Source organism: Gavia stellata, chromosome 2, assembly GCF_030936135.1.
Source record: "Gavia stellata isolate bGavSte3 chromosome 2, bGavSte3.hap2, whole genome shotgun sequence".
NCBI classification, from domain to species: Eukaryota; Metazoa; Chordata; class Aves; order Gaviiformes; family Gaviidae; genus Gavia; species Gavia stellata.
Window position 1 is genome coordinate 36,119,394 of NC_082595.1, and position 254,432 is coordinate 36,373,825.

General features: G+C 38.6%; 1 protein-coding gene across 7 annotated transcripts; it reads right to left on the reverse strand.

The window, feature by feature from the left end:
- Positions 1 to 54,983: 54,983 nt before the first annotated feature.
- On the reverse strand, positions 54,984 to 221,890 carry QKI (QKI, KH domain containing RNA binding). Of its 7 annotated transcripts, none has more exons than XM_059835232.1 (8): positions 221,692 to 221,890; positions 184,143 to 184,285; positions 157,946 to 158,062; positions 113,648 to 113,791; positions 73,536 to 73,623; positions 70,921 to 71,217; positions 68,135 to 68,209; positions 54,984 to 63,480 (listed from the first exon to the last, which is right to left on the reverse strand). In XM_059835232.1, the coding sequence occupies exons 1-8, from the start codon at positions 221,831 to 221,833 to the stop codon at positions 63,464 to 63,466; spliced, it is 1,023 nt and encodes a 340-aa protein (XP_059691215.1). In that variant the 5' UTR covers positions 221,834 to 221,890; the 3' UTR covers positions 54,984 to 63,463. The 7 variants fall into 7 exon arrangements, with proteins under 7 accessions (XP_059691215.1, XP_059691199.1, XP_059691194.1 ...); XM_059835216.1 differs by having other exon boundaries at positions 70,921 to 71,193; positions 221,692 to 221,874; XM_059835211.1 differs by having other exon boundaries at positions 70,921 to 71,214; positions 221,692 to 221,874.
- Positions 221,891 to 254,432: the final 32,542 nt, after the last annotated feature.

Below are 254,432 nucleotides of genomic sequence, written 5' to 3' on the forward strand. Positions count from 1 at the left end.
GCCATCAGTGGCAAGCCTTCTGCCCGGGCCACCTCCCTCCTCTGCCCAGATGAACTGCATGGCCTGTGCGAGTGCCGAAACAACTGTTTTTGCAGTGCCAGAGTTAGTTATGACTGAAAGGGTATCCACGAGCACGGCGAGGAGTGTCATTAGGCTGCTGGCTGGGCACTGGAAGATGGATGTGTTGTTCACTTTCGTGCAGGCAGTTAACAGCGCAGCTATTTGGTTACGTGAATTTACAAGCTTAGCTGCCGAATAAAGGAGACCACAGGTTAACAGCAAGGGGTGAAGGTGCTTGTAAAGGTGCAAGCTGAGCCCTGAACCAAGGCGATTACAGCTCACTGGGAGCTCCTGAAGCCCATTAGTGCCAGAGCAAGGAGCTGTCAAGATCCACAGATGAGCAGTTAAGTTTGCAAGCTCGGAGGTGACCAAGTGCAGGGAAGGGAATTTGCTTTGCTCTCACACAGTCTCTCCCTTTTCTCTATCCCTTGCCAAACAGCCACCTGCAAACCAGCCCCAGGCTTCCCCTGGCAGGGGCAAGAGACTCCCAGCCCATCCTCCCCTTGAATGCCACACTCCTACCTCCACCCCTGTGCCTCCCCAGCTCCGCAGGCAGCATCCCCGTACTTGCCAGTGCCTGTCAGGAGCCCTCTCACCAGAAAGTACTGCTGATCCCAGACCTGGACCAAGCCCTCAGGCGTGCAGAACTGCTGCACGCTTTGGAAAGCAACAGAAAATAGTTTTCCCTAATAGACATCTTATTTCCTCACACTGTCCTCTCCCCCAAAATAAATAAAGGTACTTCAAGGTGCCAGACAAGCCATCGCACTTTCATTTCTCCCTTTGGCAAGCCTAGCCACTAATTCAGTCTTGTTATGGTTTTCCCACTAGGGACAAAATATATACTGAGCTTTGAAAACCCATTGTGTAGCAGCAATTGTTGCTGTAAGCCAGTGGCTGTTTTGCTTTGTTCAGTACTGTGTGCTTGTGTCTCCTGTGAGATATTGTTTTGTTAAGGCCTGCTATTGATTAACAGGGAGAGGAATTGAATTCCAAATGGGAGTAGCTGAAATGCTCTGAAATGCTGCATAAAAAATGTGAACATTTAAAATCATCTTAAAGACGGGTAGCTCTCCTAAACCAGATCCATTTTCCCCTCAAGCTGAACCCACCGCAGCATCTCACCTCAGGGCAGTCTTGCAGTTCAGGCTCAGGATAAGGGCCACATCCTTGCCCACATCTTTGGGGCTGATGGATGTTGCTGAGCAATCTGGGGGCTGCACCAGGGGTGACATCAAGCTCCGGGGCACTCTGCAGGGAGCAGCTCTGGTCATTTTTGCTGTCTCCTAATGCTGCCTCAGAGGCACCACAGCGCCTGGTGTGGATACAATAATAAGTAAATAGGCATAAAGGTGTCCTAGGCTCCTCCAGCTTCATCCTGTACCCTATACAAAGAGATTGATCATTCCCTGGTTGAGCATCAAATAGATTATCTTCATCTACAACAGAGGATTTTTATCGCTGTAACTACCAAGCTACACCAGATTAACGTGAAATGGAATGCTCTGGCAGAGCAGCCAGCGCTGAGCGCTGCTGTCCCAGGGCAGGGGCTGAGCCCACCCAGCTGCTGCTGCACCACAAGCAGCGGGGAGGGAGGGCAGGGTCCCATGGGGTGCCAGGCAGCAGCCCCGCCACTGAGTCAGACCTGCTCTTCTGCATTGCCAGTGCCACACAGCACACGCTGCTACTCGTGCCCAAGCCATGGGCAATTGCCCCAACATGTCTTGACCCCTCTCGGTGGCACCAGCTGGACTCTGAGCTGCAGCACTGGGAGGCTCGTGGCAGTTCCACAGTCTCCTGCTCCAGGCACTTGCTCATGTATTGTTTTAGCCCTGTTGTGCAGAAATCCACAGGAATGAGGAGACACTGTGGCACTGTTTTGCATCTGTTTGGGCAAAATTTATTTCAACGACTTTTGAAATAATTTGGGGGGGGAACTGAGGAGAGAAGGAGTAGATTGCTAAATCCTCTTCAACCAGTTCCAGCATTTGTACTAGAATAATAACTGCAGGGTTGCAACACCCTTTGTGCAACCTGCTAGGGGTAGTGGATCTACCATCTGGGAAAACCTGGTGTCATTTAATAAGAAGGCAATGCAAGACTGTACTGTAGGAGTTAGCCAGAGAGATTTTGATAGGGAAGGGTATAATTCTTCTAGGATCTTCTGACCATCCCGTAGAAATAATAGAGAAGAGTGGAATCCATATCAGGTTTGTTGTAGGATTTAATAAAAAACAGAGGTTTTCATAAGAGCTGACATGCAGCCTGCTGCTGACAGTCTTCCATCACAAAAAGTCTATTTGTGCCACTGTGCTGGAGGCAACTTACCAGAAGACACAATGGCAGAGGCAGACAGAAGGAACCAGGTCCTTCTTCCCACCCGCTGCTGGAGGAATGACCACAAATAAATGCAACTGAGAAGCACAAGGGACCACAGCTCGCGCCTCCACCACTGATTCCCATCCACTTTACCTTAGGGCCAGTTAGCCTTTGTCTTCAAGAGTTTCAGCTCATTTTGCACGTTACCACGTCAACATTTAAGTATGAATGATAGTAGTAGCACATCTGTAAGAACTTGTCTTGGACTCAAGAGCTCTTAATAGCAACTAAGCCCAGCACTAAAATCCCTATTAGAAGAATATGGAGCTAAAATGCTGCCCTAAAGCAGGTGGTCTGGAGGATGTGCTTCCTCAGGCGTGATCCTGGCAGTGCTCTTACCATGAACAGCACCTTCCCAAGCTAGCTGTGCTCAGCCATGCAGGTCTCCCAGAGCAGCCGCTTCCGAAAGACACAAACTCTGTGCACTGAGTAGCACAATTGTACTCACAGTCTTAGATTTCAGTGTCAAATAGAAATGCACCCAGCAAAAATAGAGTCATGGTTACAAAATACAGGCACACTTGTTCGAAATGTTGTTATCGGAGAGATTTCTGGAAAGAGGAGCAGTGCTTGGCAGGGACAGTCCCATGTTTCAGCTGAAGGAACACTGACAGCGATGCACCCCACAGCGATGTGTGGCACTGTTTGTGGAAATAAGGCTACAGGGTGGATCAAGAGCACACGCAGATTACAGCAGTCTCCACTCATGTATACAACCCTGGCCCCAGCCCACGCTGCCACGTAACCTTGCACTGGACAGTGATCAAAGGGTTCAGCGTGAGCTGAGAAAGTCACATGGGGAGAAGGGGGAGTGGGGATCTCCAGCCTCCAGCCCGTTCTTTGTTCAGTTCGCTCACGAGTTTCCCAGTTGTGTTTAAACTCCTGTCTTACACTCACCGGTGCTCAGCCACTGCTGGCGGTTTCAGCAAGATGAGCAATCAACCTTGACTTCACATTAACTTCATCTGAATTACATTCGAGTCCTTTCCAGAAGAGCATTTTAAAGCTTTTTGTTCAAGAGAGTGTGTAGACAGGAGGGAAAAAAAGAGAAGAGACTGCAAACATTGGGGAGAGAATTAGATTTAAAAGAGCCCTTTGGAGTTATTTCAATTAATCCGGGTACCGGAGATCTCTGGAGAAAGGCTCCTCTTAGAGCTACTGAAGTAGAACAGAACATTTCAGGGTCTCACTTTCACATTGAAATAGCAGCAGCACAGCAAAAGCGCTTTCCCTCCTGATTCATTTATCTTCACAAATGCATAAGGCTGCACTCAATGCCATGTAGCTCTCAGCAGCAGCTTACCTCTGACAAGTTTTACAGAAGCATGCGCCTGTGCCCTGGCAGAGGGGACATATGCAGGCACCATGCCATTTTGAACCCCCAGACATGGTGGTTTGAGAAGTGGAAACAAACATTTAATCCCAGCAGTAGTGAAAAATGGGGGCCTGCTGGTCGTTCCTCACCTTGCTGGTTGTTAATGCTAGCTGGGTGGTCAACACTTTAAAGCACAGAGTATGAAACAGCACTTGAGTTAGAGGATCCGTTTGCACGAGGCAGAGCTTTTGTACAGTGCTTTCTTGATGCAGCAAGCCTGCTTAAGTGGCTCTAAGAGCAGTGTGTTTGCTTTTAGTATTTCCAAACAATTAAAAAAAACCCCAAAAAACAAGCAAAAAAGTCAAACCAAAAACCCTAAAAGGCTACGATAGGCAAAATCCTTGCCTAAAGGTCTCATACTGCATCAGTGCAGGACGAAGAGAATTCAATGTAGGCTACCTCTCAACTATAAATTTCCAGGCTTTCTTCAATCTTTATAACGCCAAGAAGATCCCTCAAAACCATCAGGCCAAGACCCAGAGAAGCTCACTGACTGGTTTGCTTGAGAAGGCGCTTGCCATTTCTGTCTCAGGTAGTTCAGTTGTTTTAGCAGGAGAAGCTGAGTGACTGTGTACATTGGTATGCGCAGTAATATTTATTCACAAGAGCAACATGAAGCAGAGCAGTAAGAGGAGCAAGGCTGGCTGGGCTGCACAATGTGTTGCAGGGGAGGTTGTAAAGGTAATGTGCCTGGGCCTATTTATTTTGTTGCAAGCTTACAGGCCAGGTTTCCCAAGCAGAAGCCCCTGATTGACAAGAGTATGTCCTGAAGGTTGGAAACAGATTGATGGCTGACACTGAATAAAAGCCTATTTCCTTTTGGCTCACGGGGGTTTGGCACTGTTGTTGATACTACAGATGTCTGAGCCCAGTATCAGTGCATATGTAGCAGAGCGAATATTTGTTGGAAACAGAGCCTAAGTTATTCATGAAGGCTTTATAGTCTTGAATCCTTTAATTCCTTCATGTCTCCAGTACAAAAGAAAACACCAATGTTCCCTATTCGTAGGTTTTGTAAAGCAAAATTGGCCAGCAAAGCTTGACAGGTGAAACAAAAAAAATTAATTGTTAAGCATCAGTTACTGTACCTCCCCTGCTGAAATTCATAGAGCCGCCGCTGGAAACAAAAGCTGAGACAGAGCTCTCAAGGAAGCAATGGACAAGTTTGTTTGCAGGTCATTGTAATCATCTATTCCAGCAATGTTTTCATCTTCCTCTAAATACTCCATGCCACTACAGACAGGACTCAAGGACAGATGGGCTACAGGTTGGGTCCAGGTACTTGGCAATTCCCATCAATGCATGTTTGTTTTCCAGCTATTCCTTCCAGAAGAGGAAATCTGAGATAAAAGCTTGTTGCCACTAGAAAAAGGAAAGGAGACCTGAGTTCTATAAACTGCTGTTCAGACTCCAAGTTCAATATCAAAGTACTTTGTAATTACTAGTCAAGTGCAGGTCCTGCAGCCCATGACTTCTCAGCAGGAGCTCACAGATATCGTTAAAGGTTAGAACAAGCTTGCTTACAGGGAGGAAAATTCACCGACGGGCTGCTAGAGTCATCCTTCATCTTCCCAAAGGGTGCGGTGGGAGCTTTCAGCTGGACAATATCTCTCTACACAGAGCAGAGAAATCCTAGTTTGGACAGAAATGCCTTCTACCTGAAAACCTTTGTCTTGTCTTTCTTCAGAAGGCAATGGGCTACAGGAGGCAAATGAGTCCTTTGTCAAGAGCAACGCCCAGGTCTTTCAACCAGGGCTGCATCTTACCGTTACTTCTCATTCTTCTGTATAGATGATCTTCTCTCTGTTACCAAAGGGGAACTGGCTGCCTGGTACGGAAGGGCCACCAAAATGCACTATATGCAAAGTTGTCCAGTATACAGAGGAAACAAAGAGAAGAAGGAAAAACTTCTCCACAGACAAGTAATCTTACGTGTTACTTGTAACAATGGGGAGTAAACAATATTCAGGCAGAAAGATGGTTTTTCAAGCTGACAGAACTGCTTCCAAGGGTAGTGCCTAGCTGAGCCCTGGCCCAAGCGCACAGTGAGCGCTCGCAAGGCCCTTTTCACTTACAGTAGAATAGATGGGGCCAGACAGTCTGGCAGCCTCACAAAGGCACAATGAGCAGGAGCCCTCTCTCCCCGTACGCGTATAAACACACACACTCTACAATCTTTCACAGCAATGCGCCAAAGCAAACACCAAATCGACTGTAGTATTTCAGAGAGATGGCCAAAGCTCACAGATATTTTCCATGCAATCCCCTGGAACAATCCAGCGCTTTCATTAGCACAAAGGTGGAAATATGCATAGTGGAGAAAAGAGAGATTAGTTTTAGAAAGGAACATAAACAGAAGCGGGTCTCGGTTTGGCCAGGATTCACTCTGATCCCAGCAGAAGCAATGCCAGGGTTGAGCGCTAGGGTGCAGGATCGGGCCCTGCAACACATAAGGCATCACGCTTTCTTTCCAGGTGAGGTTAGCTGACAGCCACAGCTCCTCAAAATCCTGTCCTCTTGGCACAAACAGATTTTCCTGAAAGTGGCTGATACATTCACATCCTTCTGCTCAGACACAATCTCTGGTTATAAAATGGCAACAAGGTTAAGGCAATTGGATAGACAACAGCAGCCAGGCTAGCCATTCTTAGTGCAGTCAATGCAAAGCAGCAGGAGGACCTCAAAAGCTGCAAGGTCCCATCCTGAATGGCTCAGGAGACACTGATCATCTTGTAGGCCTACAATGAATCTCAGTGCCCAATAGCAATGTTTGATGGGGCCAATTCACAAATGGTTAGATTTCAACCCAAAAAATGGCAAAACAGCATAAGTGAAGTACTGTGCACCAGTGTTTAGTTGGGTATCATCATTCTTTGCAGTCTGTTTTTGCCACAATCTTGGCTTGAAATCTGGTTTCACAAATGGTCATCTTCAATGGCTATCCATGGAGCCATGGTGCTGGGAGATATTTCCAAGGGGCTCTCAAAAACTATCTGTAAAGTCACAGCCTGAAAAGTGCCTCTTTGAAACCCAGCACCAGCTGAAGCACTCGCTGCTGTTTCTTCCCACTACTGCACTATGTCTCAGTTGCACCATGTCATGGTTTAGCCAGCTGGCAGCTAAGCACCACACAGCCTCTTGCACACTCCCCTCTGGTGGGATGGGGGAGAGAATCGGAAGAGTAAAAATGAGAAGACTCATGGGTTGAGATAAAGACAGTTTAACAGGCAAAGCAAAAGCCATGCATGCAAGCAAAGCAAAACAAGGAATTCATTCACTACTTCCCATCGGCAGGCAGGTGTTCAGCCGTCTCCATCACACATAATGGTTACTTGGGAAGACAAATGCCGTAACTCCAAATGTCCTCCCCTTCCTTCTTCTTCCCCCAGCTTTATATGCTGAGCATGACGTCACATGGTATAGAATATCCCTGGGGTCAGTTGGGGTCAGCTGTCCCAGCTGTGTCCCCTCCCAACTTCTTGTGCACCCCCAGTCTACTCACTGGTGGAGGGGTGTGAGAAGCAAAACAGGCCTTGACTCTGTGTAAGCACTGCTCAGCAGTAGCTAAAACATCCCTGTATTATGAACACCATTTTCAGCACAAATCCAAAACATAGCTCCATACCAGCTACTGTGAAGAAAATTAACTCTACCCAAGCCAAAACCAGCACACACCAAGATGAATTTTCATGGAACCGTGGGAGGAATCAACTTTAAAAGAGGTAAAAACAAACAAGCAAAAAAGGATTACTTTTAACATGAACTGATTCCCCTAATTACTTGCCATGTAGCCATACCAGACTTTTGCTGGCACCACTGAGTTAACAGCGCAGGAATGCAAGGGTATCATTGCTGCAAGGGAAATGCTCCTCAAATCGCATCCTAAGGAAAGCAAGGCTCCCTCCTCAGTAGACCGCTATGGTCCACTTTCAAATGGGAAACATGTGTCAGCGAAGTCTGTAGTTTCAACTGTCCAACTCATTCAGCACACTGAAACTAGTGATATTCAAGCTAAGTCAAGGGACTTGAGCATCTGGCTGCTGTTAGGTTTCCCCAAAGCTATCTCCTCTCCAGACTGAAAAAGCCCAGGTGCCACAGCCTCCCCTCACAGAGTAAGTGCTCCAGCTCTGGCCGTTCGTGGAGGACCTCAAGAATTCCCAACTGAAATTTTATATACTTAAAAACTCTCATTTAAAAACCTGCATCCACAAGACTCACAAGACTTTCATACCATTATAAAGTGAAACTCAGGATAAGTTTCCCATAAAACTTGTGACTCTCATGTGAAACCACTATAAAGAGGATTTAATGGTCATTGCAATAGGAATCTTATGCAACACAGATAACTGCACCAGGCTCTGTCTTCAGCACACTAGGGCCATGCATAGGGTTTCACATGAAGGTCATGAGAAGCTTCAAATGTTTTGAAGTTTCAAAAGAGATATCATAATAGAGAAACAAAAGCAGGGACATCTTGCATTTGCCTGCTAACCCAAAGGGATCTGACTTGCGTGTATGGGATTCACTCAGCAAAAAGCAAAGCTTGCAACAGCGTATCTTTGGAGGTCCCTACACACAGCATAGACCACGCTGAAGGCAGGAGTGAAAACAAGACAGAACAGAAGATGGCAGGAGGCCTGCCCTTACACCCTTGCCTTTCCAAAGTTAGTTCGAAGAGTTTTCTCAAAAGAGTTCATGTCCACCAACAGCTGGCAATTTGGGCTGACTAGCAACACCAGTTGATCAGAGGGATTCATTGCAAGTCACCTTCTCCCAAAAGGAAATAAAACACAGAAAAACAATGTTGATTTTAAATTAATATAGGTAGAAAAGCACATCCTATCACTTCTTAATGCCATTCTACTTTATCTATGCCTAATGCCCTAACTGATTTATCACTATGGAAGCTCCATTTACTTTTGGTGTTTCTCCCCAGGTGAATAATAAAGATCAGATGGGTCATTTAAGTTTTATTTTTCACTTTCTGATTTTGAGAGACAATTAAACTATGGCCCACAGAAGTTCATATTCCTCTATATTCGGTGGAGAAAGACTGAAGAAACCACTGAGAGGACTGACATAAGACACCCTTGGCAAAAGTTAACCTTTGCAAATGCTATCTTCTCCCGGCTTAAGTGCTATAACTTCTTTGTTGCAAATACAGCAAGGGCAAGGTTTAATAAGCTTATCTATTAATTTGTCTATTAATTTATGAATCTTTATTTAATAAACTTATCTATTAATTTATTTTCATATTACATTTTCTAGGGGGAAAAGTCCTACTCTGTTCATGGACTTTTCATTTTTATATTTTAAATGCAATGTAAGATGAATTTTAAACCTAAGATTATTTTATTCAGCTCCTTAGTTTTCAGGAATCCTTCTTATATCCATGTCTTCAAAATTTCATGACACACATTACTTACAAGATATGTAATAATTGAACGTCTGAAAAAGGAAGAAATAATAAACTCAGAAAAGCCCACATCTTAAAGTAATATATGAAATTCTGGTTATGCCCTTTCAAAAAGCATGCAGCAAAATGAGGAAGGGGATAGTGCAGAAATGACAAGGATGGTCAGAGGAATGGGTCAGCTTCAGAAAAGGGGACACTAAATAAGCCTTGGAAAAGAAGGAGACAATAGAGCAGGATGGGGCAGACATCTCTATGTTTGTGAACTAGAAAAGGTGAACAGCTAACCGTTATCCATTGCTTTTCTTAACACAAGAGTAAGAAGGCACTAAAAGAAATCATCAGGCAGAAAGTTGAAAAACAAGAACAAAACCATACTATTTTACAAAGCCACATGACAGCACTGTGCGAAGCACCACCACAGGAAGTTGTGAAGCCCAAGACTGTCCAAAGGTTCAAGAACTGATTGAACAAAGTAATGGAAGAAAAGTCCCTTCAGGGCTGTTAGACAGGCACAAACATATCCCACGGCTCAGAACATCCCGAGCTGTGCAGGATGCAAGGATCAGAGAGGGTTATGTTGTGGCCAGCATTATTGTACACTTGCCCTGTTTCTTCTACTCCTTCCCCAAGCGCTTGTTGTCGGCCACAGTTAGGCACAGGGAAGAGAAGATTCTGGGGAGCTGAAAGGCCCTGCTCTTGCATTTTCCCTTCAGGATTAGTCTGCTTGAGCCAGCACACTCTGTCACTTAGCCGAGCTTCAGAGGTGACAGCATCAGGCAGGCTGAGAAGAAGCACCACAACACCTCTAAATGCTTCCAAGAAAAACGAGCCTTCTTTCTTTATTATGCTATAGTTTGTCATATAATAGCAATAATCACAATTGCTTTGTAATAAACTTGGAGTAGCTTTGGAGATTGATTAAATGCTTCGGCTTCCCTTCAGCTTCCCTTTAGCTTTAATCAAATACAGCAGCTGTTTATCGCTCAGAATACTTTAGATCAATAGAGTTTATGACTGACTTATACCTTTAAAATAGTATGCTCTATACCAGCTCCCTTGAAGCTGCAAAGAGTAATTACAATAAGTGATCATATTCTGTAGAGCTAAAAGTAAGTAGCTATTATAAAATTGATAAAATCACTGCAGCCACTAGCATAAGACACTTTTGAAAGGCGGCCTTTCCTAATTGCAAATTTGTCCCAAGTTCTTTGATAAAGGAGGGACTGGAAAGGCTGTGAGCAAAATTCTGCTCAGACCCTGACATCAGCTTGAACATAAGGACCATGAGACAGAGCAGGACGCCAGCCCCATCAACTGCAGCCCTGTCCTCCAAGAGCCCAGCAGCAGAGGAAAAGCCAAGGGTAAGGTTGCCAAGAAATCCTAAGCACAAATGAGAATACCTCAACTTAGATGGCAGTGCAACAACTAAAACCGTCAGTTTTAATGATTCTGTGAGATGATACACTTATCTTGTGACTGCGCTCAGCCAGCGGTTTCAGAGGCGTTTCATCAATAAAGCTTTAAGCATATTTTGATTACATAAAAATAAGCAAAATCCTACCGAAGAGAGTGTGAAAACTTCTACTGACTTCCACGAGTCCAGGACCTTACTCTTTGTGTTAATCATGGCAAGTTAAGTGAATGAAAGTTGAACTTCAGGCACAAAATCGTCAAAACCAGATGAAACATACTGGAAAAGTCCATTTCATCATGCTGCCAGACAAGACAAGACGAACTCTTGGCTGGTGCCTTGAAAAGACAAATATTTGGATAGGAAAAGAAAGAGCAGGTAAAGTCATTGCTTCTGAAATGATATGTTATGGAAAATCATTGCATCACTTTTACTAGCAGTTCACAGCTACTCATTAATTTTGCAAAATCGCAGCAGCCGCTACTCTCTGAGGTCTTCTGGAGCAGCAGAGTGTCTTGCCCCAGCGTACCGCCACATGAAAAATAGCGTTTACATGGAAGGCGACAAGATTTGGTTCATTCTATACACAGCCAGGACCTGTGTTTGAAAGAGACAACATTAGGACTGGTTTTTCCACCCACACATCCACAGCAATGCAGGTCGTTTTCCCCAGCAGGAAAGACACTGTAAAGTAGTATTAATGTCATGTTGTGTCAACAAATACATAGCACAGCAGGATATAGGAACCCTTTAGTGGGGCTAGCCCTCGAAATCTCACCTGATCCCAGCATGGAAAAGGGAGAAGAGTGAGAAAATTGTCAGATCACTTTTAGAAGCACTGCAAAATATGCCACATACCACATTTGCTTTGTTAGAGGTTGAGGCATATTAAGTTAACGTCATTAAAATGCAATTAAGAATGGGGGAAAAAACACTGTGGGTGCTTAGAAGGCCCCAACCTTCCAGTCAATCAGGCAAGGGAAAGAGAAAGCAGATAAAACAAGATAAAGGCAGACGCCGTTATTATTGCCATTCAGAAGAGGAGGAACACTGGATAATCTAGAGATTTTCCACTTTATTTTGTTTTGCTGTTTTTCTCAGACCTGTCTGGGATTTCAGATGTTAAAACAAGGAGGGCGATGGGGGAAGACAGGCTCTTCAAGTTATTTTACGAACCCAGCTAATGCTTCACACGTTTCAATTTCTGCCACCCTCTGTTTGCTTTCACACTGCTAACCACTTGAAAGCATCTTGCAGGGGAGAAGCTACCAGAGAAAATAGTTTTGGATGCTCCTTGTTTATTATATGCAGATCAAGCAGTTCTTATTAACTCAGTTTCTGTTCTTCCTTCATAGGTAGCAGTACTGTGATATTATTTGCAAGCAGCCAAGGTAATTACCATCCAGCAGGGTCCAATTGTTTTCAATTAAAAGCTTGACTGAAGTCTTTAGTTTCTAATACCATTGTGACCATCTGCTTTCACTGAAGTTCATCAGCAAAGGCACAGGCCTCATTCTAATGCTGCTTAATTATATGGAGGAACTTTTTTTTTTGGTCAGAGATTCATTTTTCCCTGCTAAAGAAATGGGCAGCAAAGGGGCTGCCTGGCTTCGCTAATAGCCTGCAGCAAGATGGAGTATCCAGGAAGATCATTACCTTCCTGGGAGATCCAGCTGTTACTGCACTGACAAGAAGATCCAGGGGATCAACAGGAGAAAGCAGTTAACCTCAACCGCCCGCTTCTCCATTCAGTCACGTGCCTCCTTTTTCTTCCAGCAAATCTGAAGAGGTCACAAGGAAGAGGAGTTCATCTAAAAACAGGCAGTACGATCTTCCCTGCTGATCACGCTTTCGGACTCCGTTCCAGGCCAGCAATGCAGGCAGGCTCTTCAGCCTGGGTACCTGCTCCCTCCTCCTTGCATGTGCAGTGAATCTTTTGCAGTCTGTATCATCTCAGATCTGAGGATCTCCAAATCCCTTGCAGGCATTTATTAAGCCCTGCGCAATCCTCAGGAGAAGTAAGTAAATATAATTTTCCAGATGGGGAAATTAGGGCGGCAAGAGGTTAAGTGACTAGCCTGAGGCCAAACAATAAATAAGTGGCAGAATCAGCATAAGGATCTGCAAAGTCCCAGATTTAACGCAAGTCTCTTGAGTGCTTAGCTCCAGAAAAGGAAAAAACAACACCCCAGCCTTCAAATACACAGGACACTTAACTCTTTTACTGCAGCTCTGCTTTCTATGTGCAGTGCTAATAAGCATGACTCTTAACATTTCCACTGTACTGTGCAGAAAAAGGCATTTTGTAGATTTAGCGTAGGAACTGCTGTCTCAAGGCAGGGAAGCACACTTGATATTGCTCCATGCCATCCACCCAGGCAGGCACACAGCTTCCTTACAGGTGCCTGCTGCCATTTCTGTTACACATGGCTATTTCCAAGGATCCCCCCTCTCCTCCCCGAGAGGCAGGTACTTTTGCCAAGTACCAGTTAAAGAGGAAGGATATGTGGTACGATGCTGTCAAAGCTGGGGAGATGCACTGTACTGCTCTAGTGGCAGTTTGAATCCCTGAATCAAGAAGCCAGAGACCTTTCCATCTTCTTGGCCAGCCATATAGGTACACCCATCTTTCAGGTAAATCCCAGACCATTCATCCAAGACTTAAATCCCTGCTCCTCACTAATCTTTGGCGAGACAGAAAGTTGGGTTTCACCCTTGCACCTGAGGCTGCCTCTCTCCTTGGCACATGTCTTCACTCTCAACGCAGTGTGTTAGGCCCACGTAATGCTCCCTCCCAAAGGCCAGCAATCCTGCTCTGAGATGGTACATCACACAGGACCACTAAATCTACATCAAGGCTGTTATACCAGTCCCAGGTCTTTCATGCTATATTGAGACCTCTATTGCTCCTACACAGCAAAGGCATTGAAACTGGAATCTGAGGCTTGGGAGATAATTACTTCAGAAAATGGTGTAAATGGCTTCAGTATTTTGAAAGACTTGAGGTGTTGCTGTTCAACTACCTTCAGCTATTGCAAATGTGATGCAATTTGTTTCCATACAGATTTCTTTTAAAGCTGTGTGTAGTATGTGTCCTAAATACATAATTACACACCAGAGTATAATGGCTCATTCAGGTTTATTTTGTAACCAATATGCATTTTAAAAGCAAATTCTGGAGGAATATGCAGCAACGAACATGCAGCGCACATTCTAGGAGATGGTTTTCTTACACTTTCACTCTTAAGATGCTCCCAAAGGCCTATTCCTGCCAGAGAAGCAGACAAGGAAATGTGAGAAAAAATAAACCCTTTCTTTAAGAATTACCTTGAAGGAAACATAATGACCCTGTTAAGAAAATAGTCCAGTAAACACATTTTTGGCATGAGTGTCCTGTGAATTGGATGGCCTAGGAAATTGGTAATAAGGTTTTGCATCTTTTCTTCCTGCATTTGAAACTAATCTGTGCTCATAGTAAGTCAGCATAGCTATTCCAAAGAGTTTTTCAGTGGGCAGCTCTCATGGAGCTATGTGTACACTGCAAGAATTATAGAGAAATTTCTGTCCTTTTCCAAACTACTCTCTGTAATTCCCCCAAAAGCCGGTTTCCGGTGAAAAGTCCTACAATGACAGGAGAAATAATGCATCAATGCATGCAAGCAGAAGATTTAAACAGCATTTGGACCGATGGGAGTCACCTGGGATTGATCTCTAAGAATATTTCAGACAACCGCTCTCACTTAAGTTATTAGTAGTTCAACATGCTGCTTTATTCACTAGTTTTAGCCAAAAATATTTGGACTCTTTTCCTTCATTTGCAAGTCTACGAGTTGCCGTAAGACAAGGAGCTGCCTTTTGACAGGAGTACATGACTAGCAGTGCCTTTTCTTCCATCTTGTCAGCAAGCTCCCAACACCGTGAAGTGCACTAGGTCCATCCTGCTTAATTGGAAGCATTTAAAATTGAGATGCTGAAATCAGGTAACATCTGCATCAGGAACCAGGCACTTCCAAAGGGTACCTAAGATCTAAATCTCCCTTCAGAAGCATTTCTCTTTCTCCATCAACTACAGAGGCAATTTAGCACAAACAGGTGCCTAATTCTGGCACCTGAGTTAATTACTTCAAGAAAAATAAAAATTAATCAATTCTGCCTCTTTGAAACTACCCGTTAGCTATATTTAAGCAGAGGAGCTACTGGATGTAAGAAGTTCCCTGTTGTAGAGATGAAAGGGAGAGAAATACCTTGTTTTCTACCTTATGGTCATTGTGCATGTAAGTAGGTGAGGTAAAGCAAGACTTGAGATACCATGAGTCTGGACCCCGGTGAGCAAAGCCAATGGTGTAGTCTGTGAGAATCCATTTAGGCAAAGGGGCAGGGGACTGTAGGCCAAGGCAAATATATACAATAGAGTCTTTGTGTGAATAACAACGACTTGTTCTGCTTTGGTATCTGCCAATGACTCTACGGCATCCTTCACAGCAATAAATAAATTAACCCACGCTGTCATGCAGGGAGGTTTTGCCCATTTTGTAGAAGGGACTGAAACAAGCATGGAAGGCAGCCCAGGTCTAGCAAAGGCAGGAGGAAGAGCTTGAACTGCATTCTGGCTAAACATGAGACTACGCCATCAAATTTTACTTGCAAAGTATATAGCTCATCCCACTTACACTCTCTTTGTGGGCCTGTAGCCTGTGCATCTGTACTGTACAGAAATGTGCTTTCCTGCCCACGTGATGACCCCATGCACCAGCGAGCAGCCAAGGCCTGCACATAAATATCCATGAATCATAGCTATAGGTTTCTCAGTTTGTTTCTGGAAGTGCAAATAAGTCTGAGGGAGGCTGACATGGAAAGAGACAACAGTGTCTGGTTGGAAAGTAATAATCTCTTCCTTGTCAAGTGCAGTAATCCCATTTTCCCTACTATTTTTAATCTAATACGACTAAAGTAAAAAATTGAAATGTCATTTTCCTTTCTCTTTGCTTTTTTGTTAATTCAATAAAAATACTGGAGAATTTTTAAGTGAAATTATATGGAAAATTACTCATGGCCCTGTGATTTGTCCAGAAGGTCTGCAGCACCATCCTGCTGGAGCTCCAGAGTGACGAAAGCTTCATTCATTTGCCTTCTTCCAAGTTTCACATTCACTGAATCCAGATGGGATCTGAATTCTCAGTGTATGTATTTGAGGTCAAAGAGCTGCAATATTAGTGTTCAGGTTTCACCATACTTTTTCAGACCTGAGGAAAAATGAGGTTTTCAGGCGCATCTGCATCATAACAACTCTATTGTATCTCATAGTCCGTTCTCTTTAGATCTAATAATGTTGCAGTTCAAGTCAGAGGCAGCTGAGCCTAATGAGATGGACCAGTGGAAAAGGACCCTTTGGCCTCAAGGCATGAGAGGTGTGCCACCTCAGTCAGTGCTAAGGGGGAGGCTGATTGCTCTTTTAGGTCTTTCCAGATGATTTCTACATTTTGGTTTCCTGACTTCTTTTACCTCTTCCCCCTAAGTCAGACCCCCCCCCCCCCAATTTTTTAGAAACATGTATGATGCGGCAAAATGCTTCAGACTCAGTTGAGGGTGAGGGGAAAGAAAATTAGTATCTCATACTTTTTGTACATTTTCTTCCAAGTAAAAGGAAAAGCTCCATCATTTCTTTCCTTATCCCTTCTTAAAGCACTCAGACAGCTTAAAGACATAGATGTAGCGTCTGAGTATCAAGAATCTATGTGAAAAACAATACTATCAGAGGATCACTCTGAAAACCTGTATTTCAGTGAGCTTTGTGCCATTTCCTGAATAATACCCTCAGATCTCATGTACTGTCTTATAATTACGAAAAATATAACTCGGTATAGCATGCACTGTGTCAGCTTTGATTATGCCAGCAGAGAAAGACATGGAATACAGAGGGAGAATAAAGGAAGAATGATGACTGTCTACTGGCTTATCAATTTACATCTCTCTACAGTAAATCTAAGTCCTTTGTGCTGTCAGTCATGCACTCCTATGGCAGTGATTGCTGGAATATGAAAATCACGGCTTTGAGATCCATTTGTACATTCACATATTTGCACAGCCTTTCTGGGTTTATTGCTTCAGCGGCTGCAGCATCCCCCATCAGCAAGGGACCCGTGATTTGAGGCTTGACGTTTCCCCCTACTACGAAGCTTATGTGCAACAGTTCATAACCAACACTCTCTGAATCACCACCTCTCCAGTTCAAATTATGAAGGAAAATGGAAAAAACCCTCAGGAAACTGTAAAGGTAACAAACGATCATGTGTTAGATGACATATTTCAGGCCTATAAATCCCAATAATATGTTGTGATTGTGGCTAAAAATAACACACTTGCTCGTCAAATATTTACTGTGACATAAATAGCTGCCTAGCCAACATCATGCTTTTGAACACATTAACAGTAACTGTATATTTTGAGCTGAAATGACACACTGGAAATTAATGAAGACAAGAAGGCATGAACAAAAACTGTGTCACTGCTGCCATTGCCCCTGTAGCAACTGTCAGCAGCAAAGAGCAGCTTCCTGGAAATTTCAGAGGCGTGGTGTTCAGAAAACAAAAATCATACTTGTTACAGGCACAACACGTGGTTATGCACACACGCGCGCGCACACACACACACACACTCTACAACTAAATTTCCTATGAGCTGAGCAGTAATTTAGGACCTTACCCTTCCCAAGCTCTCTCCTGTCAGGACCCGCAGCCAGGAGAGGGTCAGCGACGATTCTTGCTGTTGTAAAATACAAATGGTTGTAGAAAAGCATTTTTTCAAACTTTTTATGTGCTCAGTGAGGGCAAACACTTCACCATGTATAATTTCCCACAGGACCACAGGTAACTAGCAAAGAGGAAAAGAAGAATCAAAAAATATCCTCTCCTTAAGAACTGCCCTCCGTTATTCCCCTAACATGGAGTAAGCTTTAAAATCTGTAGCAGAGTACCACCCTCATCTAAATATTTGAATACAATTTGCCTCTAATGGTTTAAGAATTGTGATGCAAGGAAAACAAAAGCCACTGGAAAATATGGCAGGGTAATAAATTATTGCCAATTTCCTGAACTTACGTGAGTTGACGAGAATCCCTTAGAAAACTTTCCAAGCAATGTTTCTGTCTTAAAATTCTCTGCATTAAAAAACAGAAAACTGTCATATTCATGTGCTCGGCTTTTGAGCTGCATTCCAAAAGGCAAGTACAATTCTTCCAGATCAGCAAATCTCTACATTATGGCAGTGTTTGGTTCCCACACTGACTAAAACATGGTCTGTCCTATCCAATCCATTTATTAGACTCAGCATTATTTTTTCACTAAAAACATTCCTAATAGCTTTGGACCATTTTTGTCATGAAGTAACAAGAAGAGCATGAAATCGCTACTGTCTTTAAAATAAACACATACGTTATGTTTTGGGTTTTTTCCTTGTGTTGAGGCGGAAGTCTCCTAACGCTTGGCACTCCATGGGGCTTCAACCGCAGAAGGTTATTTCCTCCTTGCTGTCTTGTAAAATCACAAAATTCCTGTGTCTGAGAGGAAGGGGTATTACAAGCAAATAGATGACAACAGAGAGAGCAGAAGGCCAATGTTTTCATAATTTACCATTAATTTTAACTGGAAAAGATATTTGAGTCCTGGAGTTTGATTTGAACCAGTAAGGATCCTTATTTGGGGAATGGAAAGTTGCCAGCAATGAACACCATTTTGCAGCATTTGTTACTGGTAATAAATAACCCAAAATAGTATTTGCTATTTTTGCAGCTCCTTAGTCATCCACGTTACCTCCACTAGAAGCCAGTCTCCCTTATGGCAAGACCATCACCTTCTACACCATCAGGAGGAACAGCGCTGGGATTAACCTAAGGCCCACTGAAGTCGGTAGCCTGTTACTGACAGTGGCTGACTGAGGATGTCCAGGAAGCAGTAAAGAGCAAAGAAAGCCCACAGCAAGCCACATTTATGGCCTTGCATTTCTCTTCCATGTCCATGTGTCATTTGAACCAGCCTGAATTTTCGTTTTAAGCTGCTGCCTGCTAAAATTGCCTTGGTGAGTCAAAGACAGAGCCCAGAACGTAGTGCAGTGAATGTCCGGTCTTGAGTTTTAACTACCAGGTCTTGACAGTCTGGCCAAGAACCTGAAGATGTAACTGTGCCCATAACACCAGAAAATCCATTAAAACACTCCTCAGTCTTTCACCTACTTCGTGTTCTTTCACCTTTGAGACACGTTTTAGCATGAGAGGTATGTGAATGACAGCCCTAGCAGCAGCCTATCACACCAGAATAATAAAGGATTAATTACCTCCGTCATCAGCACTCTATTATTATTTGTAGCATCAAGTGCCTGCTCTTTTCTTGTGAGCTACAAATGCCTGGGAACACAGAAGAGAAGACACTGTGCATTAATTCAGCAAGTCTTCTAGCCTGCACCTGCGTTTAATTAGTTACTCTCAAATCAGACCTGCAGAGCCAGAAGCTGCAAGTGAGAGCACTGCTGACTGCTGGCCTGGCTGGGCTGCCAGCGTAATTAATTGCATTCTTACCGCAGCTCTGTCCCCTGCGCAAACAGAAGTTAATAATTTACTGGGAAAGTCTGAGCTGACGCTTCTCCACCATTTGAGCCAGGGCATAAAACATTTCAATAGCGGCACCCCCTTTCATATTTACTGCTTGCCTCCCAAAATGACATGCAGACCACCTCAGTGCTGCTGGAGGCCTACACGGCGGCAGGGGTGAGAAGGTATAAAGGAAAAAAAGGAAGTGAAAATCTGAACTAGAGGAATGCTGACCACAGAGAACCACCACTTAGCAGCTGTCCCAAAAACAAAGGCTTGCTCGGGCAGAGGTTTGGCAAAATGACAGCCACTAACGTGGCTGTGCTGGCATTCCTCTAGCCCTCAATATTGCAGTGTTCAGTAGGCTTCAAGCTGTTCATACATATTAATAACTGCACCCTCAAAGCACTCTTTTGGAAAGATGAAAGCAACATTATTGCCATTTAATACAGGACAAAGAGAGTGGCTAAGGGTCTTCTCCAAAGTTTCCACAGAAACTAGCAGAAAAGCAAGGTCCACCGCGCCTCGGCGTGGCTGCTGTTCTCAGCACAAGAACGTCCTTCTTTGCTGGGAGCTCAGGTGACCATGGGCTACGCCTCACCAAGGGACTGGCAAGAAGGCAGTGCAGAAATAGAGTTTTAGGCATGGACCTGATACCTCCGAACTGAGCGGTACCTGTGGAGCATGTCTGAATGGAGAGGATGGGGTACAGGTCTGAACAGGAGCCTTGCACTTTCATCGCTGCAAAGGAGTAGGTGGGTTATTGGTCACAGCTCCATGTCTTCTGCTCCTTCCTCCAAGGATGGCCAGCACCATTTCCAGGTGGTATTCATGGGGCTGGAGCAAGGCCAGGAGGGAGAGGGATGGCAGAGCTCAGCAAGCCTGGGAATGAGGAGACATTTCCTTTCCCTGCTTGCTGGAACAACCCTCTGGGGTGACGTGAACTTTCTTCCATATGAATGAACTGCAAACAGACTGTTTCTTTGCGAAGGGGGAAGAGGGAGTCAACCAACAACAACCTTAGCAGCTTTTGAAATATGAAGTTTAGAAATTATGGGCTTTCTTTTTAAATCTCTTTATTTCACTTTTTGAGAGCAGCCTGCTACATCTCTTTTTAAAATTAATGGCATATACTTGATCAAGAATGCTAAAATGCTGGTTCCAGCAAATTACACAGATAATTAAGCCTAATTTCAATAATGCTCTGAAACACTACTAATAAATCTTTGGGCTCTTGCATTGCTTGAACATACGCAAGCTACTTCATGAACACCAAATTCCACCCTCACAGCTCCTTTTCTGTTGAGCTTTGGTAACTCTGAGCTAAATTCTGCTGTCAGTTATATCCCTGTAAGTCTGGAGCAATTGCTTGTCCTCAGTGACATAACTCAAGATTACAGCTGTGTAAATGAGCACAGAATGTAACTTGAAACGTTGTAAATCTGACCTTCAGCTTGCATCCCTGAAAGGGGAAAACACAGGAACTTGTTTTCACATCCAGTAAGCTTCTTGAAAAACTACCCTACATAAATATTATTATTTCAGTCATAGATATAGCAGTATTAAAAAAGAGTTAAAACTGCCCAGTATCTAGGTCTACCGGGAGGGAGCAAGTTGCCGAGTGTTGTATTTATGAGGTACCACAAGCAACACTTGCTCTTAATCACTGACATGCACTTTGGCCCCCTACTATGGCACATCATCAAGACCTTCAGCTTATTCTTGGTTAATTGGTCGCTGTCTGACCTCAAGATACTGCAGCATTTCATCACCAGCAGCGCTTGAATGTTGTCCACCCAACCTCCATGATGAATGCTGATCACCCAACCTCCCAACCCACATAGCTGGGTCTATTGTTTTGGGGGGGCTCAGGGGGTGTGTGCCTCCCAGACCACCAGAGAGTGTGAGACCTCTACGGACGTGGGCATCACCATTGCTCCTGCTGAGCTGTTAGCTCACTGCCCCTCCAAAAAGCTGACCCAAGGCATTTGGGGCCATGTCTTCACATGGGGATAGACAGGTTCAGTCCTAGTGCCTCCCTGTGCAAGGAGGTTTTGCACTGGCTCAGCAGCACTTCTGCCTGTACTCTCCAAATACCCATGAGCAGAGAGGGACCAGGGAAGTGAAATGTCCCTTGTTGCTCTGACTTCTCATGATAAGCAGGCCCAGCAAATAAGGAAAACACTCTCACAGCCCTGAGTACTTTCCCAGACTCCTTTTAGCCACCATTTCTCTGAAGGGTATTGTAGAAGACTTGTCAAATGGAGAGTATTCTAACACACTTAGCAAACTGAGTTAGAAGGAAGACTCACAAAAAACAGGCTTCTAAACAAAACACCAAAAAGAAAAGAGAAAATAATAATTTCAGTGTCTTTTGTTTGTAGAAGCACAAGTTAAATAATTCATGATTCTTCTAAACAACTGTTTTTGGAGAAAACATCATTTGCCAAAAGTGCAGTACAATCCTTGCAGGGTTGCCATTTGCAGTTATGAAAGCATATCGTAGTTATTACTTATATACACGTCTGAAGCATTAGCTAGATTCAAGCTAGAAAAAACACCAAAACGCTGCACAATAAGTGCTCCTATACATGTTGATTTTGATCATCAGACTATCCAAATCTCTTTGCCTTGTCCTGATATGTCCACATAACATTCAGAAATCTTTATCAGGCCACTAAGTATAACAAATTACTGGCCTATACCTTCAGTACTTTTATCTGCCCAAAGAGTAAAATGATGGCTCTGTACTACAGCACACAGCTGGACAAAGCTTGACTAAGATGCACGTATCTGTGGCAGCAAGGATATTTATCAATGGGAGAAAAGCTTGCAGAGAATATGCCAGCATTTTATTTGCTTCTAGACTGCATTATCAATCTCTGGCATTACCCAAAATTAAAAGTCACTGCATTTATGCAAAATACTTTTAAACAAGCAGCATATCTTGCCTTCATTTTTAACTTTCTTAAAGCATAATTTGATGCATTACCATAAATGAATGAAAGAGCCATGAAATCTTATCAAAATGTGAAGGGAGACTGGATCCAAGTATGACAGCCTGTAATTCACCTGCCATTGCGGGGCTGCTTTTAAAAAATGGACCAAACTTGCTTTGATTGCAACTTGGATTGCTATTTTAACCACTTTAAATATTTTAAAATAACATATCCATTTTTCTTTCTATATTAAGGAGTGAATGTGCTTTCCATTTTAATTCCCAAACTGAAAAAACAATAGGACACTATTTGAAGAAGCCATTTCACATACATGTTAACACAGACATGTACCTGGATATAGCAGAGGGGGCAATATTCTTGACTGCCACCATCAACAGATCAACAGACTGCTGGGAAACTCTGGCAGGTCAGCTAAGGACCTATAACAATGATGAGAAATAAGAGGGAATTTCTCTCTACTTAACTTCTCTTTACTGCAGAGAACAGTTTCCATGATAAAATCTTCCTAGTGCCTGGTTTGTTTCAGAAACTCTGTGAGATCTGCAATTCCTTCTGCAAAAGGGAGCTGTTTCTGTCAAATCAGAACAAAATTACCCACAGGTATTTAAACTAAAAAAAAAATTATTAATAAAATTACCTAGATTTAATTTATTCTTTTTTTTTCTCCCCTGCTTTCCACTAGCTTATCACTTCTTCAGAGTTTGTCTTGAGCTAAATGTCACTGCAAACTGACGTGCTGGGTGCAGAATAATAAATTTCATCCAAGACCTTTTGAGTTACAGGTCATTTAATATAGTAACTGTGGGCAAGCTGGGCCCCCATTGTGCTCCCAGTAATGTCAATGAGTATTTCTTGCCAGTGAGTTCAGAAATGGATACCATCCCTGGCTCTGACAGATTGTTCCTAATCTAGATTTGTCACACACTGCCACTGTCCATACCTCATTTTCTGGGTGCCCATCTTCAGGCATCCAAAGATTAATTTGCAGAGTAGTCAGGTGCTATTGGAAGTGGAGGGAAGACAATCTCTGCTTTGCCTGCAGAGACTCTCGCTGTTTGGATGCGGTTGCTGTCTTTCACGCAAAGGCCTTATGAAGGGCTCTTCCCCATGTCCATCCTAAATGCAGGTGAGTAAACGCAGGTGCAAAGGGGAGAGCTTCTCTGGTTATTGCTTTGTGTCTGCAGCAGAGTGGCAATAGTCCAGGGAAGCAGAGAACATAAAAAAAGGAAACAAGAACTGGGAATTTATGCCCAGGACAGAAAAAAGAAAAGCCATTTTGTGTTAGAGCTGGCAGAAAGCTGGGTGCAATGACACTGTCATTTGCACTTTAGTTCTGGTTGTGGTCAGGATTTGTATGTTTTTGTAAAGAAGCTCATCCTGCATTTAAAAAAACAAAACAAAAACAACAACAACAAAAAACCCCACAAAAAAACCCCAACATTTTCTCCTTTCAGTACAAACTAACCATGACCTCTTGTATCTGGCTAACTTGTAAGTTGGAAAAGATTAACATCATGAAGTTCCAAGCAATTTCAACAAAAGCAGGTCCTTGAGTTCCCTACAGGGACCTGCCCAGTTAGCTGACCCTCTTTTTTGATTTTCCTCTCTACAACTAAGTTTTCCAGGAAACAAAAAGAGTAAGAGCACTTCAGTCCACCCAGTCAGCTGTGAATATGCACAGGATGAAGATGCTCTGCTGAGAATGCCACAGGGAGAAAATGACTGATTCTTGATTCTCTGCAGAGTCCAGGAAACCCAAAGCCCCCTACTGAATAACGAGAGTGAAAAACAGAAAGATAGAATAAACCCAAGCCAACCACAAAGGATATTTATTCAGTCGGTAAACACCATCCATCCATAGCCCAATGTTTCACTTCACAATTCTGATATGTTTCAATACATTTTTTCTGGGCTACATAATGGGCACCATTCATTAAAAGCATGCATATATATTAGTCCTAAAAGACTGAACAGCTTCCCTTGCCAGCTTTTCCGTATCAGATTTTCCCATGTTTATAACGTCTTTCTCTGTTGCAGCGAGATAGACCTATACAAACAAAAATCAATCCCTGCCTGACTGCAGAGGGAAACACTGACCCTGTGTAACCACCACATGCAAATGGTGTGGACAGCCTAGATTTCACTCCTGTAACCTGTTCAACTCTTGGAAGATGAAAAGCAGGTCAGGATTTTTGCAATGGGACTTTGATTTTTTTCAACAGATTTGTTCTCCTGAGGTCTTCACATCACTATTGGAGGATAGGAGTTGCTGTCTGAACATGAGGACAGCCCCTGGCACACAGCAGGTCAGTAAAATGCAGACTTTGCAAATCCTTGGACATGTGTTTAAGTGTACGAGTAGCAGGTGAAACCCTGGCCCCCATGACGTCTATGGCTGTCAACAACAATGGGGGTGAGATTTTGTCCAGTGGGATTAATTTATGAGATTAATGTAAAGGACTAGGGCCCAAATTGTTCTTTACTCAGAAATGAATGATACTAAGTTTGAAGTAACGTCAGATAACCAAATCACACATGCAAATAAACACATTATGATGGACTGCAGCAGTGTAAGTGAAAAATATTATTCACCTTCCAGGAGAAAAGAAATAATTTTTAAATGAACCTTTAATTTAATCTATCCCTTTAGAATATTAGCTTAAAAGAAAAACTTATTACCCTTTAGGAAACATACCCATAAGGGAGGCTTCCCAGGTAGCTCTCATGAAAACATTCAAAATAGAGTGTGTGTTCACATCTAGGTTTCCATAAATGCCAACATTTATTTCTGGTAAATATTGTCCCTTGCTTTATCTCTGCCAGTGGTATCCCCTCAGACCAATAAATCCATGCAGGAGTCCATACCTACTTATTACTCTCATTGGATTAGCAATGATTACAAGTGACTTCTGCATAGACGTACTGGATGGAGTCCAAACTCTTCCTCCATGGGACGTCGGCCTCACACCACTGCATGACCCCCAGGAGATATTTTCCTGCTCTCAAGCAGTATGGGTGTTCCTGGTGAACCAGGAAAGTGCAAGGTCTGCCCCTGCTCTCAGGTCGAAGTGATCACCTAGCATTTGTTAATAGTGAGTTGTCCCGTAGCTAGAAGCGCCATCTTAACATCCTACATGCCTTGCTACATACATCTACCTGGTTGACATGCAGTAATCACATACACTAATAAAACAGACCAGAGCTTAGGATAATTTAACTTATTTTCTTTAGAGTGCTCCTAGGAGAGGTGGAAGAATTGCCATGCCCATTTCTCAAAGGAGAAACAGTCCGTAGGTACCAATACAGGCCTATAAGCAGGCCTTTCGCTACAAGTGTGGCAAATGGCAACCACAGCCAAAAAAGTGGAGCCTTATGGAGAAAAGACTCTGCTAAAAAGGAAAGGACTAAATTCACCCTGGGACTGCACTAAGCATACAGGGTCCTGCAAAGCAGACAGTGCAAGTGCAAGGAAGCGGAGGGTAATACAAAGCAATTCACTGGTTTCCCAAAGAAGACAATACTGGCTGTGGAGGGCTCGGGGCCAAGACAAATAGAGATGTGCTGATTGTACATTTGCCCACAGGCTAATTTTGTTGTGGGATAAGGGAGCCTCGGAAACCTTGAGCTATTTTCCATTGCAGAAAGCCCTTGGTGATGATGGGAATGCACAAACTGCCCGTTCTTTCCCTGGGAGTGAATTGTCCCTGGGTTGCACCAGGTGTGAAGAAATCTGCTGGCACAAGGTCCCTTCAAACCAAGACCGAGGACCTGAGGGGAACAGGAGGGAAAGATGAAAGCAAGAACAATTTCATGAGAATGTGGAGAAGGGCTTTTAGTCTTTTGCTAAAGGCAAAAAAAGGAACAAAACCCACTGGATATGTACTCCAGTGCCCCTGAGTGAAAGCCCACCCCTACCTCAGGAGGCTGAGGGATCGAGCTATGGAAAAGTAGCCGTGGCAACACGTAGCAGTCCGACTCACTGTGAACTTCTCTTTTATTGACCACAAGCAAGGAACACTCAAGGGAATCCAAGGAAAATACATGTTGTGCTACTGGTGAAAAATAAATACTTGTTCTGTGGCAAAGGAGTAACCTGGGAAAAAAAGAGAGGCTTAGAAGCCACTGTGGTAACTGAGTCTAAATAACAATTGCAGTGAAATGTCTGGGAACACTGCCTCTGTACAAGTAACGATATGTTCGGTGCTCCTGAAGCTGTTCTCAAAATATGCTCTAACAATGATGCATTTGCACTGTTTCAAATTTGTGCTGAAGATGGTTACTTCATATAGATGGAGAAGGCCAAATGGATGGCTTGACCTTGGAACTTGGCCTGGAAGGTATTCTTAGTCTCAGCCAGAAAAGCGCTGTTCATTTTGCATAGCAAAGCCTGAGAAGAGGGCATGAGAAACCCAGGGATGTGGTGGTGACCCACTTGGGTTTTCGGTTCACTTAAAGCCACCTCAAGTTTCAAACTGAGTCATTTCTCTGTTTGCTACAAGCATTCCCCAAACCCCCTAGGGGCATGAAATCTGATCCAGTACTTTTCCCGACACTTTGCTGCACAGACCAAGAAGTCAGGAAAGATGGAACAAGCTCCAGGTCAAACCTTCTTCCCAGGTTTGGGGGAGGCTAAGGCCTTGCCTTGCAGTGCACGTAGCCTTCCACTGGGAACTGGCCCTCCTGCCCTAAGACCCTTTCACCTTCAGTAAAGGACAAATGCAGCAAGGAGAACCTGCCCTGAAAGCCAGATAAACCTGCCCACTCCTTTCCACAGGGTGGACGGAGCATTTCCTGAGAAGCAGCTCCCATGTCCACAATAACAGTGGCTGGTTCGTCTTCTGAAAGGTGGGTGGGAGGTAGCTATCACCTAGATTGCTGTTACTGGAGCTATCCTGGCCATGGGTGTTGACATGGGTAGGGAAGATACCAATGGGCAATTATCCCTCTCACCTTTCAATCTCTGTGCTGGCTTATTCTGCTGAATAATGTGCTTCAGTCTATGGATTGGAGCCTGAACTGAGTCACTAAGTAACTTCACTGCAGTTAGGCACATTTAGATGCTGCTGTCATGGTTTAAGCCTCGCTGGACTAATCACCACACAGCCACTCACTCACTCCCCTTCCTCAGCTGGACAGGAGAGAGAAAATATGAGGAAAAGGCTCGTAGGTCGAGATAAGGACATAGGGAGATCACTCACCAATTACCATCATGGGCAAAATAGACTTGACTTGGGGAAATTAGTTTAATTTATTACCAATCAAAATCAGAGTAGGATAATGAGAAGTAAAACCAAATCTTAAAAAACCAACACCTTCCCCCCACCCCTCCCTTCTTCCCGGGCTCAACTTCACTCCTGATTTTTTCTACCTCTTCCCCCCGAGCGGCGCAGGGGGACGGTGAATGGTGGTTGCGGTCACTTCATCACCCATTGTTTCCGCTGCTCCTTCCTCCTCACACTATTCCCCTGCTCCAGCATGGGGTCCCTCCCACAGGAGACAATTCTCCACAAACTTCTCCAATGTGGGTCCTTCCCGTGGGCTGCAGTTCTTCATGAACTGCTCCAGCATGGGTCCTTTCCACGGGGTGCAGTCCTTCAGGAACAGACTGCTCCAGCGTGGGTCCCCCGCGGGATCGCAAGCCCTGCCAGCAAACCTGCTCCAGCGTGGGCTCCTCTCTCTCCACAGCTCCACATGTGCTGCCAGGAGTCTGCTCCAGCATGGGCTTCCCACAGGATCACAGCCTCCTTTGGGCATCCACCTGCTCCAGCGTGGGGTCCTCCATGGGCTGCAGGTGGATATCTGCTCCACCGTGGACCTCCATGGTCTTCACCAGGGGCTGCAGGGGAATCTCTGCTCCGGTGCCTGGAGCACGTCCTCCTCCTTCTTCTTCACTGACCTTGGTGTCTGCAGAGTTGTTTCTCTCACATATTCTCACTCCTCTCTTCTCCGGCTGCCGTTTCCCAGTTTTTCCCCCCCTTCTTAAATATGTTATCACAGAGGCGCTACCACTGTTGCTGATTAGCTCGGCCTTAGCCAGTGGCAGATCCGTCTTGGAGTCGGCTGGCATTGGCTCTATCAGACATAGGGGAAGTTTCTAGCAGCTTCTCACAGAAGCCACCCCTGTAGCCCCCCCTGCTACCAAAGCGCTGCCACGCAAACCCAATACAGCTGCCTTGAAATCCTTCGAGCCCGTGTAAAGCCCTCAGACTTGAACTTTGTGGGGGTTGTGTTTACAAGCAGTGCTTTAAACGGTGGACTCTGTCCCTTGGGTTGGCAGCCCACCTGCTTTCCAGCAAGGATTCAGGGACAATCCCCGGTGCTATCTGCACCTGGGTGCCAGGACAGCCAGGCTCTCCAAAGCAACATGGGAAAGAGCCACGAGGCACCCCAGTTTACTGCAACACAACAGCTGTCATGAGAAGCCCCAGCAGACTCCCAGGGGTGGGCACGAAACACAGCACCAGTGGCTGTGATGTGGCGGCTCTCACATGGGCTAGCATAATCCGTCTTTGCTCCCCATGGCCCTGCTACTAGGAGCCACCCATTCCAAGAGTGACACAGTCCTTCCCATCTGTTGGACACCCACCTCGTCCCCAGGATGCTTCTGCCATCCGCTTTCCCCAGGGCACCAGCAGCAGACCCTACACCTGGGGTGACCCCTGAGGACACACACCTGCACCATGGTGGGTGGCTCAAGACAAAACCCCTTACAGTGGGAGATCAGCCAAGCTCACGTCCATCCAACCAAGATCCCTGTCACCTGCTGCCAAGTGACACACCAGAAGACGTAGAAACCTCCTCTGCTGCCTTCCCCCCTCCCAATCCAGCATAAATCATACCAAAAGGCAGAAGAGGTAGAAGCCAGTTAGCTTTTCCCCTTTGCTCACTCACCTGTCCCTCTGCCCATGAACCCTCGCCAGGATGGGAAGCAGAGGCTCCTGAAGGCCCAGAGGGCTCTCCCTCAGGTTGTCCAGCCTGGTTGGAAGCAGAAGGTCCTGATGCAGGCGACATGAAACCTGGTCTTGTGAGAGCTCATCTTGGAAGTGCAGAGAGCTCAAGACATGATTTGAATTTGGCAGCTCCCCTCCAAGCTGCCCACTGTCTCCTTGACACAAGAGTGAGCCTGGGATGTGTCCCAGCTGGAGTCTGGGATCCACTCTCTTCTATGTGAGGCTCCGAAAACAAAGGGACAGAGCCTGTAAGCTGCAGAAGGCCTCCCCTGAAGTCACTAAGAGACAAAAAAAAAAAAAATCAGTTCATTGAAAATACAGGCCCAAACGTGTTTCTTAGCATTTCCATATACAATACTGTGCAATATACCTTCTTCAAGTGCATTTTAACTAAGTCTCTCTTGATCCTGCCTGGTCCCCACTCTGGCTTGTATTTAACTTTCCGCAACAGACCATACTCAGCTTTTGGCACAATAAAACAAATAGGTTTCTTCCTTTTTATTTGTGTAAGTCATTACCATTAAACACATGATGCTGCAATGACAATGGAATTGATGGCTTAATGGGATGAATTTTAATTTAAGTAATATTTCCATTAATCTAAAAGCTCTCCCTTAAAGTCTGTAGAATGTATTTATTGGAAAAATTCCAGCATAATTCTACTGAAAATTCTCCTCTGAATGATAATATGTCAGACTTTTAAGGTTCTCTTCTGGCAGGTTTTCTTTTTGCCTTTGAATGTTACTGACATAAGAATACATTTCTCACAAATCTTCTGTGTAACGAAAAAAAAAGAGAAAAGAAAAAGAAAGAGGGACTGCTGCAGAAATCACAGTAGGTGCAAAATGCCACAGCCCCAGATCTGTCCCCTTGGCTGGAGAAGTGCATCCCAGATTTGTTACTGGTTTATTTTAGGTTATGGAAAATGCAGAGGATTAAAAAGGCAGAGGGAAGCAGATGCCATGCAGGCAGAGGCAGCTAAAAGCCAATCTCCATCTGAGAGCACAGAGGCACTGCACCCAGCACAAGAATGTGTTTTGAGGCAAAGCTAAGCTGTGGCAGCTGGGACAGAGGGGTGCAGCTGTGCTAGAGGAGGCAAATGAGCAGGCAGCATTCCTGCTCTCAGAAAACAGTAAAATCCACCGTGCAAACCAAATAAACACTGGCCTGTGCTGGGTGCCCTCACACCCCCTGTGTTTGTGCTCACTGGGTGCAGAGCACAGGGGAACGGGATGGGGCCAGAGCTGCCTCCAAGCCCAAGCTCAGCCTGCAGAGAGGGGCTGCTTCAGGTTTGCCCCTTTCCAGCTCCACGCAAAGGACACTGCTCTGACTGTGTCTCCTCTAAGCATGTGCCATCAAGGGTGCACGCACACACGTCTGCATGTGCTTTTCTGTGGGACAACAAACCCAGGCACTCTTCTGTCCAGATTTCTCCTTTCAGGGAGAAGAGGGAAGACCAGAGACACATGACAGTCAACATCATGTCACTTCATGCTCTGCCGGACAACACACACAATCCCTGGCAACTCCAATTAGGCAATGGAAAGTGCCTAAATAGGACAGCATGGAGCAGCTCTCCTGGGAGCACAGCCCAGAGCTTGGGATGCCACAGCTCCATCCAGGCACATTTGTCCAGCCTTCACCTTCCCCAGCCTGGGAATGAGGTGGTTGTGAAAACAGCGGGGAGGTGCGGGCACGTGAGGATGACTACCTCTCTCCTAAATGGCAGCAGGCTCCCCACCAGATGTCCAGCATGGAGCCCTGTGCGTCAGCACAGGTGAGAGGGGTGCACTTGGGCAGACCCACTGGGCTTCCCTCCTCCCTGCACGCCTGCCTCCCAAAACTGGCCAGCCCCAAGGCACAGCCAAGGCTGTGTGTGCACGAAAATAAGGCACAGCAGCCCAGCACCACCCCAGGGCCAGGCCAGCACAGCCAGATCCTCCACCCCTCTGCAGCTGCTTTGAATAGTTTAGATCCAAAGCAAGCACTCTGAGAAGCCACCTTGCCTGCTCTAGCCAGCACGGGTGGATATCCTCACGCCATGGCAAGTCCTCTCCTGGGCTGTACAGGGGATAGGTACAGGGCAGCACTGTACCTAGACCCTGAAGACATCCAGACAGCACTGGTGGGCAGCGCTGCTCTCCCCTCTCCCTGTTGCAGACCCAGGTTAAGCAGCAGGAGTGAAGTCTGGGTCAGCACACAGCATCTCTCTCCCTTTCTCTCCCCAATCCACCACCAAAACACCCTTGGCTGTACTGAGCAGCCCTGCACTGCAGCCAGCAGCCTGTTCATTTTAATTTAGGGTAACTGTCAATGAGAGCTCAGAAATTAATCATACAAAGCGGCAACACCTCAGCAGAATTTGCTTTGGTTTTGGAAGTGCTTTCAGCCCACGAGAACCTGTCTCCACTCATGGGTTGTACCTCCGAGACAGGCTGGTTTTTTGAGCAGGGGAGGTGGAGCTGCTCCAGCAGCAGGTGTCCAGCAGCTGGAAGACTTTCCACCCAACTATCTAGCTCAGTGGTGGGAACACAGCACTCCCAGCAACTCTGTACAGGGCCAAACAAAACCCACTTCTCTTCCTTGCCAACAGGAGATTTCTTCTGGAAGATGGCACTGACCCCAGAGTTCCATGGTGCTCGCACACGGATGCGAGCAGAAAAGAGCATGCTCCCTTCCAGCCACAGTCCTGTCAAGGTCTGTCTTTCTCCAAGGTTAGGGAGGGTCAGGAAGGGCAGCCAGCCATTTGTATGTGGCCTGAGCCTGGTCAGCATCTTTCACTCTTCATCACTCAGCCATGCCTCCGGTCTGCACTGGCTCTACATCTCTCTCCCCTCCTCCCGCTGCTCCTCCCTGCATAGACCAATTTTGCAATACATCCAAAGGAAGACAGTGAAAAATACATTAATATTAACTCCTGCCTGGACAATAGAAAATGGTCCCACTTTTTGCTACCCAAAGAGCTAAGTAAATCCACCTGCTTTCTACTACATGAAGCATACTGATGCTGACCATCTCCTTACAGTCTTGTGCAGGAAACCACATTGCTAAGACGCAGCCATGCTAAATACCTGATACAGAATGCATTGAAGGAAGTCGCTCTTATTAGCAGCCATTCAGTTAGTTCATAAGGCCTCTGGAGACAGATGAGGACTTTGCCTTCACATGCCTCATTCTTACTCATGCATTGCCCTCTTTCTTTTTCCCTTGCCTCCCCCTCCACGCCTAGCACCACACCATGCCCACTCCAGGTTTCAGCCATGGTCTAGTGGATTGGGCATAGGGCTGACTGGCAGCTCTTACAGCTGAGGAGCCAATTCACACCTCTGCAACTGGCTCAGCCCATATCACTGAAGCCCTCAGTGGCTCTTTTTCACCACCTGGGAAGCAGTTATGCTTATCTACTTTGGGAAAGACATTATTTCCACTTCATATTCCTAAGAATAGCATGGAGTGTTGTTAAATTGGAAATCTAAGGTGAGAGAGCGTGTCTACAGACTGCTTTGCACGGTCACACACAGCTACAGGATGAGCCATCTAGGATCTGCATCCCCCGGGGCTGAACAAAAAAAGCAGCATCAAGATGGCATCTGGAGGAGCCCATCCATCTCCCTCCCAGCAGGGCGTTAAGCAGCTACACTAACAGCAGTTGACAGTGGGAAAGTTAATGGGTGCGTGCGTTAACCTACATAAGCATGTTTAAGCTAGGAGGGCTCTGCAGATATCAAATGGGTTAAGTTTCCAGGCCTTCTGTTCCAGAGTTCATGAAACCAGCTCCAAGGGCTGAAGCTCTGTCTTGGGAGGGCAGTAAAGCGACTTCACATCATCACATTTTTTACCTCAGACTCATCAGCGCAAACCTGTATCTGTGTGTGCATACATGTGTGTGTCTGTATATGCTGCTTAGACTGATTTTTTTTTTGATTTCTCCCTACTACCTCCAGAAACATAGATCTATTAAATGCATGGTAAAGGAGGTGTTTATTTCTCTAGACTCAGAAGTTTTCAAGTTTAAACATATCCCTACTGTGTTCACTGGTCCAGGCAAGAGTCAGCAGGCAGCTTGGCGTGGCTTGGCACAAGCCTGGCACCAGCCACCTCATAGATCCATCCCACAGCACAAAAAGGTGATGGTGAAATTTTATTTCCTTGGCATAAGCAATAGACACTACTGTTGGGCTTAACAGCAGATGCAGAGCCTTGAAGTAAATATTTCATGATAAACAAGAAACCTGTGTAAACACTGAGTATAGATAAATAATTGAAGATGGATGCACTTGGGACTGGAGCAAGATCTAGAGCACTTGGCTTTCGACACAGTATCCAAAGGAGTTACTTCTCCCTCTAGGTCTGACCTCTGACATGTCCTCCAGGGCAAGCTTGTTCAGCTCAGCTGTATCTAGGAGCTTGAGCTGCCCTAGAAAGCTTGAGCCACGTGGGCTGGAAGAGGGAGAGAGAACGGGAGCAAAGCCAGACTTGGTGAGTAGAAAATCTCTCCCATAAAAGCTTGCAAGACCTTTAAGGATCATTGTAATGGCTTTTTGTTGTTGTAGTTGCAGGGATCATTTTTTAAAACAAAGAGATAACATTTGGTTCATTTCTTTCATTTTGGAAAAGGGCAGCTCCTAAGCCCTTATCGTTAAGAAATAAGAGCAGTGTTACATGTTCAAACAATTTATGTGAGGATCCTGCCGTTTGTTATGGGAACAGCAAGTACAACTGCAGGTCCATTATCATCCCTCCCTGCCTCTGCATGCACAGCATGAGCAAGTGAGGAAGATTAGGGGTAAGAGCAATGGAGCCTGCAAAGCCAGTGACAAATATTCCATACTTAAAACCCTCTCTGAGGCTTCCCACACCGAAGCGAGACTTTGATTTGGTCAGCAGCCAGACAAGGACCCACTGATTTTTCTCCAATTTACTCCAAGTCTCAAAAAACAGCAACCTCTATTTGTGATCTGACGGCTGAGAAACAAGTGACCCAGCACCGCCGCAGCACTCTCCCGATGCCCCGAGGAGCATTGGTGATGGGAGGTGGATGGCAGAACCGATACAGATAAGTTACTAGCATTGGAAGGAGTTTCTGGACACCTGCCCATGTTAAAACCTGCCAGTTTTATCTGCCTTTTTACTTAAAAAAAAAAAATCGCAGAGCAATAGCATTACATTCTGGTCTTGTTTTCAAACCCACGCTTCCTCTGACCTCCACTCCCCATATCTTCACCCTCCCACTCACAGCTAATCTCTCCCTGCCTCCCCTCACTTCTCTGTTGTTTCTGCAGACAACACGTTCCTGTTGCTGCGAGTCTGCAGCAGCCGACAGACCGTTTCTCATAATAAACCACTCCTGGCTGCACAGCCAGGCTGGGCCCCACCATGTGAGCAGTCGTGAGTTTATGGGTTTTGAAAAGAAGGAGCTTTGCACACAAGAAAAAAACACATCTCCCGTAACAAGAGCCCGTGCCAGGACAAGCACAGCAGGGCGGAGAGGGAGGGGAGTGGGGACCAGGAGGTTTTGGTGCAGCCCTCCATGGCGTCCCGCGCAGTAAGTTCCCAGCAGTGAGCCCATCGTGGGCAGGGAAAAGGGAAGTCGGTTACTGACAGGCAGCAGGGAATGGCAAGGCACCTGCTGGATTTACTTAGCAGAAGCTTAGCTGCCTTTAAACAAAGAGGGGGTTTCTGAGGAGTGATAGAGATCAAAACAGCAATTTAAGCATCCTTCTGAGAGCGTGGTCTAGCTGTTCAGGCACATCCTTCTGTTTAGTGCTTCTGCCTGCAGATGTAATTAGGCACAGGTGCAAACGGAGGGCGCCGGAAAGAAGACGCCGTCTGCTGTGCCACAGTGTCTGTTTAAGCAGAGAGCTGCAACGTGCCCATCATGGTGACCTGTCGGGGCAGCGGCTGACACTGGGCCAGGTTTTGGGGGCAATTTCCAAGGGAAGGTGTCCATAAATGAGAGGTTGTTAGCTCCTACGCAGAAGCTGGCAGCAGAGGGAGAGGCGACCCTGTGCCTGGCTGCCTCCGCCACCCCACAGTTGCGGCAGTGCTCCTGGCACGGGGTCGGGGTCCAGCGCACCCGGCTCTCCAGAGGGAGCAGCTGCTTTCTCCAGCATGCCGGGCTGTGACCGAGGGGCGAGGCGGGCTGGCCGGCGGTGATGTCCCCTTCAACCATCGCAGCTGAAGCTGCTGCCAGAGCAGGCAGCACCTTGACATCACTCCTGGCAATGGTGCTTTAGCATGGGCAAAAGCAGAAAAGGGGGAGAAAAACCTTACCTGGGGAGACAAATAAATAAAGCAATGAACCCTGAGCTGATGAGGTGCCAGGGGACCAACGGGGCCCCTCAAGCTGAGGGCCACCCCCCATTATGGACTCACTGCTTTTGGAAAGAGCAGAGCATCAAAGGAAAACCTCTTCGGGAAGGCTGTGTGGGCAGCAGAGGAGAGTCTTGCCAGGGGAGGAGAGGAGGAATTGGGGGAAGTTGCCATAATTGTTCAGCCTAATTACGATCATGTCCTCCTCAGCCTCTCCAGTGGCATTCCCGTGCCTATGGTGTCTTCCTCCCCCTTCAGAGGGAAACAGATTTACAGGCTCGGCTGACATTATTCATTTCACCGGAAATTTGAGAGGGAGCCACTTGTAAAAGTCTGTGTAAAACAACAAAAGAAAAATGGCAGAGAGACAGGGCTGGTAGATGTTGACAGTTACAGATGTCTTTATCTGCCTGAAACAGAAGAACTGCACGGAGTACTCCAGCCACCTGCACCAGCAACAGGGAAAGAAAGAAAAGAAAAAAAAAGGCATAGTTAAAGGACGAACAGACCCCTAGGCTTGGAGAAACCTGCGTGTCCCTACACCTGAGCCAAACTGCTTGCTGCAAGCCCCTGCAGCTGCCCCTGTGCCAGAACAGGCCTGTCATGAGGTGCCAACACAGCTACAACACTGAGCCTGAAGTACAGCGTGGTAACTTCTAAAGAAATCGAGATGTGATAGGAAGTACCAAAGCTGTGGGAACAGCAACTTTGCTCCCTTCTGGCTCTTCTGTTGGAGCCTCAGATGCTTTGGACAGTGATCAATGAGGGGAAAACAACAGCATTTTCCATCTGTACTTGCTAAACAGGCACACTGGTATGAGCAGCTGCTGCAAACAGGGCATCCCACTGGCATCTTCTGCCCATGAACCCGTGGCTGGAGCAAGATGACTCCTGCTAGAAAGGACTGGAAAACGCACTGCTTTATAGAATAAGAAGTTTTGTACCAGTGCGAGAAGAATCAAAGCGATGCTCCCAGGAAACACCACTTTTAGTATCAAAACCCTGGTGTCAAGGCACTAAGTGAAGGCTGCCAAAGGGCACAGCCAAATGTGCTAAAGCAGTGTGGCACTGAGGAGTTGATGGCTGCAACCTCCAGAACAGCTCTGGCACCCCAACACGTAGCAGGATTCAAGGCCAGACACCTGGAGGGTCCAAAAGCCCTGGGTCTGAGGCTGGAAGAGACACACCTCAGTCTGAAGCTACCAAAGCTTTCTGGAACAAAGAGCCAGTGCAGAGGAGGGAAATAATCACCTTATGGGAGTTAGCAGCAAATGAAGACTTTGAACCAGAGGCCAAAATGTAGACATGAGCCCTTGGGAGTGGAGGCATCATGAGTTACGGGAGCTCAGAAGAGGGCACATGGTTGAACCTCCTTGCCTGAATGGGTCCGGTAGAGCCACAATCCAGCAGCATGGATAGTACTGGCTACCCTGCAGCTTAAGGAATGGCCTCATTTCAAGCAGTGCTGAATACCTAGCAGGTTCCCACTGAAAATTCAATCCGTATTTCAGGCCTAATAAGTGCCTAAAATCCTTACTTTCAGCAGCTCTCTGAAACCACCTCCTCAGGAGTTACAGATCAAGGTCCATGTGCACGCACATGCCTGGAGTACATCCTCATGTTCAGCCTCTCCTGTGCCAGGGAAGCACGATCCCTGCACGCAGCTCTCCCCGCTACATCCCTCTCAACCTTTCCTCCTCCGACACCGCAGGAAGCAGTGGGACACCACTGCGGGCGGTGGTGGGGTTGTGCTCAGAGCCCGGTTCCCGAGCACGGGTACATCCACTGGGACCAGCTGCTTTAACTCACCTTCCTGCTGCCACCGCTGCCTCACTTGCACTGGGGCTACCAGTGGTGTCAAGGGCATGTTGGTGGGGACAGGTCTCTCAGGAGCAGATGGCAGAGGAGGAGGAGGGGGAGAACTGACCTTTCAGTAACAAAGGCTAGATGAAAGTGTGAGTGTAAAAGCAAAAAAACCCCCCATGTTGGTGTGAAATAATTCCTCTCACAAACACCAAACCTGATCACCCGAGTGCTGGGACTGCTGCCACCGCCAAAGACTTTAATCTCTTTTGGTAATGCTTGTGCCTAAAGCCAGGGCAAAGGTGGTGCCTGTCCACAGAGACGTGCCTAAGCCCCTGTTCCGTCACTCAGCACCACTGTGTACCTGATGGTGCCATTGCCATGTACTAATATCTGGCCTTTTCACCCTCCAGAGTGAGGGAGGTGTGGATGCTCCTCATGCATTACCTGCATTACCAAAAAGATCCTGTAAATACTCCCGCAGCCTCTCCATTAGAGTGTTCAGTTCCTGCAGAGTATACTCTTTCTTCTCAGGTGCTAATCACACCAAGGATGGGGAGTCCCTACCCTGGCTGTCCACCAACCCAGACCTCCTCTTCCTCTCTACTCCACGGATGGGGGATCTCTGACCACAGGGACCTAAACCTACCAACTGGTTCAGTGTCCTGGCAGCAGTGAGCAGGAAACTCAGCAGCTTTAGCACCGTCCCTGTGGACACCAGTCCAGCTCTCCTGTATCTCCTAATGCTTTTTGCCTGGCAATCCCTCATGCAGAATTTAACTCATACAGTTTGGCACATGTTGGTAGAGATGTGCGTCAGTAGCACCACGAAGGTCCCTCTCTTAGAGTTCACCGTAATTCCCCCGTTTCTGTAACTGAGTCCTGTAATTGAATGGATGGGAACGTCAGCAGAATTTTCTATCGCTTATAGAGAACAAAAGACTTAAAATTTAACCTAAGTGACCCCCGAGGGCTCAAAACCATAGACTCAATAAAATGCATGGCAGAGAAGGACACCAACGGATTTGTTTGGTGTTTTCATGAACATTTTTTTCAGCTAGTCTTACAATTTACGAGTCGGGGAGATCTGACTCATGTTTTTGGAACATTTGGGGTTGGCAGCAAAAGACACCTCATGCAGGTTTGTACCTCGCTGTCTCTGAAAAGGTCAAGACCACTTATTAAGTGGTGTGTCAGTGCTCTTGCAGATAAAGCACCCACACAGCTGAAAAAGAGATGTACAATGAAGTTGCGGTGTGTTATGTTTTATGGAGTAGGATGCTACTGCACTGAGGGGCTGACCTGAATAGGCAGCTTGGTCTCCTTCTGTCTTTGTAATTTCCTGAGATCCTGTAATGTCAGACAAGGTTTACGCAAAGAAAATGTTACAATATCCAGCATATTCATGTATCCACCGCACAGTAAAGGTGTAAGTGTGAGATTTATTTCTGCAAAATTCACCTTCACCTCGCTCTTCTAGTCAGTAGTATCCTTTTACACAGCTCAGGTGAATTTCCATACTGAGCTAGAGAGTTCACCAAATGAACAGATTATGTTACAATTTACTTTTGGGATTAAAATCCCTATTTACTGCTCATCTGTTTCCAAACAGTCATGGTACCTGTAGATCGGCAAACCTGCAAAAGAAAAATACAAGAAAAAACTCATACACATATATTAGAACACCAAAACTGTCTATAAAATGAAATCTTTCTTCTTGCTCTTCTTAGAAAAAAAACCAAACCAACCAACCAACCAAATGTATTTGAAATCATGAGCATATAAAGAAGGACTTGTTTCTATTACCATAGCAAGCAGGATGCAACGCATACTACTGAAAGGTTCACAACTATGCAGCTCTAAAGGGGTTTATGTCAGAAACACTGCAAAACCAAACAAGGAGCTATACAAATCCAGGGTGGTTTGCTATGCCTCAGTCTTATTATCCAAACTAATGATGCTGCTGTGTCACAGCTGCACACCCGTGCTGGGTGAGTCTCCAGCAGTGCTGTTTTACATCCGTGGAGCTGACTCAGCCCCCAGAAGGGCTGCCCGAAGCTGCAGGGCCAGTGCCCTTCCTTGCCTGGGGAGGTGGCAGTGGGGCAAACACCAGGGGGTGGGGGGCAAAGGGGGGCCTTGATCACAGCTCTGACGGCTGGAGAGGCGGGAGGGGCAGGGTGGAGAAGGTTAAGTGTGAGGAACACTGGGAAGGGCAACTCCTCCCTCTTGTCCCTTCCCAGCAGGAGCCACTTCCCTGCATCCCCCCTGCCCTCCCTCAACAGCTCTACCCAGCTTAGCTTCTCAGGGCTGTAGGATGGGCAAAGCAAATTATGAGGACGGCAGCTGTTTTTCTGCCAGAGGCTTGCATTGCCCGTGCCTGAAACCAGCCCCGTGTGCTGCACTTCATGCTTGGTAATAGCTTTGTCATTTTGTTTTAAGCAGATAAACTGCCTTAAGACCTGATGTTGGTTGAAGTTCCCTGCATGGACCAGAGACAGCTAAGAAAACAATGTGTTAGTTTGGTAATAACGACCCTTATCGTCCAACAATTAATAAAAGCTGTGCCTATTAACATGCATTTGATGTTTGCATTGAATCATACATCCAGAGCTTGTTTGTTTAAGCCAGAGACAACTCGGTCATCATTGTGCTGTTTTTTCCAGATACAGTTTTCGGAAATCCTTCCTCTCCTTTTTTTTGGATCTACATCACCCATTTTCCTGCCTCCTCCCTGGCTCCTGTGCCCAACAGCAGAGCAGGAGAGGGAAGAGCTGCTGGCAGTCATTGCTCAGGACTCGCCTCACAGGGCCTGGCTTGCCATGGCTTTCAGTCTGTGTGCATGTATTGCACCAACCTGCAGTTGCAAGTTCAACAAAATCAAAGCAGTGTAAGGGCTAGCGTCACGCTGCACTGAACCAGACCATTGACATCCAAGTGAAAGTTTCAGAGCATCAAATACATGTTTCTTCTCCTGTAAGGGTCGCAGCTAAGAAAGGCTCTTCTGCATGAGATTCGGAGAGGCTCTCTCCTCTAATTCCCTGAAGAAAACCCAAAAGCAGAAAGCGAGACCAGCATTGCATTGGTATATTGGCTGATGGGTACAAAATCTTCTGACAAGTCGTTCGCTCAGCCGTGATTGGAAAATATCTTTAATTAAAACACCACATCAGAATCCTGAACCAATTTCATCCCAGCTCCGCTAAGTGCTTTGTACAAAACATTAACTCTAAAATCTCATTACACATTAGCAATCCTTGTGACAAACATAAATGATAATTTAGCTCTAATGCATTCTGGAGCAAGCCATTTTTAAAAGAGGCACATGATATCAGCTTGCTGGGAGAAGAGGAAGAGTTGAATTTATCTGCCTCTTTATTTTTTAAACAAATGGCTCTAGCTGGTTCAGCAACGGGCTGTACAAATCATTGTAGTGTGTAGATCTGACAGTACACAGCAGCTGTTTAGCCCAAGTCTGGCACTTAGGCCTAGGCTGGGTTTTGAAATCCCACCAGCAGTGCCGAGTTCCCAGGTCTTTCAGCATTCAGAGAAGGGAAGCGGGGATGGGGGAGGCAGGGATGTTTGTTGATTTTACAGGACAGCGGGGAGGGAGATATATCTGGAGACTGCAGGTAATCTGAGTTTGCTCAAAACCACAAGCAGAGTCAAGGAGGGGGAACGAGAAGGTGGGACTGACTGCCTGTAGTCATTGCAGCTGGCTTCGGAGGCAAGAAGCGTGAGTGCAAAAAAGGCCAGACTTGCAGCGTTGCTGTGATCCCTAGCGCTGGTGGAAATTTTGCACCGCTAAACATTGCACACCCCAGCCAGGACAACAGAGGAGACTGCAGTGGTTAATATTTATGTTAAGTACAAGAACTGTCTTAATAGCACTTCTAGGCCAGAGGGATGGCAGTGGAACTAATGTTATTTGCATTGTTTATTGTCAGAAAGATGTTAAATATCCCTTCTTCAATTAACAATAACACCCTTAGTCTTTCCCCAGTCTTGAAAATGACTTTTCTAAACTCTGCAGGCTGCACTTGGATCAATGCAAGTGGGCATGTGGGCATTCAACTTCGTGAAACGGGAAAATTTATGGCTATTTACTATGGGATTATGAAGCATGTACGTGGTAATTATTATACAGGGATTTTAAAAACAGGTAAAACCCAACCAGCCTATCTTCCCCCACATTTCCTCCAAGTACCACCTATCAGATTTGATTATTGCCTTGAAATCTAGAGCTGGAATCAGGTTTTGCACTGGCTGACATGAAGTCACTGAATTTTCCAGCAAAGGGAGGGCTTTTCCCTCATCTGCCACTTTCTGGCTGCACTAGAAATCAGACAGATTATTTCTGATCAAATTTTGTTTGGGGTGGTGGGAGGGGACAGATCGCCTGCATCCATTGTCTTGTCAGAGCTGAAACATATCCCTGTGGCTTTATGGATGTGACATTTCCCATGGAGACAGACTGTTGCATCTGGAGAGGAAAAGGTGCAAATCAAAAAAACTCGACTTTGACAATGCACATCTCTCTCCTGTAAAAACATTTGAAAACATGTTTGTTTGCTCCTGCAAGGAACAAGCCCCCTTAAAACTTGTTGCAAGATGGGTGCAATCTTCAACCAGCTCTTCTTTCAGCAACAGCTGTGCTTTAACTCTGCCTCGCAGAAGTCAAGAGATGTTTACCACCGGCTTCAATGGGTGCCAAGGCACATTATCTCCACGTGCTTTTGAAACCCCTTTCTTGTAGAGCGGAAGAAGGAAAATGACCACTTTAGACTAAAAAAAAGGGCTTCATTTTTCCTTGCAACTGAAATGTCATTCTGTGATTTTCCGTGTCTCCAGTCCTGGAGGCGCTCCCTGAGCAACGCAGCTCTGTAGGGGGAAAGGGGCTGTTCCTGCCCTCTCCCAGAGCTCGGCAGTGGGTGTGAAGTCCAGCAGCCTCCATACAGAGATACACTAAGTGCATGGCATTTTACTTACACCTCCGTTCCAAAACATCTAAAAACTATCACACAGATCAGACAATGAATCTCTGCTTGAGATTCAGGAAAAATGAGAAGCCCCATAGGAGGTTTTTGTGAAAAGGCAATGAACTTCCCTGTAGGGAGGCTGACAGCAGTCAGATGGTGGGGGGTTGTCTGGTTACTGCAAGGCCAACAGTTCCTTGAGTTTTACTGCTTAAGAATAGTAGCTTGGGGTTGCATCTCTCTCTCTCTCTCTCTCTGTCTTTGTCTGCAGTGAAGACAAATGTCCCAAAATCATTCAGCTTCTTTAGAAGACATTTCCTTGAAGCGTTCTGCTCTTCCACCCTGGCCATTCAACGGACCCACTGGTCCTCAGGAAAGCCTCTCTAATACATACTTTCTGGTTAGCTGCTCTTACCTCTTCAACTGCTAGCTCTTGCAAAATTCAAAGGGGGAAGGCAACTAACATTTTACCTTCTGTATCTAATTTTCCTTCCTCTTAGCTTTGCTCACATTGGATTTCTCTTTTCTGAAAAAGACAGAAGATGGGCTTAAATCAGCTATTAGACTTTGCCACTTTATTGTGTTAGGTTTTCCTCCTTGCCTTGCCACTTATTGCTGCAAAAGCCTCCTCTGCCTTACATTCAGATCAGATCACTTGGAGCCATTCTAGTGAGCCCACAGATCTTCATTTCTTCACTTACAATAAAGCTTTCCTGAATTACTTTATTTCTTCTAGAGGATTTGTCTTCCAAACCGCCTTGTCATACTGCCAGATTTCAGCATGATTTCCCTTCCTTTCCCCTTGCCACACTTGCCTCAGATATTGAATGCTTTTATCATACACTTTAAAAAAATCTTATTTCGTAAAACTTTCAGTAACAAGTAGCATGATGTAAAGGTACTGCTGTAACTGCACCTATGTTAGGTAGCTGTACTGTTTCTGTCCTCTGGGTTGAGACCAGCGCACCACATTTCAAACACAGTTCAGTCAAAAACCATTGCATGTTGCCCATAGAAGGGGTGGGGAGTAATTTGAGCTGATACTCTTCTTCCATCCTCTGCATGGCCTAAATCATGTCTGCTGGCTCTGCAGAAGCGAGTCCATTTTGGAGGGGACCAGCTTGATAAGCACTGCAGGGTGGGAACGGGAGCTGTGCTTAAATTTGTGTTTGGCAGTGACGATCAGCATTACTGAGTCATGCTTCATTAGTCAGGTGAAGAACTGGACAATGCTGTTGCTTTATTTTACAACCTTCTGCCTCAGTTACAAATTCGTATCCTGACCTTGGTCCATATAACTCCACTCATAACATTGTCCTTCTGTGGTATATCTGACAAAAAGTCATTAAGGTCTTTGATCACTCTTGACGTGCTTCACAGCTCTGCCTGCATCCCAGTATAGCTGTGTACCACACCTGCCCCAGGACCTCACCACCCTTGTTCAAAGGCAGCAAGGTAGCTTAAAAAAAAAGAAAAAAAAAGGTTCAACTTGCCCCACTCCTTAGTTCAACTTATCCTTGCAGAATATCACTGTCTGTATACTTTGTGCCAATCACATGTTCAAAAACTACATTTGGTTCACATCAAGAGGAATTTACTTCTCAACACTGCTCCAGCAGAAAGCATAAGCTTCACTTTCTGTGGAACACATTGCATCACTCCAAAAATAGTCTGATACTTCTCCAGCTTGTTTAAGAACAACCGAGCTACCTGTTGGAGAGAAAAGTTACACCTACAGGCAGGAAGCATGCCGGAGCAAGGCAGAAGACAAACTAGCTCCTGAGAGGAAGCACAGTGCAACAAAGCAGCAGCAGGAGGGGGCAGGGGAAATAAATCGGGATGGGAAGCCTGGGGAGTGCAAGGAAACGGATGTGGTGAAGGGCAGGAGAGAAGTGCGGACAGCCCTTGCATATGCTCTCAAAACCTTGGGTCAGTTGTGTCTGGATGTGAATCAATTAGATGGGCGGGTCAAATACAAATAAGCCCTCATTTGTGAGAGATGAGGTAGGTCTAAGCTGGCAATGATGCTGCAACCATTAGACAATGGCTATTTCAGACCTGCAGCTCTTTATGCCGTGGACTGTGGCTCACCTGCAGTCTGCTTGTGGTGGCAGGAAGGCTCCTCAGTGCGCTTACTGCCTTCTCCCAGCAAGGGCCCCAACGCTGTTTGCTCAGCTTTCGTAGGCTTTTTCTCCGGGTCCTGTCCTGTTAGGCTGCAGCTTCTCCACTCAGCTGGTGCCTGGGGAAGGGAAGCACGAGGCAGAGGCACATCACAGCCCACTGGAGTAGGGGCTGCCCTCTGCCCAGGACCAGCCTGGCTGTGCCACTGCCCAGCCACCCCGGCAGCCTCTTCCCTCCCATTGAATAAAGAAGGCGTGAATGCATCAGTCTTCACAGGATAAGCATTGCCCAGGTGGAAAACACGCCCCTTGGGACTTCTGCTCTCAGTTCTTCTCTCTCCCCCTTTGCTTGACCAGATGCTGTTCTCTGCCAGCAACATTTCTGGAAAGCGTTCATGGTAGGACACCCACGAGTGCTGCTGGAAGCAGTTGGGAAGCGAGGCGCGGGAAGTGGGAGGACTGTATCTGCTCTCACACGGATCAGTGCCCCCCTTCAGGAGGGGTTCTTTGGGGATCATTTTCCAACTCTGCAGCCCTTGCAATTTCTATAGCATCCCCTGCATAGTATCCCGCTGCTGGTTCTGCTACAGGGAAGAAATTGCCCTCCCCATCACACTGGCTGTACCCAGGCTGCCTATAAATCTGCCACCTATGCCTGGTAGCATCAGAGCTCTCCCAGGAAAGCCCCTTGCCATGGCCTCTCGGCCTGATGTTGACTTCTAAGGGAGGCTGGGATAAAGGCAAGCTGTGCCGTGCACTCTGCTGCAGGCAAGGCATCCCAGGGCACAGAACACAGCCGTCCCTGGGGAGCAGTTAGGCTGGCCCGCAGGACAGCAGCTGGAATGGCCCACTGGCCATGCAGGCAAGTCCTGTAATGGGTTTTGCTCCAGCGTCACCCCACACAGCACAGTAAGGGCATAGCCACGACCACCCAAACAAATGCAGATCAACTGCATTGGCTGAGGGGATGACAAACATAAGGAAGCAGCAGCTCCTGGTGGGATCAGAAGCAGAGCTGCTTTCACACAGGTTTTGCTTAGCATAAAGGCTCCTCTGATGTTTCATGACTATCAAAGGCTTTGAAATTCACAGGAATTTCTAGGAAGGCAGAAGTTCATCTGAAATGAGAGAAAGATTATATTTTCCCTCCCACCATATTTCCAGCTTCCCAAGAATTTTTCTTTGAAGACTCCACTGCTCCCAGAAATATCTTTATGTTGTTTCTTAAGTAAATTCCCATACAGAATCATCACTGCACAGCACAAGCAAACAGCAGAGGTTCAGAAAGCAAAGTACAGGGGTGAAAAGTGAGGCTGTTGGTGAGCTTCGGCTTCTCAACAAAGCCACATCACCACACCACGAAGTAGCATGGTTAGGAGGCGAGTACACCAGATGTCCAATATTGGAGAGAGAGCGGGGGCTTTCCAAGGGGTCAGTTTAACCAAGCAGTGCCTTACTGCCTCATTGCTGACTAGAATTGGGCTAAGGGAGAAATTCTACTTTTTCAAACTGTTTTCTCGAGTCTGGGTACGGGCAACTCCCATCTGGGAAAGAAAGCTCCCGCAAATTGCCCGCAGCAAGGAGGAAGGGACAGGGGTCTCATGGCGAGGCATTTTGCTTTCCAGCCCCTGGAAGGGGTCTCCTCTAACTGGTCTGCTCTGATATGTGGCCACCAGGGAACAGATAAGCATGGGACAGACTGCAGAAACTACGAGATGAAACTGCTCCTTTCCCTCTGATAAGAGGGAGCTGGTGTTGAACCTATTACTCAGATTATGGTGGATCTGAATTTGTTTCCCCTTGAGCAGCAGCTACAGAGACAGAGCAGCTGGATTAAGTTTCACTTTCCTATGTAAAATGACTTAACTGGGTAGATAAAACTTAATATATTTGTGAAGCCTCATGTGTTTCCCTGAGACTTGATCTCAATAATGTCTTATGAATGCCTTGCTGATTGTTTAATGAATTATTTTTCTCCCTCTCAGACTGTTAATAATAAATTATAAGTAGAAGGAATGTACAGACTGCTTGAAATAATTCCTCTAATACGAGTTCAGCTGCAGAACTCGCTCTGTTTTGCCTCCCACTACCTCTGAGCAAGTGCTTTTTGATGAAGATTCTGGGGCAGAGGAGTTCCCCCTGTTCTTGCAAGGTAGGAAACCCCTAGGGACCTGAAGGGCAATGAGTGAGCCGCATTAGGGAAGGACAGCTTTACAAAATTCATGAGGCTTCAGCGGAAACCAGCTTGCTTTGTGTGCACACCATTGTATACCGTCCTGATGGGCTTCCAGTCTGCAAAGCAGAGGCAGGAGGGACAGAGAAGTTTCAGAGACAAAAGAAGAGGGATAGTCCCATTTCAAGGCTGCGGTACAGGACTAGGACCTCGTTGTCTACCTTGCCTGCCATGGGCTTTAAGAGGTTCAGTGCGAGTCACATTCACCTCGCGTGGGTTTGTCTGCCTGAAGGGCTTGCATCCAGCCAAGCTGACTACATGGGGAGCTCAGGCAGGTAACAGAGGAGGAGAAGGATTTCCCTTGTTTGTATTAGACTTTTCTCCTAATCTAGGATGAACTGCCCTTAGAGCTGCCCATGTCCTGCAGCTGACGAGGGAGGGAGCCTAGCTGGGAAGACCAGACCAGGACTAGAGTCAGGCATCCCACTGCTGGTGCCAACAACACCCACCCACATAGGAGTGTTATGTGGATGGGTCTCTCTTAAAAGCTCTTAACTATAAGAGGGGGGCGTTTAATAGCCAGGAGCTAGAAGAGCTACAAGTTCTTAACACCTGAAACTGTTTTCAGTATAATCCACAGATGATGAAAGTCTGTCCGTTAGCACAGTTCACTGTGGGGGTTTCATGGATCATTTCACTTGCAGGGTTAAAATAACAGCACACACTATACCCATAGGCACATAAACGGATGAAACTCAGCTACCCCAGTTACTCTCAGCAGCATTATGCTCACAACAGAGCATTGAAGGAGAAGGTGAAAGCGCCAGGAGAGTAAATGAAGGATGGCATTAAAGGCATGGAGTGCTATAATGTCAGTTGCATTTATACATTTCCATTATTAGCCTTCACCTTCATCCTTGCCTTTTCTAAATCAAAGTGCTTTCACTTTAAATAGTGCCCTGCACACAGGTGAAGCATGCAGTGGTGCAGCTTTCTGCATGTATCCAAGCCAGTCCATGCCTTGCATTCAAACCAGAGGCAAACAGCTTTCATAATCCCCGACATGCCGGTACCACAGGTGGAGCTTAAAGCCAAGCGAGGACATTGAGGACATTGCACTCAGGAGAGTGGAAGGTGGCAGAGAGGCCTTTGAAGTGGTAGGATCAGCGCTGTCCTGCCCTGCAGCGCGGGCATGGTGGAGAGCAGGGAGGACAGAGGGGACTGCCGTACTTTGTGCTGTCCCCAGGAACGCAGGGCCATGGACTTTTCCAGAGACAATCCCACGCGCTCCTCTGCCCGGTTGCCTCTGTTGGTGAGGGGCAAGAAAGGGTTATTCAAATAAAAAACAATTCTGCAGCTTTAGAGGGAAATGCCAAGTACAGAAAAAACATGGAAAGCTTCCCAATTACTTATGCTGAGTGTTTGGGCATACATACATAGTACAAAAGCATTTCTTCCATTAATAAGTTTTGCATTAAAACCACTGTCCTTGGGTCATCTCTGCCCAAAATGTGGCACTGAGGCACACCAAGGCTGCAGGTTAAATTGGAGTCTCAAGTGAAGAAGCATGAGATGGGCAGGTCAGTGCTTTTAGTATTGCTCATTAGAGTGACTCACAGCTTAGTTACAAAGCCACGTAGATGAGGATTACTCACTACTCCTTTCAGCTGATTAGAGCGCATCTCTTTCCAAAAACAGAGTTAGCAATTGTCACCTTTGCAAGCTAAGGGAGGGCCGGGCCACGCCTGCAGCTGGACTCATTACCATCATCTAGACGTGTGTAAGTCATCCTGTGGCGAGACACCACAGTGCTGCAGAAGGGCCGGGAGGGATGCTCTGGCTTCTCTGCTCTGGCTGCTCTCTCTATGGCTCCCACTGCACCGACCAGCTGGTGGCACATCAGCTTCCCACTGCACAGGATGAGGGACTTCCACTCCATACACAGGGCACAGTCAAGTTGCAGGTGGTCCCCGGGTTGGAGGCCGACGGGTTTTACGCCACTGAATAATGTTGCTTCACAACTGTCATCTGTGCGAGCCACGCTGTGGGTCTGCCTTTTTCACAGAACCCTGGAGCCACCGAGGTCATTTCAGAAGAAAAGATCTCCAAGAAAAGTGTGAAAGAAAGAAAAATTATGAAGAACAAGTTTGGGCAGCTAGAAGGCAAACAGGGGCAAGAGGAAAGGGCTGGAAAAATGAATGACACCAGAAGTCTGAAAAGTGGTGGCTGGCAGACACCTATGCCCTTAAAGACATGTGGGCACCTAACTGCGGACTGAAATCAGGGTGAGGTAGACATCTTTGTACCTTTAAAATTCAGAGTGTGGATTCCTCCCAGGCTGACACCTGATCCTCAGAAATGGCATGGACTGATTGAGGACTGAACAGCAGAGCCCCAGAAAGGTTCTTCTCTTTCATCCCAGGTATTACAAAGTGGGACATTACAAACACCTGAGCTATCCCAGTTGCTTTTTCTCTGCCCTGATAATGAATGCTTTGACCTTAGCTAGTCTTCCCACTTCCTTATCTGTATGAAACCGCCATTTTAAAAGCACTGGGTTTGGTACTGCATTGCTGACTCCTGCACTTGGGCAAAATTGCTCCAGAAATCAGAAACCCTTTGTAGGTCAACACTTAATAACCTTGTATTAAACTGTGTGGTCATTATCATCCTTGTGTTACACTATGCTCTTGGCAGTCACTACAAGCTCACTTGTAAAAACACCTACTCATGTCTATACTTTCATCATGCTGTCTTACTAAAATAGCTCCTGTATGGCAAACACTCTTCCATGATTACTTCTCTCTCTCCAGCCATACTGCTTGTACAGCTGCTTTTCCTTTGGTTGTCAGACCCACATGGCACCAAACCACTGACCTATCCTGTGTTTGGCAGGGAGCCAGGAGCATTTGGGTATTTCCCCATCATTCTTTTTAGTATTTGGGATGTTAGAGAACAGGCAGAGAAAGGAAAGGAGATTTCTGCCAAAAATACATGCCCTGGTTCTTAAAAAGCATGGTTCAGGCATTAATTCAGCCTCTAATTATTAGGGAGAGGGATAAGATACGCCTAGAACTAACAAGCACTACAGCTGCTGGTTGAAAGATCTTTGGGCCTTCCTGTAACAAATCACAGTAAAACGTCTGGTGGATGAAATTGTAGCTTATTTATAAGGATGCCTTAAAGCAAAATCAGTAGGAGAGGGAGAGGAGGGGAGAGAACATCTGACCAGGAATTGTATTTAATCTATGGAGGAGCAGGTGATGACTTAAGAGGTCCAAAAATCCTGTTTTTACAGTCATGAAAATAACACCAAAGAGTGTAGGTCTGCATGCAGGCCACCAGAAGAGAAATCTTGTGAGGCAAGCAGGTGGGGCTGATTTTAATGCAAGGAGGAAGCGTCTCCCAAGTTTTCCATTTTCTTTTCAGAAAGATTCTTGCAGCAGGCAGGGATCAAGTAATTACTTTGCCCCTGTTCACAAGATATCTCAGAATAGTAACAGACCACACACCCAGGAGATGATTAAAGGAAGTCAGGGGTCAGGAACACAGAAAAGCTTGTGATACAGAAGGGAAGATTTGCATGGCCATTAATATTTCATGACTTCCCAGCCATGTGGTTCACAACAAGTATCTGCACAATAAAGTAGAATTGTCTGCCATCAGGTTGCATATTTCAAGATGTACCTGAGTCATAAAGGTACTACTTTCGTGCCTTTACCCATGAACGGAATGCAAAACCCTCTAGATCCCTGTACCCACCAGAGGGGAACCTGGAAGGCCTGTTGTCTCAGGGCTTAGCAGGATTTAAGTGGGGCCTCTGCCCTGGGCTAGACCTCTGCACAGGGTGAGTTTCAGCCTAAAAGCAAAGCATAAATGGTATTTTTCTTACTGCAGGCCTATTAGATACGGTACAAAGGAAAAGAGCTACTGTACTGTTGGTACGTCTCTTCAGCCGTTATTCCAACCAGCGAAACAAAAGTGCTATTTATATGCAAGTGTATAGGTAGCAGTGCAGACAGAAGACCTTGTATTCTCTGCCATTATTCCCATTATAGACACATCAAAGCTGGTAATTAAATTTAGGAAAAAACGCCACCACAAATGACTACTTTTCTCCCAGTGAAAAGAGCAAGGCCTGTCCAGGATTCAGCAGAAGTGTTTCGTCCCAGGATTTTGGCAATTATGCTTCATGAGATTTTATTCTGACTTAGCAGAGTTTATAGTGGCAGCATAAGCAGGTTCTTTCCTCACACGCAATCAAAGCTAGGAATTTTCCCTGCCTGCACATGCCTGTATGTGGCTGGAATAAGCAAGCGGAGCGAGTGGTTTGGCTGACTCACCAGCACAACCAGACTCTCCTGCTGCCGTCAGCCACTGATGTAATTTTTTTCCCTGCCTTTGCAACTGGCCTCTCCCTTTCCCAACCTGCTATCAGCGATGAGGCTCTTGACTCAAAAGGAATGTTTAGAGCCAGAGTGGCATTGCTAAATTGTCCAAAGGAGTCCCTCAGAGGAACAAGGCGTGTTAGTATTGCTTGTCAGAGCTGCTGCTACTCTCATTCTCATAGTGCTCTGTGTGTGTGTGTGAAGAAAAAGGTGAGGGAAAATGAGAAGGAGTTGTAGAAAGGAATGATAATAAAAAAAGCACAGCACCAGAATTGCACCCAGTGTTTTACTGACAAGAAGTGTAAGTCCTTGCCCAGAGAATTCAGCGCTGAAATGAGTCTAATAGCACCGGGCCTGATGCCCCATCTGCAGGCATTGCAAATGACTCACATGAGCAGCCCCACCACTCCGTTTGTCTGAACGATTCTTTGATGTGCACAGTTTGGCTCACAGTGATTAGTGACAGCAAACTGCAAGGGGAAAAGGGATGACAAGGGAGAAATTGGTCTAAGGCAACATTATTTACTGCTTCCCTCCCTCCTAAAAATAGTCAGAAGTTTGACTGTTTCATTCATTGGTTTCACTTTTCTTTTAAACCAGGCGCTTGCCAGAGTGGAAATCATTTATTTCAAGGTTCCCTCACACGGGAAAGTCTGAAGACAAATCCAGAGCAGGTGAAAGTCCTACTTCATTAACACAATTTATTATTATCATCACTGTGATGTACATGCCAACAAATAAAATGCAGTTGTTTACTTCACCAAGATAAAATCTTAGAAGAGACTTAACAGAGGAGCTAAATCCCCACTTCTCCACCTTCCACTATACTGAGGCTGGCCAAAAGTGTTTAGTTGCCAGCTGACTTGTGGTTGAGTGTGACCAAGGATAAATCAGCTAACGTTGGGATTTGCTGGGACTAGTGGTATGGCTGATGAGGTGATTCTCTTTTATACCTACTTGCTAATGCTGGCTCTTGCTTGAGAAACCCAAAGCTCTGTCTCTCACAAACAGCATTTATCACTTTCCTTCAGAAGCAAGTAGAAAGCTCAGTGCAAAATTGGCATCCCAAATGTAACCATTCACAGCTACAAGCCTGAGGCTGCAAACATTGTTGTTTCTTGCATCAAAGTTATTTATTTCAAGGCATTTCTGTTTCAAAAATCATATGGTAGCCTGAGAGCTGAACGATCAGAATCTCACGTGATTGCAGAGGAGATCTGGTGTTTGTATGCTAACTTTTGTGTTAAGGAAGAGCCATACTGACAAAACAAAAGGCAACATCCAGCACCCGGATGTGGATTTTAAAAAAGCCACCCGATTTTTAAGTTCAGCTCTCAGATGGAGATGGTGTATGTCACAAGTATCCTCTCCTACATCCAATAACAATTGCGCACCTTTGTTTAACAGTAATGCAGAATGCTGCCTCACTGCATCTTTTTCCAACCCCTTGAATTTACTGTGTAGTATAATAGATCTAGGTTCGTAAAGGGCATCATGAGTTAAACCATCATTGTATTGTAACAGTATCAGGATTGCTATAGTCAAAAGCTCAAAGCTATTCAACCTCAGCACATAAAGACCAGTGAGACTATCTGTGTGCTGGACTCTTCAGCAGGCTCTATGAACACCAAAGAGTTCTTGGAGCAGATAGGCATTTTCCCAAAAGGCGGCAGAAAATTTAACCAACCGCGGTATTTTGCTGTGTGATGAGAGTAACAATCCAACAAGTAAAAAGCGGTGTGTTAGATATTGTAGTACTATCATTATGCCCATCTCTGTGTTGTGCTGGGAGATTCTGACTTCCACCAAGCAGTCTGCAATACAATCCCATTTTGCCTGTCCTACTGGGTCTCAAGCGCCATCAGCACTCCCCACTTCTACCTTCCACCGGTGAAGAGAAAAAGCAGTGCTGTTCCCTGTGCCACTGCATCTCTTGTCGCTTCGCCTCTCCTCCGACTTGCCCACTGTGAAAAACGAATGCAGCTCAGTCCAACCACAGTGAGCCTGCAGGACAGAGAAAGTTATGAATACAAATCAAGCCAAAGCAAGGGACAGCCATCTCTGGCACTGGTGGGACCCACTGAGGTAATCTGGTCTGAGACTAGGACTCAGCTGGCCTATGACATTGGGCAAACTTTTTATACCGTGGGTTTGACTAAGTAAGAAGTCAAAGGTATTTTGTTTTGCTTACATGCTTTATTTTTAAGTACATTCAAGTATGTAAGACACTGTTATGATACTAGAGAGCACTCAGCATTGTACTGTTTGAGCACTCCACAGTCTTGAATGCAGTCATCCACAGCTGACACTCTACTGGGGTACTCCTATTAACCTTCATTTCACTGACGGGGAACTGAGGTACAAAGATTCAGAACAAGAGCAACAAATGTACTTGAGTGAAACAGTACTGAACTTCTTTATGGGTAGCTGGGGAATGCAAAAGGTGAAGTTATGACTATGCACACTGTGCACGTGAAAATGGGGAGAGAGACATACCCAAGCAGCTGAGCTGCTAAGCTAGTTACTATGGGCGCGGTTAAAAGATGGGGGTTTATTGACCAGCACTTTCCCCTCTGCACTCAAGCAGGTATGTTGTCTCTGGGTACCAGGGACTTTCTTTTTTGTTGATGTTGCTAAAAATGGACAAAAGAAGATAAGTTGATGGTGTTTTCTTTTATGGAATAACAAAGAAGGACTTTTCCGTTGAAAACCTAGGTAATCACACTGCATATTTCCACACCTGAATAAGGCCTAATTCCCACTTTCGGTGACTGTGTTTTTGTGGATTTGGCTGCAAGGGTCTTGCCCAAAATTGCACAAATCATCAGCAATGAAAGAAGCATCTCAAACCCAGGTAGATTTGTGCCATGGTCATCAAGACATTCCTCTTCCATCTGCTTGGACTGAGTCACGTATATTTAAAACAGGCTTTCTAAATAATCTCGCACTTGCATATCCTGATTTAGACCTGAAATCTTTCTTCTAGTCTTTCTATACCAAGAATGAACTGTGCCACCTGGCCATCCTAATGAAGGGAGGATTTGTCTATGAAATGTAAGACAGCACAGAAAGGGGCAGGACAGAACCTCAGAAGAAAAGAATGTGACATTCAAATTAGGCTGAAGAAGGGAAAGATTTCCAATAGAGAAATTAACAAGTTTGCTTAAGATAACAGGGAGATATGGCAAACCAGCTCTTCAAGGACTGAGATAGTTTCAATTTTCTTTACTTAAAATTCCAGCCTACAGTCTCTCTTGACTTTCTTGTCAACACAGCATGGGCTTCTTGACAATACTGCTCTTGTTTAGGTTTGTCTCCTCCTCCTGGCTCATATGAAGTCCAAAGTAATTTTATTAATGTGTTCAGGACAGGATTCAAAGCTCTGAGATTATTGTTATTCTTTATCTTCTTTCAGTCCAGATAGGTATACATTTCCTATTTTCTCTCAGAAACAAAGGTGAAGATCTGCTTCATTTGTTGCCTTTCAGGAAAAGAATCAAAATTGTCTCATCACTCAGGTTATATGGGAAAAGTCAAACAAGAGCATGCAAGTAATAGCCCTGTGGCCCCTTTGCAGTACTGGATTTACTGTTAAATGATCCAGAGATTTACTAGAGTAATATGCATGTGAAGGTCTCCAGATTGCACCCATGTTAAAAATAAGACATGGATTTTGCTATTGCAATCAACATGCAGTAACATCTTAGAATTGGTAACAGACGCTTAAACTTTTGGAGATTAACAGGTAGGCTAACAAATGAACTATGCTCTCTGCATCACAATTTTACCATGTATTACCTAACATCTGAGGCCAAGATCTTAAAACCTTCCTTTGAAAAAGGCTGTTCTCCACGAAAAGGCATATATGTAGGAGTGATTTGCAGTATCTTGTCCTTTCACTACCTCTGAACTGTACAAGGCATGTTCTTTGTCCCACGAAAACCACTTTGTCCACTGTTATAAATTACCAAACAACAGAATCTGGAAATCATAGTTGGAAAGGTGTACACAACTAACAAATAAATATTACACTATTATTATGTTGCACATTTCTAATGCACATAATACAGTGAGACTGCAAAATAGCAATCCTAGTATCTTTATTGTATAGTAACGTTTCCCATAATACTGTTGATGACGCAACCTGCCTTTTTACTGTAGTAACTTCAACGAAAAAAATACCCCTTTAAAACACTGCCATACAAGGTAGAGACAGATACATCTTTCATGATACACAAAGATCTGGATACAAAAGATGAGGTTTCATTTTCATAGTTTAAGAAAGCAAACCAGAAGTATCACTGAGACAATTGCTTGCTGAATGACTGACCTATGGCAAGAGGACCTGGGATCTTCCTAGCTTCAGCCAGTGGAAGTACCTCCTGTTTCAGAATGGCCACCCCCCGTGAACTGAAAATCAACAGAATTCATTCCGAAAAGGTTCCACTAAAAAAAGTAATTTTTCTGCTTAGCCCCTTGTCTGCATAAGGGTTTTACAAATATATAAAATTTAGAGAAAGCACGTTCATTTACTGATGAGCTGCTGAAATGATGCAATGTTGAGAGGTGTGTCATTATTTAGTGTTTTTTCCTTGAACCTCACCTCTGAGTTTATCCAGTTTACTATTCAAAGTAGTCAACCTTATTTGTCGCTGAAGATGAAAACACTTTGAAAATGCAGTTGCAGAAATTAAAAAAGGCATATAAATGCTATGCTATTTTGTAATAAAAACTTTAAATGTATAGTTTGTGGAGTTACTGGTTATTTGTGGTTGATAATTTTTAGAAGAGTTCAACTCAACAGGAACTGTCTGTCAGTTGTCTATTTTTAACCATTTAAGAACCTGATATGGATACTGAGAAAACAATTTGATAGTATCTCTTTCTACTTTTGCTGGTAGACCTGAATGTCAAAGTAAAAGACACTCATTTAAGACACTGCATTTTGCACTCTCTGGTATGAATGCCTCTCATTATTTTGACATAGATAATGGTTAGGCTTGTATTTCCTCGAGGGAACTACAGTAACTGCAGTAAAAACATTCAGGAGACATCTAGCAATGTTAGGCTATCCTCCATAAACATACCAAGCACTTATGCAGAAAGTGTTGGTAGAACAGTAGTAAAGTTTGTTGACAGAAATCTTCCAGCCATTAAATTTCACATCTAACTTTAATTTGTAGCCCCAATAAATGCAATTCCTAGCATGAATGTGATCATAGATAGGTATTACTGACTTGGTGCGAGAGACAAGGAAGATTGTCATAATTGTTTTCTAGGGGTCTGGATGGATGAAGGAGGACAGTTGTCCTCCACCACTTTGTTGAGACTCATCATGGAAGGTATCTTTGAATGCTAATTATGCCAAATTTTTCTTCCTTCCTGGAAAAGTGCAGGAGAGGAAGTGTACCTAAACATTGGCATTTAGCCTCCCCTCCCATATTCTACCAGACTCCTAAAGACACCACATTTAACCGTATCTATTGTACACTTACTTCTGAAGCAAAGCATTTTTTATTTAAACAGTATAAAGTAGGAGCACTTTTTAGCAAAGAACACCTTGGTAAAGAAATTGTCTTAAACTATAACCAGGCATTATCACATAAATATTAATGAAAATGTTAAAACACCATAATCTATTTCTTCTCCAAAGTGTGTTTCTCACTAGATTCATACTAGGTAGGGTGGCAGATTTATGATCTTCATTTGCTATAGTAACCAAAACCCCCACCCCAAACCAGTACATTAGCTTTACTACAAAGTAGTACTCCTCTTCCTTATTTGCTCTAAACAATTGTAACAGTGATGCTTACAGAAGTACAATAACATCAAAATCACTTGGTCATCTTTATGAAATTTATAGAATCGGTGCATCCACAAACCTATATTAAAAATGTGTATCGTATGTTTACGGTATGTAATGCATACTTGCTTCATTTACAGTTACAGACAAAACCAGCATATTCAATAAGAAACTATTATGCAAAAAATACCCTGGTAATCAGATGACCATGAAAATTTAAACCTCTTCAACAATTAGCATCTTCCATAACACTGCTAAAAGCATTAATGAAAATTGAAGTGTGAAAAATGTACATTCTTTATTCTGCTGTTTAGATACAGAATAAAATTTAACTTTTCAGAAAATAAAACTACAGCTACAGCTTTGACAGCTGTCAGTTTGCTTTTGAGGATAAAGTACATGCACTTTTTCCAGTTACTTTATTGCACATAATGTACAGTCATAAAAGGTGTTTTATTTACATGTGTTTTGGTAATGTCCATGGTTTTTTTTCCCCTCAGAATACATTATTTTGCACAAACAAAACCTTAAATGTTTCACACAAACTGCCATAATACAAGTCAAAGCGTATATGTATATATGTTGTTTTGTTGTTGCTGGTTTTTCAATTAATTCTTCTAAGAGTTTCAGATCTCAGTTAATCTTTGCCTTGGGAGTCAGATTCCTCCCAGTTAGTCTGTTGTCAGATGGACATCCAAACTGCTGGCACCAAGAAATTAGCACTGCAACCTGCTGCGCCCAACACCCACCTCCTATGCAGAACCATACCACCTGCAATTAGTGCACAGGCACATAGAAGGAAGAGCACTGTACTTCCATTAACCAGTTTGATTCAACATTGATTACCATGTGTTACTGTTACGGTTCATGTGTTATTTGGACAGTATTCCATTAACAGTGTTTTAGAAAAATACATCAAATATATTAAAAACAAAATTGAAATTCCAATAACAATTATGTACTTTCAACCCTAGGAATGTGTTACTCAGATTCCACTCTGTACAATGCGCTATTTATGATGACTGCTATTTTTACCCAGACACGAAGAACTAAGTTTCGTATACTCCTAAGTATATTTTCCCCAACTTAAAGTAATTTCTTAATGGATGGTAACACACTTCAATATTTCCCTGCATTTTCAGGGCAGAAAACCCTTTAGTGGTCCCCCTCAAAGAGTACAATCTGGGAATAAACCATTCATCACATGCAGATTTTGTGCATAGTTTTTAAAGATATGTTCACATAAAATATCAATATTATCAGTATACACTGAACATATGTTCATTAAAAACATTTGAAAGATGTTCCTGAAGACTCTTTATGAAATATATTCTGGATTGGTAACACAAAAAAACCCCCATACTGAGAAATTAAATTTGTTGCACTTTAGTATAACAGTTCAATTTTAAGAAGTGAATAGCATTGCTCAGATTTTACTTTGAAAGGCTCTATGATGTTTTAGTTTATATTCTGACCTACTGAAAAAAAAAAAAATAATACCCTAAGGCAAATCCCTTTATTGGATGGAACAGCAACTCTCTAATTGACTTGAATGTATGATCTTTCAAATGTTAGGACAATTTAACCCCAGAATAATAATAAAGAACAACCTAGCTTCAGTGATGTAGCGATATGGAAGCCATCCTCAAATTCAGTTCTGAAAATAGCCTGTTTCTCTCCTATAAGCAGGTGAAGTACAAAATAGTTAAATTTTTTAGACAGGCACTTAGGTAAACAGAAATGCATTTGGTGGACAACAATAATTAGTATAAAATTTTTATTTTGGAGTTTTCCTTTTTTTGCTGCCCTTTGGCTTTAAAGTACTTCAAAACTTACAGCAACTTTCACTACTGCATATAATGAAGAATGAGATGAAAATGCACTGTGGATAAAGTATGACAGTAGTTCATATCTAATAAAAATGCAAAATAATAAAAATATTACAGAAAAGCAGTAGTTCTGGGAATAGAAGTATTCTTCAATATAAAATACTAATCTTTTGTCCCATCTGAATAGTTCCACCTGAACTGGAGAGAGTACTTCACAAAGTTTAAATGTGTGTCTCTGATAAAATTCTTTAGGAATATTAATTACTGGCTTTGAAATTACACTTGTGCTACTATCCATTCAAAAGGTCCTGATGTTATCTGTTGTAAATGACTGATTTTTTTTTTTTATCATCTGCCTCTGGCTGACTTTTAGGACAGTAACATATTCATGATCTGTTAAATTAAAAATATTTCTGTACAAGTGAAACTACTCTAAATGCATTGATATTTTGCTGTACCTATGCATTTCTATAAAACAAAAAAAAGAGCTACATGCCATAAAAAAAACCTAACAAACATCTTCATCAGAGCTAGACTATTTTTCCTCCATAAAATAAAGATGCATTCTATTTTAATTACTACCAGTACTGTGAGAACTTTTTAAAATTAAAGTTTTATATCGCATGGATTTCAAGATACGTAGTTTGAAACCATAAGTTAAAAGAGGCATTTGAACAGATGCAAAGACTCCTCATCTGAATTTTTACTATCTACAGGAAAAAACTGGTCTTTCACAAAAGCTGTTGGTGTCTGAAGAGTGATCTACATCAAGGATCTCCCTCAACATTGGCTGCAATTACTGTCCGCTTAAGATTACAAATCTAAGAGATGACCCAGGATATGTAAAGGAGCCTCAAGACAGCAGAAGCTTTAAGAAAGAGAAATGTTTCTGTAAAAATATTTGCATAAATGTACATTCGAAACGGCATTTTCACCATTTCAATTCCCTGCATTCGTGTTGCTATAGTCATCCACAGGGATAGAGATCACATAAAAGCAGCCCTGGAATTTGAAATGGTAGTTCCTTGGTAATTTAGTGAAAGGTGTATTTTTGTACTTTCTGCAGTCATTAGGAAATGATCCAGTTTGACCTTTGGCTTACAGAAATTGTACTCCCCTGAGCTAGGCAATACTGATAAACTATAGCAGAAGTACAAAAAAAAGTATTTTACTAACAAGTAGCATGAAGAAAATAAGGCACTTTTGGCAAGGAAACCCCCCAGATTTTGTATTTCGATGTATGGTAATTCTACCTAGAAGTATTTTGTGCTTAGAAATGTTACATGATGCAACAGTGAATCAGGTGCCAAAACCAACAAATCACAAATTACTATGAGATTAACTGCAACCTCTGAATGGTTCAACAAAGAATCAAACTGGTTTCTGTACACCATTGCTGTTTGCCAATACACTGGCACCTTTGCTCTTTTGCTGTGAGCCGACAGTAATTATTTTAGAGAAAGAAAAAGAAAGTGTGGAATTAGTAATGCAGATGCTGAAAGGCAAGTGGCAAGACTCTACAAGAAGAATGCCTCAAAAAATGCTACTTTGTTCCCATTTCTACTGGCACCTATTCCCCAAGGTAAAAGGCCAGAATGACCAAAGCCAACTTAATAGTAGTGTGCAGAATGTCAGCCGACAAACAACATAAAAACAAGTCACGTTGTGTTATCTGTGGTCACGTTCTTCAGGGTTAGTCCAGTAACTCAAGACTTTACATTCTTCGGTCTTTATTTGTTTATTTTAATTAAACATGTAATGGTTAATAAACAGACATAGTCCAGAGTTAGTAGGTTGGTATTATAACATTTATTAAAATAATGCTATGGGTTAATAGAAACAGCAAAGAACCAAAGAATTAAAATGCAAGCTATGTAAAAACCCAACTAAAACCCAAATATGTCTAATGTATTCATCCAGTAGCTAACTAAAAGCCCAAGAAAGACAACACTCCCAATATAATAAAGTACTGCAAAACAATTGGCAATTTTTCAGTTATCAAAATTGTGGGTTTTGCATTTTGTATCCTTTTTTCTCAATCAGGAAAAAAATTCTTTTGAATGTTATATAACATACATATAAAACAAGATAGAAAAATACATTATAAACTTGTAACAATGGCTGTAAATACATTATCTTACATGTTTCTCATAGGCAATAGGTTGGTTATGGTACATACATAGCATGAAACTACTAAGATAATAAAGAATAGACAAATACATGTCATCTGTACGGTTACATACAAGCGACACTCCCATCTACCCACTCTAAAAAAATTACATAATACTGTCAGAAAGAAGTCTTAAAACTACTTATTTTAATAAAGAAAAAGTCATTAAAGAATGATAATACTGAGAACCAAGGCATTCAGAGATTTCAAAAGTCATGCTTTTTTTTTTAAGTTGATCCAAAATTTTGTCAACTAAGTTTTCAGAAGTTTGTTCAGAGCAAACATTACTTTCACATGTCACACATCTATTTCATACACTTCCCCTTCCCCCCAGTAAAAGACCTTTGATAAACATCTAAAATGTCCAGGTTTTATCATAGTTGAGATGAAACTGGATCAAATACTGGTATTGTTTTAGCAAATCTCTCTTCAAATGTTTGAGTGTCGCAAGTTTATTCAACCAACCAACCAAAATAAAATCAAAATGGCACAGCATATACTGTAAGTAAAATCAACACAACTGTATGTGTAACAGGAAGACAAAGCCGGTGGCACAATAAACAAAAAGCTAGCTGAATACAAAAGGATGAATGTCTATTGCATAGTAAATAAACTGATAATTATTTCCAGGTGAGACAAGATGTTAGATGAGGTCACCATGCAGGTGCTTAAAAATGTAAGCCCTCTTAGCTTACCATTGACCTTTCATTTGGAAGCTGTGAAGATTTGCAGGAGGAGAATAAGTTGACAAGAGGGGAATAAAGTTATCACCTGATATTTGCCAAGTTTAGTACTGAGCCCCACGTGAAGTAACACTTAACGTTTTCAGAATTAAATACTGTGCGTTCAACAGCTTCAGCTCTTGCAATTACCCAGCTATATGAATCTCATGTGGAAATAAAGGTTAAAAATGAACTATAGCTGGACTTGAAACAATTAGCTGATGTCCCTCTCCTGCTTATCTTATGGAGAAAAGCCAGCGGACAGATCTAACAGTAGTCAAAGAAGAGCTGAAAAATAAATAACTTGCATGCTGTTTGCCACTGCAGGAGCTGCTTGTGAAACTGGGGACATGCTCAGACTGTAACTGAGAACTAGCGAAGCACTTTCAATTTCATTATCCACAGAACATTAGTTTTCTGGGTGATGCCGAAGCCTACTATATTTGATGTATATTTATTCCAACCAAAATCAAGAAAACTCCTCTCCATCCCTGAACAAAAATGACATACTTCCAGCTCTACAAACATTTGTCAGCTAATAGTCTCATTTAGCATGAGACAGTCTGTATCACAGAACCCTTTGGTTTACATTGCACAAGTACGGCATTTACTATGATTTAAAAAGTAGAGTGGTTGAAATAATGATGGGCTGGTTTGACAAAAACTTAGCAAATATTTTATGTAAAGAGATTTTGGCAAAGTCACATCACACTAGTATGGCAAAAATCAGGTAATTAATATGGTCAACTCATCATTTGTCTTTCCTCACAGCTTCTTTCACATACTGGGCGACTGAGTGGCATGCAGTAACTTGTCTGAGGGAGAAGCTGATTATACAAGACATTTGACTAAATGACCATGAAGAAAATAAGGCACTTCCTTTTCTTTAGACTTATTCCAATACTTAAAAAATAAAAAAGAAAGACTAAAAGGCTCTTTTGGTCTTTTGTTTCTTGACAACCACCAGAAAAAATCATTTAATGAAATAAAGGGTTTCTTTGTTCTTTTTTTCTTTTTTTATAACACTTGAAAGTATAAAATGCTACATTTCCAAAAATATATTTTTTTTTCTGCACCAGCACCCTTGTATAGTAAAAGTATCTACTTTTTTGTTCATTTTGTTTCAATGCACTACACTTTATCTACAATTTCATTACATGTATACAGCAAATAGGCAAGCATGGCTTTTACATCCTTAATGAATTTTTTTTTCTATACAGGGAGGTTTAAAAAAAATATTTGAACAGTTTGCCCAGTAATGTGACACATAATGCATGTACCTTGTTCTCATGTAATCTTCCGAGGAGATTAAATTATGGTTAAAATAATTTAAACTCAGATTTTGCTTTAATAGTGTTGCTGTTTTTTCTCTGCATTAACGTAGTTCTGAAAAGTCAACGTAATCTGCATTTCATGGCACACTTTCCTTTAAAACGTCCAATTTGGCAGGCAATAGAAAAAAGGCTGCAACGTCTGCCCTTTGAGGGCACTGGTAGTGACTAAACAGCATATCAAATTTTGAATACTTTTTGGAATCCCTTCCCCAATGACATCCCTGACCAAAGGTTCATGCATGATGCATCATCACACAGTACATTCAGAGAGAGCTTTGACTTTTTTTTTTTTTTTTTAATTTGAGAAGAAAAATATTCCTAGAAGTCTCTCACAGTAACTGCCTCTGTCATCGGGTAGTTAAGGGACATCTGTCTCCATCTCGTGCGAGGCCTCCTTACCGTTCGCTTGGGGCGGGACACTAGAGGATGATCAGTGCGGAGGGATGAGTTGGACCTTATTGCTTTACTACTATTCAGTGCAGGTTCTAGAACCACTTTCACCCAAACAGGAGAACAACAAAAAGCGGAGTTGGAGGACAACAATTTCTTTGTCTGTTTTGTTAGATGGTAAGACGAACGGACAAGTGCCCCAGCTCGCTGCACTGAAGACAGGCAAGCAAAGGCGTTTACCAGTTAACTGATCAGCAGGCAGGCATGGTCAGGTCATCATTGGGTGAAGAGTTCAGAGGTCAGAAGGTCATAGGTTAGTTGCCGGTGGCGGCTGGGTGGTTAGAAACAAAAAAAAAACAAAACAAAAAAAAGAAAGAAAAGATAGAGAAGAGATTAGTTCCAGCTAGTGACGGCTTAATGACAACATGAAAACTAATCACAACTAATAAAAAAAAACAAGCATGTTTAATTCTGACATACTGATTGACACCATCTACAGAATGCAATAAAATCATGACAGCCCTCCATCATGATTTGGACACGTGAAGGAGAAGCCCGCTCCCACAAAACTGGTTAACAGGAGAAATAGAGATAAAATACGACTAACGACTAATGGTTAGTAGCAGTCGATGAAGGAAACTGGAAAACAAAAAACGATGAACAGTTTTGGAACTGGGTAGAAGATTTCTGGAACAACAGTCAGTGCACAGCATCAGTATCTGACTGCTATTAAGCATTAGTACCTCCCCAGGTGCAAGCATTAAAGCAACTATTAATGATGGATGTGATTATTAATAACTGGTTGTTAAAAGAATGGAGTCATCTAAGGAATTCTGGATTTAGAGAAACAATTTGGTTCAACAAACTATGGGCCAAACAAAGGGTTTTTGTTCAATAAATTTTTTATTGCCTTTCATTTATTCTATTTACAAACAACATGGAATTTCTTGGCCTCATGATACAAAGCAATACTAAACTGTAGTCTAGCAACGTAGGCATCATCGTGGGAACCAGGAAAACGCTCAGCCTGCTACTTTAGCCAGCATTTTCCCATACGAAATACTATTTTACACATATAGGACACTTATAAAATGCACTTGCATGTAAACACTGTAAAAGTCCTGCCATTTTAAAGTCTATACTTAAAAAGCTCTAAGTACATCAAAAAATAGAGAAAATATCTAATTGATACTAATAAGGCATTTTAAAACTACAAACAGCTCTCTTTATTCATTTTCAAAGCTAATACTCTGCAAATACAATAAAATCTGACATTTCATATACATTCCTGCTTTATATTTTTTATATTTTAAAAGAAGCCACCTGTAAATACTATTTTCTTTTGCAAAAAAAACCCCAAAAACAAAACAAAAAACCCCAAAACACAAACAAATTACAGTAAAACATAAAAAAGTTCTCAAGTGGAAAGTTATCATTCCCAATGTTCTTGAGCTGTTCCTTCTTTAATCATTCTCTCACATTCTCCTTCACCAAACTTGGTCCACTTAACAGTAGTATGATTTTTTTTTTATATATTTTTTTAAGACTCATTCAACAGCTTAATTATAGCTAATAAATTCTGAGGTTGATACAGTTTTTGTACTGTTGCCATTTTGACTAAGGCAGAGGAGATGAAAGTGAGAAAGGTATTCAGTGCAAAGTCAGATTTGTGCCATTACATAAAATGAAGTCCAGTAGGTGTAATATTCACAGATAGCATCGATTTAGGAATCTTTCTTGTGGGCTGATTTACTTTCACATAATAAAAATGGCCTACCATTTAAGATACAGTTCATAACACTACAAAAAATTACTACTGTAACGTAAATGAGACCACATGCTCCCTGAATTTTTTCAGAATCATGCTAAGTGGGATTTGTTTAAATTAAAACGGTTGTTTGAAAAAATAAGCAAAAATAAAAATAAATATTTTATGTGGCACAATCTCACCACTTTACAGGTATACTAGAAACACAGACTCTTAAAGCATTTTGATACTGATTACAATTTTGATTAAATGGTATTAAAATTTATATATAAATGATGTGACAGTTGGTTTGGATAAAACATTCAAGAAAATTCTCAGCATTAATATTTCTTGTGGAGTTTATAATCAAAGCAAGCTACCTTTTAAAAATACCAGTACACCTGTGATACATCCTCTGCCAAGTCTCTGGCCTTCTACAGTACACACAGGTTTGTCAACTGTGCAACACCATTTACAGTTTATTACAATTAAATCAGTCAGTCTCTCTGTTATATGCATCAAATTCAATTTTGTATTATATATAAACTGGGGTTTTATTCTGAGTTAAAATGAGCTATATTTTTCAACCCTTCACCAATTCTAAATGCTTAGTTGCAAGAGTAAAACATTTACACATTTGGGGATTCTTGCTTTAAATGCAGTGCTTATCTCTAAAAAAAACTAGGCAAAGAATAAAAACCTACTTAAAAAGTGAACGCAGTAGTACTACAAAGTAATCTGAAAGTTGATTTAGAATTGAAAAAACCCAAACTTTAGACCCAATGAATGCGAATATAAATTTAGTGACATTTAACTATTAAAAAAAAGTTTACGCATTGAAAAAAAAGTATTTCGGTTTGCTGACATTGTTTTTCAAGGCTATAGCTATGGAATTATATTGGTGACAGAACAACCAAATAGGTGAATAGGGTAAATACTCATAGTATTTTAATTCTACAACATAATTTTAACACATTAAAAGGAACTGTTTTATTGCTGAACAAGGTTCTCTTCAAAACCTTTTGTAAAACTGTTAAATCTGTGCAGTGATAATCTAGGATTTCAAATTCAAAATACAATGAATTACAGTTGTAAAATTAACTTCGTGTAAGTTTCTTAATACACCCTGGGATTATTTAGATAAGACTTTAAAATAACATTCTCCTGAAATATCAGCATGTTTTTCATGCTAAAAGAGAGAGGTATGCATGACTTATTCCACAGGAGATAAGCCACGTGTATTTATTTATTTACTTCAGACAGTGGGCTTCCAATATGGCTAGATATGAACACTGAATTATCAGAAAATGGCTGTATTTTAAAAGAAGGTGAAATTATACCGATTATTAATTTTAATTACTTATAAATGACCCAGATGAAACATCTAGGCCCTTCCAAAATACTTAAAATCTATGTTGAGTAAACACTATAATGACGAACTTCAACTACAAATTGGTATGCCCCCTTCCCCCCCCATGCTTTATCAGTGTATTTACTACTTGTCTCAGGCAAATATCTAATTAAACAAAAAGGTACTCTCACCTGTCACCTGAAACTACCACTGCAGATCATGAAAGAACATTAGCAAAAACTGATTTTTTGCAACATCAGGTCAAACTTTCAAAGATAACCAAATCCTTACCACTCATTACTCTTGACAGAGATAGGTTTTAATCTTTCTTCTATTTTAATTTTTTTCTTTTTTCCCTCTTTTTTTTTTTTTTGGTAAATATGGGCTATGACCCATTCTGATTATACCCTGTTGCCCATTGAAGAGTTCTCAAGAAATTAGAACAAGCCAATGGGCTGTAAATAGTGTGCGGTGATATAAAAGAAGAAGCAATCCTTTTAGGAAACTTAAGTAGTGTCTTGTTATCAGCTTTACACTTTCTGTAAAGCATAAGGTCCTTACATATGAAAAATAAAAGTGTTACATAAATATAGCAAATATCCAGGAGGGTCCTTTTGACTGTATTGACCGAAATCTGTATTGTTTCTTGTAGTTAATTTATGGGAGGTTGTGAGAAGTGAAGTGTAGTCAATGTTAGGAGATGTCAGATCTGTCACCTCAATTTGACTTTCGAATATTACAATATCATGGAAGCCTGCACAACACTGATTTTGATGAAAGCAGAATAATAATACTTGGCACATAATGCTTTGCATCCTCAAAGCCCTGTACAAAACAAGAACCCCCACAACACCCCTGTGAGGTAGGGAAGTATTATTATCCTTATTTTACAGATGGGAAAACATACACAGAGAGATTAAATGACTTGCCGAAACCCACAGTGAGTCAGCAGCAGGGATGGGATAAGAATTCAGCCCCCACACTGCTTCCTAGCCAATGTCAATAAACCGAAAATATCACTTTTCTCAATAAGCTTAAATACTTCATTCAGGGGTCCAAAGGCATTACACTTGAGGAACAGGAGAAAAATGAAGATTTACTTTCCATTTAAGGGTTAAAGAGAGATGCCCAAATATTGGATGTCATCTCACCAACAGGACTTCAAAAGTTGCTTCTCCTTCAGGTTACACATTTTAGCAGCAAAAGGCAAATACCAAGAAATAGATTTTGGCAAAAAACCAAAACACCCTCCCTTCCCCCACCCTTAATAATTCTAACTCAAACAACTTTTGAAGTAGTATCTTCACAGCCCTTACCTTTCTGAATTCAGTCAGGTATCTGAGAACATGCATCCTCCTCATAATATACAGTACAGTGGCTCAAAAGTTTATTGGAAAAAAAGGAATCTAAATCTTCAGATTTCTCCAGACACAGACAGGAGGCATTTATTCCTTTACTTCTTTCTCATTAAGCAATCATCCATTCATTTCATTTTGCAACACCAATCTGATACTTCCACACCAATTAAAAGAACAAATTGGGGGAGAGGGGGAGGAACACGACCATATTAATTATTGCAGCACTGAATTCATAGTGTTTCCTGATGCAGATGGATCTTTAAATAGTTTTTTAAAGGAAATCAGTTATAGCGTTTATATTAAATAGATCAAAAAGTGTATATATTTAATTGAGCTGGGAAAGCCAAGTTTACAAAATGTTTTTAAAACTGCAAGCATTCCCAAAGCTCTAAAATATTAACTATTCAGATTTTTGAGAAATATAATGAATGGGTCAAAATAGGGTATTTGGTTAACCAGCTGTGGTGTTGCAAATCTCATGTACACTCAAAGCACTTCTTACAAACAAGAACTGCAGAACTAAACTAACCTCGGTCTGCGGTCACAATCCTTTGGTAAGGATGGACACGCATATCGTGCCTTCGAACTTTAGTAGCCACCGCACCTAGTTAAATTGCAATTACCAAGACAAAGTTAGAAAACATTCAAAGAAAACATTAACAGCAGGTTTATCAAAATGGATTTAAATGATCATTAACTACAAAAGTTCATTTTAAGAAAAGCAACAAGTTAAGGCACAGTAGTTTCAAATCTTAATCTTAAAAAGAAGTTTATCTGTGCAGATTAATATTGCATTTACTTTAAACATCCTGGCCTTAACCTGTTTAATCCATTCATTTACAATCCCAAAATTACAGTATTTCATGAAATCTATTAGACCCAAGCACATTTAAGCTTTACTAGTCACATATTCACTGAAGTGCCTTTCTTGCAGCAGGACTATTTTAAATAATGCCATCTTTTAATACTGACAATTATTTGCTAACCTTAAGATCACTTCCAGTTCTACCACAAAAAAAAGTTTTAAAGCAATTCTTCAAGCCTACAGATTGTGATTTTAAACTTTAAGTCAATAAGTATGAACTGCAATGAATTAGGTGATTAGTAAAGCAAACACTATATAGAACACTTAGCAGTCAGTATACTACTATACACTCATAAATTACAGCTACTCTGTAATAATAGGAGCTAATCCAAATTAATAGCACTATTTTATTTTAAATCTATGTGCAAAAAAGTGCAAGTAAGTCACTGACTGCTAGGCCAAGCTTTTTTCAAGGCTGCTGAAACTAAGCATTTGTTAAAATTCAGATCTGATGAAGGATCAGTTAAGACCGTTCTTGAATTCTTAGCCTTTCGTTGGGAAAGCCATACCTGAAGATAAAAGGAAGGGAATTACAAGTTAGTCACCAACTAAAATTTAATCCCAACACCAATATCCCCAAAAATACTAATAGGGATGCATTTCTCTGCTATTTTTAACAGAATTATTTTAAGGCATCTTAAAGGTCCACCACAAAAATGGACAAAATATAGCATACTATTAACGAGAATGAGTGTATTACGAAATAAAACTCAACAAAAAACTAGTTTAATTCAATTAACTCTATGGAATTGCTCAGGTAATAGAGCAGATGTATTAGGAGTTATTGATTCTATCCTAGCTAAGTGGGGGTGTGGTCTTCCCCCCCCCCCCCCCCTTTCCCTTTTTAAAATAAGATTATTTGGTGAGATCTGTTCTGGGCAATACACCTGTGCTCTCACAGCTAAGCCCAAAAGTATGCAATGGTTTCAGGTGCCATTTTACGAGTAATTTTTCCCCTTCTCTCTCTTTATAGAAAATCCTGCAAGAAATAGAGTTCCCTGCATCATATTAAATTATTACTATGGAACGATGTATTTCTTTGCTTTCTATTAACTGAATTCACGAGAGGAGTTTGCCACTAACCAGCAACTGATAGCTACTGTGATGATGCCTATAACTGTGACTTTACCCCAGCACGTATCGCAAGTGGACTTGCAGATTGGGGGTGGAGGAGCTGGGGAGAACATTTACATGTTTGTGGGAAATTGATGACATTATCATATGCTGAGTTTTGGCTATGGGGTAACGGACAACAACCATGAGCTGTTCAAAGACAGACCTACTGCATACTTCTGTCCTACGAAAATTTTCATTATTGATTCACTAATCCTGAAAGGCAGAAGTCTGAAATACATTTTCTTTTTTACGGTATAAAATGTAACGTGGGAACACGCACACAAAAAGATAACTCAACAAGTATTTGTCACGTAAGTGAAACACTGATTTTTTGCAATACTTTCAACAAAATATTGACTTTGAACCTTATTGTCCAGTGTTCATTAGAGGTGTTTAGAATTTGTGTAAATCAGTAACTGCCACTGAACAATCTAAGATCAAAGTCCTATAAAATCAACATTATGCAGCACCAAGGTCATATGCAATTCAGAACAAGCTGAAGAGAAAAGATTATTTAGATTCTGTAGAGGGTAGTAAAGGAAGAAACTATTGGAACTGCTTTTTTCATATTGACCAGTTGACTGAATTGTCACGGCTGCTTTATCATTCTCGCCTTCACACAGCAATTCAATGGTCTGAAATATTAGGAATGATGGACATTTCAATCCAATGTATATAAAAGAAACCATCGGTAAAGTTGCTAACTGTATCATCTTCTGGTCAGAACTTAGTTTGCTTTATATTCATTCACTGAAATTATTTTCTGCTTACAAAACGATTTACAGCTTTTTGACACTGAGGATAGATTTATCAGTTGTGTACTAAATAAAGAAGCAAAAACCTCAACACACTCAGAAAAGACCTTTCCATTCTCTCCAGTTTCGCTACTAAAAAGGTATAGTAAAATAGGAATTTCTCTCTTCCAAAGATTACTGGAAATAAATTTATGTTGAAGAGAGCACAAACAAATCTGGTATTTATGGGAGCCCAACGACATATATAGATGGCATATAATAGACATATAATAGATGTCAACTTCTATTTGTTTTGTTTTTTTTTCCCTGCTTATGTATCCACCATCTAGTGTCATACAAACAAAGATTTTATTTTCAGTAATCTTATTAATATACTAAACACACATTTTTAATAACGGAAAACATGTTAAAATCTTTAAGAGTTACACCATTTGAGCAGTCTTCCTAGGCAGTTTTGACATACCTGAGGTAAGACTGTTGCTTCAAATTTTTTTCTTTGAGCCCCATGGTCTCTACCTTGCAAATATCACAGAAGCATAAGCAATATATTCTCCAGTCATCCGTGTACAAAGATCTTACCTAATACACCACTAGGTTCAATAGGATACTCAAGGATTGATGTAGCTGGTGCCAGCGTGTAGGGGTATTCATATGGTGTGTAAATTAAACCAGCTTCGGGTCCAGGTGGAACTATTGCAGCGGTGGGATGAGGAGTTCCGTTTGGCATGACAGCGGTTTGTATTTGTCTGATCAAAGGCATTATGGTAGGGCCAGCTGGCGTAGGAGTACGCAGGGCAGCTGGTGGGAGAACAGGCGCAGGCCCAGTAATAATCCTTGGAGCCTGGGCTGTTGCTGCAAGAGAAAAGGCAAGGGCTGCTACAGTAAGCAAAGAAATTCAGAGGAAAGTATGGAGATAGCAGTACAAAACGTGGAAAGAATGGGAAAAAAGGGGAAAAGTAGGAAAGAAGAAAAATAAAAGGAAATCATTAGTACATGCGCTGATCACACAGTGCCAAAGCACACCATTCAAATGCAAACAGCTTTCCATTTTCCAGTGTGATTAAGTACGAACATGCAAAATAAAAAAGCCATTGTAAAACAGTGAGGTAGATTTCTCAAACAGGTTACACAGCACAAAAGCTCCATTTAGACCACATTTCTTCATTTATGCTATCAAGACTCCATGAGACTGAGATGCATGCAGGAAATACAAGGAAAACACTGTCATAATCAAATACAGAGTACAAAATTTAGTGCAACTATATAGAGTCCACAGATACTCAGTTATGCAGAGCTGCCATATGAGTCTACGGTTTTTATACATCTCAAAATTGCATTCAATTCCAGTTTCCAGGATCAGTGAAGTTAAAGATGACCTAGAAACACAATGCATCTCCTCTCCTACTCTAGCATGAATAAAATAGACTCAAAAGTGATTTCCATATCAAATTCCCCAAAATAAAATACTTTCTTTGTATTTGACGTTCACTATGGCCTTGCTTAAGTTAAAGAAAACAGATGCATTTTTTTTTCCCAAACAGTGCTAACACATTTCGTTAAGCGTTATTTGAAGACTGTTGGCATACAAGATGAGCAAATTCTTAAATACTAACACATCAGCTGGTAACAGTCAATCTTAAAGGGTTATAATTTCTAGATATCTCTGCACTACTGTTAATCTACATTTATTTAATTAACCTACAGGTGGTCTGAAAAGAGAAATGTGGTGGAAGTTTTTCAGATTTGAGACTGTTGTGTTGTTTTAATTATTTTTGTTTTTTAAACAAAAGTGCTCAGACTTAATGTATGATTAAAAAAAACGCTCAAACATTTTAATTTCCTTTCTTAAACAGAAATAAACCAGTACGGCTTTTACGTCTTCAAGTTTTCAGTAAAATCAAAACACACAAACAGTGAAATTGTCTTATTATCAACAAATGAATGTTAGTGTGGAAATCTCTAGTCAAAAGGGAAAAATAAAAAATCTATCTTCCCACTTACACTGATACAATAGACCAATGGGAATAGATCAGACAAAGAAATTGCTCTAATTAATACAAAGGTTTCTATGCAACAGTTTGCATCAATTTAAGCTAATCTGAAAGCTATTTTACTCATAAATTTGCAATAATTTAGAGACTAAAATATATTTAAAAGTGATCTAGCTTTAAGTATTATGGTGTTCATTAGGGCTGGAAGATTTACCACTACCATTGTAGTGGTAAAAGCCCTTGCTTATGTCTCTTTTCAAATCAGAATAATTACACTGGTGTAAGCACTCTCAGAGTGGCCTAACTGCATTCCAACCTTTAAACATATTCAACATTGAAATGGTGACTGTGTGGAGAAACAAATTTGCAAATATCAGTAGGCCCTTAGTGAAAAGACTGATTTAACTGTGCTTACATTTGACATCTGTATCACAGCTACAGCAAAAATTTACTTTGGAACAGTATCAGCAACTACATTTTCAGGAGGAGAAATTAGCTTTTCAACTAGAGAAAATAATTTGTATCACACATAATAGATATATGCTTTCATTAGTAGGTGTATGTAATTAATTTTCAAGTGTAAACCTGTGCATACATGCATTTGCAAAAGCATTCTCACACAAATGTAATGGAAGAAATCATAAAAATGGCTCGTTAAATCACTGATCCCTGTGAACTCAGCTGTGAAATCAGTTGATGAATTGTTGGAAAAACATAACATTGGGGGGACACATGCAAGCAAGATGAAAGGAAGGAATGTAATACAGAAAAATGTATTCACAGTATCCTGAACATCTGTAACATTTTCAAATTAAATCTCTAAAAATAAAATTGAAAAGGAGTCCATTGTCTTTTATAGGTATTAAGGGAAAAAAATAATCATAAAATAGAAAAATATGGCTTAAGGGTTGAATTTTTTTAAAGTATATATTTATAAATATTTCAACCCAAACATACCGTTTAAAAAAAAGGGGGGGGGGGCAGGGGGGAGGGTGGGGAACAAACCCGAACAAAAAACCCCCAAAACTGAAATAACTTATCTCCAGAAGATCTTTTGCAATGGCTACCTACTGTTCTGTTGTTTTTTTACTGCCTTCCATTCTCCAACACAGTTGCTACTGTACATTTGCCAGTAGGTAGCTTAGGAATCAAAACTTGCAAACATTACTATGGCATTGACCCTCAAGTTTATGACATGCTTACGTGATTTGATGTTGGCATCTCTGTAGGTGCCATTCAGAATTGCAAGCTCCATCAGCTGCATCTTTTTAAGGCTGTCTTCTCCTTCTGCCTGTGTGTGAAAAGATGGGAAGAAAGTCAGGCTTATTAATTCACTAGTGCACAAGATGTAAGGGACCTAGAATAAAATGCCTTTGAGTTTTAACCATGCAAAATACCTGCTTACCATTAGTCACAAAACCAGTAAGCTTTGTGAACTTTTCCTTAAAATTAAGTGCAAGTTGCCTGTTGTCTATCATTAAGTGGTGTTGATAAATATCTTAAGAGTTTTGAAAAAGGCTCATACCATAAACTATAAAAACAGAGTTAAGTGTAAGTTGTGTTTGATAGAAATTGTTTAAAGAAATTTTTTCTCAAGTTTTAGTAAATCTTTTCATGTACTCCTACTAAAGGTATCTTTTAAAAAATGGTATTATTAGGCTAGAGGAAGAATAGATACCACAAATTTTAAGCAACTTCAATTTATTGTAACTTGCTCCACTGTAGTTGATACGGACTACTTTGCCCAGCTTGGGGGGGGATTGGGGGGAGGGAGTGAGTCAAACCAAAAATAAACAACAAACTTTGAGTAGCTTTCCAAACAGGACATCAAGTCCTGTAAGGCAGAATTCATAATTCTGGCACATGTAGATGTATTCTGGTTAGGATATAACTACTATTTACACAGTATACATTATTCTTGTTTTTCCTTCAGTATAAATTACTTCCCTGGTTATCTACTCCATTGGTATATCCTGCAGCTTGCATAAATATTACGCAGTATTCAGTAAAAATGCTCACTTTTTCAGTTACTAACAAAAGTATTTCTAATTAGTTCAATTTTAGTTGTAAGACTAGACATTTTCTGATCTGTCTTTCCAGAAATACTACCATTTGTTTAGTCTACATCCTATCAACCAGGAAACAAGATTATGATATAGGAAACCCAAGAGAGATGGTCAGCGTCTACTTTAATGTTAAGTTACCACCTTGCTTCTTGTATTGAATGCCACTGCTGAAATTCTCAGTCAGATGGAAAAGAGGGCATCTTCAGTGTCAGCTGCATTGCATTCTTCCTTTGCTAAACAGGATTTCTTATTTTTTTTACTTATCTTGCCTATTCACACAACGTTTTCCAGACATTTGGAACAGCATTTTCCAAGTTAATGGGAACCTGGATAATAACATACTGTGCCATCCACTCCGAAAATCTTAAAGTCTGATGTCAGAGCTGTTCACCCATCTTAAACTACAGCTCTTACAGATGGTTTGAACTAGGACTCTCAAGAGCATGAGTGATTACAAAAAACCAGAATTAAAAGCCACAAAGAATAACAATCACCACCACTAACCAAAAAAATTCTATTCAACAAGTTTGTGTCAATTACAGCACTGCACGGGTGAAACAACGTCTCAAACTAGTTAAGAGTTAATAGGATTATCTACACCCAGTGTTCCAAATGTATAGGAAAATATTTTTTCAGGCTAGTTTGCAGCAAAATATTGTTATACATACTTTACTCCAAAACTATGGAGAAGTAATTTACTAAATTACATGACAAAAAAAGTTTTAAAATTGTATCTAAGCAAATATAGCACTTAGTGTGAGGTATGCTCAAGGACCACCACCCCTTGAAATGGAAACTTTAACATCTGATTTTTATCAACAACTTAAAATCAACATGGTAAGATGGGTCAACACTAAATTACTTTCAGATGTCAGAAATGAAAATCCTAACTGTAATACTGACAACTTGCATAAACACAAAGATTACACACAGTGACAATTTATGTTGTTGTTAAACATTCAGAATATACTGAAAGTTAGACATTTTCTTTATATATGAAATACTGTGCAACAGACCAAGCTAACACTAATATTGAAAAAGTAAACAAACATTCAATTACCATTTTAACTACAAATTAATTGTACAGTTAAGTACTGTACTATCCAGAAACCTCACACATCATAGTCATTAAAACGAGACTCTCTGGAATACAAAATGTACTGATAATAGCATCCTTAATACGACATACTCAGAACAGACTTACAATTTACATGCAAAAGAAATTTTTTCTTTTTTTTAAAGGAACTATTATTCCATTGCATCTTTGCTGGTAAATTACCTAGACAATCATGATGCAATAAAACCAATTCCAAATCTATCTGCCCATGCAGAGCTCACAAATTCTTGTCATTCTGGATATACCTTAACTAATTTATTTTAGCAATAAAGACTTCTAACACATTGATTCCTCTTTTCCCCTCCCTCCATAATGGTAATACTTTGTTATTGGCTTTTTGCTTGGGTTCCTTTATTTATTTATTAAAGTGTGTAACAAAAAAACCTCCTCACAATGTCAGCTGCATCTCCCATATAGTTCCATTAATGTTACTAAAATTGCTTACTTCCTCCAAATAAGAGTTCAGGTGATTGATCTGACACCATTAATGAGTCTCAGTAAATGCTGCATCTTACGTTCCACTTGCTAGGATAATTTTAGTAACTCTAATTCCAGATTTTGCACCACAGTGAGTATTTCCAAATGTAACTATTTATAGAATAATAATTTTAAGACAGAAAATATTTTTTCCTTCTGACATCCCCAAAAGAAGAAGTTGTAACAACTTAAAAGCAATAAAAGACAAAGTAATCATTCTTACTTTGGATCTTTAACATTTTCCTATAGGTCACTATGCTTCTATGAGCAAAGATGTTGCAATTATCTAGGTTTTACAAAGTATGTTTACAAAAATAATAACGAACCTCAGCACGCAAAGCAGACCAAGTCGTTAACTTTTATTTTTGAGATTTACTTCTCAGGAGTACTGCTCAGCAGTTGATAAACTTTTGTTCTTTCAAACAGACTCCAAAACATAGTTTAAACCTTTTCCTTAAAGACTGTATCAGTGATAATTCGCAGATGTGGACCTTCATTACGAAACATTAATACTGTCTTTCAACTTCCGCTATTTTGTTTTTCAAAGCATTTATTAGATAGAGAGAAAAAAACCAATCCAAACAAAAAAAACCCCACTTTAAAAACATCTTTAATGCTGACCACAAGGGCATCATTCCGACTCCTCCCAGAAGATGGCACTGTTTATTATACAATACTATCTCCTCAAGACGTGGGTGCTTAGCACTGTTTGCACCACCCTACTAGTACTGCTCAAAATTCTGCTACCCCCTTACACCCTAAACTTGCGAGAGTTGCTTGTCACCTCTCTTCAAGGCGTAAGTCACAGAAGTGGTCAGGACCCTTTCAGATATGCTGCTACGTCCTTCATTGTTTGGTATCAAGCTCTCTGTTTGAACATCATACACCAATAGCCAAACCCTCAAACTTCCAAGAGCTGGGATAGAGCAATGGGCGCATGTTTTTGCCTGCCCTATCCTCTCTCTTCCTTGCTGACAGGTGATCAAATGAGGCACACCGATGCAATCTATCTTAGCTCCAGGCATTTCTGCAGGCACTCTGTTAAAGCAAAGAGAGGTTGCATCAGGGATACAAAGGCAATCTCTAAAGGGACAGTACATTACCTGTACAATAGCTACAATAAAGCTCAGTCATTTGTACCAAGAGGAAGCTACTTCGAGCAAACATCAATAAGGTCACTTAAAGCCAGATTTGCATTACTAAGTTGAAGCTCAAGTGATTGACTCAAACCTCTCATCCTCTTAAATCTCCAGTGATTTCCTTGTATTTCTCATGTACAATATAAAATGCAGATTAAGAAAAAACCTTAAATGGTATCTTGAAACGTAATTCTTTAAATGTAAGCACTTGCAACTGCTCACTGAATACAAATACTGAAGAGACGCAAGCAGTAAGTCCTAACAAAGCCAACTGTGCACAGACAACATCGGTTACCATTTTGTGAACACAAGGCCAGTACTCCTCACAGTAACTCAGCTCTACTTGGGCTAGCAATAAAAAGACCTGAAGGAGACCAAATGCCAGTGACCACTATCGTTTTAAGTAACTTCTTTTCTAACCTTTACGAGAGTAGGATTAATAGTCACAAGGTTCAAAATGCTAATAACAAGTGCCACCTACATGAAGTGCCTGGGAAACACTTCCTCAAAAAACCCATTCAAATGAAATACACAACACTGACCACACTGATGCCCTATTAAAACCACAATTCTGTCTCCTACATTGGGCAATACTGTGTGTTTTTTTAAAAAAAAAAAGAGGATTGCAGTTATGTAATAAACTGCTATTAGTAAGAGCTTGTTTTATGTCATGAAATAGGGAGCTCAGATAAAGCACTCCATTTAATTTTTTTAATGACTTCTTTTCATTATCAATGTCCAAGCTATACTTCAACCTCAGATACCCCAAGATCCTCAGAGAATTCTTTTGTTTAACTAACGCTTCCGAAATTATTATTAGGCACTTAAACGCCTCAGATTCTCACAATGCATACAGTGCGCCCTTGAGAGTATCACACAGTTTAACTTCTTATTTATACAGAAAACACACTAGACAGATATGGAATCAAGGTGGAAGACAGGCATACAGACTCCAAACGGAAGTGCATTCACTGTGCTATGTCAATGAAGACTTCAGAAGATGACAACAGTCTTCAGAGGTGACAGGTAGACTGTTAGATGCCGTGTACAGTCAACTCTGAGAAGCCTGTAATAAATTACAGTAGAGAAGGAAAGATACTAGAGAAGGATCAAATAGTAATGTTCAGTACAGAGCAGAGATCCATGAGCTAGCATCCAGTGGAGTCAGTCAGTGCCCTGCCATACTGCTGCCAGACCCAAACTGACCCACATAGAAGGTGACTGCAGCTGAGTTAATTCACAAACCAAACAATCCACTCACTCGTATGATAGCAGGGATACCTGATCCTGACAGAGCTCCTTCAGCCTCACAGTCTCACCCGGCTAAGTCTCAGAACATACTCTGATTATCATTATTACCAACGCTGGCAGGGAAGGCTTTCAGCATTTCTGTACAAAAATATATACTTTCCCTGTATAATGGTAATTTTCCTTTTAAAGTAACTACTTTGGAAAATATAAAAAATACACTTTTTTCCAACATTCATAATATAGATACACTTATTTAGGTGATGTTAGTGACTTTCATTGACAGTCTAGCTTCCTAATGTCATGCATTTTGGATGACATTTTTGCAATCCCGTCACACATCCCTGCATTTCAGCTGAATTCTCATGAACTGAACTGAGTCCAACCCTAGGAAAGGCTGCAGTTTTATCTTGCACCAAATGCAGCCAAGTCTGGCTTTGGGTTAAGGGAGCAGTCCTTCATAAGCTGTTTCAGGGCTAACCTTTCAGGATCTGAGCAGGAGCAGCAAGTGGGAAGAGGAAATGATGGTGAAGCAAATTGATGCATGAATCAGCTGTGAATACAGAGGCCAAAAATTACTCTTGATCTTCCCCAGCCAACTGCAGCAGGCCTGTCCCACCAGGCACACCGGAAGAATGACCAGGCAGCCTCAGCAACGCAAGAGCACCGAAGAGCAGCACTTGCCTTCCAATGCACCTCAGCAACTTCTCGTGCAGACTTACTTTCTTGCTTGCCCCACACCACCTCTGGTTAAACAGCAGTACTCAACAGCAGCTTAGCACCTTTCCTGCCACCCTCCGAGAGACCTCTTCCAGCTACCACATTTTGTCCAAGTCCATATGCTTTTCTCCACATTTACTCAGGTAGAGAATTTTCTCAATTGTAGCTTTTAGTACACAGGTAAGGCATTAAATAATTTTACACGTACACCAAACAGATGGGCAGAGAACTTGGCAGTTACGGAAGAATGGAAGAACACTATACTAATAAACAAGAATAGACGCTTCAATCTTTTCCTCAAATAGAAAAGTCATTTACAATTGCCACATACAACAAACATAACTTTTCTACCACCATATCTCTGGAAATACACATGTTAAATACAAAGACTTTCATTATTCTTTAAACTGCACAGCTGTATAGTATAAGCCACCTGCAATTTATTAATTTAATATGAATTTTGGTAAACCACAATAGCACCACTGAAATATTTTACTGTCACTGATCTTATCCTTCTTATCCAGGAGGAGCTGCTGCCCCTCAGGGGTCTGTCACCCTGCCTTCCTACAGTCTCCAGCTGCTATGTAGCCACACAGCTGCAACTTGGAGGCTTGCACTGTGACACTAGCTGGACTCTCTGGGCTCTGGAATGCTTTTATCTCCCTGACAAAGAAAAATGTTCCGCTGCAATTCACTTGTAGATCAGTAAGTATTCCTAACATACCATGCACCAGTTAAACAGCCTTTACACATGAATGTCCCCATTCAGGGACAAAAACCTTCCATTCATAATTTATAAATAAAAAACGTCACAAACAATATACTACAAATTCCTAGACATACATGTATTAAAACAAAAAACAGACCTCAGACATCAATATATTGTAAAATATATTATAAAAGATCATAGGCTAAACCACATTGGAATCCTTGAAGCTAAGGTATACATGCTTAAAATCTATTCTAAGTTTGGAAGGTCTTTTTTTTAATATATCTAAGTTGCTAAAAGACTGAAGTATCTATGGTAATGAAATCGTAGGCAAGATGACAGGTAACCAGATATAAAACACAAAGAAAAGAGCTTTTTAAAAGAATCTGAATGTGAGTACCTAAACTATTAATCAATTACCTACTGCAAGACATCAGATTTCACTTTTGTAAAGGCTTTTATTTCTGGCAAGCTACTCTATTACTCAGTGTTAAGGAAAACATCCCATCATCCCTCCCCCTCAAAAAATTTGACAAAGACTTCCAAGTTTCCCATGCCCAGAATGTAAACATCGGTAGTCAGAAGTTGTTGGTAAACATATGTTACTTAGACTTTCTCATCCTTGATTACACACTTCTGATGGTGATGGAGCAGAAAGCCTACAACACAGCTTTGTCATGCTAAGGAGAATTTGCTGAAGAGGTTTCTCTGGAATAATTTGGCAGCTATTCTTATATCAGAGGAAACTTTTCCAAATACTTTTGAGACAAAGTAAAATAAATCACTACTTTAAGACCAGCCGTATTTCTTAGAGCCCTGTATGCCATCAATGATGCTGTGGCATTGAATAGGTGGCAAGCTATAGCTCAGTTATTTCTCTATTTCCTTTTCAACACTGACACACACTGCTATGCCTATGAGGACAGGCAAAGATAAATTAGCATCATTATTTCTTCTGGGCAACACCGTCTGCTTATCTTCTTCAAAGCAAGCTCTCAGTTCAAATGATATGCAAAGATGACTGTGCTGTTTCACTTGACAAATTCATTGGTCATAATGTTAAAGATACACTAGGGGGAAAAGGCAGCGTATCTTTTTACACTTCCCATCACCTTATCTGACATATCCCTGTTTAATCATGATACTTGGCTTACCAGTAATATTTTTGAGAAACCTTATGCCCTCCCTCCCCCACTTTCCATTTCTGCAAGAAAAAAATACAGATAAGGTACAGAAAATCAGCATGAAGTGCATTTTATAAGCCAGACTGAAATACAGCATCAGTGGAACTTACGGGTTTGCTTCACCACATACCCTCTGGGTACTAGTTGTTAATATATTGGGGAGCAAAGGGGGGGCAGAAATCACCAGTAGCATTCTGCTTGACCTTAAAGGATTTTTAAGTCTGTCCCAACATTTCTTTTGGACAGACATGATGGGCTCATATTTAAATCACAGGGTTTGGGGCTTTGAAGGAAATATGGTCCCTTGGGTCAGTTATACTAGACACTCAACAATACTTAATTCCAGAATTTGCTTTTTGTTTAGCTTTTTTTTTTTTAAATTATCATTCTTCTTTACCTCACACCTGAACCTTTAACACTATTAAGTGTTAATAAAATCAGTGACAAGAATCTCTATACACCACACAGAACAGCTTCAGCAATTCATAAAGCTCCAGAACAGGAATGCATCTTTCATGACATATATATACACCAAACCACCCCCAAAAACTAACACACATTTTATACAGTATCTTCTAAAATATTTGCAAAAAGACAGAATTCTATTGAAATACATTAAGAGTTGTTTGTATTAAGATTCAAATAAAATAGCGATCAATAATGCAATCTAAAGCATTAGATCTATTTTTGGCAGTGTGCAAGCCCAGTTAAAAAACTTTCAGACCTAAACACTTTATTTTTGGTATTTCTGATTTTGGAATGCTAGACATTCAAAATTCCTCCTCACTGGTTAGTTTAATTCTGAAAGAACCACCTAAACCATAAGCACACTGAATGAGATATTACGAGGCAAGCCTCTGGTACAAATTTCCCAATACGGCTCTGCCTGCCACATCTTGAGTACCATGAACATCCTGGGAATCTGAACAGAGCAGAAATCAAACAGCACCTGTATTATGCAGGTCTTTATTCGAGCTGCAGCCTTTCAAACAGACTGAACAGTGCCAAAACACTTTGAGACTGCATTGACACTTACATCAGGACAAATGCTTTAACCTATCCTGAGTTTTAAGTAAATTGTAACAATAATTTAACCAATTTATGCTATACAACTGCCTATGATAAAGGTGGTTGTTCTAACAGGTACAGATTAGAGGCAGCTATTAGAAATATAACAATGGAATGATTAATTAAAATATTTGTAGATAAGTCTGGCCTGACCTGTAACATTTATTTTTCCTCTGTCATCCCAGGAAGTTTCTATTCAAAGTTTGAGTTTATACACTCTGAGTGGCTGTAAATTTCCCTTAAGTGCAAAGACACTGAACTCAGCTATGGGGGGTGTGGGGTGTGTGTGGAACAGGGGGGATGGGGACAATGACGACATGGACAAACCCCATTAAGGGGTTTCAAAACTAGTATTTTGTTGCAAACTCTAAAGAGACTCCAGTGCCAGCTAATTTTGTTTCCAGCTCTGCTCATGTTTTAGTACACAAACAAAGCCTTTCATTCTCAAAATGGTACTGAAATATGACCCCATGTTTTCGTAAAGAAAACATGTCCATTACGATTTTAATCTGTTCTCACTCAGAAATAAAAAAAAAAAATAAGAAAAATGACATTTTGTATCAAGTTTAGTAACCTAGAAAGAATGTGAACAAGTCTCTCTTTTTAGAGCAACAAAAGAATACTAACTGTTGGTAACGAGTACGAAGACTGTTGCTGTGAATTAGTACACATCTTTCAAGCGTACCTTCTCTTATGTGTTTCATTAAACACAGGATTCAGGGCTGCAGACTACCACACAGGAATTCAAGCTGCAGTAGTAACTTTTAAGACGTTTTTATCTTCAGCTGGAGATGTCCTGAAAAGGTAATACTGACTAACTAAAATAATGTATTACAATACAGAGTAAAAACATGAATTCAGGCTTATCCAATTAGAAAATGTTAGTATTCAGGGAGCAGTGGTTTTCCAATAGCTTTTTAGACTGTCAGTTTACTGCTGCAGTCACAATTTCAACAAGAATCAAGACAGCAAAATGTGATTAATAGAATTGTTTCTGTATTTCACCTACCTTCCCTTTTGTAAAACATTTGCATAAATTGATTTATTTTCAAAATAACAGAAAGTGCAATGGCACAGTTTTGTTGACACTGTCTTTTTCTACATACACACAACCCCTAAGGTGAAGTCTTCTAATGACTGTTTAATTTAGAACTCTGTATAAAGCTACCATCTAGAGAAATTTTTTTTTTAAATGTAAGGTGCCCAAAGATTCAACTGACCTAAGTTTTAAATTTCTAGTCCAACTGAGGAAACACAACATTGAAAGTTTCAGTAATTCTCAACAGCTGCTAAAAAGTGAATCAACTAAAAGCTCACAATTACTTCCAGCTGCCTACAAGTATACGAGCAACCCATAGCTCTGTTGAATATAATATCACATATATGTTTTATGTGCATTTTACTGGTACTCTAATATAAATGTTGCTGTTTAAAAATTGAAGTTGACTCTTCCATAAACAGCACAGATGACTCTCCTGGTCTTCCTGAACTCTCAGAGCTGATGAAGTCCAAAAGGAGGGGGTGGTAGTATTCCAACTGGCTAGTCTCCTCTCTTGTACAGTTGGCTAAAACCCACTTTCACACAGCTTAAAAATACAGAGAAGTGAAAAACCGAATTGTGTGTGCTCTCTTTAGGGGACAAATATGTCAATCATATGACCTTCTGTTTGAAGGCTCAAGCTGCTCAAGGCAGTGTGTTGCTAGGGAGAAGGCTTTCTTTGCTATTTATTGAGCTTTCTTTCAAGCTTTTAGAGACCGGCCAATGCTTATTTTCCAGGAGCAAGAACTCAGCTGCTGCCCGGCAGAGGCTGGCACAAAGAGTCTTTGAAGAGCACCTCTTCCCCAGGGCTGGGCCCACCTGACCAACTAACCACATTCCCTTATTCACAAATAGAGCTGTAACCTGTGGCTATCCCACAGGCAAGTAACCCTTCCAGCGCCAAGAATGAAAAGCGAGCTATTCTTGCTGTTGAAGGCTGCTATTAGGAGCTTGTGGTGCCGAGGAGCAGCCATATGTATGTACTGTGAGTTGTCTATCAGGTAAGAGCATCAGCTATTAAAGCAATCACTTGATGATAAACTGACAAAAGGTGGCTTGGACTCCAGCTAGCCCTGAACATTTTTTCATGCTGTCACATAAGAGCCAAGGGAAGGCATGAAAGTTTCTTCTATCAGTTTGTATCACTATTTTATTTCTACGTAACATAAATTCAGCATTAAAATGATTTTAAAAGCCTTATAATGCAAAGTCTCATACATTTTGCCAAAAGACTTTTCACATAAGTATTACAGAAAAATATATATGAAACAGATTTTCATTTTGTAATCAATTCCTTTAATCTTAGCAACTTTAGTAAGAAAAGATTAGTGGATTGTTAGTAAATCATTAAAAATCATGCAACATACTTCAGTTTCTTGTAACTACTCCAGAATAGCGGGAAGTGATAATAATTTGACTTTTTTTTAAAGCAGTCACATAATTTTCCAGTGTAATCATCCAGATTAATTCAAACACGCAAGCCTTATTTTAATTATTCATTATAGACCTTGGGAAAAAAATGGAACTTGAAGCTGGTGTAAGACACATTGGTTGTGTTAAAGAAAATTAAACCAGCTTCTTGTTTCAAGATATTCACCTCTTTGCCTTTGGGAATTTATCACATACTTAAAGATCAGTATTTAACATACAGATTTTGACAAATAAGAACCACCTATTTTTCATAATGTAGTAACACAAGAAATCTCTTACGATATTCAACTTTGTATATGAAATTTTATTCTGCTGCACATTTTAAGGGCAGATTATAAATCCTTAAAATTAGGAGACAGTAACAGTTTCGAAAGTATTACTAGCACTTAAAAACCCCACCCTTAAATTCTGAAAAAAGGTTATTCAATTGCAATAAGAATACCTTTCCATTATTTACAAATGTGCACAAGAAATATGTATCTCAGCAATTTATATATATCGAATAGTTAGAGAAACTTTCCTATAACTGTTTTTTAATTAAAAAAAAACCCAAACCCCAACACAACAAAAAAACAGTTCCCATAAAAAGTGTTTTCTGGAGTCTGGGGTAAAACCTATACATTTATTTCCCCACTCCCACCCAAGACTGCTCAGATGCCTTGCATAAATAAAGGAATCTACCGTTTTTGTATATGAGACATGTTTCAAAACTGTATCTCCCACAAGCAATTACAGGTAACAACAGTTCACATACAGAAAAGAGACTGAAGTATAACAAACACGATGTAGTCTTCTATCCAGAAGGGACTGAGATGATGAGGTATCTGAGTATCAATGACTCACCAAAATAAAGGACTGGTTAACCTACTGGAAAGTCCCCAGAGAAATTATTGACCAGAATTTTTTCACCTCTTCTTTCCTAAAATGTTACATTACCAGAATCTACTAATTAGTATTTGTTTTCTATATAATAATTAAATGACCCTACATGATAAAACAGTTAAGTTCCTCAAGTCTAATTTTCTGTCCTAGAATGAGAGACGTATGTATCAGGCCTATCTTAAATAATTAATTTCACCATCCTTCCCTGCTGCTCTACACACTAATTTAAAGATCTGCCTCCTCAGCAGAAACACAGACACTACACTTAAGTAACCATTTAGCAGGACTCACAGTATAAATTTCATCAGATTTTACTGCAAGTTAAAGGCTATACTGGGACAGAAATCATCAAGACTTCTGTGCTTCTATTTGTTGCTGATCTTCACATTTTTTATAGTGTTGTATCTGAACAGCTTGCTACAGACTCTGGATCAGCTATTACACCAAAACTTCATTTAACATTTTTCCTTTTTTGTTTTCTAAGCAGCTGAGTACCTGAACTGATGGTTGGACTTGATGATCTTACATGTCTTTTCCAACCTTAACGATTCTGTGATTCTGTGAACTGTGGCTGAAAAAAATTGCAGTGACCAAGCCACCGTGGATCAATGCTGTCATTCCATGCTCAGGAAACTGTTCTTGATAGGATAATCCTACAATATATCTACGTAGGATCTCCCTTGTAGTCTTCCAACTAACCTTAAATGCAAAATGCATATTGTATCAACTTTGCAGAGAACAAGCAATTTTGGTATAAAAAAAAAGAAATCCACCCTAATAACAGCAAACTGTTCAAGTGGTAACTTATTTTCTACCTACATATTCACTACTAGTGCCTTGCCCATTACTCTCACTACTCCATATTGTACTGTCAACTGCATATTGATATGCAATTTCCACCTGTTTTCAGAATGAACCTTGAGTCCTTGTTATACAAGTAAAACTCTCCCATTTCTAGATTTCTTCCTCCATTGTTTTTCACATCTTTCTGTGTAAATCTGTTTAAATATTTTTCAGACACTCTGGTTCTCCTAACACTTATTGTTCTAAACAAACCATTAGGAGAAACCAACTCTTTCCATTTAGATATTTGAAATAAGTATAATTAAACTGTCTTTCAGAGACTGTAGAATTATAATTTTGTATTCCAGTAGACAAGGTGCACACCTGTAAGCAAAAGCAGCTTAAAATACATTTTCTACCACAGGATAAATCACCTTAGTTCCTCTTAATCTCCTGAACTCCAGAATCTCATGAATATTTCAAAATAATACTGAAACTTATACTTATACATAGTATTTTTCATTAAAACCCTCCTTTAATGTATGCAAAAATTAGACACAGAAATAAAAAAACCCCAAAAACCAAAACAGCAAGAAAAGTACAATTAAAGCTTTCAGTTACAAGATGTGGCTGAAAAATTAAGAAGCAAACCTAAAAAGGAATACAAGTTTCTGGACACCGAGAGTAACTGAAGACTATTATTTACTCATCATCAACGGAAGAGACAAATGAAGTCTTTTTCCTTCAAGGAAAATTTCCGTCAAGGGAAATACAGACAACAAAGGTCCAAAAGGCCTGAAAAGCTAGGCCAATTCTGAAGCAATACAAATAAATGGAAAAATGAATGGAATTTTGTTTCCAGAATGTGTAAAAATAAGCTGCTGTGTATCTGCACATGATTCAGTTCAGAAAGCTGAGACCTTAAAAAACAGAGAATGGAATGGGAATCAATCAGAGAGAAAACTTACGGAGAATAATTTCAGAGGAGACATGCTCAGACAAGTTTACCTAGAAAACACAACAGCTGATGCTAGAACATAAAAAATTAAAATGCTATCTTAAGACTTTTTCCCCAGCTACAAATTAGTTCTGGACAATTAGGTGGAGCTTTTACACTGCTGTCAAAGTAGTCAGAAATTATTTTTGAAGATGTAAAAAGCCTCTCGCCTGGCACTCCTGTGGTACTTTAAGGCAATTTAACTGGTGGTGGTCACAACCCTACTCTTTCCTCACTGTTGCTCTCCTGTATCCATCACTGTACCCATGACTGAGCCACGTCAACCTGCTGAATCTGGCAAGACAATTTTTTTTTCATCTGAATAGTTTTCTGCCAGATTACGAAACTGAATTAGTCTTAGTTTTGCTAATTCCGAAGCCCAGCAGTCTAATTTCCAAACTAGAAGCACGGATTTTTCTTTTCTAACTGGAAGCCACCACCTGACAAACAACTGAATTGTCTTCATATTAAAATATTTAATTTCATTTTTCTTATTCCCCTTTCTCCTACAATACTGTTTTTTATTTTACTCAGTTTCTGCCTATTTCTCTTTACTTACAGCCATTCTCCTTTCTGATTTTCTTCTCTCTTGATGCTGACCTTAGTGGAGGAATACCATTATAGCTTCCTTGACCAACTGTACTAACCACACTCCTCTAGTGGCTACCTTAAACTATATGAAGTACGCTTTCTCCATTTGTAGATTGGCGCATCAGAAGCAAAGGATACAATCTGAACCGTTTACTTACTACTATAAATATCTATATGCATTCATGTTTTGCAGAGACCTTTGAGCTTCTTTGGTATTTGCACTCTGTGTTCTAAAAAACACTGAAAAATACTAATTTCAAATCTCTTCTAAAACATCATCATCCTAAACTGGTAATTTTTACACCTTAGACCACCAACTTTAAATCCATACCAGTTAAACAGTATATCCAATACTTACAAAGCTCCATGTTAACGAACTGAAAATAATGCATGGTTTTATAGTGTGAGGACCCTAAAAAAATCAACTTCCTTATTAATATTTTTTCCTTTTTCTGTATTATATCCTTCTACAGAACTATCCTAAGTGAGAACTGTTGATTTTCTTTAGCCAAGTACTGTATGACTTAGGATGATGCATTTTATTTTCATGTCTCTGTGTGCAATGTTAATTTTAGCATAACAGTATACTAAAACTGTTCTGATCTGGAGTTCAGACACCAGCAACATGCATGCATAGCTTCTATTCCCAAAGGCTTACAAGTTAGTGATTAAGTGAAAAGAATTGCAGAAAGAAACATACTGTTGGAATCTAACGATCAGAGGCCAATGTAACAATGCCCCAGCAGAAGCAAAATTAACTGGAGAATGGATAAAAATACTTTCAGAGAATTTATCAGAAAAGGGGGAGTGCCTTGAGAAGAAACAGCTGCTACCCCTACTGGTCTAGCAGAATGCACATTTCTTTGATTCTCTGGATTCCTGGACCAGCAGGAGCCAAAAACCCTAGAAATATAACAAATTAAACACAGAGAACAAGTACTTTGCATAGCTTCCCACTTCTTTCCCACTTCTTCCCCACTACGGTATTCCCACCTTTTCTGTGTTCATGTCCTTGACACTCCTCTGTGTGCTCTGGTGCTCACAAGACATTCAGCAAGGCGATTTACCACTCAAAAATCACCAGAAAATTTTGTGGGTTACTTTTCTACCATTTAGCAAATAAAATCAGCTCATGGAAAGGCCTGACAAGTGCTATTTTATTATACCCATCCACAAAATAAGTAGTTTAAGTCTGCAGTTGGATTCAGCAGCGAAGCAGAAAGGTGACTTTTGCTTCTAACTGTTAAACAGGCTCATCACATCTCATGAAAACATACACTAGTTGGAATCAGATTCACATCTCAGCAGGTCCAACTCAGCTTTACCTAAGACAACATAATAGATAACTTGATTACTATCCAGGTTTTTTTTTGTATGCCATACTTTCAGACGATAAAACCGTAAGGCTTCTCTCTGCACTGCTCATGAGGTACAAGACAGAATATCCTTCAAAGAAAATATCCATCTTCTATCAGGTAACCTGTCTGATGCATGTCTTCATTCACTCTGGAGAAGGATGTTTCTGATGTGACCGATCAATATTTTTCAGATTATGAAAACCCATCATAAAAAAATTTAAGTGAAATATCAGGTATCAATTCCACTTTTCCCCCCACTTTCCACCCAGGTATTGCAAAACTAAGATCATACAATGTCGCCCAGATTCAGTTATCAGTAATTATCAAATATCCCTATCCCAACATCCGACCTGGCAGAAAAAACAGTTTAAGCTGTTCCTGTGCTCCCATTGTCACTTACTTTCCACCTCAGCTGTGCAAGTCAAGCCGAGGGGGGGAGAGGAAGAGGGCACAAGACTTGAACTAAGATAGGTCCCAAGCAAGCCCCCCAACCTATAGAACCAAAATGCTGACATGCAGAAAAAATCCCCAAGTATGAAATTTGAAAACTGTAATACCAATAAGCCTATTTTTTCTTACTGCCTAGTTTCTGTAAGCCATTTCACAAACACGTAAATAATACCTTTAAATTTTGCTGTTGCCTTCTACTAGCTCATCTAAGAAAGTATGGAGCAGAGGGGGATCAAGTCTGATGAAATCAATTCGCTGGCAATTTTAAGTATACACACTCTGGAGCACAAATAATATGAGGAACCAATACTTCTCAAAGTAACTTTAAATGAACAGCTAAAATTCTGAGTATTAGTAATAGTAAATGCTGCTCTTGTCTTCATCTAATTTCTTTGGAGATGGTTCTAAAGTTTCACAGAAACAGTACCCTGAGGCTACCAAACAGTTTCAGCTGCATCATTAGCAACAGTTCAGGAATTTGTTAGAACTTAGCAGCTGTTCAACTACTGAATCACCAACACAAATTTACTATTTTCCTTTGCTAATTTACAGGATTCCTGCTAGTGATGTAAGATTATATCAAGGAGTTCTAAGCATATTTTTACTGCTTTAAACAAAAGTCTAAATTACTGCCATTACAGCAGTACTGCTCTCTTTTTAATTAGTTCCTCCACCATCTCTTAATAGTTATGATGAGTAAAGATTCGAGATACATATTAAAAAGGATCACAAGGAAACATTTAAGCCTTAAGCTATATACCCGATATAAATTATTTTCGGGAAAAATATTGCCTACTATTCCAAGTATGACATGTCCTTGAATATATATATTTTTTTAAATCTAGTATCAAAGTATTCAAGCACGTATAACCTTCCTTATTTCTTTCTGTAAGTTATCAAATCTAAGTGGCTAGGAGAGCATTAATACATGCTTCCAAACAAGCAGTGCAAAACACCGGTCATCAGTTCTTACTACTAGTGCTGACTTCTTGAGCACAACTGAAGGTTAACACAAGCGTAATGGATGTTCATCACTTGAGGCATTTGTGAAAGCACCAAGTCCATCTTCTCACATTTCAACAGCATTGGTGCTGACAAAGAAGTCAGCAGGTCAAAGCCCAACTCCCTTCAGAGAGAAGCCAGGCCTGAGCTGGGAAAACATTTTCATGTGACCCGAAAAAACAGTTTGACAGGCCATAGTACCTTATTTGTTTTCAAAAGAAACCTTCAATGCCCTCCTCCCCTTTCAGAAGCAGATTTGAAAAGTGTTGTAATAAATATTACACGCACAGAGGAAAGTTGAAATCAATAGCGGGTTATGTTTATTGAAACAATACAGAGAACGATTTTTAATAGCATTACTTGAAAACAGATCTAATCTAGCAAAGGAAATTCAGTTTATGTTTAGAGCAATCAGATTTTGTTTTTTACTCCAGGGATTTGTTGCAAACTCTGTCTCTCAAAATGTGCTTACTGTACTGTATTTAGCAGAAACAGTTTAGCCTTAATAAGCTGATAGTCTGCACGGGAGCATGGATCAACTTATTCTCATTAAGAATGTAAGCAGCTTTCTAACAGCCGCCTTTGCTGTTCAGCCTATGCCAGAGAAAGCAGGGATCTCTCCTCTAAAACCCGTAATTTATGAGTTTATTCAAACCCGCCAAATTGCTTTAAGTAAACGCCTCTTATATTTGAAAATTCCCATGGCAACTCATTTAGTTTGGCAGGAAGGCAGACCCAAATTCAATCCTTTTATCCTCCAGCTAAACCATTACAATGGTAATTCTGCTCTGACACTCTGAAGAGACTGCTAATTACTGTACTCGGTCCCTAGACAGATTTCCCATTCAGATTAAAATGGCTGTGCATGGCAGAGAACAGTAGCAACACCTTTGTGTACAGGAAGGGATGTACTCTCACATTACAGCTTTTTACAAGAGAGGCTCCATGACCACAAAGACAAAGAATCTTCTATCCGCTAAGTTGTGCGGAACAAACATTAAGGAAGGAAAAAACCAAGGAGCATGACAGCAAAGTAGACAACTGAACCACTAACTTAAGCATTTTGACTACTGAAGATATTCAGTCATCTCTCAAATGAAATTAATTCATCTCCTATGCTATTATATACTGCATGTAATAGTCTAAACTACAGCTCAAGGAACTACATAAAATGCTACTGAATATTGTGTGTTGCGTCATACTGAATGTGTAAGTGCCCACTGTCTCACTGTCACCAGAACGTCTCAATTTTTAAAAGGCCACCCAGGTCCTTTTACAGCGTTATTTATTTTCAGAAGGGTGTGTGGGTTTTTTGTGACAATGCTTTTTTCCCCTGTCATTTTTAATCAAGAAAATGTGAAGGAAACTAATGACTGCTCCCTTGCTCTTCTGCCCCAGCTGTTCCCTCGTCCATTGAAATATGAACAGTGGCTCAATGTTGAACAGAATAAACATTTGCTGTCTCTGGATCAACATTTATTGTATTAGAAAAGCCTAAACCCTGGCTTAATTTTGTCTCCTAGAAAGAATAAAGACAGTGGTCTTGCCGTCCTCCCATAAAATTTATTTTCTTAGTACTCTGAAGAAGTGGAAGGTAATTTTTGTTTTTGAAAAAGTGGGAAAAGGGAAGGCATGAGTATTACAAATGCGTACAGCAGCTGGAGAATCAGACAAGAGAACATCCTCCCTGAGATGAATTAAACAAGACCAACATCCTCCCTAGATTAGCAACCTCCAAGTCATTTGAAGAAATGCTCTCGGAAAAATCTTAAACTACAGTAGCATCTTTTACAAGTGATCATAAAAACAAGCAGTAAATCTTCAGATAAAATTCGAGTATGCTCTCCTATACATACTACCTTCTTCCCTCTCCTTAATGTGGCAGAACTACCCACCCTACCCCAATGGTTTAGCATGGACATCGAAAGCAGGAGTTACCCAAAAGAAAGCTAGCAGGACAGAGCAAGTACACTAGATCACAGTGATTACCAACTTATGAACCCTTAAATATTTTTTCCAGTGGAGGCAATGACCTCTTTACCAAGAGTTCTGGGCACATGAAAATAGGTTTGTATGTTTTTATTTATTTATAAATCTTCCATCGTTCCTTTATAACCTACAACTCCTCAATGTTACAGTATTACCTCTTGAAAACCTGTTTAACAATCTATCCTAGCTAGCTGCTGATGGACTGTATTGATCAATCTGGATTACTTTTGATCAGCCTGCATTTCAGGTTCCACTAAATATTGTAGCTCCATCCAATGAACGAGTCAGACAAATATCTCTCCTTATGCTGTCTAAGTACTGCTAGACCATTTTGGCACTGAATTTGAGGACTTCTGTGGCATTTAACTTGGAGAACAACATCCATGCCAGTGAGCTGCACTTCAGCATGCATGTGGCTGGTTTGCACAAGGCTGTTCATCAATGAAAAGTCACAAGTGCGTGGTTAATCAAACGTGCATTTTTTAAAGAATCATAAACTAAGTGGTATGGCCATGGCTGCAAAATTATCTCATAACCCTTTTCAGGAAGGTAAAAATCAACCTCAAAATAGGTTTTCTCTAAACAACAACTTGCTATTTTTTCAGGAAAGCCCCTCCCCTTTTGCATAAGAATCAGGCTGAGACACATTATAAGGTTAGGGGTACTGTATGTTGACAGTGCTGGCTCCAATAGGCCCTTACTTCCAAGTTACTGCTTAAGCTGGGAATGCTTTGGATACAAACGTGATCCCCCTCTTTCTCAATACTAGGTTTAATAACTGACCCATCTTGAATTACTTTTCTTCACTTTCTTTCACCTGTATAACCTTAAGATTAGATAAATTCTACTAGTTCTGTAAGTTTATAAAGATTCTACTTCCTCTCTTGTTTATAACCCACAGAAGAAACCCATTTATTGATATGCCTTAGTTAAACATTTGTAAACCCACATATGAAACTGACTTCTTCACTTTTAAAATAAAAAGGTTGAGGCTATTGCTAAAACGTTTCTACAAGGTTCAGAGATACATTAATACCAATGCTCCTCCCATATTATCCAAAAATGCTCATGTCTACAGATTAAATCTTTTTGATTGTTTGTTTTTGTTTTAAACTCCATCTCTTTATCAGCTTGGAGAAACAAAACAAGGATGCCACAGATATCAAGGATGCCTATAAATCACCTCATTCAGAGGTCCATTCAGAAACCGAACTGGTGCACAGTTAGCCGATGTCTCAGTTGGACTTTTTTATCCCTTTTCCTGAATGCTAAAGGTCCACTAGATTCAAGTAATTTATTTCAATGCTGTATTCTTGCCATTTTTTCCCCATTTACACTTGACTCTCTCATTTGCTTCACTTACATGTTTATTATGTTAAGCATTTAATCGACATTTCTAAAAAGCAAGTCAGTTAGTGAAGAAAAAGTACAAACTGTTGAATACCACCTTCGGCCAGTTTGTGTTTTCCACAGTTGACCCTGACGTGAATTGCTTTTGTTTCTAGGTCATAGTTAATACAGTAAAAATAATCTGTTTACATGAACAGTATTGTAAATGGCAAGAATTAAAGTACTATTTTAACTTCATATGGCTGCCACCAGTTTCTCACTGAGGTGGCCAATCTGTCACACAAGCTATCAGCATTTGCTCTGAAGTTTGACTGTCTCTTGCCACACTCTTCACTAGAAATAGGGTTTCAGACTTATATATATAAAACCCTCGGTAAGCTTTGTTGACACAATGCTGGCTACTCTTGCATTTAACATCACATTTCATTCAGACATTTCAGCTAAAAAAATTTGTTGTCAGCTTCCACTCAGAGGCCTCTATTTACTGCCATAAGCAAAGAATATACTTTTACAATCCAAAGTGTTTTGACATTTTCACATCAGAAAACATTGTTGCAGTAAAATGAAATATTTTCATACAACAACTACTGTATTAGCTTTTAAATCCTCAGGATGCATGTATACGCTTACTGTCTTTTTTTAAACAAAAGCATTACAATTTTGGAACAATGAGCTGAGGTGTCATAGAAGTACTATTCAATTTAGCTGTAAATGTGTAAGTTGAATAGGTATTCATCACAAAAAAGATAACTGTAATATGTCCAACATATCTAGGGCTGTATGGCAATCAAGACAAACAGCAGGAATATGTCTCCAAAAAGCTTACGGAAATGTAGAAGCACCAAATCAAAGCTATGTGAAAAGAACAGTGTAGCGTCACTAAATATTTCACTGATGAGATGAAATCAGTTAGACTCGATGCTTTCTGAGTCATTTCAGGGAACACAGAACGCAAGACTAAAAGCTGTTTCAGATACATGCCCAGGACAAGATGACAGCAAGGAAGGAAACAACAGGTGTGAGCATAACAGAGTTACACTTCTATAACAAGCTGTTGTAGGAAAAATGCAATAAACTGTTGCAGGAAAAGTTATGACCATTGGCGAAGACAGTGGAGAAGAGAAGGCTCCAGGGAGACCTTATAGCAGCCTTTCAGTACCTGAAGGGGGCCTACAGGAAAGATGGGGAGGGACGACTTTTTACAAGGTCATGTAGTGATAGGACAAGGGGTAATGGCTTTAAACTGAAAGAGGGTAGATTTAGATTAGATATAAGGAAGAAATTCTTCACCATGAGAGTGGTGAGGCACTGGAACAGGTTGCCCAGAAAGGTTGTGGATGCCCCAACCCTGGAAACATTCAAGGCCAGGTTGGATGGGGCTTTGAGCAACCTGGTCTAGTGGAAGGTGTCCCTACCCATGGCAGGGGGGTTGGAACTCCATGATCTTTAAGGTCCCTTCCAACCCAAACCATTCTATGATTCTATGATCTCATACTTGTTTTCTCAAAGTATGATTTTAAATTCCGTATTAGCTTGATTCATAACATTTGAGAAACTTAAACTTTCAGTAACTTTCATTGAAAAAAATTACTGAGCTATTCTAAACTTACTGCATTTTCGTTTTAAGAACAGATTTAGTTCTAAAATTCTATATGCAATGGCAAATAAGAAACCCAAAGACAATTTAATCATGAAACATTTCTAATGAAATACAGCCGTATTGTTAAAAACATCTTTTAAGTGTAGGCTGACTCATCTAAGAAAGCAGTCAGACCCATCTGGCCCAATTAGTGAAGCAGAGTCTACAACTTCTATAAACAGAAAAGCAGGAAAAAAAAGTAACTCCAATATATTGTTCCAACTGACCTCTACATGCAATTCATTCAGAGTTTCAAAAGGTTGCTAGTGAAGTCAGTGCTAGCACCAAAGTATAGGTACAAACAATCTAAAATAACGTACTTTAATCTGAGATGTAAGGAGCATTTGAGTTAAAACCATACTGACGCATTAATTATGCTTGCCCAAATTATATACATTTTTTTCTTAAGTGCCTGTTGGTGTTCTAGAAGTCTGTTACATATCTTCATATGCCTGTAAAACATTCAATGTATACCTATACTATAGCATTGAACACTGCACGTACTCCTCTACATACAGTGTAAGTACTACAACCAGAATAGAAGATCAGCTCTTCTAAACAGGAGCAATGGTGCAGAAGCCCATGTAAGAAAGCAGCTCTATGAAGTATTTTGTATGAAATTTCTCTTCAGCACATTAGACAGTTTACAAGCATATTACACGTGAGACACCAACTATGCATATTAAATGTAGTATGTTCTCAAGTACTGCGTACGAATTCTACAGATGAATGAGTGCCACTTCCATCCTCCCTAAGAACAGCTTGACGTCAAACTTCAACTATAGAAACATTGTTTGTCTTCATTTAAACCAAGTAAGAATCAGTGCCTGGTGTTATTACTTAATATTTTAATAAGGACACAATTTCATTTTCATTTTGGGATTTCTGATAATTTTCTAGGTTGAAGACCTATATACTTATATCTGGCAGCTTATGAACAGAAAGCTCCATTTCCCTTACTGTGACAGTAAGACAGAGATTACCACTCACACTTTCTTGTGTTGCTTCATCATTTATAATATTTGTAAACAGGTAATCAGCCCACCTGGACAGTGTCTGAAATCACTATATGGCTTCATATTTTGTATTGCAGTAAGTTTGCTCTTTTTCCTTTGGCTACCCCATGAGCCACCGAACAACAAAAAAAACCCCTGGTTTTGCTTTGATAATGCAAGTAGATTATCCATTTACTAAAAAGGTTCAAGTCACCTTTATTATCATGTGTGCCCCCAGTTTTAACCTTTCTGGAAACTCTTATTTCAACAGTCTAAGACTTATATGGAAAATCTACAGAAAAGTGTAACTGCAAAAAGAAATTAGTGTCTAAAATTATAATTAAGCATTCTAAATAAGAAAGATCTTCAAAGGTGGTATGCAACAGTTTTCTTTGCCCTTTTTAGTTTGAACCTATTTATACATACATACCTGGAAGGCTTCTTGTTGCTTCTTCCAATACCTACTTACAAAGACTGATTTTTGGAGGGTAGAAACATTGGCTATAAAGCAAGCTTTGAAACAATTTCCCGATTCACAGGAGAGTCCATTGGCCTAAATTTCCACTGCATTACAAGATACACACTAAGTGCAAACATGTACCATACCATATGACAGCAGCAATCAGAGAAATGCCACTTACTCTATTCCCTACCACAAACTTTTTTTTGTATGTTTTACTGTGCAGTACATTTGATCTCAAACTCTTGCCACACGAAGAAATTCATACGGATTAATAAGGGTTTTAAATCAAGAGTTTTGTTACAGAGATATAATTAGCAGTACTGACACTGTAAGATAAATTAACTATCCCTCCCCAGCTTAAAGACTCAGAATACAAAATCTGAAAATATTTCATGGTAAGGTAATGGTTAAGCAGTCATTTCTGGAAAAGTTCTCCATGGAATCATCATAGTAAAAACAACATTTGGTAAAGATATTTGCTCAAAAATCTGAATCTACCGACATTAACGTAAACTATTTTGGAAATTCTATTTTGCAATAGAGAAACTTTCTCCAGGAAGTTGTCTTTAGAAAATTATCTATAAAGGAAAACTCTCTCATGTAACCTCCAGAAATGAAAGTTAAATAGCATAAGGATGAAGTGTACTAATGTTCCTTCCTAATGAATGATCTCCCCCAAAGAACAGTACTTTCTTGTAGCTTTTTCTTAACTATGTGATGCAGAAGAGACATATGGTCTTGGGAACTACAAACTCCAGAACACATTTAGAGCCATCTCTATTTCTTAAAACAGTCAGAAAAATCTTCAGAAGTCTTACAAAGAAATAATACTTTTAGGATCAAAAATTTCAAAACAATAAATCAAATTAATAACAGTTTAATTACAGTACATTTTTCTTTCTGTGAAAAAGGTCACCTCCTTTCTGTGGCTAGTATGACACTTTAGAAACCAGAATCAGCTGTGCTATGCTGTGGCAAGAAACGCCATCTTTATCTTAAATGCCCAAGTCATTCCTGAGAGCAAGAAATTCAGTATTAAAAAAACCAAATCAGGCATGAACCTGATTGGTGTTGGAGAAGAGTATGAGTGGCCATTGAGTGGCTTTTCTTTTTAGCTTCAGCTGCTGACTGATGATTTGCATATTTTGAAGGATCTTCCACCATCTAATTATTCCTGACATGAAACCATCATTGTCGCACTTTCCATTACTGCCAGCATATATTGTCCTGGGGAAGCAGCTGGAAGACACCTGTGAGAGTCCCCAGGTTCCAGGATCTTGATGTACAGCCTGTACCGATTTGCAATCCACAGACCTGTATCATTTGACCTTTAGTGAGGTTCACCTATCAGAGGCAATAATTTTTCTTTCCTCTTTGTGCAAAGGATAAAATAGCATCCCTTTACAAACACTGTCCAGGATTTGCAACAGATGTTAAAACTTGGACAGTTGACTGTTCCTTCATAAATCACTAAAAATCTGCCATCTGAGGTCATCTAAGCACATGGGTGCCAAGAGACCTGGGTCTCAGAGTCAAAACAGCTGCTGGTATTACTGAAAGATTCCATTTATGTTCAATGGATGAAATCTGCTCTAAGAAAGAAGCGGCATAACCTCTGAAAAGTCAAACATTGCTCTGTGAATTCTGCACGGTAAGTAGGAAACTGATGTTATTTATATAAATTTCATCCTGAAATTTAGTGGAGATATAATGTTTAAAGCAGGATCAACCACTTCCTTTGCAAAAAGCGAAGAGTCATCTTCTACAAGCTCAACATTCAGGTAAGGAAAAAATGTGATGCTTTATCTTTGTTTGGAGACAGTGTGTCTCTGAGGATCTTTGGACATATGAACAGGCAAAAGTCTGCACTGCACTGACAGTGTCTCTGGTTTACTGGGAAGAAGCAAAAACATATCCAAACCCCAAATCTGACTTAGTATGGTTATTAACTCCTTCCCAAAGCAATGAACCCACAGATGCTAGAGTCCAGATAAGAATACTTTCACAGATGAAAAGTATAGTTGCTAAAGCTGCAAGTCTTTTCAAGGTCCATAGATATATTCATCATTATGTGCCCGTACATGAGGCAGCAGAGATGCTGTCAGCACCAACAAGAGACGCTCTTGAAACCAGGAACCAGTCCTGAAATCATAGCGAGAAAAAAGACTTACCTGTTCTACATTTGAGGTGGCAGAATGGTACAACAGACTGTCAGTCTTACTAGGGAGAGTAAGGGGTATCAAGAGTAAGAAAACCCAACTGATTTACCGAAAGAGGGAAGACAAGATAACCAGCAAAAAACATAGCAGAGGCTTTTGTGCAAGTCAGTACATAAAACTGTTGAGTGTGCATAGAATACAGAAGAAAACAAACGTACTCTTTGTACATACTCTCATAGTTGTGAGTGCAAGGGCTGGATGTTAACCTCAGAGGCCTAAGTGACAGACTGGTTCATATACCATTTTATGAAATCTTTTCCAGAACATCTTTTGGGGGAGGCTGCAGGACTCTGCAAGAATTCAGAAATGCCAGCTGCTACGGTTTTACAAAAGCAACGTATTTGAGACGAGGCAGCAGAACCCAACATATAGTAGAGATTCTGGAAGGTGGTGGAGGGTCTACAGAAGACCTAGGAGACTACTTCCAAAAGCAAGTGTGGATAGATTTATGTACCAAAGAACTGTGCTTGAGAAACGTGCTCATTACTGAGACAAGAGGCAATTTCACTTTCATCAGATCTTTCAGAACTACGAGCGCTCTCCAAGCAGGATGATATTCTGGTTTTAAAACATTCTTCTTCCCCCTTATGCAACTGTGCAGAACTAAAAATCTACAAAAAAGGACAGGAAAGCCATGCTCTGGTTAGCATCCCTAAGATGCCACAATTCGGGTATCAAGGAGGGCCCTGCACTGTAACACCAAGTACTTCTTGTAGGAAAAGGAACTGGGACTTAAATCATGATCAGATCTTTATATTCTTCTGGATCAATAAACATTGATACAGGTGTAGGAATAGTCACCTATATCAATCTCTCTTTTCCAAGAAACTCCATGGAAAAACCGTTTAAGTTCAACCATGCTTTCTAGATGGTGCCACTGTTTGTCTCTCTTAACTGTGGATTATGTGCCACACAGAACAGATGTTGTTCTCTGCCAGAAATGCACAAATCCGTATTTTTTTTGAGGAAAAGAAACACAAAAAAGCTCCTGACAAAGTTAAGGAAGTGTAGCCATATGCCTGAGGTCAAAACCAGGAAAAGAACTGGTCTAATTAGTAAGACATCTAAAGGATGCCCAGATAGTAAAGTGTGAAGCTATGTACAGAGGAGTAGTGAAAGGATAATTTGAAAAAAAGATTCTCCTCCCCAAAAATCCACAGTGAACAATCATTTCTATGCTTTTAAGTGTATTATTTAACTTGTTTGGATTGGTAATACATGCTAATAATATTAATGCTTTAGAGGACTATAGACATGTTTACTGTTTTAATTTCTATGATTACAACTCTCAAACTAAGACTTTTTTCTGAAATTCCTTTTTTTTTTTAATCATAAGTAACAGGCCTATGGTCTAAAGACCTTTAAAGGCAAAACTTCATTTTTCTACTTTTTACATAAGCTTCCCTCGAAAGACAAGCTGTTTAGAGAAGTCACAAAGGAGTGATATTTACTGTTCTTATGCCAGTTAAGACTCCCTGCTAATAAACTGTTTTAATTAAACAGGGTTCTACTTTCACACTTCTATGGAAGAAATTACTGAAGTAAAAAGCAAAGCTTATAAAAAAACCAAACTGCTATCAGAACACCAAAAGGAGTTAAGTGTTTATTTTTTTCCCCTAAGACCTACTAGAGCCACCTCCATCAGAAACAGTTTACTGAATCTAGTAAGGGAAGCCATGCCTTAAACCACAGGTGCTTTTCATTAAATGACATTTAGTCATATATCTAGTTTCCTTGGTTCCCCTCAACCTTAAAATTAGGCTGAAAGGGTATATGTGATTCACATTTGAAGGAAACTGATGAAACAGATTAAAATGCAGCAAAAATAAATAAACTCAGCACCTAGAATATGTTGGGGATTATGTCTCAACTACATCATCATAAAAGTTGTCTTAGCAAAGATTTCTAAAGTTTCCAAATCAATTTGAGACTTTTAGTAAAAATCCATTACTAGTTTCAGACCTAAACCATTGATCATTACTATCATATCCACACAATCATGCATCTTACTTTCAAGTTCCTGAAAGTAACATAGACTAGGATTTTTAGAAAAGCCTGTATACCTCAGATGTACAAAGTACTATTAATTTTAATGGGATCTGGTTGCGGGACTCACTTAGGATCTTTAAAAAAAAAAACACCCAGCTGCAGTAAGTAGTAAAAGAAAGTATTATTTAATGATGATTAACATTTATATGTTGGGACTGCTACAAACAGATTACCTCTAACAGCTCCAAAATATATAGTATGTAAAGCATGGCATAATAAGAATAAATTGTACTATTTATCAGCTTTAGTGTCTTACATGCTTCACTTAATTCTCCAAGCACTGCAATATGATTTACACAGGAACAAGAAATGACATTTTCTCAAATGGTACTGTTAGTCCCTTCGAGGCTGCCCAGTTGAGCACGACTACTAGGTGACTCTGCAAAACTAAGCTTCCCATTTACTTCCTATGGAAGACAAGACATATCATTTAATACCTGGCTTACTAAAGCCTTAAAGCACAAAAGCTACATAGCTGGATATATATATTTTTAGAATTCTATAAGTTCCTCCACAAAAATATTTCAGTAATACACAGAATTTACATGAAGGCTTGTGCAACAAAACAATTTCCAAGATAATTTTAAATTAATTCTAAGCTGAAGTCAACGAAACTATTTCTTATTAGCACAACTTTCTGCATGAACACCAAGAACCCTTCAGAGTTCACCCACAATCTCCAATCTTATAAGATAACATAAACTTTGTTCATTCTTTTGTTTTCAGGACCACCTGCAAAACTACAGATTGCTACAAAAGACTCAGCATTCCAGTAATGACCTTTCATGTAATTTTTTTTTTTTTTGAAGTAAACATTTACCCCTCAGAGTATTTTACAAATCAGTAAGGAACTATCACCACACTTCACAGATGAGGAAGTTAACATTTATTTAAAGAGTATCTTTGCTATCATAGGGGAAAACAAGTGTTTCTATGACCAGAGAACTTTTAAAAGCCTGATTTTTTTATCTTTCTTGAGCCCGCTTGACCTTTGGATCTTCAAAAGTAACAGATTTCCCTGAAGCTTTTCTCACTGCTGAGTAATAAAGCATCTCTTCACAGAGTTCTCCATCATCCACTAAGACAGGAGCTCATACTGGAAGGCTCACTAAAGGTGTCCCTCTCTACAGCCCAACCACCTTCTTTGGAAATCAATCAGTAATTTCAGGAATGACTACTGAAAGGCAATACAGGCCTTGCTTTTGCAGGCTTATGAAAAAACAGTATTCTTCTCAACACCACAGAAATAGTTTATCTGTTCCAAATGACAAGAAATACCATTAACTGAAAAATCAGACTAGCACTTTATTAACGTACGTACTACAGTGGGTTAAAAATGTGGGAGAAATTCAGACAATCCTCTTAGCTCCCTTTGTCTTGCATAAGTTATCTTCCAAGGCAAAACAAGTGGTTATACTGTCTCAAACAGCTTTTCTGCACAATATGACATGAAGATTTTATTATTTCACACATCTCTGTTGATAGCACTGATTTTTATTATAAATTCTAACAAACTAAGTGCACAAGCAAGCTCTCATTTTAAAACTTTAAAACTTTTCTTTAAGACCCTATAGGTCTACTCATTAAAAACTAAAAGCTCAGACTAGCAGATATAGAAAAATAAGGCCACTGGCTTCCTAACATAGCCAGAAGGCTTAGCAAAGAACTAGAATCGCCTATTTGCATAACTTCGATCACTACAGCATTCACGTGCCTATGAGTACATATGACACATCTCTACTCATTCTTCTAGTTTCATTTCACCCTTCCAGACTTATCATTTGCTTGCGTTAGTACAGCTACATTGGTATGGTTACTATGGTTCCCAAGAAAGCCAGGGTAGTCAAAGTTTACATTTTTTTTTCCAAACTAGGACACATAAGCTAGAGAGTGAAGAAATCCTGAAGAAGCTACTTCTAAGATGAGAGAATAGTGGTGCATGCAATTACACGACTGAAAATTAGTTTTCATCAAAATTACTATACATGATCTTAAGACATCCAACTCCAAATGGTAGGGTTTGAGGTTTGATTTTTTTAGTCTCGTGAAAAAGGATTTGCAATGTACAATTTTGGAGACTGTAGAAAAGTGTTTATCAAAGGCTGGATTTATTTATTTATTTAAAAAGCAAATTAAATTCTTAGTATCTACAGCTGTGTTTGGACAAAAAGAAAATTTCACATCTTCCAATCCATTTATAAGAGGCTGCAATATCGAAGGAACTGGATATAGCATTACAGAACCCTGACTTTTTCCTAAGATTTGCTGGTGTTCAGATTTCCTTCTACCCAATAATTCCAAGTGATTTGGTTTAAAACACATTTCACTTTCCAACACAAGTTGAATTTGATGAACATATGTACACAGATGTTGTGGAAATATTAAAAATTAGCTAATAATGGTAATAATGAAGACGTAGAAGGCAGTCCTGTTTTCATTAAGCCTATTAACAAAGTATGTTTGAAAATAAGGCTTTTAAAATACATAACTTGTAAGAAAAAAAATATTAAAACCCACACCATTTCCAACAACATACACACAAAAAAAAAGTACTACTTGATGGAGTTTTAAATGGTTCTCTTTAATAACTGTGTTTCAAGCAATGCAACTTTCCAGTAACGTCTCATCTAATCTTTCACTTTCCAGGACAGTTTACCAGTCTTCAGTTTAATTTGAAGTACGTTACAAATGGCCCAGCCCGAAATGATGTAAGCTATTTAAAATAGTTAGCTTCAATCTCTTGTATCATGCTCACCTATGTTTTTCTTGATAACAGAGTCCAGAACGTTCCTGTATTAAAGCCTTAGCCTATAAACAACTTTTGAAAAAAAAAGAAACCTCCACTGGAAGCTCAAGCATTTCTGTACTGTTTTAAAAAAGAAATTGAATAGTAGGTGAAAAACCCTGGGCACTTTTCCAAAAGTTAGAATTTTCTGTGTTCTGACATCAAAATAGCACAATGTAGAGCAACTTGGCGACTATAAATCATCAGTCAGCATTAAACCACAGATGTTTGTACGACAGGCTTTATTTTTATATAATTAGAAATCTAGATTTCAAAACTAACACTGACAATAAAGAATGCTGGAACAGGGAAATGTTTACTGGTCATGTTGCTATTACTTCACACAAAAATCTTCACAATTGCTAAGATCCCTCCAGAAACCACTGCCAAGACGACTTACTTGTACATAAAGTGATCTGACCTCCTTAATATAGTCTGGTTAATATTTAGTATAAAAATGTGTTAAAAATGCAGGACAACAAATTTCTTGTCTTTATACTATGTCTCCCAGGAATCACAAGTCTACAATTTGCATTTTGTCCACTTAGGTATAAGGCTGTGATTTCAAAAAAGAAAACCAACCAAGCCAACGAAAAAAAAACAACTTTTGGTACCCAAGATCAATAAAATTCAACTACAGTTAAGACATGTATATACAAACTTAAAAATCAAATTCTCACAGAAAATTCACTGACAAGTACAGTTACTTTGAGGTCAAAAATATGAAGTAAAATGGGAATCTGAAAGACCAACTGTAACTAGAAATTAAGGATACGGGAAATAATGCATGGGTAATTTGTTGCAGTTTTCTCATCATCTTTATCAAGATGGACAGCCAAGGAGAATCACAGCTTCATCATCTACTTCCTGCATAAGGGGAGCAATACTTTAACAGGATTTTATATAAAGATCCCAGCTTACATGTTCTGCTCTGGGGCCATCAGCAGAAAAAGAACAAAGATATGGGAAAAAAAGACTACAGGAAGCACGGGAAAAATAGCCAAGAATAGAGGTAGCAAGTTTAAAAAATGGGAAGAAGAATGAAAAAAAGTTACAGATACCACAAAATTAATTACCAGAATAGGTCAATGCCATTTTTTCTTCCACAACTATGTCTACCCAAATAGATTACACTTGTTTCTGAAAGGCAGACAAAACCCATGTAGAACCTAATTATACCTCCTAATCAATGCGTAATTCTGCTTTGGAAGGGCATGTGCCTACCGAGTTTCAGGCAACTGAGCTTCGTTGTTTCTCTTCGAGAAGACACTCTTTTGTAAGTTACCCAAGGTCTTTTTCAGCAATTATGATCTACCATTTCTCAAGTTATACATTTGTAACATCTTAAATAAATGATACAGAGGAGGGTGATACACCTCTCCAATAAATATTTTTGAGAAAAAGGAAAAGGGGAAAGAGGTAGGGTATTCAACAGTAACTGCATGTAGGCACAATCAGCTGATTTCCGTAGGTTCTAGAAGCCAAAGATGTCTGGAAGAAGGTTCAGAGTAACAGCTGGATTAAGGTGCTTAGAAATAACTGTTGGAGGAGCTTCTTTCTCCTATTAGTATATGCAAAGCCTAGGGAGAACAAGAATCAGCATGAACTGCTACCTAAGTTCTAAGATAATAAAACTAGACATATTTACCTAAGTGTATTGATTATGACTGCATGTCCAAATTTGTAAAACAATCAACTGAAATATGTGAGGGCACAGATCATCATAATTTTTTATTTACCTTTTCATTATTCGCCAACTTTTTGAAAATGGGAAGTTGAAAACGAATTTATAATCATAATATAAAAAGGCAGATTTTATATCCCCTTTCAAAATTATTCTCATGAACAACATTCTGATTAATTATTCTGATGAATAATATTAGTTTTCTCCTTAGTATTATGAGGATCATTTCAGGAGAGTTGAGGAATTTAAGAGTCTAAACAAAGTTTAATTCAATTAAGATGCAAACCACCTAGGTGTCTTGTTGTAAATATGGTCTCAAAAATCATTTCCATCAACAGATTTTATTTTGGTGGTAATGAACCACTGGTCTACAGAGTTTCCACCACAGTACACAATGATGGAGAGAGCTACTTCACACTTGCAGCTGGCCTGAAATAATTTTGTTAATAGTCAACACTAGTGTAAACTCAAAAATTTAACACTGCAGTAACATACCAAGTGCAATACTTAAACACTTCCTATGTGAACTGGTGTAAGAGATTCTTGTCCTCATTTTTAAAACTCAGACTTGCATTACAGTAAGAGCTTTCAGTGGAATAAGACCATTAAAATGCATAACAGAATGTAGTTAAGGACTGCTCAACATAACTAATCCTTTATTCAACTTGTGAATAACCTACTGAAATTACCAGTACTAGACATACTGGACAGTGGAAAACTGAAGAGGAAAATCTACATGCTAGTAGGCTTTCCTCTTTTGTTTTCCACTGTCCTATTCTGCGACACTGAGTTTCTGATTATTTTGTTCTCATCCTATTTGCAGATGAACATACTCGCAGTTCTACAGAACTTTAAGTTTATTAAAGGGTGGTCTGCTGCAATACCATTTTTCTCCGGCTGCGTGTTTTCATTCCGTCACTTCTGTCAGTGCTAAACCAAAACTGACTCCGAAGCAAGTCAGCTAATCCAAGGTTAAGCTCTCCACCAAATGGACCTGCCACATGGTCTGATTAAGGCCAGTTACTTTCTGATGCAAAACAGGGAGCAGGAACAGCAAATCATGAAGGAATGGCAGGACTGCAGCAGCCCTTGGTTCATACTGTCATGGAAACATTAAGTCTGCTTCACACTACTAAAAATAATAGGCTATCACCTCTCCTCCACATCAAAAAGTTTATCACGTGTTATCTAGCAGTCACTCCCAAGAAGTTTGGCTGTTTCATTACCCTATCTACAGAGCTTCCCTTTTGATCATTTACATGACATGCACTGAGAGAGACTTGCATCTGAACTGACAAAACAGATGTAATATGCAGGAATTACCTAAAAATCTTTTAAGGACAGCAGTGTCCTTTTTCTGCTACTGTTACCACTTATTCATTTCATAACTTTAATTGAACAAGCAGCAAACTATGGATTGCACAGCACGAGCAACATTTCAACAGGGAGACTATAGAAGGCAGCACTATATTCTCACTTGTGAAAGCAAAAATATAAAAAACCAGCATAACATGCAGGAATGAGTTAGAGAGAGCTATTCAGGGAAGTCAAACTTGCACGCAGAATTTATTGTGGGCTTGTTAGACGGCTAAAACAAATAAAATCTTCTCCTAATATCTTTCAAATTTCAAGCTTTTACTAGTCTTAGCTACAGGGCAACAAATTATGTACAGCATTACTACAATATTAACTTTTTTTTTTACTAAAGCACAGTTAAAAATTCTTGAAGTTCTTTCTACGGATCAGGTTTTTGCTATGGAATTCACAGCACACAAAGTTCTCAGGGTAAAAATGAAAACATCCTTCAGTTTATTTTAAGAAGTTGAAAATAAACACAATAGAAATTTACAACTACACTTATAAGGAAGGTATTAGAAATTTACTGTAATTCATAAAGAAGCCCCACCTCATCACACTGGCTGAAGGCAGTCTTTGGGAAAGCAATGCTTTTAATTTATCCAACTGAAAAATAAAACATTCTGCCAATACTATTGTCTCTTCATTATACTCTCTCCTGTTATATAAAGAAAATGTGTTGAATATAGGAGTGACTAAAAACAGAAGTACCATCAAAATAACATCTCTAGTAACAGGCAGTAAACAGAAGGAGGACAGTTAGTGAGTACTTACATACCAAGCATCACTATAAAGAACATTCCAATTTGTAAAAATCATGCAGTATACGGCACATTAAACTGGATGAAACACTACAATGTCATTTTCTGCTGCTGTTTTGATAAGGAGTACAGCAAGCATTTGGAAGAAGAAAGTCTATGAGTAAAATCCTTGCATGTTACTTGGACTACCATGAAAAAGACTCACTTTAGCAAAGCAAGCCATTCAGTGTAACCACAAAATCCTTGTACTGTGTTTTTCTAACATCGCTTCACAATTTAAAGCAACAGATACCGAGGAAGAGACCGTATCCCATTTAACACAGGTATTTTTGTTTAACTATTGGGTCACACACTTTTGTTTTAACTGTTGGCATTGCATCTTCATACAAAGTTTTGCTGATATTTTTGTTGGCATACTATGTTTCAAGACACTGAAAAAGATACAGAGGAGTATCATGCTCCATGATGCTTACAGTGAATAATTCGTTATTTGATTCTTTTATTCAATGATTTTTTTTCTTCATAGCAAAAAGATGTCTAACATTATCTTCAAGATGAAAATCAAATTCTACTTCCCCAGATTTCCTTCCACTATTTACTTTATTCTTAATTCCTCTGCCTTCTACTATACATAATAATACTTTGTTTTATAAACAGTGTATATTATCTATTTTAATCTTTTGACATAAACCAGTAATTCTTAAGGTTTTTCCCAATCCCATCCTTTGTCACTGCTGATACTGAAGGCAGCCATCATCAGCACAGGTTCTCCCCATTTTCTACATTATCTAGAATTCAGTTGCAACTTGGTGAGGCTGTTTTTATTTTGCTTATTTTCCTCTGAAAACAGCCAGTATTTCTTATTGTACTGCCCTGGTTAACACATCTTCTAAGCATTCTGGTTCGCTGCTCCTACTTTTACTTTTCTAGTAGTGCCTTGCACTTAACCTTACTAGCCCCTCAGGCCAAAGTAAATTCACCCAATAGTAAAATCTTAACTCAAGAAGATTCAATCAATCACTTTCAGCAACTGCTTAGCCTCTTGGGCAATTTTAAGGTACTTACACATTTGTTCTCACTCTGATTTTTACTACTCTATTATTTGTTAAGCACAGTTATTTTCTCTCCGTTGTTCATGAAAATGTTTAGAGGCGAGAGTGTATGCTTTACTTCCTTTGTTTCACAGTTTCACTAATGCAGACTTATTCAGCCTTCCAAACAGCTTGCTGGAAACAGACTACAGTCGTAGCAACAATTACAATATGGTTAAAGGACAGCAACATCAGTTAATCCAGCACTCTTCAGGCCAGTTTGGTATTTCTGCTTTAGTATTTGAGGCTTTGTAGCTCTGCAAAGTTGGTTTTATTTTGTTTTTAATTTGACCAAGACTGGCAACTTCAGCTCCTCCATACAGCAAGAATTATCCAAACTTTCCTCTACTATTAAATGGCTTGTTAGGTTTTGATAATTTGGACTCTCTATGAATTTATGTTACAGATCATCTTGGTGTGGAAACTGTGTTCTAGTAACATCTTTATTTTGCATCCTTTCCTTACTCCATTTTTAAATTCCTCAGCTACAACACTGAAACATCTATTACTAAACAGGATTAAATGCTTGGGAACACGATTGAAGACTGATGGTAATTGTCGTCCAATGCATAAAGCTGCTACAAAGTAGACAAAAATTACCGTTATAAAATTGGTTGTTTGTTGACTCCCATCTACTTTAAGTAATAATTGAATGTTTTTCCATATTAAGGAATAATTATCTCTTACACAGCATGGTTTTATTTGTGTTTGAACTACCTTAAAATATCATTGCCATTGACGTTCATCTACTCTAAGGATTTTGACATTATGAAATTGATACTGCTAAAGTATTTATTTTAATTAAGCTCAATGATTTTTTGTTTAAATAATGATACTTTCCCCATACCATACAGCTAAATTTAAAGATATTCAAGACTGAAAAGTCTAAAATCACTATTATAGGCAAGAACCAAATGTACTAACAAAATAAACAATCTTGTACTGAAACATTTCCTACCCATCACAATCTTAAAATTCCATTATCATAGTGGCAAATGATACACACAGTTTGAGAGGGAGCATCACTGACTAATAAATACTATGTTGCAGTTGTCTTCAGACAAGATGGAGGCAGCCACCAAATAAAACTACAGCTGCCCCAATGTAGGAAGAACAACACAAAGAATCTGAAAAACACTGATTCCAGACCAAACTAGAATAGTTAAGTAGAAGCCAGAAATACGATCTTCTCCTCAGAAAGGAAGAATGTGGAGTAAAAGGAAAATGGAATAAAAAGTATTTGCCTGAAATTTGAATTCTGTTGTATGTGACTTATTCTATATACAGACAGTATAAAGGTGAATTAGTAATTAGAGACCTGGACATCCATATAATGAAAGGAGTATCTAGAAAACACATTCAGCTAAAAGAGTTTATTCAACACTTAGAACATGTAGAAGCCCTTACATATTTCTAGCAGAGGAATTCAAGCCCTACTGCCCAGGACCTCAAGGAATAATTCCAAACCCTGAATGACACTGTAACTCAGTATGCTATACTTAATAATTACGTACATCCCCTTACAAAAGCTCTGCATTTTTTCCCGTGTTCTGCAGTGCACAATCCAGAGCATCTTTTGTCTTTCCTTTGCAAGAGAACCGTCCATCCTTACTGAACTCTTGTGAATAACAAATAAACTGTCAAAGCTCTCACAATGGAGAGAGCATAGATCAATAACCTGTAGGATTCACTTCAGAAGGAGGCATAAGGACGCTTCAACTCATTGTGATCCCCAAAGCCTGAAGACTGCTTTATTCTTTCCGTTTTTCTTCAGAGAAAAACATGAAAGAAGCAGTACCATATGATCTTGCAGGTCTAGATAATGGCCAGTATGTCACTGAACTATGGGAAGAGGAAAAGAATTAGTCCTGTAGAACTTGAAGTACAGCCAAAATAAAAAAAGGTTTCATACCAGAGAAATGTAAATTAAATACAAAATAATAACTAAAAAAAAAAAAACCAAAAACCAAAACAGTTTTGGCCTTTCTGCTTAGGGAGAAAAAATGGCTTGTTCAGCCAGTCTGCCTCAAGTTATCCTTTTTATTTCTGAAGATAAACTGTTTGACTATACCACTGCCTTGGTAAAAATCCAAGAGCAAGTGGAAAGGAAAATTAATAGTTCACATCCACAAGGAAAAAAACATCACTAGTGATCCAGATTCATAAATATGAGAAGAAACACACTTTACTACTGAAATAGCCTCTGTTCACCCAAGTACCTTTAAATAGAAATCCATTTTAGAAATGTGCCTATTTGTGCACTGTTGCTATAAAATGTAATTAGGCTTTTTAATATCTTGAGTATAAAAAAAAATCACTGATTACTCCAAGAAATTAGTAACTCATTCCCACCTCTAACACTAGCTTGCTTTTCTGAAATGTATCTCAGAAAACCCAAGTATTGCCACTATATGGCAAAAATGAGACTGAATCTTCTCTCCTACATAATCTCAAATTTTATTCAAGTTGGATGGAGATAAAACAGAAAAGCATTAATATATTTTTATCTATTTTAATCCTCTGACATTTATTTGGAAAACAGCAATAGTTGCAGGTCGTCTACCATGTGAAAGAGAATTTCCAAGATTCGACTCATACATTTTAGAGCATCTTTGGAATCGTCCAACATCCACAATTTCCCCCATCTTATTATAATTAGCTAGGATTTCTTTTTTCCTCATGCTTACCATGATTATTTAAACGTTTATGGCTTCCTTCATAGAAGTTTTCAATTCGTATCTTTTAATCCTAAAACAGAATTTTTCAACTCTCAAAATGCCTGAAACCATAATTTGATTAAACAGCCATTTTTGATACTAATTGAACAGATGCAATAGGTAGTGCAAAACCCAAGTTCACCTATATACTAATTCATTAGAATGTACTACACATGCCTGTTTCAACAAGGCATAATTTTCAGAAATGAGAGCCAACAGACCTTTAACTCTTATGTATCTAATAATCACCACCCAATCTCTTATGCCTACACATAATATATAAAGATGCTAATGAAATGAACTGACAACACGTTTTTCAACTGATGCTATGTTTGCACAATAGTTAGCCCTGTGTTGTTGTTTCTTCCTAAAGGAAAAAAATAATAATCTAATCAGGATTATAGAGCTCCCCCAACTGATTTAAGTTATTAAATAAGGCAGAATATTTTCAAGACAAGGAGCTGGCTGACACTATCACAATGAAAAACTATTAATGTATTCATTTTTTTTGGAAGCTGAAAACACACCCGTACACCAGCTCCAGAAACCAAGCAAAACACAAACATACGCAGAGTATACACATTAGTACTTCAGACATATTGGGGCCATCTTGAACATGACCCTTCAGTCATTATTCAGCAGTAAGAGGGAGGTAGAAGAATCAATAGACGTTTGACAAAATTAATTCTGTATCACAGAAAGTATGAGTTGTGTTTTTTAAACTATTTTGCTGCATAATAGTTGGAGAATGAACATAACGTTTCCAAGTTTTGCCCATATAGTCTTTGTCTTATTACCATTTCTAATCCTAAGTATAAACTCAATCCTAATGTGCTCAAGATCTCTTTAGTAAATTAATAAATTCTGAAGAATCTACTTTCTCTAGTTGTCTTCTACTTTCAGAGATTGACAATGAAATGTGAAGAGGTCTATATCACATTTTTTTCATATTCCTGCTTAATATTCTACCATATTTTCTTAATTAAAAAATTAAGTCTCTCTCCTGATCTTTGATAACTTTAAAAATTTGTTCTGAATACATTTGCTTATACACGTGTCACCACAAGTTTCCTCACAGCCAGCATCTATTAGCATTCACTAAGCACCCAAAATCACTAGGTCATTTTAATACCACCTACTACTAATCTCAATTTTTCCTTGTAATATGGAAAATTTTTCTCCACTGAAAAAGATATAATTTATTTTTATCATTTCATAATGGCACAAAAGTGGTGGCAAAAATCAGCACAAGATGCAAGATAATGGCATGGGATGCACTATACAGCCACGCTCAGTCACCTTGCTTTGAGTGAGAATACAGAGCAGATCTAAGAGAAGGGCTCTCACAGGGTAATTCTGGTCCATGCAAAAGGCTTTAACTCATCTGGCTGGCCAAAGGCAGTTTGTATTATCAGCAAATGAGAAAGACAACCCATTTTCCAGTTTCACTATATTTATTTTTCCCCAGTATACTGACAGCAAAGTTTTTTGATACTGTGTTCCTGAAGAGTTTTGTTCTTTTTGGAATGTGTTTAACGTGGTGATCTAAGAAAACATACCTTCTTTTCTTAAAGTATCAGAATAATCTCAAAGCAAAACATAAAAGCATGTCGTATTTCCCCAGCCTTAAAGCGAAGCATCCTTATACTGAAAGAAGGTGAGAAAGCTAGTGCTTGTAACAGTTCAGCACTGCCTTTTAAGGGTGATAAGAATTTCCTGCATCTATATCTAAACCAGGCAAAAAACCCCAACATCTCTAAACAATATTATTCTGTTCTGAAGAATAATTTGATCTGGGATGAGACATTTTAAAGATCACTAAAGTATTACAAAATAATATCTAAACTTCATTTTAGGATGCTGCTCTGCTGGCTTACTCTTACTGCTGTAGTATTAATTGTATTTCAGAAGTAACTTCTGGAAATGGAAACTGAAGGCTTGCATACAAATACTTACTGCAGGAATCAGTAACTTTTTTACTTCTTCAACAGCCCTCTTCAGTTTTATTTCTGCTCTGTTCTGAGCATCCTCCACAGTGATAAGTACATGTAAATCTTCATTCAGGTGTTCCCAGTTGGGCTTGCCTCGGTTCTGTTCTTCCTAAAATAAATTAAAACATGGAAGCTATGAAGTATTGTTACATTCTCTATAAAACAATTACATAAACAGTAGACAAACTCAATTCTGTGAATAGTACGAACTGTATTTTCAGTGAGATGGGAGAAAACTTCTTCATACCATGGGGACTATTTATTTTTTCATGTGGTTCTTAACAAGAACCTAAGCTTCAAAATATCTTTTTGGGGATTTTGTTTGTGTTTTGGAACCTCATACTTTTTTTTTTTTTTTTTTTTTTTTTTTAAGACTACAAAACAAATGTGATTTCTTAGAGTACCTTTCCCAACCGAACAAAGGAACAAGAAGTATTACAAACACAGTATTGCTTTTGATATTCTTTGGAGCCTTTCAAGGGTGAGACAGATAAAACATACTGGTGGTTAAGCAAACTAGTATTTTCAAGAAAAGTGAAACAGACAGCATACATAGAAACTCCATCTGAATCACTCCAAAGTACAAGAGAGCAATTCCTCAGTGTTAAAAATCACTTTTAAATATTCACAAAGAAAAGGTTCAAGAATCAAACATTACAAAAGGAATAGAAGTTGCAATTTTCAAAGCAGAGCTACATGTACTGGATGAAGGGCAGAGAGGAGGAGATGACAAGGCTTTAATACTGAAGTCACAGAAGAGCACGTAACAATTACACAGGTACTCTGTTACACCAATGGCATTAATAATCCCAAAGATAAATCTTAGTAATGTTTTCAGAAAGGGAGGGCATGCTAAACAAAGCATTTTTTGATGTAAACATTTTTAAACAACAGGTACCAGTAAATTTAAGTAACTCATTCAAGTATCCAGCCTTTCAAAAAGTAAGAAAATGAACACGACGTAGAACAAACTTTCCAACTCCATTTTTATTAAACAGTGAATAAAGCTAGCTAAATTTCCCAGAAACATAATTTAAATGTGACAATATTTAAAATGTAATAAAACAAGTAAAAAAAAAAAAAAAGGGGGCGGGGATCAAAACTTTAGTAAATGAGAAAGGTTTATTATAATTTTTGACTCTAAATAAAGGCCCACATAAACAGAAACACTTATTTCAAACTTAAAATACTGGGCATAATAAAAAAGCCTCCTATTTGTAAGACAAACATTTGTGGCTTAACCACAATTCACATTTGGGAAAAAAACCACCCCAAGTTATTTGTAAATGTCTTTTTCCCAAAATTTCATTAAAATTATTCCAGGAAATCAGACATGCAGAGGAAATGTTTGAAAATTTAATACCAACAAATACTTGCAGTACTTTATATTCAGATATACCTGAGGGAGCATTGTTCCTTAGAATGTTCTATCTTTAATTCAGCTGCTTTAAGTCTGAAATATTTTGTCGAATAGACAAGGATAAAAATGTAGAAAAAAAACCCCAGAATCATAAGAGATATATGGAAAATATATGTAAAAGAATCTGTACTTTGAAGAAAATTTCTTCTTGGTATTCTTCATGTAACATGCACATACACACTACTCCATACTACCAGCTACCGTGACTTTTTTTAAAAGTGTTATCTTAGCCAACTTTCTAAACAACGGCGGCTGAGAAAATATCTCTGAATTTCAGAAGCTGAAGAAAGAGAGAAAAATAACCCTCGTTTATAAAACAGAACTTGACGCAAAGTGCAGATGAGTTATAACACGTTCTCTGCTGTAATTTAATCTTTGATAAAACTATCTAGCACAAGGTATTTGCAGCTTATTTCACTCAATCACGATCAAAACTCCACTATTACTATTTAAACAATTCAATTTGTTATTTTTTTTCTAATCCAAAGCAGGAGTGAGTTTTTCCTCTTTTAAGATGGTGACAAGCAATATTAATATGAGGTAGTAAAAAGTGTTATGTTACAGGTATGATGAATGAGAGAAGGTTCCTAAAACCAGCAGAGGGCAGAGCAAGGAACATGCCACTACCTTGTCTTGCACTGACTGGTGGTGAGCTGACTCAACACTGGAATGGGAAAGGTACCAGTTACCAACACATGAGATGCATGATAACCTGCACAACTAGAGCACCACGGGAGAAGGAAAAAGAAAGAAAAAAAAAAAAAGGCAAGAGGGATAAATGACAAGGAAAGATGTCCCCAAGTAAAACCACAAGTTCTGTTCCTAAAAAAGAAGGAATGCCTAAAAGCAGTTTTAGCTACCGTGCAATTAAATGGCATGCTTATACATAGTGTGGGCACAAACATAAGGGGGCCGTACTGTGCTGCATCGATTTCTTTCATAATGAAAATAACATGCTGTGAAGTCTCAAAAACTTGGAAAATTTGGAGGACTTACCACCTGTCAGCAACAAAAAATAAAATGCACATTGTTATAGTGGATGTATGCTTGATTTGTAACTTTCAGAATACAGAAAAATACTTTGTTACATAAGACAAGGTAGCCTGCTTCTCTGTTATTCAGTATTTAAATATTTCAGATGAACATAATCTCAACTACTGGTGCTGTACTTCAATTATTCTATTGCAGCATGATAAATTTTTGTTCAGTTAAAAAAAAAGCTGCACATAGGACAATAAATAGATGATACTGTACAATTTTTTTTCCACACAGAAGTTATACACCCCGTAATTTACTTTTAGGTGGAACGCACTGTGTTTAAGGTCAATAATAATAATATGAACTATTAAGATCAGACCTCACAGCACAAACAATCATACAAATACTTATCAGTATGATAAGTAAACTAGCATATGACTAGTTCTATATATGCTCCCCTATGGTCATTAGGTGTTCTAGTACACTAATAAAGTCCTGTTGTTGTGGAGAGTATTATTTCTTAAGTCAAATGATAAGAATGAAAGAAAGCTTAAGAAGAATAGTAGTCCACACAATAAGTCTTGAAAAAAACAATTAGTCAAAAAAGTAAGAGAATAGAGTTTGGAATGGGCTTCCAATTTCTTCAATTCTGACTCAATGGACCAGGGCTTAGAATTCCTCCACTGCTTCCATTCTGTCCCAGGAGGTTGCTTTCTTAGTGGGTTAACAGTTTTCCAAGAAATGTCTTTTGGTTTACTGAAAATGCTAGTGGAAAGCTATACCAATATGTATGTTTGATATATTTGTTTGTTTGTTTTTACCAAAAGCAGGAAATTCACATATACACTAGGTCATTCATTCAAACAGAAAGTCAGATGCAAAATGTATGACAGGGCTAGTCTCATGGGAGAAGAGATAACATGCAGTCTCTTGCAGTTAAGAGCTGCAATTTTTTATGCTACCCCACTCTCCTTTTAAATCCTGAAAGGATGGGTTGGGAAAACATACTTCCCCCCCAAGAAAAATCTTAAATTAAACTAGCCCTCTGTGCAACAAGTCTTGAAAACAACTTTTCCCAACCCTGTTTTATTATAGGAAAGGCTGAATGAGTAAATGGAATATATCTGGAATTCAAGTTGGAAGGTGTCTTTCTTAAGACTCATGAAATATGGTCCAAGACTTTAAGGGTTGGTTAGGGTTTTCTTTTGAAATTGTTTGGGGAGAAAATGGTGAAAAGATGGTCAGGAGAGAATGACTACAACTTGCCCTGCTGCATTTGTAGAAAGAAACTAAAAACTGTGGCTATCTTGAAGTGACTTGCAGCTAAGACAAACCAGATTACTTCACAGAACCAGAGAATGACTGAGGTGGGAAAGGACCCTGGACATCATCCAGTCCAACCCCCCTGCTCAGGGCAGGGTCAACCCTCAGGGTAGGGTTGCTAAGGGCCAGGCTTTAAATATTTCCAAGGATGGAGACTCCACAACTTCTCCAGGCGACCTGTTCAGTGTTCAACCAGTGTTCAGTCACAATAAAAAAAACCCTTTTTCTTATGTTTAAATGTAACTGCTTTTATTTCAGTGTGCCCGTTGGCTCTTGTCCTTCAGGAGCAACAGTTGAGCAATTCAGCCTGATTGCCAGGTCCACCTACAGAAAAAGCAGCAAGGAGTAACAGAAATTGCCATGAGAATTATTTTGGGCAAAAAACTTTTGTTACCTCAGCAGGAAAGGTATGTGCATAGAAGAAATAAAGAGCACCAAGAAAACCAGAAAACCTGACTAAAAGACTCGGGAAAAAGAAACTCAATTGCATATATTCAAAATTATATAACATACACAAGAACTAATTTACAGTACGAAGTTTTCCTGTATCTGAGAGACTGTTTATGGAAGAATTATAGAGATAAAATGGAGGCAGTGAAGATGCAGGAAACTACGGAGTAAAATTATTCATGCCACAACCTTGGGGAACAACAATATTAGAAAAGCTTAATTACAACCAAACTATCTTGTCTGCTAAATTAAAGAACATTAAGAGCAACATAACTGGCAGATGAAATTTCACTGTGCTCCTTATTTCGCAGAAATTTCAGTATCCTTAAGTATAGTGTAATTCTGTAAACAGATTTTGCTTTCATTCTGTTGCCTGTGCATATACACTCATTATTCTCAGGGTACCCATACACAAATAATGGACTTGAAGAAAGTGCTCAATATTAATCTTGCTATTAAGGTCAATGGATCAGGTAGTTTTTTTACAAAAAAAAAAAAAACCAAAACTTGCTACAACTCGTCAAAATTTAGTTGCCCAAAAATAAAAGAAAAAGTAAAATAATTACAGAATTTTTTTGGTGGGTTTTTTCTAATTATTTTTTATTTTCTTGGGGAGGGATTTAGGGCGGAGCCAAAAAGCAGGCAGAGGATGCAATTGACTTGCATCTATACAGCTAACCTTTAATATTAGAAAAGTTGTTCCATGAGGAGAAATACTGAAGGCCAGCTCCCTGTTGATTTGTGTCGTGTGTTTTCCATAGACCTCACCCTACCACAGTAATTCTAAGTCATGGTCTTATACCTCCTGCATCCCAGTCCTTTAAGGCCATTTCTACTTACATCTTCATATCCCATCCTGAAGCTTCCTTCTTAATATCTTGACTATTGACTTAACAAGAAAGAGACTGCAGCTTAGTAGCTTTCTCTAAGCTATGCAAAGCTGATGACTGAAACCTCAGCACATCTCTTCCCTTGACTAGAGGTATTAAGTTAGGCCTCTCCTCTATCTAGCCAGTAATTTTCAAAAAACTTTAAAACACAAGGAAAGAAGTGCTTGTCAAGCTTGACATTGCTCAAAAGACTCAAATGGTGAAAGGGGAAAATATTTTCAGAAAGAAAGCCATCACAAAATATTTTATCAAGAACTTTTAAAGAAATCTTCTACTTTATCTCTCACCAAAAAGGCCTAAAGACCTTCACAGTACGGCCAACTGACTAAAAGTAAGCTGACGAATTAAAAAGTGGTGAAGTAGAATCCAGTCATTTCCAGCTGTCAGAACGCCATTAAAAGAAAATGAAATAAACACTGAAAAGAAATACTTTCCTCATATCTGTTTCTATGCAGGCAGAGATATACTAGTTAGACAATAAAGAAAGAATGAATGCAATGTGATAAGAGTGGAAGGAAGATTTCCACATGGCATTTTTTTTCACAAAGCTATGGCCCATAGTATTAAAAAAAGTGCAACTCCCATCCTATGCACTTTTCCCACTCTAACTCATACAATTTCCAGTAATGTTGGCCACTAGAAAATACAAACACAGCTCGGTACCAACAGCAGGGGCCTTTTAAAGAAATAAAGCCCCTGGCTCAAGGAAATGTTTAGAATGAGTATCCTCACTCAACTTGAAGTGATAGGTTATTAAATTGTGTTTTTACCAACCTATTACAACAAGCTGCTCTCCCTACTGAAGAATGTTTTCATATAACGTCAAATTGAACACTAAAATTAAAAGGCATCAGAATAGCACTAGTCCTTTAAACCTTTATACAAAGGTTTAATTCAAGCACATTCTAAGAACTTTAACTAAAATTATCCTAAGATATAAGAAACAGTATAATCACTCACAGCCACTTCACACAGTCAAACGGAAGATGTGAAGAGAAGAAATTCAGCTATTCAGTAAAATTACCTCAGTGTATTTTGTCTAATAAATTGTGCTATAGGTACATTACAATTGACAGTAGTTCTAGGTGAATGTTTCTTTTCCATAATGAAAACGTGCACACATCTATACCAAAGTTTTAAAAATAACTGGAAGAGCAGTTTAAAAAGAAGCTGTGCGAATTTAAAAACAAGTTGTGTTGATTTAAAGCAATTTTGAAACAAAAGTGAAATTTCACTAAAAAGTGATAAATTAGAAAGGTCATTGTAAGCAAATTTTAGTCCTGCTCTAGTTTAAGTATTTTTAAATAAGAGTTAATGCGTATTGTAGCCATGCAACAATGTCAGGTCTGAATAAATGAGTCCGAGAGAAACATTACTCAACCATTCAATACAGATTACACCTTTCTTAACAAGCTTTTGTTGACACAGGTGAACAGGTAAAAATGAGCCAGATGAATCTAAGAATGTTCTTTTCCCTAAACTAAGTCATTACTCCCAACCTTTCATGGGCCACAAGAGTTGCCCATCTTGTGGTGTTCAACACAATTTTTGTTCTCACAACTGTTCTTTCTGCCAACCTGAGCTACGGAATTTTATTAAGTTTTTGTTGTCTCTGCTGCAGCGATCATTGAAAACAAACATTTGGTAAATAGAGGATTTCTGTAACATACTGTGCAAGGAATAAACCGGTTAGAAGTCTCAGATATACAAATAACTCCACATCAGCTGATAGATATTCATGAGTGCTCTAGCCCTAATGAAACAAAAAATCAGTTGAATCGTCTCTTACTGTTGTCTTATTGTATCGTTTTGTGACCAAACTAACAACTTCAAAAGGATCACTCCCCTCACCAGGCAGTCCTTATTCCTCCACTGGGACTGGCCCCAGCACCACGCCAGCCTTTCGGAGATCCAGACCAACGTCCCGGTGCAGCAAAAAACCACCCCCTTTCCCCCATTTTCTGCTGAGCAAGTGGGTTGAATGAGATCATTAGGAGCTACTGAGTGCCAACACAAGGTCAGTGCCATAACTGGGAAAGGGAGAAGATAAGGGACCATATTTTAACACATAACTGCCACTTAAAGACTGGCTTACCATGTCTCATGAAACTATCCTAAGTGAAATCTAATAATGCATGTGCCAAGGACAGAACACACAGTTATCTTTATTACCTGACATGAAGCAACTTGTTCATCCGTATGAGAACTAGGTATTAAATGCTAGTATGTAGTAATAATTGTAAATACAAACATGGAGCTTTCTCCTTCCATTTTTGCCAGCGAATCTAAGTCTTGACAGGACTGACCAGTGAAAAACAAACAAACAAAAAAAAAGAAAATCACCACCCACTCCCCAACCTGTATTAACAAGTGTATTCACATGATATTGTCCTGATGTGAACATTTCAATAGAAATTGTTATTTTGTTTGCAAGCTACTTCTAAAGTAAGTGCTTAGGTAAGTAGCAAAAAAAGAGGTTTTTGTCAGATGAAACTCCAAGCCAGCCCTGCAGAAAACCAGTTTAAAATGATGTGCTAATTACAGTATCTGTTTGAACAACAGAAGTAATTTTATAACATGAAGCATTGGAACACACTGATTGTCCTAACCCCTGCTGATAAACTGCTTTAATTGTGCAGTTACAGTCAGGCAAATTAACATAGGCTTTTGCTCCTACTGAGCTTCTAATGGTAGCAGTTCACAAGCAGAACGGTGGTGAAAAAATAATGTAACAAAAGAAATGCTGGAGTAGCACCTGGTCAGGGTCACTGTAGTTTATTTCACATTTAGAATTTCTGATCTGAGTTTCCTCCTATAGAAACAGATCATTTGCTTAAATTAACAGTCACATACCGTTTTGAACATCAGACAAGTTAGTATTTTCTAGTATGTCTTTAATGATCCATTGTATACTAAGCCCCCTTTCAACACAATTCTGGATTAAGAAGTGGGTATCTTCCAGCTCACATTAAACTAGCCAGTAGCTGTCAAACATTGTCAAAGGGCATTATCCAAAAACCTTTTAAGAACTATTCTGAAAAAGTCTGATGGCATGAAACAACCTGACGTTTAAATGCACAGAAGAGGATTCAGTTCTCTGTCTTGGAGCCTCAACACAGACTTTGTGCTCAGGAAACTTCAAACCAAGCGCCACCCCAAGTTCAGATCTGCCTTGCAGTTAAAATGGTTCCTACATGCACGAAACACCACACTGGATCTTCCTAAAGCTGTAGCTTCACAGCACAACTGAGCTGATCCAATAACCACGGTCTGCTGACAGAAGCAGAAGGCCCTGTCACCGCCCAAGTCAGCACACTCACACCCTGCCTGCTCTGCAGGTTTGTAGCTGGACAGTGAACTGCTCCAGAGAGCGGAGCCAGCAGAAAACTCCCCATCGCAAAGGGTAAGGTTCTGTGAAATAGGCAACAGGATTGCATCTCTCCAGGATCATCATCTTCCATATTTGTCTCAAGTTGTGCCAGTGTGAAAAACAAGAGCAATGATTTGTGGAACAAGCTGTATTGTCAAGTGCTATCAAAACCCAAGACCCTGTTAAGACTGAGTATTTCACTGTTTTGGGATGAAAGTAAAGAAGTTTTGTATCCATCAGTATCCTCAGAGAATAAATGAGAATTTAGCATATGAAATGCAGAGCATAAAAAAAATACCTGTATATCTTTGTTAGAGATGAATGCAATTGTTAATACTGATACTTAAAATGACCATGAAGTGTCAAATTTTACCTAGTCAGAGGAGTGAGGCTGTTCTTTTCTCTGACTTTGGACTACGGGTAAGAGTTTTTAAGATTTTAACTTTACCAACATTCCAAAAGTAGTAAACGTCATATGGAGACAGAGTTACACTGATATCCAAGTATAATTTTATTCTCCTACAGAAAAGGGAATAAGCAGTACAAGGCATCTCACAATACTGTGATCATTTTCACACATTGACCATTGTTAATGTAATAATATCTGTAAACAAGTATCAAATTCCCTTGAAAGAAAATGGAATACCAATAGAACCTGAATGCAACAGTCGTCTTGATTCAGGGTTATTTTCAGATGGCTTTTTGGAAGGAAGTACCTCCATATTCTGAATCTCAAGGTACAGAAGACATTTTTAAATGAAGGCTAACATCAACAAAACCTAATCTGTGACAGCAGACACATTCTTCAGAGCATTCTCTACTCATGAAATACAGACAGTAAGTTTATTTCAACTCATGACTCGCTGAAGTCCATTCATTAGCAGTCACTAATGAACTTCAAAATAACCTGCAACTGTTCTAACATCACTTCTGCATAAACCTATCTGCCTCTAAGTTCATAAGCGTTATTAATCAGTATAAAGCTGATTCCATCTAAAGCTGCATAGCAGAAAAAGGCTGACAAAAATAAGTATTCTTTCATCTACCTTAGTGTCAAGCAGCACCTATATATCATATAAGTATACGCACAGAAATTAAATTACTCAGTTTACAGAGTCTTAACATACTTCAGAAGTTTTATTTTACCAATCATTAACAGGATGTTAAAAACAAAACAGAAAATATATCCAGAATAGACCAGTTTTTATGAATTAGTTATTCCCCCGACCATGACCTGAAAAGAGGAAGAATACTACACCAAGGTACTAGCCTTGCTAACACATGCCTCTCTATTCCACCCAAAAACTTATCAAGGTATCTAAAACTCTGCCAAAGCACATGCTGAAAGGCAAAAGTCTTAATTAAACTGAAAGACTGATGCCTGTTTTTCATCTGGGATTTTCAAACTAGGAGAGTTGAAAGTGCTGACACCCAAAAGGACCTAATCTAATATTAATACTATCCAAAACTAACTCAAGGCATGGCAACTTCAAGAAATTTGCTTTAAGAAAGAAGTTGCAATTCCAAGAAAATGCCTTGTAACAGTCCAGCAGTTGGTACATTGGTGCAGGAAATGACAGTCAAGATCCTAGTACCACCTCAGCCAAAAATGTATCAACATCACCATGCCGATGTTCCAGGAGTGCCCTAACATCAGGCCAAATAGAACAAGGTACTTTCCACTTCGCCCTTTAAGGAGGCAGATCACTGCCCGGGAGGGGAGAAAAAAACCACACATGCACAAAGTGCTGGAGGCATCTCCAGCCCAATAATAAAGGATGTCACCAGGAGGTGGGTTCCTGTTCTTCTACTTACGACTGGAAGCTTTTTGCAGTTGTGAATGATTGGGTAAAACATATAAATAGCACTTTGAGGAGAATCTTTTATTTCCAACTTCAAGGTGAGCCCCTTAATTTTTCCTTTTTCCATTCATATGACACTTTTACTTTCATCTGTGCAATGAACACAAAAGATGGAAAGCATCATCAGAGCCTGTGGTTTAATGATTTGGGAACTTAAGGGAAATACCTGAGCTGTGATTCCACATTTCTGAATACTTACTCTATTGTTTAAAGAAAAGTGCTACCACTAGTCCTCAGCTGCATTTAAGGGAAAAAAGTGTCCGTTCATTGGTTTCTCAGTCTTCTAGTCTACACAGTATAGTACTCCAGAATACTTCTTTACAGATTTTTTTTTTAATAGTTAACAAACAAAACAAACCAATAAAAAACCCCAAACAAAAAAAAAAAAAAACCCACAACCCCAAAACACCGTTCCTGACTGCAATTTGGACCGTTTACAGCATACTGAATTTTGAACACTGCAATCAATCTAGTATTAGTCACTAGCACATGTAAAAGTAAAAAACATAAACCAAATTATATTTTTGTATTCTATGGAGAACATGATCAGCTCTTAGGCTGGTAGTATAATTTTACACTTTTTGAAACATTTTCTTTCCTCTTCTGAAGTACTATCATGTAACTTTCATCAACAGTAACTGCCCCAGATAATTGTGGCACCTGTCTTTACCAAATTTCAACCATTTTTATTTCTCTAATCCATGTTTTATTTCCTCTCTGCCTTGCTTAGATTTAATTGCTCCTTTGCATAGCAAACCTGGTCAACGCATGAATATGCCCCTCCTCAATAATTTGAGCTCAGTGTTAAATTGATCCATTTCTCAGTGAAACTCATCCTCAAACACCTGTGCTCTGGTTCGTCTATGGCAGCTCCACATATAAGTGACATTGAACAAACCATGAGGGTCAAGAAATAACAAAATAAAACCGCACTTTTCTTTAGGTGCTATTCCTGCTTAATCTAAGCATGACTTCCAGCAATTTTCACTCATTTATGTTAAAAGTCTAAGAAACAGACAAAGCTACATTAAATCATACATAGTTTGTTAAATTTCATTTTTTTTAATAATTAGGAATAAATGACCCTTTTTTAATTTTTTTTTTTTTATTTCAGACTGAATTTACAGCACTGTTAAAGAAAAGGAGGAGAAAGAAATACAGAGAAAAAAAGGTAATAGCTAAGTGACCTTTTGGTGCTATCAGAATAGATAGAGCTGCTTACAGCCTCCATTTTAATGCCAACATATCCACGCTTCTACTTTCCTAATCTCAATTTGCCTATCACTTCCAGAGTCCAGTGACTCAGCCTCTGCTTGAAAATCCAACCCTTTTGCTTTTAGTGTTTTCTCAAGGATAAGGCACATATCTGCCTCATATACATATGAAAAATAAAAGATGTATCAATACAGATTCCTCCACTTAAATCTTGGTGAAGGTCTTAAGGGAGCATATTGTAAAGACAACTTTGTAAAATGACAATATAGCCATGCCAACCCTTCACTTTTTTTCATTACAAAATAATTGTAAGCTTTTTTAAAAGATAACTTCTCCTCCCCATTTTCTCATGCTGTTAACATTTACAATAATACGTGATTACTAACCTCCTTAACATCTTCTCGGAAACTGCTTAACACTTAGTAAGAAAAGTGAAATTTCACTCACTCCAAATCTTTGCACAAAAGTATACGAAGATGTCACTACAGAACATTTTTAACAGAAACTCAGATTGAACATGTTAACATAACCTCAGTGTGCCAAAATTGAAAAGTACCACCTCTTAACCCACAATGTAATAGAAAAGTTTCGGATACAGTTATAAAGTTCTGCACAGAACTACCAGCTAAATTTAAGAAAATCAAAAGGAAAACTCTTCCCTATCCCCGCCCTCCCCCCAAAAAAAAACCCCAACTGAAGTAAAAAACAAGAGGTTCATAGTTTTTACTCTTTGTATGCACAAAAAGGTTAAGTGACCTCTGTTTAAGAATATGAGCAGTTAACACTGTTTCTTTAAAATCAGATTACTTGTAATGTTAAAATAAAATTATTTTTATAGTAATATGTTGTTACCTTTATTTTAGGACATTGTGATCTTTAGGTTTTTACTATTTGTCAAAGCAACAAAAATAAGAGACTCATGACTCAAACCAAACATACCTAGGTAGTAGTTAAGCTTTGAATAACTTCCTGAGCCATAAAGAAACTGTTCTTGCTCAGTGAAGTTTAAAAAAAAATTAAAAGAGATAAAACAAACATTCACCACCTCTGTTTTTTTAGATTGGTTCAGGGGCAGGTTGGGGAGGGGAAAGGGTGGAGGAAGGGGAGTAACTTTCAACTTCAATACTTTAAGCAGTGACACTTTGCCAGTAGTGCTTTACTGCTGGCCTACAAGAATGCAGCAAAATGCAGGGAAGAGGCTGTGCACAGAAAAGCAAAGCTGTTTTTACTGCCAGGGCCAGGCTGACATGGTTGCAATGCCACAGCTTAGTTCAAAAACCTGTATCTTACAGTGCTTGGGAATGGCTTTTTCTGTTCTGGATAAATGTGTAAGTTAACAATAACTGTGAGTTTTGACAAGAACATGCACAGCCAGACTGCAAAAAACAGGGGGGGAAGTCATCAATGTTACAACAGATCTCATGCATAAGCTGAAGTGCTTCATGGAATCCTGACCTTAATGAGAAACAGGGTATCAGCATTGATATGATTACACCTAATATTTTTCTTGTTTCCTCTTTCTTATTTCAATCCTTGGGATTAATCTGCCTTGAAGATCCTCTAAGACACATAATGAAGAGCAGGTGTCTGAATCACTCCTCCTTCCTGTAGGTCTCCAGGGGTGGCAAGAAGATTCAAGTGCCTAGGCAGCTAAATGCTATCCTGAATAATTAGATTTAAAACACCTCTTACGCCAACAAGAAAACATAGCGCTAAACATAAACCAAACTTTTTCATAAGTGGTTGCTTAAATGAATATTGCCAGCTTTAGACACAATGTCTGTGCTTATAATTAGAACACTGATCTTACAAAGTCACCTCAGAGAAAGAAACTCTCCCAAATCACAAGTCAGAACTATTCTGAGTTTTCTTGTATAGAAGGGTTTCTTTCATAGACTTCAGTTCAACAGAACGGAAATGGTAACTGCTCGCTCCCACCAAAACAAGTGACTCCATTCCTTTCTCTTTCCTTTTGGCTGCCTGCAGAGCCCTTCCCTCTTCTTTGCACCAGCAGCAGCTCTCACTGGGCCCTTCGAGAGCCAGTTTAACACAGCAGCAAACTACTGCTGTCAGATTAGGTTTTGCCTGTTTAGCAAGCTGAACTGGCTCAGTGACACATCCCACAAGTCACAGACTGAACACAAAGGAGGATGCAGGCATATCCCTTTGTAGGAAGCTGCCAGCTGTCAGTCACACAGTTCAGCAGACTGCTCAGCCAGCCCAGTCGCTCCCCTGGCACACCAAACCACTCACAACATGGGGTGAGGATCAGGGAGCCCCATGCTCTGACTGCCTGACTTGCCGCTTATGTCAAATGTAATTTTACTGTAATACAGAAATTGCTACTTAAAATTAAGTATTCTGAAAACCCAGTTTCCACTCACCTCAAGTTAGGCGTGCAAAGCAATCAACATTTTCCACTTCAAATGTTACATCTCAGTTGCTTACCTGAGAAATGAACATACTATGTCCCATTTATTTAAATAAGGGTGTGGCAAAGAAAAAAAAAACCTAGTCACTTACAGCATAGTGATTAACTCCAAGGAAAAGTTCATTTATACAAGAAGGTCGTAACTAGCAACTTTAATTCTAGCATCTTCTAATTTGAATTTGCAATCTCAACACCCTTAAAAATGTGTAATTTCACAGGAGACATCAGCTGGGTTTCAGTGGCCCCGTTTCCCTGTTCATCATAACGCAGCACTAATACTTCCCTATAACATAAGGCTTTCTTAAAAACAAACAAACAAAAAGCCTTTTGTAATCACTTAGGAGCACTTTCCACTAACAAATTATATAATTAATGTCACTCGAATACTGTCGATAATATATTACGAAAGCTTTTCCTACAGTACAGAGATGATGGATCTTCAGGATCGGTATCCCCCTCTACCTCTCAGGTGACATCAATCCAGTGATAAAAAAATCCAAACCACCAGTAAGCCAGTGGGCAGTTCCCTTCAGCAGTACTACTTTAAGGATTCATAACAATTAGAATATTGTAACATATCCATACTCTCTGGTGGCTTTCACAGAGAGCTCTCTGGTCCTTCACTGAATCTGTCCTTAAGGTCGGGGTTTGGAATTCTTTATTTGCTTTCTACACTCAACAAGCTGAAAACCACAAATTTTTCACTTAATTTAAAATACTATACACTACCATCAGTTCTTTATATAGTATGTGTGCAATACATTTAAAATAAAAACCTTGTGAAAATATTTAATAGGGAAAAGTAATTTTAAGTGAAATTATTGAAATAACATTTCTGTAAAGGGGTAATTGTGAAAAAATATTTCTGACCACTTTTTAAACTTGAAAATAAAGTGTAATAAAACCCTTGCTCATTATGTAAACACAAAAGAAAGTGAAAGCTATTCATTATTTTAATTCAAATACCACAATATTTACACTGCATACATGTATACTGGTCTTAGAAGATAATGTCTAGATATGCATCCTTTAAGATCACATTCAACTAGCAGTCCTACAACTGCTGTTTAGGAGACAACATCATTCTTCCAAAAAGACATCCAGTTTTACATGAACTTTTTGAATCCCACAAATTTTGGTAAAATATACAAAAACATTCACCAAAAGAATGTAGATTAAAAAAACCAAACTTCATTAAATAGTGAATCTGCTGACATTTTCATATGCAAGATTTTGAGTAAAACTGAGTGTGCAAACTGAATAAAAACTACATTTAACCAAATATTTATAGGTCCACTGAAAGGCACCGTAATATGAAAAAATAAGACTTTTTTAATTATGCAAAATTTCAAGTTCTGCTTTTTCAACACAGTGCCCAAAGAGAAGCACGGGTAGATCTAGTCATTTCCCTCAGCTAAACAAAGCTATTAATGAAGAGAGAAATATGAATAAATACTGGACAAATTAAAAGAACCAAACAGAACATCATTACAGTATGAAGCCACAGAAGCAAAGTAAATCCTTGATGGGTTAACCAAGTCTGAAGACCTTTCAAGTGAGTAATTTTTAATAGATTCCAGTACATTATCAGAAACATGCAAAAAGTTATTAAAAAAATTAACTGCTTTTACTCTTCAGAAGACAAGTCCCAAACTTCTTTTGTTAAAATGTCTATCATATACAGTTTTAGATTGCATGCTTATCTGCCCACACAAAAATCAAGCCAAAGTTTTACAGTTTAAATTAATATACTTCAGAGTAACAAAAGTCAAAGTAAGATGGTAAGGCTGGGGAGAAAAGGTCATTATGTGCATGCCTTTCTTACGTTCTACAATGGTTTCATCCATCTTAGAAAATAAGACAGCGCTGTGCACGAATTGAGGACAAAAATAATTACACGCTCTGCTCACATCCTAGAGAGACAGCTAGAAGAAAGGTGGCTTCTTCATTCTAAATGTTTCCTACTCTTCAGGAAAGCACAAGCATAATCCCTTTGTTCACAATGCATTTCCAACAAATGACAAAGATTTACTGCCAACTGACAGGTGCTGACCTCCCACTTCCTGACCTGGCCACTTTCTTTTTTCCATCCTCTCCCTTCTCACACTGGCACAGGTATTAATTTGGGTCAATACAGCTTATTAACTAGCAAAATTTTTTATCCCACTGAACCACACTCTCACATTAGCTGACCAAAATCTAGCTTCTTTCCTGTCCCCATTGTAACCCTCTAACATGGAGTAGCACATTTCCCCCCACCTCCCAAAAGAGAAGTTGAGCAAAACTGTCCCAAATACATGTAATCCTGTATTGTTACGAAGTGATGCAAATTGTCTCTTTTTTTTTTTTTATTGATGATAAGGAAGAGGAATGCTCCAAAAAAAAAAAAAAAACTGGTTTCCTAACTGAATAGGTTCAAAGAAGGTTCTTTACAAAGCATTCAAACGTGGCAAGAATTAACAGTGTCAGCACACTACTTGTCATTAATATTCTCCATGTTACAGTTGTAGGCTGCCAACGAAATTAAAACATCTCTAAGTATTCGCTATTAAATTTTAATCTTTGCATTGTATTATGACTTAAGAATTCATCCAGATGTGTCATAGATGAACTTCACTACTTTCAAACAGGAAAAAGATGCCAAAAACACTGAAAAATTCCAGCCCTTTCCAAAAAACAGCTCTGATATTTCAAAGAAATAAAACTCAAGTGTATAGGTTCACAACTTTGCTTCCCAGTTCTCAGTTAGCACCCATCTAGCATCATTCACAGTCAAAAAAATTCTCATTTATTTCAAATGTCTGCATCTTTAAATAACAAAATTAAACACAGCAAAAAGTTCATTAGTGGTGGAGAGACCACGTATTTCAAGCCTGTATGTTCCATATTTTCTGTCTAAAAAGCGAGGTGGGGACCCTGCATTTATGATCTGAAGATGTAAAAAGCATCGTCTCCACAGCGTACCAAGAAGCCACAGTCATCCAGCTCAATTAATTCAAGAACAATTACTGCACTTCACCTAAAGCCTGTAGTCCCACAACAGTTTAAGCTATTCTAAGTTGGCACTGCTAGTCCCACCTTGACATACTAAAGTGCTTGCGATCCAGTTCATGGTTCCTCAAGAGCAACAGGAAGTTTCCAGCTTTAGTTTTCAGCTGACTTAGCACTGAAGTAGGTCATCATAGTCATTTAAATCACCATTAACTGCCGCAAGGAGGGTAGAAAGTACACCTAGCCAAGGCTGTATGAGTGGTACTGAACAGCAAATGTTGACTTTTAAATCGTCCTAAGAGCAGCCCTGGAACTGCAGCCTGAGATACCTGAAAAAGTCAAATTTCCTGATGAGCAGCAGCACTCAGAGGCTGACTGATTTTTATAACTTCAGCAATACAGATGGATAGTTCCTTCCTGTACCTCCAATATAGCCTTCAGAAAAGAGCAAAAACCCTAATTTAAGAACACAAGTGATGCCTTCAGGAGAAACTCAACATGAGCTCTCAGAAACATCCCCAGCATAGGAATAATTACAGGTTTAGACACAGTACATAAGAGGTTGTTGAACTGCCCTTAGTGAGAATGCTGAAAAGCTGATTTGAACACTAGCAGTTGGAGGTAGCAAATATTAGCCACTTTTTTTTTTTTTTAAAAAATAAGAAAATCACTATGATCAACCACCCAACACAATTTACATCTTGAAGATAGGTTCAAAAGAAAAAACTTCAACAACTATTATCACAAAAATCTTACTAATATTAAACTGTTATATTTTTACACGAATTAGGTATTGCAACAGTGTGTAACTGATGTGAAGCCTGTCAATAAAAGCTTAAATATAACTTTCCTCACATCAAGCATACAAAGCAAATTCACCATTTAGGGAAGGGGGGGTTGAGACACTTTTTCAACCAGGGTCTCCTCATTATAGGTGATTTGCAAAAACTTACTGGAATGTTTACAATAAATAAAAACATTTACTTGCCTCTACCTCCAAAACTGCTGGATCATAGTTGTCTCTGCTCTTAAAGGAGACCTGAAAAGCAAAAAAAAATTGGGCTTGTGCCCTTTTTTGCTTCTTTAAGATGTTTAAGAGAGGCATGAAGAGTTGGAATTAGGGTTTTTATTTTATCCTGTGATGGACACAATTTATTCCTTCTTGTTTACACTTGAGATTGAAATCCCAAGGAGCCATAATATAAGATAACCTAGTTCAGGGAAAAAAATGCAAGAATCAACAGAAGCTAAGTCACAGAAGAAAGAAGAAACTTCAGTTTTCTTCCCCTCACCCCCACCTCCTTCAAGTTCTCCTTCATTTGAGTGACGAATAACACAAAATCCCTTGCCAGAGTTAAGTATTCCTGCACTATCACTATTGGTGATTTGCACACGGTTTTATGAATTAACATTATACATGCTAAAAAAAAAAATATCAGCTAGACATTTGATTGAGGTTATAGTTCCAAATTTTAAGATAAAAAGCAGTTGGGAAAAAAGCTCAAGTCTGTTTCAGGGCCTCTTTGTATTTAAAAATTGCAAAATAAGTAGAAAAACAATTTTTAGAAGTTCTTTGCAAATGGGAAAGAGTGGAAAAAACATGAGCTAGCTACCTATAAAAGGGAGACAAACATGACTTTCTCTTCCACTAACATGCCTGTAAGACAGTTTGTACGTGTGCTATAGTGATGCAGTTATCAGAACATAAAAGCTGCTGCAATGTCTTTTCTAAAAAATACTGCGTTTCATCTGATAGCATGAGGCTAATTTAAAAAGAATAAAAATTAAAAGTCAAATTCATACCAGATACAAATAAGCAAAGAGGATGGCTTATGAGCAAAGAGGGTAGTTTATTTTAAGTAATACCTGTTACTGCTGGGGCAACCATAATAGGTCATTAACTGAGATGGGATGCTACCATGTAATCCATCCAAAGAATGGTTTAAAGCCCCTTCTCTATTCCTTCCACCCACACTTCAACTAGGTAATTACTGTATATGTAAGAGGAAAGTCCAATTTTTTTTTTTTGTAAATAGGGAAGTTAAAAATGTTGCTTATGAAAAACATGGAATCATCAAGAAAAACAAAAGCAGGATGCCTAAATATAAGAAAAACATAACCAGAGTACATTGAAGTACATACTTAAAACACTATTATGAGAAGTTATGTTGTCTTTGAATTATATATCACAGGTAAACTACGCTCAACCAGTACAGGGTTGTAGCCAATGTTTTAAGTTAAGTCAAATCAGTGAACTGGCTGAAGTGCCTCATGATTATGTACATGGAATGTGATTTTGCTGAAATGCTAAACCAGCATTAAAAAGCCTCAACACCCTTCTCTGAAAAAAGAATATTTTATTTTTATATACTCAGATAGGAACACCTGGTGACGCAAGGTACAGTTTATAAGCAGAGTATGGAATTTAAAAAAAGAAAAAAAGAAAAAGAAAAAATCATCATTCTTTAAATATTGAAAATATTTATTCTTAAAATAGTGAAAATAAAGTATTAGAAAATAAGTCAAAATTAAGAAAATCAAGTTTAGTTCAGAAGAGTAACTTAGAGGGCTACAAAGCCTAAGACTCCAGGATCATACACAAGATTCTTGTTTTAAAGCTATGAAGAAAAAATTTCACAAAATTATACTCTTTTCTCCTTTCTGTTGAACAAGAATCCTTTTCATCAAAAATTTCTTACTTTACTGGGTGAAATTAATGGCCAAATAGCAAACTAGGAGTTAAAGTAAAAACGTTTTAATGCAGACACTCGTGTATCTTGTATCATGGAATGTGAAGGTGAAGTTTAACTCTAAAAGTTAAGTTTATTTAACAACCAGCTATCACTGAAAATACTGGTCCTGACTCTGCTACTTCCCCTGAGCTGCCCCTGCTGCTTAGATAATTGCGCAGGGGCCAACTTAAGAAACTCACAAACTCAATTGACTCCTGAGGATGCACATGAAACAGTGGGAACAGATGTCCTAAGGCTTTTAATGGGAACTGACAATTAGATCAATCAAACATAGTGCCATACCACTCACAGAAAACCTCCAACAATTTGTGATAGCAAGAAGATTTTGTCCTTTGAGGACTACTAATATGATTAACTTACACAGCTCAGGCATTACTCTGCTTAAGAGTGTGAGAGCCTCTTCAATCCTGCATAATTTGATGAAAATGTAACTAAAGACTCTTTGAATTAAATTCTGATTTAAGGACATTTGTGGTTATTTCAATACCCATTATACCACCCACTTAAAGAAAAGTGTATTTATATTGTGTTGAATTCAGTTTAAGATTACCAAACCTACCAATGACACAAAAATATTTTTTAGTAATGTTTTAAATACCCTTTTTACAATGCAACATATCCTACCCGTGCAACTATTTACCTTGATACCCCTCCTACCTATGCAACTGTTTCATACAAAGAATTAAATCCCATTTAAATGTTATGGAACAGAAGAAGTGACTAAAAGACTTTTCAAAAGAACTGAGAATTAAATCGAAGTATCCCAACTACCAGTTTCAAGGCTATTCTCCACAGTAACACACAGTAATCTAAAAGAAATTTAACTTATGCTGTAATTTACGGACAGTGCCTAGACCATATACTCAAAGTTCTTGTTGCAAAACCATATGGTCTCCCAGGAAAAGGCGCCTTCACTAAGAAGTGCTCAGAAAAGTCAGAAAAAATTATCAGAAAAAGTTGTGATAGGATTTTTTTCTCCTGTGTTAGTAAAGCATGTTTTAACTATTTAACAAACTACAGTAATATTGAAAAAGAGTAAAAAGAAAGTTTTCAGTGCAAGTTGTGCTCAGCCAAGCGTACACAGTATAACCTTCATATCCTCCTTGTTCCACCCACAACCCTTACTCTGCAGGCAGGGTTGATAAGATGTATCCCACTTTTGTAAGTAGAATGTCACATTCTCGTAATGGGGATAAAGAAAGTCTCAAACCAGCTGCAATAAAATTTTAGCAGCTAAACTGACTTAGTAGACAATATCCAACTATTTAACACACCAGCAACTCAAGCTCCACAAGGCAAGAAAGCAATATGCTGGAGTTGAAGTGTATGAAAAGTAAAAGTAGGCACAGCTCATCTTCTATGAAGAAGTTAAAACAGATGAACAGAATGAAACACACAGACAAATCAATGGATGAACACAGCATTTCAAACAAAGCTGTCATCTTTGAGACATGAGGTGTCTCAAAGCAACAGGTGAAATGCTTTTATTTCGGCACTTAAATATATATAAACTGTTTTAACAGCTTTCTCTAACATAATACAACATGCAGGATAACTTACCTATCAGAATTTTAAAACACTGCCCCATCTTAGGCAGGAGGTGTTACTCCAGTTCTTTACTCTGAAGATACCAACAAATAAACTCTTAAATCTGATAATCAAATAGTACATAAAAATGCTACACACAAAGATTGAAAAACACAGGCGTGCAAAGTTTTTCCCAATATACATACATAAGTATAGGCACTAAGAAAATAAAGAATTAAACTAAGAAATAAAGTTTGCACTGTATATATTCACCGAGAGTCCAAAGAGCAGCTGAATTAACTCTGAATAAGCACATAACATCTGAAACTCCAGGCACAAAAATAACTAGCACACAGCTCCATACTAAGCTTTTCATTTGTGCATTTCAAATGTTTCCATTCCATAAGGGGATAAGCATGTTTTTTTGTGGTATGTCGATAACCATACACAGTCCTGTTAGCTAAGTCATCCCAGGATACTAAAATCCATGCATTCTGCAAGTTCTGTGTGTCCTAATATTCACTCCCACCTCCAAGTAATTACATAGCTCTTGCACTATAACTGCTGGTATGAAGACAGAGTGAACAGACTGGAATTCAAAGAAGTGATAAAATATGTAGTTTGATACATATGAAAATTACTTTTCTCGGTTGCAGAAAGCAAGAAACTGTTCATCATCATGGAAAATGTAAAAATCAGAGATAAATCAGCATTTATGTATATGTTTAGGAAAAAAAATGCCTTCTGCTACTGTTGTCACTATTTTGTGGAGACTTCAGACCTTGTTCTCGGTTTCCTCCTTATTTCTCAGCCCTGATCTTGTTCATCTAAAACTTTCTGCAGAATTTAATTTCCTGTTGCCTATTAGTGCGATCATGCCTAACTTCCTCTTTTTCTTTTTAAAAACCTTTAAAGACAGTCTCAAATTTGTCACACCAGTGAACATACTTTACTTCTTTTCTTAAACAAAAAATCTCTAAAAACCCTGCTAAGCCTGTTTAAACTAAGAAGTTTTTCTAAGCTAAGGCCAGTAACAAGACATACAACAAAAGGCTAGTACTCTAATCATTAAAACTTGTTGCTGAATATTCTTCTTGAATTCAGGATTAATGAGGCATTGGCTACTATACAAGTGCCCTATTCACAGTATGACCAAAGCAACAGAACTTAATATTAAAAAAAAAAAAAAAATCTACACAATTAGAATTTGAGTTCTCTGAGATTACATGTAGCTAAACCATACTGGAACCCCAAAATTTTAGCTTGATCCTCAACAATAAACTATTTTCATTTTAGCATATAGGAATATATTTATGAAGTCCAGGATGCACAAAGCCGGATACGGGGGGGAAAAAAACAACCTTAAATCCAACCTGAACATTGATAATATAAAAGTTCCATTATACTATATTGAAATTTTATTCAGTACATCTCACTGTTCTCCCTCTTTTTATACCTAAGCTTAACTCCAAGTCATTTTTTTCCAATTTGACCAGAAGAGACTGTGACCAGAAGGAATCATCAGAATGATCTAATCTGGCCTCCAATATATCATAGGCCATTACTTTTCAACAGAAAAAGAACTGCTCTGACAGTAATCATTACAAATTGGTTTAGAGCATATCCAAGGTCATCATAACTTGACTCTGCTAATACACGGAATTAAAGTCTGTTTCTAGACATCCTTCACATTTTCTTGAAGAGAATTCTGAATCATTGAAAATCTGATTTAAAAAAATTCTCAGCTTTGAGGCACAGACATTCCAAGGGATAAATGGTAAATTCTCCTTACTTTCTTTCACAGTAAGTTTTGAATTTTTACCCCTTAGAGAATCACATTCCTCTCAACTGTCCAAATTGCTAAGAAAAAGGGAGAGAGGGGATAAAGAACATCAATATAACCACTATCCACTTTAAAATCTTATGTAGTTGTGCTCAGAGTTACCTCAGTAGAGGGAATACTAGACATGCTGTATAGGTCCCAACCATAAATAAAGTATTTTTCACATTTTCAGTGTTTTAGTTGCTGATCCTACATAGGCAGGATGTGAGCCTGCTGGGAAATTTTGATTCATTGTGTACATCTGCAATAAAAACAAGTTTTATGACATGCTTTCAGCAGTGCTGTTTTCATCAGAGAGAAAAAAGCATGTTTAGCAGGTGTGTATATATATTTCAAATTACAAGCACCATCAACTCAGATAATGGGGAGAGATAGCGGGTCTGAATTTTCCTCACGTGGTACGTAAACCCTGTCAACAGGATGCTTAACAAACAGTATTCTTCTGGAGGACTATCTGGAGAGCTGAAAGTCAACTCTCAGCTTCTAGTTTTTTGATGTCTTAAAGCTTCTTGGTAGAAGAAATTTGAGGGTTTTTTTCCAAAGGTTACCAAGATAGTGAGCTTTTGCCATTTGAACAAGTGTATGACTTAACACAACATCTTTGTCCAACTTAAAAATGAAATTCAGGAAAAATTGTCAATGTGGTGAGTGCAGAAAATTACCTGACTTGTTCATTCCAGGTGGCATTTTTCAAATAGAAAAAAAAAGTTAGACTGGAAAACAGAATTTCCATTCAGCTTAGACTTAGGGACCTCACTCTAGAGCACAATCAGATGTACTGAAATTACCCCCAAAAGGACTGCAAGTCCTAGAAGAAGAACAAAGAACATAGAGGGAAAGCCTGCTCACGCAAAAAGGGTCTAAAAAAGGCAATTGCTAAAGGAGAAAAAGTTCCTTTACTTTTCCACATTTTAACACTGCAAATAATTTCAACACAGAAATTTTCCTCTCTACAAAGAGATCTGCATGTAGAGATTATGCATGTAGACATTACAGCAGATTAATACCTATTCAAAACTGAGTATCATAACATTATTTTTAAATTTTGTATATGGAAATAGGAAATTTCTTTAAAAGCAAACACATGAAAAAGTTCCTCAAAAATCTAACTGAAATGCATAATAAAATGCTCAAAAAATGTTAGTAAATTATTTTCAAGTGACCAAAGTCAATGAAATGTAATCAGAAAAATTGTATTTAAACAGAAAAGTCAGATAGGCTCATTATCTTCACTTTACAAAGAACAAAAAGTACAATATGTCCATTTAAGACTATTCATTCTGGAAGAACATAGCCCTCAACTTTATCTGAAGTTGGGATTTTATACTAAATACATGAAAGTTTAAGGAAGCCTCAACAAATGAGCTATGATATTAGAAAAACTATCTATGACTGGACAGTGTGGGTTGCAACACTCACCTATAAAGTGATTCAATGAGCATGTCAGATCATAGGAAGCTATCTAATCACTGCAGAACCTAATCCTACATGGATGAGCTAACACAGTTATACTTAAACTGTATTGCAGCACTGCTATGCCATGAAATAATTCTACTAATCTAAATGCATATCAAATTCACATTCTACTTTTTTTTTTACAGTGCAGAAGAAAGAAAATTGGAAAAACAGTTTAAGAAATGGACAGAGATCATTCCACTTAAAAATGCCAGATCATAAAACACCTTATCAAATTCTTATTTAATGCTTATCAGTTTACTTTGTATGAAAAGGGAATTGTGTGGTGAGTAGGAACAACTTTACATTTATTGACTTTATGAATTATCTAAAGAAAATGTAATCAATAGTCACGTGAAAATTTATGGCTAATTATATGCAATTAAGTAATTTCACAAAATTTATCACTTAATATGCCCAGAAAAGCATTTACTTCAAAAGAAAAGCAGACTACTTCAAAGATATGCCATCTATAAGATCTCATCTAAGCAAGGCTTTCTACAGTTTTCTTTTTGAAACCATGATAAATTCACACAATTAAAACTTTTTTTTTTAAACCTGACTTTTCACTGCAGTTTGCTTGCTTCCTGTGAGATTACAAAGTTCCACTATCAAATGAAACCTAGCTTTCTGCTCTTTAACAATGACACTCTGTTTAGGTTTTCAACGAAACAAGAAAATCTTTCAAGTTTTCCACACCTTACAAAGCCTTTTAAGGTATTGTTTTATCTGCAATGATTTTGGTTTTGTTTGTTTAATTCTAAGGTTACATCTAAGAGTAGTCATTACTGCTAAGCATTCAGTATATGCAATTTGCCTTCTGAACACACTTTATTAATTGTGCCTAATTATTGCAGGCAACCAATCTTACTTTCTGCATATGACCTCTATTCACCTAACAGCTGAAGCTCTGAATTTCTAGCTGAATTACCATGCATTGCCATATCCACTGAGATCTTCAAAAGAATTTTGTGTACACGATTTAAAGCTGTTACAGTAATTACTCCTTTTCATTTACTGTTTCACTTTTTTGTCCAAATTAGTGTAGCATCAAACATTCAGCTTTCACTCCAGAATAAAGCTGTTCAAGCTTGTTGAACGCTGACCTTCCAAACTTCATAGGTAAAGAAACCAAGCCATTCCTTAACTTCTCTGGATGAAGGAAATAAAAAGCATTTAAGTGTTACTGTAATAATTCTATACCCTTTTGTACTGTCTACTGATGTATTTTGTACCTTTTCAATTTTGGAATATTCTTCAGCATTACTACCTGAAGGAAACAAAGATCCACACAGATTACCAAGTCTTTCTTCTACGTTAACATCCTTGCCTTACTCATCCTTGTTATTTCTGTTTAGATACGCAAAAAATAGCTGCTACTTATAGAATCCTATCTCTGAAGGGTTCCCACCCAAAATACTGCATTCAGTTTTGTCACATACTTAAGAAATCTAACAGGAAAATACTACGCCAATTACAAAATCTTGCAAAATCAGATCTGAGGACATTTCTTTATAAAATAACAAGTATTAACAGAAGCTGAGAAAACCAACTACGTTAGAAAACATGCTTCAAATACTTGGAACAGAAAAGCCCACGCAATAAATTTAATTAAAAAAAAAACCAACCTCTTTTTCTGACATGTAAGCAACGTAATAAAATTTCAAAAAACAGTGAAATAAGGACCCATGGCAACAGACTCTTCACACAGAGGAATGACATGGAACAGGATAGGACAAGCTTCTTCCAAATTTACAACTTCCACATTACAGTTAAAGATTTTTTTTTAACTTCTACTGTAGCCACTATTAGTAAAGTGCAAGATTTAAGAGTCATAAAGAATTATATAAAAAAAATAATTAAAAAAACCCAACCAAACAAACCACAAAATACCAAAACCCACCACACACCGTGACACCAAAACGACAGAACTTGTTTTTCTTTAACGTCACTGGTTTCATGTTAAAAAACAAAGCCGCCTCCAAACAGCTGAAAAAGCCTGTTAATTTTCTTCACTCATGTCTTCCCCACCAGATAAACGAGGGCATTATCGCTGTTTAATACAAGTTTTAATTGAGTACTGTCACTGGTGGGAAGAAAAGTGCAGAACCACTACTTTCCATATCAAACAAAGCAGGTAATTAACAGCTATTCTGGCACAATCCCTTATCACCAAAACACACAACACTGTTGAGTTCTCTCAATGCCAATGCTTTGCTTCAACAAAGGAAAGCTGATGTTTCAGGGTCACATTCACTCCTTTAATACACAGGCATAAATTTACTGCTCAGTCAGACACCTATAATTAAACACAAGAAGAATATAATTCCGATATTCAGACAGGCTTGCATATGAGTGGGATATTTCCCCCTGTAAGGATGATTGCCTTTCATTTTTTTGGTTTCAAGTAGCTACAGTTCACTTAGTTTTGATTACATAGCAATTAGATATGCAAATACAAGAGATCTAAAAAATGCTTTTTCAAATGTCAGATTGTAAGCAATCAAGCTTATTCTTTTCTCCTGTACACGCAAGCTATTCATTAAATGGCTATTGTCTTAAAAACATTCCAACAGATTGCATTTATCAGGTTTTAGAAGCAAATATGGGAGTGCACATTACCCAGAACACAGCTCATCAGGGAATGAAAATGATCTTACAATTAATTTAATATATACATGATAGTGGTTAACTAAGTTGGAACTAAATACCATATTCTTTGGGCACTTCTCCCACTACTGTTATTATCAACACCTCAGCTCACTGCATCTTCAAGTTAACAAAAACTCATTAGGTTGTATATTTAATTATACTGTTTTGGTAATAAATTTCACAGCTAAAAATGCAGAATTATTGAATACCAGTAATTTTTTCATTGTATATTGAAAAGACATTTACATAAAGAAAGTCACTATGAAACCACACAGTTAGTGTAACTTTGGCAAGAATAGCCATTTTGACCTGCCTTTTTTTTTTTTTGAGGGCCCACAGCTATGTTCTATTACAAGTGCAGACTTCGAGTTTCATGCACCTAGATCACATATATGAGCTTGGTTCTTTGTGACACATTTCAGGGAGCCTCTAGAAGCAGCCCAGTTTCAGAGATCCACTGATCACAGGTTAAAATGGTGGGAAAGGATGTTTGGCAGCAGCTCTGAAGAGCCCAGAACTACTGCGATATTAGATGGACTAGTCTATAAAATATTGTTACCCACAACTATGGTTTGCCATTGACAGTTTGAAAGCTTGCTCTTGCAAAACTGAAACTGTAAAGAAGAAAGAACAAAATGAGATGGGGACAGGAGTTGGTCAGTTGTTTCTCTAAATGATCACAAAATCACCTCCAAGCTAACAGGAGGGGAAAAAAGATCCCTAAAACCAAGCCTGTGTTTTCAGTGACCCAGCTGTGAGGAAACGTACACTACCAAAGGAAGCTGAAAGAGTTCTTTCCTAAAGCTTAGCTTTCAAGCCAGGAAACTGAAGTAAATAAAATGCTTTCCTAGTTGATTCCATGATTGCCAACCACCCTTCAAGATGTCTCTTGCAGGAGCACAGATCCTTTTTCAAGGTCAGGAGAGAGCAAAAATTACAAGAGATGCCTGATTCAGAGGTCTGTTTAAAAACCTGGAAAAAAAAAAAATCAGTTTAACTCTATTAACTCTGGAAACTCAGATCCAAGGAAAAGCTGGAAAGCCTTTTTACAAGAACTGACATTTATGAGTTAACAGATGAATGTGTGTGACAAATTATTTGACACTTTGAGGGTCTTCAATTTTGCTTCATTTCTTTTCCTTTAAATGTTAAACTTCATTGTATCTTTTCCTCCTCTTGCAATAAAAGAGCCTTATTTAACCAGCCAGTAAGGCAAAACGCATTGCCTGTCAGCTTGCTGTTGTTGCCCATGCAATGTTTATATCCCTTTTGTTGATTCTTCCCTAAGAATCATTATAAACAACTGTTTGAGCAGCAAATGTAACCTGCATATTTGAACTCCCACCCACTACAGCCTGACATGAAGAATGATACTGCTGACAGGGGATCCCGAATATTCCCTGCCGGTGGTGCCCCCGCAAACACTCCCCCATCTATTATGTGGTTCTCCAAGGAAGACACTGGAAAAATCTTTTATCTACTACTGCGAAAGGCCAGGATCTGAAAAGCATACTCAAAATGCCAGACTCTTGCCAGTTTCTGCATCTGGCAAGATTGGTGGTATGGCATTATTTAGCCAAATTTACTATACTTAATACTCCTACTTGCAAAAACCAGCCAACTGAAAGTGGGTTTACTAGGAACACAACAGACCAAATATGATTCATTTCAAACCATTACACTTTATTCTCCCTGGTAGATTCTTCTACTATAAGTCATGAAACACTTATTCAATTAGACTGTAAATAATAGGTCTGAAGCCTGCAGTAACCATATAAAATCAGACTTCCTTAAGAGAACTGAAACACATAGTCAATAGGAAATATATTTTTCTCTCCAAAACATTTGTTTCTTCAGGTGTACATAGAAGACATGGCAAATTCAAAGTATATGATTTTTCTTAGAAATGGAGGTGTTTTTTTTTTTTTTAAGGTACGGTTAATTTTACTACCAAATTAACTATTCCAAAAAGGTGTATTTAGACCTAAATTGAGCTTATCATTTAAAAGGCTGGATACTGAAAAATTCCACTAGTCAGGCTGCAAAAAACAATTTTGGCGTTTGCAATACCCTTGTCTCCTCACTACATATTGACTAATATCCAGATTAGCTTTAGTATTTCAAACTGCATTAATAACTATAAAATTTATCACTTATTTTGGCTCATAATACAGCTTAAGACCTTTTCCAATTAATGTTGTTATGAGTCAGTGTGAGTTAACAGATTTAAGTTCTATGTCTTTTTGTCAGTCAAAATTTAAGTGAACATTCAATTGCAGTGTTGTCAACCTGAAACATAAATGATTGTTTCAAAGCCACCTCAAAGACTGCTTGGTCATTTGAAACTTACTTACTCACTAGATGGAGAGTGAATACAATATATATTATCAACACAAAACAACCTATACTTCATTCTAAATCTTAAATTTCTTTCTCAACTACTAGCTTTTAGTTCTTCAAATTATATATTACAACATGTTTTGTCAGTTCAGCAAGCTAAACAAAATACCCCCCAAGACCCCCAGCAACCTAAAAATTAAATTCCCTTGAATACGTATGGTTGTGAAACCATATGGTCACTGGATAAAAAACTGACTAGATGGCCAGGCCCAAAGGGTTGTGGTAAATGGAGTTAAATCCAGTTGGCAGCTGGTCACAAGTGGTGTTCCCCAGGGCTCAGTACTGGGGCCAGTTCTGTTCAATATCTTTATCAATGATCTGGACAAGGGATCGAGTGCATCCTCAGTAAGCTTGCAGATGGCACCAAGTTGGGCAGGTGTGTTGATCTGCTTGAGGGTCGGAAGGCTCTGCAGAGGGATCTGGAAAGGCGGGATCGATGGGCTGAGGCCAATTGTATGAGGTTGAACAAGGCCAAGTGCCAGGTCCTACTCTTGGGTCACAACAACCCATTGCAACACTACAGACCTGGGGATGAGTAGCTTGAAAGCTGCCTGGTGGAAAAGGACCTGGGGGTGTTGATCGACAGCCGGATAAAGATGAGCCAGCAGTGTGCCCAGGTGGCCAAGAAGGCCAGCGGCATCCTGGCCTGTATCAGAAACAGTGTGGCCAGCAGGAGTAGGGAGGTGATCGTGCCCCTGTACTCGGCGCTGGTGAGGCCGCACCTCGAATCCTGTGTTCAGTTTTGGGCCCCTCACTACAAGAAGGACATTGAGGTGCTGGAGCGTGTCCGGAGAAGGGTGACGAACCTGTGAGGGGTCTGGAGCACAAGTCTTATGAGGAGTGGCTGAGAGAGCTGAGGTTGTTCAGTCTGGAGAAAAGAAGGCTCAGGGGAGACCTTATCGCTCTCTACAACTACCTGAAAGGGGGTTGCAGAGAGGTGGGTGTTGGTCTCTTCTCCCAAGTGACAAGTGATAGGACAAGAGGAAATGGCTGCAAGTTGTGCCAGGTGAGGTTTAGATTGGATATCAGGAAAAAGTTCTTCACTGAAAGGGTTGTTAAGCATTGGAACAGGCTGCCCAGGGAGGTGGTTGAGTCACCCTCCCTGGACGTATTTATAAGACATGTGGATGAGGCGCTTAGGGACATGGTGTAGTGGTGGACTTAGCAGGGTTAGGTTTATGGTTGGACTTGATGATCATAAAGGTCTTTTCCAACCTAAACGATTCTATTATTCTATGAAATATGTGGGGCATTTGAAATCAATAGTACTGCATCTTAAGTGGCTCCCTAATAGTTCTGTCAAGTGGATCAATTAAATCAGTCAGGTACTTTAGGTGGGTTCAGACAGTCAGCTAAATGTGGTTTGGCATTCCAATCCTTTAGAAACGTCGGATTGCCAGGGAAGCATTAATTGTTTCTGTAGGGCTGCAGGACTAAACATTCCAGATAACCATTTATAAAAATGCTCCAAACTGTACACAAGCAGAGACAGACTTGGTATTAATGTGCTAGGGATCCTATCTTTCAAAAAAATGCTTCTTCCTTATTCAAGACAAACACGCAATTGCTAAAGTGAACAGCAGCTTTCCCACAGAATGGACCAGATGCTATCAGCACTTCTTTCCTTATACTTCCAAGTACCACCACAGCAGAAACACTAAGGTCCAATGAATTAAGCTACATGATCACACTTCCTAAGACAAAAAAAGAAAAAAAAAGTTTATGTAGGCCCAAAAGTCTAGGCCCAATCTGTCGTCCAGAGTTTAAAGATCCTATAAATAAAAAAGGAACCGGCATTTTGATATAGAGAAACGTGGGAGCCAGAAGAGGAAAAAATACCGGGAGCTAGGAGACCATGTCCATACTTTGGACAGGATTTTGGGAACTGTCCCCAGAGCTCCAGACTGCAGAGACAATATATGTACAACACTCGGACTATATCAAGAGAGGACAGAAGAATAGAAAGACCAGTTTTCAGCTGGGGTCTGATTTTGCTGGCTATCGAGATGGAAGAAGTTTTCTTAAGACAAATTACTATCAACAGTGTTAAAAAAAAAATCCAACACAGAAAACCACCACAATACCAACACTCAAAGAAAGTAATTTAAAAAAACCTCCAAATAATTAAATAACACCACACCAGACCATCCAATTCCTTTTTGCCTCCATGAAATGTTATCCTCCCTGGAAACAGTCATACCAACCTTGTGCCATGACACGTGGTCAGAACAGTAGGGAAAGATTGGGAAAAAAAGTAATACTTGCACCAGACTTATTAACCACAAAAAAACCTATTATCATAATTTACATAATAAGTATTATATCCAAACTTTTAGATTATATGCATATGCTGGCCACATGCCAGGTCAAAGCATTCAATTAGCAGGCTGTTTTTTACTTTTGAAGAAAAATTCCTTCCATTTGTGCATGGAAAAACAGCACTAGCATACTTGCAAAATGATGCATAAAAGCCAGGACAGTTTGGTTCATAATTACATTGCCTATTTTACTTCTGTCAGGAATCAAAAGGGATTTCAAGAATTCTAGCTGAGATACCAATTAACCTTAACCTTTAATTTGAACTCATTGCTCGTCACATCTACAAATTACCTATAGAAACCTCTAACCAAGTCAAGTCTGAGGGCAACGTTGGTATCTACTCTCCACACCTCTTCGCACTCCACATCTCTTCAAAAGCTACTACATTCAGAGCTCACGTTCCAGTAACTTTGAGGCAAGTAAATAGTGCAAATTCACCAATCACCCTGACTCTTAGGAATTATTTTTAATATTTGCTGTCGGATTTTTTTCTTCCCTTTCAGATGGTCTTCTGCATGTTAAATGATTTTAACTATTAATGAGTTAGTAGCACGAGAAGTCTGTCATTGATTTTCCTATGCCTCATGTTATCTTCCGTTCTTGAATTACTCAAGTCCCCCAGTTGCAACACTATTTTAACTCCAGTGTTTATATATTTGCATGAAGGTAGCAAATGATATAAAGTGCTGCTACAAACCAAAACTCAGTTTAGTGCATTTTCACAGCATCTCATCGTATTTTCAGAGGACAAATAAAGCACCATGGAAATTAACCCTCCTTTTATTATAATGATTTATAAAGCACCTGACCATTCAAAAGGAGGTCAGCAAGGACCAAGATGGAAAACGACAGAAAAGATCTCCCTAGAGAACTAAGAGAAACTGTATGTCAAAGCAAGGAAAATGAATATAACTTATGAAACCAGGGAGTTTGTGAAAGAGGACCAAAAGATAAAAACACCAAAACAAAAACAAACATTGACCTAGTTCAAAACAAAAGGAACAGAAACATTAAGAGAGAGAGAGAGATTGATTCATGGTCCTACAAAGATTCAAGAAAAGAAAAATCTCCCGTAGCTCTTGCTATGGAAATATAACGGCTCCGTAAATTATTTTGGATTGCTCTCTACACTACTGTGCATATGTTTGTTCCCCAGAAATATTAGTTCTTCACACATGAAAACATCCTGGTGCTTCCCAGCAACTCTGTGGCAAATTCGTGACACTTTTGTACCAACTAGACACCTCCTCCCTGTACTGATTCCACCCATTCTCATTAAGTTTTCTACATAATCCTATAACATCTTCTAACGAAACCAACCAAGAATTTGCTGTTCCCATTGTTTTCTTACAGCCAGAGTCTTCCTGTTACTTCAGCTGCCACCTACTCCATTGTCAGGCACACGCAAGCTAGTGCCTGAATGAAGTCACTGTTTTGTGGATTTTACTTTCAACACCCAAAACTAGCCTAATGTTTTCTTCATTTCAGGCTATTAAGGTTAGAGGACAAGATTTTGGTTGTCTTGTAGGAATACAGTACTGAATTGAATTATGATCCAAATGACATTCACGAATTACATTAACAAATTCATCAAGCAAGCATGAATACTGTGAGTTGTGTGTGTTCCATAGTAAGTCTGCGGCACTTAACAATCAAATCAGATAATTTACACAGAATGTCAGATTCTATTAAGTTAAACAGTCTCCAAGCAAGTTCAGTACTGGCCATTGCTAAGTTAAGTGTTCTACTACTGTAAGAGTAACATGTTTTCTTTAACAGAAAAACAAATTTGTGCACCTGGCGTTAAACATTTGAGTAAGTTTTCATCCTTTCATGCAGGTACTCAACACATACTTAAAACGGAGTTGTTATGAGTTTTAAACACATGTTTTTTTAAGATATATTCACAGTGTGCATGCACTTCAGTGAGTCCTACATTCATCAAAACATTCCCCATTTACTGCCCAAAAAGATGTGAAAAATGTGAATAATTAGGAGACAGAAGCTGCTAATTATTCTCAGAAAAGGCTAATAAAAAATGTGCAACTGCCTGGCAGTAAATCCCTCTCTATATCTGAAAAGTGTAAAGACCAACAATAAATTCTTGCAACTATAGCTAGATAAACTGTAAAGTAAGGATACTGTCCCACTGCATACCCATTAACATCTACACAGCTATTTGAATTTCATTCATATCCTTAATATACTGTACTGTAGGCCATACCCAGCAAAAGGGTAACCTGTGGTTAATAACGTCAGTTTTAATCCAAATCTAGGCAAGACAAACTCTAACACAGAGCCAACAGATCTGAGAAAAGTGGAAAACTATCACCATCTAAAAGCAAGTTTAAATGGCAAAGCACTCAGACATTTTAGGAATTACAATCTGTGATTGTTATCATACAGTTGACTTTTCCAAGTTGAAAAGGATTCCAGTATCTTGCCACAATGAAACGCTACAGATTACTTGTCTCGATCCGGAAAACAATAAAGTAGCAGAAAGTCAAATACCTCTATCTTCTAAATGTTCAATTAGTAATTTAAGTATTTAGTTTCAGCAATAGTGGTATCTTCTTTTGTGCTTACTCTTTTGCTCCATGCAAAAGAGCCTTCCTATCAGTCTCAACAAAATTGCTAAATCTGACCCTAAGGAGACATACCCAGGGAGGTAAACAACAACCTATAGTCTGCCTGCCGGCAGCTCCCTGCCTCCAAAAACATGGAGAACCAAGAGCTGTCAAAAACTGATACCTACTCTGTAAACACACAGGAATGCTGCTTTCCTCCCTGAATCAACACGTTCTGCCTCCATTCCCACATTTAAGTAGACTCAATCTTCACACAGGACAGGGAAATTCCCATGACCCTCAAACTAAGTACAGTCTTTCCCACACAGAAGTCCAAGCACAGTTTCATGATATTCAGCAAACGTGTTCAAAACACAACCCTGAACACAAATTATTTCTAGTAAGCAAGCTTATGATACCACAACAATAATTCTTAAGAAAGCTCAAGAAAAGCCAGCCATATACCAAACATGAAATCATCCACTGAAGGGCAGCCCAATAGGTTAAGGTTAGAGCATAGAAGAGTTTAGTGGTGCTGATAAATGAGAACGGTGGTAAAGTCTGCAAAACCACTAGTTGTCCTTCACAGCGCATCATGAAGATAGGGAAATATCACTGAATCTATCATTTGTGAAATCTCACAGGAATCAGCTCCCTTGTTTTAGTATTATTAGATAACACTCAACACTATTACTCCTGCAGGAGAAGATTAAAGTTTTAAGAAATCATATGACTGTATCTAAGAATGCCCATATTCTGCTAAAACAAAGTCTCCCCTAATTCAGTAACTTGTCTCTCATTTTTTTCTGCTGAGTAAGCGTGAAAGACTTTCAGGTTACAGAAGATTTTCATTATTTAAACCATTCACTTCTTTCACTACTTTGCCAGACAAAATAAAACATAGATGGATGTTTGCAGACAATTTTGTCAATACCTCAAAACAATTCAGCATGAATTGCCCCCCCAAGCCCTTCTAAGCTTCTATTCAAATGCCAGATGAACAGCTGTAAGCTGTAGCCTAGTCAACTTTTGATAACACAATTAACACTCTCTGTGCTTCCCACCTAACAGTAGCTTAGGAGTAATTTTGCAGAAAGACAGTTTCTACCATGGTACAGATTAAGATGAGTCAATTACCATTCAATTTTAATTTATAAAATAGAGACTTGTTTATACACAGATGTTCAGGCAAATATTGAAGATTCCCTTGATACATGCTTTTTCCAGTACACTTGGTGCTACTTTTCTCCAATTTCAAGATAATCTAGATTCACTTGCCTCTTCATCATAAGGTTTTTTGATCACAGAGAACTGACAGAAAAACAAATAAAAGGAAAGTAAAGTGTAATACAAGCTGGTTTCTACTAGCATGGCTTTGATTACACTCCTCCAGTCTACAGCTTCCAGTGTCTTTAACAAAATACTACTTTAATGCCATTAAGTCAGTTATTTCCATATCTAATTAGCTCAATAAGTTGGTAAATAGTTAACCGGTTAACTGCTCTCAGAACAAAATGACATATAATCAAGTTTTTATATTAAAATTAATCACACTCAAAGGCTTCTTTTACTTTTTACATTACGTAGGAAAACATGTGCCTTAATACTAAAATCTGCTGAAAGCTGCAACTTTGTATTGAACACATGCAAAAATATATCCAATATATACCTGATATATTCAGTATGTAGTCAATAAAAAGCAAAGGAATGTACAAAATAAACCTATCTAAAAGATGCATTGCATCAGATACATATAAGTAATATTTTCTGAAATACTAATACTGCTTTGCAATAATTCTTAAGGCCCTCAGGCACCTAAATTTTTCTGTCCTTCAAAGCAAGAGCGTTCCTCAGACTGTTAAGTGAAAAGACTTTTGCAATAAATTACTTCAAATAAGAAGTGTTTGTCAAATCTTATATAAAACTTAAGGAAAACATTCTCTTCTTGTAAAATTCACATTCCCATACACAACTAAGGTAATTGTGCCTACACTGTATTCTTCACTACTGTCAATGTGAACTGAACATTTTTTAAAGATATAGACAGGTAAGATTTCAAAAATGATACTCCAGACACTCTGGACTACAAAACCCTCATAGACAGGCTTAAAAAGGAGTCAGCCTTCAGTCAGGGTTAATTCAAGAAATAACATCTGTTACCTTCAACATCGCTGCCTTTTGAATTTCCTGAAGTATAGTTTCTACTAGCCAGCCTTTAGCATTTAATTATGTAATTAAATAAGTAACTTGCTAGGAGGAATATTATTTTTTTTTCTGTAATGACTTTTTTTCTTTTTGATTAGCTAATAGCGTAAACGCTTATCTCTTCAGATGGTCACCGCTCCCAGACTACCAGGGATAGAACTCAAGAGACTTCTGTTTTGTGGGTGAAAAGGGAAAAAGGCCATGCTTCAGCAACTCTTTAATAAAAAATAGTAATAATAAAATGCAGGTTTACAACTTCTCCTGCATTCAAAGTAAGTGGTTTGAAATGCAATAAAGGTTTTAATATTGGAATAGAAAAGCCTATTTTCTGAAGTACTCACTACTCAAAAGAAAAATACTAGCTTACACAGAACTAAAATTATTTTCATTACATTTTATGTTTTACAATGAACCTCTAGGAAGGCAAAGTAGTATCAACCACCAAGCGTATTCTTAAACAGGGTTGGATTCTAAGCTAGAGGATTTTTCTTCACCACCCAGCTACATACAAATTCTCATACAGCTTAATATGCTACATTCTTCACTGTGTATTAAAATGGCAGTTGTGACAAGCTGAATATGTAAGTTCATTAGTACCCTTATATGAACACGACTTTTTTGTTTAAAGTTAGTTTATGAATAAAAGGCAAATTATTACAGTGGTCAAAACTTAAGTATGAAGAAAGCCTCCCAAAGTTTGATGAATCAGTTTTAGAAATCAAACTTAATGCAGACATGCATACTTATGAGAAAGTGTGTTTAGAGAAAATGTCACTGCAGAAGATGCTAGACGCTGACGTTAATTGTTCCCAGGGTCATAACTTATATACTGCACTCTGAATGCCTTAAGTAATTTTCTATTAAATGTTTATAACCTGAATGCAGTAGATTCAGGAACGTGCTGTATAGGTAACATCTCAACCTTAGCTGAGCAGCCTTCTTATACAATGACTTTTAACACATAGTCACAGAAGTTGATTGCAATTACAACCAAGTGTAACCATCAGTTTGGAAGTCTCTTATATAGACAAGTTGCAGCTTTCACATGCAACAGAAGTTAACAAAACACAGGCCGTGATATCCAACATGCTGAACTGCCGTGCCACACTGCCTCAGCCAGCGAGTTTCTGTTAAGCAGAAGTCAATTAATTTTAACAAATAGTACCCTTAATGATGAATATTGACAAGGGATTCTGAGAGTTATAGTTCTAAATGTAATAATAAGCATCTGACCTCCAGAAACCCTCCTGGCATTGTCAGAAAGGAATTTTAATTTTTTTGGTTTTTTTTAATAAAAGGACAGTTATTTTAGTCACATACTGTGTATATGGATTTGCTTTTCACTTTCACATGCCAATGTCCCCAGTCACTGAAAGAATATTTTTTTCTGTTATTCCTAATGGTACTGACAACTACTCAAAAACCCACCTTTGCAACTAGTTACAGAATTTTTTTAAATTGCCATTCCAAACCAGGGCCATGATTTCTCAACACAGATATATGAAATAGTCAAACAGCAGCAGCATGCTGTTGTGTAGAGGCAGATTTTGGAGGCAACGGGCCTGAGCCATGCAATTTATTCCCAGAAGACAAGAATAATGATGGCTGGTCAACCTTTTATTCTGAAACACAGAACAACTTTACCATTTGCTACCATATGCTAAATATATTCCATTTCAATGTATGTGTCAGCACCATAGCTTTATTATTTTTTCACACATAGTACTTTTCACAGAACGTAGCAGTTGAGCATCCTAAAATTAGGGTAGCAATAATAGGGCTTGTTTAACAAGATGCACTACGAAGTACATATTATTTAATGTCAGTAACTTCACTTTATAAGCTAAACTGAATGTTTGTTAAGACTTTCCACTGGAAATTAAAGTGTATCTGATAGTATTTCAGAGACTAAAAAGTATTAAAATATTAGAAATATAAAATACTTCAATTATATACAGCATTAAACATAGTAAAATATCCCAATCATGAGACAGTGAAGTTTTTCCACTCTAACCTTTTCCTCGAGCTTTGCGTAGGTACCAAGGATCATTTTAAAATTCCTTTTTAGCCTTACTATAAAAAACCAAAACAAAACTAAACTGGAGAGTCCAAAGAAATGGTATTATCTATTTACTGTGACAACTCTGCACCAGCCAAAGGTCAAGATTGGTACTAACTGAGAGCTCGTGTTTCATAAAACCTGATGTAATTTCTGCTTGCAAGGTGAACAGTGACGTAGGAACAAGTAAGCTGTAGGTCAGGAACCACAAATCAGTTCAAACGATCTAATACGGAGCAAAGTGCAACAGATTTGAAGCTGTTTCAGTGAATGAAGGCACTGAGTTCTTCAAATTTAGAAGAACTGCGTAGCTGCCTGCCTTTCTCTTTGAAATAACCAATTGTAAAAAAAAAAAAATCTGTGTATCATAATGAGATGCTTCCTTATGAAGTAAAAATTAATAATGCCCTCTCCTCACACGCTGTTCTAGAGGAGATTCTTGACTGCAAGTAGGAAGAACTGGGAAAAAACAAATGTAGTTGACCAAGACTGCCACAAGCAAGCAGCCTGATGCTGTAAGGCTGCACACTCCTCTAAGTGAGATAATGGCAGTCAATGTGTTCAAGAGCACGGAGCTGACTCCCTATGGCTGTGTCAATGTCTGTTTTATGAATTCACGTTAAGACAAGGAAGATGACAAAAACCAATATTTTGCTTCTCCATCACTAGACAGTCTTCCCTTTATTAAGCAGTATTCTTTGATTGGTGTGAAAATTGCTAGTTTTCCTCAATACCTAGATGACAGGTGCATTCAGACTAAGCAAAAAATACCTTGGTCTTAATAAAGTTACACATTCATTAGCTTTTGATGAATGCCTGCAACCCCTCTCCACTCCCCAATAATGTCCTTCAAGTACCTCCAGGCTCTAATCACAATGTTCTCAGTAATTAAAGATTTTAATTTTAAATTTGTGTAAAGCTGCCTAGAGACATGCTCTGATTACCAGCTGAGCCTCAGATACAAACGATTTGAGGATTTCCCTTGCTTTCTGGGGGAAATCTGTCAGCAAGTTTCAAGATTTGATGCTAGTTCAAGTGATTTGGCCATGTGACAAAGACTTCTAATTCATTACTTCTGTTCATAGGCTCACACAGGAGACTAAAATTTTCTACAGAGCAAATCCAGATGGTTTATTTTCCAGCATGTCAGTCTTTGTATTTTCTCTTGGATTCTGCAACCACTAGCAAGGTAGGAAGAGAAAAGTAGATGGACAGTTTACTCTAGGAGAGGTATTTAGTACCATGTAGCTGTCACATTACAGGTTGACACTGGTTTAGTAATTAATTCCTTCCCACATCCAATAAGGTTTCTTTTATAACTAGCACTGGGCAATCAGGTTTGCAGATAAGAAATATACTTACAAAATATCCACACAAATTAACCTGCATTTCTTATCTCCTCCAAATTTCAAAGCAATTCAGTCAAAAACTGGAAAAATCTTGAATACTCACTGTTCTAAATAACCCTAGATGAAAGGAAAGGGTTTTAAAAAACAATTAGCATAACCCAGTCTTCCATGAGAGAATACTATTACTTCTACATTTTACACTTTGAAGTGCATTAGCATTTTGAAGTAGAACCTGCAAAGAGAGAAGCCCCTTGAGAAAAGAAAAGGTGGTTATCATTAAAAGACGTTGACTGCCAAGGAGGTTGGTCATCTTGCACTGCAAGACTAAGGAGTTCATCTGTAAGTACAATTCATCAGGAAAAGAGCCAATAGCAAGCAGTGTACTTACTCCCCAAGCTGATAGATGTAACTCGTTCTTACTTTAGTTTGTCTGTGATCATCATGTCTTGAACAGAGCTTCCAAATCTTTATTTTTAGAAGAAACACCTTATTGGGATGCATCACAAACTGCATCATAATCAATAATCATGAAATTCTTCCTACTGCAGCAACAACAATATAGCAACAAAAAGCCCAGTCTGAAAAACAGAAACTACTAATACCAATCATCTCAGGAGAGCAAAAGAGCTATAGAAAGATTAGGAATGGATGGCATGAAAATAGGTTTTATCAAGAAAATTATTTGGTACTCAAGACTGGTTTACAACCAATATTATACTATTTGGTATTAAAATATATTATTCTATTATATCATTCAAATATATTAAACTATTTAATATTCATCACTAACTGCAGTATTATCTCATGAAATCATCAATAGTCAAGTATTCTGTGCTCCAAAAATATCAGACAACAGACAACTTAGAAGAGGTAATGCACATTTGGTCTCTTCTCCCAAGTGACTAGCGACAGGACAAGAGGAAACGGCCTCAAGTTGCGCCAGGGGAGGTTCAGGAGTGGTAAAGCACTGGAACAGGCTGCCCAGGGAGGTAGTGAAGTCACCATCACTGGAGGTGTTCAAGGAATGTGTGGACGTGGCATTGCGGGACATGGTTTAATGGGCATGGTGGTGTTGGGTTGATGGTTGGACTTGATGATCTTACAGGTCTTTTCCAACCTTAGTTAATTCTGTGATTAAAGCACTGACTGGATCAGTTTGTGGCTTTTAACATGTACGAAGTTCTACCTGATCTGCCATACAGAACTTGTCCTCATTGGAGACAGCTTTCCTTTTCTTACTAAACTTCAAAAAACAGGTGACACATACTCAGAAGGTCTCAGCTCCTCTAAGCTTTTTCTCAAAGGCAAAACTCCAGTAACTCTCACTGCTGTTCTCCTTTGAACAGCTACAAACAAAAAAAGTGGGGAGAGTGGGGGAAATCAGTCCAAAAATACCACTTCCCCAGACAGTAAACCTGCCCAAGCTATCTAGAGAGATGACTCCCCACAGGAGAGGACAGGTTCAGAAGCACAGTGGTGGGAGGTCACGGGCACTAAACATAACAGCCATCTGGACATGGTCCTAGGCAACCTGTTCTAGATGACCTTGCTTGAAGAGGGGTGTTAGACAAGGGAACCTCCAGAGGTCCCTTCTAACCTCCACCATTCTGTGATTTTGTTACAGACATTTCACAAACTCCAAGACTTATGTGAATATTGAACAGATAGGTCAGAACACGTGGTGGTGACCAACAACATTGCAGAGAATGTGCTTCTCCTAGCTGGCAGGTGAGAGTAACGAAGGACATGGTGCATGCACATGTACTACACTGGCTGGTGGTGCATAAGTGCCTGTCCTGCTCATGACGGAGTGGGGGGGATTATGACATGTGGGCCAAGGAAAACAGCAATTTCCAGAAACCCGAAGTAATCTTTACTCTTCTAACTGCTTTTTACGAAAGGGTCTGCAAATATGGGTCTCTTCAGAAGAAAAATTGAGGCTCAGATGCAGGGTTTTTTTCTTCCTTTTTACACTACTGTAGTTGTTTGCAAGTATAGCTATTGCTAACACAACTAAGTGTGCTTTTCCACACAGCAAGGCCAATCTGCAAAACTTTTAAGGATTTATCAAGGCATCATGGTTAATGACTAACTTAAATATATATACGTTCAGTACTAACAGTGAGACATTATTTCTGGACCATTAAGCCTGGAGCCTCAATCTATACTTACAAGCTTTCTGAATAATAGACGCTTAAATGTTTTAGCTTATGATATCTATGAACATAAATAAACCAGAACTAACATTTTTATTGATTAAAAAAATTACATAACCTAACTCCCGATGAATTACCATGACCTAGAATTGGCATTCTTAAAACAGAGAGGAAGCAGCAATAAACTTACAATTCTGCCAATAAATGAAGATAAGAATTGTATTATTGATAAAAATACAATGTCTTCTAAAAACAATGTTTAAATAGGAAAAAAGCTGAATGAAATTTTAAGTACTCACTTTAAGGTATCAGTACTTCTCTTCGGAATTGACAGTTTGAGAATTCATTCACTGCAAACTAAATTTTAGGATATTCCACATAGTGAAAATTTACTTTGTTACACATGTAATCAGAAGTCTTAACGTCTAATTAATCTACCAGCCAAAAAGTAGTAGCTTTCAAGAGTAGATCAAATAGTCTTCTCTTATAAAAACTAGGTGAGGTTTGCAGACTCTTAAAGGGAAGCAATATTTTCACTAAATCTCCTGCTCCAGGATATCTTTTTTTAAAAAAAACACAATACAAGAGAATATGTAAAAATTTGACTACTATTAACAGCCACAAACAAAGCTATGTAAATAAGATTGTTCGCATATTGGAAACTATACATTTTGTTTCAAAATATAACATCTGGTATGTCGGGTGAAGCACGCTGAAATTTTAATACTCAGAATTTTTTGTGTCTCCTATCACCCCCCAGTTATAGGAAATCTGTATTTCAAAATCCTGTACAAAAATATCAACTCTACAAGTTCTATTTACCCATTTACAGTTTAAAACCCCATAATAGTAGGACTCATTTATATGTCAACTGTCCCCCCAGTCAAGAGGTAGAATGAATTCAGGACATAATGTTTTAAATAAAGAAACCTTCATAAATCAAGCATTTAAGACAGTATCACCCTCTTACTTCTACAGAACCTAGGCAAACAAAAACTGTCTAGGTTAAAATAGATCTTTACTCAAAAGCTGGCAATCAAAACATCCAAAATAGCTATAGGTAGAATAAGAGAATGGGTCATGACAGTATTACAGCAGATTATGAAAACAAGAGGCATCAAATGAAGTTTGAAAGCGACAGAGTTATGACTCTGGGGAGTCTGAGATTTTTAACTGGGCAGACATTAGCTTTCTATTTGAATTGTTACGTGCTACATATGTATCAATAGAATGTATTATATGGCTGATCAGATAAGGAAAAGAGAGGATTTTCTAAAGAACCAAAATAAATAATACTTATGGGAACAAAGAGGAAAAGAGTACTGTTAAGTGCACATTTCAAAACTGCAGTGGAGATGTTGGTGCAACTTCAGCAGTAGTAAGTGGAGGTGAGGGAAATAGCTAGAAAATAAACCTGTAAAAATAAGTTACTTCGAGGAGCTACCACCAGAGCAACTTGACATAGAGGATGGTTCTATCCTGTAAAGTGCAGTTTCCCTATTTATATGGGCAAAGCGTGTATATTACAGGACAGGGCAAGGAACAGCTCTAATGACGTTGCAACTCCACCTGAACACAAAACAAATCCAGAAACACAGTGCTTCTTGGTTCACTCGTACAGAATTCACTGCCAGAAATATATTGAACATATTTTCCAACCCACACTACTTGCCCAAATCACTACTTCGGCAGTTCAGTACAAGAAAGTTATTAAGAACACCTTTTAAGGTTAACAGCTCTTCCTTAGAAAAATACATTTAACTTCAATTTTTACCTTTACCTTGAGAAACATGACACAATTAGAAGTTAGTTATTACTGAAGAATACTTTATAATTGCTAGTTAGACTCCCAATTGCACCATTATGGAGCATGCACATTTAACTTCTTTAGGGTAGGTTGTGTTATTTACCAAGTCTGTAAAAAACACTAGATAATGAAAAAGCATATAGAAAGAAGACAACAAATAAGAATAAAAGACACAAGAGCTTACCCTCTGTTAGGATATAAAACTATGCATCTGAAACTACACTACCTTTCAAGAGCTTACCTTCTTTTTGTCCCTCATTGAGCCCTTCCCTCGGACCATTATCTTGCATCCTGTTTCTGCTTCAAGCTGTTTAGCTGTTAGTCCTCTGGGCCCAAGGATTCTTCCAACAAAGTTAAACTGGAAAAAAAAAATTAATTCTATAAAAGCAAGCAAACAAAATTAATTTAAAATTTATCAAGATGTATTTCTGCCTCTGAAGTATCATCAAATGTTTATCGGTTTAGAACACTACACTAAATACCTGAGGTTAAAGAACAAGTTAAGTACTGTTTTCATACATTAGATACCTATGTGACCCCTACTTTGGGGGATACAGGTTTCAGGTGAAAATAGTTTTTTAAGTTTAACATCTGGTAGTCTAGGGCAGTGGTAGTCCTAATTTCCTCATTAAGTCGTATGAGCTCTTACAGAAACTACAAACCACCCTCCCTCACCACTAACATGACCAGACAGGTTCATTAGTAGGCCAACAGTGTGCATCACATCATGGAAACACACAGGTTCCGGTTGCATGACCAGACACGCACACAACTTCCATGTGGTGGGACTGATCACGTGCCAGGTGTAGGTGTAGTCCCATGATGGCACAGGGCCTTCAGGAAAGGCCCCTAGGCCCACCATTCATTTGCTCCCTGCCTACAGCTAAGGAGCCTGCAGAAAACATTATTTTTCACTCTTCTGTGCTGTTCTGGTGGGCTCGATCTGGACAGCACACTGCTGGCTAGCCACCCACATCTACAGAATCTTCTTTATCTACCCATGCCATAGCATTTCCTTCAGAAAAAAAAATTAGTCTTGTTCCTTATTCACTTTAGGTTTCATGGGCAACTTTCTGGAAAACATTGTATTTGCCATATAATATGTGTGTATATATATGTATGTATGTGTATATACAGACACATGAGAAAAGCACATGTCATTTTTTGTAAGTTGTATCCTTTACTCAGTTGTGCATACAAATAGAACAAGTATTTCATGTTTAGTTGGCTAACTTCAACATCAGCAGATGACCCCCTCCCTACACTTAACACAGTAATACCACTGTTTAGCCATACATAACTTTATTTCCTAGTTGTTTTCCAGGGTTTCTTCCCTTTCATTATTTTCAATCACAAATTCTGGAAATTATGACATAAAAAAAACCAAACCACTAAGCGAAGGTAGCAGTAAGGACATATAGCAGTATTCTGTGTGCAAAGATGAAGCACCAGGCACCAGCACCTAGAAATTTGAGAATGAAGATTAAATTCAAAGAAAGTATTAAGAGAATGGAAACTCTGCAGTAATGACAGGAGTCTGGGTATTTTAGACCCTGGTAGAAAAAAAAAGTTATTCAAAGGAATTATGAAGAAGTTGTTGGCTTTTTTTTTCCTCAGCTAATTAAAATTGGTTTAGACTACTACAACTCAACATACTTGAAATCCTTACAAAACTGCAAAGAACAGAAATTATTTAGGAGTAAGCAGATATGAACACAAGCAAATTAAAGTTCTTCAACAAAAATAATCGTATTTCACAATGGCTAAACTGTTCATAGGGAAGATACACTCCCAAAATTATTTAGTATTCCAAGTTCAAAAAACAAAGACATAATATGAAGTCTAAATCAACTTGTCGGGGGGGGGGGGGGGGAGGGGGGGGGAGGGATAAAGATTAAAGGCACTTGTGAACGCATACACTAACTGTGAATCATAGGAAATTAAGAAAGATTCACAAAGACTGGATAAAGCAATGAACCAACTACAAGTGATGAAGTTCAGCCTTGAAATCCTCTAAGTCCTGCATTTGTTACACATTTCATGCTTAATACCAAAATCATACCACTATCTTACACAGACAGCATCTTACTTGCCTTTCTCCACAACCACACTTCCTGCACACTAAGTCTTTAAATATCTATCCCATTCCACTGGTAAAGCTAAAATAGTATTGCAAACCTGACTTTAAACCACTGTCCTAACCAACACACAAGGTGACTATCACTACATTCTCTATCTCAAAAAAACCAGCAGCCTCTAATATTTTATTAACTTGGATCATGATTAAAAGAATAATTCTAAGGTAAGCGAATTTGGATTAAAAATTTAAATAGAACAATTTACGATACTAAGAAAAAAAGCAGGAATTTGTATTGCTCTCAAGCTTGCAACTTTATTCATGTTGTCTGAACACTATTTAAAATTGTGGCTTCTAGTTGACTAAAACTGCCACACATTCTGTTAAATATTAAGCCAGTTTCTTTTCCAGCCACTCCCAGAATATTCTTCTCAAAGAACCTTCATAAACTGTTCCAAGGTAGCTCAACCCCTGTCTTTTCTTTCCAAACTGCATACATTATTAGCACCTTCAGCCTTTTTGGATAGGTATGGTTTCTAAAACTCTGACCATTCTTGTTACCTCTCTTGGGCACTCCAGTTTCTTCATTTCTTAAAGCAGGATGCCTGGACAAGGCAATACTTCAACTGAGACCTCAACAAGGTTAAGTTACTCAGAACAATTATATCTTACAAACCACATTCCTATTAACATATCTCAGCTTCTTCTTTCCCTTCCAAAAAAATTCAGTTCTTACGTTTGGTTCAACATTCGTTGACCCCAGATACTCTTCTCCATTACCTATGCCTTGCCAGTTTTTCCCACTTTTTTATTCATATGCAACTTTTATGCTCCCCTACAACAACATATTGCTCTACATTTGTGTAATGTATTCCACATTTTTTACTTCAGGCACACTAACTTCAAAACAGTTTTGAATTTTAATTCCCATCTTTAAAAGCATTTGGTATGACTTAATTGTTTTCTAAGTGTATTTTCTATCCCACGAACCAAGTTATTTTTGAATGTGTTAAGAGATGCAAGCTGAAGGAGAACTCTTCCAGAACCCCACCTGAGGTGCAGTCTTAACTAAGTCATCAGTAATCAGTTATCATAGTTTAAGCTAATTATTGCTTTAACAAATGATTCCCAAGCTTTTGTACCGATGCATCACTGTCACTATTCAGTTCCTCAGACTACTGTCTTAAAGTCCTAGCTGAGCACTGTATAGAAAAAAACCAATTCTGACTCTCTTGTGAAGGGACTAGGTAGAGAGAGCAGTGACCAGCAGACCACAACTCAGGAACGCAGTATAGACTAAGCCTTCTAGTTGGACAGTCTCAAAAGTTTTATAAGAATCCAGTTGTATCAGCAGCTACTGCTGCTCTTACCTGCCAGGCCAGCCAGATTATCAAACAGAATTATCGGAATTAGATACATCTGATAAATTCAAAAGACCATTTTTATCACATTTCACTCAAGATTTCTCCGGCTCTTTGTCCCCTACTCTCACCCAATCGCAGTCTTCTTCATCACCTTGTGTTTCCCTACAAATAACACACCTGTGTTCAGGAATACTGCTTGTTCTAACATTTGTACAGAGTCAAAGCTAGGAATATTTCCCTATAACTTCTTACAACTTTTCTCACTCTGCACTCGTTTAACCCTCTAGAATTCACCTTACCCCCAGTGAATTGCTAGAAAATAACCAGTCATTCACAAATCAGTTTAACCAATTTAAGACTGCATTTCTTTGAATGTATCCAACCTCACACATGTTGGAATTAGAGGATATGTTAAAAATTAAGCAGAAATTACTCTTGCTAAGATTAACTGCTTCTACATCAACAATACCAAAAAAGCAGTCAAATACTTCATTTTCCTTCACCAAGTTAGTCTCTCCTTCCCCAACAATTAATGTGTCTCTACTCAATATATTTTTAGATGTCTAACATTTTCACTCATGGTGTTTCACGATTATTTTCCTAGTTTTTTAGAAGAGCTGAACTAAGTTTTGTTTTTGTGTTCTCAAATCTTCCTATACAAACTCAATGAGAACTTGAGAAACAACCTCCAGAAGAAAGTGTTTGTGACACGTATAAACACAAAAGCATCCTATGCACCACCTAGAATCCTTCACATTATAAGAACAATGGAGGGAACCAGGAAGTATACAACACTAACAATATTCACGAAAAGCCAAGAATTAGAGCATTTAGTGGAGCTCAAATGTTGAAGATTTTTTTTGCTGAAGTTCCAACCAGCTACACCATGTTGCTCTCCTTCTCTACCTGTTTCTCTGCATCGTCACTCCCATTTCCTTAGTTTGCTAACCTTATGAGCTTGACGTTTCCAGCCTGTACAAAATACACACCAGCAAGATCCTGTAGTAAGACATGTGTTGCCTCTCTTTGAGAAGGTGCCCAAAACACACTCTTAAGAAAAGAGACAGACAACATATGTTGGAAGACTCTGTACATGAGGATCTTTGTTACTGAAGATGTTTAAGCAGAAACAAACATAACAGGAAAAAGGTTGCTCTAAATCTTAATGTTTGCACCTACTCTGGGATATTAACGATTACTTTGCAGCAACTGACACTCCCAAGAGCTGACAAAATTTCTGTCTGGTGTCCTACTTAACAAGTCCACTGCATCAGAAATACCCTGATAAAAAGAGCTTGTATTCCCTATGCATAAAACAACTATTTCCCAAGCAGACCAGGTGCTTTTACAGTCCTTCTATGCCTCACCAGCCCCTACACCCAGAACAAAAGTAGTAAAGGAAAATAAGAACAAACTATGCTAAAGACTCAAAGCTGCTGATTAGTAAGAGGTTGCAAAGAAGTGTGTCAGATTTTTACAGTGTGGGGGAAATACAGTGCTTAAGACACTTTCTATGCAAGTTAAAATCTGAGGAACTTGAGGGAGTCCACTAGTACTAAATTTCATACTATTATTGTGCCTTTTGTCTTTTGTGTTTTCCTTTGAAACCTGAAAGAAAGATATGGCAAGATCTAATTTATCTGATGAAAAATATTCTTTCCTTCATTCTTTCCTGGGAGAATAATTTGAAAAAAATCTGATTTTATTAAAATATCCAAATCTATCAAGAAAGAACATAAGCACATGCATTTGGTTAAACAATTATTTTGCTCAATTAAAAACTAATTTATTCTACCATCTTATTAGCAAATGTTCCAATGTTTTACTATACATTGAATTTGCAGAGCTAGTTACTTATCACTGGAAAAAAGCCAAAACAAGCTATTCTTAAAGTCTATTTCAACTTAAGGAAATCAAGAAAAGTCTTAGAAAGCTTACATATTCCTCAGAATGCATATTTGAGTACAAATGTTTTATACGCAGCCTAAACATTATTTTAAGGAAAATCTCAGGAAAACATCAGTAGTTCCTCATCATATCAAAACCAAAAGATGCTCTATGCTTCATGATGACTTCAAGAATACTTTAAGACATAGTAATAAACATTATCCACAACAAAAGTTCTACAATATGTCTACACTTCTAGTAATCTGGCATTTGGTCTCACCTTCTGATCTCTCACATAAATCCTGTGAATTGGTTAAAAAAATCAACTGTAATTACTACAACTGAGTACATGTAACCATAAATGTCCACTCTTGATGTTATTTAATTCTTAACTGCCTGTAGAAATCCACTTCAGTATAGTTACGCCACACATGAAAACATGTTCTCCATTTTGAGACTACCTTATCATGAATTCCTTTTTCTTTTTTTAACTGTAACAGGACACAAAAACTTCAGACTATTCTACATCAGTTAGTGAGCAGCTTAGCGCTTCCGTTATTCTTTTTTTACCCCCCAATTACAGTATTATATTTCACAGCTCAGTTAAGTGATAGACATAACTCTGCCAGCTGTAAGTGGATTTTCATAAAGATGAAAACTGTACCTTATATTCACCCTTCCCATACCCAAATCAGCTTTCAGATTGCATACTAATACATTAAACAAACTAAAGAATCCCAAAAACGTGGTTCAAAATGTCCTGGTGTTTTAGTCTGCTTTTTAAAGACATGGAGACCAGCATTCCCTGCTCAGATTTTCATATGCTTTCCCCCACCAAATAAAAAGCAGCTGAAGACCAAGGCTCTGCATTGTTAGTGGTTAAAATATGTCAAGCTTAAGAAGCAACTGAAACTGGATGATATAATGGAGAACATCTAGTAATTTTATGTTAAGCAGCAATGCTGACAGTCAGTTTAGCCATTTTGGAGGGAACCTTCTATGTCTTCAGATCATAATAGTCCTATTCCAAGACCATTTGGGAGATAATCTGACAGAGTTACAGGCTAAAGTGCTAACTGTGGAAATGAAGTAATGAAGAGACACAAAGGAACTGCAACAAAAAGAGAAAGGCATTCAAAAGAAAGCGTGATGAAGGTGTATGACACGCACAATGTTGTTTGTCAAATGTTGAGTTCTCTTTGTGAGCAAGATTAACATTACTCCTAAGTATTAATAAATTTTTTTAAGTTACAATTAAATTCGAGTACTTATTTTCACGCATGGTTTTGATGAAGTAGTTAATGCATTTAACGGAAACATATTTATATGCAAACTTAAATTGGAAATACTACTGTAAAAGATAAAAATAGCACTATGCTGATAAAACATGAAATAAATACTCAGAAGACGAAGCTCTGAACTCAACAAAAGCTTTCACTGACCCACCAAAATTAGCAAATTTGGGGTTGTTTTTTTTTTTTCTTTTCAAAGGAACATTATTTTATGATACTGGCAATACAGTTATTTTTCCATAAAATATTTCTGTATTTATTAGAAATAGCTTGAATTGCTTTAAGCTGAGTTTTAGATAATCATAAAAAACAACAGATATACAGCCGATGAGATTTTTTTGAAACCCTGTAACTTGAAACAAGAATAAAATCACTTGAGGTACTGGAAAACAAAATACAGCATGTTAAAACTTAAGAAAGTGAGATTGTATACTTTAAGTTAGGCAGCTTAGTGTTTAATAAAGAAAACCAAACTTGTAGCATAACATTATAGGTGCCTTTCAGTTCATACTTATAGCCCCCCCTCCATTTTTTCAGTCAAAATATTTTCTTGAAATACTTCAAACTATTGCCACTATGTCATCCAGTACAGAAGATGATACCAGTAGATTTTTGATAGGTGGTGATTAAGGAAACAGAAAGTATCTTCTTCCATTAACAGAAAACATCAGATATATTTCATACCTTATTAAGTAATTCCATTAATTCAACACCACAGTCATCACAACAGAAAACAGTTACACAGCTTTTGTTGAAGAAAAGCAGTAATAAGAACTACTACCAAATAAAAACAAGTGTATCATATACACAGCTTACTCAGTGACCACACCATAGATCAACTGAAAACAAAGAATGAAAAGTTTACATATAGAGCCACTTGTACACATTTAAGAAATCAAGTGGGAAAAGGATAATGTTTCAGGAATAAATTAATTTTGAAATTGCAAAATCTTTCATTAACTGCATTTGCATGTACTTTGAGGATTAAATATGCTCCAGTGGAATTTGGCAAGTGTTTTGCACAGTTAAGAAAAAACAGAGTATCTGATGAGATTTTACAGGGAGAGGAGTCTGACAAAGCAGATGGTATTATGATTGTCAATACAGTGAACAGACAATAGTAACCACATATAGAAGTTAATTTTTACATACAAACTAACTTTAGGTAGTTGTTAAGACTGCTAGTGACAACAGTGAAGTTGTTTCCTGAAGTGTCTTCCAAAAACACTTACCAGTAATAGAAGAGAGGCTGCAGACAACAATGCAAGAGAAACATTCCCTCCATCCCTTAATACAGCATGTTTTCTAAGCGAAATAACCAAGCAAATGCCGAAGTACATATGTAGTGAATACCAGCATGACACATATAATCTGCTTATATCAAATATATCCACTTATATTTGCTGGGTGTATCTGACATACACCATTCTAATAATATAATCAAAGCTAAATGAGAACTATTGGAATGAGTCCAGAGGAGGGCCACGAAGATGACCAGAGGGCTGGAGCACTTCTATCCTGTGAAGACAGGCTGAGAGAGTTGGAGTTGTTCAGCCTGGAGAACAGAAGGCTCTGGGAAGATCTTACAGCAGCCTTCCAGTACCTGAAGGAGGCCTACAAGCAAGCTGGACAGGGACTTTTTACAAGGGCATGTAGTGACAGGACAAGGGGCAATGGCTTTAAACTGAAAGAGGGTAGATTTAGATTGGACATAAGGAAGAAATTCTTCACCATGAGAGTGGTGAGGCACTGGAACAGGTTGCCCAGAAAGGTTGTGGATGCCCCAACCCTGGAAGCATTCAAGGCCAAGTTGGATGGGGCTTTGAGCAACCTGGTCTAGTGGAAGGTGCTCCTGCCCATAGCAGGAGGGCTGGAACTAGATGATCTTTAACCCAAACCATTCTATGATTTAGGCAATGAAGTTAAGTAGTAAATCAGAAATGCTGTGCTGTGAGAAATTTACGCATATAAGTTATCATGAAATAATCTCTTCATCACTTAAACACAAAAATAAAACGATTAAGGTATTGGAGAACTAAATACAGAATTATCAACCCTCAGAAAGTTAGGATCTGTCATAGCTGCATTTAGGTACTTTTGTGCTGGATAAACAAAACCAAAACCCCTAGCACACCATTTGAAATACCTTCGAGGTTACTTCAAGTGTGAGAAATTTAATCCCCACTGTTTATTATTATTAGTCATTACAGCTAGAAACATTTTAAGTAGTTCAAATTCTCTAAAATTTGAGTTGTCTCCAAGAAAGCTGCAAAATCTTTATCACTGGTGGAAAAAGGAGATAATGAAAAGATTAGTTTAGTAAATGGCCAAGCATCATTTTCAATGTGTATGTAATTCAAGACGACTAGTTCCATTTTTATTTAGCTCATTGTATGCTTTTTCAACGCATATGGGGATATTTTTTTTGGTTCCTAATTCAGTTACCATAATCACTTTTCAATGTCAAAGCCAGAGAGTAACTCATCTTGTTACAGGCAAGAACTGATAATTATTGTGGGAGTAATACAAGCTTAGTCTAGTTCAAAAACTTCTGTAAGTAAAATATTTATTAATGCAAAAATAAAGAATACAAACATAATTATACTGTATTACTAAAACATATAGTACTTTTGGAGCAGGAGAACAAAGTTAACATTCAGTGGTTTGAAGTCTGTGATATATTATAGAAAAATACCAGCATCCAGAGAATATGAAAATAACACATTAGAGCAGAGGTTTTGCTTATTATACATCTCAGAGGTTACAATGAAAAACTCAACTAGTAACAGAGTAAATGAGTTCTCTCCATACAAATACCTACGTCTATTACTCTTTCCCAGATCTACATTTAGCCTAGGTATCACATAATGTAGTTATTGTAGCAGTAATTTTGGTAAAATATAAGTTCTTTTAAATTGGATTATTTTTTTATTTTTTTAAGCACAACTTCTTAAGTAAATTGCAACAATATAGATTTCATGGGATCTCCAGAAAGGAGAAAAATCTCCAGAAAGTCTTCCAAGCTCACTAGTGAGCACTATTTGGGGCAGGGGAGAACACTTTAAATCTCAGTTCTAAGTACTGGGGTATTTATGTTGCATGGCATCATGAGTCAGCCCTCCTCCACGCTGTTTAAACTCTAACTTGTCTCATCTAGAAAGCTAGTAAAATGGCATTGGTACAATTCAGACACTGAATAGTTAACATCATGTTCAGAATTAAAACCTCTTGAATGAACACACACATGCTGCAAGTCAGTTGGCTGACCGAAACTGAGCATAATATTTAGCATTTGTTTGCCAGTTAGTAAACAGACCTTGCCTATATAGAGACTGCACATCGTCTTTTAATAAGAAATGTTGATACAGATTTATCTATGTTTTCCAGTAAAGCTTTAATAGACCATAAAGAATCCGTGATGAACAGCAACACCTCGTTCTCCCTCTGAGAGTAAGAATTGCAGTGTTCCCTCTTGGATATCAGCAATACATGCTTTTCATGATTTCAAGGATGGATTACCATAATACACAGTTTGGTCTACCTTAAGAACTGCTCATTTATTACTCTTTCTTACTAGTGAGGTTCTCTGAGTAACATTAAAATAGGTGGTACAATAAATAAGAACTTTTAGGAATTTTTGATACTAAAAGTCAGGATTATTTTGTAGTTAGATTTTTCCTTTTCACATAAAAAAAGTATTTCTATTCATTACAAGAATCACAAGTATTACATTTTCCAAAGGGTAACCCTGAGCCCTACTCAACTATAAAGTTCTCTTTGCTAGTACCTATATTCCGACAACATAACATTATTTAACAAATTGAAACTGCTTCAAATTGTGTTCTGAAATATGTCAAAATAAACAGCACACCATGTAATTTCAGACAGAAAAATGAGGTTGTTTTAATTGTGTGATACATTTTAATAAATATATTGCTTGCTACAATAAAAACTAAATTGTTTTTATGAAGCAATACTATACAGTTAGATCCCCAAGACAGCACAGCAACATTAAAGAACATAACCATCTTAAAATATCAACTTATTCCATTTAAACATGCCACAATTCTGCAAGGTTAGTTTTATTGCTAGAGTTGACTTGCTAATTACGAGATTATTTACATTCACTTCTGACCGAGCAGAGTATCGGCCAGCTGTGATCATTCAAAAAGCTCAGAATCTTTTTCTGATCACTGCAGCTGTAAACTAAACAGACCAGATTATCCATGTGATGTCAATAAAATAAAGTTTTTACTCAGCAGACTGCATCCTAATGCTTAAAATGCTCCTTTAAAAAAAGCAAAAAATAAAAATGCATTTAAAAGTATAGCTAGGATTTAGAATGAATTACTAAATCCTTTAAATCCACATTATTCACCTCTAATAACCTCTGTGCTGAAGGCTTTGAGAGCTTGTTTAACTGACAAACAGCTTTACAAACCCCATGTAAATATAAAGAATCAGAGAAAAAAAAAAATCAGGCTAGATTTCCAGGTAATTTTAATAATGGTAATAGAGCTTCCTCTATTAAAGAAAAAAGAAATCCCTGAGCACAGATAAAAAAAAAAAAAGTAACACACTGAAGTATGCAAATTTTTTCTCCAAATACTTAACTTCCATTTTATAAAAGAACTTAAGTAAACTATCAAGTATTCAGATTAAATACTTGGTGTTTCATTCATGTGTTCATATTTTTTCATAAAATGTTATCATGATAGCTAGAAGTTTATCTAAATAACACTTAATTTTTAGCACAGAAAATGTAATGCTCATGACAGAAGAACCTCAGCAGTAGGTAAACCTTGTTTAACTGAATGCATTACAACTAGTCAGAGAAGCCAACATAGTTTCCTTCGTTGTCTGTTTGAACTAGGTGTCTGTCAGAACTTGTTATCAAAATGCAGCCATAAGAATTCAGGATGTAGTAATTCCTGGACGTGTGGTATCAAAGGTGGAAAAGATGAAAAAAATATTTTAATATGTTAACACGAAGATAGTACATTTAATCTCAAGGGCCCTGTTTTGCCAGATTAGCTGCTAAAGAGCTAACATCATTTCTTCACAAATTCTTTGGCTAATTTCTATCTAAAAGCGTACCAAAAAATTAAATATTCTAACCTACTAGATTTGAAAAATTACCACATCTAACCGATAGTCAATTTAGTTTTCTAAAAATTAACCCAAGATGTAAACATTTCTGCCAAGACATTTACCATTTAGTTTAAAATTAAGTGATTACTAAGGAGTTTTACTGTCCTAGGATTGTATAAAGATTATTTTTCTTTTTCATTTTTCTGTAGCAAAATTACACCTCCATCATATACTTTTAGCATTAGATAATACAATCTTCAGATGGAAGCTAGAAAGCAATCCAAACAAACCAAAAGGGAGATCTACATTTTTTTTTGTGAAAATGAATGATATACTGCCACCATAAAGACCTTATATTATATTGTTGAAAGTCAAGAAACTTTAAAACACTGCAGAAGTTGCACTACTTAAGTTGCTTTAAATAGACGCAGCACAAGTCAGATAAATGGACTACAAAGTTTGAGAGAATTAATTTAAGAGTAACTCTTGAATTACTGACCTCTAACACAAAACTATAAAAGCTGTGTGCTCCTGTTTTTTACAGAATTAAATAGTCACTTGGAAAAAAGCTAATACTATAAACAATCAGCACTTGCATTAGATAGGTAGAAGGAATAAAGGCAGGTTTATTAAATTAGCTACAATTTTGCTGATATTTATTCTTTTTGTATCATATATCACATAGGTAATATTAGTATTGACCTAAAAAACTTACATAATTCAAAACGGAGATCCACAAATGGCTGCTGTGCTAATTCAAAAGGTAACCAGCACTTCATAAATGGTTTCATGTACTAAATGCAAGAGAAGATTTTCAAATTACTATATAGCTCCACAGCCATAACTCTCTCTACACAGAGGTATATCAAAAAAAAAAGTAAATCTGACTAAACACAAGACATCAAATTCTCTGAGAAAAGCAGCTCAAATCTCTCTAATCTCTTTTACTCAAGGCCTAAAAACCTTATCTGGCGCATCATCATGCTACATATAGTCCACCTGAACTTTCACATACCTATTTTAGAACTCCCTGTAGAAAAGATAAACACCTACAAAGACAATAAATTAATGCAAGACCATCTCAAATTGATAGAAAACCACTCTGTTAGTACTATTGTAACACAGAGAAGCTGCTCCTATCACGGGGAAAAAAAACAGCTCTTAGCATTAAGACAAATGAGAGTCACCTGTCGTTGCAGTCTTCTGAAAGCTCTCACTAAGCTCCTGGGCTACACCTCACCCCAGCAAACTTTAAGGAAGGGGACAAACCAGCTCCTCCTAAGACGAGGATATCTGAAATTTCCTCATCTCTTCCCACCATGTCAGATTATGCTGCTGCACAAGGAGCCTGTCCACATTTAAGAACAAAAAAATAGCGAAGTCCTCTCCACTAAAGGCTTTTACATGGGAGTACAGTTTGACTCTCTTCAGCCCGCAGCTTTTTCAGGGAAAGGCTGGGCCCATTTCTCACCTGTTAAACCCAGTGAAGGACTGCTTCTAGGGAGCCCCACCAACACAGACACTTGTTACGGATATGAAAGAGAGGACAGAAAGGCTTGTCCATTACTAGTTTACCTGTTGAGGAGCCATAAATGAGGATTTGCTCTTCACTGCTCATTGGGTCAACTGACAGCTGTAAGCCAGAATAAACTATCAGGTTTCTTCTCAAGAACTTGTTTAGTTCTTGAACCCAAACAGTAGAAACCTCAATCAACAAGAAGCAGCAAACAATATCAAGCAGGATTGATCTTCCAACTAAGGTGCTAGACTCATGTCAAGCTTACATTCTAACAGGCATTTTAGTGCATGTAAAAGAACTAGATGTAGTTATAAGTTACCTATCAAATATGAGGCTTTTAAGCAATTAAACACCGATTTTCCAAACATTAACTTTCATTTCGAAAATGCATCAAATATAAAATCACATTTAAATCTCCATACTTTTCTGTATCTCTAATGGGGGGGGGGGGGAGATTAAGATACATAAAGTTTATACCGTTTGAGAGCATTCATGTTTTCATCTATTACAAAATAAACAATTTTTTTTCTACATTACATATTAAACTGCAAAATACTTAATCATGTATCAAGATGTTTCCAAAGAGTCCCATTAAGGAGCGAGAAAACATCAAAAGCACATTACTGTAAAATCACCTAACAAACTGCTTGAATCAAAGGTAAATAAGTTAATTTTTAAAATAACTTTATTTGGACAGCAAATTAAGTATTCATTTATTTTTGCACTGAATGAGCCCTGGAAAACTGCAAAGTTTTAGACTAGTTTAATAAAACTACTTATATAAAATTAAGAATTTTATGTTACTAATAAAAGCACTCTTTCAAAGTTTGTCCTTCCAAACTCTTTAACCTTCTCTGTCATCAGGGCTGACTGATAAGCCACCAGCTGTTTTTTTCTTCCTCGTGCTACAATGCATTCTCTTCCTTTTTAAGGCTAGTATACCCAAGCAACAAACAGCAGGACTTAAGCCAGCTGCTAGAATGTCACAAACCTATATATTTAGCTCCCATCTCATTTATTGCCATCCCTCAGTGTCAACGATTTTGCTATGTCCCTTTTGCTCCAGTCTATTGACATTCCTCACTGAGCTGACAACACTGCGGGCCGGATCAGCAGCCAGGAGGTACAAGAACACAGAACAACAAAGCAGAGACCTTATCAGTTATCAGAGACAAAAGCCATGCCTTGTCAAACAAGCTCAAGGTGAAAAACATTTTGGGTTTTGGGGGTCGTCCCCCCCAATTTCTGTCCTCATTTTCACGGTTTATAAATTGTGTAGTTGTTTATATAAATATTAACTTCAGATCTTTAGTGAAACAGCAATTTGTTCTTTTAGCATGTCTAATTAGCATTATTCTATCTTCACCTAATAGGACAGATATCCTCCTGTTTGTAATATATTAATTTGCACTATTTGCTTCACTTCTGCTTTCTCAATGCTTTTCATACATACTAATATACACTGTGCATTAAAGTCACATTTGCTTTCCATTTAAGATTGTTTTAAACATTAACCCTTTTCCTCATGCCACAAGTTTAAAGAAAATCTTAATAGGGTAGTTTCAATTCCCTTTCAAGTAACTATAAAGTAATATCCCTCAAAATGAATTTTATGCTACATGTTCTGTTCATGTAAAAACACTAATCTAATTACTGTCATATTTTGGAAATAATTGGATTTTAAATTGCTTAGAATTATCAACGTAAGTGAGAAAGCTGTAAAGATAGACAAATTAGCAATTTCATGGTTTTAAAATAGGAATCTCTGTTATCGTTAGAGGCCCATTTGCAATGATTTAAAGGCCCACAGTACAGTTTGGTAGTTCCCTCCTTTAAGTGGTCATAAAAACCTTTAAACAGTAATTGAAAGATTGTTAACAGAAACTCTTTCTGGAAATCAGATCCCATGAACAACCTAATAGTAGGCATGCTTAAGTGAGATAGTGAATAATCTGTTTCATCCTATTCACTAAGATGAGGTTTTCAGAACAGTGACAAGACATCAATTTCAATAACACCAGGAGATGAGTAAAAATTGTTCAATTCCATGCTCTACTTGGGAATCGTGACACATTTATCTAGAGAATTAACAAGTTGTGCTGTGTGTAAATCGGTCTCCAAAACCTAATTGTAGGTTCCAGCAGTGCCCTCTAAGCCTTGCAGTTTACATCATTAAACTCCTATTCCAATACAAAGGATCCTCAGGATATACAGTCCAACAACTAATTTCCATAATAATACCTTTTAATTAGATGTGACTATATGTGACATTACCCAAGGCACTTGAAAAGTTGGCAATTTTGCTGTAGACTACTTCCAATCCTCAGTAATTAGAAATGAGGAAGATATGTTTAAATTGGAGCACCATTGCAGATGGTGATACTGTTGTTACAAATAACTTTGCAGAAATGGAAATTCTTATACTTATGGGACACCATTCCCTTTTTTAAAATTATCAGAGAAATGCAGTCACTTTTGCTCCCCAAAAAGGAAGAGCTGACCAAGCAGAAACAGACTTTGAGGTTATACTTGAATTTATGCAATGGAAAGGTGCTCAGTAACCACTTCATATTAGTTATATTATTAGTTACTGTAACTTTAGACAAAGTTCTGCATCCCTTTCAGGCAATAGATTTTATGCTGAATTATTCAGTGTTTTAATAATTTTAAGTTCCAAAAATGAATTTATTAGTCACCCTGAAAGGTGGGAGGAAACACAGAAATTGCACACTCTCAAATCAGAAGACCTTAAAGCTGTATTATATTAATAGTAATTATACTGCTTGGTGTGGTGCTTTACCTTTTTTTTTTTTTTAACTTTGCTTGTCAAAGACGGTGCTATTGTGGAGGAAAAAAAATATTTTAAAGGCTCCAAGAATTTCAACAACCAGAACTACAAAAACCTCACGATTTAAACAGAGAATGATAATGCTTAGCCATAGGAGCTTTGTATCTCACAGTTGATTTCCATGTACATAGTTTGCACTGCATTAGATTCATTAGGAGTTGATTTACCAAACTAGGTCTAGAATTTCATGCCATGAAAGTACTGAAACACATCACAGAAAGTAATTTTAAATTATTTCATCAAAACAAAGGCAATCCCCCTCCCAAAAGTTTAGAACAAAACCCAGTAGTGTTGTATAACTGGTAGTGTTTGTCATTCTACTACAGATTTCAAGTGACATGCTTCAACCAAGTGTAAAAGCAAAGACTAGTAGCTTTCCATGTTTACTTGCTGTTGTCCAATTATTTCTTTTTAAAAAAATACATAGGTTTCTCAACATTGACCATATTTAAAGTGAAAAATTGAAGAATTCCATTCATCTTCTAAAAAGGGTGTTAGGAAAGTGTTCAATATACATGTACAGCTGCTAGAATCAGAAGTTCGCAAAATTCAAGCCTAGAACTGCAGGAGAACAGGTCAGAAATGCAGAAGATACCTCAAATTATAACCCTCTGAATATTTACTTTAGTGCTTTAAGGTCTAATCCACCTTGTTTACTTTAGATGACTTCTGCTAAAAGCTGTTATATTACCAAACCTTAACTCTCTGCTCTATCTGTAAGAAGGTAATACATAAAAAGACAAAAGAGGCAAAACTGAAAAGCACCTGAAACACCTTAAAAAGCCCAACTGCTCGTGAGGCTTTAAGGGTACAAGTCTTATGACATATTCAACTATAGTTATGTGCTTCAGCCAGCATCAAGCAGTACAGAGCAGCAGTATTACAGTCTAGTATTACAGTAATAATAGCACCTTTGCATATCAAATCATATTGAAGCTATTATCCTAAACATTTACAATGCTGCTAAAACAGCAGCATATCAACAATTACTACATTCAGGGTTCATTTCTAACTAGCTTTTGTCTTTTACACAGGGGCTTTTAAAGTAAGGAGACAGACAGACAGTACCACATTCAACAGTTCCGTGATGACCACCACCACAGTCATTGCAACAGAAGAGGAACTACCTCATATTTACCACAGGAAAAAAGGCATAAGAAAGAGTTATCATAAAGCTTTGAGATGCACTTCAGGTTCACATGCCAATCTACCTGTCTGTAGTATCTCTATATTCTAAATTATCTTCCAACCCTATTTATGCTACAAAGCCAGAGTTCCAGGTCTCTCTTTTGTTCAGCTTGCCCATCCGCTGACTCCCTGAAGAAACTGAAATTCTTCAGAAAGCCCTTGTTTACAACTTTCCAGGTCTCAAGGACAACATTTGCACTTGTGGAAGAAAAAAAAAGGTGCCAAATCTCATTTTGGCCAGACTAACTTGAAAAAAATCTAAACAGATAAAACCCCATGAAATACTATTTTAGTATTTGTGTTGAGTGACAGCAAGTTTGCTTTACTTTTAATGCAACTGACATTCACTTTAAAAACAACAATAATCAAATACAGTCAAATGAGTTAAAAATATAAAATTCAAACAATTAGGTTAAATACTATAACCCAGAATTTTAGTATGTTAATTTGAATAATATATTCATGATCATCAGTACTTAAGATACATTAACAAGATAACAATTGGTCATTTCCACTCATGATGATAATAAATTTGGAACAGCAATACAGAAATACATATTTCATCCAGCATTCACATTTTTAGACCACTTGTACTTGGTGAGAAGAAAAAAATAATCTGAGAAACTGCTGCATATTTAAGACAACTTTAAATCATAATTCAGTCAACGATCTTCCCAGAGCAAGCAGTCCCTCTATCACTGACAACAAGGCAAAGCCCTCAGTGTCCTTTGACACTACGGATCATAATGCCTGTAACTAGAATGATCTTGAATTTTCAGGTCAGTATGTTCTAGTTGTTTATAAACCACATAGCTGAAAGATATTGACCAAGCTTATGTCAGTACTCTAAAGAAACAGAGGCTTCTGAAAAAGCATTAATCAACCTAAGCAACTTAAGTGTTGGGTGGGTGAATGTACACCATTAGGAGAGGTGCATGAGCCTTCCCATAAGACAGGAGGTACTACGCTATATAATAAGAGACAACTAGAACGAGTGCAAGTAAGGTGTGCAAAGGAACTGGCTGCTCATCAACCAGCATTATTTTTCTTAAAATACTGAGTGTATATGAAAGAAAAACAATGCACACAGTTTCAAAGAAGCATAGCAAATTTCAAAAGGAATCAGTGCCTTCACAGAATTCAAGTATTTTACACTGCTCTTAATAAGAGAGAAAAGAAACATATAAAATGTTAGAATTGTGAATTAGTATTAAGCCAGAGTAACTGAAATGAAACAACTGTGTCCAACTACTGTTCTTATTGGCTTTAAAAAATAGCAGAGACTAACTGAATAAATTGAGTAGATCCATACAACAATGGATGAATACCTATTAGCTACACAATCTCAGAATCTCCTACGCAGAGATATCTATTGAGGTAGCATTTGTAATTTATTCTAAATCTAATGTTCAAAACTAAGGCAGGTAAACAACAGTTCCTAAGCTATGAAACAAAACACAGAAGAAGAAAGGAAAGATCTAAACAGAAAGTTTACTCCACAAGCTGGTATTTGTGTATAATCTTCCTGTTAATAAGAATTATGGAAAAGGACCAAGGGACCAACATCAGTGAGACACAAATGAAGAGAACAACAATCCTGTTCTTTTGAATTATGGATCAAATTCAAATCAGAAATGAATGCTACAAATGCAACATTACACTGAAGACTTTTCCTTGACAAGTGATACACACTTTAAAATCTATTAATGCACTTCAGAAACAGCAGAACCCGAAACCAGCACATCTCTTTAAAAAAACTAGTCCATGTTCTTGCTTAAAAGGCAACTTTTTTTTTAATTAATAAGCACCCCCAAGGCTTGTGGGCAGACAATCTAGTAATAAACAACAGACCTTTTAGTATTGAGGACATGTAAGTTGATTTTTACCTGAGTGTATGATTTAGGAGAGAGACAAGGAAAATACCAGGCTGATATTTTGACTGGTACTCAAAACTACTTTTAATAGCAGGATGGGGCTCAGTGCCTTCTTATCCCCGTAAAACACAGAGCAAGCATAATTAGCGAAGACTTGCATTTCACTGATCTACCTATGTGAACTTACAGAACTCATGCTGTTCTCTGACAAAGTATTGAATTACTTTTGCAAGGGCAACTCAAAAATCTGAGCGTACAAACAGTAATACCTAAACTACAGAGCTACTAAAAAGGAAGAAATAGCTAATATGCCTGTCAAAAGCTTACTGACCACCAGATATGGAGCAAAATAAAAAAAGAAGAAAAAAAGAAAAAGAAAAGGAAGATAGCATGGTATTGTAATTGCCAGGTTAAGTTTCTGGAGAAAGTACAGCAGCTCAGTGTTATAGGTCTCCTTTGCCAACTAACCAGAGGCAAAAGAGTTTAAAAACATCTTCAGTCTCAAGAAAGGGGGTTTCTCTCTGTATTTCCTACCTCCTTAAAACATTGTACTTCTCAAGTACAAACCTCATCCTTTAGGAGTCAACTTCATCTCTCTGAAGAAAAGGGAAGATCTGTTCCTGACTTCGAGTAACTGAGTGCATCTACTAGAGATTCTGATGCATAAACAGTAATTTGTAAATCCACGTATGTATTTTAAACACAGCTCTGCCTTGCTCTATTAAGTATGTTTTTAGCCCTTACTGATGTATTTCCATGTTTAATGCAGTACCCAATCCTAGTTAAAGTACTCAGGATGTTAATTCACAAAAAAATACCAACAAGTACAGCAAGTGTAGCCAAGTGTACCTGACCTATTCAAAACAGCAAGCAAAAATGTCATGCTGAAGCACTTCCTCCTCTCTGTATAAAAGTCTTCTTTACTATGATAAACATCTGAAAGAACAGATTGAACAAAAAACTAATGAAAAACAAAATCAATATTCCACAATCTCTCTGCCCCACAATGGAGATTTCATTATTTGTATTTGCACACAGCTCTTCAGAACTTAGTCCTGCAAGAACTACTACACAAAGTAGAAGTTCTGAGGGAAAACAGTTCAGCAAAAGGAAGCACAGACAAACTGACGCAAGAGTTGTAGTACATGATCGACTGAAACCATGCACCCAAGTATTTTTTTAGTCTATGATGCACATAAAGCACAGAATTCTAAAACAAAAGAGGGTGTTAAGAAGACAGCTCTGACCAAATAGATTGCCCATTGAAAGCCTAACTCTGCAGAGACAATTACAAATGAGAAACAAGCCATAATGAAAGGCACTGTGAGAGCAAAAAAAAAAGCATGATAAATGTTGACTACTAGGTCTTAACTTGCTTTTCAAAAAGTTCAGTTGGACACATTCTTTGCAACCTCAAATTTTGTAATTCTCAAAGTTAACCATTTTTAGTAAGATTAATTTAACTACAATTTTAAGTATTTCATTTATAGAAAAATGACAGGCATCTACAAACTAACTGTTTAGACTGATTTTATAGGCTACCATTCTCCTTCAGCACTTGGCTTCCCCTTCATCCATCACACACACTCCTCTTCATCCATGGTGTACAGAAGGCACCCGAATGTCTAGCACTAGCTTAGAGGACTCCTGCCCTTATGAGTTGGACCTGTATAGTGACTAAACAAGAAAAATAATCCACTACTTTCTACTAGAAGTGTCATGCACATGCACGACATCACTAAAAGTCTAATCCTATGATGTTAATTTGAAGAAATTACTAATACAAGCATCACAATAACAAACTGATATCCTAACAAATATGTTCGACTTGTGTATCAGTACCAGATGCAGCTAATTTCTTCTCACAGATTTCCAAATTTACTTTGAAAAATAGTAAGGGAAACACTGTCCCTAGCCAAAGCAAGTGCTATTTACTTAGTCTTTACTTGTCTTACCTCCACCCTGCCTTCCTTTTTTTTTTTTTTATTTACACACACACAAAACCCAGAATATCTGCAAATAGTTAAAGAGCAAAATTTGAAAGTAAGAATGAAATGGGAATAAGAATATTAACAGATAAATGACTAGGTAATCACCTGTCTTAACTTAATTGCACTCAAGGCTTGAAGAGTTCAATGGGGAAGAAATAACTCTCACAAGGATGAGATATGGACCAAGTTCATTGGTACTGGTGAACGATGCAGAGCCTACAAGATAACTATCAGAGACTAAAGGACAGGGTTTTTATCTCCCATGTATTCTAGACTGTCTTCCATCCTTTTGCCTCCAAGGGCAAATACACTCTGGAGATCTGACAGCCTTATTTCTGAATAGAATTATGACAATGTATGTCATCTTTCAGTAAGGTGCTACCAAAAAAAAAAGTAAGCTATTGAGCGTGAACCAGGGCTCAAAAGAACCTTATCTTTCAAAAGGTAAATCAGATGGTCAGTAATGGAAGGATATCTAATAAAACATTAGACAGAAAGGAAAGAGCTTCATACAAATATTAAGGCATGTCTCTGTTTTATTAGCATCTAAACAAAGGGGGCCTTTCTTAATGAATACATTCCCTTACCATCTGCAACCACAGTGCGTAAAGCCTCTCATAAATACATAAAGTTCAAACTCAAAATTAACTTTTTTGCTCCCACTACTTCTACTAGAATGTTTTTCCAAATATCTCATTCAAACTGGAAATTAGTAATCAAACTATTTTAGTTCTTTCATTTGTATTTGTATCAGTAGTTGACCTTTTGCCAAATCTTCCTTCAGCCCTGCTGGTACTCTGTAGCCTAAGTTTATTTACAGAGACCAGTTATATTCTCTCTTTCCTTCCTACTGCAAGGGTAAACAAGGCAAGCTCTGTTAGCATCCTTCCCTGTTTACCACTAGGGAATGAAGAGCTTAAGTAAAAGAATCGGAACAATAAATAAAGAGGATGTTATCATTTTCCTAATCCATATTAGGGATGCTATTAAACTCTGATATTACCAAATTGAAAAAGGATTTAAATGTTTTGTCAGTAAGTACCCCATAGTAAAATGAATCCCTGTGTTCATCGTTCTGTTGTACTAATTAAACAGTTTTAACTAAAATGGTCAGAAAGTACGCACAAGCTGTTTATCACTGCTGGCCTTTGAGCTTCGGTATACTCAAAGGACATGCTACTTTAGATGCGATAATTACTGAGTTCTTACATTTTTACTGAAGAGGCGCAGAAGAGTTCCAACAGAGAATTTCACATTAATCAGAGCTAACAGGGTACTTATTAATAATAAAGCCATGATTATAATAGAAAAACATTTATTCAGTCCAACATTTGTAGGTACTAATTCCAAAAACTGTTTAAAATGATATCAGACAGAAAGTTTAGCCTCAGCTCTTCAGGGAAATTCAAGAAAATTAATCATTTATCTGAAGCATAAGAAATGCTCAAGACTATCAACTATTCACTCGCAAACAATAGCATATCCTTCATTCTTCTGCTTCCTAAGAGCTCAATAATTTTCCTGACATCTTTTCTTCTTTTAAACTCTGATGGAAGATATTTCTCCATGGATTGGAAATGCCTTCAAACTGTAACACCAAAGACTTAAATGAGCGTACAAAGATTTAACTGTGACTAAACAAGAAAAATAATCCACTACTTTCTACTAGAAGTGTCATGTACATGCTCAACATCACTAAAAGTCTAATCCTATGATGTTAATTTGAAGAAGTTACTAAATACAAGCATCACCATAACAAACCAGTATCCTAACAAATACGTTCGACTTGTGTATCAGTACCAGATGCAGCTAATTTCTTCTCACAGATTTCCAAATTTACTTTGAAAAATAGTAAGGGAAACACAGAGAGAACACATTTTTAACTGAAGGGCAAATTATGGACAACTAATGGAATTTAATCTTCTGGGTGCCTTCTGCACAACTTCTCGCTCAAGTTTCAGAAGTACATACATGGTTCAGAAAAGCTAAGTAGCTCGTATCTCAGTTTCAAGACTAAAATTTCTATAAAGATCTAACACCTTTCAAGGGTGCTAGAAGACAATAATATATACAAATATACACAATTGCAGTACTGTAGCTTGCAACGGAAAAACAATGAGCCAGAAAGCAGACCACCCCAACAGTTACGCAATTTAACAGATTGTGATTAAACAATGGAAAAATGCTCCTTATTAACATGACATACAAAAGAAAATTAGTTATTCTTTAGCAAGACTTCTGCTTATGTTCCACTTACTAGTACAGAAGTAGAAATGCAGACTCTACACAGTCGGCATTTAAAAACTACAGGCTGTTTCAGGCAATCAATTTTTTTGAAAGGTGAACCTTACATCAACTATGGTCTTAAAATAAAAATTAGAATAAAAAATACTCAATATGCACTCATATGAAAAACTAAACTATTAAGAGACTACCGGTGATTTTATATATTTATTTTAGCTTTGTAATTCAATTTTATGTATTCTTTTCTCTGTGTAGGTACACAAAGGACAGTCAAACAGAATAGCAAAGTGATGTAGGCTATAAAAATTTACTGTTTCATCTCTTATACATATATGTATACATGTATGTTTATTTATACATATATAAAACACAGGTTTGTTTAAAGTTATGGCAGACCATTATTTTTATGCCTCACAATTAATTTAAGATAATGTGCACAAAATGGCACTATAGTACTATTCAGTATTCACTACAGTCAACTAATCTATATGCTTAAAATTGTAAGTCAAAAATATCAAAACATCATAAAAGTTCATTGATAATTTTTTATATTTCTATTATTAACAATATTACTAAACCTAGATCAGAAAACAGTTTCTGGTCACTCTTCTGTGAACAATCTTTAAGTTTATTCATCTTTATGTCTTTGTAAGGTACACAAGATTGTCAGCTGGAAGAGAATGATGGCAATAGAAAGAATTAACTGGATTTATCTGACAAACTCACTCTGATAGCCTGCACAGCATGTCTTCCCTGTATCTGATAATAATTAAATCAATTGCTAGGTATGAGTAAGAAGTTTCATGTAACACTGATTACAATGAAGTTATCTTTACAAGTGAAATTAATCTTTACAAGTGAATTTTACAGGGTTTTTTTACAAGTTGGAATGACGGTACGCCAAACCTGAATGCTGTACTAGCCTGAATGCAAAGCAGTTTAATTTCTAACTTGCAGAAAGACCTTAGAAAGGGCCTACATACAAAACCACAGCTTTTTTTGTATGTAGTGGTATATTCTAGTTGCTTAACCAATTGTTAAGGCTGTGCAGATCCCATTCTGAGTAGCTAGGAACAAATATAGACACAGATAGACAGGCAGGAACACATAGAGAATGCTGGGCTTGGCTTCCCAATGAAGCTTGAACTGCCAAGTACCACCATAGCAAAGTACCACCATAGTGGTAAAAGCTGTACATTTTCTAGCAAACATTTCACATCATCTCACAAGAGCCAACTACTTTTTTATTCCAAGTCACATGTATACAAATCAGAAGTGTCTTCAACTTCTGAATTTGTAAGAGTTTATTAAAATAAATTAGTGATCACTTCAAGGGCGTTCTTCTGAAGGCACACAAAGAGCTAGCAGTAGCTAGAGAAATCGTACACCCAGTTACACAAGTGCTTTGAGAGTAACTACAGACATTCTTTCCTACTTATTTACACTGTATTTGATGATTAACTGGCAGTGAAGAACTAGGCTACTACACCCTTGATTTCTAGAAGAAAAGCTTAATTATAGGAAATCCAACCTCTTTTTCTTCCTCCTATCTCATTATCCTGTTACAGCAAGCATCAAGTTCTGTAAAAATTACAACCAATAACTAAGGCAACTCTTCACAAAGGACGCATTGTCGAGTTATAAAACCAAGATTTCAACAACTAAGCTATGTTTTAAAAAGCCAATAAGCAATATAACTTTAAGATATATACTGATATCTAAGTACAGAGCTACTTACATCTCTTACAGAACAAGATCCTCTCAAAAATCTGTAATTCCAAAGAGTTTCAAAAGAATCACTGTTTTTGGTGCGGGGATAAGTATGCGTGTACATATATGTATATAGATACGCGTATGTGTATACTTACTTTGGAAGAAAATCAGAAGGGAAGGGGAGAGAGATGGCCTTACGGCCAACACAAATTCTTTGAACGCTTTTTCCAGTACAGGTATTTTAACCCAAAAGCAACAAAACAGCTTTGTGAAAACTGAAAAGGGAGGACATGTGTCTAAATATTCTGTTCTGAATAATGACTCGCACTTAGTTTTCTTCATGGAGTATGACACAATGAGGTTTTATTTAGAGGCCTGTATGTTCTAAGCAGCATTAAAATAATAAAACTCAATTTGGAGAGCTTAATCTAATTAATGATACAAAGAAAAACCACAGAAATACACAAGTGTTACTTCCATTTTTTGCTGTTCTGTACTTTCTTCCACTTTATACCACTTCAATATGCAAATGCCTTACTTGGACCCTGCACTCCTCCACTGCAACAGAACCTCTAAATTCTATTAGGGAGGAATAACACAATTTCTTATTTTGTCAGTCATCAATGAAAATAGCTGGGGTAGATTTTGACAGGACTATTTTTCCCGAGTTGTTTTACGAAACCATTCAGACCCCAGGAGTTCTAAATAATGCTCCTAGTTAAATGAAACCATTCTCCCTCAAAAAGGTAGGTGTACAACAGAACAGAACACCCAATGGAGAACACAACATTGACATGCAAGCAAGGAGCTTTGCTAAGCGGGGGGGGGGGGGGGGGGGGGGGCGGGGAGGGGGGCGCAGTGGGAGGTGGGAATGGGGAACACAAACCACAGCCCCAGGATAAAGACACTTCTATATGCAACAGAACTGGTTACACAGGTATGGGACAAACTGTAATAGAGATTAAGTACAAGTCTCCAAAAGGTCTCTAAGGATTCTCCAACTGACCTTTAGAGACATACCAAGAGGAAAAAAAAACACTGTCCCAAGAACTACTTACCTCATAAAACTCACTACACAGTGTCTCAGGACTGACAGTACCGAATGAACAAGATAATTCAGATCTTAGATCTATTGCTTTATAATCCATACTAGTTTGGTATTTAACACAACCTTCTTCCACTCACACTCACTACAAATCAAGCCACCAAGTAGAACATACACTGCTTCCCTAAGAAGTATCTTGTCAAAAGCAATTCAGTGTGATCCAAGGGTAGCATCACATGAAATTTACATTTAAAGACAACCACAAGGATCAAAAAATAATTTAGGGACTAAAAAGATATACTTACATCTGGATATTCTTTTACAGGCACATATAGTTTCTCTTGTAACTGTACAATAGGTCCCACAGCATCTGGTAATTCTGCACTTCTCTTCTCCGTACTACCATTTAATGTGTCGTTATACATGTCTTTCCGTACTCTGCTAATTTCTGTGGGGGGAAAAACGTATATTAGGTATTAAATACAGTAACAGATTATAATCTAGCATGACAGTCTTCTTTTTCTAATCTTTCCCAAATCTTAATGACATTTTCTTCCTCTCTTCATGAGCATCATGGTAACTTGAAATAAAAATCTATTCTCTTTTTGTTTAGGTTTTTTGTGTTTTTTTTTTTTTTAAATTGCAGCACCAATCTTAAATGTTTTCTTTATGTCTGTAAATTTGCTGCCTACTCATCCTGTTTATGGAATTCAGCTATTGTAGTAAAAATCACGTACAGCTCCTTAAACCACTTACAAGATTGTTCACATAATTTAAAAGGTGTATAAAACCAGTTCTTTTACGTATTTTTATAATAAAGCATCTAGAAAGCAAAAAAATTAGAAATCTATACCTAACATAAAAAATACAAAAATACATCTATACATTACTATTTGCTAGTTATAAGATTAACTATAGCCTTTGGAAATGAAATGGTGTATCTTTCACAGCAATGAGAAATCTGACAACTCAAGGGTGCAGTTACTGAGCAAGCACACAGTGTGACAACAAATCAGTAAATACTGTTCTACTGACTACCCCCAGTGAGATAATGAAAAAATGAAGACAAGTATGGTATCAGAGACCTAGGCAACCTCTATATACACCCAGAAGTCCTACTACTTCACTGCAAAGTAATGAAAAACTCCTCAACAGCACCAGGGAATGTCACAAGTGGACTTCTAAGTACTGTTTCTACCAATTACACCTGTATTACCCACACCTTGAGGTATTTACTTGCAAGATGTGCTTGAGTAGTTATAAACAAGGTAGTTAAAAATGGATAATTTGATTCAAATCCAGTTTAGTTTCACTAAACTGTAACAATCCTAGAAAGGACACAAAGCTTTCTCTTATTTAACCAAAAAACACATTTAACAAGAGTTTATATTTCATTTGTAGAACTGTTAAACTGGTATTTAAATTGCTGCTCTAAGAATAAAAAACCCCACACTTCATAACTTACAGAATCCCAAGTAGTATAAAATTTTCTCAATGATTTTATTCCAATATCACTAAACAATTACTTAAAATGAATGTATTAACCAAGTTCCGAACTGAAAACTAACATTTAAATAGGCATTGTTCCCAAAGCATTAAGACTTATAATAGTGTGGGCTGTATAGCAAAACCAGATATCAATAATTCCAGTCTTTTACTTAGAATTGTTACAACTGCTTTCAAAATCTTCAGAATTAAAATGAAACTGAAAACAGAAATTTTATGTTTTCATCTGACCACAGGAAGCCACAGAAACAAGAAGTCCCTTGAAACTCTAGCAGCAGACAAGAGATTAATATAACCTCTGTTTAATAATCAATTTCTTCTCTGGCAAATGATTTACAGCTGAGATTTCACCACCTGAAAAGCTAGGGGGAAGAGGCAGAGCATCAGAAACGACGCATCTGAAATGCAGCCGATCTAATTTTCAACTCAGTTAGTTTGAATTCTAACAAACTTACACTGCATAATCAAGAACAAGTTGTTTCTCCAACTAAAAAAAACACACTCAATCGTGCATACTATATAAAGATTTGGTGGTTAACACCTGTTTAGAATGGAGAACACAAATTTTGTTATCATATAATCATAGCTCAAGGAAAAAAATCCACAGCTGCTTTTACACTGACAATTTTGGCAACAGGCACAAAATCCTCAGAACTACAAGCAGTATTTATACTGGCTTCAGTACATAAAGAAATTCTTTAGCACATCTCTTTGAACAAATATTATTATCTTTTGGCAGACTTCGCTTCCTTTTCATTCTCTTCAGATTTTCCATTAACTTACACTACACTGAAATACTAGGCAGTCTGCCGAAGTACTGAAGCATAAGTAGCAACACGGTCATTTTTATTTATATTTGGCAGCTCCAGAGTAGTTGCACTGAAAATTTCATTTTAAATTATATCTTTCACTTAGAATATAATCACTAACATTAGATATCCTAGTTTTCACAGGAGAAAGAGCACTTATTTTAATCTTTCCCTTGCAAATACTTGTATGTCACATTTGTGACACCGTAGAGCCAAACATTCAGAATACGCAGAGCTAGTATGATAAGCTGACTTGAGGAATACCACTGAATTGTGGCTTGTGTGAAAGTTAAGCCATCTATCATGCCTCAAACGTTACATAGAATGAAAACACCTACCACCTCAGGATTTTCTACTCCACTACAGGACCAGACACATGAAATTTAGTTTTCTTTGCATATGTAGGTTTTTATCTTCTCTCTACATTCAAGCCATTGGTAACACTGACAAACGTCAAGACAGGGTTAGTCAGCTACATCAACTCAGCTTTATCATTGGCTCGTCAAGTGCTACTGTTTCTTCTGCTTCTTGGCATTTCATATTCTCTCTTGCCTTAGACACTTTCCCTAAGACTTCAGAAGAAACATTCAGAAGTAAAAAGGTGAAACAAGAAGCATGTATTCCCAGTTTTATTTTAACTGCTGACCGGGTCTCCAAACTCCCCTTCTGTATAATACACTATCTAGGAGCCTCTCTTTTCACTTATCTTGTATTTGGCAGAACTGAAGGACTACTACTTAAATTATAAAATAATTAGACCAATCTCCAGTTCACCCATTTGCTCTCACATCTAACTATGGATAGAACACAACCTATCTTCCTACCCAACCTGTTAGTCCAGCCAGCCAGAAGCATTCTCCCAAATACACAACTTGAAGTTATTTATCCACTTAATATGCATCATGGGTTTTTCCAGATTCTGCTGAATCTTTTTACACATATTCAAGATTTATTTTTTCTTTTATGACTAACAGCAGTTTTCTCAGATACCTGCCTCTTGTTTAATCACACCTCTTGTGTCTCAACAAGAGTCCATACAAAAGTATTGAAATTTGATCACATAATCTTTCCTTTTACCATCTCCATTAAAACAAATTGAAGCATCTAGTCTCTCGAGTATGTTGCAACTTTGCCACTCACTTTAAGCAATTACGCATATCTATAGAACTATCTGCTGTGTTTTCAGCACCTCCCAAGAGTTTATCAGAAGTGCAGTAAGATTCCAAAAAGCCTCACCAGCAACATATTAGAAAAGCTAAAAGCTCCACTTCCATTTCACCTTTAGCAAGTATCCATTTTATTCTGTTCTGAAATACTTAAAAAGACTTAAAAATCTGAGGACAGCAGCAGTACAAAAGTAGGAAGGTCACATCCTCAAAGCACACCTTTTTATTTTTTGCCATTGAATCCACATATTAAAAATAAGAGGAACTCAAGTAAACAGCCTTTTATTTAGATTTACTTCACATCATTTCTTACACACTACCAAGCAGATGTCTTGTCTTCTCTTCCCAAAAGCTTCTTTGGCATGTCTCTCATGAAATCACACTTCCCAAGTTCATTTGCAAGGCTTTAGCTGCTCCACATTTACAAGTTGTTACAAATTCTTCCACCACGGTATCTCACAGGAAGCCAACTGATTTAAAAATAAGGAAAGCTTTACTTTCAAAGCGAACATCTAAGTACAGTTCTAACTACTTTACCTCTATCTTAACACCGCAGTGATAATTCTCTAATTCACCTCAGTGGTAACACTCTACGGATTTAAAAGAGAGTTAGTAAGGAGAGATACTTAATTATAATAGTAGATATGGCTAAAAAAGCATACAGCAGCTTCACCTTACCTCTAAAACCTGTGCTCTCTGTCCCTGAAAACTATGCCAGTAATGTTATCTTTTGTTTCCTTCATCTACAGATAGTATTTTTCAATCTAACACCTTTCTAAGATATAACTTGAACCAGGACACACTGTTTATACTGACTACATCTGCCTACAAAAATGTACTTTTTTGATTTTTTCCATGACACCTAACAACAAAGTATTCTTCCCTCTCGAGCACATGAAGGGCTGTGTGCAGATGGATGTTTGCCATCACATTAAAAACCACAAAGTTACTGCTTTTCAGCTGTCAATTATCATTCCCTTAGAGGAAGTAAGACTCTGCACATGTGTTTAAGACTGTTGGATTGCAATGTAAAATGGGTTTACATAAACCCTCAGCAAGCATATTCAAAGTAGGAAATCACTGAAAAGGTTCAAATTCTTCCTCTCCCATCAGTTTCAGAGTTGCAAACCACCCTCACCTGCAGTGCCGACACCTTCAGAATTTCTCATCATGAAGGCTTCTTCTGAATTACAAAGCTTTATCTTTTGAAGGACAACCAAGCTTGGACACTGGTTTTAAACCAATGCATCCCTCATTGCAGTTTAAACTAGAACTAAGAATTTGAAGAACTGAAACAGATCTTCTGATGTTAAAAATTTGCTCCAATTTAGAGCTACAGCGGTTTAAAGAGAGCTAAACTGATGCTGCTCTCAGCCTATGTTCCTTTCCTAAGTCTAACACAATGTTAAGCCATCAATACACAAAGAATTTAATTCTTTAAACTGAAGAAAATAAGAAGTGTTTATCTGTCACAGAAGAGCCACTTATTTTTACAATGCACAGAGCAAAGGAGTGTGGAACAAACCAATAGCCACAATCAGCAAGAGCTTCAGAATGAATCAAAACACTAAACATCTTATAACAACACTCAACATGCTTCCTTAAGGAAGTAAAGCACCACACTCCTAAAGATTCTCAATCACAGGCTAGTTTCCATGTGAAAAAAAAAGTTACAAGCAAATTTTTAAAAGTTAAAAATTTAAGAGGTATGGTGAGAAGAACAGTTATGTTCATATAGCTAAAAATCTACATGGTACTTGGATCTCAGTGACACATAGAACATTCAGTTTCAATTTTTATGTTTTTTGGTTTTTTTTTTTTTTTTTTACATATAGCATAACTTTATGTATTTTGACAGGAAAAGTTAATTCTTACAATAAATGTGTTTCTTACAGACTATGGCACTAAAACCATGTGTAAACAATGCCTTCACTATTTCCACAATAATTTTTTGGGAAAAGTGAAAACTTCTGATAACTATCTTGGGAAGCCCACTCAAATTCAGGAGATCATCAGGCACTGAGCTGAGGGCGCAGGTGGGGAAAGCAACTGATTCAAGTCCCTTCTCATTCTTTACCACTAAGTAGTTTAATGTTTTGGTTTTTTAATGTGAAATGCAACAACATGCGTGCAAAAAGTTACTATTTTTATAAAATATTTTTACTGCACACAACTGCTGCTTGATGATCAATTTAGGAATTTAAGAGTTATTTTTAAACAACAAAATACATTTTTTCCAATTCTTTTGCGATCAGATAGGTCTCCAAACTAGTAAACGAAGATTACAAACATTCTAATATACAGGCATACAATTACCCCTTTGAAGGCTCAAAATCCACTGAATATGGATCCAGGCAGACAATCCATTTCATGTTCCATTAAAGCATTACCCATCAATTAGGCCACTGCAACTAGATACCAGTTAGTTTTATATAATGCACAGTGTCTTCTTAAAACAGCATCCAATAATATTGTAAACAAAGCACCTGAAAAATGTAACTAAGAATGGAGAGAGAAACAAGCAGAAAAAGTATGTAACACATATTCTGCTCTTATTGAAAAATCTCTAAAGACAGATGGATTACAACCTCTCTTGAAAGTGTTCTGAAGGCTAACACAGAGCATGTGCTCAAACTACAAGATGAGCTGTGTGCTAATGATGTTCACTCACTGCCCAAAAAGAACGTTGTTGACACAGCACATACCAAGTACAACCTTTATTATAAAAAATTAAAACAAGAACCAAAACAATGTGACATCACCCCTTTTATGCACTAAATTGATCAGCACTTTCTGAAGAAATTAAAAAGAATCTGCAAGTGCTGGACACCACCACTGAGAATATGGCACACAAGTCACACCCCCCCCCCCCAAAAGTGTTTGCATTTCAAATATCAATTCATCTTTTAATGCCTTGGAAAAACTCTAGTTTCTTCTCCTTTGTTCCTCTGAGCCCAATCTAGCAGTACACTTCTGATGATTAAACAGTCAGTCCAATGATAAGTGGGCAGCACTTTCAGCAATTTGTCAGCATTCTTGGTATAAAAATCCAGTCATTTCTTTTTGCAAGAAGAGCCTGCAAAACTCCTTCTGTTGTGGGCAGTTGTAAGGTTTGCATCAAACCGACTTCAAAACCAAATAGAGCACACTCATCTGTTCTCTTTGTATAAATGTCAACAGAAAGCTTTTAAGTGCTTTATTATTGGTGGAACATTGCAACTCATGTGTTTTCTAATCTCGCAGCTTTAGTATGCTTACTTGGCAAAGAAATAGTTGGTTTTATTCATCACAATTTTAACAGTCTTCACTGTTAACACCAGTGCTGTTTGCTACTATTGCTGATGCAGCAGAAACAGCAACGCTAGCAAAAAACCAAGTCATTTTTAATATTGTGCCACATGAACCTGTACCCCACATGCATCATCAGTGTACAGACTCAAAAGCTGGCAAGAACTTACTCTACCCACCCCCTGCTATTAATCAGTGAAATGCCTAAGCATCAGGCAAACAACATTCCTATCATCTTTCCTTCAGAAACCAATACAGAGTAAAAAAATAAAGATTTAGACAAACATCGTCAAGCATCAAAGCTGATAAAACAGTCCAATTCTGACAAATTTTCATACATCAGCAGTTTTGGTTTAGAGCATGACATTGAACTCTTACATAATTAACTGGCAAATTTAAAACAGTCATGCATTTGTTTCCATTTACGAAAACTTGCATTTATGTTATTTAATATGATGGTATGTCAGAACAGCCAGAACAAGTCTGAACAAAAGTCCATCAACCCTGCATTACATCTGACAGTGGCAATCTGCATCCACTTAAGAAAATAATATAAGGAAGATTAAATACAGTCTCCTCAATTTTCTTGGTAAACTCAAAAAGCTGTACATCTGAGATGAAGTCCTGTCTCTCCTCATATCTCAGTACTACACTCCAAAAAACCTACAAATCTTTAACATAAAAATCAGTTTAGAAGTTCCTACGAGGACAGCCGAACGAGCCTTTCAGCAGTCTACTTGGTGTCTTCAACTAACGTCATCTAGCAACTGACATACACTATCCATCCACATCCAAATGAGTATCTTTGCAAAACGGAAAGCTTCTTGAGGCGAGTAATTAGCCGATAGACAGAAAACTGTACAACTAAACTTTTAAGAGTCAAGGAAAATTAAGTGTTTTAAAAGTCAACATTAAAAATCACAAAAACAAATCTAGAATATTCATCTCTTAAATCTCAGATCAAGCTTACATAATAACTCAGTTAAAGTAAATGAACATATACTGTTCTGCTTGTTACAAAATTTCCTTACAACATGGGTTAGATTAACAGCATCAAACTCTTCAAAGCATTTTCCACTAGTAAAGTCCATCAGCGCAGCACAACTACTGAAGCAGATTTGGTGGCTCACATTCATATCAGGCTTAATTACTACACTTTCAAAAACCTTCTACTCTAGCTCCCTTTAGCAGCAAGTTGCCCCCAAATACTTAGTTACAAGTAGCACAGTTAACATGTACACCAAGCTGCTAAATCTATTCGAGGTTTTTGTTTGTTTTTTGCATACCCAGTAGCATGAATCAAATGTTTGGCAGCTAACCATAATAATAAATGACTTGGGTATCTTTGATGCGGGAGACTCAGCAGTAATACAATTCTGTATGAACTACTACTAATCATGATCAGAAAGATGAAAGAAAGGAGCCATCCATTCTATGAGATTTAAACAACGTTACTTGTTGCTATTCAAAAACATCAGCTTAACAGTATCAGCTCAGACAGAACTTCCATGGTTTTAGTTCCTCAGGTGTGTATTTTTAAAATAAAAATATTTTACCTCAGTTCACTGTGTGTTTTTGAAATTGCTCTTTGTGAACAATGCAGACTGACTGGTCTGCAAAGGACCTTCTCTACCCAGACACTATTCCATGTTCCCTACATTTAAATCTGTCCATTCACAACAGAGTCAATTGCTGTCCAATTTCTACAGGTATTTTCAGCATATGAAATAAATTGTATATATGTTGAACAACTATTAAGTCATGAACTGAGAAGCTCTCCAGTTAAAGCCAGAAGGACATTCTCTCAAAAAGTACACTGAGCACTTCAGAAAACAATAGCCTAATTCACATCAGAACCCCCTCGGTATCAGCAAAGAAATCCCACACCCTATGCTATCCCACCAGTATGTGCAAGGAGTGCCTAAAAGTAAAAGGCAAGATGCTTTACAACCTTTAAAAGAAAACAAACCAATTTAAACAAATTCCTGATTGAGACCCTCCAAAATAATCAGTTTTGAAGTTCAGTGGAGAATTAAAATTCTGATGGAGTTATCTAAATTTCAGTTTTGTTTATTCTTGGAACTGAGAGGAAATCAAATAGTGAAAACTTCTAGAAAAAAACAAACTACTTGAAAGAACTAAATAGCAGCACCATTAGATTCTTTCCTGCTTTCCAAGGGTGCATCTTAACATGCACTTTAGAAAGAATACCGTAAAGCACATGGAGGTTATTTGCTCAATCTTTTGGAAACCATCCACAACCATCCTCCACAGAGTTAGCAATTACAAGAAAACATTCCACCGTTTAATGCACTCTTTGTCTTTTGTATGAAAGGAGTGAGGGCATTTTTTAATTCCATGATCACCCAAAAATAATTCACTATTCACTAACACAGTACTGTCATGGGAGTCTTCTCCCTATTTTACTAATTGTTTTAAGGCCAAAGTAGATTTCCCACATCTTCCACATACAAAGGCAATCTGAGGGAACACAAAACTTCGTAGCTAATATAAAGTATTTCAGGAATTGTTGGAAAGTGAAGACGCATATCCTATGTCCTCTGTCAATTTTTCACATAGCTTTTTATCAGTCTTTTCATTGTCATAAACTGAATCTTCTACAGCATATGCACACAGTGATCACCTCATACATTAAAAAAAGCGAGATATCTGGACCATATATACATACTTAGTCTGTGAGTTAAAGGAAAAAAGAATTAGTCAGCATTAGCTGATTAGTCATGAAGAATTAACATTAACGCATTCTTTATTAAAAAAAAAATCATATACCGCAAGATATGAAACACCAAAAACTGAGAAAGCAAACATACCTAATCATAAGCAAATGACTTAGTTATAAAGTGAACATCTCTAATTCTAACCTGCTGCTAGCCTATAAAAAGAAAGCTATTCCAGCATATGTAAAAGCAATGCCTCTACATTTATGAAGCACTATTTCATAACAGGCTGACCTGACAGCTTTCATCACTTCAACTGGAATCTAATCCATTTGAATAGGACCAGTTCCTCTCATTCCCAATTTACCTTTTTTCAACTGATCATGTACGACAGTAACACAATCCCACTTCTAAACACACTGCTCCCTATCACACGATATTGTTTTACATGCTGCCCTACCCTGGCTGTGGTCACTATTTTAGTCACAAGACTGTAAGAAAGTAACAATTTTTGGTTGACAAGCACCAACACTGGCAAGATAGTCATCTGCCACATTAAATACATCAACTATTGCACTGCTCTGACATTAAATACATTATCAAGATGCACTATGCAACTTCAAACTAACTTTTAAGTATTGAAAGACTTCCCAGAGTTAGGCAGTACATAAACAAAATCTCTACTTAATCACAATCTCTGCTTAACCAAATACATAAGCAACACCGTAGCTTAAGAAATTTGGTAACACAGCTGACCAAACTACAGCCCTAAATTAAGTATGACCCATCTGTGTTAAAAGATTATACATGTCCAACATATCTTCTAGCTTATATTTATTAAGTTACAGAGCTTAATTAGTACAGACATGAATTCTTAATATAACAGTAGTCAAATATTCCTGCATGTGATAAACTGATAGATTTATCCATTACGCTGTTGATAAACCAACATAAAAAGTTGGTTTAGATTTGGCTTTAATAAGTGGAGAAGACTTCAAAGGAGATGGCCATCAAATCGAGTTATAAACCTTGAACAAACAGAACAAAACCAAATTTTATTTAAGCTTAGATTTCAAAACAGGTGACTTTGATGACGTAATGGAACTTGTTAGCAAAATCATCTGAACAGCAGACGTCAAAGATGAACGTTGGAAAGAGAAAAACTGGAAACTCCAAGTTGGAAGTACAATAATCAATCACATACTCAGGCAGGAAAAGGCTCCAAAATTTAGTTCAAGAATAATTAATTCAGCCAGACACATTAGTCCATTTGTATTACTATGCCAAATTTCAGAAATGTTGAAGAACTTAAAATACTGGCGTAAAAGTCTGTAAAGCATACAGTAAGTTTACCAAAGTTACTGTGCTAGGCTAACATAACAACTGTGAGAGTGCTTATGAAAACAGAGCCATGTTGAGTTTCCCATGCAACACCCTGCATGGAATTTAACTAAAGAAATGGTGATTGCTAGAAAAGCTGTTCAAGGTATAAGCTAAAACAAAGTGACAACAGCTGTGCTAAAAGTAGAACTAATTAAAAGGAGGTTGACCAAAGGTGATGGAAAACCTCATAAGGGGTACACTGAATAATCTCTAAAAACGAATTAGTGAAAGTGGAATCTCACTCTGAATTGTTAACGCTGCAAAACTAGGAGGTCTGTCCGTTGTTGTCCGTTGTCATTCTTCCCTTCCCCCCCCCCCCCCCCCCCCCCCAAAAGTATGTTCTGTTTGACACTGACAGGATGCAAAACCCATTATCAATCACACGCTGACCAGGAGGGACCAAGCAGTGACAGCAATGGAAGAGCAAATATCTTAATTGATGTAACTCTGTATGGTATTTTCAATAAAGAATGGAAGAACTGCACAAACAACTCTGTTAAAAAGCTGTATCAATTTCTGTCAACCTCATTCAGAAAAAAAACTGAAGAATTGAAAGTATATTTAGATCATGTGAAAAAAGACAGTCACTCACAGGAAAAAAAATAAAGAGGTTGGCTTGGAAAAAAAAAAAAACAAACGAAAACAAGACAGGTTTGTTCATTATCAATACACTGACAACTGCCACCAGAATAAGAGTTAAAAGGGCAACATGTGCTGTAAAATTAAACAGATAAAAATTAAACAGTAAAAAAAAAATTCTGAATTCGAGACACATTATTTTAGAAGAACCCACCATAGTGAATTATTATTTTGGTGGGGAAAAAATTGTTAATTCCAAACATGATCTGTTTTTAGATAACATATACGATATATAGCTTGGGATAGGAATTCCATACCAAGACTGTCTTCAAATTACAACAAATTAGACAGGTCACACACCAAGAAGAAAATATTCTGTATGCAGATGGTTTATCAAACTGCTGTATGACCCACGCTTATCATATGTACAGTAAGATTAAGTTTTTTATTTCAAGCACCAGTGTTAAAAAGAACCCATTAAGAACACTACATACGCTAATAAGTACAGTTTTAACCTTACTGCAAATTGTAATTTATTATATAAGCACAACCAGTGACAGAAATTTATATGAGAAGTACAACAAGTAAAAAATTCTAGTAACATAATTAAACACTTTAACCAAGATGTTGAAAGGATAAAAAAAAAATGCTTTTATTTATGCTAGGTAGTGCATACAGAAAAATAGCACTACTTAAAAACTGTCACTGAGTTCTTCTATTACAACCGTTAAACAACTTCAATTTCACGTTGAAGTGATTAAGATAACCAGTCAGCTTTGAAAAGCTGCTCGTTTTTCACCAGCCTAGAGAAAAAAGAAGAAAACAGTGTGCTTGAATTCACTGCAAACACATACACCTGAATAATCATCTAAAAGATAAATATACCTATGTAAACATGGTTCTCCAGGGAACTGAAACCTGGCAACAATCAAACTAAATCTTACATGACTGAGGCCTAACTTCAAGGTTAAGAAAATAGGCTGTTTGTAATTGTCATTTTTACTAAACCTAAGTATTTTTCCAGACTTGAACATAAGTTAAGCTGAAGAGACATATTAGTATACTAATCTTACTGTTATCCATCCTTTTGTACCACGCATTAGTTCAGCCATCTGACTCGACACATTACCAGCAGGCAGGAAATCAGCAAGGCAACTAACTTTTTTCTGAACATGCACAGCCAGCAAAACTCATGAAGAGAATCAACTCCCACTAAAGCAGCAATCTCTGATAGACTGAGAAAGAAGAACATTGCTCCTTAGGTTTCTTTTACTGCAAAGAAAGGTACTAGCTGTTATCTGCCCTATTTTATTTATTGTTATTCCACATTGCGAAGGGAATGTTCAATCTAATTTGCAGTTGAGTATGTTAAAACATACTTGGCCAACCTTTCAAAGTTTCTTCTCCTTCTAGAAAAAGTAAACCTCTTCAACTACAAAAAACCTCCATTAAGAGTATTTTTATACTACGACAAAATCCCACTGACTGTCAGAGGTATAGGTAGATTCACAATCTTTTTGTTCCTTTACATGATAAACAGATACTCACTTTCCAAAAACTACAGTGTTATCTGCTCTATTAGGTAGATTCTTATTTCAATAAACACAGAGCACACTCACTCCCTTCAACCATAACGGAGCTTTCACTAAGAATAATGAGACTGTAGATGGCCTGCCTACTCTGGAAACAGTAGTAAATATTTGGTTAGGGATACTACTCATAACTTCTGGAAGTAATCAGAAAAAAAATAGACCAGGCTGGGCCTTCCGATCATCCTTGTTTTCCGTTTTACACACAATACTTGATTTGCCTGTAACATCATGCCCCTATTAGGCAGATCTGCCTTGACAGGTGAAGTAGCCATAGTCAAAACTGCCCTCAGAGTATTTTGGTCAGTACAAGTCAAAATTACCTCGAAGGTATCTTCGTAAAGGTACATCACTTTACACGTACATCAAAGGTAACTCATGCACTTTGCCACAAGATTGCAAGTGGCATGGTTATGTAAACTGTCACAATAGCAATCAACTAAAACCTAGTAAACACAAAACCACAGCCTTTCCTCAAAAGACATTATCAATTGCACTCTCTTCAAGAACGTGGAGGTTAGTATTTCTTCATAAATTACTACTAACTTTTTTAGAGTTGCACAATGTAACTGTCCTGGGAACTATGACAATATTTTCATATACCCTTGATTCCATAATACGTAGGAAAAATGCCATTATTAATTGAAATGATTATTCCAATTTCCAATCCACAATTATTATTACTAATCAGTAACAATAATTATTACTATTACCAGATATTTAGGCCCTGCCCTAAGACAACACATCAGTAATGTATCACCTTCAAGAATAAGCACAATGCTTCTTTCCATGTAAATAAATATACGCTGTCTTCGTTTATACCTTATTACGTCTTTAAGTTAATATTCCCTTGTTAAACACCAGGAGTTATTTTCTAAAAAATATGAAGGAATCACACTTTTCTGGGAAGTAGACCTTTAGGAACAATCTCATGAAACAGCATAAAAAAATGAAAAAGAATGCTTGCAAATGTGATTTTTTTCCCCAAGATATATGAGACAATTGATTCTAGAACCCGTATCCCAAGCTTGAGTATTCGTTAAAACACTCAGTGCATATGTTTAACTTTTAAGTTGAAAACTGAATATACTTTTAGCATGCTTTGGTGTACTTTACCAAAAAAGGAAACATGACTTTACAATGCACTTGAGGGAACAAGTGTCTGTTCAATAAGCATTCAGACCCTTTATGAAATAAATCTTCTCTACATACATGATTTTTTTTTGTTTGGTGGATTTTTCTTTGTTTTTACAAGTTTACTTTGAGACAGCAAAATCCAGCACAATATGCATACACAGCATAACAAGGCCACAGATGTATTAGGCAACGTATTTAAGATAACTGACAAGTTTTCAGGTAATTGTGATGACTATTCATGAAGCAAAAGTATGATCATTTTTTCCCCTTCCTTACTTATCCTTTGTATCCTTAATAAACTCATCATTCTTCTACAAGGCACCTGTGATAGTCACTCAAATCCAGTAGCAAGATGGTAGGATACTGCACCTTTCACAGAGACAGGTCTGGTCCTTACTCCAGGACCAGAAAAAATAGTTCAGAGAACTGCTGCCTGAGATCCCCCAGTATCAGAAACATCACTCTTCCTGTGAGAAAAAAGCACGCCTGAAAGTCCTCATCTGTGTGCATCTTACAGATCACTTTTACCGCCACAAAACAATTGTACTCATATCTGGCAACTTGCTAAATTCAACCAGTCAGCTAAACTGGCATTTTTATATTCAAAGTCCTGTGCCACATGAAATAAGGTACTAACTGAGAGCAGAAGATACTGTCCAGCAGCAAAGGAGGGATGAGACAATTTGCCTCTGGGTTTCACAGGTATTTCCTGACAGCAAAGACATGGCAAGACTCCAAAACTTTGGGTTTACTCCAGGCTCTGGAAAGCAGTTTCCTCTAGTAGACATGTGCTTTTGCCCATTTTCCTCATCCCAAACCTCCTCCTACTCGCAAACTGTCTTTTCTCCATACTCAAGTCCCATTTTTTTACCTATGGAAGATACGATTCTTCATTCCTTCGGTTCTTCAGACAGTTATAGTTCCCACCCAACATTCCCTTATACCTCCAAACAGTCCACAATCCATGAAGGATGGCTACATCACCAGACTCTTTTGTCCAGTCACAGCATCTTCCTGAATGTTTTTAAAAATAAAAAAAAAAGTATTTCTTAAAAGCTGAAATTTCAGAAGAAAGCAAAGCAATCAATAGCTCACAACAGAGGAAAGTGAGTCCATTCTCTCAAGTCCACTCCCCAGTTCTACAGAAACTGACAGCTGCAATTACATGGCTTTCTCAGGTTGGAGTAAAGCATGCCTATCCACGGTGAGATAGCTCAATAAGAGAAACTGGATGCAGGTACAGCACATAGTCAGCAGAATAGTCTTTTTGGACCTTTAAGTGCTCAAATGCAAACATGTGATCTGTCTCATTTGAGTCTAGGCACACTGCTAGACAAAATAAAAGCACTCACTTTAGCAACCTCTCAGAGCCAATTTTTTAAGTAGTGTATTTTTTGTTTCAAAATACTAAGACTTTTCACCCGTGTTCATTCTTGAAAACTTTTTCACTGTTTTAATTGAAGCTTTTGGCATAGTTCAGCCTAAAGCTCACACATGGCATGAGAAGTTTTAAATAATTCTGCAAAGTTACATACAACACAAGAGGTCATTTAGTGGAATATATAATGCAACCTTAATCGTAAGTTGTATCAGAGCTACTTAAAAGATGTATAACAGCATGGCATATTCCAGAAGTCGTATCTGCAGCTTTACATTACATAATTCATATACTTCTTCAGAAACACACTCATATTCTGGATGACTGAAATGGGATTTCAATTTATGGACTAAAAATACTAGGATTACTGGTATCATATTAACAGTGTATTTCTTTTCAGTGTGATAGTGTTCAGTACCAGATACTACAGTGAAAGATAACATCACATTTGCTAGCTTGCCCATAAAGCCACTATCTGAATTTTGTTTCATGGTTTTTCTCACGCATCTTAAGGAGAATCACTCCCAGCAAAAAAAAAAAAACCTCACAAAAAACCAACCAAACAAAAAAAACAGACAAAACCAAAACCCCGCACCACACAAACCACCACCCCACCCTCACACAAACAATCCTCACCCAAAAAAACCACCACCACCACCCCCACTATGCTAAGATGTATTTCAACTTTAAATACAGGGTATCAAAGTAGAACCAAGATGATGCCTCAACTACGCACCAGCTTACACTACTGCTTCCAACATTAATTGCCCAGAACTATATTCTGCCCAAGCAGATGAACCATTGCTCATTAAATCACAGCCATGCACAGCTATTAATGGCATATAGCTGTGGCTACATTACCAGAAGGGAAATAAAATTTTAACACCTACTATGTCAAATTGGAGTAAGGAAGTTTCATTTTCTTCCTCCATTTAACATTCAAGACTTGTTTTTATAAGCTTTGAGTACAAAGGCAGCCAAAACATGAAATAGCCTTTCAGGCTTATATTTTCTGCTAGTCTCTGTCTCTCCCTCTAACTCTTCTCTTTCACCCACCTGTTCCCACACACTGGCTGCAGGGGGAAACAATTCTCTTTTTAAATCACCTTTGAAGGATAAAGAAAAAAGCATAGGCAAAGAGTCAATCCCCTCCTGCCACTAGACCTGCAGAGCATCTGATAAGAGCTTGACTGCTTTCAATTGCATTGTGCTGTGGCGGGGGGGGGGGGGGGGGGGGGGGGGGGGGGGGCTTGCGGGTGGAACACACCACCAAACAAACAGAAAAACTCCACAGAACAGAAGAGCTGTTTTGGATCCTCTATCCATCGCTGACACTTTAAAAACTCATTTCAACGTGTTTTTCTTATAGAAAACAGAACCAGACTAAGAGATTAAAACAGACCAGTGTATTTAAGCAACCTACTTCTCGTATTTACTAAGACTTTGCCAAATTATTTCAAGATTGTGAATCACATAGCTTGCATTGGAGAAACTTACTAAAATTTACTTTGTTTCTGGATTTCAGGAAACTGAGTTTTGTCCTCTTAGAGAAGTAGCAGCCATCAGTAAAACTGGGAAGTAAACTCAGTCTTCAATCTCCTTCCCTTCATTTTCCATTCTTGCAAGAAAAGTAACCAAAAGGCAAGTCTAATTTTACAGATTCACACCCCCACCTCAATGTTTTAATTCTTTCCCATACTTAAGCAAACAGTACTAAATAAACAATCTCCACAATCTGCTCCTAACACGACTTTCACATCTGGTTAAGAACATGAAAGATAAAAAGTTGGAGGGACGTTGTTTTTAAAAACATCTCAATGAAATACTAAGATCAACAACAATAAATTCCTAAACTCGGGAATGACTAGATGCCCTATTTAAAAGTCTTCCTTAATGACAAATGCCAAGATATGTATTTACTAGAGAAAAACTGAAAATAGAGCTTTACAAATTCAGTCAACAAAGCAAAACAGAAGCTAAACTATGAATGGTAAGGCTGCAGTAAACACTACTTATGAGAGCTATAAAATGATAGAATAGATTGAGACTCTTCAGGAGGACTGGAATATGAAATGTAGCAGATTAAATCCAATGCTACATGCAAAGTAAATTGCATGAAAAAAATTATGTGCTGTCTTATACATTATACTAAGGTTCAACAGTAACAATTCATAAAAAAGTCCACACCATTCTGAGTAGCATACAAAGACATTTAAGAAATAATGAATTTCAGGACCTCCAAAGAAACATAATGGAAAATAACCAACAGAGCATGCTGAAGATAAAACAATGGTTCCCATTACAGAGTAAGTGAGCAACACAGAACACATATCAAAGTTTAAATAAATAAGAAATTCAAAAGACACAGTGTGTCTTCATTGTAGTTTATATTATAACAGCATCAAGACCTTTTGTACTGGGCACTGTACAGAGAATCTCTCACTTTATCTCAAGAAAAAGCACTTTTGGAAAGCTTATAATGTAGGTATCAGTATGAGGAAGTAGAAAAATGAGGTGAAAGTAGTCAGCGCAATATATCTGGTTACAAGGAGAGACCTAAAAGAAAAAAGAGTTTAGACAAAAAATAAAGAAGATGAGATAGGATGATGAGTGGTACAAAAAAAAGTAAACCAAGCCAGTTTCCCCTGTTGAAATGCAAGGTGAAGACCACAGTGGATGAAACAAAGGCAGCAAAAGGAAACCCATTTTGATATAATACAGACAATACTGTCAAACTGCGATCATGACTTTATGCAAGTACAGGGGATAAATGCCGGTGTAATCACTGTCATTAGAAATAGACCATAAAAGCTCGTAAGTGCACCCTCCATGCACAGAAATACTGTCAAGAAGTTGGAACACCCTCCCCTCTTTCCTTGATGGGCATTTGCTCTGCATTGATATCTGCAACACAAACAAAAGCCAGTAGGAAAGAATTAACTTGAAAATCGATCTACACCAGAGTGTTCGAAGAAAATAGAGCATCAATCATACATTGTACTGACAGTGAAGTGTTACTACTGGCAGTTTTGTTATGTCTTACCACTAGTTGTAACATCAGTCGCAACTCATTTTTAAGAGGCTATTACATTCTTCCGGTTTTTAGGTTTTATATTTGTTTGGTTTTAATCTGGAACTCAGGAAAGATCAATGGCAACACAGAAGCTTAAGTCTACACAGACATTTAATCAACAGGAAGAAAGAACAGTGAAAACAAGGCTAATCCAAACCAAATGGAAGATCCAAAGAACTACCACAGTGAGCTGTATGAAATTATTCCTGCTCTCCTTTACAGAAGTAAAAAATTGCATAGTTGAAAAGGCAGCACACCAGTCATCCCAGAAAAGAATAACAGAACTTGAGAACGCTGTAGAAAATATAGAAAAAATTATGACACAAGAAAGTTCACTACTCTAAAGGAAGGAGACTGCATATCCCAAATTATACACAGAAGTCTAGAAGAAATCAGAGATCTGGACCATCAGAAGAGCATTACTCCAAAGAGTCAGGATTGCTATACCACTTCCCCTTCCTTTGAAGGGTAAGAAGAGTCACTAATCTTAACAGCACACTGCTGATGAAAAATTAAGTCATCACTGTCTGTATTCTCACTCCCAGCTGCATAGTCCCTGAACATCTCTCACACCAGCTCTGCCTTAGTAAGCCAATTCAACTCACTAATCGAGCAAAAGACTATTCATACGTTTTCTCTTTTTTGCTTGATTAGCTTTCTTCCAGGTTACTGAGCTGAAACAGATCACTGAAGAATCCACTGAATGCCAGAATTAGCAGAAAGGAAGTAACAGAGACACCTTCCCAAACAAGAATCTCCTTTTTGCATCATCAAGCTACTAAATTAGTCCAAAACCATCTTCCATAACTTCTCTCCAAGGTCTTCCAGCAATTTCTAGGAAAAAAACCCAGGTCCTACAGTTATTTAGCAGTAAACAGGTTGGACATAATCTCTTTTTCTGTTAACTCAGCATACGCATTCCAGTTTCAACTCCACCCAAGTGCTGTACTTGGTGTTGCCCAATTGAATGGGCGCCTCTGAATGCTTACAGTCAGAAGGTGATAAAAAGCATAGGAACAGGAGTGAAAGTTACACCAGCTAACTCTGGATGTCTGTATACATCCGAACTTGTCTACCTGCGATAAAATAAGAATTCTAAGGAGAAGCTGGTCCCTATTTATAACAAAGCGTGGAAGTCCAGTTAATGTGTTCATTTGAATCTACTGCAGTCTCAGAAAATTAACATAATGTAAAACAAGATTATAAATGCTACTGCACATTTCTCAAGCAAGTTAGGCCATGGTTCTCCCGTGACTAGAAAACAATACAGAAATTTCTACAGAAAATACATTCTATAGAAATTCTGTCCTATATTTTCTATAGAAATTCTATTCTATATTTTCTATAGAAAAGTAGAAATAATCCAAAATGCTGAAACACATTCAAGAACTTGTCAACCATTCATTTTATTCTATAAATCTGTACTTTAAGCAAAGGAATATGGATGAGCTACTCATTAACTACAGAAATGGTGTGTGGTAGACTCCCAACAACTGCCAGAATGAGGCTCAACTGTTTCCACCACACAACTAGTTAATAATCCTTATGTCTTCTGGTAATAAAGGGTACTACCTCTTAGGAAACCTTACTTTACTAAAATAAAAAATAAATAAATAAGATTTAAAAAAAAAAAAAACTATCAGGATTGGTAACAGGTTTCGTTTTTTAAAGGGCAGAACAAAGTTAAATCGAGAGCAAGAAATAAGCAGCTCCCGTTTCATATACTTGCTAAAAAGAGTCTTCATGTTGGCCCAGAAATCAGGCCATATTTTAGGTTTGGGAATCTTACCTTAGGGATCATATAACCAAGAGAATCATTCTAGTACAGACCATACTTCTGATTTCATTTAAGAGGAGAGACTGGACCAATGAAATATTTGAAAGAATATCCTTACCAGATTGTTCCAAATGCCACAGTTAATGTTTTGCCATTAAGTGTTCCTATTCTCTTCACCTTAAAGACAGTGACAAAATCCAATGCTGTTCATTCTTAATTCTGCCTGAATGATGACCACCTCTCAAAGCACCCAAAAGAGCAGTCCAAAAGTGTTGCAGCGAGGACATTCAGTTAAGTATATATTTCCAAATGAATTTATTTGCAATTATTTCTATGAAGAGAAGGTAAGTATATCATCTTTTAGTAAGCTCCCTAAAGAATGTTTTGTCTTATTAATTTAGTGCTTACCATATATGGGAATATTTGTAAATTCAGTTCCTAGTTATCATATAGGAAGAACATCAGCATTTGGCACTACTAAAAATAAGAGATTAAGAGGATGATTTGCTGAAATGTATCAGTACCAACAATTTTGAAAAATGCTGTGCCTCTATCAGAAATTATGTTACATACTATTACAGAAAGTATCCTACCTCCAGTGGGACTTCAAAACCAGTTAAATCATTTATGGCATTGCTCCTCACATCAGTGGAATGCTGCAAACAGCCTTCAGATACATGAGTATGATTTTTTTAAATCTCATATCACATTAGGGTTAAATCTGACATAAGGGGAAATCTGTGAATCAGTAAGTGTCAATTAATTATGCATATTAGGTCCTACTTTATAACAGGAGCAAATTTCAAGCTAATAAAGGAATAGATTTTTCCAAAAGCCTTACCATGTAAAGTTTAAGCAGCAAGGTCATTTTTTTTTATTAAAAAAAAAAAAAAAACAAACCAACACAACACTGTATCTAGTTCTTAAATAAAGGAAGACTCAAGTGTCATCCATCTGAACTAAACAGGCCAAGCAAAATATCCTGCAATTCCTATGCTCTCCTCAATGTCGAAATGGGTGGATAAATTTAAAGCCTGCTCTCTCAGGAGTTGCTTTATAGGCAATTTTCTCCCAGTATCAAGGTCTGCAATTTCCATTTGGCTGCCAGTTTGCGATTAAATTCATCACCTTTATTATAAAAATGTGCTGCACTCCACAGCCTGCTGCACAAGAATTGTAAGGAAGACATTTTTCACTGCTAACAGCAGCATCATTCCGAGGCAGCCATCACATCCATTCAGACATTAGCGTCTCCAGTGTAATGCAAGAACCTATCACTCACATGAAAAAGCCCTAACGGTGGGTGTACCTCAGAGGAAGTTCTTCACAGGTGGTACCTTTAGTTCAACTTTTTCAGTAAAAGCCACCATTACCTCCTATATTAAGTGTTTCTAGAAGTCAATGGTTTAAAAACAAATATATTGATATTAAACTTGTCTACTTGCATTAATCAAAACTTTTCTGAGAATAAAATCAGTCTTCATATTGACTACACTTTCACATGCACCTTGCACTCCTTACTAAAATATATGAAATTGTCTTGAAAAATTTGGGGTTTTTTAGTAAACATGCTACAGGAACATATTCTCTTCATGTTAAATTCCCTTTTCCTTCCCGCAAACTTCGTTTTCAAATTTCCACTGATTTCTTTCCACCTCAACAGGACCTACTTTTCCTTAAAAGTTTTTGGCCAAGCCTGAAAAGTACTCAGAAAAAACATACTGAATATTAGCTACTCTTGATATGGAAGTCATAAGAGCGAACACAATTCAAGCAAACTACGCTACAAATCAAAATAAATGCCCTATCTTCATTTTGCTACTTTTTATAAATGCTACCTGAACTAAGTAGGATGTAATATCAAATTCATACTTAAAAACATAAATATACTACTGGAAACACAGAGCAGCAAAGTGATAGCTAGCAACCAGAATAAGAGCTAACTAAAAGCCACATGCCAAATTTTTATGAAGCATGGGAGTTAAATTCTTATTGGTTTGCGATTCATTGAATAAGAGACTTCAAATTACGGTAAAACAATGAAAGATAATATGTAATCAGCAATTAAAAATATTAAGCCATTAGTATGCTAGTAAAAAAGCACAAGAATGTAATTTTAGCATGTGAAATAGCTGTATTAGTCACACTGAAAGGTAATCAAATTGTATTAGAGATAACTAATCTATATGCACAGTATGACTTAATTTCACATGTTAGCTTATTTAAGTATTACTCAGTTGTATTAACTAATGCTGCATTTGAAAAGGTGCGTTTCTCTTGCACCGTTTTTCAAAAATACTTTGTTATCAGATAAGCAAACAGTATCGCATACAAAGCTGATGTATCTCAACAATTAAACTATCTTGTGATAACACTTAACTCATTTCACTTTAATGTGGCCACATAGTGATGATGTTCTGGTTAATTCTTACATGCCTTTTTAAAACATAAGAAAAACCTGTTAAACCATAAAACTCTGATATTTAACTGGTAGAAGTTAAAAAATTAAGTAAATCATGGACATATATCAGAAATTATTAAATCTTGCACAACTGAGATGTTTTGCACTGTTATCAGATGGGTCACATGAAATAAAATGGAAGTGCCATCTAGACTTCAGTGACTAATAAAAAGCACATTGCATGGCATGAGCAGCAATGTAAGTTAGAGAAATCATCTGAGAAGACATTTTATAAACATGAACTTTTAAAAATCAAAGTTAAACAACCAAAGGCTCTTTAGCCTATTTGTCTATAAAATTAACTTAAATTTCAACCAAAACTGCCAAACATTTGTTCATATTGCAAAATAATACTAAAAACTTTCTTTTGGCAGTAAAAAATGGCATCTTGTCACATTGTAATTAATTGGTTTCCACTGCAATGCAGCATAGAAAGCTGATTTCAACTCAACTTTAGTGAAAACAATAGCTTGGTATTTGCAAGCTGAAGTTCTGATTATTTCACAGCCCAGTGCATTTAACAATTGGCTCACCAAGTTCCGGGACTATTAGATGAAATTATCAGCTAGATAAGATAATGCAGCATCAGTGTTTACCTCTTGCCATTAAAGCAAAAGCTCAGATCAGAGCTTTTCTAACTGAAACTACGATGAGAAGATTATGGTTTTGTCAAAATCTGTAGAATTAACCAAAATGTGGTTTATTAGAAAGGAAAGTGCTCTGCATGACACCAATAGATATCGGAAGACAGGCAACAATCAACATAAAAAAATTCCATATGCAAGTTTGCGTGACAATATCCACCAATTTCAATATTGTATTTTAAGAATAACAGATTTTTTTTCAAACAAAATATTAATTTCATTTTTCTGTCAAAATTCAAAATATATTTACATTTATTATTAAAACCAGAACATTTTAATGAAAATACTTAAAAGTAAAAATTTAAAATTATTATATTTCTAAGCTACATGAAAATATTCTTCATTCATAAAGAGAACATTTCCATTAATTAAAGTATATTAAAAACTGTCATATGTGAAGTCTAAAACAGCAGACTCTCTCCCCCTCCCCTTTGGCTTTACAACTATAGCCATCTCACGTATAACTTAATCGCATCAGAAAAAGCATGATTTCCAATCATATTAAATCTTGTCCATAGAGACAACATTCAAAACTGGGTAACCTCCTCCTGCTACTCTAAGAGAGAGGTATTAACCAGTACCACTACTACAAGAGAAAGAAAGGGGGCAGCGGGGAAGAGTACATCAGTTTCTTTATACACCCATGGTAGAAACAGACAGAGAATATTAAAACAAAACTAATATTTATTTTACCAGTCTGGTAGCCAAGATCTCTGCTACCTACAGAATTAAAAATGTTTAAGACGATACAAGTTTTTACAGAGTAGCTACAGAATCATCAGCTTTCTCTTTAGCTGACAAATTCCAGTGAGTTTAAGAACAGCCTCTTTCAGGAACAAACTAACAAGTTGAAAAAGTACAACCCACCATACAAATTAAATATCCAATATTTAAACTGCATGTAATTATAAATCACATGTAATTTTTTAAACACAATTTTATAAGCTTCTAATACAATATAGATTTGAATTACACTAGTTCCATCTATCTGTTAAATCCACTAGAAAGGACCTTATAAATTAAGACTTTATATTCAGGATTGATTTAAAGAACAGATTTACTACATAGGCAGGATCTGCACCTGGACTACTGTATTATTTTTTTATTATATTTTATATATTATATTTATATAGTATTATATACTATGTATTTGCATTTATATATTATATACTATATTATATACTAGTATATATTAATACTATGTATTACACAATTTTATAAGTTACATTCATTTTTTTTTTCCAAGTTCATTTTTCATTAACACCAAACAACAGGTCCTTTCAGCTTACATCAGGGGGGAAAAGTTTGGGAAAAAAATCATTTCCTGAAATATTTACAGCTAAAGGTACTTGAGCATCTGGAACTTGCTTTAATATCCTTGCTCATGAATGACAACAGTGTGGCTATTTTAATGGAATTAAAATTGAACGCTACAGATGCCTTTAAAGACCATTTACTACTGAAATTATTCTACAATAATAGCATACCAAATAGAATTTAGTAGATTACATCTCTTATACCTACTCTTGGCAATTAACATCTTAACATTTTGGAGTTCCAGTGCTGCAAACTGGACTTCATTGATAAATATAATGAGATTCTCTACACCTCATCTGGGGAAAATGTCATCATACTCACTAGTTCAGTAAATATGTAAGTCCTAAGAAAAGAATAAATGCAGATAGGTGAAACAAGTTTCAGTTTACATAATGGTGAACACAATTTGTTTTTGTGATCTCCTTGAAGTTTCTTGTTTCAAAATTTTACTTCTGCCCACGGACAAGGACAATTGCTAGAACAAAAATGCCTTTAAATCAGTGGTCTTCAATCTTTTCCACTTACAGACTAATAAAAAGTTCCCAAAGAGGTGAAGGCTCAGTGTAGACTGTTTAAATCTCTCAACAACAGACTTCCTTTTTCTTTGTTATATTCAGCAACTCTTATATGCCGTGGGTCTGCAAATCACAGATTAAAGAACACCATTCTGGTAACTCATATTGCTTTTCACTTAGCTCCATTAACTTTGCAAACAAACAAGATGCTGTCTACTTCAGAGAGAACGTAGTCTCAGAGGTCTCATATCAAACACTATTTTGTTTTCACACAATAGCCAAATATAAACCCTCAAAGAGTTAGGTTTAGGGGAAAAAATCTCTTTGATGTTACTTTTTGTGCAAGTGACTGCATGGTTTCACTGATGGTGCTGCAAAATGTAATATGCCTGCTTTGTAATTCTTTGCTATGTCAGAAAAGGTTAGGACAAGGAGTGGTTAGAGTAGCTCAGTGTGACAAGCACAAGGAAAAATAGTATAGATTAAGTTGGAAAAAGACAGTACATGCACAGGAAATCTTGATTAGATTGTACAAACATTAACTTCAATATAAAGTATCTCCGTCTTTCTTATCCTAAGAAAAACGTTCTTCCAAATAGATGATATGAACCAGATGCCAAGCTACTGCAGATCTCACACTACAACAGTTACCAACACCTTTATATCTCAGCGTTATTCTCCTTTCCTAAATCAAGTCTAGTGTATAATCTCATAGTTTTTGAAGGCTAACTTAAATTGTTATACTATTTTTGTAAATTGGAAACACTTTCTGAGCAGAAAGACATTTTAGTTCAAAATGCAAATACTTCAAGAAAATGTATTCTGATTTTTGTGCTCCTTTTATATAATGATTTTATCAACAGTTTCAAGATCAATATATAATACAATTTTTGTAGTTACTTATACAGTAACCTGTTCTTAAAATGCACTATGTCCTTTGAGTTAATTTTTTCAGGTGCATAGTATTTCATAGTATTTGCATCCGTATTTGTGGCATTAAGTTTCATTAGTTAGTTTAACAGCCTGGAAATTATCCAGGTTTCATTACTAGCAATATTCAATTCCTTTGCCTTTCAAGCGGAAAAAAAAAAGAAAACAGAAAAAAATTTACAGCCGTATAAGCTGTGTTTCAATTATATATAGTACAAGAAGTTACTAATCCATAACTAGACTAGGAAAAAAGCTCCTTAGTTATTAGTGCTTATTAGTATCTTGCCTTTGTATCTGAAATTTAACACTAAGAGCTTACAATAAAAGTTTGAAGAAAGAGAGAACACAATAACCTTCTGATTATTCAGGAACACACTTTAGTTATTAACAATTGCTCAAAACTTTCAGCAGCCAAGTTGCTTAATCCAAAAGAGAAAAATGTACTAAAAATGTAGTTTGATCTGTGTAGCAATTTATACTATCACATACCATTATACTATACAAGTTATGACTACCATATGACATACTGAAATGGTTGTCTTCGATACTGATTTCAGTACTGAATTCTGCTCAGAGCTGAGAAAGCCTGTACATACACTCTCTAGCCTGCACATGTAGGTTTAGTTACCTACAGTAACTAAACAGTCAGAAAAAAAGTCCATACAAACAGCCCCCGCAAAGTAAAGAACTTCACTGTTATTACTTTCAACTGTTCTCTATGTATCAAGTGTTCAACAGTTTGATAAAACAACAAGTGGTCAAAAACAACTCTAGCACAAACCATATCACATGGGATTAGAAAGACCAATGCACATGACAAAACCCACTTAGTTATGCTATTATGTTGACAGAAGCAAAAAAACAAAGGCTATTTTATTTCTGGTTTAACTCCCTCAAAATCACAACTATTTTCTTTATCCTGAAAAAAAAAAGAAAAAAAAAAGAAATTTAAAACTGAAAGTAACCAGTAACTGAAGTAACTGGGAGTAACTGAAAGTTGTGAGATCTAGGAAAGGTCAGTGCAAAACTTGAAGCAAAATTAAGTTCAGAATAAACTAAATCGGCCTCAAAGTTAACTTATTCAAATTTTTATTGCCAAATAAGGTTGCTGAGATTGCAAACATCAAGGGAAGTTCGGGAGTCTGTCTTCAAGACAAAACTCACATTTATCAGTCCTAAAGAATGATGCAAATTGTTTTCAGTAAAGTACAAACCAGTTGTCTATCTGTCATTTTAAGCTGTTGAATTTAGTAACCTTCTTGAATTCTAGAAGGGCCATGTTTTTTTTCTACTCAGACAAGCAAAGGAGTGCAGTCCCTCCTCACTTAATTACCCAGCATACACCTAAATACCAACTGCCATCCCTCAACACTCCAGAGTTAGCTGTAGTGGCTATCTACCACAGCATCCATTTCCCTACAATTCATCATCGTCAGCTTTCTTGCTGACACTCTTCAGAGCTGCCTAGTTGATGAATTGCTCTGTTATTCATCCTATGTTAATCTGAGGCTGATGCAAGAATACCTTTCTGAAGACACTTAACAGTATTAAAACTCGGCACTACCAAATGCCCTCAGTGTGCATTAAACCTCCCATTTGGAACCAACAAGCTTCCTCATGAATAGTTATGAATAAAATACAGTTACTAAATCAATAGGCACTAGGTTTATGTAGCCCATTACCTATAGACAGAGCTTCCGCACAATTCCTTGCTTCCCTGAAAGCTAGACCCAAATTATTAGAAATTGGAAGTACTTTGATCCATATAGAATTTAACATCAATTAACCCCATATTAAGTTGATATAGGGAAGTTTTTTCCCTCCTGCTCCTCAAAATATCAGTATATTTCTTAAATGCCACAGGTCTCTAAAAACAGTTCTTTGAAGTCCGTAAGCTTAATAAGCTTTTCTCAAGAAAGCCCGTTGTACTTTTTTTCAGTTTCTTCCGAGGTGGATCTGATCTTTAGATAATGTTTGCTCCAAATTTTTTCCCAAAGGATTATAGTAGTCTTGTCACAAAAAGAAATTTAACCAGAGAATGAACACAAAAACACTGCAAGAAATTTCAAAATATGAGACACAAATCTCTGTAAACATCTTATTACAACAGCTCAATATACTTCCCTTCTAAAAGCAATTTCAGTCACTAACTTTATACCTGAAAGAAAGATACTAAAGTATCATTCTTCCTCTCAAAATGTTTTAATACACATATAATCAGTCTTTCTGATAGAAACTTGGTTAGAATTAATTTCTGATCCCTACCATATCATCTGTGCCCAGATTTTGTTCAAGTCTATTTACTAGTTGAGCATAAAGTTGACAGAACTATGTGAAAAGTGGGAACAAAAGAATCTGTATAAGGAGTCTTGCTTCACGTTGATTCAGAGGCAGTATCAGATTTCCATAAAAGCCTCAGGTGTTTTAAAGTAGTAGTAATTCCCTCATAAACTGACTGTATATGAGCCTCTCCGACTATACTTATCTTTATAGATGATATAATACTCAAGCAATTAAAGAGCTACCAACAACTTGTCTCTAACACGTACCATTTTCTCACAGATCTTTGCAGCAAAAACATCATACTTTAAACAAGACAGCTGAGCTTATTACAGCATTTTAACCTTCAACTTCAACACGAACCAACTGTTAGAGAACACGCTTGCCAATAGATTATACATATAGTATTTAGGCAAAGTTAGTTTGGAAGGTTGAGGAGGGAGGGATGACGACAGTTTGACAACTTTTTTCAAAAACATCCATGTTCATTTCTGATGTAGGGGTGCAGCTCATGCTCCTTCAAATTGAGACAAACTGAAACTAACTAAAAGCAATACACACAAATGAGCAACACTGCTCAAAAGCAAACAGCACCTGGTCAGAGAATTTTTCCTCCTCCCCATTCCTGCAGAGAAACCGAAGATACTCCACAGCAAACAGAAGTGGATTTGGCTTGCTCTGCATCTAAAAACTGAAAATTATGCATTAATTTTTGACATAATTATTTGCACATTATTAGATTAAGCTGCATTAAGAAGAATACTAACAGATTTGCTACTGCTTCGAACTCTGATAAATAAATGGAAGCATTATGAAACATCAACTGAATGTTTTAGTGGAGTTGCCATTTAAATATATGAACCAGAACATTAAGTTTTTATTAATACTTGTGCTAAATGGATCTGTTGCTTACTTTTTAAGATTTCAGGCGTATTCCATCTCCTAGACACTAATGAAGAAAATATACTGCAGTTAGGATAGGACAATTTGACCAAGTAATGGTTACAGAGATTTCTTTAATCTGAATTAGACAAAATAATAAGGTTCATTATTTCAACAGCTGAAAGATTTAAAGAATTCAGCAAAGTCTGGCTTCCATCTAGTGTCAGCTAGTCTGAAAACAGTCACGTCCTTAAAATTTTGAATGAACCAGATGTACAAGTAGTTGACATCGATTAGGAGTTTCAGACTTTAAAGTAAATGTTTAAGCAAATGTACTTCTCTCCCCAAGGCTCTGCTCTACATCTTCAGTATCGAGCCACCTCAGCCATTGTGCCAACACAACTACTCCGAGATCACATATGACTAGTTTGATCACAGCTCTGATCTGTCTGAAAAGAAAGCCAGCACCACACAAAAACAAACTCAAAAAAACCCTGACCAGTCCAGAATATCAGCTGGCCTTTTAAGCCAGAAACTGATGCACCAGATAAGGTTATAAAATACTGCATTATCTTTCCCTGCCTCTGCTCTGACATCAGCAGCCATTCTGATGCACTACCCTTCAGAACTACTTCTACATAACTTCCCAGTGAAGTAACAAGATTTTAATTGTTTGTCATGCTGGGATTTTTTTTTCCTTTTCAAACCAAGCCTTAAAGAAGCGTAAACATTTATAAGATTATATACCATTAGAAGTTTTAACTGCCCCACTATTGACATGCTGAGATGTCAGTCAGTTACTACACAAATTGCTTCATGGTTTATCCCCTTTAAAAATGGGTATCCTGAGGACTTTCCCGCCCATGCACTTCCTGCAGCATTGCAATGACGTTACAAAGTATCGAACATTACTCTGGTACACCCTGTGCTGGAAACACAGAAAATCTTCTCTAACCCACGACAGTATGGAGTAAAGTACAAGTAGCCAGGCGCAGCTGCAAAACAGTCAAAAATATTTTAAAAACTGAATCAAAAAAATTGACTTCCAGGGTGCTATTCAATTAACTATACACCACCAAAAACGCTAAGAGAAAACCCATTAGTAGCTACCTATTGCCATTTCCCTTGAGGAGAATGATTTTTTTGCAGGAAATTGAGAAGAAAAATTTACTATTTTGACACCAAGTATTAAAAAAATCAATTCTCAAATTAAAAGTAATTGAAAATATCTTTTCAATTTTTACTCAGTATTTTGAACCATGAGAATAAAAGAAAAAAACTGTTAGCATTACCACACTCATTCCGAGCACTAACACCTGCTAAAATAACTGCAGAGTATCAAAAAAGCTGCAACTTCTAGTACCAGATGCAAACAACAGAGGTTTAGTAACACAACTGCCCAAATAGAAGCACTTCAACTTGCACCGTATCTTGTTGTTTTCAGACTCCCAACTGGCCTGCAACAGACACCTTTCTAATGGAAACAAGAGTAATGCCGTGGAGCGGCAGCTCTGCTAACGAAGCTGGATAGTATTTGCCTTTAAAGTTATCCTGGTTGCTTTGCTCATTCAAGCATAAATTGTCTCAAAAAGTTAACTCCACTTCTATTAAATGTTTCCAAGAAAAACAACCAAAAGAAACCCAAACCCAGAAATTACTTTAACTGCACTGTGCAAGGTCACACGGGATATTTTCTCAAGTCAAAAGTACAAATGTAATGTTGCTTAACTTTCAGCAACCCAACTCTTCGTCTCATCGGAGCAAAGGGATCTAATTCAGATTATAAACATTACACCTATCTGTTTCAGGATTCAAACTACAACTCCAATGTCCTTCACAGACCTAGATCCTCCCGGTACAAAGCCGCAGACGTATCTCACATGGTGCTTCTACTGACCTAACCAACTGCATTGAGCATAATAGGATTAAAAACACTGGCAGTTTTACTGTTCCTACTAGTTTTCTTAGCACTGGGTTATTAAATTTCAATAAAATGTCAAAATCAACTGAAGATTTTCATAGTATGCATTTTTATTAAAATCAATACAGAAAAATTCACACAGCCCAAATGAGAAGTTGTGAGTTATGTTTCAATAAAGACAAGGGTCAGTGAGTGAGGGCATTTCATTACCTCACAGCTTTCCTGGCAAGGCATTTCCCCCGTCTCCCCCCACTCCCACCCCCTGACATTCCATATAAGCAGTCAAATATAAACTATCGGTCTCCATGGCAGACTCCTGCTGTACTTCAATCAGCCTGAGCTGTCAGGATGGTCTGGTAATTAACGTTAACACAGGTCTATTCTGTCACCCACGGAATATATACCAGATCAGCATCTACTAATACATCTAATTAATAGGATATCTGCATCAGTATGCATTCTCCAAAAAGGAAGGCATTTTAAGGTTACAGACAGTAATTAAAGACAATTCAAATGTACTTGCTTTTCTACCGAACTCTACACAATTCAAATCATAGCAAGTATTCCAGTCCTGATTTGGCATTGTTTAGCGTACTCAGAAGAAGGAAGTTTTAATTTAACAAGGACTGAAAGAGATAACCCTGGTTAAAAAAAAAGTTACTGAACTACAAAAGTAACCATTCATTTCATTTCCAGTCTTCTCTTCACACACACAGCACTCACTGAACACCAGCAACTTTTTTCTGACTTGACCTTTTCTCTTTTGATGCATGTAAACTTCATTTTCATAATGAAGACATTCTGAGTGCTCTCTTCTTTTCCCCACTTTACTATAATATTAACCAACACACCTTCAGTTTTTTTCCTTTGTGCGTTATGAAAGCATCATGTACCACTCCCTAATCGAATCAGCACTTGGTCAGTTGTTTCTAACCATAGCAAGAGATTTGTATATGACACTAGTTACTTTGAAAACTATCGCATACAATTTCAGATGAGGAAAATGCAACTCAATTCAAACCTTAAGGAACAAGTAACACTAAACAAAAATGACAAATTCAAATGTGTCTCTCCCAATTTAAAGACAAGTAAGTCAGTAGCTCTTGTACAGAACTAAGTCTACTGTGGTTACCCTTACTTAAAAAACGCTCTGATGAGAGACATTTAAATAGTCCATTATTGGTAAGCAACAGTGAACAAACTGCTTTCAAAACACAAGCTTAAAATAACTGCTTTACTAACTTAAAACTTCTATCAGTCAAAACAACACCCATCTTTTTAAGTTACATGCCAGGTGACTGCAATCCTATAAATGTTGCAGATACAGCTTCAAAAATAACTTCTTTTAAAAAGAACTGAACTGTTGCTGGGGGGGGCACCAGTTTTGAATATTTTTTCCCCAAGCAAGAAAAAGTTGGTGTTTTTTTTGAAGTGCAATGGAGCTTTTCTTTGGACGTTATAAGAGGCTGCCAAGGAATTACAAAAAAAAACCAACACGCACCTCAAAACAACTCCTACGAAGTTTTTGAACAAATTCTAGAAGTTTACAACCTCGTTATTACGAGACAATCATAAACCAGAAAAATGCCTCAGACCATTATCTTAAAATTTAGAGATGATTAAAGGACCAGATTCAGAAGAGCACTATTGATAAACAGCAGACAAACAATACTCAATGATCTTGTGTGTGGTTTTGTACAATCTTAACATTACAATTCAAAGTTTAAAAATTAGTCTGAGACTCTCTGGGCAAACATCTATTATAAGGCCTTTATCCTAAAGAATAGTCATCTCTTAACTTTCCTTTAAGAGGCATGGTTTGTAATGAAATAATGGGGTTTTATTGCAAGATCTGATACAACCAAAAAACAGACATGCTAATGCGGCCAATGACCCTTCATCAAATCTGACAAGTCAGCAAAACCCTAGCTAAGCACAGGCTACATTTACATAATCACAAACAATACCGTCATGTACAAAAGTAAGCAGATAACTTCTCAGGGAGAACTTATTTACAACCCCAGAACACAGTTCTTCCGTCCTAACTCATGCAGACATTTTGGTTAAGACAATGAGACTGACACAAGAACTGCAGTTTTGGGCACTGGGCTCTGCAAGTTCACACGCACTTTTCTTCATGAGCACTGTATAAAAAGAGAGCAACATCCAAGAAAAAATTATCCTCCTTAATTCCTGCCTAGATGTTTTTACAGCTAGCTTTGTTATAACTGCTAGTCAGAAAGAGGCAGCCTGTTTGACACGAAATTAGATTTATCTCCAAAAGCTAGATGCATGGCTTAATTTACATTTAAAGGTAGACACACTTTTAAGTCACCTTCAACACAAGTTTGACAGGAAGGCAGAAGTTTTTAAGGTATAGTTTACAGAGAAAGAATGAATTCCTGATAAAGTCTGCATCAATACTGGTTTGAAAAAAGTTCAGACCACAGGTTTGATCTGTGTACATTTGGATCTGGTACAACATTCTGACCACTTACAAGTTCAAGACAAAAAAATGCAAATATAAAAATTAATACTCAGATCTCAGTTAATAGTTTAGGCACATTTGTTCACAATCTGCTGAAAGAATAAAACCAAAGTAGCTTGTTAATTTCAATAGGTCAGAGTGCAATTGCGGAGTTTGAAATGTCCAATTTATTTTTAAAAAAAGTGCAAGAAAAAAGGTACAATTTTATTCATTTTCCACAAAGCGGACCATTAAAATATACAAGTTGTCAGAAAAAACAATCTAGGTTAGAATCATAAAAGTTAGCATCTGAGAAGCTGAAGTGCAAAAAAAATCAGGTCACATTTGATGGTGCAAACAATTACAGGAAATACAGCCTATTCCACGTTCAGGAAGAGCCCTCTCTTCCCACAGGTTTGCACTAGTCTGATAAAAACAATCCAGTTTCCTAGTTATTATGATGTGCACTTTAAACATCCTTGCTAATCCACAAAAACCTTATTTACACTGAAGAAGTTGAAAGCACACATATGCAAAAATATCTGTAACCTAAACAAAACTGTGACTTTCATATTTTATTATAAAATAGTTCTTTTAAAAAAAAAAGTTTCCTCCATGTACCTCTCACGTTTAAGCCAATCTTCAAAACCAAATGCTGTAAGGCAGAGACCATCTACTAAGTTAAGCACTAAAATTTTCAAAGATCAAACACTAGGATAGAGTTCAGAAAGCAAAATGTGGTTTGGGTAATACACACAGCACAGAAATGGGCCAAAAAAAGTGGATGCACACTCAGAAACCTAACCAGATTAGATGTACTGTTCTTTGCCTAAACGGACAGGTCCATTTCGATCTCTTGTTGCATACAATTACAAGAAGTAATCACAACACAACCCATTTGAGTTTTGTTTTTAAATACTGGTATGTAAAAATAAATAAAAAGCCCTAGCATTCCAGTAGAGAAAGCAATCCCCTGTTTTATTTGTTTGAATTCTTAGGGTTGTGACTTTATTTCTTCAATTCGACCAGCACAAAATAAAAGACAAAGGCTGATTGTAGTAATATTCTCTTCAAGCATAAACAAAATCTTCAGGAAAACGGCTGTATAGTAACTAAAAAAACCCCAACCACCTACCTAAAGCACAAAACAATAAACTAGAAGAAACAAACCAAATTGCGGGGCGGGGGGGGGGGGGGGGGGGGCGGGGCAGGGAGGGTGCAAAGAGGGAACATGAACACTGTAACTCTATTTTTAGATTACATATGTATATAAAAATCTATATATACACACACCTGCCCCTAATATTTGATATTCTCACAGATGCCAAGACACAACTGATGAAACTATTAAGTATTATACTTCCAAGTAAGCGTTCTAAACCTTGCAGACCTTTCTAGCAAACCTATAGTTTGCTATTGCTAAACCCTTCTGGAGGATGCCAGTGTAGCATGTAGTTCAAGATATTTAACACTGTGCCCCTTTGGTAGCCAGGATAGGTGGTTTACAGAACAATTGTTCCAGCTTCTCAAACTGTTCACCGCTACTGACTATTCCACCTATGTAATACTGCATGTAAGCATACAATATGTGTAAGTCCATGCAAATACAGATACCTGCACAAATCCACAAGTATTCTGTCATTCTTTGGTATTCTAATAGATTTGTTAACTTCACTCCTCGAGTCAGGAATGGTGTTCAGAGGCCAGTCTCACGCCTCGGAAAAAAAATAACTGGCGCCCCTTAGCGTTCAAATTTTGAAGTCTTGAAGCAATTTACTAGATTTGCATGAAACATTTTTTTCAACATTCCAAAAAGTTTTCTGCCTCCACAATACTTCCACCCAACTGCCAACGTAAACAGGAAAAGCAGAAAAGCTTAAAGGGATAGCAGACTTCTTCCTGAGACTATTTAGAAACACAGATTGTATTTTATTTATTTTTCTTTTCAAGAAGAATGTAAAGAATAGCTGCAACACAATCCTTAAACTTTTTCAACACAGCCCTGTCTCCACAGCCCTCCTTTTGGAACTCCAATACGTCAAAAAACAGGTTTCCAGAGCTTTCAATATTTAAAAATATAACAAAAGATACAAGGATTTCAAACATTCCTTTTTCAGTGTCCTTTTCGTATGGGGAAATGTTTTTCCTTCTTTTGCTCTCTGACAAAAAAAAAACGTTTTGGGCTTCCTCTGGCCAAATATATTATTAAGCTGAAGAGATTCAGGAATTTTTAAACCTGACATCAAGCCTCTGAAAGGCTCATTTGTACTAAAAGGGAGTCTTCTCAGTCAAGCTTCTTCTCGATGTTTATTGTAAATCTAACTACTCTGAAAAGGTTGTTTGCTGTGGTGACCAAGAACATAAGTTTTAAATAGTTTTACTTCTCACATCCGTACTTGCTCCAATAATAAATCCAAACTTCAAGCAAGAATCTTGAAAATAAAAATAGAATCTCCCATTGTATTGCTTCCCACAGCCCGTTTTTCAGTATTACTCACTGGATTTTTTTTTTTTACTCCTCTATCATTTATTTCAGAAGGTAGCATTTTCTCAATATGCTCTTTTTTGTTGTACTACAGTCACTATCTCATTTTCACAGTCTTGGGAGAGGGCGGGGAGTTGTTTTACCAAATATAACCAGCTCTTTCATCTTCCGAGGTCAACAACTTCCCAAACTTCTTTTAGCGAGGAGCAATTCGTCCACAAGCACGAATCCTAACTCGAAATCTCGAAATTCAGTATTTCATGCTATGATTCCCAACAACTTGAAACTGTATAAATAATTCATGGTTTTATCATATTCTACAAAGCTACCACATACGATTAGAAAAACAGGTTTCTCTAACTCTCCAGAAAGCCTAGGTTTAAGGTGGTAAGAAAGGAAATGCTTTTAGCAAGAAAAGCAAACCCGTGAACCCAAGCATAAAGCAAATTTAATATACTAAAAACAAGCGTGTCGCCTTATTTTTAACACAGTGGGTCTGCTACTGTAGTGGGAAGACGTATGGGATGCATGAAGTTCCCAGAATATGCTCTTTTTTTCCTTTCTTTCTAAAATGCGATTATTTATTTGTAAAAAAGCTATCTTAAAGGGAGCTATTTAGGAAAAAAAAAAAGGGGAGGGGGGTGTCAACCCACAGGAGCGGCCCCTCGCCCCTCCGAGGGAGGAGCGGGGTGCGGGGCTGGGGGCGGCAGTGGACGTTTGTCAGGAGTAGACGAGGCAATTTCGTAATTTTTTTTTCGCCCTCACTAAAGTCACCCGTAGGAGTCTTTCAAGTTAGTTTCTTTAGAAGGTAAGGATAGCTGAAAGAAGAATTCGTTCGCTTCCCTTGCAATATAGGAAAATTATAATTAGTTTGCGGCCAGTTTGGGGTGGGGTAGAGCTGGAGCTGAAGAAAGAGCTCAGCCCCCTCCGCCTTAGTCATTCAAGTTCAAGCAGCTTCCAGAACTGCCAAATCTCGAAACCAAACACCCTCCCAACCCTGCCCCCCCCCGCTCGGGGCCTCCGGCCGGGCCGAGGAGCGCTCCCCGAAGGGCGCCGCACAGGACCCCTCTCCCCGCCGCCACGGGAGGGGAGCGCCGCGCTGTGCCGCGCCGCCAGCCGGCCTTTCCCCTCCTCCCTGCCTTCCCCCAGAGCACATTCCTCAGCTCCTCTCCTCGCTCCCTCCCCTCCATGCAGTGGTTCCCCTTCCCCGGTTTTCGGAGACGGTGCGGGGAAGGGAAAAAGAGAAAATAAGTGGGGAAAAAAAAAAAAAAACCCAGGGGAGAGCGGGGACCTGTGCGGCCAGGGCTGCCTCTTCCCCCTCCCACTCGCTCACCGAGTCCCCCGGCACCACACGGCGGCAGCCAGGGCGGGGAGAGCCCGCACTTCCCCTTTGTTTTCGGCTCTCCGGCCGGGGGCCGAGAGCGTGCGGAGAAGAGCGGGGCGAGCGAAACAGGCCCCGGTCTTCCCCCGCCGCCCGGCCGGGGCTGTGGCGGGGGGCCGAGCGGGATCCCGGGAGCGGCGCGGAGGCCCGGGGAAGGGGGGGAGGCAGGGCAGGGCGGGGGAGGGGGCGGCCAGGCGAGCGCTTTTACCTTCGTCCAGCAGCCTCTCGAGGTGGTTGAAGATCCCGCAGAAGTTGGGGAGGCTGCTCATCAGCTTCTTGTCGTTCATCAGCTGCATCAGGTAATCGGGGCTCGGCTTCGGCTTCTCCTTGGTTTCCATTTCCCCAACCATATTCCAAGCCCGCGCAGAGACGGCGAGCGCCCGCAGCAGCTCCGCCGAGCAACGCGACCGCGGCACGGGGCGCCCGGCTGGATCCGGGCGGGCAGGGAGGCGGTGGGGGAGGGGAGGGGGCGGGGAGGGGAGCTTCCCCGAGGAAGGAGGAGAAGGAGGAGGAATCAAATCCGGAGACAAACGCAGACCCGCCGCCGAGTCCGAGGGACCGAAAAAAAGAGGAAACTCGGTAGAAACCGCCGTGCGGGCTGCGCCCTCCTCCCCGGGCACAAGGACCCGCCGCCGCCTCTCGGTGCCGCCGCCGCCGCCGCTTCCCTGCTCCGTGCGCCCTCGGCCGGCGCAGTCCTCGGTGTGTCCCCCCTCCTCCTCCTCCTCCTCCTCCTCCTCCCGCGCGCACACACGCTGAGCCCGGCTTCTCCTCTCGGCGCTGCCCCCTGTCTCCGCGGCGGGGGAGGGAGGGGATGAGCGGGGCGGGCGGGCGCTGCTGGCGCGGCTGCTGCTTCCGAGGAGCCGCCGCCGGTGTCTCTCCGCTGTTGCCGCCGCCGCTGTTGTTGCCGCCGCGCTGCGCCTGGCGTGTCCTCCTCTCCGCCTCCCGCCCGCCCGCCCGCCCGCCGCCGCCGCTGCCTCTGGCTGGTGAGTCTCAGCCCCGCCGCCGCCTCCTCACTTCTCCTCAGTTCGCTCCGGAGTTCGCTTCAGTTCAGGCTGCGCTGGCAGCAGCAGCAGCAGCGGCGGCAGGAGGAGGGGAGGGGGCAGGGCCGCGGGGGTGGGGACATGCCGGGGGCGGGCCCAGGGGCGGGGCGGCCGTTGCTCGGCGGCCGGCAGCGGCGGCCGCGGCAGCGCCGCTTGGCGGAGCCAGCTGTCGCTCCCTTTCCGCCCCGGGGGCCCGGGGCGGCGGCGGCGGCAGGGGGAGGGGGCGCCGCTGGGCCGAAGGGGGTTTTCGCCCCCCCCGAACACGCCCCCTCCGGGCGTCTGCGCGTGGACAGGCGGCGCAGGCGCGCGGGCGCGCAGCGTCGCGTGCGGGTCCCACGCGCCTCCCCCCGCCCCGCGGAAATACGCGCGCGCACAGAACTCTTCTAAACAAAGTCGTGTTACTTCACCCATGCCGCGCGGGGGGGGGGGAGGGCGGGGCGGGGCTGGGTCACGTGCGCCCTCGGGGGCGGGGAGAGCCCCACCGAGGCGCGCGTGCGCCCGCCGTTCGCAACGCCGCCGCCCCTGCGTGAGGCCACGGTCTCGCGCGCCAGAGGGGAGCGAAGTGAGGGAGGGGGCGACGGTTTGTTGCGCCGCGCATGCGCCCCCGGACGGTGGGCGGTGCGAGTGGCTGAGCGGCGCGACGAGTAATTTCTAACCGGTAGAGCGGCCGTGGGGGCAGGAGGCAGCGTGGCGTGGGGCTGAGGCACCGGGGGAGCTCCCCGGCAGCGAGCCGTAACCCGCCTCGCGGGAGGGCGAGGAGAAGCGGGGGTGGTGGGAGCTGCTCTCCTCTCCACCCTCTCCCCGTCTGTCGGTCAGGCGGCGCGAGCCGGCCTGCTGCGGGAGCGGTTTAACGGCCGCTTTCAGCCCTGGAGGGGCGCGGAGCGGGCGGGGGGCTTTCTGGTCCTGCTGCCGCCGGAGGAGAAACGCAGGCGGTGGCGGCCCAGCCTTACGCACGCCCCTTCCCCCTACGCCCGACCCCGGAGCGACGAGCGCGGCCCCCGCTTGCGGCTGGCGCTGCGCAGCGCCGTGCCCCAGCCGGGCGGCCCGCCCGCCTCGTCGCCCCGCGGCAGCCTGGGCCATCCTCCGGATCCCGGTCGCGGCGCTGCCTTCCTGCCCAAGCCTCGCTGGCAGGCAGTTAGACGCCCTTTTTTGCTTACAGGGCAGCGCCGTGTTTTGGCATCAGCCATGGCTTGTTTGACGGGTTTGAATTGGAGACGTGATGGGAGCAGCAGTGTCCGCCAGCCAGAACCAAAATTAACGTGCTCCATCCACTGTAGCCGCAGAGGCAAAGCAGCGCGACGCGGTTGCTTGTACGTATTCCTCCTTCCCCACGCAGTTACTTGGTGTTCTTCTTTTATTTTTATGACTTAGGATGTCGTCAGAAAGCTTTGCTGCAGTTTTCGGTAGCTTGGTAGAGCTTATGTTATAAAGCTAGATAAAAATCGCTTCATGCTTCATTTGGTTCGGTGTAAGCAGTAGTTTTTAATAGGGCTAGGTATAAAGTGTAGCTATCACTTGAAGTTCTGTGAAAATTAAAATGTGTTTTAATACATATCGCACATTATTTGAAGAAACTTTAAATATTACGTTAATAGCAATGAGCAATGCTTCCAAAGCGAAAAAGAAGCACAGACACGTTGTCATCTTGACAGGTGTACGATTTTTGTTGGGCATTGTCAAGCAATGTTACTGTATTTTTCCTGAAAGATGTGCATTGACAAAAATGTAGAGAAAGTGTAGTTCTCATAATAGTAAAAATGCCTTGGATTATTGCACTCCTTCTAGTGTGTATTGGGTTTTTTTGCCTTCAAACATGTAGAACTCATTATTTGAACGTGAGAATTTTTACTTCATTTCAGGGTTTGTTTACATTAAGTAAAAATTAATGGCTTATGTAGATAAGTCAGACTTACTGCTTCTATCATTTTAAAAATGTGTATTTGGCAAGAAAATACTATCTTTGTTTTCAAAGCAATGTTACAAACCATTGTTTTAATATAGATTTTTAGTCCATCAGTAGCATGCCCAAAGCACAATGCAGTATGGCTATGGATGATGGAAAAAATACAGTTTCTATTTAGTAAGAAGATTGTGTTTGCTTTTTTCCAACCTTGTTTTAAAACTGTGACAAGCTAGAACACAACCTTATACGCTTAACAAGATTGCCATCCTTTTATTTGTTGTAGACCAGTCTGAAAGATGATGCATATTTGTAGCCCTTTATTTGCTAATTCTTAACCAGTGAGTGAAGGCTCTTTTTAACCCTGAAAAAACTTGGTATCAAATCCTTCAATTCGATTAAGGGCATCCATCAGACGGCAGGCTTTCATCTTAAAATTAGATGAACTTAGATAATGTTAGAATAGTTGTTCTGGAATGCTGATTCTCACAGTAAAAATAGCATATGGAGACTTTTTCAGCAGATTCAGTGCAGCTGTTCCCATACCACTTCATTATTGCCTCCTGCATGTAAAGTGCTTCCCATGCTTGAATATAAGCAGACAAAACAAGAACACAATATAAGGTAAGAAATACCAGCACAAGTTGTTGTGCAGTAACTATCAGTTGTCTTTCCTACTAATAGGAACAATATAGCTTATCATAAGCTATTTTGCACTTATTTAGTGGAGAATAAGATGGTGCACATTACCAGTTACTGAGGAATCACTCATGCAGTGCAATGCGAAATTCAAGCTCTAGTTTGCTCTGTGTTAATCTGAATTATTTTCTCAGCCTGAACAGTACAGAAATTAAGGCAAAGCTATGTGCTGAAGTTGCTTATGTGATTAGGCATAAATGACTTAAGAAAAAAATCTCATCCCTGATTTTTTCCATAAATACTTAAAGACTCTGAATTTAAATTATTGGAAAAATGCCCTTGGAAAAGTTGAATGCTTTAACAAAACGTAGATAACTCACCATTAGTTTTAAATAAGCAAGTCAGCATGATGTCTGTCTTCATCAAGTATACAGTAAAACCAAAAATGTTCCCTAATAGCCGTTCTTGGCATACCTTATATTCTTCTCTCTGCCTTTACCTTCCCACACTTTCATGACCCAGGAAAGGGTGTTTTAAGAGTGCCTGGGAGATGAAAGTTGAATTGTCTCTGGTTAAAGAGCTGTGAGAAGGTATAGCTCCCGTCAAGACTGCTCTGTCTACAACCTGATCTACAGAGGCACTAGAAATACTCTTGCACTGTATTGAACTTTGTAGCTTTCCCATGGGGGAAGAAGGGGGGGGGCGGGGGGGAGATGACATGACACAGGGCTGAGTAAACAGGTGCTGCAGATAAAGGGGAGGGGTTGTGTGGTATTGATGGGAGGGGTTGTGTGGTATTGATGGGAGGGGTGAAGGGGTATGTGGTGTTTTGGTTGGTTTCCGAGTCCTGTGGTCATGCAAGGTTCTTTAGGTAACTACTGAATGCCTTAACTTCTGTCTGGACACAAGCAGAAGTCTGTATCTTTAACTCTTGTGTTTTCATATAGATAGCCCTTCTTGTATCATGTAACCTGTAGTGTTCTCCAACAGCTTCTCTTTTAGGGTGACGTTTTATTGCATTAATCTAATCTCGAAGTAAGAAAAATTCTGATAATGCCAGCAGCAGCCTGTGTATATTACAGTAAAGGCCTGCAATGATCATAAAAAGCAAATTCAATTACTGCTATAATGTTCATAGCTTATAGTATCTTGGGAAATAGTAGAGCTGAAGGCTGATGACTACTGGGAAACATACTCTTTTAGTTAAAGTGTTGTCTGTTACTTCCAGCGATTCTGTTGACTAAATCATAGGCATATACAGTTGGATGTCATCAGCCTTCTGCAACGCTGCCTATAACAGGAAGATACCAATGTGGTATACTACTCTTCTTTAGGAAAAGAAGCAATTCTTCACTTACCCATTACAGTCACTTGAGGAAAAAAATACTATGTTTGTGATTCAGTATTGAATTGTTCATGGTGTACAAGATTGTAGCTGCTGTAACTGTAATGCAGCAGTCAGACGTGGCCACTACCAGATGGCGATTAACACATGAACAGAATAAGGTCTAGAGCCAGACTAAAAATGTCAAGAACGAATTATATTGAAATTCTGTGGTGTCTGACAACAAAAACATTTCCTTTGACATTAAACCAAACTGACAGGTAACTTTTCAAACAGAAGCCATAGTAGTGCATTATTCAAAGTAATAAGTAGAAGGCCTAGTGTTCATAGTCTAAAAAGGGAAGGGTACAAAAAAAAAGCACCCATGTTCTAATGACCACCTCAGGTTCTTTAACTATTTATGCCAATGCTTACCTGTCCACTCTGTATGCCAGGTTTATCCTATCTGTAGAATTGGATGCTTTATTCCAGCTTGAATGTTCCCTGACAGAGCAGAGAGTTGAAAATATGTCTTGACTTGTGTTTAAATCCCAGGATGGGCTTCATCCATTAAATATAGATAACACATAGATCGTAACACATTTCTGAGTGCTGTGTGTAATCTTAGCAGAGATAGTACCTAAATTTGTCCACTACTGATGCTAAGTGGTTGCTGAAGGAGTGGAAGATACAAATTTGAATCCTTACAGACTAAGGTGTGCTTAAAACATGTATCTTCTGTACTTAAGGTACTTCAAGCTGTACAACAACTGTGAAGAAGGTGTAGTAACCCACAGTATCACTCCTGTTAGAACTGGTCATTCCTCGGGTTGGAATAAAGGAGCCAGAAGAGCTATCTTTGTGATTTAGCCACTTACATAAGAGTAGGAAGAGCTGCCTTCTCACTGTTCCTGTGGTTGTGTATTAATTATGCAGTCATTAAGTTGGGGAGAAAGGAAAATGCTAAGTCAAACAAAAAAGTATTTTCCACCTTTGACTTAAATCTTGTACCTGGCAGTTTTCTCGGTAAGGGACGTATTCCATATACCTTAAGTTACTGTGATAGGATACTGTTACACAGATAGGATGGAGGGGCCTAAATTCTGCTTTCATAAAATACTAAACATTTTGTTTAACTCTCAGTAGTTAGAATCATAGAACAGTTTGGGTTGTAAGGGACCTTTAAAGGTCATCTAGTCCAACCCCTCTGCAATGAGCAGGGACATCTTCAACTAGATCAGGTTGCTCAAAGCCCTGTCCAACCTGACCTTGAATGTTTACAGGGATGGGGCATCTACCACCTCTCTGGGCAACCTGTTCCAGTGTTTCATCACCCTCATGTTAGTGAAGGCATGGGTCTCTCTGTGTTGGGCTTCACCTTACCTGAGTACCAAATAGCCATGGTTATGCATGGAAAAAATGTAAATCAATATATAGTAGAATGTATTACATCAATGTTCAAGACTGCTGTAAATTAATCACCTATTAGATTATATTTTTAAGTAGATAATTTCCATGGGTATGGATTGTACATGCTGTTTCTTTATGTACTATGTAGACACTTTTCCAGAAAAGATAGCGTTCTAGCAACAAGACAACGTGTGTCTGTCTAGAGAGGGGGACAGTTCTGCTAGGCTCCTGAGAGATCTCTGTGCATTAAAAACAAAGTTTAGATTGGTTTCGTTTCACACTCTTCAGCAGGAGATCAAAATGAATCTCATGTATGCCAGTTTTATTATAACGTTGCTGAGAAAGGCAGAAAACTGTGAGAAGAAGAGAAAGAAAAGCAATCTGAGAATGCATAGAAGAGAAAAAATTACCAGCAATTAGGGAGGGGAAAACTAAATCAAGGTACTACACTGTAAACATAAAATTTACCTACTTTATCATCTCGTTCATAACAGCACTTAAATTTAAAAGCTGGGGGTGGGGGGAAGCTAATTATTCACAGAACATATTTGAATTGTGCATTTTGAAGGTATGTTTTACATCTAAGCTCATAAACTTCCCTACATCTTGTAATCTATAAACACTTGCAATGGTTTTGTGCATTTTACTGTTGGATCATTGATATTCTTCCTAGCTCACTGAAAGAAGCCAAATAATCTCTTGAAATACACCATGCATGTTTCCAGTGTTTCTAGTCCTATGCACAGTTCTATAGGTTCAGTTAGCGTGCTAACTACACTTCCCATCTGTACAGTCACAAAATTACTACCTTAGCTATACAGCTCTGGGCTTGCATAGGGGAGAATTTCAAATGGCTTCTGGCCTGTCCCTTGTGGAGAACTCATGTATGGAAACACTGTGTGAGCCTACCTGTGCTACCTGTTGCAGAAGTGGGAGTAGCAGTGAGTGTCTATTACTGTAAGTGCTGCCTAACTCTGTGGAGGCACTGAATTGGCCGTTGCTAAACATAATATATCTGTCATTGGAGTCCAGCTAACACATGTTCTAGTGACTACAGTATTAGGGTATCTGGAAATCAAGAATTACGAGATCTTAGCCATTATTTCAGACATACCTGTTTTGTTTTTTGCTTTCTATCCAATTTGCACCAGATAGCTAACCTTAAAAGTATTCAGGATAACATTCGGCATTTTAATTGGTGCAGTCATCTCAACTACAGTAGTGCCCTCAGCAGCTTTTTTTATTTGCTACCTGTAACTAAAAATACAATGTTGAAAGACACATTTCTGTGTAAGATATGTAATCAAAAGTATTTTTACTTTTTACCATAGTGAGAAGTGTTTTCACCTTCACTATAGGATTTAAAAAAAAAAAAAAGGCCAAGTTCATGTCAGGGAAATATGCAGATTTATTTTGACAACCACAGTGGCAAAGACCTCACAGCTACAGAAACTGGTAAGTTCTGTTTTTCAGGTGCACCATCTTTCAGTAAAATACCATAGTATATTGGTTACTGTTGAATATAAATGAAATGCTTTTAGCCTTAACTTTGTAAATAGATTTAAATTAACCATTCTTCTGAATTACTGCTAAAACCAAGTAGAGCTTAAAATGTAACTGATGCATTAATTTAACTTTTTCTTTTAACATCTCTGAAATATGAATATATATGTATATTGACTTACACTAAGGGTTTGCTCGTGGTGTGTTGCTTATGCTTCTTGATGTTCAATACACAAAGAGCAGCAGTTCTTACATAAGGAACTTAGTTAACTGGACAGACAACATCTCAACGAATAATAAAAACACTTTGCATTTTTTAAAACCTTCTGGTAATGAGCAAGAAACTTCTGGATTGGCTGGACCATCTTAATAAAATGTAATTAATCAGTCCAAAAGATCCAGAATCTTATTTTTAACTAGAAATCTTTTTTTTCCCCTCACTCAAAATACTTTATATATTCCATGTCTTCATTAAATACAAATCCTTTTTTTATGTATTGAATGGTGAAGAGAAGTATCTGGAATTATGAAGCTGTGAGGAAAGAAGGGGACCAAGTAATACAAATCTTAAAAGCTTCTGGAGATGAGTCAGAATTGCTCAACAGTGTTCATCCAAAGCAAAGGACAGAGAGCAGTGCTACAGTGGTTGTTGATTTCCTACACAAAGGCCATTGTGCTTCCATGCTATAGTATGCTCAAAAATTTCTGTTCCATGGGTGTTTGCCTTTTCTCTAAAAGGAAATAGCAGTGTTCAATCTCTTAATATTTTTATGGTCCTTTTTCACTTTAGGAAGCCTAAACTTTGTTTTATTTGTAGATGACTTACTAGCTCCCATTTGTTCCTGCTACCCACAGTCTTCTGTTGAGTGTGGGAAGTCTTTCCTGGAATGTAGTAGCCACATACATTGTAGTTATAATATGCCCCAGAACCCATTTCACAGTTTTCTACTCTTCAGAAGCTATGAAACACTTTGTAGTAAAGTACTTCAAGTTGCTTGCATGAAAGCTGTTATAAAAGTACAGAGAATTATTGCTTGAGCACTTGGATAGATCCAGGATTTCCTTATAGAAACAGGAAGCACCCCAAATCGTGCCATCTTTGTTGGCATTTGTAGGCTGGTGTACCATAAGTCCCTCTTTGACTGTCACTGGAACTCAAAGGACAAGTTATAATGATGAGTAAAACACAACTCTTGGGCTCAAAGCCAAAAGGTGAATGTTTTCATTCTGGGTTGTTAGCTAATCTAGGAAATCTGACTCATTTTAAGCTACAGTCACTTCATAGAAGATCTTATCATCTTACTTAGCTAATACTGTATCTGATTATTATTTAAAATTAGTTCATTGCTTGATTACAGTAGAATCATTGTTACAAGTTTATAAGCACACTAAAGGGTGGGATTCACTTGCCTTACGGTATTCCACTTGAATCTCCAGAAGGTCACTTTTCTCTCATAGTTCCTGTATCACATCTGCCAGGTCTGTGCAGATGTCTCTTATACCTTTTGGACATCTGGAGTGGCCACTGTGAGCTGTTGAATGGTTAGCTGAATCTCAATGTAAGCATGTGGAAACATTTTTCTATTAACCACTTTTGCTGTCAGAGTAGTCTCAACACCACCTTCGGTTCAGGATTTTGACAACTAAATTACTCTGTTGAAGGCAATGCAGTCATTCCTTATCTTTGGCTTATCAGAGGTGTGTTAGTATTTTACATTCATAAAGTCATTGCGTTGGATAGACCACAGAGTAGAGGGGCAAGGGAGTAGGCTGAAAAGTTCACTATGGTATAGAGGCAAAATGTACACAAAATGGAGTAATCAACCAGATTTAGGTATAGTGGTCTGATAAAAGAAAAAAAATCACTGCAGCTAAATTTGAAGTGTCTAGAAATTACACTTTACCCTGCTGGCCATCTCTCAAATTCTCTTAAATTTTTATTATTCTTCTTAGTTTGAAATGTTAGGTATTTGGTCTCCCATTGTGACTGAAATATAGGGAAGGGAAACACAACACATTTCCTGTATATTGAAATGATTTTTGTACAGATCCAGTTCACGCGAGTCTAGATATTCCTGTTCATTTAGAACTTGAGAAGTTTTCATGTACATGTTACAACTTTACTTATAACTTGGAGAAAGGGGCCTTAAAGACTTCTGTAATAGTCAGCTTTATATTATGGAATTTATTGTATCATTCCTAAATAAAGATGATCACTGGAATGTTAACATCTCTTACAGTATTGTATTTGTTTAAAAATACATATCTGAAAGTTTCATGGGCAGTTTTCTTCACCTTTCAGGTGTTTACATAACTTGTCAAACTAAGAAAGAAGAGTTTTTACACTTATGTTGATTACAGGTTTTTGTTTTTATGGAATGGGTGTGACAGTTGTCTCTGGTTTTAGTGCACTCACACCCCCCAGATCCCGATAGGACTGAAGAACTGTTGTCCTGTCAGCTTAAGGAGCAGCAAAATGCAAAAATAAGTTTCCCACAGAGCATATTCCGCTACCCGGTTTGCATAACAGTACTGCTTTGTTATGTATTAACAAATGAATATTTAGTCTGGTCTGACAGTATGCTCAAAAACCAACAGGTTGTGGCAGGAACTATGAAGAAAACACTACTTGAGGCAAGGCAGGAAAAGTTACCTTGAGTTTTTGTAATTCTGTTTTGATTAAAGACAGTCAGCATGAAAACAGGTATGAAGTAATCCAAATCAGGCAGCCTTCCTTCTTCCCACCCTAGAAAGGTCTGGAAAGTCCCCGTTCTTTGGGAAGCTGGCAAACCACTTCTCTGTTAGAGGTGGAGAGGAGGCACTGCTGAACTTAAAACATTTCCCCATCGCTAGAATTTTTCTACTTGCTTTTAAAAAGTCATGACATAGCCTATCAGAGGGCTAGTTTTCGTGCCAGAAGACGGTCTTCCCCTTAGCGAATCAGTTAAAGTATACATCCCTACCTTGGTTTTCTTTCCAGGTAGTCTTATCTATAGCTATCTATCTGATTTTCATTACTACAGGCATAATTGATCTTTCATCCCATTTTGAAGTGTGTATGTGCCTCTCTTACAGGTTAGTAGTGAAATCAATTATCCCTCTAGCTACAGATATATCTTGGTACTTCATTAGAAGTTTGTCAGAGTAGGTGGAGTCCTTTGTGTTAGATTGACAACAGGTGATTAGTGGGGGATTTCATAGCAGTGTATGCACAGCTTGCAGGCTCAGGCTTCTACCTCATGTTACATTGATATGTTCACTATTTTGCTCCAGTAACAGGGTTTTGGGGAGGTCTGGTAATAAAAAACAAAAACCAACCAACAAAACCCCAGCTGAGTTCATTTAAGGAGGAGACTGAAATACAGAGATTAATTTGAAAAAATATGCTTGGACTTTTCTGTTATCACAAGTACAAAATAGTAGATTAGCAATGTAGGAAGATAAATTAATATTATAAATATTATGTGACTAAAATGTCCATTTTTCCTGTAGTATTGATGTAATTCTGTTGTATCTTCATATGATTGATGTGGAGCTTGATGAGTGAGTTACATTATTTCATTCTAACTTTGTCCTCACAACAACAAAAAAAGGGCTGTCTTTTGGCTGCTTATGATGAAGAATTGTTATGTGTGAAATCATTATTTATGTGTAAATACAGATGTCAGTGGCCTTTGTGCCCTTTTGGCTAAAAAGGATACCTAAGCACAGCAGTGGGAGATCACAAGTCATTTTATGTAGGTAGTGTGATGTAATCCTTCAAAATTAATTTGATCTCAGATCATTAAATAAAAATTAAATAATTATTGAACATATTACAACATTTTAAAAATAAAAATACAAAAAAAATGTAGAATTCCCTGTGTGGGGCTGGAGTAGATGATCTCAAGAGGTCCCTTCCAACCTAAACGATGCTGTGACTCTGTTCAGTTATGAAAATACATTAAATACCGAATTTTATTGGTGTTCCGTTTTTTTGTATCTGTAATTTTGGACTTTTTTGAGAGTTGTTTGTTAGAAATAGTTGAGTTTTATATATAAATCTATACAGTTCTAGGTCCAAATTGTATGGTTTTGTAGCTGTACAGCAGATAATAATATGCTTTAAGCTACACTGATCTCATTACCTCTCATTAATTGTCAAATTACCTAAAACTGCTTGTCATATAACTTACTTGTCCTTTTATGTAAATGTTTTAATCCTGTACGTCAGTATGTGGACAACAAACAACTAGAGAAGCATTTAGAGAAATTTCTCCAGCTTCCGAAACATGAAGTATTTTGCTTCTCCTCTCAAAAAATTACACGATAGAACAGAACTAGGAAGAAAGCACGCACATCCTTTGCAACATTGTCTGTGCCAAGCTGGTCTGTTGGGTCATGCGCAGAAAACAGCCAAGCAGTGAGACTGAGATTGTATTGACAAGAACAAGATGAATGGCCCCCTGGAGACTATAGGGTTTGTATGCTGGTTTCCACCACCTTTTCATCCTTTTGTACCCTCTTTCAGTTCATATGCAGATTAACTCAAACCAAGTCCTCACTAAATACTCTTTTTCACTTTAGTTTTGGAAGGTGGACGGAGGATCTAAATATTTATGAGGCTTTTTTCCTCTGGTTTATGGTGCACTCTTGTTGAGTGTTGAGGAATTACGTTAATGAATGCATGCCTGCACACACAGACAGAGAAACCAGGCAAAAGGAAAAAAACCACACAAAGCGTTGTCAGCTCTAATGTCGGCACTTACTAAACAGTTCCCATGAAAAAAAAAATGGCAAGAGAGATTTAAAATCTGTTGCCAGGAGAAAAATAAATTGTATGGCTGAGCACAAAAGAAGGAACAAAGTTTCATCTTTACTTTCCTCAGCTGCAAATGTAACTCTTGTTTCAGCTCTGAATAAATTTGAAATAAAACACGTTAATTGAAAAATGAAAGCCTTAACTGGATTTATGTTTTCAGTAATGAAGGCAAAGCTTCAGTCCTGTACAAGTTTCCTTTAACATCAGCAGTAATAAACATACCTATTTTTTTTTTGTATGATACAAGCTGCAGTTAAGTATCATTTAATTTGAGTTACAAGTCAAATAATTAAATGAAACTGGTTTTGGTATGATTTTGCTAACTTCAGTACATTTATTAGGAGGGTTAGATTTTATGAGACTGATGGGTTTTCTGGAAACTAAACTGACTTTTTTAAATTAAATACATAGCATACACTGAGATTATAGCTAGATATACCAGAATATGAATTTATTTTCAGTATGGGTAGTTCAAAACTAACTTAAGGAACATGCTTTTTATAGATGGAGGACTATATTGCATTAAAATACTGGAAATGAAATATGGATGTATTAATGCTTTTAATAATATGTTGTCAAGAAGAGTAATTTCTTTAACCTTTGATCATCTCTGCCTTCCTTCTACCCCTTTTTATTCTCTGATGCACACATAGCTGTGGCAGACAGGGCCCTAACTCGTATATACAAGTGACACAGTAAATTCTTGCATTCATGAACCAGAACATGTGATCTTAAAATGTGCTTTTGTGCCATCATTTAAAAACTTACTGAAGCAATTGCAGAATGTTAACTCTTAGCTCTTCAACTGCAATGATATTTCACTGTCTAGGATCTGTTTTTCCTATTTATAATATGCCTATCTGAATTTCCTAAAACATTGCCCTAATAAATATGCTCATGTTTGTATTGTACTTTGTTTTCAAGGTATTCAATTTCATACGTAATTAAAATTCAATAAAGCCGTCTACATTTCATTTATTCTGAAGTTATTGTTTATGATCTTCAAATACTGACTTTGCTATCACTTTGCCTGATAACCAAGGGTTAAATGAAACACATTTTGCTTAGCTGATCCCGACACTAAAGTTGTATACAATTTAATAAAAAAAAAAAAAATCAGTATTTGACAACTGAAATTGCATCACTTGTTTAGTCTTTCATCCTTTAACCTGCATCTTCTCCCCTTGCTTTTTTTCTTTTTCTTTATAAATCTGCATTGCCAGTTGTGACCACATACAATTTTAGATATTGCTGAAGTACTTAAACCCTTAAACTTAAAAGTGATCAAAAACCCTCAGTTTTGTCTTTTAACTGGGGAGATTTCAAACTTACCTGGACTTGTCTGGCCTGGCCAAGTTGAAGTACTTACGTGGCATCTTAGTGAAACATATTTGCACATCTGTATAATGATTTGCCTCTCTTTTCTAGCGGGTGGATTTGCAGAGAGGGGAAGGACTTCCTTCTATATATAAGCATACAGGACACAGTGGATTAGTAGCTGAATGAGTAAAATGCATCAAGCTGGCAAATGTTAGCAGAAAAGAGCAGCAGAGAGATGAGATACTTGAATAAGCTTTGAAGAAGGAAGAATGGGAAGCAAGGGACGGACAAGATGGGGAAAAACACTGAAGATTGGTGTGGTAGAGGCAGACGTAGCAGAAAGCTTTTATATGGAGAACAGTAGGGAAAAACCAAAGTTGAGAGAGTCCTTGGCTTGAGTAGGGGGTTTTTTTGGCTCCCTTTAAGCAATTAACACTCCCAAAGAGAGAAGGAAGAAACTGGCACACCAACCAAGGTTATTGAAAGGAGTTTTTCGGGGTAAGGAAGGTGGATGAACTGTAGGCCTAAGTCAGGGAACAGGTATGTCAGAGACCTGTAAAAGGCTTTCATTTATAACACCAGAATGGTACCCCACCAAGAAAAAAAACCCACAACCCAACCAAAAGCCAAAGAGGTTGTAGCCCACAGGAGTGCCACATTGATGATGAGGAAAGCAATTGCCTGTACTTTGCGCAAAAGAAAATGGCACAGGAAAATACAAGAATTTACGAAGATAACAAGCGTGAGCTAGACTTCATACACATGCGCCCGTCAGCTGCATCTCAGTCCAGCACACTGACACTGAGAACAAGCCTCCTTCTCCAGTCTCAGAAGTTTGTCTGGAAACTAGGGACCTGTGTGAGGGTCCAGAAAGTCCTGTCTAGGCCAATGGGTCTTCTGGCCTGCACATTAGCTAGCTCACATTCTTTAAATAGAATACAGGACATAAACTAGTTACCTAAGCTGAGCTCTTATTTTCTTCCTCTGAAACCCATTTGCATCCACAGATTTCTAACCCATTAGAATAAACTCTGCTTCCAGAAGATGAAAATGCACAAATGCAATTGCACAAATAAAACAGTAATGCTTTCAGTGGAATTTTAAAGGCAAGATCACAAACCTACCTAGTGATCTTCTGCCTTGTGAAGTTTTGCTTCAAAAATCACCAAGGGGAAGAGCACATTCTTTACTCTCCTGAATCAGAGAGTCCTACAATGGATTCAAGCTTTAGGTCCCAGTGCAAAATCCTAATTCCTGGAGGAAAAAAAAAAAAAAAGTCATGGAACTGATTATAAGGACCCAAATCACAGCGTTTATCCAAACAGGGGACCCAAATCACAGCGCTTATCCAAATAGGTTAAGCTTCACAACAGTAGAAACTCCCCTTCAACTGTTTGCTAGGTAAAGAACTCACTTCACATCTTTTACTATTTTCCATTGTCCTAATTTGAGCAAAATTCTTCAGAAATCACAAGATATGTAAGGATTAAAAAAAAAAAAAAAAAGCAACACCACACACCACTGGAAATTGCAGGTGAGTTCTCTCAACACTCATCTTTTGTGGTGAGCACTAAAAATGAGCAATCATCCTTTTTCCTAAGGCTGATTCTGAAGCATTGTCATATTTTATCTGAAGGCAGTGGGGTGCAGCCATGTGTTTTCAAGAAAGTTCTTTCTTGAGTCCACTTAATTTTTAGGCTGGGATTTTTCCAATGGATTCCTGCATAAATTTACCTTTTTTATCCTTCCCAAAAGAAATTTCGTACAGCTGAATCACAGCACTTTAAAGGGAATCTGCCACTCTGCCTACGCTATGAGAAGTCTAGCTGTTTCCATACTAGTGTAACAGAGTCATCTCACAGATGGAAGGTGTGTCTCCGTGGATGGCACTGAACTGAAAGGGAATCTGAAAGACAATTCATTTTTTTTTGTGTTTGATGTACATGCTTACAGTATTCCTCCTCGGTGCCTAAACAATTGATTTAGGTGTATAACATGAAATCTGTCTGTCTTCTCCTGTACTCACAGATGCCTCAATTTCTGCTGATAGGTAGACCTAGAGCTCCTAGCAGACAGAAAGCCTAGAAAGTGCTGAAGCCACAATTACCACAGTGCTTAGAGGTCTAGCGTAAGGTGTCCTAAGACAAATTTCTCAAAAGACATTCTCCCCTAACATTAAAAAATAAATAAATGTGTGAGTTTGTTCATCATCTCTGAGAATATCGACATAGCAGGTCTACAAATTTTCTTAAGCTATTATGGGTGATGCATGCTTTTTTTCTCATCTTCTCATACATAAGCAATGTTCAGATTCATAGTTCAGGTTCATGAGCATAGTTTATTAGGACTCCCTGCAAATCTAGTTTCCAGAAATATCCTTCAGACACCTAACCTTCATGAATTAATTGATAAAGGAACCTGAGCCTGCCTCTAGACACAAAGATGTATTACCTTAGGTACAGAACTCCTCTAAGGGTTGAGCATTATAACAGCAAGGCTGTGAGATGCTGGTGGAGTAAAACAGAACATTGTTCCTCCCTCTTACACAAATCAACTCGATTTCTTCACAAATCATCAAGAGGCTAGCAGTTGTTCTCCCAGGCAAGCTGCTTCCAATGTCAAGAGTGCCCACTTAGGAAGAAAGAAAATGGATTTGGGAGAATTTTCCTCTCCAAGCACAGTATTGTTCTTACCCTACTTTCTCCTGTTTGAATTTCTCCACATAAAGGGAGAAGGGCAGAAGAACAGACTTCTGTTTTGTAACTGTTTTCTTACCTGTTATTTTTGCCAGCAGAATCTGCTCACCTTATAAATACAAAGTGATTAATTGAAAGGCAAAAGATACAGGCAAAACTTGCAGACTTGTTTGAAGAAGAATACAGAATAAACTAATATGGAGCCTGTACCGTTATTTCAAGAATACATGTTCCCTATATCAGAACATAATAATTGGCACCATTCCATTTCTGTCATTTTTTAAGCAATAACCATTGCTAATTTGTTTGTCAAGGATTTCCTTCCGCAAAGTGTGAGGATTTTTGTTTTAAGAACTTTTGAATATCAGGAATTAAATCAATGAAGGAAGCTTACAGAAACCTCAAGCATCATTCCTTCCTAAAGATCACTTAGTGTTCCTAAACTGTGTGAACTGAATTTGTTCGCACAAGTGTAATTCCACCAAATGTCAATGCTCATAAGTTGAGTACTAATTACATGATCTAATTTTGGAGCGTTCTAAAAGTTTATTTCTGAATCAGTTATCTTTAATTTGTCATCTTGGTTTTCACAAAAAAAAAAATCATCATAGTTGGAAACAAATCAATTAGCATTTTGTGATGTTTCTTTGAGGAAAATAAAAGGGTTTGTTTTGTTCTTTAAACACTGCCTTCATCATTTTACCAGGGAGAATTTTAAGAATAATGTCATATAAATGAGGGCAATGATCTAGAAAGGTGCTGGAATGAGACAAAAGGAATCTGGTTTTAATGTCAACTTTTGATACAGATTTTCTGGCTGCATCTCTTCTAAACAGTTAAGCAAACAGGACCAAGACCCAACTGCGACTGTAAGGCCAGGCACTCTGGGCTGGCCGCTTTCATACTGTTAAGATTTCATCCAACACAGCGTAGTCACCCATCGAACTGTGCCCAGGAACACTTGGGGAAGTGCTGGTTGGCCTTGGCGGAAAACTGTCCCCGAGGATGTTATGACTCTTGAACAGCACTCCCTGGATGCACTCCCTGGCACTGCTTAATTTCTCAGTGCGGACGTAATCCCCACCTAAGTTTGAGAAGAGCATGGGATTGTTCTATTGTTAAGTGCCCCCATTAGTGGGGAATAACTTTTTTTCCTTTCTTCCTCTTATCTGCTACGTCTAGTTGGATTATGGTATCACTGGTAAAAGTTCTCTCTTTCTGTTATGCGTAAACCATCTATTACAGTAAATGATTTTATTAGCTTTAATTCAAAGTTGTTACACAGTTTACTGATTAGAGTAGCAACAAAAAGATGGCCAAAATTTAGAAAAGCCTGATCAAAGGAAATCTTCAGCTCCCCACCCAAATATATATGTATTTCTGTAAGTGTGAATGTGTAAATATATTAATATATAATGCTGTGTGTATAGATATTTAAATATACCGTGCAAGAGAGTTCTGCATTACTGTATCCCTCTGCCAGCAGAATTAACAATCTGTTACACAGCTATTTGACAGAAATGTTATAGTTAATTAGATAAACTTATTCTTGCATCATGAATGACTCCTCTAAAAACCTAGACACATTTCCACATTGGCATATACGACATTTCACTCAAAACTGACAGTGTTTCACAGAGAAAATAGTAGTAGCTAGTCTCTTTCTGTTAATCTTTTAAATTATCTTTTAAGATCAGGTTGCATACCATATCATTTAAATTATAGCATGGAAAAAACAATTTATGAAGGCTGAAGTTAACCACAGAGATGAGGGACGGCACAAGAAAAATAGAACCCAAGCACAGGACAGGTGTTTTAATGGCTACGTGCTTGAGATTGAATTTCTTTCTAACAGGGGTAGCTGTACATGAAACAAGAAAGGCAGTAAAGAAAACAGCAAAGGACAACAGTAACTGCACAAAGAGGGACTTTTCACAACAAAAAAAACCAAAAAAGCAAGCTTGTAAATTGGAAACTTTAAACCAGGAATTCAGAAACCTATAAATCTTTCTTTCTTTTCTTCCAGTAATCATTGTTCCAAGTAAAATTGGGTGAAATAGCCAAGAAATAAGCAAAGTAGCTGTCTAATCACACTTCAAAACAGCAATCTACAAATACCCCAGACTTGCTCTGGGTTTACCAGCACTTGGAAGCTCTGTCAAGAATGTGCATTTAGTACCAGCTACCAGCATTTCCAGGGACAAATGTACTGAATAAATACTACAGTGTGTGGCAGAACTTCCTCAAGCGATACTGAAGGATGTGACTTTGCAAACTGATATAGTACATCCTCCCTTAGTCCAGGGAAAGGAAAAAAACATAAGTGACGGAGCCAAGCACTTATTAAGGCCCTTCAGACTGATTAAAGTCAAATTGCAGGAAACGTTTACTTTAATAGAAAATATGCACAGCAACACAACCTTAATTAGACACATACATCTCTCAAGATATCAATAAATGTTTCCTTTTTGATAAGTCTGATTTAATAGACTGTAATAACAGGGGAATGTTTCTGAAACATCATTTAAGGAAGTGGGAGAAATAAACAAACTTGAGTATTTAAACCTCAACACCAATTAGCAGACCATTCTTCTAAAAAAAAAAAAAATCTGAATTTCGAGTTTATTTAGCTTCAGCCAAACACAATAAAGGCTTTGTTTCTAGAATAATTGGTTTTGAAACTTGAGAAACAGCTTCTGGGCACTGGTATCTTCGTTTACAGAAGGCTACATAAGCAGCAAAACATGTTGGATGCTTTAGGTCTTAGCATTGAATTAGAAAATAAATTTGAAGACTGACCTCCCATCTGAAGGTTTTTTTGCCTGTTTGTTCTACCTTTGCATGAAGCAGAAATTGAGAGGTCAGAAATGGGATCTCTTACGTTGTGCAGCTGCCTGGTAGCAGCAGGGTGTTCAGCTTAGCCACGCGAGTCCTCAGTTGGGTTAGCACCTTACGAAACCTTGAGGCAAGCTATATATGGCACGCACTCTTAGCAATTTCAAGCAAAGCCTTCTGTGTTCATTCACAGAAGTACTTGCGCTCCCTTTTTGGCTATTTACACCACAGAAAAGCTTTTGCAGTTTGCTTAAAACTGCCGAGAACGGAGCTCCAGTATCTCTTCTCATAAAGGTTTCTGTTCCAATTCAGACATGGAGCGTTTGATTTGTTTTGAACAGTGGGCTGCTGGCTGTATTTCAGAGGTGATGACGGAAGGAAAAACTGTCACAAGCAAAGACCTGCTAAAAGAAACGAGGACCCAATGTGCCTCCAAGCACAGGAGAAGGGGAGGTTTTGTCTGGAGCCAGTAATGGGTGGAAAATAGTGTCCCTTAATCCTCACATCATGCCATAACTGTTCTGTGAACATGCCCAGGGCTGCAGAACAAGGAGATCTCTTTACTCTGAGATGATATACTTGCCAGCAACAAATTGTAGAATGAGCAGTCCTACTGAATGCAACCTGTGAAAACGCTTACCTGGATCTGTACCGATATGGTTTGATTTTCTCAAAACAGTTTCCTGAGTATTGGTGGGCTCTGCTTTTCCCTGTGAGGAAGTGAACGGCCTCGATTATTCTGCTGTCATGGGATGTGAGGCAAACAATTACATTTGTTCAGATCCTTGTAATTCAGAAGTAAGAATATTTGAGCATAAAGTCAATAGTGGATTTACACTGCAGTCAGTTCATAAAACCAGGTAACACTGTTTTTTAAACTAGAGGGAAGATTCAAGCCCACCTGACATCAATAGATATTTTGATTCACTGATGCCAGGATCTCACCCCTAATTTTCCAGAACAATGATTAAAATTACAATATCCCTTTGAAAGGGGCTTTTCTTAAAAAAAGAAAAAAAAAAATTTGATTCCAAAGACAGTATTTGAAAAGTTTTAAAACTATCTCTCATATAAATGGTGGCTGACCTGTACAATAAAAATGACTGACATTTCATCTGTATTATTGTTCCTGTTACATCAGATATTTAAAGGTGCTGAAATAAAAGACCCCAGAATAAACAGCAACAGAAAACACAGAACTTAAAACACCAGAAAACTTCACAATATCATTAAATGCAAAGAAACTGAGTCTCAAACTCAGCATTTTTTATTTCTTCATGACATGACTAGCTTTTTAAAGAGACATAAAATCAAAAGCACAAAATACTTTTTTAAAAGTGTACATACATGCAGATATGAGCTGGGACAGTCAAACTTATTATGAAAGATGTGAACTGAGATTTTTCTATGTCGCTATATTACTGACTATACCACATTGAGGAAAAACCTGCATTTTAGCAACAGTTTTGCTACATTAAAATCAGTGGACCTGCCCAGGCTGTCAACATACACTCAGTGGAAGAGGATGGATACTGCACAATGTCCTACAAGGTAGCCTCTTCTAAATAATTTGGATCGGGTACTGGGCTTTGTGCATATTTCTGTCCAAACCAGTAGAACACGGAAGTGGCCAAGCATTAAAATAAGGCCTTTGATGAAGGGGGTTGGGGGCAGAAAAGGGCTGTAACTTGGGTGCTTCTCACTCCTGGGCTCTATCCTTCAAAAATACTGGGGGGGGGGGGAAGGCACTGTTGCTTGAGAGTTTGATTTCTCAAAGGTAGATGAAAAAACAACATGAAGAGAGGACATTCCCCAGGATCAGAACATAAAGAGGTTTCTTCTCCTTCCCCCCTCACCACCACCACCAACTTGGTCAGGTCTTCCAGAATTTAAAAACCACTGAGATGGCTTTACCACTTCTCAGAGAAAGCCTCAGTCTCAGCAGATGGGAAGTAGGCCTTTTTTTCTCACTGCCAGAAAAACACAACTATTCATCAGAAGCTGAGGCGCATCCAAGGAAAAGGAGAGTGAATCGCAAACAGCAGAGAGAAAGCAAGCGGCAAACTAACGCCGTGGGTGCCAGGTCACCTGCAGAAGGAAGTGCCTCCAAACCAAGGAGGCAAACGTTCATCAGTGCGTGTAGGGGTCAGGAGCTACAGAAAGAGGGAAAAGATTTAGCATACAGCTTTAAGTGCATCCCAGCCTCAACAGCAGCATAAACGTAGCATGGAAGTAGAGAAATACAAAGAACCAGAGGGAAAGAACCCAGGAGGAATTCAGAGGGTGGTGGCGAAGGACACTCATCGTAAATGGGAGAGAGCGGCCACAGTAAGCACGCACGCCATAAACAGAGTGCCAGAGGCATGACGGCATGTGCTGCGGAAAAGAAACTTTGTAACTGCAGACATTTTAAGAATGCCTTCATTCATTGAAAACAACACAAAGCTCACTATGTCCTGAGGGCCAGGGAACCGTTCCTCCCTGAAAAGTTAACCCTCTTTTTCTTTAAAAGTTACTTTTTTTGGTGTTGGACCCTACACCAGTATGTGTCACTGAAACTTTCTCCCCGTTTTGCCTCTGTTGTGCCAAGTATGAAGGGCCTATAACTTTCCAGCTGAATCTTTTTACCTGTGCTTCCATTACTAGCAAGTTCATAAACAAACTCTATGAGATTGCATACTGCATATAGATTAGGATATACCATTAAAAGCAGCAGTAGACCTCTATCCTCTGCTACTACTTTGCTTATTGTATTGCATAGACAATCTACTACATCTAGTGTTCCCTGCTCTCCCACCTAACAAGGGACATTTTTCCTCCCTTTTCTAACGCTTCTGTTCCTTCTTCTGTCCCCGCAATACACATCTCACATCTTCAAGTTCCCTTCTTCCCCTTACCCTAATCTTCCACTACCATGCTTACCTCCACAATAGATGTACCTCATCCTTAGCTTTCCTTTACTTCATTTTACTACTTCTTCACAGTTCAACTTCTCACCTTCCTTCTGCCTCTGGGCTCCAGATGATCCCTATGAAACTTCAAAAGGCTACATCTTCCTTATTCCTTTCAGCTGCTACTCTAACTTCAAACATGTAATTCAAACAATCAAGTCTACTCAGTTTGTTGTTCTGCTACGTCTCTTTTCATCTATCTCACAACTCCTGCCTTTCCAAGCTTCCTGCGTAATTTCTTTCCTGCCTAATTATCCAGTCTTCTCCCGTGATGCCACTCTCCCTGAGCTGTGCTGCTGCGGCCAGCTTCCCTATGCCGCATGTCCTCTTGTCCCACAGTAGCATCCACCCTTTTCTCATGGCTGATACTCTTGAAATGTATATTTTGACACTACCAATGCCATAGTGTTTCCACTGTCACTACAGCTTTCCCTTTTGATGTGTTGTGCGGACACATGAAGGTTTAAATTAGCATGTAAGCTTGCCAGGGCAAGGATCTTTCTTGCCTGAACTACAGAGGACCTTTTAAACACATAACAACAAATGCAGAGATTTTGGCACCATCTTATTTCCAGAGGCCTTATTTTGTGGAAAGTAGATCTCGGCACTTCCTCTCCTGCCCCATCTTCTCTTTGCTGTTCCTCTGATACATTCAGATCTCCTGGCGCAAACATGATCTCACCAGAGTTGTTCTGCAGTTCCGTAAAATTGCATCAGACCCAAAGAAACGTAGAGGTTTCTGGGGTGACTATTACTGCCTGTTATGATAATACTGCCTGCTGGCTGCTGTGTCCTAGCACACCAAGAATTTAAGTTAACATCTTATTCCAGCTACCTCTACTAAAGAGGGCTTAAGCAATGGGGAAGTAATTAGTACAAATGGAGAGAGACGTACACCTCATGTTATTCTTCCACAAACCGTTTATCTTGCCTACAATTAAAATTACACTTCACTGTCTTCACTTATACTTCGAGTGTTTCTCAACTAAATCTTGTTACAGAAGTACTGTGTCTATGTATCACAGACTAGAAGAGCAATTAATCTGAGTTATGTCAGTCATGTTATGAACTGGCACCTTAACTCTCTGCCTTTCATTCGATTATTCAGTAAAGTCTGTATCTTGCTCTACTGAATACAGAGAGAAACATTTCAGTGCAACATCTGCATAGGCAAGAATTAGAGGTGTAGTTTGTATAATCAGATTACATAGCATTGTAAAATGGAGGCATAATTTAAATAGCTTACAAAATTTCTTTCAAGGCGTACATTACACTTAAAGGATCAATTTTTTCTGGCAATATTTTTGCAAAAACTTGAATTGCTGATTATTGCAGCCTCCTCTGTGCCACAAATGGAATCCTGATCCCATATTCAGTTTCTCTGTTTTTCCAATAGCACTGCTCAAATATCCCTTTAAATATTCCTCCCAACCACATACATATTACTCTGTAAGAACAGATGGAGTTTATGCACAACTGGCTTTTTCTCTATAGCCAGTCGAAACAAGCAGTCAGACAAGACAGAAATTTGCTGAAATTCTGAATTCTTTCTGCAGGTTTAAAGATTTTATAAGTTATCATCCATTGATTATGTAACGTCCACGGTCACAAGCATCTGTTGGTTGCATATGGGAGTTTAAACAAACTGCCTTTTTTATGCTACTGCACAAAATAAGACACAAGCACGTAACTTGCTCAAAAAGAGAAGCACTACAGCAGCTTTGTTTGCAGGATGAGCTCCCTGCCCCCTCTGAACTGGGGCAGAAGCAATCAGTGAGAGAGGATGTACTGTATCATGTACCCCGAGCACTCAGGGACAGACATGATAAAGCCAAATTCTCCCAGCTGGGCAGAAACAAGGGGAGCTGTGGCTGAGATTCAGCTCCAGCAACTTACAGGAAGATTATGAACAGTTCATAATAAGCAGAAGTCTTTCTGGCAACTGTTTCATATGTGTATGCAGATAATCTATTCATTTGGAAAAACTGCGGTGCAGGTATATTTAAGGCTCCTGAAACTCATGGATTTATTCTTAATCATCAGAAGACATGCTTATACATTGCAGAGCTTCATTATCAGAACTCCAGCATTCAGATTTCTGCCTCCAACCTCAGCTGTTTGTTTCAGTCCATTCAGCTCTATGAACACTGGAAAAGATTAATAAATCCTATTTTACACTCCTTCCTGTTCCTGATTATCAAAAATTCAAACCCAACCATTACAAATGCAACATTTACTTAATGGCATGCTTTGTTAAGTAGCACCATTCAGTCCTTCTGAATATGCCAGGAATCAGGGAAAACAACTTTAAAAAGAATTAGGAAAAAAATGAGGAAAATTACTCTGACTCATTCAGTTTGTTTCCTTTTTTCCTACCACGATGAAACACTGAGCTGTAAGAATGGAGGCTTCCAGGGAGCACTAGGGTATTGATGTCACTGTCACTGACTCTGTTAAACATATCACGATTCTGTGCTTTTTTTTTCCCCCCAGACTCAGAATTACCAGGTTTTTAGGTTGCTCTTCCTAAAGGTGGAAAAGGGGAACATACTAAAGAAATAATAGCAAAGTCAAGAAAATACCTATCACTGAAAAAAAAGGAAAAAAATATCCCACAACCCCAAACAGCAAAGAATGACAGCAAGGACTTTAAATCAGAAAAGAAGTTGGGTTGACTTGTCTTGACTCTTCCTGGATTCTCTATAGTGTGTTGAGATCAAATCCCTTCAGTTCCAAACTTGGCACATTTTCCCTTCCTATTCCACTTTCTCTTACACATTGCCTCCTTCAGATCTCTTCTCCTTTCTACCTTCATTGTCGGAGTCTAGTCCTGGCTTTGAACTTTCTTTCCGAGTATCAAATCTTTATTTTTAAAAAGCTTTTCTTCTATGAAACTCAACCATCTAATAAATGAACACAATAAAGTTAAACTCACATAAACTGGTTTTCAACCAGTACTTAACCCAAAGTTCACTATCTCTGTTTCAGACCTGAAATCCAAAAACATTTTTCCAAAAATATTAGTCGGTCTAGTAAAAGAGATTTATTTCCTCTCTCTTGAAAGGAGCTATTCTTTTGTGAACACTACCACCAGTGTGCGCTTGGACCCAGCTTTTCCATGTTGCTGTCCTGTGCTGTATATGGTATTTCTGTGACTTAAATCATAAATCACTCAAAACCAATATCTTGCCTATGATAAGAATTTTATCAAGGATGCTCTACAAATAATAATAATAATAATACTGTAGGAGATCAGTTTTGTCATTGCTTTGCTAGAGTTCAGTACAGCATTTTGCTTACTCATTGTATAACAGTGGCTTGTTTAGGATGAGCCTGATCTAAAAATCATGTTCTTCAAAGTTTGTATCTAGATTTTAGAAAAACCCCAAAGCTCAAGGCAAACTCCAAGGCCGGGGTGCAGGCTTGTATTCTCACATCTCCTCTAATACACTGTAGCTCCTGCAGTGCAGTATGCTAGGATTAATGGCTTCATTTCTAGCCAATTTCTTTTCTAATTTCATCTGGCTTTGTTTTATACTTTCACAATCCAGTGTCTCTGTTGATACTGCAAGATAGGAGTAAGTCACATACAGAATGTCATGTTTAGATGCCGCAATACATTGCGAAATACAGACAGAAATAGAAAATGGCGAAGCACGTGCAAAAGTCACCTCATAACTTTGCCAAGGCATTCTGGGTTTTTCTCAGGCTGGGTAGTATTTTATTCAAACTCTTGCAAAATATGCATCAATATTTTTTGGTTTACATAATGAACATAGTCTGCTTAAAATCATGTTCCTCCCTCAATAGAAACAAACCACAGCCTCTATACAGCCTCTATTTAATCCACAGCAGCAAGTAAGGCAAGGGGGGAAAGAGATCTTGCAGAAAAATTGCCTAGCTTCTGTTTCTTGACTTCCAAGAACTGTTGATCTTTCACAAACCAAAGGGGGAAAAAAAAAGTCTTTGTATCTAGAATCTGCTGGGTGTTAATTTGACATGGCAATGAGATGAAAGTTGGATTCATGCTAGTTTCAACATCAGAGGATTGGAATGCAGCCTACTTAGCACAGAAGTCAAACAATTCACTGGCAATAGATTGCTTTCCACTTCTAGATCTGCTAAATAAATAGAAAACTAATTAACAGTGTAGTATGGCAGATGTAGCAGGTTTGAGTTTCATTAGAGCACTGGCTAAGAACTGAAAGAGTCAAGAAGTCATTATATGTCCTAGTGTCTAATGAATCTTTCATACTGTCTTTTCCGTGGGACAGACAAGATACTATTTATGTGCTCTCTGTGTAAGTATTTCCTGATACATTTCCACTTAAAATAAGATTGAAAGTGTAAGCCCTTGAAATTATTGCAAGTATTCTTTTCATTTTCCATAAAATTACTTTGGTTCCAAAAGAGCAGGGTCGTGTATCTTTGCTTTGTGCATTTCTGTTCAGCTACTTAAAGCTTTTTAAAATATGTTTTTCACAGGGCATTTTTATCTTTCATTATCTATATTTCTTTCTCCCTGATGAAAAGGTGATACTAGGTTCTCTTTCTTGTAGTAGTTAAGAACGGAGATTACACAAAGGAGTATCTATACTCACATTCTGAAAGGAAAAAGAAGTTAAGGCATTTATTTTTAGCCTTTTTCCCCCTAAACACACATTAAACTGAACTTGCTATATCCAGAATTGCATAACCAGATTTGGCAGTATTAATTAACAATAAAAATAGTGTTTTGCCCCATAAGAATCAATAAGATAATTATGTTACTTAGGAAATGGTAGTCATATGATTTTGCTTTCAGTGCATAATGAATAACATTAAGTTCTGTGCAACAAAAAGGTTTTACAAACCAAACCAAGCCATAGGACCTGCCTGAAATTCTTCCAGGAAAGCCTGATTGAAGCCCTGTGGCAACTACCTGATTTTACTAACTCTTACAGATAGGTATATATGCTTGCAAACACATGTTTGTCTAATCAAGTAGTACTAAATTCTTAAACCATACATTCCCAGGAGGTAGTTTTAGCTGGCATGCAGGAAATACCAGGGCCTTTTCTGTGTTTTAATATTGGGACCTTGGAACATTTTTGTCACACTCGACATAGCTTCATTCCTAGGCAAAAAAGAATTAAATGTCTTTCAAGTGGCCCTTATAAAGCTAAGTGCTGTACATAAATATGCATGAGAGGTCATTATTGCCAAGAGATGATGCTTAAAAGGTTCAAGTGTCTCTTACTAAGATTTTCCTACTTGCTCTGTAGCAGTAGAGCGAGCACTTCAAAGGTGTAGTTGCATCTCCAAAAACTGATTTCTATTTTTTGGCTTTTACCTCTTCTGTTTTCTTGTGGGATGTCCCAATGATCAAGCACAAGCTTGCAGGTATCCCCAACAGTGGGCTGCTAAGACTGCACGCTGGAAACTATCCTTGTAAGTAGTTGTATTGCCTTAGGGATTACCTATACCAGGGCCTAGCCGGGGTCCCTCTCAGTCCCTGAGAAACAGCAATCACAGCTAGAAGACCAGCAGATCAACTGTGCTCCGCAGCCTTTGCTTTCAGTCTCAGCAGAAGCCAACTTCAGAGCCAAATAAGTGTCTGGGATCTCCTTTCTACAACACCCTGCTCCCAGCCTGCTGTGCCTTACAGTCCCTGGTCAGACACATCTGACACACAGCTGTCGTGCTCGTTGGCTGCTCTGGTGGCACGCAGGGCAGGAGGGTGGCAATGCAGCAGCGTAGCTGGCTTATTCACCCTCAGCTTTCCAAGAAGAATGGGAAAGTGCAATGCAATGAGCAAGGCATTGAAACTGAAAGAGCAATCGTGGGTGTGATAGCAGGGCTGAGGAATGCAAATATGCACTCCCGGTAACTTTACATTTCAGTCTATTCTTCGACAAAGGCAAGACCCAGGAAAGATCATGCAATCAGTATATTTAGACACAAGTCTATAGCCTGCTGGGGTTTTTTCCAGCAGTGCTAAGCAGTTACATCTCCCAGAGATTACTGTGGGAGCTGCATACAGTCAACGGCTCTCTCCAAATCTTGGGGTAGTGTCCTATCAAACCCCATTTTCAGCAGCTCTGTTGTGCACAGGATACCTACAGCTTCAGCAGCTGTACTTGTCAGATGCCACATTTACTGTGTATTTCCCGCACCTGTTTTTTTCCCTACAGTTCTTCCAGTGGGGATTTTGGTGCTCTCGCATGCATATTAGCTTGGTATGATATCATTCCTCCAACTGCACAAACCTTTCCAAAATGCTTGTCAAATCTAGGACTGTTGTGGGTTGGGTTTCTTCCTTTTTTTCTTTTCTCTTTCTGAAAACATGTGGGTAGAAGTATGAAATATGTATTCCCAGTCTTTATTCAGATGCAACAGGAAAGCTTGCTCTCTCCTCAACACAGGGTAGCCTGGAGAAGGTGACTACATGGTCCCTGGCTGATGTTTCTCCTTTTCTGCCAAGTTAGTTAGTCACATCCTCTGTTACAGATGGCTGACTTGTAGATAACTCTGAGGAGCAAATAGGTCCTTCAGTCCTGATCATAAAGCTTATTTATTCCCGTGCCTCCCCTGCAAAACCTAATTGCTACCACACAACATGATTAAAATGAAAACCTGTAATTATTTTTATGTTTCATTTTTTTCTTATGATTTCAATCACTTTTAGTAACATGGTTTGTATCCCCTCAGTACATCTAATTCCAGAGCCATGGTTCAGCTTGAGAACATATTCGTTCTTACCCTCTGGTTAATGCATCCATTTCTTGAGTTATTGTCTTTGCATTGATCTCTATCGATTCAGTCAAAAGACGTTATCCTCGTTTCCATTTCTGTGAGGGAGATGTGCTTGCATTACGGGACCCTTTAATGGCAAGGTTATCTCTCATGCCATAGCCTTCATCTGCAACGCATTTTACTGATTATTTTGCATGAGTAATCCTCAGCACAGAGGCTGCTCAAGAGATGGAACAATCTACGTGTCTGACACTGTTTGGTATTTTGCACTTAGCTAATGAACACACCCATGCAACAAGGGTCACTGCTGGCCTGGACCTATTCTTCAGTGGTAAGGAAGGATGTCGTCAAACCAGTAAATCTATCCAGGGCACAGAAGGAACAATACCCAAAAGTATGCATGTTAATCCAGCAAAATTAAAGCTACAGTAAGCATTTGATAACATAGTCTGAGAATAGCAAAGAAAAGAGCAGAGGAACAGCTGGCAGAAACTTTCCTGCTCTTTTATAGCCAGATGTTAAGTGAGGCAAGTGGAGGTTGTATGCTCAGACAAGAAGCTGTTTGGAAACAAGGGAAATGACATAGCCATCAGGAGGTTCACTTCCTCCGCAAAAAGGCAGCCTGGTTTCCAAAAAAAAACCCCTTTGCTAATGAAAATGTTGCAAATGCAGCGAAAGTAGCAATAGATTTTTTTTTTTTTTTTGCTAGCTCAGCAAAAGAAAAGAAAAAAGTATGGGTTTTTCCTGCCTCCTCAACTAGAATCATCTATGTTTGTGCACTAGGGCTGCGGTGTTTGCTTGGCAGGCTACAGGCTACCTGTTAGAGCAGAGGGCAAACCTCAGCAAGCCAGTGGCAACAGCTCCATTACCGAACTGAGCTCAGGACAGCCTGGGGGCTCATGTCTGAACGCTTACTGCATTTTAGGGAAACGAAATCCTGACTCCCAAAAATAAAAAAGGAGAAACGAATCTGACCAGCTTTACATCCACTTAGTTTTCTGCTCGTCTGTGGCATGTTTCAAATACCAGCTCAGCTGCCTTTTAAAAACAAAATAGGAGCCGGGGCTAATGATGCCTCAGCAAGCTGGGTTTGCCTGATAAATACTAGTTAGATGCATCAGCCTCTGAGAACCTCAAAGTTGAACGTAATCTCTGGAATTTTAAGCTTCCTCGTTCCATGCCACCATCCAGGCCACACCCCCCCCCCCCCCCCCGACAAACTATTAATTTTAAAACAGTATGTCCCTAATCCTATCACCATTCTGTATGGTCACCAAATCACCAGATCAGACAGATCCTCAAGGGAAAACTCATGTCCCTGCATTGTCAGTAATGAATGGAATTATTTCATGCTTCACAATGCCCTTGAGGGGGAGTCATACCAATTAACATAGCTGGGTTTTTCTTATTACACAATTGAAGTTAATGAGAGGAGGAGAAAAAAAGGAAAAAAGGAAGATCATATAGAGCAGTGTTTTGTAATGCATTTTGATCAATAAGTTGAGGATGCATGACTATATTAGCAAATCACAGCCCCTCAGAGAAAAATTTGCCTCAGTACTGAGGAAGGCAGGCTATCTCTGTCCATGTGAGTCCATCAAGACTGCACCCTATTTCAAAATAAGGTTTGTGTAATATTTAAGTGTAGGACAGGCCTTGTGTTTACACGTGACATGTTACTGCCTGAGCTGACTAAGGGTAAAGTTCTCCTAGAAGAGAAGTCCACATATGCTGATGGAAGTATAAGGTCTTGACTGTAAATGTCTAGACTGCACAGAAGAGTTGAACGCTCAAGAAGGCTTTGCAGCAATAACAATGCAGCTCTAGCATCCCATCATTTCTCCCTATCTACACACAAAAATGCAAAAATAATTGCTTTGAAGATAGGTAAACGCCAGCAGCAGTTACATTAGAAGTTAGGATCACTTATTGGCCTTGTCACAGTTGGGAGTTAATGAAGATTTTGACTGCTTTTTTTTTGGCTAGGTTCAAGAAAAAATGCATGAGGATGCAGCTGGCATCTCATGGTTTCCCTTGCACCTTGATCTACAAGTCATTTACAGCAACAGCCTAACAATACCAATTTGAAATACACAGGGACATCAATACAGTAGAATTCATTCATTAAGGGAAGAATTTCTTCCAGGGGAAAGCAAGCTATTCACAGCAGCTCGCTGTAGGCATCTAACTTTAGTGCCTAACTGGGGTCATCAGCATGCCTCCAAAGACACCAAAGCATTTAGTGATCAGCACGGGGCCCCAGGGCATCAACTGCAGAAAATGTCATCATTACCTCTTTTTTGTACCGAAGTCATGGGGTCCTGAAGATGATTCTTGAGAATCTCCTGTGGTAACTGCTCTCCATTTTACCTCTCTTCTCAAACTCACCTGTTGTCATTTCCCCATTAGCCAAATCTTTTTCTGTCTCACAGTTCCCCTTTTAATCCTCAGGTCCTCCAGCTTCACCAATCATCTATGTTTTCTAAGCAGGTGAACTAAGCATCTCTTTTATCTAGGACGTAATTCAGTTTAATCAAAGAAAGATATCAGTTGATCTGGCATAATCTACTGCAGTAAGCTCAAATGTAGCATTTCCCTCCGATTTCTCTTTACCTCCATGTATCTGAATATTCTTCCTTTCAAAAATTATGCTACAGGTGTACATACACTTAAGGTTCCCCTTTTTCCCTTACTTACCTCCCTTCAGCCTCCCTCCTTTCTGCAGATGAATGCTGGAACCCAAAACTTCAACACTACACGTTGACTCTATGCCACTTTTCATGTCATGCTGAAATACTAACAAAGGGGCACCTGGGCCACACAGACCAGTCTCACTGGGCCATCAGCTCCCTCAGCTCTTGGTCTCTCTGTGGACCAATTACAATACATAAAAATCAGAATAGTTTTGCTCAGGAGGAATCCAAAAAGCCTAATCTGAGAAGGCACTACACAGGAGAGCTACAGGCTGAAACACCTTCAGGAAGGGAGAGTGAGCTTTGAACTCAATTTCCCCACATCCCAGCCACATGCTCTAATTACCATCATAACAGGAGGTTGCGAGAAGTCAGCCGAAAGGAACGCCTGCAACGCAGCTCCAGCCAGGCTCCAGTTCCACGGCAGCAAACCCTGTAGAAACAGGCGCTGAACCACCTTATGTCACTATGTATCTGCAGCACTTCTTATAGGTTATTTGCCCACTTAGCGTGAAATGAGCTTTGGATCCCATTGCTATGTCTCCTTAAGCACTGTAAATGCACATGTTAAGGTTATGAACTCCATCAAAGTCTATAAAAATTAGATGTTGCAATGTTCACACCTACTTCTTTCATTCCCCGAACCTTAAAAAGGAACACAAACAGAAACTTGGCTGCCATCCTCAGATATTTTTCCTATGCTGAGTTGCCCCAGCTATGTCCTTGAGGCACCTTTACCTTGACTTTCTTATTCCCAGCTTCACAGTTTTTCAGGTTAAATTCCAAATACCAGTGCAAACATCCTCCACTTCCAAAAGCCTTCCTTCTCTTTGCTCTCAGTTATACCCCTTTCTTTGATGTCCTTGCTTTCTTGTGCTCTTTCTTTCAAGTGACAGCTGTACAGTGCTAAGAGAGCTCAGTAGAGAAGTGTCTCACTCCATCATCCACCTCTACTCTAAACAAACCCTACTTATTATTTAACCATCACCTGGCATCTAGAGACTCAGTCCCGTACCTCCCATCTTACACAGGGATGTCTCATGGAGCATCAAATCGCCATACTCTTGAAATCTGAAGATGCTAAAATTCATTTTTTATTCCT

Excerpts from the sequence above, each read along its gene's own strand:
- QKI (XM_059835208.1), bottom strand. The coding sequence starts at position 221,833 with ATGGTTGGGGAAATGGAAACCAAGGAGAAGCCGAAGCCGAGCCCCGAT. Across the intron at positions 158,063-184,142 it reads CTGTAAAAGAATATCCAGAT|TTTAACTTTGTTGGAAGAAT; the intron begins GTAAGTATATCT and ends TTTTTTTTCCAG. Across the intron at positions 71,218-73,535 it reads AGATGCCAACATCAAATCAC|CAGCCCTTGCCTTTTCTCTT; the intron begins GTAAGCATGTCA and ends TGCTTACTGTAG.